The sequence below is a fragment of the Podarcis pityusensis genome (genome assembly GCF_964106645.2).
Source record: "Podarcis pityusensis genome assembly, chromosome: 1".
Classification (NCBI taxonomy): Eukaryota; Metazoa; Chordata; class Lepidosauria; order Squamata; family Lacertidae; genus Podarcis; species Podarcis pityusensis.
This window is the reverse complement of record NC_138028.1, coordinates 76,288,353-76,568,138: the sequence shown is the minus strand read 5'-3', so window position 1 is coordinate 76,568,138 and position 279,786 is coordinate 76,288,353. Positions and strand designations below refer to the sequence as shown.

Sequence of the window (279,786 nt, the reverse complement as noted above, 5' to 3'; positions counted from 1 at the left end):
ACTGGGACCTTCAAGCATGGGGTATGTTGTGAGGAATTTCTCGGCTTAAATCAGATGTAATTTTACTGTTTAGTGTTGCATGACAGACCTCCCAGGATGTTTGCTGCATTCTTGGATCCGTTGTATAACTTTGCATTTGTGTTTCATCTCCTGATAAATGACCCAAAATAAATTTCAAATACACCTGCACACAACACTTCAGTTCTCATTAGCAGTACAAGTTCTGAGCATCCTCATGGAACCAGATAGTAATGCAGCAAACTCAGTGAAACCCCCCGGCTTCTGCCAGCCCTCCTGGCTGCTGTTTTCTCCTCTCCTCTCCTCTTCTTGCAACTTCTTTGAGAAAGTGTGCAGTGTAGAGAGAAGGGATTTCGGCAGCTGTGAGTGCTGGTGGCAAACGATTGTGAGCGAAATATAGGGAGGGGCTGGGAACAGGAACATCATGTTGAGGGTCATGGGTTTCCAAACTCCAGATGATTGCTTCAGAATCCCCACTCCCCATTTCTGAAATTCACTGCCATAACTACTTGCAAGGAGTGCGGCAGACAACAAACGCTGGAATTGCAGTATAACACATCCAGTTTGAGCAGGATTTTTATGCCAAGGGTTACTCTTAAAATGGGGTCTGGGTCACTTGTAAAGTGGAACCCAAATGTATTATGACCCAAATGTATTATGACAAACACTTAACTGCTTCATCATCCCTTGACGTCCATATTACTGTAATTTCTGGTTTCATTTATGGATATACAAATGGTAAAGTGCAAAAATCCAGGAAGAGGTTTTACTGCTGTAGTTTCTGAACCAAAGTAGATCTTAGTCTGATTTCCTCCTTCCTTGTGAGAAAGGGCAAAAATAAGTGTGGTTTTCTAAATAGGAGCTGAGATCAGCAGTCTAAGCTGATTATTTTTCATGATTATTTTTTGTCAGGATAAAAGTTTGTATATTTCTCTATTCTTCAGCATTCCTTGAAAAATATTAATATTTCTTTTGCTTAGACATTTTATTCATGTTACCTGCTGTTATCATAGCATATCATAGCAGATAAATTTGATTGTCTATATAGTACTGACATTCAGTATGTGATCCCTGAATGGCTGGGATCGTTCATGTCACTGGTTCAGATCTAGGGGTTAAAAGTGCTGCTGAAGCAATAGCAGCCAGGTGGAACAATCATATCAAACAACAGAGGGGGGAATCGTTAGTATTTGCACAAAATGTTTTTCAGGAAATATTGTTATCACACCAAACCTGATATTTTGACTTAATAATCAAAACTGAATAATGTAAATAATAAATTATTATTATTATTATTAAGTACACCCAAAGAGCTCATCCCCAATACACCTCCTCTCTCAGCCATGGAAGCTGGATATTTTCTTTTCTTTTCTTTTCTTTTCTTTTCTTTTCTTTTCTTTTCTTTTCTTTTCTTTTCTTTTCTTCTTTTCTTTTCTTTTCTTTTCTTTTCTTTTTTTATAGCTCCACCTTAACTTCGAGGTTTCTGATAGAATGGATGAGATGGGAGAAGACAAGAGGTTTTGAGGTGGGATTTGTACCTTTTATCTGACCTAGTAGGGATGCATTTATATGGCAATTCATTCCATTTCCCCGACATTTTCCTAACTGTTCGTTTTCACAATATATGTGCGCTTCCACATGGCATAAAAGCCACTTCTGGAAATCTAGCAAAATATAGTGGAAGTTTAGTTACCATTTCCAAATCAATCGGTTCCAGAAATAACCTGTTTGCAACCCCCAAAATCTCAGGAGCAAAGTGACACTTTTTAGGAGAGTATATCGCCATACGGTTCTTTCTGACATTTTCATGGGTGAGCCATGAGGGAAGAGAAGCACACATGTGCAGAAAGGGTGAAGGAGCAGTGATGTTGTCCAATGACGTTCATTTTTGTGTTACGCTACGCTCACAGGTGGGAATGAAATTTACATGTCAGTATATTGGTCAAAAAGTCACAGATACATAACACAACACATACTGCAGTATGAAAGGAACAGCAGAAAATGGGAAAGAAGTGCCAACATTAAAACCAGGAAATCTAATGCAATGTTCCTCGTGTCTGAAAGCACCCTAGGTGTTTGGTGCTGTCAAAGAATATTGTTCATGAAGTACCTTTTACTTTCATACAGCTATTATGGTAAGTATAGGCCCAAACACATTGAAACTGTTTTAACTGTCAGCGCTAAAGGAATTTCCAAAACGTTTTGTTAAGTTACTGGAACAAAAGATTTTTTACCAACTCTGCGAGTCTTAAATGGTACAGCCTGTCTGTATTTAACCTTACAATACTTAGCATTCTTGTTTTGGGTACGGTGCTGGAAGGATTCATAGTAACAATTTATCAGTGGGAATGAAAGTTAAAAGGGGGAGTGGGTAAATGCAACTTCACTATTTTGTGCCCAAACAGAACATTGCTTTCTCAGACATGACACATTCCACCAGCCATGCCCAAGGACCCAACAAGAGTGATCCACAGAGATCTCTACTCAAGGTTTCTACTCATAGTTCTCTCATATTAAGAATACAGAAAACTGCCTGGCAGAGGAGGAATAGTACTCTTGCAGGCAGGGTGAGTCCACATAGCGGATTCAATGCTGCGTACAGTGGTACCTTGGGTTACATATGCTTCAGGTTACATACGCTTCGGGTTACAGACTCCGCTAATCCAGAAATATTACCTCAGGTTAAGAACTTTGCTTCAGGATAAGAACAAAAATTGTGCTCCAGCGGCGCAGCAGCAGCAGGAGGCCCCATTAGCTAAAGTGGTGCTTCAGGTTAAGAACAGTTTCAGGTTAAGAACGGACCTACGGAACGAATTAAGTACTTAACATGAGGTACCACTGTATTGCAAAATAATGTACTCAGTATGAAAAACACTGTCTAATCAAGTGTTCATTAGAAAAGCAATACAATACAATACAAACATTAGTCCGCCTTTGTATTTTAAAAGATGAAGAAGGTAGGGTTGCCATTTTTAGGAAACCACCGAAACTGTTTTTTAAAGAAAACCCCCCAAAAGTTTTTGAGCTTTTTTTTGGCAGCTCTACAGAAGGTGACTGAGCTTGCAGTGCTCAATGTACCACTAAGCTCCTTTCCATTTACCTCTTTTGACATTTCATTTAATCTCCCACAGACCACATTGCTTTAAATAGTAAAGACTCTCCTCCCTGAAAGAGAGGGGAGTGGTTGTGGGCGGGAGCCCGAACACCGCTCCTAGCAGGGGGCGTTGCCCCCTGCCTCCAGCTCACCTGGCTGGCACTCACGCCCCCCCCCGGTGGCCGCCCAACCAGGTGCCATGGGGGGGGGCGTGTCCAGCAGCCTTTATGCTGCAGTGCCTGCCTCTCCCCGGCCTCATTTCTCTTTGTCGTCCGATGGGCGCCGCAACCACGGCCGCGCACCTGGGGCTACCGGCGGACAGGATCAAAGAAATGGGCCGGTGGAACTCCAATGCTTATAAGTCTAATATGTGACCTGCAGCTTTACCCTACTTATCTGCCTTTTCTTTTCTGTATTTTACCCCCAGCTATGCTCAGGAGAAGCGTGTGGATTTGCGGCCACAGTATAGTTCATTGGGCCCGCGTACGAGCGGTGAGCTGCGGCCTTGCATACAATCTTGGCCTTCCACATGGTGTTCGAGTTTCCTGGCTTTCGAGAAGAGGCATGCGTTGGGAGGAGCTTATGCCATTGCTGTGGGAGAAAGTAGCCAAGTTCGGCCCTCCCGACATCCTTGTAATTCATTTGGGGGAGAATGACCTCGCTAACAGAAGGAGTGTGGACTTGTTGTGGAGCATAAAAAGAGACTTGAATGCATTTGCAGCCTTGTGTCCCAGAACAACAGTGTTCTGGTCCTCCTTCTTGAAACGAACTGTTTGGCGCGGTGCGCAAAGCTGTATGGCCATTGAAAGAACCAGGAAACTCGTAATTCGGGCGGTAGCCCGTTGGGTGCGCTCTATGTATGGCCGAGTCATTTATCATGACCGTATCCGGATCGGCGACCAAGCTTTATACCGGAATGACGGCGTCCACTTATCGGATCTGGGGAACGACATTTGGTTAGCTAGTGTCAGCAAAAGCATCTGGGATTGGTTGCAGCTTTGAAGGTATTGGCGGCGAGCCTTTAGCTCGGGTGGCGGTTAGGCATTGGAATAATGTGTTGTGGTGTGTCGAAGTGCTAGGTGTGGCCATCGCCTATGCCTTCAATTTATAGGGGTATTCCGTTAAAGGAATCTGGCGGTCGTGTATTCCGTCCGAAGCCTGCTTGGCGGGAGGCCATGGCACGACCCTCGGTGACATCAGGGGTGAGCCTATAGTTGGATTAGCATCAACAGGTGTTGACCCCCTGGTGAATAAACCCACTTGTTTTGTGATCCAATGCCTAAGCCAATACCTTTTCATTGCTGTAATCAATAAAGTTGTGGCCTTTTCTAGCCCATTAACCTTATATCACGTGTCCCTGTGTCTTCATTTTACTTCGCGGGGGTCGGGTCCTCGCACCACAAAGACTCTCCTCCCTGAAAGAGAGGGGAGTGGTTGTGGGCGGGAGCCCGAACACCGCTCCTAGCAGGGGGCGTTGCCCCCTGCCTCCAGCTCACCTGGCTGGCACTCACGCCCCCCCCCGGTGGCCGCCCAACCAGGTGCCATGGGGGGGGCGTGTCCAGCAGCCTTTATGCTGCAGTGCCTGCCTCTCCCCGGCCTCATTTCTCTTTGTCGTCCTGAGCGAGTCACCCACCCTCCACTCCCTTTGAGTTAGGGCTTAGGTCATTGGCCTTGCTATGGACCTTAGGTTGGTCGCCCCGGTTGCCCGGGGGGCCTGGTAGGAGTTTTTCCATTTGGCATTAGGCTTTTTGGTTTTTTCGCCTACCTCATAGCAATCGTCACAACTTTCTGGTGGTATTGGTGGGTAGGTTAGGCATTGGAATAATGTGTTGTGGTGTGTCGAAGTGCTAGGTGTGGCCATCGCCTATGCCTTCAATTTATAGGGGTATTCCGTTAAAGGAATCTGGCGGTCGTGTATTCCGTCCGAAGCCTGCTTGGCGGGAGGCCATGGCACGACCCTCGGTGACATCAGGGGTGAGCCTATAGTTGGATTAGCATCAACAGGTGTTGACCCCCTGGTGAATAAACCCACTTGTTTTGTGATCCAATGCCTAAGCCAATACCTTTTCATTGCTGTAATCAATAAAGTTGTGGCCTTTTCTAGCCCATTAACCTTATATCACGTGTCCCTGTGTCTTCATTTTACTTCGCGGGGGTCGGGTCCTCGCACCACAAATGCCCACACCTAGGAATAGCTCATCTCCAAATGGAAACCCACGCAGCTTGTTTGCAAAGTACGTAGCCAGGATGGTGTAGATTAGCTTATTCAAACAGTTTTAGTTGCTTTATTGATTGATTAAATTCCAGGCAAAGAGTGTCCCTGCTCCCTAGGCTTTTTTGGAATCCATCACATTACAGTCATGCTTTCTTGCAGAGGATAACTTCAGCAAACAAATAGCAGAATAACATTGTCTCCTTCACTGATGCTGTTGAAAGCAGGTGGGGCATTTTATATTCTGTACTCTTCTAGCATATAGTGGGCTCAGCATTTAAAGAGCCATCTTGATAGGAACAGAACTACATGCAGAGGGAAAGGAAAACCCTTCCCTGTATGAACTGAAACGTTTACTCTGCAGATAATGAACTTCATGTTATGAGGAGATGGAGCAGAACAGGTTGACTAGAGAAACAACACTAGTCTCATAAGCATTTGACTCTTCTTAGTCAGGGATGGAAGACTAAAATTAATGCAGGCTAGAGGCTACAGTACACAAAATCAGAAAATCTGCTGAGCATCTAAATCACCCGAGCCAGGGACAAACAAATCGTTCAGCACAGAGAAACACAATGGAAATGTCTCACGATATGAAATTTTGTATCCATGTTTTTATCACATAATTAAAATACACCACATGAATGTGATTAATGCCGAGGCAAAGTTGAATCTCACATACTCCATGGCATTTGCATATTTGCTGATGCAGGTCTAATTGTCCTTCCACATAAGGGGTCCAAGGGAATAGAATGCACTAGTTCAGCATGTATATCCCCCAATCAGCCCATCAATGCTCTGTATGATATTGGACCAATGGTGGCAAGTTCCTGAGCCACCACTTCATGGCCAGCATGGGCTAGGCCATCCACTTCAGTCCTTGTCCATTATTTATTTATTTCCCTGGTTTCTGGTCCACCTTTAAATCCCAAAGGTAGGATTCATAAATAATAAAATCTAATTACATTAGGGCTGCCTATTTCAGGCTTCTGCAACCCAGATCCTGTTAGATCATTTTCGGGCGTGGGAATACAGGATCTAAACAGATGAGTCTTCAAACCCTGCCTTGCTTAACCTCACACACTGTATGCCACACAGGAGAAGCATTTGGAATATCTGAGAAATCCAAACAAATTTTTGAAATCCTGCTGAGCGAGCTTTCAGCTGAAATTGCTCTTCTGTTTTCCAGTACCTTTCTGCAAAGCTTGAATGCGGAGCACTTGTTATATACTAGCCCACAGTAAGTCTCAGAAGCTTCCACCCCTCTCCCAATATTGGATTTGGATTTGGATTTGATATCCCGCCTTTCACTCCCTTTAAGGAGTCTCAAAGCGGCTAACATTCTCCTTTCCCTTCCACCCCCACAACAAACACTCTGTGAGGTGAGTGGGGCTGAGAGACTTCAAAGAAGTGTGACTGGCCCAAGGTCACCCAGCAGCTGCATGTGGAGGAGTGGAGACGCGAACCCGGTTCCCCAGATTGCGAGACTACCGCTCTTAACCACTACACCACACTGGCTCTCTATTGCACCAGGAGTACAGGCATACATACGACGTTTTATTTGCATGCCGTCTTTCCATAGTTAAAACCATGTTCAAGGCGGCTTACAACATGAAAAAATTACATAATTAACAAACATAACAAAAGTAGTCATAAACAATCAATAAAATATCAAAAGTACACAACCAATTGAACAATTACCACATTAATCATAATAAGACTTACAATAAAGATACAAATAATTACTATTAATAACAGCAACAACCCCCACCAACAACCACCTCCAAACAACACCCCAACCCTAGAGTCTGTTTGACAGCTTCAGCTTTTGTTGTTGGAGTCAGTCAGAGCCCCACTCTCCCAGGCATGGAGCAGGTCTCCCAGGAGTCACAACCATGAGTAGACACTGGAGCACCACTTAGATCCCCATTTCATATTTGGGCATGACGGAATCACTTCACTCTTGGCTGCATGGCATTTTTGCACCCAATGAAAGGTGTTTGTGCTGAGTCTTTGTGGATTGAGAATATACACCTTCATCCAGGAATGTCAAACAGTACTAGGAATGTAGGTGTCAGGCTTTGGGGAATAGGCTCCCCCCCCCCCCCGTGGCAGTAGATAAGAAGATCAAAGAAATGAACGTCTTACTAGTTAGAAACTAGAGTGAGAGAACAAAGAACACATCTTCTAGAAATGGCGGTGCTCCCAATTAAGGATCACGCCTCTTTCCGTCCCTATTAATCTACATCACTCCTACGTCTTGTAATCTGAGTTTGTAACCTCTGTGCTTTCTATTCTGAGACTTTCTGAGCTCTTTGGGACTTTGGGGAGATCAGAGGAATGCTGTCCAACAACTGTGAATCTGTTAACCCTCTCTCTTCCAGTGTTTCTTCTCATAGCTGTTCCCCATCCAGTATTTCCCAGCTTCTGCCTTCTGAACTATGCCTCTCTGCAAACCACTGTTCCAAATCTATACTGTTCTCCTGCTCCTGGGAAGATTCAGGAGCAGGGGCAGGAGCAGGGGGAAGTGGGTGGCTCCCACCATTCCTCCTCAGTGCAGCCCTCCCCAGCACGGTCCCTGGCAGTAGGATGCTGCCTTACACCAAGTCAGACCATTGGCCCATCTAGACCAGAAGTATCTGCACTGACTGGGAGTAGCTGTCAGAAAGACATCAGTCCTTCCTGGAGGTGCTGCAGATTGAAGCTGGGAACTTCTGCATCGAAAGCAGGTGGTCTATCACTGAGCTGCAGCCCTTCCCCAATTAAACACTTGCTGATGAGTCTGCCAGCTCCCTGTTCTGCCAAGGAACACTGCAGAGTCAGGAAGATTGCCCTCTCTATTGATCCTCCTAGGCAGCCTCCGCAGCCGCTCCTGGTGTTCGAGCTTGCCTGCCCACCTCCCCTCTGGTGATGCTTGCCTCTCTTCTTCCACCCCAGCCTTTCCCATGGCTTAAGGCAGTCTCCGACACTAGGGCTATGTCAAGATGTGAAAACCCCATTGCTGTGATCCCTGCACATCACTTGATGGCCTGCCCATGTTATCAATTGGTTGGGCCAACAGCATCACCATACTGATAAAAGGCAAAAGATTTATGCGATCTGAAGAGAAACCAGAGTATGCATCACCATACTGGTGAAAGGGCAAAGGTTGCCCAATTCCTAATCAGTTTATTTATAAAAAAATGAAATGAAATGAAACCTATGTTTCACAGCATTTTAACCAACATGTGGCAAGGCATTTTGTACTTCCTGTGAGATATTACTAACCTTTGCCTCGGGTTACGAACATAAAACGTGAATGTGTCAAAACATATTTTCTCTGCAGCTGAGTATTTATATAGTCTTTGGAGTCTACATAACCTTTCCATAAATACATACCAGCAGCTTTCTAGGTACATAAATTCCAGATTGTCAAATGAGGACAGTTATTCAGCCTCTTGGCTATCTTCCTTCTACAAATAGGTTTCTCACAAACATGTTACAAAACTGGTATGTCTATGAGCTTTAAATTTAATGGGTGCATGTCTTTATCATACTGTCTACAGATCAATTCAGACTGGAATTAAGTGAAGCCAGAGAAACATAGAATTCTCCTACGGATAGAAAAAACATACAGACAGAAGAAACAGGAACAAATCAAGTGAACAAAAGTTCTCTGGAAATAATGGCTCTGACTTTTGCCATTGAAGTGGATATCCTTCCACATTGTAAATAGAATTGCTGTTTTTATTTCTTACTCAGTTTGGGTGGCTTCCTTATGCATGTGAGATCTCTGTTGCTTCTACACATGCAAGAGTTTCTTCATTCACTTAAAGAAGGTGCAGCTCAGCATATATATTCCTTCTATAAACACAATTATCCCCTATTTAAGTGAACAGAGGAAGTCTGATTTGGTGGGGTCTTCACATAATGTAAGGAGCCAGCAGTTTGGAGTCAAAGAATCAGAGAGCAAAGCACAGGCACTACTAGGACAGCTCACAGGGGCAGGGACTGACTAGTCACAACATTGTCCCCCTGACATTGGCAGGAAGAGAAATCACAGCTAGTCAGTCCAAGAAGAATCACAATACCTAGGAAGCCAGCAGGGATTCTACCAGTCTTCTATAAGATCTCTTCTACTCTTTGATCTAGTGTTGGGGAAATGTCCATGAGAGAATGCAGCCCTGGCATTTGTCTGCTATTCCATCATTCACCATGGCCTGCCTCTGATCCACATCTGCCTGGTGTGGTATCTGGCTTACCAGCCCCTCACAATGTGTTCTGTACCTGGTTGTTTCAGAACCTGACCACCTTCAAACTCCTGATGTTCCACTTTGCCTCTGTCTGATTCCATTCTGGTGCCACTTGCCTCTCTTAGCTTCAGGCAGGCTCCAACTCTAAGGCTACAACAAAATGTCAAAACCTTATGGCTATGAGCACCACATATTTTTAGATCTCCATGTGTTGAGCAGAAAGGTCTGCACAGGGTTTCTAAGCATGTTCTGCTGAATATGCTTAGAAACTTCCCTTCAACCAGACACCCCAACTAATTAGGGCTTCTGATTGCAAGGAGGTTTCCAAGCAGGTTCCGTTGAACTTAGTAACTCTGTATAGGAATTTATGCTAAATATGAGACTGCATGCCTGGGGCCCCTGTCCCATCCCGTTTTCAGCCCACACACATTTCAACCCCCAACACCTAATTGAGGCTCTAGCTTCCTGCTTACCAGTATAATTTCAAAAGATATCAAGAAGATCTTAAACAGCCACATTTTCTTGGAATGTCCCAAACCCAGAACAAAGTTATACTGAGAAAGAGATAAGGCACTAACAAGGCTAGTGTAGACGGCTAATCTTGATGTGTGAATGAGTCAACAGCAGTCACAAGTCTTTGCGTTTCAAATAGCTGTTCACCATGCTTTAACTACTTTTTGTCTAGCCAGCCAAGAGAAAAGCTCATTCTCCATAGGTCCATTATATTCAGTTTAAGCAGTTGTATTTCTGTTCCTGAACCTTTTGCAGAGTATGCATCATAAAAAGTCCTCTATGCCACCTACACATACACTTAAGGTGACTTGCAACAAATTAAAAACAACAAAACCAGAGCCCTGTGCTTTCAGATCAACTGTTCAACATCCTGTTTCCCACACTGATGATCCAGATGACTCTGGGAAATCCACAAGCAAAATGTGAGGCTCTATCCTTCTCCTATTGTACGGTAGTTCTCCAGCTATTGAAATTAAGAGGCATGCTGCCTCCAATCTGGATAGCCCCATAGCTATCATGACTAGTAGCCATTGATAGCTTTTCTTCTGTGCATTTGCCTAATTCCATTTTAACACTGACTAAACTGGCACCCATCACCATGACTTATGCTAGCAAAATCCATAACCACTTCCTTTGGTTTGTCCTGAATCTTCAACCATTTTATTTTAAAGTGTATGTCTTGGGGGGCAGAAGGAGACCATGGTTCCACTAGCACATGGGTAGGCAAACTAAGGCCCGTGGGCCGGATGCAGCCCAATCACCTCCTAAATCTGGCTCGTGGACTGTCTGGGAATCAGCGTGTTTTTACATGAGTAGAATGTGTGCTTTTATTTAAAATGCATCTCTGGGTTATTTGTGGGGCATAGGAATTTGTTCATTTTTTTTTTTCAAAATATAGTCCGGCCCCCCACAAGGTCTGAGGGACAGTGGACTGGCCTCCTGCTGAAAAAGTTTGCTGACCCCTGCAGAGGTTCCGGGTGTTGCAATGCCACTTCCTCAGATTGGAGAAGTCCTGGCAGAATGAGATTCTCCTACACTGAAGCTTCTGACGCAGTGGGGATTTCCCAGGCCACCTCTCAGGGCAAGTCCCTCTTTTCATCTCCAGTTCCAGTTAACAATTGATAAGCTCCTTTGTTCTTTGGCTCCTGACCTGCTTTCTTAAGTGTTTGACCAATATGTGAGTTTCAAGGGGTTTGCGCTAGAATCTCTAAGGAAGGGTGCTGAAATGTGGTAAATATATTGTAATTGAATACGGAAATAAAAAGACTGGTAAGACTGTTGGTTGTAAGAATAAAATTAAGGTTTATTACTCAAAGTAAACAAAGGCATTCTGAGTGCAGGGTTTACTGTGGATTGTATGGGGCCAAGATGTTTACACTAACACATGCTAACTCATACTGACTAGCTGTAGCTAATTAAACTTTGAGAAGCTGCGGGAGTGAAGAAAAAGTCTGAAGGACATAATTACTTTACCAGCAAGTAGTACCTAAAAGAGAAGGAATCAGTGAGGAGGCAGAACTTTCTGTCTATCCCCCACCTTCACACCCCCACCTTCACCCCCCCCCCCACACACTGGTTCAGGTAATGTTATGTACTGAGTTGAATAGGATCCAAACTGTAGCAGTCTGATTGGTCCTAGAACAATAGGATCCAAAAGGCAGCAGTCTGATTGGTCCTAGAACAATAGGATTCAGAATGCAGCAGTCTGATTGGTCCTAGAACAATGCAGCAGTATGATTGGTTGGCAGGAACCACCCAATCCTGCTCCAGATAGAAGTGAATCCACAACCTGATTGGCTTACAGTAGAATTCCAGAATTAGCCAATCATGTGCAGCCCATTGTGTAAATAATGTATATAAAGCAGATACTGTGAGGGGACATTCATTCATTCCTCCTCACCACTATGAGCTGAATAAAGAGCATGAAATCACTTTGCGACTCTGAGTATATTTCACTGGCGACGAAGATGGGATCCCGCTGAGCTGACTGCCACACACAGCACCGCAGCACCGCCAACTGCCGCACCGCTGCCTCGCACCGTGTATCCAGGCTTCAGCTCCGGGGCACAAGGAACTCAGAATGGCAGCCAACAGCAGCTTCTCGCCATTCAACCCAGCATCTGGAGACTGGGAAGCGTACGCCTCCCGTTTCACCTTCCTCCTAGAAGCCAAAGGGGTCACCGACGAAGAAGACGCCAAGAAGAGGGCGATATTCTTCAGCGTCTGCGGAGAGGAGACGTTTGAAATCGCCCGGGCTCTCCTTGCGCCTGAAGACGTCGCTACTGTTCCATACAAAACAATAATGGAACAGCTGAAGGGGCACTTTTCGCCACAGCCCTCAGTGGTGGCTCGTCGAAATGCCTTCTACGCAAAGCGGCAAGCCCCTGGGGAAACCATAACTGGGTTTGTGACCTCTCTCCGCCAAGCCGCCCGGTTCTGCAACTTCTCAGAGCTGGAGAACATGCTTCGTGACCGCCTCGTCGGTGGCCTGAAGGATGAGAAGCTGCAACGACGCCTCTACGCTAAGAAGGACCTAACGTTCCAGGTCGCTCTGGAGGAGGCCCTGGCAACAGAAGCTGCCGAGAGGTCGACCCAAGAGGCACGGCCGAGCCTGCCATCCCAACCGAGGGTCCACCATGAAGACCTCACCGACGACTCAGGATCCGACAGGGAGGAGGTGCACCGAGTACAGCAGCGCACTCAAGCAGCGCACAGACCACAGCTGCCTCGACGAGAAGGAGGGAACTGCGCAAGCTGCGGGGAGAGTCACGAGAGGAGGACCTGCCGTTTCCGCAACGCAGAGTGCAGGCAGTGCAGAAAATCGGGACACATCGCCCGGGTGTGTCGGGCTCGGCCCACCCGACACCAGGCATCAGATGACCAATCCAAGAGCCCCAGGTCCCGGGGCCCAACGCACCAAGGCAACTCGACGGAGCTCACGGACTTCCAGGTATACCAGTTGCCCCACCCCAACGTAGAGAAAATTTATGTAGAGGTACAGATAGAGGGGGCCCCATGCCGCATGGAGCTTGACACGGGTTCAACTCTATCCATAATCTCGGCAAGGACCTTAAGGAAACTGTGTCCCACTGGGGGTCCCAAACTCAGGCCGGCCCCATTCACCCTCCGGGACTTCCAGAAACGTAAGGTCCCCACAATGGGGGTGGGGACCTTCAGGGTGCAATACCGAGGGCGGACGCGGCAACTGGACTTGCTTGTGGTCAAGGGCCCCTACATTAGCTTACTGGGATTGGCATGGTTTGGACCACTGGGGCTAGCTGTCACCGGGGTGAACCACACTAGCTTACAAGTGGACGTGGACGCCATATGCAAGGAATTTCCAGGGGTTTTCGATGGGAAATTGGGACAGTATACGGGCCCCCCCATTGCGCTACAGCTTGACCCCGCAGTACGACCGGTCAGGCTCAAGGCCCGCCGGGTCCCGTTCGCCTTGAAACCCCGTATAGACGAGGAATTGGACCGACTCGTAGAGCAAGGAGTGCTGGAGCCGGTGCCTAATGCTCCCTGGGAAACCCCAATCGTCACACCCGTCAAGCCTAATGGTTCGGTCCGCATCTGCGCAGACTACAAATGTACCATAAACAAGGCCCTCACGGCCCACGCATACCCAGTGCCAGTGGTCAGCCATGTCCTTGCCACCCTGGCTGGGTCGAAAATTTTTGGCAAGCTGGACTTGGCCCAAGCATATCAACAGCTGCCAGTAGATGAGGCCACAGCAGAGGCACAGACGATTGTGACGCACAGAGGAGCGTTCAGGGTAAAGCGGCTGCAATTCGGTGTCAGCGTGGCACCAGGCATATTCCAGAATATAATGGACTCTCTCCTTAAAGGGATTCCTGGCGTCACCCCCTTCTTCGATGATGTGTTGATTGCCGGCCCCACACCAGAGGAGTTTGAGGACCGCCTCCGCACCGTTCTGCACCGTTTCCAGACGGCGGGTCTCAAGGTGAAGCGGGAAAAATGTCTACTAGGAGTGCCTCAGGTGGACTTTCTGGGATTTATGGTGGACGCAGAAGGGGTCCACCCGACTGGGGACAAGGTACGGGCCATTTGTGATGCCCCAGCGCCCAAGAGCAAGACTGAACTTCAGGCCTTCTTGGGACTATTGAACTTTTACCATTCCTTCCTTCCGCACAAGGCGGCGGTAGCGGAGCCCCTACACAGACTCCTGGACAAGCGGGCCCCTTGGGTGTGGGGCCAGCGCCAGGAGGCCGCATTCCAGGCAGTCAAGGACTTGCTTGTCTCAAACTCGGTCTTGGCACACTTCGACGAGAGGCTGCCGGTGGTGCTAGCATGCGACGCCTCACCCTATGGCATTGGAGCTGTCCTGGGGCACCAACTCCCGGATGGAAGAGAGGTACCGGTGGCGTACTTTTCCCAGACACTCAACACAACCGAGCGGAACTACTCGCAAATCGACAAGGAGGGTCTGGCAATCGTAAAGGGAGTAAAAAAATTCCATGATTTCTTGTACGGGCGGCCCTTCACCGTGGTGACTGACCACAAGCCATTGCTTGGCTTGTTTGCCCCCGAAAAGCAGACCCCCCAAGTGCTGTCTCCTCGCGTCCTCAGGTGGTCAATTTTCCTTGCCAGCTACCAGTATGCACTGATTCACCGACCTGGGAAGGCGATGGGCCATGCGGACGCCCTCAGCAGGCTACCACTACCGGAAACAGGCCCTGACCCAGCACCTGCACAAGAGGTTATGAGCCTGGAGCTGCTTCCCGACCGCCCCATTCAGGCACAAGAAGTTGCACACCATTCCAAGAAAGATAGGGTCATCTCCCGGGTCCTGGACTGGGTGTGGAGGGGATGGCCCAGCAGCAGCCCCGGGCCAGAATTTGCCGGCTACACAACCCGCAAACATGAACTGTCGGCCCACAAGGGGTGCCTGTTATGGGGAAGCAGAGTCGTTGTTCCCCAGCCCCTCTGCAAAAGGGTCCTCACAGCCCTACACGAGACACATCCAGGGGTAGTAAGAATGAAGGCCCTTGCCAGGAGTTATGTGTGGTGGCCGGGGATCGATGGAGAGATAGAGGCCTGGGTCAAACACTGCCAGGCCTGCCAAGAATCCCGCCCAGATCCCCCAAGGGCCCCAGTCCAGTCCTGGGAGTCCGCCCGAGCACCATGGTCACGCCTGCATGTGGATTTCGCTGGCCCCTTTCAGGGGAAAACATTCTTCATAGTGGTGGACTCCTACACCAAATGGCTGGAAGTCGCACTGGTACCGTCCACTTCCACGTCCGCAGCCATCCGGGTACTACGCAGGCTGTTTGCAACCCACGGGCTCCCTGACACTCTCGTCTCAGACAACGGGACTGCATTTACGTCAGGAGAATTCCAAACCTTCACAGCGCAGAACGCCATCCGCCACATCCGTTCGGCGCCGTTCCACCCTGCCACCAATGGCCAAGCAGAACGCATGGTGCGGACCACCAAGGACACCCTTCGCCGCATGACGCAAGGGGACTGGGAGTACCGCCTTGCCACATTCCTTCTAGCACAGCACAGCACCCCCAGCTCAACGACTGGCCGGAGCCCCGCTGAACTACTAATGGGTCGGCGCCTTGCAATCAGATTGGACCGCCTTCACCCCGATAGAGCTCAGGATGAGGTAGTGGTGGGGGAAGGCAGGAACCCCCGGACCTTCGAGGCCCAGGACCCAGTGTACGCAAAGAATTTTGGGGCAGGCCCAGCATGGGTACCCGCCACAATCACCAGGGTCACTGGCCCCGTGTCGTACGAGGTGCTAACGGACGGGGGGCAATGCTGGCGCCGCCACTGCGACCAGATACGGCGACGATTCCCGGGAGAAAACCAGGAGGAGGACAGGTCAGAGGAGTCCCAAGGGAACAGCGGGGCAGTGAGGCCCATAGAGCAGGAGGGGCCAGCAGGAGAGGCAGAATCAGTAAATACAGAGAGGACCCGTGAGGCCGAAAGGACACCGGAACCAGAACCACGACTGAGCGAGCCGGTTGCACCAGACCAAACAGCCGCATCACAGCCAGCATCCTTGGAACACGAGCCAGAACCCGGAGCCCGGACCAGGGAACACCCCAGGCCACAACGCACACGTAGGCCGCCGGCATACCTTGAGGACTATGAATGCGACCTCCCGGGCAGGACTGGAACTTAGAGGGGAGGGGTGTTATGTACTGAGTTGAATAGGATCCAAACTGTAGCAGTCTGATTGGTCCTAGAACAATAGGATCCAAAAGGCAGCAGTCTGATTGGTCCTAGAACAATAGGATTCAGAATGCAGCAGTCTGATTGGTCCTAGAACAATGCAGCAGTATGATTGGTTGGCAGGAACCACCCAATCCTGCTCCAGATAGAAGTGAATCCACAACCTGATTGGCTTACAGTAGAATTCCAGAATTAGCCAATCATGTGCAGCCCATTGTGTAAATAATGTATATAAAGCAGATACTGTGAGGGGACATTCATTCATTCCTCCTCACCACTATGAGCTGAATAAAGAGCATGAAATCACTTTGCGACTCTGAGTATATTTCAGGTAATTAATTGCAAATGTTATTGCTTCACTCCCCAAGAAGGGGAATCAGGCCATGAGGTCATGACAGCACCCTAAGGTGCTGGCCCACCCGTGAGGCAAGATGAGGTGACCACCTCAGGTAGCAGGATCCACAGGGACAGAAGATCCCAATGTAGATCTTTATTTCCCCCATGTTCCTGATGTAGGTCTTCACTCACCCCTTCTTCCCTGGCAGAAAGTGGGGAACCATTTTGTGGTTCGCCTCAGTCACCAAAATGTCTTGGGCCAGCCCTGCATTTGGATTGCCTTCTCCATGAATAATAAGTCAGGCAGAATCCTAGAAATGAAGGCCTGGGAGAGGCTTGCCTTTCAGTGTACCTCTCTACCAAGAGGCAGGACTACTGACTCTCCCTGCTAGTACATCTCAAAGAGCAGAGGAGAGGACACGGGGGAGGGGGGAGTCCTTATAGAGTGAATGGCTTAAGATTGTTCATGAAGGTAAGGCTGTGGTTGCAGATATCAGAAACTGCTGCTAATTCTTTTGCCTTGGAAATGTAGCACTGTATTTTTCCACAAGTAGTATTTTTCCTGTAGTTTACATACTGTTAATTTCTACTTGAGTCCCACTGCTTTTAAACAAGAAAACAAGATTCATGGGCCTAGGTCATGGCTCTGAAGTCAATCATAGGTAAGATATAATAACAACCAGACATAGCTGGAGGCATTAAAAGTAGCTCAGCAGGTTTTCTGAAAGATATACCACTGCTTGAATGTACATGATGATTTATGTCAACGTGAACTGTGACTGCCTTTGCAGTTTTGTCCAGTTTAATCCAGGATGACAGTTCAGATATTTCTTCAGAAACGTCCGGAAGAACAACTATTACTGACTGATCTTATTTCTTAGAGAACTTATTTGTGTTCCTTAGGTGATTCTATTTTTTTTTTTACTACATTTCTGGTTGATGGGATGGACTTACATGCTCTTTTACTTTTTTGGTTGTGGGGTGAAAGTAAGAGATTAGTAGATTCTTGTAGATTTGTGATTTTAACTGATTAGTCAGCAAACCAAAAGAAAACATTTTGATTACTTAAGTATTTTTTTAAAAAATATGACAAATGTTTAAAATGATGGCCTTCTCCCACACATATAGGAACACAGGAAGCTGCCTTAGAGTGAGTTGGGCCTTTGGTTCAGCTAACTCAGTTTTCTACTCTACACTGACTGGCAGCCACACTCCATGCTTTCAGGCAGGAGTCTTTCCCTGCCCCATCTGGAGATACAACACAGGGATGAAGGCTACTTCTAAAATGAAATGATCTACAAAATACATGTGCATTGCGTCATCTAAAAAGAAAGTCTAAAGACTTGCCTGGGAGTGAGCCCCAGTGGTTGATGTAAACATGTGTAGGATTCCACCATGTGGCTGCAAGCACCCTTGCAAGATCACACAGCCCATTGAGTTTAATGAGTTCTACTACTGAGTAACTTCTGAGTAAAGGTGCCTTCTAGTTTGCAGCAAGGGACACGGGTGGCGCTGTGGTCTAAACCACTGAGCCTCTTGGGCTTGCTGATCAGAAGGTCGGCGGTTTGAATCCCCGTGACGGGGTGAGCTCCCATTGCTCAGTCCCAGCTCCTGCCAACCTAGCAGTTTGAAAGCATGCCAAAAAGTGCAAGTAGATAAATAGGTACTGCTGTGGTGGGAAGGTAAACAGTGTTTCCGTGCGCAGTATTGGCCCTAGGGTTGAGGGCCCCTGAGCCCCTTAAAGGTCTGAAAGCAACTTGGACATAAATTTACCCTTTATTCTTTACATGAATAGAACAGCATTTAATGTGATTGGCTATAGACCACAGCAGAATGATTATATACCCAAAGTTGCAATGAAAGCATAGATAAATGTATCGTAGTACATTCCTTGTGGTCAATTTTTATTACAACTGGAATGGAGACTAATGTATTAATAGTCAACACACTGCAAATACACGAATGCAAGTCATAAACAAAACTGAAACAAGCCATTACCTCTCCTATGTAAACAGAAATAGCAAAACAACAATACAAAACCCTAAAAAATTGCTATCATGTACAGGAAAAAAGGCATAAGGACAGCTCCCGACCAAGGAAGTTGGTGTGGATGGACCTGTCTTAAATGGGGAAAGGACTTCTATCTGTTTTTGTAGGGAAGGGCTTGTTTGCTTGCAATCCTACTGAGTTAAAGATAAGGCAATCTGAGAATGACTGACTTTAAAAGCAGCAAGCAGACTTTAGTACAAGACTCCGTCCTCTAAATTGTGGGGTGCCAGGTCATTGCTCAATTTGCCCCATCCTTAAAGTTGCCATAAGGGGTTTTAATAAGGGGTGGTTCTTTATTGATTGGTTGGCACTGCCTGCTTGGTTAGTGGTGAATGATTTTGGCAACTTGACTATGTTTAGCTAGATATTCTATAGTGGATTAGATAGGGCCATTATTATACACTCTATTGTTTCTGGTTTGCCGTTGGATTTTTTGGCACTCTGGATAATGTCTGACAATATATTCAATATTGAATAAGATAGGGCAGCTATTCTACTGTTTCTGGTTTATCTTTGCATTTTTGCCAGCTGATTATGTCTAACAAAATATTCTTTGCTGGATAAGATAGGGCAACTGCAATACAATCTATTCTTTCTAGTTCTTTGTATTTCCTGCAAGTGTTGGTGTCCACCTTTGACTTCTGACTTGCTCAAAAACAAATCAAGCTGCTACATGTGTTCCCGCAGTGTTTGATGGAACACTTGTTGCATGTCAAAGCTGCCTGCAATGCCAGACATTACCGTGGGCTAGGATGAAGAGATGGATGTAAAGTTGGGCAAGCTTAAAGGGGATATTGCCAGTGGGTTTGTGTTTTTATATGGGAATGGAGCTGTAAGTTGGACTAGTCATAAACAAAATTCAGTAGCTAACTCTTCAACAGAAGCAGAGTATGTCTCTGCTGCAGAAGCAGGGAAAGAAGCACAATGGCTTAACCAGATTTGAGAGGATCTGGGAATGCCGGATTCTAAACCCCTTAAGCTTATGGAAGACAATCAGAGTTGTCTGAAATTGGTGCAATCAGAGAAGATAAATACACATTCTAAGCAAGCAGACAAAATGTTACACAATAAGCGATTTGAGCCAGAAGGGATTTATTGAAATGCAGTATTGTCCAACAATGGAAATGACAGCTGATATTTTAACAAAGCCTTTGTCAAAAGAAAGTTTTGAGAAGTTACATGCTAAATTAAATTTGATTAATTCAAATTAGGACATGGGTGGCGCTGTGGTTAAAACCACTGTGCCACTTGGACTTGCTGATCAGAAGGTTGGTGGTTCGAGGCCCCACGACAGGGTGAGCTCCCGTTGTTCGGTCCCAGCTTCTGGCAACCTAGAATTCGGAAGTATGCAGCGCAAGTAGATAAATAGGTACCGCTCCGGTGGGAAGGTAAATGGTGTTTCCGTGCACTGCTCTGGCTTCGCCAGAAGTGGCTTAGTCCTGCTGGCCACATGAACCAGAAAAACTGTCTGCAGAAGCGGACAAACACCAGCTCCCTCGGTCTTTAGAGCGAAATGAGTGCCACAACCCCAGAGTCGTTCATGACTGGACTTAACTGTCGGGGTACCTTTACCTTTACTTTTTTAAGCAAGCAGACAAAATGTTACACAATAAGAGATTTGAGCCAGAAGGGATTTATTGAAATGCAGCATTGTCCAACAATGGAAATGACAGCTGATATTTTAACAAAGCCTTTGTCAAAAGAAAGTTTTGAGAAGTTACGTGCTAAATTAAATTTGATTAATTCAAATTAGGCACAGTGAGAAGGGAATTGTAAGAAAAACACTAATTTGATCAGTAAAATGTCTGGCGTCTGGTAGCTGGGGCTTTTGTGTTGTGCTCTGGAATTGGCCTCTCCCTTTGGGTGTTCAGTTCAGTTACAGAGACCAGCAGTCATTCTTGCCACATTCTTGCCTCTTGATGTTGTTTTCGTTTTCCTCAGATAGTATGTTATTGTGTTACAATCAGGGGTGCCAATTTGGGTCCCAGGTTATGGGTGCCCAATGGCACCTACGACATAACATGATGTCATGACGTTGTGACATCATTACGTCAAGTTACATCAACATCATGCAGCAGCACTTCTGAGGCCTGGCAGGACCTCCGACACAGCTTTTGGTAGAAACTGGAAGTTGCATTGGAGCCTGCATTGTGGGTGCTGAGCATCCACAAAAAAATAATAATTGTGGGTGTCCAGGCCCCCAGGGCCCCCTATAATTGACACCTATGGTTACAATTTTCTTTATTATTAAAGTTTTGTTTGACATGTATGTGAGCTGCTTACTTTGCTAAAAGAAAAGGTGGAATATCCTTAACTGGGTGAGTGAGGGGATATTCCCAGTCTGACAGGAGGATTGATTTTTTAATCACCCCCCTCATCCACAACAGTTCTTGCATTTGAAGTTGCAACTGCGCTGGTTACGAAGTTTCAGCCTTCCTGGGGTAAATTCCCCTGGCCATTTCCTCCTGCTTGAAGTCAATATGAGTTGAATACTTAATTGAGTTTGTTCATTGTTGAACAAAACTTGCAAGTGGTTCAACAATTACTCAGATTGTGAGTCAAACTATGTGGTTGCAACCTTTTCAGTAAAAGTTTGATCCTAGATCTCCCCAGCTTTAATATGACATGTGATATCAGGAAAAGGGATTCAATAAAACATATCATTTGTAAAGTATACACACACACTAAAATTCTACCCACTTGTCTACAACTATATAATTAAGAAGATCTTGTTTCATACAAGGGGTACAAACAACACAAATATGCCTAATGAATAAGAGAAAGATTGTCCCATAGTGGTATGGAGTTATGGAACACAGAAACCTGGTAGCCATAGTTACATTCTGCTGTTTGTCCAGCAGAGAGATTGGATGGACACACACACAACCCTAATCTCTGAGTGGTGTGATATTGCAGGGATTGTGGGTGCTTACCCAGGGTTTGTGTTTCCTTTGGAATAAGGCACAGCAGAGAATGTGTGTTGTATACATGGTTTATTTACACACATATATAACCTCAGCCTACAATGGAGGGGTTCACAGCGTCAACGCCCCAAGATGGTCTTGTTTCTCCCATGGCCACATCATTGGATTTAATGGCCTGTCACCCAGGTGATCACCTCATCAGGAAGCCAACCAGGCTTATATTTTAACACTGGCTGGATCCAGGGGTTAGAAGGGTCTTGGTGTACAGCCTACTGCCTCCCACAAAAACCCCCATAACACACACACACACACACACACACACACACACAATCTGTACTTCTTCCAAGGAAGTCTGGGTGACATAGATGGCTCACACCTCCTTTTTTATCCTCAAAACAATTGTGTGATGTAGGATAGGCTGAGAAACTCAAATATGTAGGTTAAGCTGAGATGTTGATCCCATATCATCCAGTGAGCTTCATGACTGAACTGGGATTTGTATTTTGGCCACTCTCTACCCTGGTGCAACCTTTGGCAACTTAGTGCTCTACATATGGTTTGGACTACAATTCCCATCACCCCTAGCCAGTATGGGCATGCTGATAGGAGCTGTAGTTCAAGATATCTGGAAGGCGCCAGGTAGGGGAAAGCTGCTCTAGCAACTAGACCACACTAACTCTCAAATGACAGTAGACTGAAAGTGAAATCTGTTGCTTATCATCAATCATTAAACACTAAACCTTTGAAACAGTAACATCATTACATCCTATTAGCATCTTTGGTTTTTCTGCACTGGAGACAAAGACCAAGGCTGCACTTATCAACCCAGAACTTCCTTTCTCTGTAGAAACATGGGAAAAGTCAACACACTATGATTGCAGGGTAAACACTTACTGGTAATACATAGGTTTCCTGATAATTCATCTGAAAGCATTTAAATTAACTTAAAGGTAAAGTAAATGTACCCCTGCCCGTACGGGCCAGTCTTGACAGACTCTAGGGTTGTGCGCCCATCTGACTTAAGAGGCCGGGGGCCAGCGCTGTCTGGAGACACTTCTGGGTCACGTGGCCAGCGTGACAAAGCTGCATCTGGCGAGCCAGCGCACCACACAGAAACGCCGTTTACCTTCCCGCTAGTAAGCGGTCCCTATTTATCTACTTGCACCCGGAAGTGCTTTCAAACTGCTAGGTTGGCAGGCGCTGGGACCGAGCAATGGGAGCGCACCCCGCCGCGGGGATTCGAACCGCCGACCTGACGATCGGCAAGCCCTAGGTGCTGAGGCTTTTACCCACAGCGCCACCCGCATCCCTTTAAATTAACTTACTATTTGCCAAATGCTTAGAATCTATACTGTTAGCTCACCAAGATGTATCAACCAGTTGCTGTAGGCAGAAATGGCCAATTTTGTACCTCATCCCCGCCCCCAAAAGCCCCACTGCAGAGTGAAAGGGAGTAGCTACCACTACTACCCACACAAATTGGTTCTCTGCTGCATTCTGGCAAATGGTTATCAGGAAAATAGCAATATCTATTGGCGTTATCTCATGTGTGTTCACAAGCTACTAATGGCTCAGCACAACTCTTCTTTGTAAGGAACAGTGACTGTTCAGCTTATCAATATATACAACATGACCACCTGGGCTTCTGGTTTTGAGACTTATCAAAGATTACCCTAAATATATATTTGTACTAACATACAGCTCTCAAAGCCATATTACACACACAGAGGATAAAAGGGCTCACAAGCCCTAAGCCAACAAATTGAGAGAAGTACATTCATGCTGTCATTAAGATATATGCACACAGATTTGATCCAATATTAGAGTGAGGCATCCTGGGCAAAGTAGCTGGGAAAGCACCTGCACCACCACCAATTTTTGTTGCTGGGATTTCCTTTCCTCCCCCACTCTAAGCTTAAACAGCTCTTCAAGCTGTTGTGGCAAATCACAATGGTACTCTCCTTGATGACTCAAAGTGCTGGGTTTGACCTATAAAGCCTTAAATGGCTGAGAACCACAAGATTTCAAGGACTTCCTCTCCATATGAACTGACCTGCAATCATCATCTGAGGCCCTTTTCATCTGCCTCCCCCATGAGAGGTCCAGAAGGTGGCAACACAAGAATGGACCTTTTCTGTGATGTCCCTCTGATTGTGGAATGTTCTCTCCAAGGAGGTAATGCTTAAGGAACTGCAGTCTTTCACCTAAAAAAAAAGGAAAAAAAGAGAAAAGAACACCTCCCAAAAAACAACAACAACCCAGGTCTCCCTAGGGACTATGCTGCTGGGAGGTTTGAACTGTTATAGAACTGTTTTGATAACTGGGCACTGTGGATTGAAGTGGGGTATCATTGGAGGCACGAGTGAACTGGAGCACTGTGTGTTAACTGTACATGTGTTCCTCTTGCAATTTGTGAAATGACAACTGCCATTTTTCAAGGAGTCTTATGAGTGATGGCCATTCCATCCCCCTCCTCTGGTGAAACCAACAATGAGCATTTCCACAGAATTCCCACAGTCAGTCTACCAGTAGCCTCAAATGCTTCAGTGGGCAGTCACTTGGGGGGGTTGCCAAATATTTTCACTTGTCTGAATCTCTGACATTCTTTCCACCACCACCATTTGTTTAGTCTGCACCTAGAAGGAAGTCTCATCACAGTTCTGATTCTCACTTTATCTGGCAAGAATCGTACGACAGAGGACCTCAGCTAGAGAAGAATGAAGATAAATGAACATTGGTGCCAAAATTCCAGGACATGCCCATGTGTATTGTAGGCTGCATCATATCCTTGTTTAATATTGTTGTTAGTACTCATGGCTTCACACGGGCACAACTTAGTAAAAACACCATTCTGATGTCAGACATCAAGGGGAATTTCCTTCTATTACGTTCAGCAAAAAAGGAAAGGAGGTGGTCTTTCATAACTGATATTAATAACTAACTGATGTTACAACACAAGGAAACAATCCACATTTGCATGAGTCATAAATGATCAGAAAGAGAGAGAAATACGTCTGTCTGTCACATCTATTTGAAATATAATCTGATCTGCAAACAAAAGTGCTAAGAATACCAAGATGAGTCAATTTAAGGCCAGAGCTTCTTTCATTTTGAACTTTGTGTATTTGGGAAAATGCACAGAGAGAGCCTAGAAGTGCGTTGCTGAGTATTCATATGAAGTTTGTAGTCAAAAGTCATGGTCATGAGTCTAGGTTCCACAAATCCCCGTTCTGGGTGTATGCACACTGCAATACTCAAATCTATTGTTTGGAATGGAAAGCCTGTTCAATGCACACTTCTTATACAGTGGTGCCTCGCAAGACAAAATTAATCCGTTCCGCGAGTCTCTTCGTCTTACGGTTTTTTCGTCTTGCGAAGCACGGCTATTAGCGGCTTAGCAGCTATTAACGGCTTAGCGGCTTTAAGAAAAAGGAAACAAACTCGCAAGAACTCGCAAGACGTTTCGTCTTGCGAAGCAAGCCCATAGGGAATTTCGTCTTGCGGAACGACTCAAAAAACGGAAAACTCTTTCGTCTAGCGAGTTTTTCGTCTTGCAAGGCATTCGTCTTGCGGGGCACCACTGTATCTCCCATGAATCTTTCTTGGTAGCTGAAGACAAGTTATATGAACACAGAATTTTATGATATCAGTTGAAACATGCTAGGGCTCTTGACCTGGATGGGACCTTCTCTCTGCTACTTGGCTGCACTTTCCATTACATAAACCACCCACAGAGAGGAGCAGAGAGGGTCCTGTCCAGGAAGCCATGGGCTCAAGCTGCAGAGAACCCCCAAAGTCACTTGTGCATGCCTGACATATCCAGGGCATCTGGGCATTTTGAGCACTGCAGCTTTCATTATGTTTGGATGATCCAGACATGCACAGGAGTCTCCAATGCCTCTCTAGAGCACATGCCCCTCCTCGTCTGGTAAGTAATGCAGAGTAGAGATTGGTAGAGAAAGTCCTATCCAAATTGGGAAGGGCAGTTTACAGGGAAGCGTCTAGCCTTTGACATATTCCCACTGACATAATTAGGCCTTCTTGGCACAGAATTGATTTCTTTTAAAAAGTGATTAATTTTGACCATCCTACATTTTAATGGATCTATTATCATTGGTCACAGGGAAACCATCTATTGCCAATTAATCCATTATTTCAGCTCATTAATCCAGAATTGCAATTTATTCCATACTTGGGCCACTAATCACTTTGCCTATAAGCAGGCATTTAAAGGCTAACCCCCCCTCCCTGTTTTACCATTGCACTTGTAAATGCAACAACTTACTTTTTAAAACTGCTAAGGGGAAAATAATTTATGGCACCTGAAACTTTGTGTGTATTTTGCAAAGCATGAAGGAACCAAGCCATTAAAGGTCTTATAGATTTTCTCTTGTTTTTCAAAACCAAACCTTGAGTTATGACTTGGGGGAAATGGGGAACCATTACCTAATGAATCTAGACTTTGAAAAATATTATTCCCTTGTAGTTTTATTTTGCTTGAATAGGTCTCATATAGTGATGTACATTGAGCAGGTTTGTAACGGACTGCAGGGGGAATAGAAATGTAAGTTTTGTAGTTAAAAAAGCATGCACACATCAGAAGTGCATTATATCTAGTCAATTTTGTCGAATCTTTCTCATTGTGGCATGCTGTTTAAAAAATAATCTAGGGCTCTCAGAAATAATACCAAAAGGAGAAATCAAATTTTGAAATACAAGTCAGGGTTCAAAGAGCTGTGAACCAAGGGTGGCTTTGGCTAAGTGGAAAATCAAAACTGAGAGTTGCTGGTTTCCCCCCAAAACTAGCTTGCAATGTGGTATGTGAGCTGACTGTGTACATGAAGAAGTCAAAAAAATTCTGGCATAATTCTGGCAAAATTCTCAAGCTCTTTGCTTGAGCCTCTTTGGTTCCTGTCCTCTGAGACCAATGAAGGCAAATTTGGTGAAGTTAATGAGGGAGAACTTCATTGAAGCAGTTCATTGTCAATGTTTGTTCAAAAATTGGCACTGCTTGTATGCTGTGAGAGCAAAGGAGTAAAGTGGCATTGTAAACATTTGATCAGTGATGATAGTTGTGTTTATATTTCTTAAATTAAAAACACAAGACTGCACGCACACAATAAAAATCACCCTTAATCTTCATGAAATTTGTGGAGTTCAAAGCTTCCCACTGACACACTTTTCATTGCAAAATTCACACATAATTTTGTGTACAGGGTAGTCCTTCTTGGGTGTTGTTACAAATTGTCCCTCACAATGTTCCCAAATTTCAATCAGCTGCCACTTGCTATTTTTCTTATGGAAACAAAAAAATCACTTGTAGCCTTAAATGTCCTAGAAATGCATTGAATTTTGCTATTGGGTTGTGTCTACTACCCTAGTCAATAGTAGGAAATAAGGGTAGTAAAATGCAGCATCATTTTTAAATAGACGAATGGTCTGGGAATGGTCAAGAAAGTTTTTTAGCTGTCAGTAGGTTGCCACAAACCACCAAGGACAGCTTTCTTGCAGGTTTCTTAATGAGGTAAGAAAAACATCTCACAAAACGTTAATTTTAGTGAATGTTAGGTATCATTAGTTCTCAGCTGTAACAAAGTGTTTTCTACACAGTTTACAACAGGCATAGGCAAACCCGGCCCTCCAGATGTTTTGGGGATACAACTCCCATCATCCATGACCACTGGTCCTGTTAGCTAGGGATAATGGGAGTTGCAGTCCCAAAACATCTGGAGGGCCGAGGTTGCCTGTGCCTGGTTTACAATATTTTCAGGACATTCTTTATTTTAAAAGTTTTTGTTGTTTGTAACTGAAAATAAGCCACCATATAGTGGAAATCTCATTGGGGTTGAGAGTCCACCATCTCCTGTGAGATAGGTTAGGCTGAGAGGCTGTGACTGGCCCAAGGTCACCCAGTGAGTTTTCTGGCTGGAATTCAAACGTTGGTCTCCCAGGTCCTAGACCAACACTCTAACAACTAATTGCACCTTACTAGCTTCCTTTGTGCATCCCATTGTTTTCTGTTTATTTCCATGACACTTTCCAAACTTCAGGAAGTCTGATTCTTTTCCAAAGTCGATTTGTGCTGCTAGGTGAGGGCAACAGAACCTTTAATGCAGTTTAACTGGGCAAATGGAAAGTTCCAGTATGTGCAAGAATACCTCCTGTGAAATACTGACCATCTGGAGTCACCCTCCCTGAATTCATTAAGAGGCAGTCAGTGAGGATTTTCCATCAAACACAGTAACATAACACAAATTAAAAAGGGGCAGAAGTTGAGCGCCATGGGGGGAAAGTTTCAGAAGACAGAAAAGCCTGGGGCACTGTCTAAGACCAACCTAGAGGTATATAAAGGATGATGGATGGGAAAGTTTGCATCAAAAACAAAACAAAAAATTAAGCAGGCAGCGTGTACCTGTGTGTCCTTAGTTGTTTTATTGTACTGTAGTGTCAGTAACCCATTATGACAGAGGAGTACATGTGGTCCCATTGATTGTTAACTGTCCTTGGGTATGGAAGGTCACAGCTCAGCCCCACCACTGTTGACTCAATGTGTGACCCTGGCCAAATCACCCATTCAATCTTGGTTTCCACTTCTGTAAAATGAGCAGGTCAGAGGCTGAATGAGGGGAACGTAGCCTCATCCTACCCCTTTTCTGGCAATTCAGTTTCAGTTTATTTGTTGGAAGAAAGGAGAGTCCTCCAGAGAGACGTTGGAACTGTCTTTGCGGATCACCACCTTGTAGCTTCATTTTCCATGGCCACCCTCACACTGTGAATATTGGTGACATACTATGCGGGGCTATTGTGATGGACAATACACTTCACACATCGAAAGTATTATAAAAGATATGCAGCAGTATTTGAGACTGTTGTTAGCTGAGAAATAGAAGCAAAAGTAAGTACCATTGACTTCCATAGCTTTCAACAGGAGAAACTGAAACACGTGTTTAACATTCCCATTGAGTAATGGGGTTCAGAGTCACTTAACAGCAACTGAATCATGTCCATAGTCTTCCGGTTATGTAATGAAGAGCTGTGTCTTTAACATCATTAAAATAAATAAGCAAATAAATTGAATGTCACATCCTTCCCACAATAATTCTACAGCAGGAGGTTTTCCCCAGGGGATGCAAATTTTTGCTGCAATTGTCTTTTACAAGGGACGGGGTGTACAGCCTGGGGGTGAGGATCATAGCTGGTGGCAGGAACTATTAGCCGCTGGCTGCATCTGCCTATCCTAGTCTTAATGCCGTACTTTATTGGTACATAACCACTGATAACCATCAGCACCCACAAGGCGTGTATAACTTCGTGAATCTACTTTTGCTATATTAATCAGAAAACAACATAAGAAGTAACTTTCTAGGAAACTGAGAAATTATATGTCATGAAGTATGAATGGGACGTGGGTGGCGCTGTGGGTAAAACCTCAGCGCCTAGGACTTGCCGATTGCATGGTCGGCGGTTCGAATCCCCGCGGCGGGGTGCGCTCCGGTCGTTCGGTCCCAGCGCCTGCCAACCTAGCAGTTCGAAAGCACCCCTAAGTGCAAGGAGATAAATAGGTACCGCTTACCAGTGGGAAGGTAAACGGCGTTCCATGTGTGCTGTGCTGGCTCGCCAGATGCAGCTTGTCACGCTGGCCACGTGATCGGAAGTGTCTGCGGACAGCGCTGGCTCCCGGCCTATAGAGTGAGATGAGCGCACAACCATAGAGTCTGTCAAGACTGGCCCGTACGGGCAGGGGTACCTTTACCTTTACCTATAGAAGATCTACTAACATGAGATGTTATACTGGAATGTGAGGACCAAACTAGCAATTGTGTGAATTGGTTTTTAAAGTAAGGGGGGGTGTATTGATCTGCATTGGGACCACCATGGGGGTAAAGGGTTAAAATCCCCCCACCCCCACCACTTGCACACCTGCTAGGGTCCAAATCCACATCAAATAACTGGCCATGTGATCATTTCAATAAGGAATCATGGAGCCAGCATGCTATGTAACAACCTCATAAAACCAAATCAAAGTAAGGGCATCCTGTTCTTCAGCTAAGTAGGAGAGCATCTCTGACTTGTTTTACAATACATACCCCCTCCAATTATTGTTGAAAAAGGAGGCATATTTTGCAGAGAACATTGCAAATGTGGGGCCCAATATTTTGGCTCAGTCCTGGAGTTAAGCTTGTGTTTAAATCTCTTCCATTGAAGTTGGTGGGGTGTAAAAGCACTGAAATTTGACAAGGAAAAGACCCTGTAGGCTTTGCCTCAGACACTTTGAACCCAAGCATCTAGCTGTGCAAACTGGCTGACATTAGATAGGGTCCTACTGGTTTCAACAAAGACAAGGATTTGGATCTCCTAATTTTCTAAACTATATCCTGTCGGTGAACATTGCTAATGTATAAAGGAGCGAGTGACTCATCAGTGTAATGAACTATGAACACACACATTGCTATTTTTTGGTAACTGAGTATGTTAGGCTATGAGAATAGAGCAACTCTATAAAGGGCATCAGATGGAAAAGCAAAATATCCTGATATGAGGCTTTAGAAAACTGAATCCGACAAACAGAGGGGCCTCACCCAGTAGCAAGGTGAGCAAATACAGGGCAATTTATCTTCAAGTGCATTAAGAATCTTTTGCAGCAAACGTTTGCTGAAGGCCAGATCACTGCACAAAGCAGTACAGCGAGAAGCCAGGAGTGATTAGAAAGTGGGAAGCTCACAGCCTCACCCAGAATACTCACCTCTTAATCACATTATCAGCAAAGGAGGGCTTTTCCTCATTGTTAGAGACCATGGAATCACAGGGTTTTAGCTTCTCTGTAAGGTCAAAGAATGAGTCACTCCGCTAACACAATGCAGAGAATAAATTTCATTGCTGCACACAATGGGGGACAACAATGTAGACTGGGGATAGCCAGCTTCTATAGTCTCAGAGTGATGCCATTTTCTAGCCAATGTTCTGGGAAATGGATGGTGTGCTTTGCTTTGCTGTGCAGTCCAACTGCCTCTGGTTGAACAATAAAGGGATTGCCACATATATCTATTTAATTTATTTATTTATTTAGAAAGATTGATGAAGCAATCCCAAACCTCTCACAAGGGTGTACATAATTGTAGGTGAAACACAGCTAAAACCACAAAACTATTAAAAAACAAATACAGTAGTACCTCAGGTTAAGAACTTAATTCGTTCTGGAGGTCCGTTCTTAACCTGAAACTGTTCTTAACCTGAACCACCACTTAGCTAATGGTGCCTCCTGCTGCCTCCTGCTGCCACTGCTGCGCGATTTCTGTTCTCATCCTGAAGCAAAGTTCTTAACCCGAAGTACTATTTCTGGGTTAGCGGAGTCTGTAACCTGAAGCGTCTGTAACCTGAAGTGTCTGCAATCTGAGGTACCACTGTATACATTAAATAATTCTCAATAAAACACAGATAAAAATCAGTATTGCAATTATTTCTAAACACACACTAATGTAAGTAACTGCATTATTTGATTAGTTAGGCTTGCTGAATTTTTTTATTTTTATTTTTTTAATCAGCAATATTTAAAAAAATATTGAGGGTGCCTGCCTAATGTCAACAGCAGTAAGTGTTTCACAATTGTGGGGCACAATTATATAATTAAGGCAACATCATTTATGTGTATAGAGCCTGATGAATGTGTGTACTTCCTATGAGAGTTCCCTCTAGTGGCAGATTAGCAGTGACCCATTGCCTTTCTGTGCAACCTGTATGGAAAGCAAATTATATCCCATTGTTTCTTCCAGAAACGATTGTCCAGAGCTTTTTTACCCACTCCTAAGAGTGATGTGGGTGGCGCTGTGGTCTAAACCACTGAGCCTCTTGGGTTTGCTGATCAGAAGGTCGGCGGTTCGAATCCCCACAACGGGGTGAGCTCCCGTTGTTCAGTCCCTGCTCCTGCCAACCTAGCAGTTCGAAAGCAAGTCAGAGTGCAAGGAGATAAATAGGTACCACTCCGACGGGAAGGTAAACAGCATTTCTGTGCACTGCTCTGGTTTGCCAGCAGCGGCTTAGTCATTCTGGCCACATGACCCGGAAAAACTGTCTGCAGAAGCGGACAAATGCCGGCTCCCTTGGTCTGTAGAGCGAGATGAGCGTTGCAACCCCAGAGTCGTCCACGACTGGACTTATAAAAGGTAAAGGACCGCTGACAGTTAAGAGTGAAATTAAAGTGTGGAGCATCTCCCAGTTTTGGGATGCAAAATTATTTTCCTTGCTACTGAAACTCTGAGCAATCTTCTTTAAAAAAAAAAAACTAAAGTTGATTAAAACTTGGTGTGACACAGTTGTTTGGTGGGGGGTAGGCGTGGATCTGGCCCATTGCGTGTCAGCTTGCCATTTCTGATCTGGACAATGTTATTTAATATGTTCACCAGGCTCCACATGACCACATGGAGATTATGAGGAGGCATTGGTTCTAGCAGCATCTCCGTATGAAAGCTACTGGCACACCAGTTGCAATTCAAGTGATCATGGCAACCTTTCTGCAGCTGCCAGGATCCTTGCAACACCTTTGTGTCCACTCTTCATATGGAGACATTGGTTCATATATGCAGTGCCTGCTCCAAGCAGTCTCAGGCAGGTTGCAAATCCATTAGCAGCAGTGCAATCTTAAATTTCACCCTCTGTTTCCCCTAAGAATAGAGTTTCATCTTCAGATGGTGCATAATCCTCTTCCTTCAGCTTAGGATCTCATGTCACACAAGAGAATGGGTAGGCAAACTAAGGCCCGGGGGTCGGATCCGGCCCAATCACCTTCTAAATCCGGCCCGCAGACTGTCAGGGAATCAGCATGTTTTTACATGAGTAGAATGTGTGCTTTTATTTAAAATGCATCTCTGGGTTATTTGTGGGGCATAGGAATTCGTTCATTCCCCCCACCCCAAAAATAGCCTGAGCCCCCTACAAGGTCTAAGGGACAGTGGACCAGCCCCCTGCTGAAAAAGTTTGCTGACCCCTGCACAAGAGGGACATACAGAAAAATGTCTGCCCTTAGCCAGTGAATGAAGGACACAGATAATTGTTAGAAAGCTTCAAGTCGGGCAAAACCTCTCTTTTATGATCAAAGTACTTCTTCTGAACTTTTTAAAAAAGAGGGCAGATTATGCCTACTTTTTAAAAAGATGAAAGATAACTTGGGCTGGAGAACCTTTGGCCCTCCAGATTTTTTTTTGGACTACAATTCCCACCAGGTCCAGCCATCATGGCCAATAGGCACTATGGGAATTGCAGTGTAGCGACATCTGGAAGGCCTAAGGTTCCCCAGCCCTGGTCTAACAATCATTAAAGTAGCTCTACCTTTAAAGTGAAGCAGATTTAATCTTAGTTACCTTCCTGGGATTCTGCCTTGGAATTTTCTTGTGTTGTTCACACCAGAACTCCTTGTGGGGAGTCTATAATGAACAACCAGTGTATAATAAGCAAATAAAGTAAATATTTTAGTTAGGAGTAGTACTAAACTGGTTGACCCCTTTTCTATGTATAACCATGAACATGATATACTTTATAGCACTCCCCAAAAGGTTGGATTGTGAAAATGGGTAAGTATCTGCATTTAGAAGGGAACAGGGTTATTAGTAGTTCATGAGTTTCCCCTTCCTGCCTCACAGCTGGAAATTAGAACTACTTAAACCTCTTTGGTTAAGAATATGCTCTGCAATGATCCATATTTAAAGTGAAGAGAATTCAGATAACTTTTTAAGAATCTTGAAGGTCCTGTTTTATCATTGCATCAAATGTTTGCTCACCATTTCCTAGACTGAAAACAGGAATTTCTAGAACTAGGCCGTTGAGGTAATCAAAAGAGTTCAAAAGATAAATTTCAGCGTGAGAGAATTACCTGGATAGGTTCCAGCCATGGGGCTGATTGATTATTATTATTAATAATAATAATAATAATAATAATAATAGCAAAACACATTAGCAAATATTTAAACATTTGGATCTCTGCCCAGCACCAGAAAAATTTCCGATCGGAAACCAACTGTCTGTTAGTCAGATAAAAGGCCAGAGTGAAGAGTTAAGTCATGTGAGCTAGAAGGTGGAAGTAAAGCTGCAGCCTGGAAAGGCAGAGAGAGAGAGCCATGCCTAATTTCTGCTGGAATCCAAGGCTGTGGCTATGGGGGACGTCTTGGGCTGTGAACCTGTCCATCACAGGCCACAGCTGTCAACTTTCAGATTTGAAAATAAGGGATCAGCAGCCTCACCTGTCCTGGTGACAGTCTACGGGATATCTAACAATCTGGGATAGCAGCGGGAAGCAGCGGGAAACGGAGCTGGGATAAGGGAATTTCCCGCAAAAAAGGGGAATGTTGACAGCTATGTCACAGGCTCAGGTTGTATATATGTGTAAATAAGCCATCGCTAAAAACACCACAGTCTCTGCTGTGCCTCATCCCAAAGGAAACACAAACCCAGGAACACCTGGAACCTTGCACCGCTCAGAGACTGGGGTGATGCACAACAATACATTATCACCAAGTTTCCTTACAATGAGTTGCAATCCATTGCCAGGTCCCAGTCTTTTAAAACTTCAGTGTTCAGTACATAACGTGCTGCCTAACTACATATAAAATTACAACCTACAAACATGACAATAGCAATTGTGAAACATGATATCTTAGAACAGAAAGTAGGTGTAAAAACTAGATGTATTTAAAAACAAAGCTACCCGGTGCAGCTCTCCGTTGCAAGGGGAAAGTCTTTTTGTACTCCACTAAGAAAGAACAATGTACAAAAAATTCCTCATTTGAAATGCATTTGGGCCTCTTATGTTCTGTCATCAGCCAGATAGGACAAGGTCTGCAGGAGGACTGATACTTCTAGTACTATTTACTCAGGTTTGCAAGAAAATAATTTCAGTGTCAGTTGGCACTTTGATAACATTTAACTGGCCGTTATCAAATGAGAAGGAGCATTTCCAAAAATGGCAGCAGTATAGAATTTGTACTAATGTAGCAGCTTTGAGTTCCAGGGCAGTGGACGCTTCTCAAAAACCCATTTTGTTGGTAGCTGTTCATTATTTTTATTTAACAATCTAATATTTGTTCATTTATATAAATTCCTCTCTTATACTTCATTCATACATTTTTCCATTTTCATGTTTCACTCATTGCTTGCATACTTTCATCATTTCTGGCCTTTGATTTAAATAAATCTTTCCAATTTGTTTTATTTTTCGTCTGTCTCTGATTCATTTCTGATTACCGCTACTAGTTCACTGGAGCAAGCTTACTGGAGAAAAATGGGAGAATCTATTTTCAAATGATTTCTATAAGCACATTTATTTATTTATTTTGCACACTCCAGCTAGTGAATGGGCATGATGTGCATCTGAACGAGCATTCTGTTGAAAGAAAAGGATGGCATCTGGAAAAGTGCCTCTGAGATGTGCATCAAATAGAATTTAATGGTGAGTTTCCATATTTTTATGTGCATTCAAATGCACATTCCGATGTTCATCTGATTTACTACTGCAGTTCCTAGAATAAATGTTAACCAAGACACACTGTGGTATTTCCAGAAAAAATGATTGAAATAACCATTGGTTGGTTGCAGCCCACCTTTCACCAAATGGTCCAAGGGTGGCATACCAAAACACCATAAGTAAGTGCAATGTACAATTACAATCATAAAATTAAACCACAAAACCTACCACTTTCAGAATAATGAAACAGGAGCACAGATCTCCAGGGCACAGCAAAGCAGAATAATCACAGATATCTACTCAGCTGAGGGCCTGGGGCAAAGAGGTACCCCTTTCCAAGGATCCAAGCTTTCACTCAACTCAGTGTGCCATTTATTTGCACCCAACATTTTGTGCTCCATTATTCAGCGATGACGTACTGCTAGTTTTACTGATGTGATGGAAATCCATGCTAAAATGCATGACAATGCAATCTATGAAAGACAACTGGGGGGGGGGGGATGAAAGGGAGGCGCTGAAGTCTGCTGTAAATCTGGTCATAAGAACCCAAGCCGTTAGAGAGGCACCAGAAAAATGAAATCAAAGACAAACTTCCATAGGTAGCTGTGTACTTTATTTGGGAACTTCTCCATTAACCCTTCAGTGTATAGTGCAAACATTTTCTCTCCACTGAACAATCAGATGACCACTTTGCTATACATGAAACTGCAACACCTGCCCACTCAGTTTTCAATCTACTGTATGTATGAAATTCAGTCCTGAAGCTGGAGCCTATCTCTTTTCCTAATGTATTATTATTATTATTATTATTATTATTATTATTATTTTCTTTTTCTACTAGCCTGGCTTTATTTCCTTTGTTTAAATCTACCAGTCATCTTTAGAATCCTTGCAAGCCACATATGTCAATCACAACATTTCTCTGAACATGCGGGTATCAGTTTATGTATTTTTGTTGAACAATGATATGTTGTTTTATCTTTTATAATCTTTACGCTGTCGTTTCTCCCTTTTCTAATAATAAAAAAATGAAGTCCCATGTTCAGGTCATAGAAAAGTAAGTAATATGGGCAACAGTATTGCACTTCAGTCAGTGACCCCATGTTGGGTCCATCAATCTCAGTTTAGGCTGGGCATTTTTACCTCATGCCAGCCTATTTCTAAAGCCGTCTGTATTTAATTTACCGCTCCTCCCTCAGTTAAAGGGTTATTGTGTTGGCCTCAGTCACTGAAATATCAGTGGACTGGACTTTTCATGAAGAAAAATGGTTGTTCATGACAGGTTGTTTATGAGGTTTGCTTGATTCATTGATCTAGATCATGTCCACATCTATGTTCACAGAGGAATTTTCCCTAGAAACTATGGAGAGATGTTACCAGCGGATGACTGAATAAAAATATCACATATAATTCTTCCTGAATAAGCACCTCAGAATGCAAATTTAGCAGAGTAAGTAAATATTTTGTGGGGCACATACACAAAGCAGGACTGGCTTTAACATTAGGCTGAGGGAGATAACTGGCTCAGGAAGCAGATGCTGGAGAATGGGTAGCACTGACAGGATGTTAGAGGACAGAGTTCCATGTGCCATGTGACCCAGTCCAAACCCAACCCCCAAGCTAGCCTACTGTCTCCACATGCAGTAGAGGCAGGGTGGGGCAGTAGTACTTACCTGACTTCCTATCACCAGCATTGCTATGACATACTGGGAGAAGGAGATGGGTATTGGCAAGGTCAGCATGGTGCAAATGCACTGGCAGATAACCAGGTTATTAAGAGACTTGTCCCACGGTGATGGATTGCAGTCTTAAATGTTTAGGTTTAGGTTTTAGCAGTAATTTAAAAAGCCAAATAAACTTTCTCAGCATCATTTCCAGGAAAAGGTGAGCATGGTGGATTAAATGGAAAGTCTGAACTCAGAATAGCATTGTGAAAAGCATAGGAGTTTTTTATTGGATTCTTTTCTCTGCGTCATTGGTCATTCATTTAACAATAAATCAAGAGGAGATCCAGTGATCTGATATGTTCTGGGTGGCAGTTGTAAACACAGTTATTAAATCAGGCCAACCAGTATCAAAAAATTGAGAGGAAAATGATGGGACAGGGGACAACTGTGGAATGACTATGGGTGTTGATATAGAGCAGGTAGAACAGCCTCTTCATGAGCTGTGAGAGATAGAAGAAAACTTGGGAGTTTTCAATGATAATCTGATTGGCATCCCTCTGTCTTGGTAGACAATGGAGGAGTGCACCTTTGCAGATGAAGTCAGATGATTGGAGAGTTACAGAGCCCGCTGTGGGTGTAGAGACATGTTTTGTTGTGGCTGGGACAGATGAAAGTGTCCAGTTGTGCTGCTGCAGATACTCCATAGGTTTACTCCTTCGCCTCTTCTCCTGAAGATGTCCCACAAGACAGTGCGTATGGATTGTTCCTCAGGGTTTACTCCCAAAGCCTTTCTCACAAATGAGTATAGCCGCAAGGCAGCAGAGGTTTAGGATCAGAGTTTTCCTTCTCCTTGATGGGCTACCTTCCCAGGTTGACGAGCCCCACCTGCCCTTCATTTCCCTTTACAGCATGTGCAGAAACTGCCTTCTTGTAGATGCACACACAAATGTGTGCCTCTTCAAAGGAAAACACACATAAAAACAACTGTACAATAAATACAACACCTAAAACCAGTATAAGAAGATGGCAGCAATACTACAGTAAAATCAAAATCAAGTTTCAAAGAGAGAGATTGTACTATACAGTGGTACCTCGGGTGAAGTACTTAATTCGTTCCGGAGGTCCGTTCTGAACCTGAAACTGTTCTTAACCTGAAGCACCACTTTAGCTAATGGGGCCTCCTGCTGCCGCCGCGCTGTCAGAGCACAATTTCTGTTCTCATCCTGAAGCAAAGTTCTTAACCTGAAGCACTATTTCTGGGTTAGCGGAGTCTGTAACCTGAAGCGTATGTAACCTGAGGTACCAGTGTATAGGCTTTTCTTATTTGCTGGAATAGCATCATGGGTGCTTTGAACTGTTTGCTAGTACCCTTCTTGTGGTGCCTTTGCACTTGTGGTGGGTTGTTGAATTGTTGTGTTGCCCTCTAAATCTTGTGTTTGCATTACCAGTGTGTGTTGCAAATGATTAAAGCCAACAATTTGCATGCCTCTCTTGTCTTCTCTTGAACTTCCTGCTTGAACTTCTGGGCAATTCATGATTAACTTGTTGATGGGGGGCGGGGGCGGGAGAGGTCTCTGCTGCTGCAATGGTGCAATCGATGAATTCCTCGCTAATTGTGCTACTTTTCTTAATGTTTGGTCACATCTGACTTTTTTTTTAAAAAAAAAAAGATTTGCACTCCACCCATCTTAAAAGCTCTCTGCAGGTAATAATAAATTAAAACAATTATCCAAATGCTGTTAAATGCCAACCAAAACACACAACACTGTCAGGATGCTGTCAGCAGCTCCCAGTTGGTTGCCCAGGAAAGTATAAAGACAAGGAAAAGTTTATTACAGTCCTTTTTTATTTCAAACTTTACAGTGAGAGGCTATAGAACCCAGCCTCTTGGATAATGGTGGTGTCCTGAGTGAACCTCCACCCTCTTTTTCTCCCACTTTCTCATTTGTCATTATCATCATCTTCTCTTCTATGGGTGCTGCTAAGTGCCATCTGTCTTTGAGCTCTTTGTTCTCCTACTTTTAAGGTTCACCGGTTTCTGGGAGATGGTGGGTCTGGAATGCTTTCTATGTGTCAGCCAGCTGCTGCTCCGGCTCTGCCTGCTCCTCCTTTCCCATGATTCCCCAACTTTCCCCCTCATCTGCCTCTGAGCTGTGACCTCCTGCAAACCACTGTTGTAAATCTATACTGTCTTCCTCTTCCTCCTCCCTGGAAGGGTTAGGATGGGGAGGTGGTCTCCACCATTCCTCCTCCTCTGCCCAGACCCTGACACACACAAATTGCAGAGTGTACACTAACATGATCTCCATTTTATATGTCAGAAGAAGAAAAGGAAAACATAAAATGTTTGCCTTTTTCCTTTGATGTAAAATATTGAACTTAATATTTAAAAAATCTGGAGATGTTTAGATTAGAAGTCTTTCCTGCAAACAAATTTAAAGGTTCTCACCAACATTTGGGATGCAAAATGTGATGTTCATTTGTTAACTTAGGTGCCTGAATGAAATTAGATTTTTAGTTTAGAGGAGGGTTTTTTTTAATTATTATTATTAAAAAATGTTTTTTAATGGCCACTTACTGTCCCTATGTGAATCTCTCCTGGATGTTGTTTCTCATTGTGAGTTCTTTGCTGCCTTTGTGTTCCACTTATTTAGTACAGAAGAAATCCTCCTTTCAAAGGGATTAGCACAACTGTGGAAGCATCAAATCTCCAACCAACAAGAAATAAGTGGTGAGACATTGCGCATCCCATGTCCAGTAGCACATGCTGGCCTCCCATCAGTTTGTGCTCATGGAAATAATTTGCATCACAGTAGCTTTGTTTCTATGTTGCAGAACATGGGATCATCTAGCTAGCTTCCTGTTCTGCCACAACACATAGAAATCCAGTTTACCAATGCGCCACAGAGTGCAGATGCACTGGGCAGAGGAGACATGAACACCTGGAGAACAAATACCTGTGGGTGACTTATGCAAGCAAGGTTTCACGTGCTACAATAAAAGACAGAGATGGGAGAAGTCCAATTGTATCTCACAGCTAGGAGCACAGGTCCGCCTCCTCCTGCTGCCATAAAGGTAAAGGTAAAGGGCCCCCTGACCATTAGGTCCAGTCGTGGCCGACTCTGGGGTTGTGGCGCTCATCTCGCTTTATTGGCTGAGGGAGCAGGCGTACAGCTTCCGGGTCATGTGGCCAGCATGACTAAGCTGCTTCTGGCGAACCAGAGCAGCGCATGGAAACGCCGTTTACCTTCCCGTCGGAGCGGTACCTATTTATCAACTTGTACTTTGATGTGCTTTCGAACTGCTAGGTGGGCAGGAGCTGGGACCAAGCAACGGGAGCTCACCCCATCGCAGGGATTTGAACCGCCGACCTTCTGATCAGCAAGTCCTAGGCTCTGTGGTTTAACCCACTGTGCCACCCGCATCCCTCCTGCTGCCATAAGCCCTGCCCTGCTGCCATAAGCCCTGCCTATATATGCTATGTGTGGCCCCTGAGCCACAGGTTGGCAGTCCATGCATCAAAACATTGCAAGCACGTGACATCTTGGCTGTAAAGCATCCAGTGAATTAAATTAAGCCCTCAAAGTAACTGAGTGAAACATGAACTACTCTCTCCTGACTTGCCCAACTTATTCACTTTGAGGAAAGTTTCTTCTACATTCCTATGCAAGGCTTGTTGTCAAATAGCACTTCGATGAAGTGTAGGCTTTTATACTTTATGGTTGTTTTGGAATGAAAATGCAGGACACAGCATAAGGAGATCCTTATCTTGACCTATTTCAGCACACTTAGCAGAAGTTTCTTTTCACAGGCTGAACAGTCACAAAGTACTCTTTGATGCCAACTAGCACAAGCATTGTCTCAAATACACAATATTTCATTAAGGACTGTTTTCACACCATGAAACCCAGCTAGCAGCTTTCGTGCCTTGTTCTGAAGATACAACAAGAACGGAAAATAACTTGCCCTCCAGTAGCTCAAGTGGGCTGTGTGACAATAGCCGTCTCTGTTCAGGCTCTCGCCCTCTGTTGAAGTTCAACCCACGCCATTATTATTACATGATATACTGCTCAGATCACTTGGGTCCTGTTCCAGATATTGCCAAGAGCAGATTGTGTATTTAAGATTTTATTAGGGTTTGCCCTTCCTAATCTCCTGTGTTCATACTTTGCAGTGTGAATCAGTGGTTGCTGGTTATACAACAGCAGTGAATGCACTTAGCTCCGTTTATTTATTGATGCCTTTGCAGTGTGGGCTTTGACCAGGTTTCTCAAGAACCATGTTCTCATTAGCTATGTTTGCTTAGGTGGGAGCCAACATAAATCACAACTTCTTTAAATACTGTGTTTCTGAAGCTCTAAGCAAAGATGCCGGCAACAGTTATCTAATTCTGAAGCACGGGGGGGGGGGGGATGGTGGTCTTGGTCACACTTTCATTACACTGCAGAAGCTGCCGGTGAGAGTATTTCTCTACCAGCTTCTTTGCTGGAAAGGAAGTAATTGATAACTTCCTCCAAGATTAATTCAAGTTAAAGGAGCTGCGGGCAGCATGAAAAAGGTGTAACTGATATTCTTACTGAGAGGCCAGCCTGTCAATTCCTGCCCTACTTCTCATTCCTAAATGTGTTTATGTCTTTGACATGAAGTCATGTTCATCTGAAAAGAGCTTCCACCTAAGTGCATCTTGGTCTTGGACAAACACTAGAGATTGTGCACATATTATTCATCGGCCACACTTTAATACTTGTTATAAGTATTGAATCCCACCAATCTGGTTTGTAAATTCTTTTCTTTCTTTCTTTTTTTAAAAAAGCACAGTATCTTCCACATTCCATACACCCCTGCATTCCTTCTCTTAATCTTTCAGTATTTGCAAGTTTATTTTCCACAGCACAATGGTCAGCGCACCTTGAATCATGTAACTGACAAGCCATCTACCTAAGTGTGGCATCTTAGGACCACTTCCCATCAGGGAGGCCCACCTGGTGCCTTCCTTGTATATCTTTAGGAGCCAGGCAAAAACATTCCTCTTCTCCCAGGCATTTGGCTAACTTAACAAATGATGGCCCTTTAAACCAGTGGGGGTGGGGTATTGTCATGTTTGTTATTATGTTGTGTATTTTTGTGTTTTAATATTGTAAGCTTCCCAGCACATGGATTTCCTTGCAAAGCTCAGGTTTCTCCACACGCATATACACACAGATTCTTCAGGAAATTTATATAGCATCTGTTTTGCATGTAGAAGGTATCGTGCTCAATTCCTGGTATCTCCAGATATGGTTGGAAGCAGTGGTGGAGCAAGCTGATTGGGTGCCTGGGGTGGCATGCCCGTGGGGGCAGGGCCAACCGCCTGTGGGGCAGGGCAAGCCAGGGCAGGATGCTCCGTGGGGCCTCCGAGGAGTCTGTCTGCCGCCTCCCACTCAGCTGCCCTACAGCTGAGGAGGAGGTGGTGGGCGGACCGTTTGGGGCAGTGCAGAGCCTGCGGGTGCCCAAGCCACCACGTCACTTCCAAGAGAGACATATGGCTCGGGTGCACTGAGTGCCGCCTGGCATTTTGTCACCCCCCTCAGTGGTGACACCTAGGGCAGACACCCCCACCGCCCCCCTTCCTCCGCTCCTGGTTGGAAGAGACTCCCTGTCTGGAGATCTGGAAAGATGCTGCCAGTTAGTGTAGACAGTCTTGAGCCAGGTGGGACCATGGTCTGATTCTGTATAAGGCAGCTTTCTATGTTGTATGTCCCTTCCTCCTGCACATGTCTCTAAGACGATGTTTCAAAACCAAAGAGAACTAAAACTGCTTATGGGGCTTCGTGAATCATGAGCTTGCAGGTTTTTTCAAATAAAGGAAGTATTTGAAAATAAGAGGCAATCTTTGGGTTATTAACTGAACCTGAAAGCTATGCTATATGCCAGTTTAAAAAGCAGAATTGGGAGTGGGGAGGTCTTCATGGAATGAAATTTGCGATCTTGAAATACTACTTCAGATTCAGTTTCCTCTTGGGTCACTGACAGAAGTTTATCTAAAGATTTGCAAGGTTCTTGCCTGCAATCCTATCCATACTCACTACCGCATGGAATGCACTTCTAAGAAAGTCTGTGTTGAATTGTGCCGTAAGTCTTTTTAAATCAGTATGGGAAGCAGAATCCATACTGCCAGCACTTCAAGGCCTTCAGATGCAAGAATCACCTGTACACAAGAGAAAGCTGATAGGAAGTTTGTGATTCTATGATTCTATGTACTATACTGAATAACTGTCAAAGTGGTGTCCATAAACCAGGAGTGGACCTCTTTGATGGATGGTAAGGGCCTTTCAATCTCCTGACAAACACATATGACACCAGGTGTAGGGCAAATGGGTGTGATTTGGAGCAGCCATCCTCATGGGCCAAACTGGGACGCATGCCAGACCTAATTATCCCTATGGGCTGGAGGTTGCCCACCACTGCTATAAGCTTGTCAAACCAGCTTATCAGAAACACATGTCAAGACATCTCAGAAACCATCACTTAGGGACCCTACCCCCCTCCCCGGCCAAACATAGGAATACTGTATTTTCCAGCAAATGTTGCATCGTGCCCCCTTAAAGACAACTAGCATCAGAGAAATAACTCCAGATTTGTACTACTCTATGAGAATCAGCTTCTCAGAGGCATTGAATTGAAACCAAATATTGTCAGCACTGAAAGGCTTTCCCACCCATTTGCTTTAGTGAATCAGAGTGAATGAATGAGCATACAAAGGTGTTCCATACCATCTAGACCCACACCATAAAAGCAAATTTACCTTTTCCCATTCTCTCCCAGGTGTAGAGGAAGAGAAGGAAAGGAAAGAGAGGGCTTTAGCAGGCTGGCCACAGTGGTTTCAAAACCTCCCATGATCCAAGCTCCTATGGCATACTGATACGAAATCTTCATATTCTATTTCTTTTCAGAGCACAAAAAAATATTCTGCCTATGCACATCTCTACAAAGATGTTGGAAACAATGGAATACTTACAGCCGCCATTGGGGCTTTATCAAGAAAGGTGTGTTGATAAGGCGAACAACTCAAACCAGCCCTTTCTGTCAATATTAACATGAGATAAACCTCTCATGAAAGGCTATTGGCACACAATATTCTACATTGCATTGGTAGTGGCCAGGAAGGCACCTTTTAACATGAACCTATCCTAAAAGTTTCTAACCTTCCAAAGAATCAACCATAGAAGCGTAACATTCCACCCCACAAGAAAGAAAAGTGCTCTTTATACTGTTACAAATTGGGGGTGGCCAGACTCCTCTTCTTCCTCCTCCTCCTTCTCATTATTGTTATTAGAATCTATATACCACCCAATACCCGGAGGTCTCAGGGCGGTTCACAGAATAAAATCAAAATATAAAACCACAAAATACATAATCAAAATAAAAACAACCACCACCCAATAATCCCCCCCCCAAGAAAACCCCCACCAGATTTTAAAAGGGCATAGGATGTCAATCAACCAAAAGCCTGGTTAAAAAGGAACGTCTTTGCCTTGCGCCAAAAGGTGTATAATGAAGGTGCCAGGCGAACTTCCCTGGGGAGAGCATTCCACAGATGGGGAGCCAACTGAAGAGAAGGCCCGTTCTCGTGTTGCCACCCTCTGGGCCTCTCAAGGAGGAGACACACAAAGAAGGGGCTCAGAAGATGATCTCAGAGTCTGGGTAGGTTCATATAGAAAGAGGTGGTCCTTGAGGTATTACAGTCCTGAGCCATTTAAGGCTTTATAGGTCAAAACCAGCACTTTGAATTGGGCCTGGAAATAATTGGTAGCCAGTGCAGTCTGACCGGGATTGGTGTAATATACTCAGACCGTCTTGCTCTGGTGAGCAACCTGACCGCTGAATTCCACACTAGCTAAAGTTTCTGAATCTGAGACAGGTAGAGGCAGCCCTACATATAACACATTGCAGAAATCTAACCTTGAGGTTACCAGAGCATAGACAACAGTAATTAGGCTATCCCTGTCCAGATTGCTGGGCCACCAGCCGAAGCTGATGGAAGGCACTCCGGGCCACTGAGGCCATCTCAGCCTCGAGTGACAGCAAAGGATCCAGGAGTACCCCCAAGCTACAAACCTGCTCCTTCAGAGGAAGTGTAACCCCATCAAGAGCAGGTGATCTCTCTCCCATCCGGTCTAGGGAACCACCCACCAACAGTGCTTCAGTCTTATCTAGGTTGAATATCAGTTTGCTGGCTCTCATCCAGTCCATTACCGAGGCAAGACACTGGTCCAGCACTTCCACTGTCTCAACTGCAGAGCTGAGTGTCATCAGCATACTGCTGGCAATGTACTCCAAACCACCCAGCATTTTCATGTAGATGTTAAACAACATAAGAGATAGGATTGAGCCCTCTGGAACCCCACATTGAAGGTTCCACGGGGCTGAAAAGCATTCCCCAAGCAACACCTTCTGGGAACGATCATCCAAGTAGGACTGGAACCACCACAAAGCAGTGCCATTCACCCCTAGTTCGGACAGTCGGTCCAGAAGGATACAATGGTCGATGGTACTGAAAGCCTCTGAGAAGTTGAGTAGAATTAACAGGGACATGTTTCCCCGTCTCTCTCTCAACAGAGGTCATTATGCAGGGTGACAAAAGCAGTTTCTGTGTCAAAACCGGGCCTAAACTCCAGTTGAAATGGATCCAGAAAATCAGTTTCTTCCAAAAGCCCTGGATCTGGTCTGCAACCACTCACTCCAGAACTTTGCTTAGGAAAGGGATATTGGCAACTGACCAGTAGTTAGTTAGGTTTTCTGAACTGGGAAGGTTTCTTAAGGATAGGTTTTACCACTGCCTCCTTCAAATAGGCAGGGACCACCCCCTCTCTTAAAGAGGCATTGATCACTTCCCTGGCTCAGCCAGCTGTTCCCTCCCTGCTGGTTTTTATTAGCCAAGAGGGGCAAGGGGCTAGAGTGCAAGTGGTCTCCCTGACCAATCTGGGCACCTTGTCCACATCCTGAAGCCTTACCAACTGAAATTCATCCAAGATAACAGGACTAGACTGTGCTCTGGACACCCCATGAGATTCATCTGCTATAACAGCAAAGTCAAGTTCTTAGTGGATGCAAACAATTTTATCCTCAAAATGCTGCAAACTAGTCACATTGAGCTACCTTTGGGTCTACTACCTCTTTTGGAGCAGCCTGTAAAAGACCCCATTACAACCCAGAAAAGCTCTGCCAGACGACATAATGAGGATGCAATGGAGGCAGCAAAGTATGTCTTCTTTGCTGCCTTCACTGCTGCTAAGTAGACTCAATAATTGAACTCTTACCAGTGCGGTTTCATTCATTATGATTTTTGCTCCACTTGTGTTCAAGCCATCTCCCACCTTCTTTCCTTGCCCTAAAGCTCTGGAGTATACCAGGGGGCCAAATGGACTCCACAAAGTGGGAGAAGGCACTCAGGGGTGTATCAATAGCCCAAGTCATTCGGGGGTTCCAGAGGTCAGCCAGGGCTTTGACAGGGACACCAGTAATTTCAGCCAGAAAACCCCCCAGAGCCGTTTGGAATCCCACTGGATCCATCAGCATCTGAGGGTGGACCTATCTAATAGGCCCCCTATCTCTGCGGACAGCCTAAATCTCAACAGGAAATGATTTGACCATGCCAAAGGACTGATGTCAATGTCCCCCACCTTCAAATCACCCTCTTCCTGCCCAGTCAAGAAGACAAGATCCAGAGTGTGGCCTGCCATGTGTGTTGGGCTGGTGACATGTTGGGACAGCCCCATGGTTGTAATGGTAGCCATGAAGTCCTAAGTCACCCCAGAGCCAGCTGCCTCGGCATGGATGTTGAAGTCTCCCAGAACCAGCAGTCTGGGAGTCTTCAACACCACCTCTGAGACCAGCTCTGTCAGCTCAGGCAGGGAGACTGCTGGGTAGCGAGGTGGGCAGTAAACCAGCAGACTCCCAAATCTGTCATGATTGCCCAACTCAAGGAACACAAACTCAAAGAGTCCTTGCTGGCCCAGGTAGAGAGAGGCAGGAGCAGGGCCCTCAGGCTCTCAGCAGGATGGTCCTTGCTGGGCAGCAGCAGCAGTCCTCCTGCTTCAGTTACTAGCTGCCATCAGTGAGAACATCAGAGGCAGGACAGCAGTATTTAAGCACCCTTCCATTATGCCTGGACACATCTAAAATGGTCTTTTTTTGTATTGTATTTTAATTGTTTGTCACTTGGGAGTCAGTCTTTAGCTGAAAAGTTGGCTGAACTTACAATTAGTAAATAGAAGATGAAACCCATCTCTCTTATAGTCAGCAACATTTGAATGGTGTATTGCATATATTGTCGAGTATTATCTCCCATTCAGAAAACATGCCAGAGGATTGCTGAGCAGTCCAGTGCCTTAATTATTACAATAAATGCTATTGAAGGAAATTGATAAGGGTTAAGAGTTCCAAGGGGGTCTCTGTTAACATTTACAGACACACCTACAATGTAAATACATGTCAAACACATGTTTCAATTACAATACTGCTTTTGTCCCATAACACTTTTCAGCACTTTATCTGCAGTTTTCTGATTAAGTTTACATTTCTTATTGGCTTTATACAGTAGTGGGAGTTCTTTGGGTGTAAAAGATAGGAAATAGCTTTAAGCAAGTGGGGGCATACCTCTAAAAGTACTGTGGGAATGGAAACAAACATACTCCTTTTACAAATACTGGGCATCATCCATCCAGTCGAGTACTCTTTGAGAGCTGAACATGTTTAATTCCCTGAAATCAATGGGAATTCAGATTGGTTTGTTTTGGGGTGAATTATATAACAGGTCTCTTGCCTTTTGTAAAACCTAGGTGCATACATCATACATTTTCATGTCACCCTCACCCACTGAGAAAGAGAGAGAGAAAGAAAGAGAAAGAAAATCAGAATATTCTCTTTTAAATATTTTTAAAAATGTGCAATGCCTACTTTTAGCTTTAGGGAAATCTTACACTTCCTCTTCATGATCCTCAATCCAAACCAAAGTCTCAGACTTGCAACTCTTAAACCATTTCTATTCATGAATTTTGCATAGAAGCCTAATGCATTGAGCATCTCTGGAAAAGTAGAAAAAGTTATACAATCCATATCCCAGAGCAGATTTTTGTGGGGAGGGTGGGTGTGATTCTCCAGAACTTGTCCTTTCTTTGCTTCTCAAGATAATGAGAGGAATTAACTAAACCTAAGAGCAGTCTACTTCAGTCCTTGAGTCTGATCCAGTCTCATTGCTTTCCCTTCAGAAGCACAGAAGTGGCAGTTCTCTGATCATTATTACTGTAAAATCTAAATCCCTTTATAAAGAGTAAATCTTGAAGCACATTGCAAATATGTCCCCCCCCCTTCAAGCTCTCTTTACTTAAATTCTTCAGCTCTGCTTTTAAAAACTTGAACTTTCTTTACCCCTCCACTTCAGAAAAAGATCTAGCAAGAGTCAAAGGAGAAGGCTTTATCTACTGGAAAGCAAATGTAAACCATGAGGGAACAACCTGCAATAGTAACTTCACAGGATCTGAGGGGATGAACCACAGACAAAGTTAAAGGATAGGGATAAGTCCAAGAAGGAAAGGAACTGGGGGACTTAGGTCAGAAACCTCAGGCGGTAACTATGGTTTCCCTTAATGACAACCTCACCTCTAGACACCTTCCTTCAACTTTTCTTTTGGTCTGGAAGAAATCTTGCAGCAAAACTGTGTAAGAGCCTTGTCACAGAACTCTATAAAATCTTGTTAATGAAACCAATTAAGCTCTAAGAACCTTGTTGATAAAACCAATTAAGCTCTATAACCCCCAGTTAATTAAAACAATTAGCACCTGGAAAGAGCCTGAATTATATAGTTAAGCTTTGACAGACCATTTAGTGCAAGGGGGAGGGGAGGGGAGGAAGTAGTGCCTATACACATCTTGTTGAACTCCCAACAACATCTTGACTCCTATCAACCTCAGCCAGTCAGCCTGGGCAAGGGTCAGACATGATGGGAGTTGCAGTCCAGCAGCAACTGAAGGGCTGTAAGTTCCTTATCACTGATATAGTGGCTTAGATCTACCACAGTTTCCCCACAAATTGAAGGAGCCCTTCAGTTCATAGAGGTGACTGCAATCCATCAGAGCCTACCACTAAGGAAATTGGATAGATTTTTTGTTGTTGTTGCCAATTCTTCTCGCTTCATCTGCCATGATGTTCCAAAAAGTCTCCCACACCTTCCGGAACAGATTTTTGGAGGGAGACTCAAGAGACTGTTGGGAGTGAAGAACAGGAATTGATGGAGGTGCTTTCCTCATGGATTTTAGGATTCAACCAAGTGGATCCTTACCCAGGAGGTCATGAAACATGTCAGTAGCATTTGCCTTTGTAGGAGAAGCTTATGGCACAATTGTGCTGAATCACACAGTGGATAATGTTAAGCAATATGGCCAGGAAAGGGGTATGAAAGTTTAAAAAAATGATACCCATCCTATGGCAAATATAGACCAACCCTGGGAAAGGTCTCTAGGAAGAAAGCATGTCATTCTGTGGTCTCTACTACACTGTTGATGTTATATGCACAAATAGTGATTGCAGAGTATTAAGTAATTATCCAATGCAAAGCATGGTCAGTTATTTCAGTATTTTTACTGTCCAATATTAAAATATTATTTCTCTGCCAGTTTATTTAGGTACTAAGAACTATACGCTTTCATTGCACAATTAAGACATTGCAAAGTGGTTGAACAATCACTTTTCTTCCTCTTTCTTTCATTCCTCAGAATCCCTCTCCCATGACAATGACAATCTACACTTATAAACAGTCACTCATTCTGCAGATTTCTGATAATCAGATTTCCTGTGATATGGACACATGTGAAATATTAAAGAAAGTCATAGGTTGATGATGTTACATTGAATCCCAGCAGCAAATCCATATGATCAAAACTCGGGCCCCTGCCTGAAACCCGGGAAAGCCATTGCCAGTCAATGTAAACAACCCACCTAGATGGGCTGATTCAGACAAGAGCGAGGTGGGCAGATCATTGTCTCTGCACTTGTTGGACTCATTATAAGGCAGTTTCCTATGTAAATGCAGTGTTGGCCTAGCACTGAGTAAGGATGCAGTCCTAATCCTACTTATATGGGGGTAAGCCCCATTGATTTCAATCTCACCCTACTTTGCATTTTACTTTGTAGATGCTGTTTGGTTCTCAGTCAAATGAGTTGGTTGCTGGATTCGCAAGTTGCTTTGAAAGTAATAAAGGCTACATTAATTACAGCTTCTCCTTAATTATTTCTTTGAACAATATAATTCTATTTCATTGAATACACAACTCATATAAATTATCCCAGGTACAAGGTGCATCTTGCTTTGCAAAGGCAAGAAGAAAAATCTTAAGGTTGAATTTCAGTTTGTATATGATCCAAGTCATGAAGAATTTGAGGAGATATAATGATGTATCAGCATTTCTAAACTTTACTGTTGTTCCAAGAGGATGTACATAATGATTACAATCCAGAATGGTTGCGCACAAAAACACAAGAAGCTGCCTTATACCAAGTCAGACCATATTCTATCTAGCTCAGTGTTACCAACACTGACCAGCAACTCAGGGTTTCATATGGGGGTCTCTCCCAGTCTTAATTGGAGGTGTTGGGGACTGAACCTAAGAGGGAACTTCTGCATGCACAGCAGATGCTCTACCACTGAACTACTGAGCTGCTGGGGCACTCATGTAGAAATGATAAATTATATTAGCTGATGCTCTGCTAATATTTCCGTTCAATGTGTGAAACCACTGGCTGGTATCCATTGGCCTCAGGTCTATGCAGACTCCTAAGGACTGGACTTGTCGTTCTTTAGTGGTTTAGACCACTAAACTTGAGCAAATATGGTATCAGTATAAAACAATACAAACAGAACAAATAATGCAAATTAAACAGAGTTCCCCCAAAGAAATCTGTGAGTCAACCCATTCTTCTAGGGAACAGAGACAGGAGTTTTTAGCATCTGATGAAATGTGTATAATGTTGAGGCCTGTCTAACTTCAATAGACAGTGTATATGTGGATGATACTTTCTGGTTGTTTTTGGATTCTTGTTCATGTTGTGCTTGGTTTATTCATATTATTTCTTTTTAGCAAACAACAACAATGGCCACAAAACGAACAATGGCCGCTTGGTTTGTCTTGCTCAGAGCCACAGTGCTTTCCGCTGACCAAAATGCTCAGCACTATTGAGTGCTTTGTTTCTTGTAGCATCTTCCCCGTTGCCAGCCTTGACATTTATTCCTCCCTCACAAACATTAATGGGAGATGCCTTGAGCAGCCTGTTATATTTAAAATCCTTCAATCAACTGGTTTCCTGAATGCATTTCAGCAACTGAGGAGGTCAGAGATGTGTTGAGTTGAAGTAAAAAGTATGGGGAAGCAGGAAGTGAGAATGAAGTCATTATCGGAATCATTTGCAAGCACTATGGAAACATCTTCCACCTGAGTTATTTTTGTGCATCTGTTTTAAGAGTGGCTTACATTTAGCCAGTCTAAAGTTGCCGTTGATTTAATTACAAATTAACTTGTCAATGCAAGTTTCCTCCATGGGCTGCGGGCTGAATCCACCAAAGATTATGGAATACTGCCAGCAGAACCTGACTCTTCATGCTCAATGGTTCATAGAATCATAGAATCATAGAGTTGGAAGAGACCACAAGGGCCATCGAGTCCAACCCCCTGCCAAGCAGGAAACACCATCAGAGCACTCCTGACATATGGTTGTCAAGCCTCTGCTTAAAGACCTCCAAAGGAGGAGACTCCACCACACTCCTTGGCAGCAAATTCCACTGTTGAACAGCTCTTACTGTCAGGAAGTTCTTCGTAATGTTTAGGTGAAATCTTCTTTCTTGTAGTTTGGATCCATTGCTCCGTGTCCGCTTCTCTGGAGCAGCAGAAAACAACCTTTCTCCCTCCTCTATGTGACATCCTTTTATATATTTGAACATGGCTATCATATCACCCCTTAACCTCCTCTTCTCCAGGCTAAACATGCCCAGCTCCCTTAGCCGTTCCTCATAAGGCATCGTTTCCAGGCCTTTGACCATTTTGGTTGCCCTCCTCTGGACACGTTCCAGTTTGTCAGTGTCCTTCTTGAACTGTGGTGCCCAGAACTGGACACAGTACTCCAGGTGAGGTTCTTATGCCACTGTGCAGAGAATGCCCGATCCCATCCCTATGTGTGGCATTCTTTGGGTTGTTATGGGCCACGGAAACCATAGAAGCAGATTCTATAACATAATGGATGGAGGGACAGGCATTTACCAGAAACAAAGCCACACTTTAGTTGCCCTTGGTTCAGATTTCTGCTTCCGATGTTGCCATATGAACCAAATCCCAGAATCAGACTGCCCATGGAAACAGGTCTTTTTAATGGCACCTTTCACATGGGTGTACTGTGCCTGAAGGATGTTACTCAACCTTGACTGAAATCAGTACAAATATTTAAGAAATCTACTGATGGCATAATTTGCCTTCACAGCAAATTAAATTATGCAACTAAAAAATGAAGATGTATTTAATTAGTGTTATTTATTCTAATATGGTTGGTTTTTGCACACATCTCTGCTCATAGACTGCCAGTATATATTAGCAGAATAGGTAGCATGTAAAGGATTCTGCCCAATTTTCATTTTGACTATCAGAGAGTTGTCAGTTGTTATGTGCTAATCTGTTAGTTCTGCCTGCACAGCCTGAAGTGGTTCAGTCCAAGCTTTACCACTGGATTCTGAGGTAAATGAGCTCACATCCATAAATTCTGTAACTAAGAGTATAGAATGCATATCAGCCTGTCTGGCTGGAATGTCTCTAGCTGACAGACACAAATGCTTAAGTTAAAGTGAAAGACAGCTCAGAAATGAGTAGCACTGTTCATATGGAAGTATTTGGTTGGGTTGTTCTGCTATTATAATCCACTTCCTTCTAGTAATTTGGAGTCTTGTTGACAATCCAATTTATTGAGTAATTTGTGACACGGTCCACATCCGTTTGGGCTTCATTCCTTCTGTCTAATATCTCTTGTAACCCTAATCCAGCCAATAGGTTTTCTCCAGGGTTTTGATTCATGAAGCAAAAGGTGATTGATGGTCTCTGCTGAGCTATTCTTATGTACAGTGCAACTTTATTATACTGCCGATTGGTGTACAAGGGAAACATTACATTCTCTGTCACCTTGTAAAGGTCTCACCACCCTCTCCCAGCTCAAACAAATTTGCCAAGCCTAAACAAATCCCCTTCAGCAAGAACATGACTTACAGGGCTAGATCTGTTGAATTAAGCGCTCGTTTTTGTGCAACAAGAGATGCCATGTATCGAAGAGCCTAGCAGGTAGAGGTAATAGTTCTTTAAATAAAACCACTGGCCTGCTTACAAAAATGCTTACTGTCTAGCATTTACATTGTTCTGAATACAATGGTACCTTCTTAAAATAAATTCCTGTAAAGCTACAGAGCTGGTAAAATATTTCTGCTGTGCAACGTGGGAAACAGGCTCATAAAATTTTATGTAGAAAAAATGGTGAGGTGAGACCCTTTTCATTTCTATGTATACCATATGGATAGATATACAGTATATCTAAATATTTATGGGAAGTTATACTACCTGTTCGGCAATAGCAAAGATCTGATCTGCCAGGGGTTACTGGGCAGAGTAACACACAAACTGAGGAAATGTGAATGTTTAAACATGAAGGATTGAGGAGTTGTCACGTCTTCCATTTGCAAAGGCCTTCCTAAATGTGTACCCACCCATATACTTGAGATACGCAATTGAGGTGCATATAATGAGGGTTCTAAATCTAAACCATGAGTCCAGGGGGCTCCCTACTGCAGACAGTTACCCTTCAAGTAAGAGGTGGATTCAGCATTTTCAGTTTGGGCTGGAGTGGCAAAATGTCCTGGGCCAGCCGTGGCTTTGATTTTTATTCTGTTTTTAATTTGATCTATTTCAATGAATGTTAGTTTTAGCACTCACTCCTGACTAGATGGAAAGGGTAGTCCAAAAATTGTGCAAATAAATAAATAAGTTTCGGGCTGCTAATCTTCATGTAATTTTGAGTTATCATGCCATTCCCAGCAAACACAGCAATCAACACAAAAGCTCTTCTGAAATTATGTGAGCCGCAATCATGAGATATGTCCTAGAACAATTTTCTCTCTCTCTCTCTCTCTCTCTCTCTCTCTCTCTCTCTCTCCCTCTCCCTCTCTCTCTCTCTCACACACACACACACACGTACACACTGTAAGTCAACCACTTTCCAACCACTTTGGAATCCTTAGATTCCAAAATTACATTTGTTTTACAGGTCTTCCAAAAATGTTTTAATGAAAATTAGCCTCAAGGGAAGGATGTTCTCCACTGCTTGTTCCTCCTGAGTTCCTTCACAGGAAAAAAAAAGTCTCTTAAAATTAATACTCCTCCCCAGATGCAAATACACTTGGCCAGCCCCTGACAGAGTAAAAAAATAATAATCATCTATTTACCTATGCACCTGCTAAAAATCTCTGAAGCCCCACCTCTTAGGAAACTTGTGAAACAATCTGGGAACTGAGCCAAAGTCCACACTCCTGCTATATAAGAGTCATCAAAAGACAGGTGCCTCCTCAGAAGCCTGTCGTTCGGTACCTGTTGCCGAATCCCGGCCAAGATGGGGACAGGCAGGGGGGCAAGGATACCACTATGGATACCAATGCTAGTGATCGCCTTAACATGCCAAAAAGGTAGGAAATTTTAACAGAGCTTCATTCCCTGGGCAACAGCTAGTGCCTACTTTCTCCATGGTCCGAAGGACTTTACAGTGATTTTGTTTGCTTTGCCTCATTAAATCTAATCAGGACTTTAAACATATTTGCCTTGTATTTTCCTATCACCATTCTAAAGACAATATGCTCAGGTTTCAGGGATATAAAATTCACTGCCCCAGTGCCCCGAGGCAGTCGTTTGGTAGATCAATAGGCCATGATCAGTAAGTAGATCAGCCTCAGTATAAAAGCCATTAAAAATTGGTTTCATCTTTTATGCTCAGACACTGATTGATTGATTTTTACTAGTACGAATGAGGTTTGTAAAATGTGATTGTCGAAAGGAGCAAACCTGGCAGGTTAATAAGGCAAAGAGAGAATTGTATATATTATTTGTAAAACCATATCACTGCATCATTAAGCCTTTTGAAGTCAGTAGCAAAACTCTTGCTGACTTTGATGAACTCAGTTCCAGTTTAAATCAAGTTATGTTTGAGATCAGCCATACAGAAAGGGGTACCAGAATAGGACTTTGTGCCAGTGGAGCATTTTTCAGTAGCCTTCCATGGAATCAAAGTATTCTGAAATAAGGGACATACCATTGTGATCCATGGAACTAAAATGCTCTGCGAAAATGAGACAATATTTTTAAGGGAAACACAGGTTTGAAAGCTTCTTTCCTTCTATCAGCATCTTCGATAGAGAACAATTTCAAGAGTCAACCAGTTCCATTCACATTTTCTTTCTGAGCCTAGAGCAAAAATGGATGCAAACTCTAGGTTCTGAAAATAGCACAATACATAGCTATTTGAAAACTAAACCAGCCAAGCCCAGAGCCAGTTATTTCCTCAGCAGTGCATCCACAGAGAGTGTTCTTGAGTTAATGACTTCTCTCTCTTCCCCTTCAATTGCAAATGTGTATTGAAACAGGATGGTTTCCACTTACAGCTACAATCTTCTATGTGGGCATCAGTAAATACAGTGAATACTTCACCACAGGACAGCTGGTGTAGGCTACATGGAATGAACTGCATCACTATCATTACAAATCTGCCTTATTTAAGATCTCCTACTCATTTATACTGAAGAAATAGCATAGAATTCAGGACAGCTGTTTCAGGGAGAATAGCACATGATTTGTATGCAAGTAAGGGAAAGTTTGTTGGGGGGTTTTTGGGGGGGTAAAAGGTGGGTGGTCTAGAAGAGGAAGCTGCCCAAGGCTAATTCAACTGGTTCATGTTTTGGTATGGTTTTGCATACCAACAACAAGAAGCTACACTGTGGCAAAAATTGTGCAAATAGGTTTTGGTGTTCAGTCAATTGTCAGTTTCCACACAGGATTTTCAAAGGTCTAATGACCAATCCAACTCCCATCAAAGTCATCACCTGGCTTAGGGTGGCGATAGATGCAAAGCTCAGTTAAAATGTCAACTTGGGATGCTGCAGCAGTTGAAGGGCAAAATTCCCCTTAGGGTTTTGTTATGAAAGGGATTGGAAATAGAATAGGCAATGTGTCATAATGGGTTAGATCCAGACTAAGTTAATCATACTTTATTCTTTCAAATCAATGGGGTAAAGTTCCTCTGGACCAATATAAGCCCCATTCAGTGGGTCTGCTCCACTAAGTCTCTTGATCCACACCAGTGTCTTTATATAAGTCTGTGGTGTACTTGCACTTGAAAGGACCTATCCACACTTATCTTGTCCTACCACTTTCCTCTGGGGAAACTAGCTCCTTACAACTGAATCACAGCAAATGTCAACTGGATTTTCCATGAATTGATGATTGCTCTGTTTCAGTGGGAAAGAGCAGGTTTTCCTAGGGAAAGCAGTCTGGCAAGTGGAAAACTCCTGAGACTCATGCTTTCTAGGCATGGGACAAGGGGAAGTGTGGGTGAATGTGAATTCTGCACAGTTCTGGCCACCTTATCTCAATAACTGGGCAAGGTCAGTTCAAGGGATTAATGGGTTGGAGCAGTTTCCCACTCAGGAAACGTGAGCTCAGAAAAGAAGGGGGCTTTTTTCTTCAGAAAAGAAAGGTAACTAAAGGGTGAATTCTAGAGATTGACAAAAGCATGGATTGTGTTGAGAAAGTGGACACAGAGAGGTATTTTCTCCCTCTCTCATGCCAGAACAGGGAGTTACCCAACGAAACTGATTAGCACTTGATTCAGGATAGATAAGAGAAAGTCCTTCATCACTTTACACACATTTATGGAATTTGATGCTGCAAGATGAAGGCATCTCTTAGGTGACTTTGAAAGAAGAGCAGAAAACCAGTCAGGGAGAGCAGGTTGTTAACCATAATAATTAAGTGGAACCTCCATGTTCATGCAGTACAAATCTGAATAGAGTATCAGTTGTGTGGCGTGAGGGGGAGAGTGGGAACGGTCTGCTGCCTTGATACTCTGCTTCTGCTGGGAAGGGTCAGAGCTCAGTGGTAAAGCACATGCTTTGTCCAGTGGAGTGAACTCTCTAACAACTGAAAGCATCTGATGCTTTACAAATGGGAAAGCCACAGATAATCGTAGAATCATAGACCTGTAGACTTGAAAGGAACCCTGAGGGTCATCTAGTCCAACCCCTTGCAATGCAGAAATCTCAACTAAAGCATCCCTGCCAGATGGCCATCCAACCTCTGCCTAAAAACCTCCCATGAAGAAGAATCCACAACTTTATGAGGGAGTCTGTTCCTCTGTTGAATAGCTCTTACTATCAGAAGGTTCTTACTGATGTTTAGCCAGAATCTCCTTTCTTGTAACTTGAAGCCATTGGTTCAGGTCCTACTTTCCAGAGCAGGGGAAAACAAGCTTGGTCCATCTTCCATGTGACAGCCCTTTAGATACTTGAAGAAGGCTATTATCCTTCCTCTCAGCCTCCTCATTCCCAAGCTAAACATACCCAATTCCCTCAACCATTTCTCATCAGGCTTTGTTTCCAGGCCCTTGCTAATCTTGGTTGCCCTCCTCTGCATAGCTTTCAGCTTTCCAATATCCTCCTTAAATTGAGATGCCCAGAACTGGACACAAGACTCCAGGTGTGGTCTGACCAAGGTGGAACAGAGCAGTACTATTACTTCTCTTGTTCAGGACACTATACTTGTGTTGATGCAACCTAGAATAGCATTGGTCTTTTTCTTTTCTTTTTTTTACTGCTGCATCACACTGTTGACTCATGCTAAGCTTGTGGTCTACTAAGACCCCTAGATCCTTTTCACATGTACTATTAGTAAGCCTGGTGTCCCCCATCTTAAATTTGTGCAGCTGGTTCTTCCTGCCTAAGTGTAGAACCTGACATTTGTCTCTATTGAAATTCATTTTTCTAGCATGAGATCAAATCTGTGGGTCTGCCTACTTGTAAGTGAGCCTGCCTGTGTGCTGAGACACCCATGCACAATATGCCTCCATGGTTTGAAGCAAAGGACAGGTCTTTTAAAATACTGATGCTTAGACTTCAGAGTGCCCTTTCCTGAGAATTTCACATAGCCCCTTCCATTCTTGGTTTCAGACAGCATGCTAAAAGCAACTTTGTTTAGCTGGGCTTTTGAAAGAGGAAGGGAATGGCTTTAGGAGACTGGTTGATGATTTGAAAATTGTATTTTGAGTTGATGCCAGTTCCCCCACCTATGATGTTTTGTATGTAGTTTTGCTTGTTAGCTGTTAAGTTGATGGGCCAGGAAAAAATATTTTTAATGTAGAAATGAATTAAAGTTTGGTCAAATCCTGTGCCATTGCCTTTTGCTAGTTAGCAGAATTGTTGCAGTCCCTTTCTCACTGTTTTAACTGTTGCCACAGTCAACACCCAGGTTGAGCAATCCCAGTATGAAGACCAGCAATCCCAGTATGAAGACCAGCAGTATGATCAACAGCAGCAGCAGTCAAATTACGACTATCCATCTGTGCAGCCGACACATGATGACCGTAGGTGTTTCTAACTTCATTTGGACTCCAGCGCTAGCCAGATATGCTTGCAATTGCCAAGCCATAATTATTTCCATCTTTCCCATATTCTTGGTCTCTGCTTTAAATTCCTACATAGTTTTGCATCCCAGCCTCTTAGTAGGCAGAGATGAGGCAATACTGAAGCTAAAGGTTTTCTGCTTTAGCTCACAAAGTGATTGCTTGCACACCCCTCTGAGTTGCGCCTGTTCCTTTTTGCTCTGAAAATGAAAACTGAGCTCCTCAAGCTATTAATTTGTTATCTTTGGGAACATGTAGGGTGTTAAGGCTTGATTCTTAGATAGTGTACAGTGGATAAAGTTTTGTTTATCTTGAGATTATGCTAATTTCCATCAGTCAAAGAGCAAGCAAACACCCTCATGCGAGGCAGGTATCTAATCTAGAACTATGTTTGTATTGCATAGGTGTTTGCGCAGCACACAAATATATTACGTGTGAGCATGGGTGTACACCCATGTGGTACACCCATGATAGTGGGATATTTAAATACATCCCTTTGTGCTTAGAAGTTCTAAACTGCATCACTCCCAACTGGGACAGGTCCAGCATATCTGCATAGTAATTTTATCATTTTGGAAATGCCTAAGAATGTTAGATTGTGTTTTTGAATAATTAGAGAAAGCTGTTTGCATGGCTCACCGGCTAGATCACCTTCGCTTTTACAATAAATTGCACATTGTCCATTTTATATAATATGCTTAAAAACTGGCTCCCTTTTAGCTAAAGTAAGAATGACAGCTTGAACAGAACTGACAGGGAGAAGCCAAAGTTAAAGAGATTCAGAAAGGAACACAGCCCATGACCCAGCCAAAGTCAAACACTGCAATATAATAACAATAATAATTTATTATTTATACCCCGCCCATGTGGCTGAGTCTCCCCAGCCACTCTGGGTGGCTTTCAGTTGAGTGTTAAAAACAATACAAAGCCCCTTTAAATTCAATGGAAGAGTTAAATGTGCTGTTGAACACTGGCTTTATCACTTTGTGCAATTTACAAATTTATCTGTTCTGAGAAATAGGTGATTATCTCTTGCTTTGCCTTAATCTAACATTAATTGGGTTTCACACTCTGCAATCTACAAACTATGGGGAATAGCCAACGAAGTCAGAGTAGACCCTCTGAAATTTATGGACTTAATTACTTACATCAATTTATTTTGATGAGTCATCTCTGAGTATGACTAACTTTGGATATTGCCCAGTTAAACAGAATTAAAGAATTCTTAGGTAAATTTTTTTGACACAAGTTATGCAAATGATAACCAAAGTGGTTCTTAAAATAAACTATGGTATTCATTTCATATACTGTATTCTATTTATGGTAGGAGCTATAAAAGATCAGGACTATTCACATTTTGAATCATCCAAGATACGCGGAGTTAGTTTTGTATTGCTTTTAAAGGCAGGCTAAGTCTTGCACTAAGTAATTTTTTTATATAACTTTTCTGCATCTCATTATCTTTTATATTTTTGCAAAAAAACCAAAAACAAACAACAACACAGAAAAGAGGGACTTTCTGGGGGAACTGTAGAAAGCTTTATGTTTCAAACTGTAGAAATTCTTACATAAAAAACTGCATATGACTGGTACCTCAGTCCCACATAAACTACAAGTGTTGGTAAATTCTAGTGGGAAGGGAGGAAACCCGCTATTTCCTCCTCTCTTCTTGTATGTTGCAATAGCCCTTGTGTTGAACAGAATCTATGTTTTTACTGCAAAGGGGCAAGCACTGATGTAGGAATATCTGGAAGTAATTCCTGAATCATGGCTAGCCCATAATGAGATTTCAGAAATGATAAAAGAGGCTAAGACAAGGAGAACCTACTGGATCAGGTCAATGGCCCATCTAGTCCAGCATCCTCTTCTCACAGTGGCCACCCAGATGCCTGAGGGAAACCCTCAAATGCTGATATCCTTTCCTCTCACACCAGGTTTAATGAACTGCTACTTCAGTGTAGCAACACAGAACGGCTATAATTACACACACAGTTAAACCATGGTTTCTTTAAACCATGGCTAGGTTAACAAACCACAACATATCATCTTATAGACAAGTAAGCAAGCCACAGTTTATTTTCCCAAAGTATGTTTTGTTTCTAGCCTTCTGCCTCTGTAACTTGGCAATTGTCTCAGGCAGGATGGCCAAATGAACCAAGGTAAAGCAGCAAGGCTGCTGGGTTTGGACAAAATGTCAAACCTTTGTTAAAATAAGCCATGGCTGAAAAGCCAACAACAAACCATGGTGTGCCATAGTTTGTGACCAGAAAACAAACCATGCTTAATCTGTTTGACTACAGCTTTGAATATTCAAACAAACAACTCTGATTCAACATATGATGGCTTCATGTTACATGTAATCCAGACCAAGACCATGCTATTATAGATGCTGCTGTTTGTTATGCCTAGATACAACCAGCGCAAATCTCTTTGTATGCAAGTTCAGAAACAAGATATTCCATAAAACATAATCACATTTTGTTTGAGCCAAACACAGTGAAAGGATTTAATCCCTCTCACGTTGCTCACAGTGTATGTGATGCCCTTTCACAAAGCAAAGGGAAAGCAATTAATTTACAATGTGACTAGTTTTACCTGGAAGAGGCTGGTATCATATTCAAGTTACCGTATGCTCCACATGAGAAAAGCCTCATTACATAAGTAAAGTTGGCACCATTTTGGTTATTTTGACAAGTTGTATTTGGTGCCAATTCTGACAGAACACTTTTGACATTTTATTTCTGCAGAAAGTGGTAGGTAGTGTCACACCAATACTTTCCTCATGTGCATATCTGAACACTTAGTTAAGAAAAAAAATTTTAAGCAGAAATTTTGTGCCTACTTACTTGAGAAGAAATCTCAGTAAACTCACTGGGGAATCACTTTCAGGTAAACTATGCACAGAATTGGGCTATCAGTATGACAAATCTCAGGATTTCATCACCAGCCACATGGCCTCTACCTTAGAATCCTTTAATAGCTCACTAGAATTTGCATTTAAAAGCCACACTATCCAGAATAGAAAGGGGGGGGGGATTGAGAATCACAGTTGAACTCTCATTGCCCCAGCCATCAAGGCCAACAGTAAGAGATTGTGGAAGTTGTAGTTCAGAAGGTCTGGAGAGTGCCAGGCAGGGGGAAGCTGCATTAGAGCTTTATTCATCAAATGGATTTGGAGATATCTCTCTATTATTTCATTATGGAAATGCTGGTACAAGCTGTAATCATATTTATTTCCATCAGCTTTTGTCAAACCATCTCGTAGTCCTCCTGTCACCATCATCCCTCCCATGAGAACAACTCTGGCTGTGAAAGGTAAGTGAACCACAAACCACATTCTTGTGTTTTAGACAATAATCTTCCACTCACTGGGTGAACTTCAACAAATGAGTCCTATCAGTGGCAGCCCTATGCAAGGACTTCCACTTGTGCAATGGGGCTCTTCCCCCGCTCCTCTTCCCCATCTCCCCTGTGTCCTCCCCCACCGCCATTGGCTCTGGCGAGTTGGGAGAGTGCCCAAATTGGGGTTGGGGAGGTGGGGTGGAAGAGAGGGGGGTTATTCCATATGGCAAGCTGAAATGCTTTCCTTGACGGAACTATTCCATTAGCAAGAAGTTGGATTCCTCCCACTGATTCAAGTTCCATTCCATTTACTTCAAAGGTTCTTTAGCAGCTGTATTCCAGAAAGGAAGATTGCAAAACTGAACCTTAGTATCATATCGGTTAGAAATGGACTAGGGAGAAACAAAGGAAAGGGAAACAACCCATGGGCTTCCCTTCAAGATCAAACAACAGATCAAGAGCAAATAAAAGAATATCATGTGTCATTATTTTATAGAAATGTAGATTTTGAAGATAAACTGAGGATGATTCTTGGATGAATGGATAGGTGGGTAGGTGGGTGGGTGAGCGAAGGATTTGGGTAGAACCTTACAGATTATTTTGAATCCACAGCCGGAAACTCTGCTCACAATGGGAGAGTGTGTAGCACATGGGGCAACTTCCATTTCAAGACCTTTGATGGGGACATCTACCATTTCCCTGGCACCTGCAACTACGTCTTTTCCTCCCACTGCAAATCTGATTATGAAGACTTCAACATCCAAATAAGGCGCTCTGTGGTTGAGAATGCTGCCATTATCAGCCATATCATCATAAAAATTGATGGAGCAGCCATTGAACTGACGCCACACTCCATTACTGTCAATGCAGAACAGTAAGTTCAGTTACTTTACTAACGACCTTATTAATGCCATTGGGGCCAACAACATAGAGTGGCTGTGTGGTACAGGAGCAAACAGCTATGCATAGTCCAAGGTGGGTTATAAATGCCACAGCTTTTATTGGTTGTAGCTGTAGTTCACAGGCTCCAGTGTTTTCAGAGAGCAACGATCCTATCATCAGGCACCTAAAGTGCTGGAATAAGGCTGATTTATAAGTGAAAGTGTTAAGTGAAAAGTGTCTTTGCATGAGAATAGTCATGGTTAGACTTGGGCCACATCAGTCTTCAAGTCATATAAGAATGGGGTAGTTTCATATGCTTGAACCATGTGTCTGTTTATATTGAAGGGATGCCATGAATGTTCTTAAAAAGATGAATTAGGTTTTTGTCAACGAGAGGTTTTCTATTTGCCACCTTCAGTTGCAATTTGCTTTATCTCCAGCGTCCAGCTGCCCTACAGCCACTTGGGAATCTTGATGGAGACAGTCTCAGGTTACCTGAAAATTGTTTCCAAGCTAGGCTTGGTGATCATGTGGAACCAAGAGGATGGCCTTCTGGTAAGAATATGAATGCTCAATATGCTGTTTTGTAACGAACAACCATGACACTATTTATCATGTGTTTGTTAGCAAGTAAGTGGTGATTAAAAGTATTTGCAGTTTAGATGTGATGCCCTCCATTTCGTTTTGAAATTAGGAAAAAACAAATTTGCCTGTATTCGGCATCGAAGATTACCTAATGCAAGATTACCTTCTTCTTAGTAAAGAGGGGGAAACAAGATGAAAACTGTTGCTAAAAATTAATCGCTTTTCTCATGTAATCAGCATTCCTGAGTGCATATCTTTTAGAGAAAGGTCTTGAGCTGCACAGTTTAGAAGATAAAAGCACAAGCACAATCCCGCACTTGAATTCATACTATTTTAAAAGTGAAATGTAAAGGTAGCTATAACTCTTGATATTTTTTAAAAAAGGGGGTTGTTTGTTTTTGTTTCAGTTTACTCATGAGTGACTTCATAAGTCATGCCTGATATTGTGAACCAGAATGATTATTCAGTATATCCCTTTGGTCTCTTGAGCTCTTGGATCATTTCTTTGGTGGTCTGGTCATTATGTTTCATCATGTTAATATCTTAATTCAGTGGGTTGGATCAAAACTTGAAGGGGCAGAATTGCACTAACCAGACACTCCTACAGGCAGAAGTGATGAGTGTGCTTCCTTTTTTTTCCCCCCCCCCTTCATTTCCCTCTTCTCTCTTCAGCCCCACATGCCCCCACTCAAATCTGTTCCAGGGGGTTGGGGAGCCTGTCAGACCAACATAGAAGATGATGTGGGGAAGGGTTCAAGGAAGAAGGGGAAACTGTTCTAAGAATAGAGAGTAATCAAAATGAGCCATTCAAAATTAGCTCAGTCAGGTAGTAAATATTTACAAGCTCAATCAGCTTGTAAATATTGGGTTCATCTATACATCAGTTGTTCACCACTCTCATGCAAAACCAGCCATCAGCTCTCATTTTTATTCATCATATTCAACACTCTGTGATTTCACTATACTTATCTCTTGCTTCCCCCATTTGTTTTAGCTTGAACTGAATGAGAAATATGCTAATCAGACTTGTGGACTTTGTGGAGACTTCAATGGAATCTCAACTTTCAATGAATTTGTTTCTAACAGTAAGTATACAACCCCCCCCCCCCCCAACAACACACACAGGCAGTTCTGTTGTTATTGCTTCTGGAAGTTCATTTGTAAGACGGCAATGTTTATATTGGCAAACACTTGTGAAAGGCTGTGTGGCATTTTAAAAGGACCAAGGGTCGTCTGTTGAAGTGATCTCTTGCAAAAATTGCAGTCTTTGTTTTCCCTGTCTTTTTGTAGCTAATTCTGTAAATGGTCTATTACATCTTTAAAACATGAGTATTTTTTTTTTTTATGTGGGAACGGGGCTCCCAACTTCGAATATACGAACATAGGAAGCTGCCTTATACCATTGGTCCATCTAGCTTAGCTCTGTCTATGCTGGCTGGTGTCAGCTCTCTAAGGTTTCAGACATGGGTCTCCTCTAGTCCTACCAGGAGACACCAGGAATTGAACATGGGGCCTTCTCTATGTAGAACACTTGCTCTACCATTGAGCTATGGCCCTTTCCTGAGTTTGTGTCAAGCAAGGAGAGTAATGATGTAGCAGAGAACATCCTCCTCCAAGTTTCTGACCTGGCTATATCTTGTCTCTCTGACCTATGCCACTACATAGTGCTAGTCTGGGATGCAGGATCTTTCAAGGCAGACGTGGGTAGGATTCCTTCATGGAAGTTTGAAAGAGGGCAGACCTACATTCTGTTTTTGGTCTTATGCACCAACCCATCTGTCCTAAAGGATAACAGCCCATCCAGCAAGGAATTCACCATGGATCTTGAGCAACTTCTGGTTTGATGTGGCCAGGAAGGCATCTTGGTTGGGATTGCCAACAAGATGATGCAGACAGATGTGGGTGTTTTTACTTTAACCTCATTGACCTTAGTAGGAACTATAGCTGTTAGATTAATCACAACTTGGAATTTGTTAATGCATAGGTATGGGACAAGAATCTGAGCTTTCTTGAGGCAAATGGGTAGGGGTGGGGACTTTTAAAATATATCTTTCTAGTAGTTGACCTGGCTGTCACCTCATGGGCTCAAGCTCTTCCTTCTACATCCATCTGCCAAACTTATCTGGCATAAAGAAAATAAAGATGTGGCCTGTGCCACCCTGGACCAGTAGGGTTGGCTGTACCCTATCTACTCCTGCTCTAACTACAGTTTTAGGATGACCATTTTGAAAATAATGCTATTCATACTTATTGCAGACATCAAACTGAATCCTGTGCAGTTTGGAAACATGCAGAAGATGGATGGACCCACCGAAGAATGCCAAGATCCTGTCCCTTCAGCTGCAAGCAATTGCAGTCAGGAGTTTGTAAGGATTCTTTTTGTTGTACCTTCTTTTTAAGGGAGATCTGATATTTTCTTTCCCTTTGCTTTGCCTTCAGGGAATGCAAAAGACACTGAGACAATGAACTTTTGGAAATAAATGCTAACTTACAAATATCATTGGTTAAAATCAGTAGTAGTTCAATAGCTAACTGGCGCTTTATGAAGCCCATTGATTACACACACTGTCTATTTCCTACTTCCAGAGTACTGTCTGCCAAACAGTATTGACTGGTGAAGCATTCATGGGCTGCAATGCACTGGTTGAAGTACAAGATTACATTGATGCTTGCGTACAAGACTTGTGCAGCTGTGATAAGTCTGCCACTGATTACTGCATTTGCAACACCTTTGCTGAATATTCCCGGCAATGTGCCCATGCTGGTGGACTGCCAATGGAATGGAGGACAGAAGATCTGTGTGGTAAGTATCTCTGAAAGGCACTTCCGCCACTCTGGGTCAGACTCAATCATAATGTGGGGGGCACTGTTGTAGGCCGTCTAGCCTAATCCTTTGCTTAATACAGAAATCCAGTAAGCCCAGCAGATGGTTGCCCAGCCTCTGCTTAAAGACCTCTAGTGAGAGAGGGAACTCTCCAACCCCATGCAATGGATTCCATTCTTGAATAGAACTTTCCATCAAAAAAGATTCTCCTCCTGTTCCACTGAAGTCTACCCCCTGTAGCTTAAGCCCATTTGATTTAGTCCTGTCCTCTGGGGCAGCAGAAGACACAATTTTTCCCTGTTTGGTGCAACAGTTCTTCATGTATTAGAAGTGTGCTTTCTTGTCTCTGCCTAGTATACATATACCCAGTTTCTTAATTTTCCCCTCACTGGGCTTGTTTTCCATATTCCTGCTTAAAAGAAAAACCTCACCAGAACATAAAACACCATTTGTTTAAAGCAATTTCGCCTCAAGAAAACAACCAACACAAAAATTACATAGTGGGTCATCTAATGTTTCTTAATTCATGTCTCCTTTCAGCCAAGACATGCCCTTTCAATATGGTGCACCAGGAATGTGGCTCCCCCTGTTCTAATACTTGTACCAATCCCGAAAGGTCCCAGCTCTGTGAAGATCATTGTACAGATGGCTGCTTTTGTCCACCAGGTAAGTCAACAAACAACATTAGGCTGACAGCAGGGGCTCTGGATATTAATAGCTTTCCATAGAAAACAGCTTCCTCAGTTACAGTTTTAAATGAGATAGTCATGATTGCTATCCTCTGCTATGAAAATTAAGGGTGGTTCTTAAACCCCCCCCCCCCCCACTTTTGGATTTATTTTGGATCTTGTTTTTTCTATATATCTTTATAGAGTGCTTTTGTGGATAGGCAAATTAAAAATTTAATATATGCACACTTCTTTGCATATTTTAATTTTATTTTTAAAATGTTTTCAATTATTTTATAATACGTCTTGCTGGAAAGGTCATACACTCTTGCAGAAAGGCAAACTAGAAATACATACAATCAAAAAGATTGTTATTTTTCATTTTTTTAAAAAATGCATGTATTTATTTATTTCATGCTGAAGTGCTGGTGCTATTCTGAGTAACTTTCAGCTTCAGTGGGTGATGCTTAGTTCTAGTATTAGCAGAAAGACGGAAAAAGAAATTCCTGTGAACTTTGCTGAGAGTGAATGACTGGCAAGTTTTATGAGGGCAGGTTGTTCAGTTGGATGGCTCAATGAACTGATCCAGCTTGGTAGCTTGTATGCTCTTAAAACAAAGCAAACCTGGTCAAGAACACACACAGACACACACAGACACACACAGACACAGACACACACACACACACACACACACACACACTACTACTACTACTACTACAGGTGTTTAATGTGTGTGAATGTTGAGGGTGGCAGGAAAGGATATATTGATTATTAATATCCTTCCCAACTTGCACTAGCAAGTTTCTTCACTCTGCTAGAGTGCATTCCCCTTCTTACAGAGCAGAAAACTCGTTGCAAACTCATGTGAGTTTCTTAAGACAATAAACAATTCAATCTGGGTTGCCCAGATTGAGATATGTTCTAATATTCCTGATAAGACCCCTTTTGAATCCCTCCTAAAAGAATAAAGACACCACAGTCTTATTCATAAGTAACAAAAAGTAGTTTTACTCGTGATCAGCCAGAGCACAGTGTGATCCCTGAAGGCAGGCTTTAGGCTTAAAGTTACACACATGTACAAAGAGGTTTACCTCATATGGGAGATAACATGGGGAACTGCTGTGGCAGCCAGCAGTCCAGTCCAGACAGGACAAACGGGAAGGTCGAAAAGGGGAAGGTAGCAGCGTGACTTGCCTTTTACCAGGTCTGGAGAGGTCATGCCCACCTACTAGTCACATGCAAGGAAGGATGCTCCAGGCCAGGAAGACAGGAAGTTTTGACTGGCTGAACCAAACATTCCCTTGCATGTGCACTCTAGCAAAACAAGGAATGTTGTACTTGACTGCTCCCAGTGGATTACATCCCACATAATGCAGCTCCCACAATGCCAATTTCTCGAGCTACTGGAAAATGGTAACATGGTAGGTTGCCATCAGGAGTCTGGCATGACAATACCAAAGTCAGTGGAATGGTGTAATGTGCCTCACAGATCTTAAAAACAATGAAACTGATACCTAACCTACCTCCTTATTCTTTTAGGCACTGTGTTCGATGACATAAGCAGCTCTGGTTGCATCGCTGTGAAGGACTGTCACTGTACTTACAATGGAGACACTTATTCTCCTGGAGCTTCTTTTGCATCCCAGTGCACTGCATGGTAAGACACCCACATCTGCTCATTCCTGTTGCCTAAAAAATAAATGTGATGGGAATAATGACTCAAGCGTAGAATGTTGTGGTATTAAAAAAAGAATCTCAGTATTGATGTTTACTACTTTAGTGTCAATTGCGTCAAATGCTAAAACACTGCAGCATGGAGCCACATGGATGCTCCCTTGGGTTCCGTGACAGAAGAAAGGTAGACTATAAATGATATGAAACAAAATAAGCTACAAAATACTGAAAAAACACCAACTGACAGGCATCAGATTAATATGAGTGAATTAATATGGCTGAATGTCAAGTACAGGTATCCATATTCAAAGGATATCCTGCTGTTTCTAGGATATCCCTCCAGGTATATTTGACATCAAAATTCACAAAGAAGAGGAGATATTTGAGGATTTTTTTAAGGAGCAGGTTAATGTCATTGTGAAGGAGGAGGTGGAGGAGAAACCCCATTTTTTAAATAAAAAAACAACAACCCATTGAATGCATTCATATTGTATATGAAGGAGATGAAGGTTTAAAGAGCCTTTTGTTCAAATATGCGACATCAATCCATTTCTATTCCAAAATTAAATAAAGGGCCCCATTTTGGCAGTGTGTTTTGAAATATGAAGCCTTCAGGAATACACGGGTTATGATTTATTGTTTATTGTTTCAACGTCTTTCAAAAACAGTTATTAACATTGCTATAGCTCATCAAGGAACATTGGATTACCTACAGAAAAGCTGTTCATTAATAAAAGACCACAACCTACAGCAGCACTTAAAGAAAGGGAAATAAGTGTATTAAAATAGCCTAGCTTTAATTATTGTACTTTTCTTTTTTGCTTGTTTTGTTTTCCTTGTGTACACTGTCACCTGATGCACACCACTCTCTTCTCTTCAGTACATGTACTGGAGGCCAGTGGGCCTGTGTCAGCCTTGACTGCCCTGGAATGTGCTCTGTTGAAGGAGGCTCCCACATCTCCACATTTGATGAGAAACGTTATTCGGTCTTTGGGGACTGTAGCTATGTCTTAACTAAGGTAACCAAAAGGCAATATTTAACTTTTGGGGAGGTTTGCAATGGAGAAATCCCCACATGCAGGGATCAAAATGGCTTGGTTAGAATGTCACAGGAAAAAGGTTTGATTTAATTAAGCTATTGACATCAACAGTAATTTTCTGTACACAGGAAACCCCAGCAAAGAGTCCAACATAAAATAAGTACGTTGATGTCAGCAGGCTTTTGCAAAAGTCCCATAGGAAAGAACTGCAGTTGCCATGCTTTGGGGATTTCATATGCAACTGTTCAATTCAGCCTTCCTCAACCTGGATATTTTGGTCAACAACCCCCTTCAGCACCAGCCAGCATGGCCCTGGTCTGGGATGATGAGAGTTGGAATCCAAAAACATCTGGAGGGTACTAGGTTGTGGAAGGCTAGTTTAATTCACTGCTGTTTAAGTATTGCAGTGTATTTCTCAGACTGGGAAACCAAGCACATAGAGTGTTTTTTAGTGGCTGGGGAGATGGAATGGGGCCTGGAAAATCTTGGGTCTGAGTCCCTATAGATTTTATGTGTATGCTACATCTGAAGGACACAGCCTCATTGACAAGGCTCATCTTACAAAACGCCGATTGAGACTAAGCTAGTTGGACTTAAAGGTAAAGGGACCCCTGACCATTAGATCCAGTCGTGACCGACTCTGGGGATGCGACGCTCATCTCGCTTTATTGGCCGAGGGAGCCGGAGTACAGCTTCCAGGTCATGTGGCTAGCATGACTAAGCTGCTTCTGGCGAACCAGAGCAGCGCACGGAAACGCCGTTTACCTTCCCGCCGGAGCGGTCCCTATTTATCTACTTGCACTTTGACGTGCTTTCGAACTGCTAGGTTGGCTAGTTGGACTTAAAAAAGGTAAAGGTAAAGGTACCTCTGCCCGTACGGGCCAGTCGTGTCCAACTCTGGGGTTGCGTGCTCATCTCGCTTAAGAGGCCGGGAGCCAGCGCTGTCCGAAGACACTTCCGAGTCACGTGGCCAGCGTGACGAAGCTGCTCTGGCGAGCCAGCACCAGCGCAGCGCATGGAAACGCCGTTACCTTCCCGCTATAAAGCGGTACCTATTTACCATATCTACTTGCACTTGGGGGTGCTTTCGAACTGCTAGGTGGGCAGGAGCTGGGACCGAACAACAGGAGCTCACCCCGCCGCGGGGATTCGAAGCGCCGACCATGCGATCGGCAAGTCCTAGGCACTGAGGTTTTACCCACAGCGCCACCCGCGTCCCATCTAGTTGGACTTAGTTCCCATTAAATTAATGGGACGAGCTTAGCCAATACTTAATTTCAATGGGGCTAAAGTATGACTAATTTAGTTTACATCCAGTCCAGAAGCTTTCACTTCAAATCAGCACCTCTCCTCAGATTACTTCCTGTATAAAGCCCTAAGCCAGGGATGGGGACCCTGTGGCCTCCGGACAGTCAGAGCTGATGGGAGTTGTAGTTCAGCAGCATCTGGAGGTGTTGGTCCAGCAAAACACTGGGAGCTCTTTTACCTCATGAGCCCTCTTGCCCATTAAGATAATGGAGAGGATGCCCTATTCATTTGCTAGCTCCTTGCAATGAAATATCAATGGGAGCAAGGGATAGACCTTTTACAGCACTGGCTCCTATTCTGTGAAACACCCTTCTAAGAGAAATGTCAATTCTATGATCTTCCTTGCCTTTCAAATACAAGGTAAAGTATGCTTGTTTAGGCAATCTCTTAATCTTCCATAGGAACTTGGCATGATATTTGACTTGCTAAATTATCACGTTTTAGTCTTATTTATATCATACTTTGTTTTTTAAAACATGTTAGCAACGTGTTGTAAAAACGACATTATATTGTTTTAATTGTGGGAAGTTGCCCCATATTGACAACGAAAAGCAGGCTGTCATTATTTTAAATAAACAACCCAGCTAGCTCAAAAGCCATGCGGTAATGGTTATATAAAAAGCCAAGCATTGCATGCTGCCTACACTCTGTGTTCTTCACTTCCAGCTCTGTGACAGTAAGGCCTTCACTGTTCTGGGAGACATTCGAAAATGTGGCCTGACAGACACCGAGACCTGCCTGAAAGGCATCGCCATCAACATAGATGGAGGAGAGACAGTAAGTATGGAAAACAAGGCCAACTATATGCTCAAAAGGGAGATTACACACTGATTTATAGAAGCACTCCTTCCGCCCACAGTGAAACAGCAAATATGTTCAGTCTTATGCAGAATATGTAGAACTGCTCAGTTTTATCTCCTAGTCTCAATTACTACTCCTAACAATAAACCAACTGACCTGTCCCAATCAGAATGTGAACTTCAGTCCCCTTGTGTGGCCCTCATTTCCCCTCTAGGTTACAGTAAGTCCTTTCACAGTCTAGATTTCATAATATTGCAGGCCCACTGCCCCACAGCCTCAAGCCCTCCACCTTTCCTTCCTTGCACATTTTCCTTCTCTTCCCACTTCTTTGTTTCCAATGCTCCTTTCTTCAAGTCTCCTTCCCCATATCTATCCTTTCCTCTGGTTACTGTTTCTTGGCTTAGTGCTCTCTTCCTTCAACTAACTTGCTTCCGGTTTCTCCCTCCCTCCCTTTGCTTCCTTATCTCCTTGTGATTCTTCCCATTCTCCAGACTGCCCCACAAACCTACTCTGATCCATAGAGAGCTGGGTGAGGATTTAATTCCAGTCAATTGACAGTTGTCCCTTCCCTCATAAAAGTTATTCCAGACATTCTAGCAGCTTTGTTTCCTGAGCAGTTGGTGCATTCATGAACAGTTCATTTCCAGCACAATCAACTGGTGTCAGAGGCTTCACTGCTACAGATGCAATACAATGTGGATTTTGTTGGAAGTTTATGTGCATGAGCAGTGTCATCCAAAGTCACAAAGAAACAGGAAAACAAGCGCATATGATATTTTTAACCATACTTGTTCATCATTATCTTTACCTTTCTCCTCTGCCAGGTAGTTGTGATCAAGTCTACTGGGGTCGTGTATGTGAATATGATCCTTTCCCAGCTGCCTATCTCAGCATGTAAGTTCTCCTTTCAGAGATAACACATGACATTCATCATTCTTCACTCTCCTACTCTATTATTGTTCTCAACATGAGGGATACCTTCAGCAAGGCTCTTCTGATGTTCTTAGGATTTTGGACTTTTCTCTTATGCTAGAAGGCCATTTACTAGGGAAAATGGTTAAAATGCTAAGCATAAGCAGTTGTTACCTCATTGTTAAGTATGCAAAATGCACATACCCTCGTGCCCCCCCTTGTAGCAAATGCCATAGCCATATGAATCATCAGTTGACACCTGATGAAATGTTTGATCCCATTAGTAAACTCATTATATTCCACTTCAACAGCCAATGTCACCATCCTCAGGCCCTCATCCTTCTTTATCGTTGTGGATACAAAATTCGGCCTCCAGTTACAGATCCAGCTCGTGCCCATCATGCAATTATTTGTACGCTTGGACCCAACCCACAAAGAGCAGACATGTGGTAAGTGAGTCAATTAGTCATTAGTCTCAAGACATAGAGGTGATGTTCACTGAAATCACTGTGATGCTGTATGAAGGATTGCAAGGATTTAAAGTTGAATCCTGACAGGAAAGGTGTACTGTGGAGTGTGGGGGACTCCCTGGTCATGAATGGGGCAACTGTGCCCCTGAAGGAGCATGTGCACAGCCTGGGAGTCATTTTGGACTCACAGCTGTCCATGGAGGTGCAGGTCAATTCTGTGTCCACGGCAGCAGTCTACCAGCTCCATCTGGAAAGCAGGCTGAGACCCTACCTGCCACGGACTGTTTCACCAGAGTGGTGCATGCTCTAGTTATCTCCCGCTTGGACTACTGCAACACACTCTACGTGGGGCTACCTTTGAAGGTGACCCGGAAACTACAACTAATCCAGAATGTGGCAGCTAGACTGGTGACTGGGAAGCGGCCGCCGAGACCAAATAACACCGGTTTTGAAAGACCTACATTGTCTCCCAGTACATTTCCGAGCACAATTCAAAGTGTTGGTGCTGACCTTTAACGCCCTAAATAGCCTCGGCCCAGTATACCTGAAGGAGCGTCTCTACCCCCCATCGTCCAGCCCGGACACTAAAGTCCAGCTCTGAGGGCCTTCTGGCGGTTCCCTCACTGTGAGAAGTGAGGTTGCCGGGAACCAGGCAATGGGTCTTCTTGGTAGTGGCACCCGCCCTCTGGAACGCCCTCCCATCAGATGTCAAGGCAATAAACAACTATCTGGCTTTTAAAAGACATCTGAAGGCAACCCTGTATCGGGAAATTTTAAATGTCTAATGTTTTACCATTTTTTATGTGCTGTAAGCCGCCCAGAGTGGTTGGGAAAACCCAGCCAGATGGGCGGGGTATAAATAATAAAATTATTATTGTTGTTGTTGTTATTGTTGTTATTTAAAGTCCACATGGTTTTGTTCCAGGTCTCTGTGGAAACTTCAACAATGTCCAAGCAGATGACTTCAAAGCTGCCAGTGGAGTAGTAGAAGGAACTTCAGCTGCTTTTGCCAACACGTGGAAAGCACAGGCCAATTGTCCTGACATCAAAAATATTTTCGAGAACCCATGTACTCTCAGCATAGAAAATGGTATGTGCACTGATATTTTGCAGCTTTTCTCATAGGACACTCTTTAACCAACAGCCTAATTAGAAAGACCCTTTAGAATTATTTTTTAAGCAGAAACTCACATTAACTCTATTAACTATTGTACAATAGAAATTGCCCTTGTATAGGGCTGGTAAGGACATAAAGGTCATGTTGACTTTTTTAGCTTTTATATTCCACCCTTCCTTCATGCAGCATCCTAATTCTTCTCCCTCCCATTTTATCCTCACAACAACCCTGTGATGTAAGCTTGTCTGAGACAATGTAACTGGTTTTTGGACACCTAGGGATCTTAAAAGCTGGGTGGGTGAGTCCAACACACACTCTCTAAGTCATAGTTTGTTGCTCTATGCCACACTGGCTCTCAGATGACAATGGCTCCCCGTAAGAGAAAAAGGCTTTGTACAGCTGGAACAATCATTGCAGACTATTCCACATTATCCAGATCATGGTGAATTAAGACAGCAGAGAAAAATGGCATGACAGACAAAAGATGACGGGTTAAAGCAGATTATAGGTGACTTGAGCAAGCAAGCACAACTTTATGATGCAGAAGGAAGGCAGAAAGATACAGTTAACAATGAGAGCAAGTTCTAATACAGTATTTTCTCTCATTGACTGGCTGGAATAGGTTCTCGAACTCTGAGAGTGATTCTTACATGCTTGGGTGGTGGATATAGAGGGATGCATGAGTCTGAAGGAACTAGACTATTGTACAAAGGTGAAGTTTGTAGCTCTGCCTTGCCCGCCACTGGCGTAAGGTCCCTGAGAGGCTGCACAGAAGGGAATGTGTTCCTTGGGCTGAAACACATTGCCCATCTCTGCAGTAATATGTATAAAACCACATTGCCCTTTGTCTTGTACAGAAAAATATGCTTCGCACTGGTGCGGCCTGCTGACGGACAGCAATGGACCCTTTCAGAAGTGCCACTCTGCAGTAGATCCTACTGTTTTCCACACGGTACTTTGTACATTCAGTTTCTTTGAAGTGCCAATGAGAATCTGAACATAACTCCTGGGGGTGGGAATTAAACCTGTTAGAGTGGATAAACAATGTCAGGGCTTCAGTATACTCTCTGCCAAACTTTCTGTCATTAATGTATATTATCAATCCCCATATCATGTTATCCTACATATTCATTTCTCGCTTCACTACTAAATATAAACATCTCCTCATTCCACTCTGTGTGGTTGGCCATGTAGTTTGCCAACTTCTGAGACAGAGGTTAACATTTAAGCAGCTGGTTCTCAGGAAACTCCCAGATCCTCTGTAGTTTAAAGCAAGCAGTGTGAAATATAAAGACATATTTTTAGATTAAATTCATAGATGAGTTCTTCATGTGAAGGTTTAGGAGCAAATGTCCCTGAAGGGGGGGGGAGTTAATATTAATGGCTATTCTCTGTCTCCCTAGACCTGTATGTTTGATACCTGCAATTGTGAAAGGAGTGAGGACTGTATGTGTGCTGCCCTTTCCTCCTATGTCAGAGCCTGTGCTGCAAAGGGAGTGCTGCTGAGCGGATGGAGAACCAGCATCTGTAGTAAGTTATGAGGATTTTGTAAACCAAAAAGCAAGTGACCAGAGGAGATTGTCAAAGTGTTTCAAATAGAACTCCAAACCATGATTCACCCCAACATTTTTGGATTTTTTTCAGTGTCGCTGAATTATTTTGCAAGTTTTCTTAGTAGTAAGTCTCAATGAAATTAATGGCGCTTACTTTTAAGTATCCAACATGGTGCTAAGTGAATCTCTGTCAGCGCAAGATGGAAAGTTCTTCTCTTTTCTCTCCCCGCCCTGCCTGGACACCCCCTAAATGTGTTCTTGGAGTTCCCCCAACCCTCAAGAACAGGTTTGGGGAGGGTGCAGGGTGCATAATACATAATGTAACAATGCATATTATAACTGATTCTTTTTTAAAAAGAAGAAAGAAACCCAAATGTTTTAAAAAAGTAGTCTTGGCATTTTGGGTTTAAAAATATACTGCAGTTGTTTAGAACACCACTTCATTTTTGTGACTTTATTTTTGATGCATCTGCTTCAGCCACTGCATCTCTCAAATAAAATGAGCTGCTAGAGAGAAACATCTGCTCATCTGTAGATGTGTGTTTTTTTCTATAGAAATTCAACTGCTGCCTGCTAGTAAGTGGCAAAGAAGGGAGTTTTTTTTTTGTTGGCGGCCATTTTGAATTTCCCCAACTGCACATCAGAACAAGGCCACCTGGTTCAATTTGCTCCCTCTCAAGATAATTTTGATCCCCTCCACAGCCTGAAATACTGATGAATCAAAACAACTCATTTCAAGGAGGTGGTTTTTATGTGGACCCGATCTTTGCCAGTTAGTAGCAGCTGTAGTTTCAAAATTATCCTGGACAAGATTTTGAAGGAATTTGAAGCATCTATGCTTTGTTTGTGTGAAAACCCCAAAGTGGTGCCAGTAGTTTCCTGAAAGTCTTAATCTGGTGAGCAGATACAGATGAGGCTTACGGGAGCTGCAGAAAGTTCAGAAGGAAATAAAGTTATTGTTTGCCATGGGGAGGCAAATCACAACCAAAAAACCTTACAGTCTTATGTGAATAATGGAGCATGTGCTAGTTTCTCTCTCTAGTTACACCAAAGAATTCTTGACAGCACTGGATTAGAAATTAGGAGTAAAAGACATATTTTTTGGAAAAGATAGAAAAACACACAAACTATCAAATGAGTAGTTTTCAAAGCTGTGATTTAAAGATGAATCTGGAATCACATAGCTTGATTCAAAGGCCAATAAATTACATGGATTAGTCACGTTTTGAACAGGCTCCTTTTCATAAACCCATACAAGATAGTAACTTCCCTTCTGCAAGTTAAATTTAATTCAAGGCACCCAAGCAATCGTTCATACAGTCTTTATGCACAAAGCAGCATACATCACTGTACCCAGAACATCCCATCACACCTGGACGGTGAGGCAGACATCCTAAGCTTCTCCAGCCTCTGGGACCAGAGCCCAGCATCTAGATATACAGATATGCATCTAAACACACACAGCCAATGTTTTTGAGTATACATTGTACCCTGCGACGTCTAGTAATTTATAGCCACAGTAGCCCTTAGATAACCTCTGGAACAACTTCTTTTCTTTTCCCTCTCTCAAGCCAAATACCAAATGTGTCCCAAAACCCTGGTTTACCGTTACAACATTACTTCCTGCCAACCCACCTGCCGATCTCTGAGTGAGCCTGATGTCACTTGCAACATTAAGTTTACCTCCGTGGATGGATGCACCTGCGAAGAAGGGATGTATATGGATGAGAGCGGCAAATGTGTACCTGCTACCAGCTGCCCCTGCTACTACAAAGGGACTCCTCTACTGTCTGGAGAAGTTATCCATGAAAATGGTGTCATATGGTAAGTGATGATTTGAAATAAGCATTGTTATGAGGTGATGGGAATAGCCAAAATTTCCTTCCATAGAACCATGCTTCTAAGCTGCCCTTAATTATGATTTTTTTAAATTTTGTTTTTTGGAAGATTCAGTCAATTTAATTTTGTAATGCCTGGTGCTTAGATATTAGGTGCCTTTGTGACACATTTCTAAATGCCCCAAAGTTTCTTACTTATGTGAGAAAAATATAGGAGCCCAGCTGGATCAGACCAAAGGCCTGCCTAGTCCAACATCTTATTCTCATAATGGCCAACCAGAAGCCTGTGCAAAGCTCACAAGCAACTTATGAATGCGATAGCAACCCAGCTCGTGCTCATTAGCAACATTATTCAGAGGCAATACTGGAGGCAATATAAAGACATCATGACTAGTAGCTGTGGGTGGCCTTGTCCTCCATGAATTTGTCTAATCCTCTTGTAATGCCTTCCAAGTTGTGAACCATCACTATGTTATCTGGTAATTAATTCCATAGTTTAACTATGCTTTGTGCTTCCCTTTGTCTAGCCTATATCTCCCACCATTAAACTATCGCATCTGTTAAAAACGGGCTTTCTAGTAATGGCTGGTGGAGGGTGAGGGTGAGGAGAGAACTTGAGACTGGCAACAGCACCATAGGTGCCCTGTGGATCTCTGAGGTCTGTCCACTCCTGATAAAAATGCCTCAGCCCAGTCCAGATCCACCAAGGAGAAATTCTTAAAGCATTTTAACAGGCTATTTTAAGGGAAACATTTTCCTTTTGGTCACAAGGTGACAATTCAGCATTCCACACCGTGAAGGATTTGTTGTTGCTGTCCTTTAGCCAGGCAAGAACAACTGCTCTTCATAAAACTGGTTCAATTTTTAAGTAAGAAACATTCTTCATCTCTTGCAGCACTTGCACACAGGGAAAGCTTCAGTGCATTGGAGAAGTGAAACCACAACCAGGTAAGTCAAATCACAGAAAAAGATAATAGTAGTTCCAGAGACCTTGTAAAACTGAAATATTCAATTGGACTTTGAGTCCTCCATAGATTGGCTGAAAATATCCCATAGCTTCCCTCCAATGTACAGATGTGAGGAGTTGTTTTCCAACCTTGAGTGATGCAAGTTCCTATTATCTGCTAAGAACCATAGCCAAGATAGCCACCATCCTCTGTCTTAAAATTGGGAGTGAAAATATAATGTTGTCGTCGTACAAAGACTTTTATGTGTGTTTTTAAGTAAGGTGTTGATAATGGTGTGCCCTGAACTAGTTTTCATGACATACACTCACTGTTATGGTGGCTAATGTCTAATTTGAAGCTGAGATTTCATCTAGCTCTCCTTTCTATCAGAATGTTTTGCTCCCATGGTCTACTTTGACTGCACTAATGCCACAGTAGGAGCCACTGGAGCCGAGTGTCAGAAGAGCTGTCAGACCCTTGACATGGAATGCGTAAGTGTGACTACATTGTAACCATTTCTTATCTAAATTACCTGTTCAACTTATGTATTACATTGTTCCCATGATGATTGCAGTTATCACTTCTTTCCTGAATTTATGAAACTGTCAGCACCGCTCAGCATTCATCATGGTCTCCTGTTACAAAATAGGAGTCATGCTGATGGGTGATCAGAGGCAATGACGAAAGCTAGTGTACAGAACCCATCAGAAGGTACTTCAGTGGTAGAGACAGAGAGGCACAGGGCATGGTAAACCAGTTTAACCACCATGTTATGACTTGTGAATCACTCTTACACCCAACATTTTTTTTTAAATCAAGGGTATCAAAATACCAAGTCACAATCTAGTGATTTATAATAACATTCTCTCAAAGAGTTCAAGAAAAGTTCTCCACACCTAAACTCCTCTGAAAACGTAAACTTGAAGCAGTTTTGCATAGCTTGCTAATTAATTGACTCTTCATTGGTAACGCACCACTGGAGACAGATACTGATTTCACTCTGTCTAGTATCTTAGACACTTTTGTTTCTCACCTATTGATTTGTCAAGTAACATCTTTTGCTGCCTTATCTTCTGTTACAGTACAGCACACAGTGCGTCTCTGGCTGCATGTGTCCCAAGGAGTTGGTGTCCGATGGCCAAGGTGGGTGTGTAGCTGCTGAAGAGTGTCCATGCATTCACAATGAAGCCACATACAAGCCAGGGGACAGCATCAAGGTGAAATGTAATACTTGGTACGTATCGCCTGTTATAAGCTGAACTAAAAGTATTGAACTCTTCCATCTAAATGGGGGGGGGGGGATCAAACAAACCCCGCCACTATGAAATTTAACCATATTTCTGTCTGTGCAGTACATGTAAGAACAGAAAGTGGGAGTGCTCCACTGAACCCTGCCTGGCAACATGCTCTGTTTATGGAGATGGTCATTACATCACTTTTGATGGCAAACGCTATAGCTTCAGTGGAGACTGTGAATACACACTGGTCCAGGTATAATACTTTTCTCCCCAAGCACTTGCTTTTTTGAAATGCAGAGTCTTTAGTCTTGATATGGCAAGCTGTGTTCATGAACGCCATATAACCCTCTTCTCCACAGGATCATTGCGGTAAAAACAATTCAAATGCAGGGACTTTCAGAGTGATCACGGAGAACATCCCCTGTGGCACCACCGGGACAACCTGCTCAAAAGCCATTAAAGTCTTCATGGGGGTAAGTAGGTTCACGCAAGATGAACGCAAAATATGACTTGTGCACCTGGACAGAACTGGGTTATATTAAATCTACAAATGGGGAAATCATGGAGTGCAAAGTAACTAAGCTGTAAAGGTAGGTAGCCGTGTTGGTCTGATGTAGTCGAAATAAAAAAAATAAAAAATTGTCCAGTAGCACCTTAGAGTCCAACTAAGTTTGTTCTGGGTATATGCTTTTGTGTGCATGCACACTTCTTCAGATACACTGAAACAGAAGACCCTTATATATAGTGGGAAGGTGGGGTGGGATTTTTTAGAAGGGTAGTAGGAGATGCGTGATTGACTCAATGGGTATAGTAAACCTGTTGACACTGTTAATGACTGGAATTAGTCCTACAGGAAAAAGCAAAGGATAGTATACAGATGACCAAAAATAGCTTTAGCATGTGTAATGCTAGCATGGACAAGAATCCAATATCTCTATTCAGACCAGGTCTCTCCATAGTTTTCAGTTTAGTAATAAGTTGTAATTACTTGAAAGAGAAGTTGCTGAATTACAACTTATTGTTGCTTTTCATCTTTCAGAACTATGAGCTGATACTCGCTGATGAAAAATTTACAGTAGTACAGAGGCTTTCTGGTGGAGGTGAAGTGCCATTCAAGGTCCGCTACATGGGAATCTACATGGTGATCGACACCACAGCTGGACTGGTCCTGTTGTGGGACAAGAAAACCAGTATCTTCATCAAACTCAATGACGAATTTAAGGTATGCTGAGGATGCCAGATCAGATTATATAGGGGTGTGTGTGTAATGAAAGAGAAGTGCTACAACATTCTTCTAGGAAATTCTGTAAAGAACAAACATTAAGAGCTAATGTTAGCATTTAAATATTCCAGTCAGTTGATTTATCAGATGAATCCCCTTACTTGACCTCTTCATAGTCAGTTTAACATAGGTTCTTTGTCTGTATGAAGAACTATTGATAGTAATGAGAAACTGGTCACATTAAAAACAAAGTACAAGACAATGTACTAACTTCATATTATGATGAAGTATGACTCCAGAAATTGATTATTCTTTATGTGATCTCATGGTGGGCTTCCCATGGGCAGCTGGATGGCCCTTGTGAGAAAAGAATGCTAGACTATATCAGCCAGATCAAGAATGGCTCTCTTTACATTCTAGCTATCATTTCTATCGCAGAACTATTTTTTCTTGCATGATCAATGTGCACAGGACTGGTTACAGGACAGTGATAGACAACATGGTGCCTGACATCATCCCTGACCATTGCCCATGCTGCCTGGGGTTGATGGGAGTTGTAGTTCAACAACATCTTAAGGGCACCGTGTTGGTTACCACTGTGATAGTATAGTATAGTAAAGGTTCGTTTGTTTTTTCATAATAATGCAGCAAAATATATGCTGTGATTGTCAATATCCAAAATATGGTTAGCGTTGACATTCACATTCATATGTAAATGCTGGCCATCCCAAATTGGACAAGCACAACATCCGGATAGTGATGGAAACTGCCCTTCCTCTGGCCATCAAATTGATCATTTGATACACAGGAAAGTGAGTGGTAATAATTCCCTTGTGTGCCTGTGTATGAGAGAGAGAATGTGCAGTGGCTGCATCTACTTTTGGTCCCATCCATCACTGCAATGCAGCCTTAGGAGGGTTGACCAAGGGTGAATGAATCAAACCCAAGGAGATTACCACCTCTGCTCTCAAGGACTCCCTAATGATGCAGAAACAAATCACTCAAGTTTCTGTTTTTTTATTTGTAATTATGGTAAGCAGTATCTGATTCCCTTCACTTTTCACAAAATAACTATATATCATTATTTTTTAAAGAATCTTTTTGAATGAATTTTTTTTTTTAAATGTGATTGAGAGTGGGTGGGGAATCAGCCTATGCCATTTTTTCTGCTAAAAAAAAGCAACTGTTGGAGCAATTGTTCTTGTAGAAGCCTAAAATATAACTTTTAATATACTTTATATGTTATGAGGCTATGCTTAAATAGGTGTGCTAATTCGGTGTACTGCATGTGTTTGATGTGTACATAGGGTCTCTGAGCACATGAAATTATCAGTTCATGTAATGGGGACAGTCAATCTATCCATGCATGTACATGCTGTCAGCTTCCTCTGCAGAAATTAACTAAAAAGTATGACAGTCACTATAAATAACCAAAGTATTATTCCATTTTGAAAATGCAGGGTCTCTAATCCCAGGAAAATAAATTTTCCACTCCTCATTAACTTGTGCTTGTCTCTCTGCAGGGTCAAGTTTGTGGCCTCTGTGGAAACTATGATGGCAATGACATAAACGACTTCACCACCAGGAGCCAGTCTGTTGTAGGAGATGTACTGGAGTTTGGTAACAGCTGGAAGGTGTCTCCCACTTGCCCAGATGCCCCGGGCAGCAGAGATCCTTGTTCTACAAACCCATATAGGAGTTCTTGGGCCCAGAAGCAATGTAGCATCATTAACAGCAAAGTGTTTGCTTCCTGCCACTCTCAGGTATGGGCAAATGCATTTTTAAAAGAATGTATAGGACACTTGAACAGCTCCAAGCTTAAGACTTGATGTGCCTGCTCTTGGGACAGGCTATACCAACCACTGCATAAGAGCAACATAAAAATGTGTTGTCATTCTGTCAGCTAATAATTCAGATAAGAAAAAGTTAAATGTGAGCCCCAGATTGGTTAGGCTCCCCAGCACAGTAAATGCCTGATATTAACACATTTAATAGATAATTAATATTTAGGGGGTTGCCAACCAATTTTACTTTTTCCTCAGTGGATGCATAAAAATACCCTTTGCTTCAATGACAAATTACTTCCTTGACAATTACTAATGTAGATGATACATAACCTTTTCACGTCCGCTTGACGTTTCGGAAGCATTCATGTTTATTATTAACAACAAATTGCCTCTGCATGCAATTCTGTTGCTATAACAAAATGTGCAACTTGAAAATAAAAACAATGACTGATGTCACAAATTTTCCATGCTGACTTTGTTGGAGAAACGAGAACTGTAATTGAAAAAAAAACCAGAAAATGCACCCTCCCTCTCCGACCATGGCCTGCTAAGACTGAACCACAAATCAAACCATGTGTATTCCTTCTCTAACAGGTTGAACCAACTAAATATTATGAAGCCTGCATCTCTGATGCCTGTGCTTGTGACACTGGGGGAGACTGTGAATGCTTCTGTACTGCTGTAGCCGCCTATGCTCAGGCATGCAATGAAGCTGGCAGTTGCATTTCTTGGAGAACTCCAAACATCTGCCGTGAGTACTGCCCATTCCTTTTAAAGTAATAACAAAAAGATAGATTAGTGAGAACAAGGAGTAGGCTAATGTTTCTGTATTTGTAGCACCATATATGGTATGTGGTAGGATGGTATGCAGTAGGTTGGAGCATTGCTGAACGTTTGCATATTTTTGTAATCCAATTTCTGCATTCATTTTGAATGCAGTGACGCGATGACAACATGATTCCTGCTTGTCAAATTCATATCAAGAACATTTGAATTTATCCTAACTTTGCAAGAGCTAAATGTCTTCAGAATATGCTAAATCTCAGCATATCCCCTCCTTACTGTCCAATTCCCCTCCTTACTGTCTCCCGTGCTGTCAATCCATACCTGCCTGTGACCATGAGGTCAAGGAAAATAGGAAGACTTTCCCTGGAACAAGTACTGCTGCTGCTACTAGCTGCCTGCTTTGTTATTCATTAAATTTATATACCACCCTTCATCCTAAGATCACAGGGTGGTTTACAGTACAAAAATGCAGAATACATAACATAATAACAAAAAAAACCCCACCAGTAACACGTTTAGAAGACCATAGATCTTTCATATTTTGGCGGAGGAAGTGTAGCCATTCACCAGGCCCAGCATTCACCACCCAGTCCTACCTGTGATCCACCCAATATCTCTGATCCTACCTCCTACCAGCTGGGGAGAAGATGTAGCAGGAGGGTAACTGGGTCTGTTCCTGACATCCCTGCTCGCAAAATTCATTTGATGGTGTTCCTGACTGGTGAAGTGAATAATGACACTAGAAAAACAAGCAACTAATATTGCTTACCAGATCACTGAACATAGAAATGAGAAATGACTGGCATACAGTGCAAGGATAGGTATTGAGTGCTATGAAATTAATGCATTTTACTTGAAAGTAACATTTAAAAAACCCTTTCCTCCTTTTGCAGCTCTGTTCTGTGATTACTATAATCCAAAAGAGGAGTGTGAGTGGCACTACCAGCCTTGTGGCTCTCCTTGTATGAAGACTTGCAGAAACCCAAGTGGAAAATGCCTCCATGAGTTACAAGGCTTAGAAGGTACAAGGATTGTGGACCTTACCCTTGACCTACAAATGATGATTACAGGAAACTTAAAAGCTTCATTTTATATTAATTGTTATAAAAACTGTGGTTGCCCAAAACAAAATGCTTGATGCTTTGTGAATATGGGAAGTTTGGTTTGGGGAAAGGGAAGTTGCTGTTTTGTCCCAGTCAAGGGGACAGGATCTAGCCCAGTGGAAGCATGTCCTACACAGAAAATTCAAGGTCACATACTGCTGGTCCCTGTCTGGGATCCAGAAGCAAAGCCAGATCAAGCAGAGATTGGGTTTCAGCCGGGCAAGGTCAGATTCTGATGATCGGGGTCAGGCAAAGTAAAACACAGATCAGGTTCCACTGAGGTCATTCCAGCAAAGTAGAGAGTAGGTCCAAATAAACAGAGTCAAGTAAAGCAGAGGTTGGGGGCCAAAAAGGCAGATGAGCAAATAAACATAGTAGTAAAACCCTAGTTAGCTCCAAGTGAAATCTAGGCTGGACTGTTGTTCTAGCACCCAACTATCCTGGACTGAGCCTTAAGTAGGATTGCTGCTTTGATTGGTTTGATTGGTTTGACAGTTAAAGAGGTTCAGCCACTAGGTGCCATTCACTTTGGAAGCTTGGGGGAGACCAAGGTTAAGTTCTTGCCTCTAAGCTGGAGACCAGAGTTCGAGGAAGACAAGGCAACTTCTTCAAGGTGGAGAGGTGCAGGCATCATGTGCTCCTTTGATGCTAGAACACCCAAGGAGGCAGGAATGTCTAAAGCGGGTTCTGAGGTCAATCTTCCTTTTGGTCAAGAGATTCCCTCTGCCTCCATGGCCTCTTCTCCTGAGCCCCAGTCTTGCTAAATGACAGTTGCTTGACTTTTCTTTACCATAAACTTCACTGACAATCTGTGGAAGGGTTATGGTATAAATGCAGAACAACCTACTTCAGGACTCACAAAGTTTCCACTCACAGAATCCTCTGCTGGACCAAAGAGCTTCTGCTAGTGGGGATACACAGTTGGATTCAAGCCAGTGTGACTATTAGTCTGAGTTTATGGATTAACATATGGCTTATAATTGTGAGATCAAGATATGGCAGGGATGGGCGGCCTGTGGCCCTCCAGATGTTGTTGAACTACAGTTCCCAGCATTGGCCATGCTGGCTATGACTGATGGGAGCTTGAGTCCAACAATGCATGGAGGCCAAAGGTTCCTCATCCCTGGTTTATGGTGTGACAGCACCATACACAAAATCAGCTTAAAGGCTAACATTTGTGCAGGGTATGGTAAAAACTCTCTTTCTTACCACAGGCTGCTATCCAAAGTGTCCAGCTGATAAGCCCTATTTTGATGAAGATGAGATGCAGTGTGTTGATCTTCCAGCGTGCGGCTGCTTTGATGGCAAAGGAAACCACTATAAACCAGGAGAAAAAATGCCTTCACAAAAGAGCTGTGAATCATGGTAATGCTTGTCTTTCAAATGATGAGAATGAGAATGTGAATGTAAAAATGTTTAAAGTTGTGGCAGAGGCATAGCATGCTCTATTTCATACTGCAGAAACAGGTTTGAGAAGGCAAAGTTTGGAAATGTTCTCCTTAGGATTAATCTGCTCCAGCATGTCTGCCCACCTCTTTTTGAACTTCTACTGCGGTAGAAAGAAAGTTTGCCTGAAGGCTCTAGTGAAATTACTACTGCTCTTTTCTTCACTTTCACTCAGCTAATTTGTTTCTCCTCTTCTGTAGGTTCTGGTGAGGATTCTCTACTATCCTACATGCTGTGCTTCTTCCTTTTATATAGGGACAGATTCTGATATTTAGGGCTGTGTACACACCATACATTGAAAGCACATTCCCAACCCCAAAGATTCCTGGGATCTGCAGTTTGTTAAGTGTGCTGGGAATTTTAGTTCTGAGGGTAAACTACAGTTCCCAAGATTCTTTCAGGGGGAGAATTGCTTTAAATGTTTGTTATGTACACAGCCATTGTCCATGCTGATTAGTAGAATGAATAACCAACCAAATCAGCTTTAGGAATGACCGCTCCCCACATTAAGTAAGCCCTTTGTGTGGTCGCGCACAGCCCCCTGGACCCTATGTGGCACCATCAGCACAGGCTTGGCTTCGCCTTCTCCAGGTGGGATACCTGGAGGTCTCCGCCTACCTCAGCCAGTTGCCCAATCCCGCCTGGGGAGGCGTTGCCAAAGTGATCAGGCCAAGTAGGGGGAGGGACCACCTGCCCACACAATAGGGGGAGGACCTTACCTGGGAATCATCAGTTAGTCCCACCTTCTAAACAACAGCCAATATACCAATTGTTGGGGGAAAGGGGGTATCTGCTTTTACAAAAAGAAAATTAGAGTTAATCATTGGATGTTCCAAAAAGATAAATGATTCAATTTTAATTCCATTTACTTTGAAGTGCAGTCCATATATTTCAATGGAACTTCCTTCCAACAGCAAGTAAGATGCAGTCTTTCACACACTCACCTGGAAAATGGAAGCTCTACTGCCGGGGTGGCCAACTCCCGAGAGACTGTGATCTACTCTCAGAGTTAGAAACCGGCAGTGATCTACCACCTTTTGGGGGGTTCTAGTCTAAGTTGTTGAGCTTTCTTAGGGAGGAGGAACGCTTTCTTTAGGGGAGCTTCTTTGAGGGGAGCCCGTGATCTGACAGTGATCTACCACAGACGTTCAATGATCTGCCAGTAGATCACAATCTGCTACTGGATGTCATGGAATTTAGTTCTGAGTAAATGAGTAAAACCAATTAGAGTCAAAGCCTAAAATTGCTTTCTCAATCCAAGTGTAGTAGTTTATTCAGAATTTCACCTCCATAGACATTCTTTTATACTGGTTGTATATGCCCCTGAGGGCACACTCCATTGTCTCTTGAGGCAGACGGATGCCAACAACTAATATAAGGAGGGCTGTTAGTGTCTTCTTTGCTCACTAAAGAAAATTAACTACCTTCAAATGTGTTTTCTTTCCTTTTAGCTATTGTTCCATGGCTGGCAAACCAGAGTGTCGATACGATGAACTTGGTATGTTCTCAGTGCTAAGTTTTAATATGAATTGTGAGTGATTTGGAACAGCCTTTTACATTTTAAGAAGTTTAATGCTGACAATTTCTTTTGAATGACAGAATGCCACTGCATCTATGAAGGGAAGATTAGCAAGCCTGGGGATGTCATCTACAACACAACAGATGGCATTGGAGGGTGCATCACTGCGATTTGCAGTAAGAATGGAACAATAGAGAGGAATATCTTCCCATGCACAACAACACCCACCACAACCACCACCACCACTGCACCAACCACTACCGTCTTTAACTTTTCCAGTACCTCTTCACCAGCAACCACTACTGCAGGTAAAAACCCTGATGATAGTGCAATCATATGGTTCACTCCCTCCCTACCCTGTTCAGTGAAACCCATCTCCAGCACATTGGAATTAGTAGATTGTAGTAGAGTATAAATTTCAAGAGCATTACCCTGCAACGTTGTCTGTGGATTTCTGTAGTTTCTTTACCACCTTTTGCATAGCTGTATGGTACATTGCTATGGCGGAGACATAGTACTGCCTCCTGGAATGGTACTGCATGGGCGTTTTTACCCTTAGCATTTTCTGAGCTGGTGGAAATGAATACCAGCCATTCCAATCAATCTAGGAAGGGATGGGTGTTTTCTGGGAAGCCCGGATGAGAGGGCTACCTCTCCAGCTCCAGCAATGCAAAATATGACCTGTGCCTCTGTAGTTTAAATCTTTCAATGAAATGTTTAGAAAACAATAAGCATTTTTTGCTGGTGTGAAGAACTACTTGTAAGTAAATGTATATAGGATACTTTTAAGTAAGCCAATAAGCTGTGGTCCCTCCTGTGATGTGTTTCCAATCTCCCAAAGAGCTGAGGAGAAAAATGGAGGTGCTTCACTCCAGATTCTCCTTGACTAATTTCTGGGCAACTTGCAGTACCCTGTTTATTCATAGTGCTCCCACCCATCTCATATGTGCTTCATTCAGTTTTCCTCCCATCTCAATCAGCTGCTACCCAGTTTCTTGATCCAGGTCTCTGAGGAGCTCCAGTCCCAGCAGCCCATATCACTTTTCCTTCTCATTTCCTCACTCGAACATTTTGATTTTACATTTTGTTCTTACAAAAGGAAATAGAGATATTTAAAAGCCTGTGTTACTCAGTAACTAGTTCCAGAGGGGTCCAATGGATTGGTTCAGTCCAGATGGCTCGGATGAACTGATTTAGTTAAACCCTCAAAGGTTGCTTCCAAACCACCTGTTTCTTGAGCATCCATTCTGATTTGTTTGCCAGGGAGGTCAGATAACACGGTTTCAAGCCAATGATATCCCACCCTTTTCAAGGGCATTTCCCAGTCTCATTTGCAAGTAACTCAGTTTTAGTAGGGAGTGAGTTTGTTGCTCAAGAGCACCAAATCAATTGCACCAAATGAATTTGCTGGTATGTGACTGAATCCCGCCTGGAAATGGTGGCAGTCTAGAAGAGCCTCAAGGAAACTTCCTTCTTACACACAGCTTCTACTGTACATGCTTAAAATTTAAAAGTTTAAATAAGCATGAAAATACTAATGTGCCATTTTATCTTTTTACCCTCACAGTGCCTGTAACAACATCCGTTTGTGTTCAGGAAGTATGCCAGTGGTCACAGTGGTATGATGTGAGCCAGCCTGGCTCTGGAGATGATGATGGAGATTTTGATACTTTTGAAAAACTACGAGCAGAAGGATATAAAGTCTGCAGAGCTCCAAGGGCCGTTGCCTGCAGAGCTGAGAAATTTCCCAATACTCCATTAAGTGAACTGGGCCAGAAAGTAGAATGCAGTAAAACAGTGGGGCTAATCTGTTACAACAAGGATCAGCATCCAATGAGCTGCCACAATTATCAAATCAAAATCCAGTGTTGTAGCTTTGAACCATGTGGCATTACTGCATCGACACCTGGGACTACGCACACAACAACACCAACTACTCTTCCTGTAACAACTCCTACTCCTGTAACAACACCAAAGCTACCACCTACCACAACTGTAGTAACCGAAACAACTAGCATCTCAACTACAACCCCAGCAACCACAACAGAAATACCACGGTCAACACCTTGTAAACTCACATGTAAATGGACTGAATGGTACGATGTGCACTTTCCCACTTTGGACAACAAAGGGGATTTTGAAACATACGACATCATTAAGGCTGCAGGAAAAGATATATGCCAAAAACCTGAACGTATAGAATGCAGGGCAGAGAAATATCCAGAGAAATCTATTGATGAAATTGGACAAACTGTTCAGTGCAATGTGACATTTGGCTTTGTCTGCAAAAATGAAGAACAGTCAGGAATCTTGCAGATGTGTTATAACTATCAGATCAAAGTATACTGCTGTTATAGTGACTGCTTAACCACCACTCCAGAAACTACAACAGCAAGCACAAGTACTGTTTCAGTAACTACCACAGTTACTAGTACAACTCCAGAAACAACATCTACATCAATAGTGACAACTAAGCCAAAAACAACAACAGTCACAACCACACCTTCTACTACTAAATCTACAACCACAACTACTACAGCCACAACATCCACTACAATTCCAGAAACTACAACTGAAACAACACCTTCTACAACTAAAATTATAACCACACCCACAACAAAAGAAACAACACATCCAACTGTGTCAACAACTACATCAACAACCTCACAAATTACAACAAAAGGTACAACCATAGTGTCAACTACTTCTGAAGCAACAACACTAACCACAACACCTCCAACTACAACACAGTCACCAACAACAGTAACAACTGTTCCAGAGACAACAAAAAGTTTAGAAACGACAACAATTTCAACAACAGCCCCTTCGACACCTGAACAATGCACTAAGGAAGTTTGTGAATGGTCACAGTGGTATGATATAAGCTACCCAGGATCCGCACCAGATGATGGAGATTTTGATACATTTAAGAATATAAGAGCCAAAGGATACAAAGTCTGTAAGGCACCAAAAAATGTTGAATGCAGAGCAGAAAGATATCCTGATACACCACTAAATGAATTAGAGCAAAAAGTTACTTGTAGTAAAACAGAAGGACTCATATGTTACAACAAAGAACAACTTCCACCAATTTGCTATAATTATGAGATAAGAATTGAATGCTGTGAAAAAATAATTGTACCATGTCCAACAACCAGACCACTAACAACTACAAAGCCTTTAACCTCACAAACAACGACCACCAGCAAAACAACTACAACAGCATCAACACCAATAACTACTACCAAAGAAAAGACTATTATTACACGAACTCAGACAACTACACAGCCATCAAAAGCACCGCTACTAAATGGAACAACATCAATCACAACTAAACCTCTACAAACGACAAAAGTCACAACAAGGACAACACCATTAATTACTACAAAGCCTGAAACACCGAAAACTAAGCCGACAACTGAAGTTACAACAACGAAGCCAGCAACAACTACAAAATTGCAAACCACCACAACACAAACAACGGAAACAACCACCAGTGTCATCACAACAACAAAAGCAACCACCACACCTGTGGTAGTAAGCACGACTTTGCCTAGAATGACACCAGAAAGGACTACAATGGTGACAACCACCAGTGCCACCACCACTCCCAAACCAACCACTACAGCTCCAGAAACAACCACCACCACACCAGTAACAACTACAGAACCCAAAACCACTACAAAACAGCCAACAACGACACCAACCACCACACCTCGGCCAGTAAGCACAACCACATTGCCCACGACCACTGTACCAGTCACCACAACAACTACCGAGACGACTACCACCTCTCCAGAAACAACAACTTGTGGACCTATATGTCAGTGGACCGACTGGTTTGATGTTGACTATCCCACATCTGGACCTAACGGGGGTGACATTGAGACGTATAACAAGATCCGGGCTGCAGGAGGGAAGATCTGTGCCAAGCCATCAAACATCCAGTGCAGGGCTGAAAATCACCCTGGCCTCAGCCTTGACCAGGTTGGTCAGAAAGTTGAGTGTAATGTTGATTCTGGACTGGTTTGCAAGAATGAAGAGCAAATTGGGAAAATCAGGCAGTGCTTGAATTATGAGATACGGGTGTTGTGCTGTGAAGTAAACCCACGTTGCCCACCTACAACCATCCCAACCACCACCACTCCCAAACCAACCACTACAGCTCCAGAAACAACCACCACCACACCAGTAACAACTACAGCACCCAAAACCACCACAACGCAACCAACAACAACCACCACCACCACCACCACTCCCAAACCAACCACTACTGCTCCAGAAACAACCACCACCACACCAGTAACAACTACAGCACCAAAAACCACCACAACACAACCAACAACGACAACCACCACCACCACCACACCTCGGCCAGTAAGTACAACCACCTTGCCCACAACCACTGTGCCAGTCACCACAACAACTACCGAGACGACTACCACCTCTCCAGAAACAACAACTTGTGGACCTATATGTCAGTGGACCGACTGGTTTGATGTTGACTATCCCACATCTGGACCTAACGGGGGTGACATTGAGACGTATAACAACATCCGGGCTGCAGGAGGGAAGATCTGTGCCAAGCCATCAAACATCCAGTGCAGGGCTGAAAATCACCCTGGCCTCAGCCTTGACCAGCTTGGTCAGAAAGTTGAGTGTAATGTTGATTCTGGACTGGTTTGCAAGAATGATGAGCAAATTGGGAAATTCAGGCAGTGCTTGAATTTTGAGATACGGGTGTTGTGCTGTGAAGTAAACCCACGTTGCCCAACTACAACCATCCCAACCACCACCACTCCCAAACCCACCACGACAGCTCCAGAAACAACCACCACCACACCAGTAACAACTACAGCACCCAAAACCACCACAACGCAACCAACAACAACCACCACCACCACTCCCAAACCAACCACTACTGCTCCAGAAACAACCACCACCACACCAGTAACAACTACAGCACCAAAAACCACCACAACACAACCAACAACGACAACCACCACCACCACCACACCTCGGCCAGTAAGTACAACCACCTTGCCCACAACCACTGTGCCAGTCACCACAACAACTACCGAGACGACTACCACCTCTCCAGAAACAACAACTTGTGGACCTATATGTCAGTGGACCGACTGGTTTGATGTTGACTATCCCACATCTGGACCTAACGGGGGTGACATTGAGACGTATAACAACATCCGGGCTGCAGGAGGGAAGATCTGTGCCAAGCCATCAAACATCCAGTGCAGGGCTGAAAATCACCCTGGCCTCAGCCTTGACCAGCTTGGTCAGAAAGTTGAGTGTAATGTTGATTCTGGACTGGTTTGCAAGAATGATGAGCAAATTGGGAAATTCAGGCAGTGCTTGAATTTTGAGATACGGGTATTGTGCTGTGAAGTAAACCCACGTTGCCCAACTACAACCATCCCAACCACCACCACTCCCAAACCCACCACGACAGCTCCAGAAACAACCACCACCACACCAGTAACAACTACAGCACCCAAAACCACCACAACGCAACCAACAACAACCACCACCACTCCCAAACCAACCACTACTGCTCCAGAAACAACCACCACCACACCAGTAACAACTACAGCACCAAAAACCACCACAACACAACCAACAACGACAACCACCACCACCACCACACCTCGGCCAGTAAGTACAACCACCTTGCCCACAACCACTGTGCCAGTCACCACAACAACCACCGAGACGACTACCACCTCTCCAGAAACAACAACTTGTGGACCTATATGTCAGTGGACCGACTGGTTTGATGTTGACTATCCCACATCTGGACCTAACGGGGGTGACATTGAGACGTATAACAACATCCGGGCTGCAGGAGGGAAGATCTGTGCCAAGCCATCAAACATCCAGTGCAGGGCTGAAAATCACCCTGGCCTCAGCCTTGACCAGCTTGGTCAGAAAGTTGAGTGTAATGTTGATTCTGGACTGGTTTGCAAGAATGAAGAGCAAATTGGGAAAATCAGGCAGTGCTTGAATTTTGAGATACGGGTATTGTGCTGTGAAGTAAACCCACGTTGCCCACCTACAACCATCCCAACCACCACCACTCCCAAACCCACCACGACAGCTCCAGAAACAACCACCACCACACCAGTAACAACTACAGCACCCAAAACCACCACAACGCAACCAACAACAACCACCACCACCACTCCCAAACAAACCACTACTGCTCCAGAAACAACCACCACCACACCAGTAACAACTACAGCACCAAAAACCACCACAACACAACCAACAACGACAACCACCACCACCACCACACCTCGGCCAGTAAGTACAACCACCTTGCCCACAACCACTCTGCCAGTCACCACAACAACTACCGAGACGACTACCACCTCTCCAGAAACAACAACTTGTGGACCTATATGTCAGTGGACCGACTGGTTTGATGTTGACTATCCCACTTCCGGACCAAACGGGGGTGACATTGAGACATATAACAAGATCCGTGATGCAGGAGAGAAGATCTGTGCCAAACCATCAAACATCCAGTGCAGGGCTGAAAATCACCCTGACCTCCGCCTTGAACAGGTTGGTCAAGTTGTCGAGTGTAATGTTGACTCTGGACTGGTGTGCAAGAATGATGAGCAAATTGGGAAATTTAAGCAGTGCTTGAATTATGAGATACGGGTGTTGTGCTGTGAAGTAAACCCACGTTGCCCGCCTACAACCATCCCAACCACCACCACTCCCAAACCAACCACGACAGCTCCAGAAACAACCACCACCACACCAGTAACAACTACAGCACCAAAAACCACCACAACACAACCAACAACGACAACCACCACCACCACCACACCTCGGCCAGTAAGTACAACCACCTTGCCCACAACCACTCTGCCAGTCACCACCACAACAACCGAGACGACTACCACCTCTCCAGAAACAACAACTTGTGGACCTATATGTCAGTGGACCGACTGGTTTGATGTTGACTATCCCACTTCCGGACCAAACGGGGGTGACATTGAGACATATAACAAGATCCGTGATGCAGGAGAGAAGATCTGTGCCAAACCATCAAACATCCAGTGCAGGGCTGAAAATGACCCTGACCTCCGCCTTGACCAGGTTGGTCAAGTTGTCGAGTGTAATGTTGACTCTGGACTGGTGTGCAAGAATGATGAGCAAATTGGGAAATTTAAGCAGTGCTTGAATTATGAGATACGGGTGTTGTGCTGTGAAGTAAACCCACGTTGCCCGCCTACAACCATCCCAACCACCCCCCCTCCCAAACCAACCACGACAGCTCCAGAAACAACCACCACCACACCAGTAACAACTACAGCACCAAAAACCACCACAACACAACCAACAACGACAACCACCACCACCACCACACCTCGGCCAGTAAGTACAACCACCTTGCCCACAACCACTCTGCCAGTCACCACCACAACAACCGAGACGACTACCACCTCTCCAGAAACAACAACTTGTGGACCTATATGTCAGTGGACCGACTGGTTTGATGTTGACTATCCCACTTCCGGACCAAACGGGGGTGACATTGAGACATATAACAAGATCCGTGATGCAGGAGAGAAGATCTGTGCCAAACCATCAAACATCCAGTGCAGGGCTGAAAATGACCCTGACCTCCGCCTTGACCAGGTTGGTCAAGTTGTCGAGTGTAATGTTGACTCTGGACTGGTGTGCAAGAATGATGAGCAAATTGGGAAATTTAAGCAGTGCTTGAATTATGAGATACGGGTGTTGTGCTGTGAAGTAAACCCACGTTGCCCGCCTACAACCATCCCAACCACCACCACTCCCAAACCAACCACGACAGCTCCAGAAACAACCACCACCACACCAGTAACAACTACAGCACCAAAAACCACCACAACACAACCAACAACGACAACCACCACCACCACCACACCTCGGCCAGTAAGTACAACCACCTTGCCCACAACCACTGTGCCTGTCACCACCACAACAACCGAGACGACTACCACCTCTCCAGAAACAACAACTTGTGGACCTATATGTCAGTGGACCGACTGGTTTGATGTTGACTATCCCACTTCCGGACCAAACGGGGGTGACATTGAGACATATAACAAGATCCGTGATGCAGGAGAGAAGATCTGTGCCAAACCATCAAACATCCAGTGCAGGGCTGAAAATCACCCTGACCTCCGCCTTGAACAGGTTGGTCAAGTTGTCGAGTGTAATGTTGACTCTGGACTGGTTTGCAAGAATGATGAGCAAATTGGGAAATTTAAGCAGTGCTTGAATTATGAGATACGGGTGTTGTGCTGTGAAGTAAACCCACGTTGCCCGCCTACAACCATCCCAACCACCACCACTCCCAAACCAACCACGACAGCTCCAGAAACAACCACCACCACACCAGTAACAACTACAGCACCAAAAACCACCACAACACAACCAACAACGACAACCACCACCACTCCCAAACCAACCACTACTGCTCCAGAAACAACAACCACAACACCATTAACAACTACAGTACCCAAAACCACAACAACACAACCAACAACGACAACCACCACACCTCGGCCAGTAAGCACAACCACCTTGCCCACAACCACTGTGCCAGTCAGCACCACCACTACCGAGACAACTACCACCTCTCCAGAAACAACAACTTGTGGACCTATATGTCAGTGGACCGACTGGTTTGATGTTGACTATCCCACATCTGGACCTAACGGGGGTGACATTGAGACGTATAACAACATCCGGGCTGTAGGAGGGAAAATCTGTGCCAAGCCATCAAACATCCAGTGCAGGGCTGAAAATTACCCTGACCTCCGCCTTGACCAGCTTGGTCAGAAAGTTGAGTGTAATGTTGATTCTGGACTGGTTTGCAAGAATGATGAGCAAATTGGGAAATTCCGGCAGTGCTTGAATTTTGAGATACGGGTATTGTGCTGTGAAGTAAACCCACGTTGCCCACCTACAACCATCCCAACCACCACCACTCCCAAACCAACCACGACAGTACCAGTAACACCAACTGCCTGTTTCTGCAAGATTAATGAAACCATTTACAGACGTGGTAAGTAACCAATGTAGATTTCTATGGACTTTGCACATCATTTTTTACTTAAAATTATAAAAATAATATTGCTTATGGATTCATTTGCATATTTTTTCCACATTTTTGCTAAACCCTCCTTTCTTTAATACAGCCCATTGTTCATTATTCTTTCATTATTTTGTGCTACTACTTTGTATGTTAGAAATATTTACAGTCTAACTCTTTGATTCCCTTTTGTAGGTGATACGATTTACAATAAAACAGACAGTGATGGTTGCCTTTTCACTGCTGTTTGTAGTAAAACATGTTCTGTTGAGAGATCCAAAGGTCCATGCAAACTAACAACACCAAAACCCACTCCGACAGTTGTTGTCACAACCCCCACCCCCACCACTACCATTGCCACTACCACTACCACCACTGAGCAACCTGGATGCCCAGATGCTAAACCACCCTTAAAGGTACCGATCTCTTTTCATCTTTATTTGAAATAATGTTTTCCATTTGGAAGTTGATGCACAGAAAGCTACAGGTTGGGTACCTGGAAATACTCAATAGGGCAACAGGGATTAGCCTTACTTCTTCGCAGTGCTTATCTCTTGGCTGGTTCGTGGTTAGGTTTGCATTCACCTGAATGCTGTGTAGGGGTGTAACTCCAGTTATCCATGAAGTTTTACCAGCTCCGAACCTGAGTGCTCCAGTCCTGGGGGTGGGGACATTTTCAAACTTTGTATCAAGTGAGCCCTCTTATTTGTGCAGTACAGGTGTGGGAATAGTGGTGGATTTTCTCTCTTTATTGTGTAGGAAGAAATTGCCTCTAGATCAGTTCTGCATGATTCCCCCACATGTCATGACTTTGGGGGCTTTTAATATAATATTTGCTAAGGTGTTCCCACCCCCCATGATGAGGGTTTAGCATGTGCATTCAAAAAGTCCAAGCCAGAGGTGCTCTTGGGAAATCCAGTAAATGGGTTGCCTAGGTTGCCCAGTGACTATCCAGGTATTTTAATATCTGTCATGTGACAAGCGGTTGTCGGGCTGAGGAGATACATAGGCTGAGGCTTCATAACCAGGTGCCTGGAAGTGCTTGGACCTCACAAGAATACTTTAGCAGGGGAATGCCCAGACTCTGTGGCTTTGAGTGGCTCTGCTTGATCCAGTGTAAATCAGAAATCAATGCAAATCAGAAGAATTTGTTACGATGCATATAATGTGGTGAAAATTATGATAATCTGGACCATTAACTGCCTAATCAACTGCTTCAAACAATCCCTCTCACAATTCTCCTCTGCAAATCTTAATGTCACTTAGACTATAATCCAGTCCACACATAGCTGGAAATGTGTTTCAGTGGGACTTACCTCCAAAGAGGCATTTACAGGACTACGTTGTTGTTATTATTATTAACAGGGTATTCTTGGAAATTTGCTGAATATTCACCAAACAATATTTGTTATTTAACTGTGCTGTGGTAGCTGATATGCAATAGTATTTAATATTTAACAGTATTTGCTAGGGGCCAATGGGGCAGAAAAGGTATGTGCAGTAGCCTGTGTTAAAATCACTTGATACAGCCTTGGAGGAGATGTTAAACGAAACAAAAACAAACTAAGACAGGTGGAATAAACCAAGGAACCAGAAATTATTTATGACTTTGTACATAGAACGTAAGTAATTCAACAAAAAATATAGCAGGATTAAGGAGTTTTGCATAGTAGACCCAGACTACACATGCCAAAATTCATAGATATGACTAATATAGGTCCATTAATTTCAATGGGACTACTCTAAAGTTTAATTGGATACAACCCAATGTGTTTTATTAATAATATTCAATAACTGTCATTCCAGTGGTGTAAAGGGCAGTATTCAGCACACTCATTCTGCCAGTGCAATGACTTTTGGCTGCACAACAGTACTTTCCCTCCCTCTTCTCTTGCCATACCCCTACCTGCTGACCTGGAGGGATTTGGGGAAGGTGACCATGGGATGAGGAGAGGGTGTGTGCAAGTAGAAATCCTTTCACTCATGGAACACGTGCATTGGATACCACCGCAAATATTTGATAATGATAGTTCAATAATAGGCAATAGTGTTTAGTACTGGACAATATTTGACAGCTGGCAGCATCAAAATGACCAAGTGCTGGAGACCTTTAGCCCTCCAGATTCTATTGGGTTACAACTGCAACCATCCCTGACCATTGACCATGCTAGCTGATGGGAGATGGAGTCCAGCAACATCTTGAGAGCCACAGGTTCCCCATCCTTGATGTAGGTGCAAAGCTTCTATGGTTAACCTCTGATTGGTTGGTGCTGTAGAAAACTAGATACCAGGAGATTTCTGAAGTAGGATGCATTCACTTGTACATGTATAAATGGTATACATAAGCAGGAACCAAAGAAGAAGTGCCTATCAGTTATATATAAAACTGTACATAAAGCTTAGCTGGGTCTAACTGTAAGTGTCAGTGGCAACAATGTCTTTCTCTTCACAGACTGGTGACAAATGGGTATCAAATTGCACCGTATCAACTTGTGAGGGAAACAATAAAATTTCTGTAAAGCAAGTACAGTGTCCACCAGTGAGGAAAATTGTTTGTGAAAATGGGTACCCACCAAACAAAGTCTTCAGTGAAGATGGCTGCTGTTATCACTATGAATGCGAATGTGAGTGAAAATAAATCTCTAAAGAAGCACTCATGACTCCGTTTTCATGGTGCAAACATTACCTCAAACATACTCTTGTTTGAGTCATTGTTTATGCTTTTCTTAAAGTCTAACTTAAGTCCTAATGGTTAACATTCCCCCCCTCTAATTTTTCAGGTGTTTGTAGCGGCTGGGGTGATCCTCACTATATCACATTTGATGGAACGTACTACACTTTCCTGGACAACTGCACATATGTGTTGGTGCAGCAGATTACACCTAAATACGACAACTTCAGGATTCTAATTGATAATTATTTCTGTGATGCTGAAGATGGACTTTCATGCCCTCAGTCTATCATTGTTTACTACAAAACATCAGTGGTAGTGCTAACCCGCAAACTCTTTGATGGTGTGGAAGCTAACAAGGTAAAAAAAAATATGTACACTACTTGAATTGCTTCTTTCAATGTATTATTTTATAGAAAATGGAACAGGACTGAATTACTTTAGTGAGTAAAGGGAAACCCAAGACAAAGCCCACACTCAAGAGAACATGATTAGCTATGTCCAAGAATTTTCAGTAGGTGTACTGTATAGCAGCCTTTACTCATCTGGTTCTGCCTGAGGTTTATAGGGGTTATAGTCCCTGGGTTACATGATGACTGAGTCTTCAGATGATGAACATGCATGGGTAAGCCTGTCCTATATTTCTACCCCCATTTGAGAAATCAGAAATTTACTGCAAGATCAGAAATGTAGATTTCTGAAGTTAAAACATTGCTGTCTCATTCTTATTAGAAAATGTTATTGATCTTCAACAGAGTGAAATCTTTCCTAGATTAGTTATGGTCAACTGTAAAAAGGCTATGTGCAAGTCAACTCACTCACATTTGATTAGCTTAGGGACACAAGGAGACAGATAAAATGTGAACAACACATTTTGTGAACAAATCTGAACTGTGTGTCAGCTGTGAAAAGCAGCATTGCACATATTAAATAGCACAGCAAGACTGGGATTCAAAGTGATTTTCAGTCTCACAATTCCTAATACAATCACACTCCTCCTTTCTTTCTTAGACATTCAGGGGACCCTGTGCAGTGGTATTCCTTGAGACACAGTAGGCTATCACAAGAAGGGGAAATTGTCAAACATCTTATGTGGATGCAGGAGTGCTGTTTGTGTAGATTCAATTCATGTACTTTAAGTTTATTTTTGTAGAGCAAGTGGAATATAAATTCCATAATAAATAATTTAACAACATATCTACAAAAGTAAATAAATTACTTTTTTAAAAAGCATAGCAAAGCAAAGAGAATTCCTCATTGTTGCAACATTAATCTCATTTACAGATCTACTTTGATGGTAAGATTGTCAACCCAGGCTTCCAGAAAGATGGCATTTTTGTCTCCATGGTTGGTGTCAACATGGTAGTTGAGATTCCTGAGCTTGGGGCTGTCATCACCTTCAGCGGTTTGATCTTCTCAATAAAACTTCCATACAGCAAATTTGGCAACAACACCGAAGGACAGTGTGGTAAGGGAAAATAATGCTTTACTCCCATGAAAATCCATGTTGTTCCATCAACCATTGGTTCACTCTTTCGAACCAATTACCAATTTAAAGTTAAGTCAGAACCATGTTTTTCATTTCAGTTTCACTTTTGTTGTTTTCAAAAAGCACCTTGGTTTCTCTATTTGACTGCCCCTCCTCCTCAAAATCTCATTTATTTCCCCCCAAATCCTGGATGCCAGGTATCCTGGATACTGCTGAAAATTTTGAGAAGGAGAAAACCCAGAATGGACTAGCACAACATTTGCTTCAAAAGAAAGGAGAATGTTTCTTCAGTCAATAGCATGATTTAAATTTTATGTATTTCAGTGATTCTAGCATTGCACTGAATGCAAAACACTGCGTAGTTTGTTGCAAATATATAAAACTCTCTACCTTCCATTCTGTTCTGATTCTGTTTTGTTTTCCCCCAGGTACCTGTACAAATGACAGAAAAGATGAATGTCGCTTACCAAGTGGCGAGATAACCAGTTGTCCCTACATGGCTCCCCATTGGAAAGTCGATGATGAGAAGAAGAACTACTGCAAAAACAAAACAGTACTTCCTGTCACACCAACACCCGCAGTACCTTGCAAACCTTCCCCTGTTTGCGATATAATTTTGAGCGAGTAAGTTGGAAAATTGTTCTAATGTATGCTTTCCTGCTTAGATAATATAATAAACGTATCCTATGGAAGGAGAAGGGGAAATAAAGTCTGATGCACAACTTTCTCAGGGTCAACTCTACTGAATAGAGTGGGCTGTAGTTCTGAGCCAACATGCATAGGATTTCTCTGTACAAGAGCACAGCTATATAAAAGGCCCTTTAGCTCAAGTTCTAGACAGCCCTACCTCTTACTATAAAGGTCTGCGGGGCGGAGGGTGTCTTAACACATCTAGCTTCACATTTCTTCAAGCCTGCATATCAAACCCACAAATTCACTGAAAAAAATCAATTTACAGTTATAATAGGCTAGCCATATTTCAAAAAGTGAAATACAATACAAACGTTGTTGACCAAATCCGAGCTATATCCGGGAAATTCCGGATGTATGGCAACCCTAGGTTATAATATTCTTGTTGCTGTTATTGGAAATTTGGCTTGTGAAACTTTGTTTGAAAGTTAGTTTGCGACAACCCTTTTTTAAAAAGGCTTCTGGGAGACCTTTGATGCAATCAACTCATTTGCTGTGCATTTAAAGCAGACTTGTTTTGCACCATACCACATCTTTCTTCCAGAAAGCTACAATTCTGTTGTGAATATAACTGAAATTAGTGAAAGCTGAATTTCATGTGCGTGAAATTCTATACCATGATGAACATTCAGTCCTGAGAAACCTTTTTAAAAAATCCTGTTTTCCAGCTCTTCAAATCCCAGAAGTGAAAATAGTCATTTTCAAAAATGTATGTTCATGTCAAGTGTTTATGATATCTTTTACGGAGTCTTCCCTGATTATCATGTCTTTGTGATTTTTTTTTTTACAGAGTCTTCTCTGATTGCCATCAAATCATACCTCCAAAGCCCTTCCACCAAGGTTGCTCCTTTGACTCTTGCCACATAGTCAATACCACCATGCAGTGTTCAGGCTTAGAGATATATGCTTCACTCTGTGCCTCTAAAGGTGTTTGCATTGACTGGAGAGCGAAGACTAATGGTTCATGCCGTAAGTACTGGAGTGTTAATCAATGCCACAGTTTCTCCACAAATTATACAGCCATGGAAGCCTTGTTCATTAAATACTTTGCATGTGTCAGTTTTATTTTTGTAAATAGATCCATCTTAGGGAATTGTAGTTTAATGACTACAATACAGAAAGATGAGAGGACATTCTCAGCCTTTGAGAACCTCTTCAGCTATACATTTACTGCGGCTTTAAGAGGGCAGATGTCCAAATGAGATCTAGAGTCTGGGCCCTTCTGGTTCATTTAAGTATAGTGTTCTGTCTTTAGGATCACAGGAATGTGCCATCATGTTCACAGGAAGCATATCTAATAAAAACAATTATATGAATAGAAGCAGAATATATGGCAACTAAACATGTTTAAATGTGGCTAGAATTTTAGGGTGTTGGTTTCTGTTTGCTTCTTTTTAACAAAGAGACCCTTCCATGCCATTAACTACCAGTAAAAGGAGAGAAAGAGTGTGGGGAAAGTCATACTGTAGCTGCAGTAGCTGTAAATGTAAAGTGTATCAAAGTATGTCTTTATGTTCACCTTGGTTTATTTTTCTTACCATGTTTAGCATACAGCTGTCCTGAAGGCAAAGTATATGACCCATGTGGCCCTATCAACCCTCCCACATGTGATAATAGGTAAGGAAAGAACGGAATCTCTGTTTAGGTCTGTTTCACTCCAGTTGTTGGAGCCAGTGTTATGTAATCAATAGCATGCTGGATTTGAACTCAGTTCAGAGTCATCACGCTCTTAACAGTGCTGATGATTCAAGGCACAGGCTGAATTTTCACAATGCAAAAGGGTGCTGTATGACCGCAACCCATGCTTTCTTTCTGCAGCAGGGCTAGTCAGCATAATGGCACTGGCATAGTTGAAGGTTGCTTCTGTGCTCCTGGAACCAAGCTCTTCAACTCCTACAATGATATCTGTGTAGAACAATGTGGTAAGTGTTTTTATTTCAAGGACAGCAGAGGGTACCATACTGCAGCAACACTATATGGAGTGGAGGGTTCCTCAGCTGCAATTCAGGTCAGCCTAATCTAGGTAGCCTCAGCAGGGAGACAGAAGCACCCTTAGAAACCGAAGAGAAAGTGATTTCCAGAAACATCAGGAGTAACTCAATAAGCAGTAATAATCACTCAAGAGAATGCTATGTGATCAGTGGTCACCTTGCACGAGTTTCAGAAGGAAATAGAGTCTTGATACAATGAGGAATTTTCATGTATCCTTCAAACATGACATCCCTGGCTACTGTAGATACAACTTTCATGCCCACAACTTCCAGAGGGATAGTCATGTTAGTCTGTTGCAACAAAAATAGCCGAAGAGTCTTGCAGCAGCTTAAATAATCATAAATAACAGGCAGGATTCAACGAATGAGACATGCTAGCAGAATCCTGCGCAAGGTCTTCCACCAATGCAGCAGGGCACTCCCTGTTTCTCCTCCCTCCGTGCAACCCTGCATCTGGCTCTGAAGGAGTCAAGAAATGCTTGTGCTGACTTAACTAGCACTATGTTGAACTCCTCCCACAGAGTTGTTTAGTCTTTAAGGCACCACAAGAACTTTTGTTGTTCTTTCTGGTACAGTTCAGTCTCGGCAGCACCTCACAGTCCCAGCACCTTTTCACTGCCCTTTGACCCAGATAACAATGTCAGATGGCGCTGTGGCCTGTTTGCTCAGATAGCTACATTTGCTCCAGGACTCTTTAGGAACAGCAGTGCAAAAAATATCTGTTATTACATTTCTTTCAGGTTGTACTGGACCAGACGGGATGCCCAAAGAGGTAACTAAAAATATGTACTTCATGAAATGTGGATGGGTCACCTCAGAAGGTGTTGGGAGCAGAGGCCAATTCAGGGCAGCACAACTGGTTCCCCTGTGCTGGGTGCCAAGCCTAGGGGGCGCTACAACTATGATGTAGTGAATTGAGTAGAACAGAAGGTGAGGGGTCTCACCCAGTACAGAGTGCCTCTTTTAAGATGCATCTATGGTCCCCCCCCCCCCCGATTGTACAGTAATTATTATGGCTTTAATCAGCCGATTAATTGGAGGCACCCTTTTTGTAAAAAAATAATTGAGTAAGTAATTAAACTGATTATTCAGCTAAGTATTTACAGCCTTGATATATGTTGATGGCACGCTTTCTGACATGATCTCTGACAAGGCAAATTTAGGGATGATGTATCTTATTTTCTTTTAAATACAATTTTTAAAATTATTTTTTTGCAGCCTGGAGCAAGCTGGATCAGCAACTGCCAGGAGTGTACTTGTGAAAAATATACTCTCAAAGTGCAGTGCACACCAAAGATATGTGCAACACCTGTCCCAGAACGCTGTGAATTTGAAGGCTTTGTGCCTGTCAGTGTCACAACACCTGAAGATAAATGCTGTCCTCAGATGAAATGTGGTAAGTACAATCTCTTGCCTGTTTGAAACAAAATACCGTATTTTTTGCACCATAACACTCACTTTTTTCCTCCTAGAAAGTAAGGGGAAATGTCTGTGCGTGTTATGGAGCGAATGCCTGCGGGTGGCGGGGGGAATCTGCTGCAGTCATGAGCAGAGGATCCATGGTTCCCCTTCCTTCCCTCCTCCGTGGTTACAAAGCATGGATCCACATGGATCCTCAGGATTTTTGCATTGGGCTACTCCAAACTCACTGTCAGATCACATGTCTGTGGCCACAGCATGAACCACAAAAATCATATATCCACTATTTCGTTTAGAATATTTTTTTTTCTTGTTTTCCTCCTCTAAAAACTACGTGCGTGTTATGGTCTGGTGCGTGTTATAGAGCGAAAAATACGGTATATCATGCTTCAAACCGGTGCTGCATGAGCGGAAGACAGCTCACACGACCGATCTTCCCCTTCCCTTCCCTTCCCTTCCCTTCCTTTCTACCTCCTGCATCCTCCTAAAAAGCCTTTTTCCGGGGCTGATGGTGGGGGGACTGCTAAATACTACGGGCAATGTTATCTGAGTGAGAGGGTGGAAATGCCCAGAATCAGTTGGAGAAATCTTGTACCAATGTTAGTTTTCTCTGCCCATTTTTGGGTGATTCTTTCCTCCTACTGAAACTGCAAATGACATAATCTTCTTTATACATACATACATACATACATACATACATACATACCCTGTCCTTTCCCCTGGTGAGTTTCAAGGTGACTACCCCACATATCCCATGCTGTCTAGTAGAAGAGGCTATCACTTCTCAGCCTGTTGGCTTAAGAGGCTTGTGTGGGTACGGGGGATTGAAGAGGGAGGAGGCAAAAGGGAAAGGTCCATTATGCTTAATTTCTTTCTGCTTCTGCAATATCGGATGCAATCCATTGTGAATAGCTCAAAGCAACCACTTCCAAATGGGTACCTTTTCCACTTAGGTAAATTCCCATTAGTTACACCACAGGAGGTCTTACAATTGGACTGAAGCCCTGTGCCACAAATCATGTGGCATAGTGGTTAATCTATCCATACTACATGAGTGCTGGTGGGCAGAGTTGGGCAACCTGTGGCCCTCCAGCTGTTATTAGACTGCATCTCCATTGGCCACAGGGGCTAGGAGTTGGAGCCTGAAAACATCCTGTAGAGATTCACACCTCTTCTTCAGACATTCTTGTTCTTGTTATAATGTTCTTGTTATAATGGAAGCAGATGTTTCTCTGGACATAACTGGAGTGTTGAAAAATGCCCTGTATGTTCTTGTTATAATGAAAATATGCTGACTTTCTTTTATGGCTTTTTCTTTTTTGTGTGTGTGTCTTATATAGTATGCAACACTAGTTACTGTCCTGAATCCGTTGAGACCTGTCCAGTAGGATATGAATTAAAACAACAAAAGCTGCCAGGAGATTGCTGCATTAAAGCCACTTGTGGTAAGAACTGAAACATGACATTTCTCAGGAGTATTTGAAACTTCTCTCCCCTCCCCCTTCCCTCTCTCTTCCTCTCTCTCTACAACTCCCCACCCTCCAGATGAGTCATATTCCATCCCCACCTCCCATGCTATGAGCTGGCATTCCAGTGGCCATTTTGCCTCTTCAACTGTTTTTATTTCCTGTTGCAAGAATCCTGAAATTGTTCTGAAGAAGCAAATACTTAATTTGTTATATATCTCATATCTGCTGAGAAGCTGGTCAATTAAGCTGCTGCTGGCAAGTCCCAGTTTTGCTGGGGCTTCTTTTGCAATAGGGGTATTTTGTAAGATTTTCTTTTGGGAGAGGATATTTTGTAACACATGCACACACATTTCTGCAAACCTGCATAAGGTAGGGTTTGCAGAACCTCAAGCTGAATCCTTACTGCTTGTGTACTTGATCCTGGCATGGTTACTAGGAGTAGACATTAGGGTGGATCCATCCACTTCCTGCCCACATCACTTTCACATGTGTGTACCCATAAACCCATACCATCCCATTTCCATGCTGACCTGCATTTTCAGATGAAATCACCATGAATGTTCAAATTTAAATACCTGTTTACATTTACTAAACAAATTTTCTCCCAAACCATATATTATTTAGGATATATATTTTTCTCAAAATATGTATTTAAATATATCTTTTGAAATATTCAAATTACTGAGAACTGCATTGTGGCTTTCAGTGAAGTTTGAAATCTGGTGGATAGTTAAATTCTGATCTGTGCATTAGTATGAGTGGTGCACATCAGGTTAGTTTGTATTGGACTTCCTAAAAGACTGAATTCCTCAAACAACTCTACTGGAAGAACCCATTGCACACTCATCAAGAAACCATTTGAATCACAGCTACATTGGTACTTCCTTGTTTGCCTTCAAAGGTTCTGGACACACTATATATCCTGGTAACATTAGTTTACCTCTCACAGAGCTACAATTCCCAGAATCCTTGGCAAATTACCATTTCCAGAATTATTTGAGCCTGTGGCTGAGAATGTGTTTTACATGCATTTAAAATGCATACTCTGTAGCATACACAGCTACACTCTTATCACTGAAAAGAAAATTTTAAGATTCATTCCATTGCACCTTTCTGTTTTACAGTGAAAATACCCGGCTGTATTGACAAAGACATATTCTACAAAGTAAGTACATTTTATAATAATGAATGCTAGAAGCAATAATTTGTTTGTTTGTTTGGTAAATGTATAAATCACTTGCTCACAAAAACAGTCCACGTCTGAATAAAGCAAAACTAGATTACACAAACCAATAAAAAAAGAAATATACATAAAGCATTATTTTAAAAATAAAATAAAATTATTTATTAAGAAAATGATCTGCACAAAAATGATTGATGCCATAGGCACTGTGGGCCCCCTCGGTGTCTTTTTGTTGTTGAGGGGGCCGGGCCCCCATATTGGTGGAGTTGGGCATGAAACAATGTCGGCATATTGTGTGATGTTGTGCTCGCAATATCAGGACATTGCATCTTTGCCCTCAACGTGCTTCAGAAGATGGTGCCTCTGATTGCTGCGGATTAATAGTGAGTGTGTTTAGCCCTCCATGAAAAGCTTTTAGAAGTTATGATGTTACTGGAAAAACCCTGCATATCTTCCTTTGATTCAAACTATGAATTATAAGCTTTCGCAGTAGAAATACTTCAGCATCCAAGAGAATTCTCAGTGTATCCTGCATTAAGGTGCAGAATCCCCCCCCCCTTTAAATAAGTTGCCTATCAGTTCAGATCAAAAGGAAGGGACTAGAAACCCTACATTTCTTTTTCATCCCAGATTAACAATTCCAAATCCATTCCACAACCCATAGATAAATATACCCCTTTCATGGAAACATTTATGCATCCCGGTAAAAAGAAAAAAACCACCTTGGTTCATAAGTTGAAAAGGGGCCAGCTGGTTGCTGGGGTTCTTTCAAAGAATCCTGAGCTAGATGAAGCAAGACAATCCACACATTTTCAAGCATTCTTAGAATTAAATGATCTTGTAAATGAGTATATACTCAAGATTAAATGAAGAAGCTGCATCCAATTGGTGATCCTTCACTGACAGAAAGCTCTATGATCCAGTGGGTGCTTCTGTCAGCAGAACAGAAAGAAAAGCAAATTACAGTTTTTACCCATCCTAGTGTGTCACTTGCCCCCCTCCCAAGCCCCAAATATGCTTCAGAGGGTTGGGGAACCCCAGAGAACAACATGGCAGGTGGTGCAGGAAGCTATAGCAGGAGAGAGAATCACTGAATCACTTCCGTGCTCATGACACTTATGGAAGCCTATGCTGGGTCAATGGGCTTTCTGTTGGTGGAGGAAGACCAGTTGCATACATTTGTGATATTTCTGATTTATGAAAACAGTTTAGAATTATTTAGGACCATTTCTCCTCTGCCCTTCTTTAGCCTGGAGCAGTTGTTCCAAGAGGCCACTGTGAAACGTGCAGATGTTCTGTTGAGCAAGATCCAGAAAGCCAAATAAACACGGTGGAATGTGTGTCACAAGCATGTGACAAAAACTGCCCAGTGGTAAGTTAGTGTTACAAACTGTTTTTGTAAATTGCCAGCTTTTCAGGAATTTATCTGCAAACCTAGCTATTTCACCTCCTTGAACTTATGAATCTTTTTCCATATTTTCTCAAATACAGGCCCAAGAATACAAGGAAATCCCTGGACAATGCTGTGGTAAATGCTCAGCGGTAGCATGTGTTATAAAAGAGGGATCCAGTGTTCAGGTTATCAAGGTAGCTGATGTTTTATGAATACCCATACATGCAATCTCATGTTCTGTCATACTTGTGTTTCTCATGCTTGGAGTGGAAGCTTACTAGAGGCCATGAATGATATTAACTGAAGCAATAATTAATAGATCTGCATTTAAATTCCCATAGTTATCTTTTCCTACCATTGCCTTTTTCTGCTCCATTGGATGTTTTGAGTGCAAATCTTTAGTATAAATCTTTTTGGCTTGTGAAACTTTGTGCTATATAAAAATAGTAAAAAGGGAGAAAAAAGAAGCTGCCCTATCAGATGGTTGGCCCATATAGCCAATGTTGCGTTGACTCCCCACATTCTGTGAAGGAGATACCAATGCCTTATTTTAATTTGAAGTGTAGTTTTTATTGTAGCTTTATTAATGAATATAGCCTAGTGTTGCCTAGTCTGATTAGAAAGGACTCTCCTAAGTCTTAGACTTGCAACCTGAAATCCCTGAGAGGTGCCAGCAATTGAACCTGGAGCCTTCTACTGCCTTCTACCGAGTCTGACCATTGGTCTGTCTAGCTCAGAACTGTCTAAACTCACTGGCTCTCCAGAATTTCTTTTCCTTTTTCGGTACCACTCAGCCTATGTTCTCTCCCAACCTTCTTAAGGGGAAAACCCCCAAATTTTCAAGCAGGGCTCTCCCTCAGCCCTACTTGGAGATGCATGGGATTGAGTCTGTGGCTGAAGCTCTGCCACTGACCTACCACCCTCCCCATAAAGTGTGGGAAGCATGTGGTCATCCACCACTTGAACCCATCCCACTCCAGAGAGAATGCTTGAAAGTAAGATGCCACATGTGACCAAGCTATGCCTTCAGATATTTGATCACACAATCTGTTTCTCTTGACAGAACGCAGTCATGAGTATCTGGGGGCAGAATTCCGACTCCACCTGCCTGAGCTAAAGGGTTTATATATGGTCAAATCCTTGTGTTAGGGAGGCCAATGAAGTCACATTTAGCAAAGTGATGCCAAACTGTTTCACAGTGCAGTTTGTCATGAAGATAGGCATGGAGAGAGAGAGAATGTGTATTTGTGCATTTGAGAGAACCAGAGACCATGAAGCAATGAAAGAAGGCACTCAATTGTATCAACAAATCCACATGGGGTTTCTTCCTTCCTTCATCTGTGTAATATGCACAATGATGAAAACAGATGGCAAAAGCAGAGGACATGTTGTGTTAGAGTTTGATAAAGGTAGCTCAGTAGAGCTGAGTGGAGGCAAGCAAACCTAGCTGTGAATATGAAAGCTATATTCTTTCCCACATAGTTTTCATAATGACCTTTCCTTATTATAGTAAATTTATCATAAATTTCCTTTGCTTTTTTACCCTATCTGTATTATCTTAGTGATACAATCAAAGCCCTTTGAAGGACATAAAAATCACGTGTCGGCTTCTAATAACATAACTATAACTCTGACTTTTTTCAGCCTGGGGAGATTTGGCATCATCCAGGAAACAACTGCACAACTTATGAATGTGAATTGGTTGAGGACCAGTATATTCCTGTCCCTACCAAAAGACCCTGCGCTCCACTTAACTGCCCACCTGTAAGTTTACCAATATAATCAAAAGTCTTTGTGTCTGTTAGATTATCTACTCAGTGAGATCAGGGTTTATCTAAGAAAGCTGGATGAGGGTATGTTTTTTTAAAAAAATGCATAAATCATATGGGTTTGTTTAGGTAGTTTGGAATTATTATGATAGGCAAGGGTCCTAAACCAAGCCTAAATTAACAGAGTCAGACTTGGGCCCTTATCAAGTTCCTGTTCATATATCTCTTCAGTTCCCTACTTTATTTAATGCAATCTGAGAAGTGTGATTCACTAGATGCTGTAAATGCTAAATGAAAGGCTCGTGTAGTTATATAATTGTTGTTTAGGGCTGTATAAATAGTCTAATTTTGGTCCATGTCAGTTTCATATGTATTCTTTAATAAGTGTTTCATCCTGATTCTGTATCAAGTGGATTATTATTGTGGGGAGGGAATTTTTTAAAAAGTGGATTATTATTCTTGTTGTTATCATTATCATCATTATTAAACACATGTAAATATGCATTTTCCCCACAAAATATTGTATACATTTCCCCTTAAAATACATACTTTTGTATGCATTTCTAAAAAAATATTAATTTTCAATGATACCATAATACAATAATAAATCAAAACTAAAGGAACCTAGACAGACTAAGGATAGTAAATAAGATGAAGCAAAATACCAAGCAGGAGAGAGTAGGAGCATTACTACACAGAATTGTATAATAGTTGGCAATGCTGTGTACAGTAAGAAATTTAAGGTATAACGTCTAATAAACAGGTGATGAATTATTCATTGAGAGATTAGTTTACCCCAAATGTGCACATAAACATTTTTGTACATATTCTAACCTGAAATATACATTTTACATGGTTTTTAAGTGCAGAAATGCATCACAATTCAGAAAACTGCAAAAAAAGAATGCTATCTGTGTTCTAATCTTTGCATTAGTGCTTAAAAATGCAGCCCAGTAAAAATCTTCAAGCATCCCAATTACAGTGCTTAAAATTAATAGAAGGTATTAACTGTATTGTGGGAGACAATGTGCTTTGGAGTCTATGGGCCCAAATATTGTTTACCTGCCTTTGTGCACACTTTTCCAGGGAGTCCTGGCAATGGTGAAGGTCTCTCATGGCCACAAAGAAACTGCATTTGTTCAGAGAATAATAATCGTTTAGGTTATCTGTAAATTCATCTAACCCATTTTGGTTTTTCAGGAGAATGTGAGACTGAGTGAAGATGGCTGCTGCAAGGTGTGCGGACCTCCACGTAAGTTATGACAAAATTGTTAAAATAAGCCTGCACACCAAAAAAAACCCCCACAATGTATGAGAGCAGGGGGTGGGCAATCTGTGGCACTAGCTGTGCACATCCTTATTTCATGTGGTCCATAACTTAATTTCACATGGGTGGCAAGGAGGAGAAAAATAGGGGAAATGGTTTAAGGCAGAGAGAGAGAATGAAAAGTGTGTTAGAAAGAGAGGGAAAGCTGTGCCCCTCCCTTACCTTTGTCTCAAGCCCTACCCACTTTTGACTCTGGCCCACTACCACCAATATGTAGTTCCAACAGATTATGCTTGAGGGGAAAAGGCCCTCTACAAAAAGTCCCACACCCCTGCAGTAGACTGTGTTTTTGCCTATATTTGCTATGGTCAGGCAGGAAGTGAGCCAATAAATTATCTGTGCAGAGAGAAAGTGCTAAGATTTTCCTCTGCACCTTTGCAGCATAGGTGTGAACATCGAGACTAGTACTGTGGAGCGAGAAGTCTTTGTGGTCAAATGTATAGCACAGGCTTCTTTGTCAAAACATGCTAGTGGCATTAGGCTAGATCAGTACAGGAGTTTATCATGTTCTTTCCTCCCATCCTGACATTCCAGTGCATCAAGAAGTGGGTTCTTATTATGATGGACCTACCCAGTGCTATTTTTCTAGAAAAAGAGGTGCCAGAACTCAGCCTGAATGCCTCCCTTGTTCTCTTATAATGGCAATGGTGCCCACCTGAGAGGTGCAAGAACTGAGTTCCAGTGAGTTCCGGCTAGAAAAAAAGCCCTGGACCTACAATTCATTTTTCCTTGCCAGTTTCGACAGTTTGCACATGTGCACTCACACACCACCTTACCCTACTCAGTCTTCTGTTAGGCAGTATTTGTGAGCACACAGTTATGATGGTTTTTGTTTTTGGTTGTTCTCCCCTCTCACAGCGGGAGATTGTATTCCAAAGAACATCACAAGTCTCATCAGACATAATGGATGTGAAGCTACTGAACCTGTCGAATTACGGTACTGCGAAGGCCACTGTGGCAGTTCTTCAATGTAAGTAGAAAAGTGGGCATTGCTGCCTCCCCCGGGGAACTCTAAAACTCTAAAACCCAATAAATAGTCCAGGGGTCATTCAGTTGAAGTCCAGGTTAGCAAGACATGGAAAATTGTGCTGGGAAGCAGAGCACTTCATTTTTGAGCTCAATTATGTACTCATTTGACAGGTGACATCAGGCAATTCACTTTCTTGTCAAAACAACAACAACAACAAAACTACTGTAAATACTATCTGGATAGACCTAGAGAACTATATAGAATCTTTGGAATCACTATATCCTACTGCAGTGTTTATCATTGCAGGGGATTTTAATGCACATATGGGAGTAAACGATGTAAATTTGTACACCCATTACAATCAGATTCTGGAACCAGATATTTTCTTAGCCAGAGGTACCTCCTGTCTGTCTAAAGATCATAGATGTAATTATTCAGAGCTTTGATTAGCCCATGTTGTAAGGCAGAGGGACTTGTTAATATTAAATGATATGATAGAGGGAGATTGGCCCAGGAAATATACCCACTTTTCAAAGCATGGAGGCAGTGTGATAGATTATATTGTGATCTTACCATTTGTATATAAGTTTGTTGTGGAGTTTGAGGTGGGCCATAATATTGAGAGTGATTGTTTACTCAAACAATGGTACTTGTAGGCCCAGTATTTAAAAATTCTTCCCCAAAAACTCAATTTATCTCTAATGCAAACTTAGGTGTGACAGCAGGCAATAGAATTAAGTGGACACCAGTACTCAATCTATTCTAAATGAACCATGTCAGACTGATTGTTTCCAATACAAACAAAAGCAGAATGATGGCACTGCGGGTTGGTGTGAGTAGTGGACTTGATTCTGCAGCAGCTAAAGCCTTCTTTGTTTTCTCTTAGATACTCTTCTGAGGCTAACACATTGGATCACACATGTGCATGCTGTAAGGAAAGCAAAACCAGCAAGAGGCAAGTGACACTGATGTGCCCTGATCGCTCCACCATTGAATATTCATACATCCATGTTGACTCATGTGAGTGTATGAGCAATCAATGTGATGTGAAGCCCAGCCCAACACCAGGAGAGCAAGAACAGCAGCAGCAGCAGGAAGAACAGCAGCAACAGCAGCAACAGCAGCAGCAGCAGCAGGAAGAGCAGCAGCAGCAGCAGCAGCAGCAGCAAGAAGAACAGCAGCTTGGCCAGAAATAAAAACAGGAGCCAGGACTGACCTAGACATTTTTTAAATGACCAACACCAATAATTAACAGAAGATAAATTAAAATGAATCTTGCTGTTTTGAAATAAAAAGTATCCAAGGCAGCAACTTGAACATACAGATGAATTTCTCTTCTTCTAAATCTACTCTTGGCAGAAAAGTATTTTCTTTTCTTTGGGGTGCCAAACAATTAGAAATTCTAGGTGACACTTTTCTTGGGGCAAGGCCTTTGTGAGACTACACTGTGCAGTTACAAATAACTTGGAGAGGAAAGTATTTGGCATGATAAAAGGTTAGGGTGGGAGACAAAAAAAGGATTTTAGCTTGAACTCTTGTGAAGTTATGATGCCAATATTAACAAAGCATTGGTACAGACACTGGCATTTCTAATACACCCAGAAGAATTTCCTCCACCAAGTAGCACAAGCCAGCCATAATTTTGGAGCAGAAAGAGCTACTCATAGTGTCCAGTTCCATTACAGTTCCATTGGTCAACATGGTCTGTTCTCTATCACCTTTGCAAAAGTTAGGTCTCACTTTCATAACTTGGTCAGCCTTTTCTGTGTTTTTTCCCCAAGTTCCTTTTTCTACAAACTTCAACCTCTCAAAGGCTGTGGGGCTATAATACTCAGATATTATTTGTAGATCTATTTTTGTACAAAAAAACTCCCCATGAAGTATGGCTGCTGCTGAAGAAGACTGTTTACATGATATCATCAGCATATTAATTGTATGAAGATCTGGATTTTTTAAAATATAAATGTTTACAAAATGGACATAAGATATATAGATATATTTGCCGAATTGTCATATGAAGAACTTTTTAAACCAAAGTAGTAAATATAAATAATATAAATTCTGTTCTAGGACAATGAATTATTTTTTAACGTTGTACCATTACTATTTATTTGTTTCTGGAACATAGACTATTTTCTTCTGTATTAGCACCATCTGTCAAATAATGCCTGGTTGAGGGATATCTTTACCTTTTGCTGTTTTTATTTGTTTCTTAAAGAGAACAGTTTCAATGATTAATAAAATTTTAGCATTTTGCACCTGTTGTGTCATTCAGTTTATTTTTTTACTACTCTGATCTGCCTTTGTGATGTACACCAATTCAATGTGTCATTCAGTTTGACCAGCAGCCACTGTTTTCCCTCAGAAGTATAATGACCACAATCCTGGCATAGCAGTACACGTGATCACAATTCTGCCATAGCTGTTATGCCAGACCCCCATAGCTCAGATGTCAACTGGACCAGTTTGCATATTGGTCACTGCTCACCCAAATATAGCAATTTAAAAGCCACTGCATTAAAAAAAAGACTACACCAAAACAACTAAAGATCTTTGTGAACTGATGAAGCTTGCATCTTATACTGAAAGTTAAGAAGTTTATTTGGAGTACATACTGTCTGCTGCTGAGTTCTTGCTGATTTCCAAACATTCTGTTTATTGAGCATCCATCCTGATTTGCTTGCACAAAGTTCTCATGGAGTTTATGCAGCATTAGCATTCATTCTCATTTGTTTCTGTGGAGGTTATGAAGCATCCCAGCAAGCCATTATTATCGCACAGTTTCCAAAGCATTTTCCTTTCACTTTCCTTACTGCAAAAAGACCAACATTTTTGGGAAGCGGAATTGATGTGAAATAGTGCCAAATCCAGTATGTGATTTAATTCTACCTGTGAAACAGTGACAGCCTTGATGTGTCCTTAGTCACAAGCAAGGTGTCTCGGGTTTAGGCAGCACAGACCAGATGTCAATCCAGATACAGTTGTAGGAAGAAATGCATTAAATGTTTTAAATGTACTTTCAGAGTTGGTTGCATTATCAGCAACTATATGAAACACATAAAGAAGACAGCAAGAAAGGATTTAGTTATACTAGATCTAGGTTTCAAATGGAAGTGATTGAAGGGAAAGTGAAACTACTGAAGGCCGCATACAGCATACTATTAGAATGGGAGACGAAAGATGAAGAGGTAAAATCAGTTATGATTAAATGGGCACAAGATGTAGGTCACAACATTATGATGGAAGATTGGGTTAAATTATGGAAAACTGACTTAAAATTTACAGATTGTTCCCTATTGAAGGAGAATTACATAAAGATGATGTACAGGTGGTACATAACACCAGTGCAGTTAGGGGAAATGTACAAAACTAGTTCAAATATATGTTGGAAGTGTAAGGAAAAGGAGGGGACATTTTATCATATGTGGTGGGATTGTAAGGTAATTAAAAAATTTTGGGAAATGATATACAACGAATTGAAGAAAATGTTCCATTTAACATTTGTTAAAAAACCCAAAGCATTTTTGTTGGGGTTTGTAGGGAAAGACCTGCCAAAAAAGTTGAAAAACATCTTCATGTATGCGACAACGGCCGTGAGAGTTCTGGTAGCACATAGATGGAAGACTGAAGAAACCCCAACTAAAGAATCATGGCAAGAAAAATTGATGGACTATGCAGAACTGGCAAAACTGACATATAAGCTATGGGACAAGGATAACTGTGACTTTAAGGATGAATGGGAACCCTTTACAAAGTATCTGAAGATGCAACAAAGCGAACTGGACTCCTTGTCAGGTTTTTTTTTTTTTTAAATAATTTTTATTAAAGTTTTAAACAACAAAAGGAAAAAAAAACAACGCACACAAAAAACAATACAAAACTCAACAATAAAAAACAAAAAGCATAACAATTAAAGACAAACTCTTTTCCATTTCCAATTTTAAATTACTTATTTTCTGGACTTCCTCATACCTCCCTCTTTTGTATTCCAATCCACATTATTTGTCCAGCAGTTTCTTTTCCACTTTTTTAATCCCAATCTTTAATTTAATAAAATGTTAAAATATATAACTTCAACTTTTTTAAACCTAATCCTTGATCTTAATATCATATAACGTTAAAATTTTCCCTTTTAATATCAAATTTCCATTTCTTTAAACATCTTTAATCTTGATCTTTAATCTTAATCTATCATTAACTTTAACCTGTGCAGCTGGAAACCACTTACTTTCAGTCCAACATCCCTTTAACATTCCTTAATTTTGCAGTGTTTCTGAAGATAGTCTTTGAATTTCTTCCAGTCTTCCTCCATCGACTCTTCTCCCTGGTCACGGATTCTACCAGTCATTTCCGCCAATTCCATATAGTCCATAAGTTTCATCTGCCATTCCTCCAATGTGGGAAGTTCTTGTGTCTTCCAATACTTTGCGATGAGTATTCTTGCTGCTGTTGTTGCATACATAAAGAATGTTCTATCCTTTTTTAACACCATTTGGCCAGCTATGCCCAGGAGAAAGGCCTCTGGTTTCTTAGGGAAGGTATACTTAAATACCTTTTTTAATTCATTATATATCATTTCCCAGAAAGCCTTAATATTTGGGCACGTCCACCAAAGGTGAAAGAATGTACCTCCTTGTCAGGTTTTGAGTAAACATTCACAAACTTTTTATTGATAATAATCAGCTAAATAGTTTGAGTATCTATACAACTTTGTAACATGCAGAAAACAGCATTCTTAGAGAAACCAAAGACTGGAACTGAGGGGAGTCGGGGGGTGGGGTGGGGGTGGGTGGGTTTTGGGGGGGAGGGAGGAAAAATGGGGGGGAAACAAGGATGATATGTTTTTGGATAATATGTCTTGTTATAATTTTGAATATTTTTTTTAAAAAAAGTTTTAAATGTACAATTTGTTTTTAACAAACAGCTCTTGAGCTGTTCTGGTGAAAGGAGTTAGCAATACCGTTAGTGCATTGTACATATCAAGCAAAAAATTTCCAAAAGATGTTTCCATCACATGCCGGTGGAAGGGCACTAGAGGGCAGTGCATACACAATTTACCACAGTGTCACATTTCAAAAAGAATTGTCTGAAAGTGGACCGCTTTATGATTCAATTATATATTAAACTTAATAAACCAAAGTCTGATAGAAAAGGTCTATTCCAGACAGCACATATATCTTCTCAGTGTAATCCTTGGTACTGAACAGCCATTTGAGGGAGATCAGCAAAAAAACAGGGCCAAGATTTCAAAACCAATGGTTTACTAGGAAAATAATTATATTCTAAATAGACATAATCTCATTACACTAGCAGATACCCAGAACAACTCAATTATCGCCAAAGAAATTGATTTAACAGTAGTTCTAAATTGTGTTCCACATTGTAGCTGGTGTTGTGCAATGGTTGCAGTTTGGATTAGGAGCTGGGAGACCTGGGTTCAAATTCCCACTCAGACATGAAGCTGGGTGACCTTGGACCAGCCACTATCTCTCAACCCAACCCAACCCAACCCAACCCAACCCAACTCACAAGGTTATGATGATAAAATTGGGGCAGGGAAAGCTGTAGAGGCTACCTTGACTTTTTTGGCAAAAAGGATGTATGTGAATGTAGTGGGATAAACGCTTTGTTTTTAAGCCACATTGGTCTTGTGACTGAGCACAACTGAATCACATGCTCAAGGCTTTTGCATAAAGATTCTGCAGCTACCCATGATGTCTCATAAGCTGTGTATTCATTTTTACAGATAGGTATCTGAAACAGGCAGCAGCTCTCTGAATATTATCTGATTCCTCTTTGTGGGGGGAGAACCAACTTAATCATGGAAGTTTTAGTTCAAGTAGCACAATGGTATATGCAACAACTATGATTTACCTGTCAGCTTACTATTAACCAATTGTACTTATGCAGAGCAAACACTAGAAGGCAAAACATTACATATTATTATGGGCATGTAGATACCTATTTCCTGACACACTATGTGGATTGGAGCGAATTCATTTTTTTAAAAAAGAAAAGTTTGTGCTCTGGTTACACTGGTACATTGGGGAGATGCAGGGGAACAGGCAGACAGTGAACCAATGGATTCAAGATATAAGAAAGGAGGTTCCAACTTAACATCAGGAAGAACTTTCTGTTCAACACAGGAACAGACTCACTCAGGAGGCTGTGAACTCTCCTTCCTTGGAGGTTTTTAAGCAGAGGTTGGATGGCCACCTGTCATGGATGCCGTAGTTGAAATTCCTGCACTGCAGGGGGTTAGACTAGATGACCCTTGGTGCCCCTTCCAACTCTACAATTCATTGATTCTATGTGTGAGGCAACTAGTGGTAGTTTATTGCTTGCCTGTGCAGAACCCACTCCCCTTACACACAAACACACACACACCAGCAGCACTCCTCTCCACCAGCATAGGACAACAGAGAGGTAATTGTACATCATCTTACCCCACTCATCCAGCCATCGAGGGATAAGGTTGTCCTGTAACATTCGTTATATGTAGCCTTACTCTGTTTTTGACCTAGATTTTCTATAAAATGGAGAAGCCATCTACAAAGAAAAAAACACACTCTCTGCAAAATAAGGAACGTGTGGGTTGATAGTACTCTATTCTCAGGAAATTAAGACAGTTAAAACCATGTGTCATGTTGCTTTTCTTTGGAAAAGAAACAAACAGTGTGGAGCATAATCCTATGCACATTTACTCAGAAGTAAGCCCCACTGGGAGCTTACTCTCAAGGAAATGTTTGCAGCCCCAATTTATTTTATTATTATCATTTCAATAACAAGTAACACAACTCATAAGGTATTATTAAGGCTAGGGAAAGGAAGCAAAAATAATAACAAAAAATAACAATGGGAAAAAGCTCATTTTCTTTGGTTTCTGGAATGAGAAATATAATAATATGGTTGATCTATAGTCCTTGCTGCTTTAAAATCCCATTGGGAGAACAGGATGCTGGACTAGAAGGGCCACTGGCTTTCTTATATGAGTGAACTATCCTTCCAAAAGTGCAGATCAGCACTGACAAAACTAGACAGTTGTTGATCACTGCTGGCAACATTAAGATGAACACTGCCATCAAATGCACAGTCACCTGACAAGTTAACATCAGGACACGGACACAGAGCATTTCTAAGACTTGGAATGTATGAGTATGCAATATATATATATATATTTGTTGGCCTTTCAAAAGGGAATATCTCCCCGAGGTGGCAATAGTACCATGAGCACTGGCACTGTCGTGCTTTAACTTACCATTCCAGTATTGCACAATAAAACCACCTGTTTCCTTTTTATGGTGTTGCAATTTGTTTGCTTTAGCAATCAGTTTAAAAGCTACTGCTTACCCAAACGATTATTTCTCAGATTTCTTTTCCATGACATTGGAAGACTGTGTGTGACCAGCTCCTGTATCAGTATTTACATCAGTATGAAGTTTCTTGTGACATTTAATATATCTCTCAGAAAACTCATAAAAGATCTTTGTTCTAGCAGCCCAAGAAACTGAAACTATTAGGACAGAAATACCCAATGTAGTGCCCTCCAGAAGTTTGGACTACAACTCCCATCAGCCCCAGCCAGCATGGACAATGGTCATGGATGATGGGAGTTGTAGTCCACAACATCTGGAGGGTGCAATTCCCAGCACCCTTAACAAAGTACAGGTCTCAGGATTCTTTGGGGGGAAAGCCATGGCTGTTAAAGTTGTTTAAGGGTGCTTTAAATGGATGGTGGAGAAGTGATCCTGGATTAGGAGAAATGAAGGTGTCTACTTCAGGTAACAACCACCTAAAAGATCATTCCCCTTTCAGACACCCAAGTGATAGCTGCCCCCTGCAGAAGAGAGCTTCCTGCAGATACCACCTTATTGAGAAGTCTGTTTCGTGTGATAGAGAAAATGGTCTTTTTGTGTGGTAGCAGCTGCCCTTTAGAATTCCCTCCTGTCAGATATTCGGCAACAACTTAGAACCACCTGTAAGTAAGAGATATAACTAATATGAGAGCGAAATATCTGTAAATATAATGAGATTTGACACCACTTGTATTATTGCAGAAAATTATGCTGTGATTTTTTTTAAAAAAGGTTGATTAATAATCTGCCTTTTAATAAACTGATCAGTTCATTAATAGATTAAATTTGCACATTACCAAGACTTTAAGAGACATGCCTTTTTGAGGTATTGTTGGTAGTTACTACTAATTAAATGAAAATTGTTGCTAATCTTTGTCAGAAGAAAGGGCCCATTGTGACAATGTTTTATTTTTATTAGGTATCACAGTTAATGGTCAGAACTACTATAGCTGGAACAACAGATGTGTGCTCTGAATGTTCACCCCCACCCATTAAAATTTGACTTTGCCAGTTAATTGCCTCCCGTTTTTAATTAAACTTTATTATTTAATTAAACTTTATTATTTCGTGCTATTGGTACGTCAAAAAAAATCAACAACATCAATATTTAAAGAATCGACCAATTAGACCAATTAAAAATTGAAACCCTAGTTAAAATAACCCTGAATTACCTTCCCCAAGGATATCACATTGCTTACAATTATAGGACAGCAGTGCCATGTAGCCATCCAAAACCTATTCCCTGGCATCCAGTCCACAATCTATTGCTAGGTACTATGTATTACTTAACAAAAGGGACCATTCATGTAATACAAAGTGCTCAGTTCCAACTTTGTTGTTTCTACCTGTTGCTCTTTTTACTGGGAGAGCTGACAAAAGCAGCTTCATTAGCTGCAAAGTGTTACCGCGATCCTTCTGGAGACTGCCACCCCTCAAATTTTAGGGAGTTTTGCTACTACTGTATATTGGCATTGACTCAGTACAGCTCTCCTTTTTCCAGCCGTCTGTCACTAAGAGCTGGTTTACATTGAATATGCTTCCTGTGATACCAGCAGAGGCCGCCATTGTGGCACTGCCCACCTGGCTTCTTAATATTGTGCATTGTGGCCAGTTACAGGGAGTTTGACACAGTGCCGGCGCAGCAGCAGGAGCAGTGGGTTGTCTCTAAGCCCCAGCACCACACTGAGCTGCCTGCTACTTCACCCCTCTTCCTCTTCGTAACTGGCAGTGACTCATAGTGAGAAAGGATGGCTCACCCACACTGCCCCATCAGCCAGTACTATGCATACCCCACAAGTGTCCTGGAAAAAACCGAGGCACCCTGTCCCCCCCCCCCGCCCTAGAGAACAACGGTCATTTTGGGCAACGTGATCTCCGTACCCTCCAACATTTCTCCGATGAAAATAGGGACGTATTAAGGAAAAGTGGGACATTCAAGAATCAAATAAAAAACTGGGACGGCTTCTGTAAATCCAGGACTGTCCCTGGAAAATAGGGAGACTTGGAGGGTCTGGATCTCTCGTGATTTTGTGCCAAGATTTTGCCCAGGAAAAAAAAAAAACACACTTTTTTCAGGGCCACAATCTCACATGGTGCACCAGAATGCAAGTTTTGGGACATTGTGAGAGCACAGTGCTGAAAAAAGTGCATCTTCTGGGCTCTGTCACCTAACACGGGGCATACAACTCACACAGGAGCCTGGACAGGAAGATGTGTATCCCTGTTTGGGGACTCAGCATGTTGAAGGGTGTGATATGATTCTACTCCCCAGAGAACCACTGTTGAAAGTGAATTTGTATGATCATTTTTCCCCCATGGTATTCTGGCAAAGTTCCAGCCAGATTGAGGTCCTATGAATAGTGTTAGTATCTTCGGCTCACAGTCAGAGGTACCTGGCCTCCCCCGAGCTCAACATGCCACACAGTTCACTTGTGGCCAAACTGAGAAATTATGTCTGCTCACCATGAAAAAAACAGCAGCATAAATCTACCCTCAGTCTGATGAACATAGGAAACTGCCTTATACTTAGTCAGATGCCAGGAATTGAACCTGAGATCTTTTGCATGCAAAACAGATGCTCAGTCACTGAGTTATGGCCCTTGTTTTGAAAAAACAAAACAAATTCTGAGCGGGTGTAGTCTTGAAGGAAAAGGGAAGCATACAAATTCTATGGGAGTTGAGTATCTTGTTGCTATGAAATCCTTTGCAAATCTCAGCAACATGTCAGAATGTGGGTGAAAACCTAGTCAGTAATGGAGCAATGGACCAGTGGACCCAGCGGCGTAGCGTGAGTTGTCAGCACCCGGGGCAAGGCAAGTAATTTGCGCCCCCTAACCCAGGGCAAGGCAAGTAATTTGCGCCCCCCCAACCCCTAACCTGCCGATCTGAGTCGAGTTGCTGCTGGCGCTGCCGCCGAAACCACGCCGCTTGCCCGGAGGAGGAGGGGGGCAGAGAGGCGAGGAAAATGCAACATGGCCCAGCAGCTGCAGCAGCAGCAGCGGAGGCGGGGCTGTGAGGAGGGGCTGCCTGGCACGTCCTCCGCGGCCCTGACGCGCGGGGCTGAGAGCCGCTGCCTGCCGGACGCCTTCAGCCCGGGCGCGCGCACAGCTCGTCGGTTCCACGAGACATGGGGCTCTGCTACAGCCTGCGCCCGAGGCTCTTCGGCGACTCCGGAGGCAGCGAGCGCGCCCCCCCAGATGTTGCGCCTGGTGCGGCCGGCCCCCCTGGCACCCCCCACGCTACGCCACTGAGTGGACCACAATTACCAGTAACAGAGACTGGTCAATTAGAGCAAATAGGGCACTGCTCCACCAACCTCAGTCTGCTCTAACTAGTCCCTCTTGCCTGCCTTCTTACTTACAACCAGGCTGATAGCTTCCTCCTCCCTAGTCTCAGTTTTGCCCATGTAGAGCTCAGCAGGGAGGAGGATGCAGACAAAACCAGAATTTGCTGGATCCGCCTGTAGTTAGCCCTGGCTCCACCCACTGTTGATCTCCCTGCCTTTCACCCTACCAGTCCCGGTGGGTACCAGGCACCCCTGGATGACAACTTTATCCTTCCTTTCATTATCTAGAAGCCAAGAGAAACATCAGCTTCTCTTTACGTTGAAATTCTTTAATCAACTTCAGCTTGACTAGGTAGCAGTAAACTGGGCAAACAGAAATCACACAAAAGAAGCAGACAGACCTCCTGCCTCATGCCTACCAGCCTATTTGAGGTGTGGCGCTGGCTGCATCACAGTGTGACGTGCTTGTACACTGTGCCATGTTACCAAGGCTGAGTGCGTCAGCCAGGATCCACATGAAATCCTTCTCAAAATACGACTGTCAGGTGAAAAGATGATGAGATGCGCTATGGAAACGAGCTATATGTGGCAACCATGGGCGGAAGAGGAGGGGGAGCAATAAATCAGGCACCGAACTTTATTCCTCACACTTCGGTAGCAGTCAGAATCCCAGGATGCAAGCAATGTCCCACTGAATGGCAAGATTCATATTAGTTCTTATGGTCCTGTATTTTACCCACTTTTTATTTTTATTTTTAAATTGAGACCATGCCCATGAAATGAAACTTGAAATGCTCACTAACAGAGATTGTGTGATAATGAATTCATTCTTCATGTCATCTTATCCCCCTGCCTTTGCAATAACAGTGTTCCTTTATACAGCATTAATAATTAGTAAAGATTCCTTCTCAGTTGCTGCCTCGTAAGGTCAGATAAGAAAATACTTGCACTTTACAGCTTCTCTGAAGTAGGACCCTCTTTGGTTCTAACCTCTCACTGTGACATAGATGCAGTCACAGTGCTTCACTAGAGACTAGGCTCAGTGGCAGAAGCTGCCTCTATTATAAGTAAGGTGTGTGTCATCATGGTCAGGTCTGACATTGCCAGGAACAGGAGTACAGTGCTTGGTGCACCGGCAGCAAGCCTCAACTGTTCAAAAGTGCTCCTGGCCACTGCTGAAACCTACGCATCTGGGTTCAGGGCTGAATCCAAGAGGTACCCCCAAGTTGCAAATCCGAGTCCTCAAATGGAGTGACTCCCTCTGAAACAGGTTGAACCCCTATTTCCCAATCTGATGTTATTTGTAACCACAAGTCTTTTGGTTTTACTCCTGACTTTTTTGCTTGCTCCAACATTACTGTTTGGTTTATATCAACTATTTCTATATTTATTGCATGCTGCACACAAAAGTCTTCAAGTGACTCACACTTTATCTACAGCACAGATAAAAATAATACATTACAATAAAAACGTAAAACGGTTCCTTAAAAAAAAAAGCAGAAAAAGCTTGAGTATGGGTAGTTTTTTTCTGCTTTGATTCCCCCACCCCATTTTGGCTTGAATGTATTTTTAATTTTTGCTTGTTTGTTTGTTTGTTATGGTTCACTTAGGAGCTGTCTAGAGTGCCTCTTATTGAGGCAGAAAGGCAAGATAGATTTTTAAAAACAAAAACAAAAAACAAATAAGCACTGTGGAAGGTGAAGGCATGAGGACAGCCTGGGAAAATTCCTATGGAAAAGGCCAGCCCTGCTGCACATTCAAGACTTCTTTTCCCCTCCCATCACATTTCCCCCATATTGATTTTTGAACTTTGAGTTTTATTGTTATTCATGCTTTTATACTGTATGTTATGCTGCTTCTATATTGTATTACAATTAAGTGTTTTAAATTTGTTGTTTTTCATCCTGAGCCCGGTTTTCTGAACCAGGAAGGGTGGGTATAAATAAAAATTTATTATTATTATGATTATTATTATTAACACATGTACAAAAAAGTTGTGCAGGGGGTGGCCTTGAGTGGGCATTTCCCATCAAACTTCTGTATTGTTGCAAATCCAAGTCCTCAAATGGAGTGACTCCCTCTGACTCCCCAAGCAACTTGCCTTTGATCCCTTCCCTGTCATGATTTCTAGGAAAGATACCTTTCTTCAGGCTTGGCGGGGATCAAGAGAGAAGAATTCCAATTGTAAATGAAATCATTATTTTAGCCACCAGCAATGATCAAGAAATGTCACTTCAAAAGTGTCTCTGAGATACAAGGATGTCAGCACACCGCCTCCAAGATAAATAAAATCTGCCTGCGTGACATTTTATTTTTCACAGCCTTCCCAGCACAGTGATACAGAACAAATTCTTCAAAGAAGGGGAGGATATAAGCAGACTTAGTTTCACACAACTCCACATGAAACAAGGTGCTCTGCACAAATGATTACACTGGGCATTCTTTATGGCAATTATCTTATTATCCACATGCTATATTTTACAGCAAAGTGGAGTTTATGGAAATGCTTTGTTATAGCTTGCCAGGAGTAAAATTACATACTGCCCAATACTAGCAGTTTGCCCTTTGATGATGTCAACATGTAGGCTTCTTCACTGCAGACAACATGTTCACAGAATTATAGAATGGTAGAGCTGAAATAGATCCTTGGGGTCTTCCAGTCCAACTCCCTGAAATGTATGTTCACCTGTGGAGATCTACAGATTAGGATCAGTCATTGTGCCCAATGATAGGGGTGGAGCAAGGAGTGAGGCCTCATCCCCTGGCAACCAGATGATGCCCCCTTCTTGCAAGTAACATGTGCAGGAGGATTGGGCATGGTAGCCCAGGCATTGGAAATCTCCAAATTGGATTACTGCAATGAGCTGTATGTGAGCTTTCCCTTTAAGATTGGTCTGGAAGATGCAGCGAATACAGAATGCCACAGCAAGGCTGTTAAAGGGGTTTTCCTATTGACCATGCGTAACACCTGCATTGAAAGAAGTTCATTGGCTGCTGATATGTTACTGGGCCAAGGTAAAGATCATACTATTGTCATGTGATGTCCTGAAAAACCTGGGACCAGATTACTACCAAGAACACATTACCTTGTATTCCTCTGTCAGGTCTCTTCAACCCTTGAGAGAGTAGAACCATTAAATTCAATGGACTTAAGTAACTTACTTCTTGCCAACAAAGGCAGCCTAATATTTCACTACAAAACTTTTTTGTAGCATACCCTTCCAAATTCTAATCAACAGCAGGCATAATTTTATTTATTCTTTAATACAAAGCAAACTATCTATTAATCGATCATTTAATATCAGTGAAGTTAATTCAACTACAGTTACCAAAAATGTTGAATAGTTTTGTAACTATTGCTCTATATCCGGGTAGCTAATCCTTTCTTGTGCAAGGAGGAAGTTGGCACATCAATATCTGCTCCCTGTCCTCAGGATGCCAGTCTTCCAAGATCCTCTGACAAAAAGCATTTTTAAAAATATCCGCAATACCAAGCTAACATGCAAAACTGGCACACCTTGGCTGTCATCTGGAATTAGTAAGAGTCCACCTGTATGTAGGGGGCTTGAGACTGATCTCTCCAGGTAACAATTCACAGGTAAACCCTCTGAGTGAATGAGTTGCATCTTCTTATCTTGGCATGGATTCCAGGTTATTTCAAATGCTTGTCCAAGAGAAGGTGTACATACTACTCTGGATTATAGCTGGCAGAAAAACATTCTGCACATGCTATGAACTAAAGCCACAAAATGGATCCTGCTGCAGTGAAGTTGATGTAATCCTTGATTTGTTGCATTTAGGCTGAGGTGCACTCATGTAGGGCAGAGATGAGCAATCTGTGACTCTCCAGGTGCTGCTGGACTATAATTCTCATCTTTCATAACCATGCTGTCTCAGGCTGATGGAAGTTGAAGTCCAACAACTTCTGGAGGGCCACAGGTTCCCCACCCCTGAGCTGGAGAATCTAGGCATTATTAGCAATGTTACCCTGGAACATTTATCTACACTATTGAATAGCTACCTAATCCTACAAGGCAGAGCAAACAAAGCAACATACATACATGCACACCCATTCCATTCTTTCCCCCTTAATGTGCAAATATTAGCTAATGTGCAAATATGATGCTAACTGAATGGTTACACCCCAAAGAATGTTTCACCAGGCGACAAGGTTCTTCTAAATGCTATATTCTTCCCCCAACACCCAAAAATTATAAATTGCATGTGCATTCCATTAAGACATAATTTTAAGAGGCCATAATTCCAATCTGGAATGATGTTCAGGATACTGTAAACCCAGCTGCAGTATAATGGACATGGGTGGACAAAAGAATTAGAGTTGGATAAAACATATATTAGTAGTTTCCTCTCCTGCTGTCTCCCCTTCTTTCTGCCTCATGTTGTATTTCAGTAGACATTGGGGATTGGGGAAGGCAAAGTTAGGGAGGACTTTGTTAACCCTTGCAGCATCAAGATGGAGATACTGGTTTTATATAGAATTATCTTGCCTGTCATCAGCATATTGAACTGTTGATTGCTTTAATGGAATTTCACTAGCAGATCTGAGAACTGAATTTGTGTCACTGTTTATACTGCAAAGTCTTTCATAGCATAGCAAATTATAAAAGAGTCAGTTTGCTAGCATCTTGTTAACAACCCAGTGATTAGTAGAAGCCAACATGGATTTGCCAAGAACAAATTCTGCCAGACTATTCTTATTTCTTTCTTTATTACTAGCTTAGTGGGCTGTTGGAATGCTTTGGATGTAATTTCACTTGATTTCAGCAAACCATTTGAGAACGTTCTCTGTGGTATTTTGGTTAAGGAAACTGGTTAATTGTAGGTTAGAGGATAATTCCATCAGGCAGAGCCACAGCTGATTGGAAAACTGCACTCAGCATGATCAGCAGTAAGGAAAAAAGACCTATGAGGAAATGTTGATAGAAATGGCTTAATCTGGAAAAAAAGACTATTAAAGGAGGATATGATGGCGCTCTCTAAATACCTGAAGAACTGTCATGTAGAAGAAGGCAAAGATTCACTTTCAGCTGCCCCAGGGAGCATGACTAGTTCCAAGTGACAGGAGGATAGATTTTGTTTCAAGAATAGAAGTTCTAAAGAGTTCCAATTCAAGAATAGAAGTTCTAAAGAGTTCCAATTGCCTGGTGATGCAGTGGACATCTCTTTTCTGGGGGGTCTACTAGCCCTGGATTTCTGGCACTCAGCAGGGTGGGCAGGCAGGATAGATGGTTTACAAACACCCCTCCTGCTCTATGATTCTATGTCATGGGTAGGCAAACTAAGGCCCAGGGGCAGGATCTGGCCCAAATGCCTTCTAAATCTGGCCCGTGGACGGTCTGGGAATCAGTATGTTTTTACATGAGTAGAATGTGTCCTTTTATTTAAAATGCATCTCTGGGTTATTTGTGGGCCATAGGAATTTGTTCTCCCCCCCCCCCCAAAAAAAAATATATAGTCCAGGTCTGAGGGACAGTGGACCGGCCCCCTGCTGAAAAAGTTTGCTGACCCCTGTTCTATGTGAACAAACATGAAAATCAAAGTGAAAAAGCAACCCCCCAACAGCTAGGATTATTTGTTCCTGTGGTTTGTAATACAATCACTTCTGGTTATACTAATACAGCAGCATTTATATGCATACACATAAAGAAAGGTTATGGTGAGCAAATATTAGATAGATTAAAGGGTAGTTTATAGTTCCACCCAAAAGCAAAACTTGGTCGCGTGAGATCCTGTTGACATTCTAACAGACTTTGAAAGAAAACAGAAGCATGTTAATACACTGAAAGCCATGGTTGCTCTGTACCTTCTTTCCACTGGAATAATAATGGCATCTCCATTCAAAAGTCCACTCCATAGTTAGCAATGGTTTTATAAGTGTATGCATGTATAACACAGGTCTTTGGGGGCTGTAGTGCTCCAACAATAATATGAGTTCTCTAAAGCTCTATCATTGTGCTACCCATATGTAGTAAGGTAAAGGGGTAAAGAAGGATTGGGGCCACACCATTAGCACCACGCTGACGCTATGTGGCCATCTTAGCTCCAATTCTAATTTTTGGATGTTGAGCATGCACATTTGTAAAGGAACCCCTTCAGACGAGCAGCTGTTCACAAATCGGGGATTCCCTGAGATTAGGACCCAGAAGTTCCTCTTCAAATATCCAGATACAACATACTGTCTTGGCTCCCACCCAAAACATGACAGCAGGTGCATTACATATAAGTAAGGGATACTTATTACAGCAGATTCAGTGGCATGGAAAGAGCCAAATACAGTACAGGGCCTCCTACAAGATATAGGGTTGTAAGTCTTGGGGGTCACATATCCTCTTTTCTCTTCTCCCTGAGAGAACGCCGGGCGTGTCTCCACCTCCAAATCCTCCCACTGTGGCACATCAGACCACACCCTGGAGTCATCCCTGCCCCCTGGTGGGGAAGCATCTGCCACAGTCTCTGGCAGTCGCCTCTCCATAGGCATGGAAGAGGAAGCATCTGGGATTCCTTCTTCAACAGTCGAGCTTGGCACATCCAGAGGTTGGTGGGAGGGAGGTTCTATCAACTGGACTCTACTCTGTTGTCTCATGCCCTCTTGCCTCCCATTCTTCAAGTGCATGCTGCTCCTGGTCTGAATCAGAGTACTCCATGGGAATTATGTCATATACAGATGCTGAGGGCATAAGAACATAAGAAGAGCCCGCTGGATCAGGCCAAAATGGCCCATCTAGTCCAGCATCCTGTTCTCATAGTGGCAAGCAGATTCCTATGAGAAACCAGGAAGCAGGATTCAGGTAGAAGAGCACTCTCCCCTCCTGCGGTTTCTAGCAAGTGGTATTCAGAAACATTGCTGCTGCCAACTGAAGTGGCAGATTCAGTCCATCAGGGGTAGGGACAGCAAACTGGTCCTGCTGCTTCTGTGTGTGAATGCCCTGCATAGAAGTAACTGATGAGCAGGGCCATAGAATTATCCTGTTTTAAAGTCAGCTGTCTAAAGCACCAGCCTTAATAGAATAGAACCTCCATGCTCAGAAGCAGTATACTTCTACATACCAGATGCTGGGGACAAAGAATGAATGTGACCCTTCCTTTCAGGTGCTGACTGTGTGTTTTCTATAGACACTTTGTTGCCCACACTGTTATAAATAGGGTACTGGTTTAGAGATGGACAGGGTTCATCCTGTAACCCTTTTTGACGCCCTCGAGTCTGAAAACAGTGTGTTCATACTATTTATACACATTAATATTTATAATTAACATAGCATTTTAACTTACTGGGTAGCATTTATTTGTCCCCAAAGCAACCCTGTTAGGGCACTACCATTCCATCTATTGATAAAATACTGAAAATGAGAGAAAGTGACAGGTCCAAGCTTAGTTAGTTTGTATCAAGCGTGGGACTCAGATATGTCCCAGGTACAAGTCCATCTGTCTGTCTATCTCCACTCAAAATGAACTATGAATATTTCCGGGTATCAGACTCATTGCCACAGGACTTCCAAACCCTAAACCCCAAATCTATGTTTCAGCATGGGTTGTTCCCTGATTGTCCATGTGGCAGACAGATGCAGTATAGGACCAGTGCTGACCTTAAAACATTTTGTGCCTGGAAATATCAGATCCCACCTGTTCTTGCTGAATTGCTGAAACTGTGCCTAGAGGTGGGCATTAGGGTCAAGAAAAGGGCCGACACTGATGCTCAGATTGACTATTATATACCAGTGCAAAGATATGGATGACTCCCAGTGAACTCAGGGGGAAAGGCCTCATCCATGGATGCATCCTGTGCACCCACTCACTTTGGCAGCCCCAAACTGTCGAATTTCCTCCTTACAGAGGCACGTCTGGCACCTTCATTGTATAGCTTTCATCATATGCTGAAGACAAACCTCTTCACTCTGGCCTTTGAAACCCAAGATATATACTTTTAAGGGCCATCCTATTATTTTAACTGATCCTGTTTTAACTGATTTTAATTATGTATTTCTATGTTGCTGTAAGCTTCTGTAGGGCCTGGGTAATAATAACAATAATAATGAATGTAGAGCATTGCACTGAGTGATGTATTTGCCGCTGTGTTTATGCTATGTTTAAGTGGCCCAGCTGAACCCTAATGTCATATTTTAATATTTGTTTTATAATTTTGTTACCTATTCTCAGACTGGGATGGGTTGTAAAAAACAAATTAAATAAATGTGCCGACACAGCAGCCAGACAAACTGTGCAAGTCTGCAAACTGCTGCAATGAATATGTCAGCGATATTTTAACAGGCTCCTACCCAGTGCTATTTTTCTAGAAAAAGAGGTGCCGGAACTCAACATGAACATCTCCCTCATTCTCTCAGAATGGCTATGGCGCCCACCAGCTGAAAAAAAAGCCCTGCTCCTACCACATATGAATGCCAAATGTTATCACTGAAGTAAGTAATAGTGGCCTGACTATGTCCTGAATGCTTCAGGTGCTGTGTAACAGCTTTGTGCAATGTTGTTATGGTGCTAGCTTAGCCAACAACAATTCAAAGACTGGCTGAGGCACCATGACCACGGGCTATAGGAGGCATAGGCAACCTCGGCCCTCCAGATGTTTTGGGACTACAACTCCCATCATCCCTGACCACTGGTCCTGTTAGCTAGGGTTCGTGGGAGTTGTAGTCCCAAAACATCTGGAGGGCCGAGGTTGCCTATGCCTGGGCTATAGGATTCCTGAAAGGGGCTATCCAATGGGAGTGCTCCTGAGAGACTGGTGTCTATCCTTTGATTATCTAATATGCAGGCCAGTCTTGAAGGTTTTCCTAATCCATAGATCCCACTGCAGGTGTATGGGTTGGGAGAAGGCAAGATTGGGAATGTATGGGAATGTAAGCAACAGCAGTCAAGAACAACAGTGGGAAGCTAGGCAACAAGGGTGTGCCGGATGCTCCCTTAATACTGAATTAACATTAAGAAAATCTCCAGTTTGTCACATGCATTCCACTGACAGGAGATGATAATAAAACATTTACTTTCTGTCCCTCAACTGGGCATACCAGCCAACAGCTAAACTTGTAAGCAGAGTTGCAGAGAAAGACAAAGGCATCATCTGGAGAAAGGCGCTTCTCTATATTGTTCTTGGTCACTCTTACATAATTACCAACAATTCTCTATGTCAGTCACCCAACATTTTGTCACACTTCAGGGTGACCAAGCAACACAACCCACAATTTGACTATATGGGTGGGGACAAGTTTGATTTTGAACTGCTGGGATCTCCAATTCCAATGAATGGTTGCCTTTTCTTCCTGTGGGGGAATGCTGCACTTCAGAATGTTACAGTGGGAGCAAAACATGCCCCACCCACTGACAGTGGGTGGCTTAGTATCTTTGGGGCTATGATGATGGGAGAGCAATATCCTTCCTTTCTATTCTAAAGGCAAGCTCTTAGTTGTGAGGAAGGAAGCGCCATGTTTCAGGCCCTGTCCCCTAAATAACTAAAATTCATACATTAATAGAAACCATTTTGGACCCAATGGATAAACTTCCCCATTCCTAAAATATTGTTTAAGTGCAAATTTTGTAGTTTTGGAAAATGTTCTTCTTTGGTGAATTATTAAGGCCACTCTTCCTTTTAAAGAAATGATATTGTGAGGATAATTAACTTCTACTGAAATGAGGATCAAGATTTATTGACCTCAAGGTAAATATATTCCCAGGGAGTGTTAAGGTCAAGCTGTTCCTTGAGGTACCATAAATCTTGGTTGGAATAGGTCATACATAATATAATACACACACAGTAAGAAGTCTGAACAATTCACCGATCAACAGATCTGTACTTTATTAGAGCAGCCTGGGCAGAAGAAAACTGATGAGGTCTACATACTATCCTTTCTTCTGTTCATTCTACCTCTGTTCCTCTCACACCCTCTCTCATTCTGTTGTTTGTGGGGGAAAGTCTGACATTCTGTTTTGTACCTGGCATCTAGCTATGAGATTTGCAAGAGCTGGGTCCAACTTTTAAGTCTGGCTCATCTCTGCCTGAACTGGAAGGGCAAGAACCTGACAATCTCCAGCTCAAAGGCTGTTGCTGGCGCATGTTACAGGAAGAACTGCTGGTGGTATTGATAGAGATTAATGCACGTGTGCTTTGGGCTGCCTTCTTGCAATGCTGCTACTTTGATTCAAATTTAATTGGTACGAAAACGACAACATTTCTATATCCATGTGCTTTCTGTGATTGATATCTTAGCAATCTGGATTCAATTGAAAAAGGTTTGTTGGCTAAAAGTGGATATTTTTTATTATGGAAGAAATGTTTTTCATCCATGGATATCTTCCATCTGTTTACAGAAATGTTAATTGTAATGTTTGTTAGCTTGTTAACATGGATTTTGATATTATAAAATGAATAAACATATATGTATGTGTGAATTTTGTTGTTGTACCCATATATTGAAATGTGCTCAATTGCTGGAATAGGGCAGGTGAACAGGAGACAATGAGAAGCACAGGCAGGGTCAGAGGTCTTTAGGGTTGACAGTAGGCTCCTTGCTGGAGTGTGGGCCTCAGCAGGTGCCCAACAAATATAAGCCTCTGGTGCTGGTTCTGCTTCTGTGTTCATAAGGCACTAATGCTCAATATCTTATATTTTCCAGTTCTCATCTGTTTTCCTGTGAGTGATATGCCCTGAAATGTGTCTCATATGATGCTTCTCTATTGTCCTGGGAACTGATCTAGAGATGTACAGTACACAGAGCTGCCAGCTACCAATTGCTTTATTCCTCAAAAAAAAGCTTGGTGATGCAGCTCCCTAGCCAACCAATGTTTACAAAAATGTATATCTTTGGGGAGAGAGTGTGTGTACAAATGCATATATTAGTGAAAATAGCACATAAAAATGCATTTAATTAGAGGAAACAACTTGCCAATTTTGTACATTAGTCAAAACTGCATAAATGCAAAACTGTCTTTATTGGGAGAAATTCATACTTAAATGCTGGCAAATCTTTGTGAGGGTTTTTTTATAAAAAAAATCATAAACTGCTGCAGAAACATGGATAACTGAATTTAAGATGGGGAAAATGAGAAGTTGAGAGATGAAAAAGTTGCAGGTCTTTCCTGTAACATGAGAGCCAAGCATAGAAGTAGCTATAGAATATTGTCCACATTCCAAAAGGTAGGAATGTGCCTCCTGGAATTGGCTCTCAGGAGCACTGAGCACTAGGCAGTACAATCCAATGCATGCTTGACTTTGTTTCAAGTTATCTCAGTTGAAAACATTAAATCTAAGATGACAACCAGCTTAAACAGGACAATCTGGTTTCATCCCATCTCTGAGAAGGGATGAGCTTGAACTTTGCTAATATTTACATAGCAATATTTGGGAACTCCTTCCAGTGTGCAAATAGCCCAATATGTTGAGGGACAGTCAGATTGCCCTGGCAAGTGAATATCCTGGGAGCCCCTGCATGCAGAGGAAGATGCTCTATCACTACCCTTCTGTACTTGGCTATAGTATGACTTCAGTTGTTACTGGCTATCTATTTTGTCATCCTGTCATTTACTTAAATACTTAGCTAAACAAGCATATCAAATATATTGTTAAGAGTTTGTGGGTATCAGATTCCCCAAAAATTCCTGGGTTCAGAAATGTTAAAATAAAAGCCAGCCCTGTTTCCTTATCAGGAAATCACCTGGGGTGATGGGCAATTAAGAGAACAAAAGGAAGGTGGTGAGCCCTTAAGAAAGCGATTATAAAGGCAAAAGCTCTGTACCAGATTGGAAGTGGGATGGGCTCCTCACCCAGCTCTGATTTAGAAGATAATGCCAGAGTTTTGAGGCAGAGTTTTAGAATTGGTTGGGATGTGACCTAGAAGAAAAAGGTTGCAGTCTGGTAAAGGCGGCAAGCTGGAAAGAGGACCTGAGCCATGGCTGATGTTTGTTTGAATCCACAGTTGCAGCTATGGGAGAAGCAATACTATCTTGGAGTGCTGTGAACCCCTCCATTGTAGGGTCGGGTTGTATATAAGTGTAAATAAACCATATATCATAAAGACACAACAGTCTCCACTGTGCCTAATTTCCAAAAGGAAACATGAACCTTGGGTAAAGTGTCTGGAACCCCTGGAATCTTTCACCTTTCAAAGATTGGAGTGATGTGCAATGATATTTATTTAAAACATTTTTGCTCATTTCAGGAGTTTGGATACTGAGGTGTCACGTGTGCTTTTCATGTACAGAGGTATTTGCATTCCATTTAAGTTGCTGGTACACATGCACACAGTTTCTCGGCAGGAAGCCCTGCTCTTTTTCTGTTCTCCATTCTATTTTCCAGGTTTTATGAACCGTGAAGATGCAAACTTGGGGTGTGCAAACAGCTAACCACTGATTCAGATAAAGTAGCTTCATCAAACATCCTGGACTGCTTGAAAAGGATCACATAACATTGTGTAATAAGAAGGCAAATGTATTGACCTACTGATTAAGCACCTCAGATTTAGCTATACATTTAGACCAGCAAGAACGTTGCTTCCAAACTCAGTGTAGCTTAAGAGCAACCAGTCAGAGAATAAGGAACAGATTTATTCAAAGGTCAACAACACTCACTGCATTTCAGGTCAAAGATAAGAAATGTATTAACCTTCAGACATGTAATATAATTTACAAATTTTCTTAACATCATAACTGAAAAACATTTGCATCTCATTAAAGCATCAGCAATAAAATGAAAAGGACCCCACCCCCTTGGCCTATGTATGAATATGGCTGATACAGTGAATCAGGGAATTTGAATACTTAATTACATTCCCTTGGTATAATAAGGTTCATGCTTTGTAGTCCTGTCTTATTTAACCATTATGTCTATGCTGTAAATAGTTCCATGCATTAACATACCTGTGCTTTATTTATTTCGGTTTTATTTTATGCCTGTTTGACAGTGATCTATAATTTTATATGGACCATGGGTGTTGCTGCGGGGGGAGGGGGCAGCTTCTCCCCAATCAAGTAAATCTATAAAAATACTTAACTAACTGAGGTTCTGCCCTCCCCAACAAAAAGCCTGCCCTCCTGACACAAATCCTGGCTATGCCCATGATATGGACTAATGTATATTGTCATCAGATCTTGTTTGATAGCACTATGTTTTGCAGAATTTTGCATAAGCTTTTTTTTGAAATTAATAAACATTATTAAAAATAAAACATAAACATAAACAAATATTTACATTTTTAATGAGCCTGCAAAGCAAGATAAAGCATGAAACATTACAGATACTCGTGCAGACAAGTGATAATACCCTTGATATCCTTAAGTAATTCCTTAATTGTAACTTATGCTTTTAGAGAAGGAGCGTTACAGAAGCAAGAATGGAGTGATCTGATATAAAACAAATCTTACTATCTGTATTCTGTAAGTAATAGTGAACTAATTCTTTGAATTTGGAAACAATCAAAACAGTCCATCTGTGCATAAGTGGGAGACTAGGAGCAAAGTACCAAGGGTCACAAAAAAATACAAAAACAAAAATTAGGGAGGGAAATATAAGGAATGGGGATAACAGGCCAGTGAGGGCTAAGCATGCTTAGTGGGCACTTAGGGTGATAAAAGATCCAACCAAATCAATAGACTAAGTATTAATTTTAATGGGTCTATTCTGACTATGACCTTATATGCTCACTGTTGGTATAAAGGGGTGGGAAATGGAAATGACTAACCTGAAAAAAGGCATGTTTGGTTGTGGGGAACCCTGAACAGGACTAATCTATACGAGAGCTGGGCCAAAATTTGCCTTCCATTTTGCAATACCATGCAACGCCTTGTTAATTGGAGAGTGAGTGTCTGCAGTTTTCTACTATACAGTGAGAATTGCAGGGAGGGAGAGAAAAATTGGGGTGGGGGACTGCATTTGCCTTATTTTACTGATCAAGGTGGCTCAGGGATTTTTTATTATTCTTTAAACACTGTGTAAGTAAAAGTCTTGTGTGTGTGCTCACAGCAGTACAAAGCTGTCTCCATGCTGGCTTCCAGCCCAGCAGCACTTCCTGGAATACCTATGTCACTACTACGCAACAGCATTTAGTCACACAGGCATCCCAGGAGGTGCTGCTGGGCTGGTAGTCAGCAAAGATAGAGATGTGGGCTGCTGTGAATGTGTGTGAACAAGATTTTACTTGCTTTTTATGTACACAATATGGAAATAAAAATATCCCCTCTACCCCAGCTACCACATACAGCAAAATAGGGTAAGCACAGCCCTCTGCCCCTGAGAAACAACAAAAAACATTCTCCCAATTTCATTTGCACTCCACCATTTTCAAGGGAATGCTCAGTTTGGGTCCTATTTCTTGTGTTATCATGGGGGCATTGGGAGAGAAGCATTAAACCATGGAGGATCTTGGGATCTCAAATTTCAGTGGCGCCCTGTGCAACGCTAAAATTTAGCGCCCCTCTGCCTCTTGCGCTTCTTTCTAAATCAAAGATGTGACGTCCCCATTAGCACTCCTGGGGTTCTGCGCCCAGTGCAACCAAACTGGTTGTGCTCCCCTAAATCCGCCTCTGCATTAAACTCCCTCTGCTCATTCACCACAATCCTGATCCTGATTTGGCATCTGAGCAGCTGCTACTAATAGTTTACATATACACATAACATGAAACCATGTATTTAGCATCTGTTGTGGTTTGGCCCTAAATGTGCAAAAAGACTGTATTGAAAATAAATCCCTCAAGAAAATGGGCAGTAATCTATTGTTTTTCAGTGTGCATTTGGAGACTGAAAATCAAATAGAACAGATAACATGACTAGCAAGATAGATATCATAAATGGGGAGGAAAGTGAAAAAGCTAGGAGGATGGCACACGGCATGTGTTAAGAAAACCTACACTTGAAACATGCAGAAGAGTAAAAAGCAACAACCCACCAACATGTTATGCCTCACATCGAATCTGAAAGGTTCAGATTCAGCTGAGGATTCAGCTGCCAGTCAGAATTTGACTTTAAAAAAAGGGCATCTGAAGCAAAATGGAAAATGTTATTTGGATCCTATTGAATTGAAAGTAGTAACAAAATTCAGTACCAAATTCGGCACCATCAATTACAAGGTTACAAGTAATGTTGCAAGCGGGGGGAAAGGTAATAATGGTCTTTAATGGAGTGTAAAATGGAGACAAGATGCAGTATTATAGCTTATGTCAGAAGGGGTGTTATACAACAGAAAACATTATGATCTGAGGGAGAGTGTCTCAATTTATCATCGCAGGCTGGGGTTTTCAGAGGAATCTAATTGAAATCTGATGATGTAATCGGATCATTGCTTCAAGGCCCATTCATTTCACTGAGACTCTAAGACAGTTTATACTTTTAGCAGAAAGTAATGGAAAAGTTTTTCCTGGACTGTACCATTCTGTGCTGAGGGGGCATGCTTCGTGTTTGAATGGCTCCCTGCTCCCTTCAAAAGCAGCAGCAACAACCACCTTAGTGCACACAGAAAAAGAGTATGGGGAGAAAGATACCGGTAGATTGAACTCTTGTCTCTGGCATGCTCAAGGACTACTCTAATTGTTGCACACCTGCTCATTCAAGGGAATACAATGAATCTCTATAGAGGCATGGTATGAAATGTTGTGGTCCTAGGTGGTTTCTGAGAAGCTGACCACTGAAGTGAAATTATTTAGGGGGGGGGAATAAAAAAAAGACCAAATTTTACACTATTTGTCTGATTTGCTCAATAATACAGCAAAATTGGAAGATCTGAACAGAATACCAGCATGGTATACACTTATACAGAATCAATAATTGCATCTTCTCTTCAGAGTCTGGATACATTCAATGGTCACAATGAGTTATGATTTATTATATGTTTCTGTGAAGGACTAGACATATAATCTCTCTTTTACTAATATTTGTATTTATGATTAATGAATGTAATATAATAAACGGTCCTGGGAATTTGTTTCTTCTAGTGTTTGGAATTATATATCTTTTGTTTCATTCCATAAAGTTTCTTTTGCAAATTGTTTTTTTTTTAAAAAAACGTATCCAGAACACCAACCTGTGAACCAGCAAACCAAGTGCCTCCATCTTGTTAGGATTCAGCTTCAGTTCATGTGCCTTTCTTTAACCTTCCAACCAATCAACCAACCAACCAACCAACCACGTCAGAGCTGTGTTGCTTTCCACACAGGCCTATAGCCACATACACAGTCATCACTGGAAACTTCCAGGAAACAGCAGTACATGCTGGTAGTAATTGGAGTGACAAATATGCATACAGTGTCAATATTCTTTTCAGCAAGTGATAAGTATCTATGTTGCCACACCAAGAACTTTACAAGAACAGTTCCCTACTGGCGTACAGGTTCAGAAGATATAAATACTATAGATGATAAGTATTACATTCATATTGTGCCTCTGGAAAGTAAATAGTACAGCATGGGTGTAATCATTGGCTTCATGCATGTTGAGATTACTTGTGGTCTAGAACTCAATGGGCTACAGGATTTACTAGGATTTTTGTTGCATCTGTCCAAAAGCATAGAAGGAGTGTTGTGCCTTCTTGAATTTCCTTTCCTTTCCCCCAGTTTTGCTTCATCTCACAAAATAAATATGATCTTTTAAAAATTGTGAATATAGCCCAAATGCTGCTATATTGACTAAATATAGAGAGGCGGGAGAAGCAAAAAGCTGAGATATCTGAGGAGATCAAGGATTCTTAAAAATCAAAGTTTGGGACTTACCAATTTATTAATAAATAAGTTAATAAGAAAATAACTTTTGATATATTTCTATTTCACCGTAAAATATTTCTTTTTGTTTAATGAAACATATAGCATGGCATAAAGCAGAGCTTTCAAAACTTTTCATGTTGGTGACACATTTTTTAGACATGCATCATTTTGCGATACAATTATTTAGTTTTACTAGCAAACTGGAGGTTACAATGACTCCTTTCCAGCCCTGGGAGAAGCGCGGGAGCATTTGTGTGACATAGCTACACACTGCAGCTGACACAGTAACGTGTCGCGACACACAGTTTGGAAAGCTCTGACATAAAGTCTGTGACTGGGTCCTAAAGGGCTACACATGCTGTTCTGCATTTGCACTGGGGGCATTTCCACCTCCTCTTCCTCTTTCTATTTGTATGTTACTTTTTGACAAAATGGTGCCCAAATGGTGCCAAATTGGCTCACAGCACATCAGATGAACAGTAAGTTTTTAAAAAATTAAAATTTCCACTCCCTTCCCACATAGCCTCTTTAGGATTTAGTCCCCCTGCCCCGCTGCACAACTGCCCAGTCCAAATCAAGTCCCTGTGACTGCTTGGGGGGCAGGGGAGATGATACGAGACAATGCAGTCATAGATCTCCCTGGTGACTTCCATGTAGTTTGAACCTTAGTACCAGATGTCAGGAGCAAACTTTTCTTCACCTGTTTGTTAGCAAATAAGCACCTCTTTGTCCTCTTTTTTTGGCAATGCATAAGTGGTCTTCCTATTCTTTAGAAATGTTCAAAGCCTTTACGGCAGGCATGGGGAACGTATGACCCTTCAGATGGTGAACTTTAATTCCCTGCATCCCTGACTATTGGCCATGCTTGTTGTAGTTAGGGCATATATGGTAAACCCTCGTAGCTGCAATTTAGATAGGTAGTTAGGTAGGCAGGTGGATAGTTCATTGCCCATTGTTCAGGACAAGGGGAGCAACGATCTGAAGTAGTCATGGTTAAATAGCTGTTAGAAGGGGGGGCTGCTGGTGCTTTAAGGATGACAAGAAACCATTTTTATTTACTTAAGGAGGCTTCTTTGTAAGGCACAGCAATCCTTTTGATCTCATTAATCCATAAAGCAATATTGCTTGTGAGTTCTGAAAAGATATTCAAAGAAAAAAAGGGGGAAGTGTCTAAAAGGTGTGTGGGAGAGAAAGAACTCTCTCAAAAGACAGCAATTGATTCTCAGACAACAATGAATTTCACAGCTGAGCTGAAAATAACCAATTTCTAGAACAGTCAATAGATAATACCAGGCTCCCAAAAGTATTTGAGCAAATAGGTCTGTTAGCTCAAATGCCTTTATTCTCAAACACCTCCATTTTCAGATAGTATTATTTGGTTTTTCTACTTGACTATGAATTTTGGAGAGCATTTGAGAAATAGCTGCTGTGCAGATGTGTAGAAGCCCTCATCCTCATCATCTCTTATGATAGTGCGTTCTGATATTTGCTTTCACATTGAGTAAAGAAAATAATTTCTTAGAACTGTCAGTCCTGCTAGGACACAAAGCAGACAAGTATCTGATAATAATAATAATAATAATAATAATAATAATAATAATAATAATAATATATTATTATTATTATTATTTATACCCCACCCATCTGGCTGAGTTTCCCCAGCCACTCTGGGCAGCTTCCAATTGAGTGTTAAAAACAATACAGCATACATTGCAGGACATAGGAAACTGCCTTAGACCACTGGCCTATTCTAGCTCAATATTGTCTACAGTGATTGGCAGCTGTCATCCAGAGTTTCAGCCAGGATTCTTCCCCCTTCCCCCAACTGGAGATGCCAGGGATGAACTTGGGACCTTCTGCATGCAAAACGTGGGCTCTATAACCAAACTGTGACCCTTCTCCATTTTAGTGCAGCAAACAAGTCCTGCTTCTGAAAGGTCTACATGTAGGCAACTTTGCTTACCTCCAGTCAGAAAACAACATTAGGCAATGACTATTTAACTGTGCCTTGATCAGACATTCTCAGGAACATTCTCCTACTTCACATCATCAAACAGAAAAACATTGACACTGAAAAATGATCAAGCCATCCTCTTAGGGTATGGATTGTAAGCTATCCCGTTCCACTTGCATCGGTGGCATCACAGAATAATACATTGGGAGGTGTCAGCAGTGATTGGCAGGGAGCACAGGCAGCACAGTATCACACACCTGATTTCCTGACACCATTTTTTTTGAAGAAGAGGATGGGTGAGACATGGGGAGCATGCACAATGACAGAGCCAATTCAATGCTGCAGCCACAATGGCCACACTGCACTGATCTTGGTCATTCTCCTCTTCACACGTTCCAGCTTGTCAGTATCCTTCTTAAACTGTGGTGCCCAGAACTGGCCACAGGACTGCAGGTGGGGTCTGACTAAGGAAGAATAGAGCAGTACTATTGTTTTCCTTGATCTGGACACTATACCTTTGTTGATGCAGCATAAAATAGCATCAACTTTTTTGCTGCTGCATTGCACTGCTGACTCATGCTACGCTTATGGTCTACTAAGACCATCCTTTTCACATGTATTATTGCCAAGTTGGGCGTCACCGATCCTATATTTGTGCATCTGGTTATTCCTGCCTAAGTGCAGAACCTTACATTTGTCCCTACATTTTGTTAGTTTTGCTCCAGTTCTCCAATCTGTTAAGATCATATTGAATCCTGATTCTATGTCTTGAGGTATTAGCTACCTAAATTTGATAGGAAGGTCCACCTCAGTTCCTTCATCCAAGTCATTTGCAAGGATATTGAACCACACCAGGCCCAGAACAGAACCATGGGTCTTTTCCAGGGAGTCTTCTCTTCTCATGAGGTGGCCAAAGTACTGGAGCCTCAGCTTCACGATCTGTCCTTCAGAATGTTCAGAATAGAAGGTCTCAAATTATCATAGTTTTTCATACCTCAAAAAGCTTTCACTCCTTCTCAGCACTAACAAGGAAAAGAGGCGTTTGCCACACTAGATGGGCATCACTTAACACAGTAACCAGAATATTAAACAGTGACCTGCCTGTCACTCAGAAAACCACAGATTGACTCAAAAGCTCCTTGATTTTTTTTCCAGGATCTTCAATGGCATTTGCTGGGGAAGAAATATTACCTTTTTGCTATTCATTTCTAATTTCCTTTATTAGATGGAACCTTGACAAAAAAAAATATACCTCCCAAAAGGCAAACATGCTCAGCCAGTCATCAAGGAACTGAAAGCGCATCCTCTATTTACCCCTGTATCTGCTAAGATCCTCACAGCCCCACCTTGTTAGACCATGTCAAACAAGCTGGGAAAATAGACAGAACCTCCTGCTATATAAGCCTCTGAGAGTGCAAGTGAACTAGTCCTTCTGGCCAGAAGCGGGCTGAGTACCTTAACACCGAACTCCATCCAGTATGGGGTTTGGTAGAGGGATGAGGGTGCCATTATGGGCCCTAGCATTCATGATCTGCAGCATCCAACAGAAAGGTAAAAACTCATTTCCTTTGCTTCTGTTACAAGAAAAAAAGTGCCAATGTAATTGAATATCTCAATTCACTCAAATTATACCTCATTCTATTTTGTGAGTCATGCAAATGTTTGAATTTCAAAGAGTTTTTCACCCTTTTAATACTGTTTCAGTTAAATGTTTAACAATTCCGAATAAACTGGGGTATTTTAATATTGTACTTCCTGAAGCGAAAACATTTAGTGACATCTTAATGTGGATTGAATGGGGATCAAATAGAAAAGTACGATTTGGGCCTCTCCTTGAAAAGTTATAAAGTATGAAATGCATGTTTCCTGGTTAGAAGTCTGTCAGAATACTAACATACTAACATTTTAAAGTTGCATATTACTGTATTCACTTGAATCTATTGCTCACCTTTTTGGGCCAAATTATGTTGTGAAAATGAAGGTGTGCATTAGATTTGATGGCACATTTACATTCGACAGCAAATACTTTTTTGGGTTTCAAGGTTCTGAAAATTGAGTTTGCATTAGATTTGATGGTGCATTAGACTCTAGTAAATACGGAAGTATGTACAGCAGCTAAACTCCAAACAAGATAGACAAGGGGGGGGGGGGCATCACTTTGCATTATCCCTCCATAGCCTTGTTCATATGAATGTATCTGATGTGTAAATTCTAGTGTGTGTATGTGTTATTTTTCAACAAAGTAGCTCCCAAATGCAAAATCCAAATGTTACCACCCCAGAAAAAAAGCACTGAGGTGATCCCTAATTTACAAACAAGTCTGGGAGTTGCTTACTGAAGACCCACAAGTCTTCAGGCCTGAGCTTATCTTTTAATCAGGTCCCTCATTCTGTTTCCTGAACTACATTGGCTAAGAGGCAGGACAGAAAAGGAACAAAAATTCCCTCTATACAGGGCAGCCGGGGAGAAGAATTAAAACTCTTGCTTAGTAGTAGTAATAATAATAATAATAATAATAATAATAATAATAATAATAATAAATTTTTTTATTTATATCCCGCCCTCCCCAGCCGAAGCCGGGCTCAGGGCAGCTAACAACAATCAAATAATCAAACAATCAAATAATCAAACATTCTAAAAACATTTCATTATAAAAATTAATTAAAATCAAATTGATGGCAACCGTTAAGCAAAATTCTGTGCAGGTTGCCAGAGGAGGGAGTCAGGCTGCGCCCTGACCAAAGGCCTGGTGGAACAACTCTGTCTTGCAGGCCCTGCGGAAAGATGTCAGGTGCAAATAGTACCAAATGTTATCGGTCTCATTGTATGTTAAAGGGTACTAGAGTCTCATTTGAATCAGGAAGCATTACTGATGCCATGTGAATTGCATCCTGGGATGCGGTTGATTGGTACAGTTCCTTACTAGGATTTAAGCCGAAACCTGTATTCAGTGCCAAAGTTCAGCACTGGAAAATGTGAAATAGAAACAAAGAAGAAATGACAAATGGTGTTGAATCTCAACCAACCCGGCTGACATAAATGAGGGGTAAGGCTTTTTCAGGGCAGGTGTGAGATTTCTAGGCAGGGATTAACATTTTAGGTCATCATCACTACCATCATCATCATCATCATCATCCAAGAGCATTATTTTGGAAGCAGATTCCATTAAAATCAATAGCGCTTACTATCAATAGGACTTGAGTGCTGGGTAGTTAGAGGTCTTGTGCCAGGTTCACTCCTTTTTATTATAGCCAAAGCCTCTTATCACAGTACAATTTTCCATTTACCTTCAGTGAGGGACTCTTTCTTTGGGTTTTTATCTATGTTTGTCTAATTTTATACCATCAATTAAACCCCCACAGATATCTGTGAGATGTATAGCAAACTATCTTTAGTTAGATTGTGCCCCAAACCTTCCATCTGAAGACACTGAAGGCAGGCCCAGCAACAGCAATCGGCTAGATCAGGCATTCCTCATTGGCCAAACCCAAACCATTAATTGTGTCCTCTCCTGGACTCTTGGAAGTTTTAGAGCAGTGGATGGCAATGTATCTAATAATACCTGTTGCAGTAACATCCTCCAGAGCCAAGATGTGTCAGAGCCCATCAATATTTTGGATGATAAAGATTTGAAAGATTGATTAACTTTGGCTGGATTGTGCCCATTCACGATATCTGTTAGTTTGATATACAAACTTAAAAGAAAATACATATTTATAATTTCACTGAAATTGAGAACCACTGTCAGCAGGTGGTATAGTTAGAGTATCCACCAATCTCAGTCATGCATATTCTACACTTTGTGGTGAATGTGCTCTTATAAGAGTTTCACACACTGCTTTTCAATTGCCAACTTTTGGATTGCTATCTTCCACCATGGGCTTTCTGCACACTGGTGCAAAAGCACAATCATAGCATTTACCAGGCCCTGAAAGCTGAGATTATGGCTTTAACTGTTTAAAGAATGCACACAAATGAACATACATACAAATTATGGTTTTTCTGTTCCCTTTGTTTGTAGCTTCTAGTGCAGAAGGTGAATCGGGAAAGGTTACCATCATCCCACCATTGACAACAACACCAGTTATAACATGTAAGTCTACCCATAAACTGTCTCAGTTATTTCCTTGTATCTATCAGATATACTCATAAGAAAGGCAAAATGGATAAGGTCAAGAAACAGATGAATAGATGGGTAGATGATTCAACAGGTAAGTAACAGAACAAACATCTTGGCAAATTTGGAAAAAAAAAGCAATGCATTCTCTTTCTATGCAGGGCCCTCCCTGGGACTGTACTCCTGGCACCCCTCTTATGGGTTTTTGGTGCCAAGTAAAAATGGTTTTATTTACTCAGGTATTTTATTGTGGCATATTGCAGGAGGCGAGGGCGTTTGCTGCTGCTTTTAAATTTCAGATTTTATCTGCGCTGTTTTATTTGTTGCAGTGCTATTTTTACTCTTCTTGTTGCTTTTATCTTGGCTTTATTACTTGCTAATTTTGTTTAGTTTTATCTTTATTTTTATCTCTCTTATCAAAGTACTAAACAAAGAGAAAGAAGCAGAGAGGTTATAAAAGCAAGTTAAGCTGGTGGACATATAACACATGGACGCTGCAGTTCTTTACTCATGTACTGGGGAGCAGGGACTGTAGAACTCAATGGGACTTACTTCTATCTGTATAGGACTGCACTGTAAATAACCTTAAATAAAGCCCAGCCAAGGATGTTCCACTTTGTGCAAGTGCAGGCACCTAGGGAGGCTGCACAATGCAGACCACCATAGAGATGATAGGAAGAATGAAAGGATGTTCCCAAACACTCCTTGGCCACCTCAGAAGTAAAGAAAGTGCATGCAATTTATTTTCTCATTAATTTGTACAGAATGGTTAATATATATATTTTTTAAGTAGGTCTATTATTTCCAGATCTAGTATATATCTGCAGATATTTGCTCACCCCTAAAGAAAGGTAGAAATAAAGGGATATGCCTCACACTTCCTTGTGACCTTTGAAGGATTTCCATCTAGAGCAAAGAGATAACTGAAATCTAAACTATTTACTTTCCTTCTATGCTGTCACGGTGTAAGCACTTACTTATTTCTCATTGTAATGAGATTACAAAATTCCTGCCCAGGTTTTGGCAGGGGGTGTCAGGGGATGAAGGTGACAGTCTTTGTGCCAGTTATGAAAGGTCAAGGCAATGACTATATAGAGAGAGGTTGAGTATACACTATTTTCTTCCCAGCTCTGGAGATCTTTTACACCTTTGTAGATTTTACACAGTAAAATCCCTTCTCCCCTTCACAGGTTTTAGTTCCCTTTGAGTGCTAAATAATGTATTGCACAGTGTTTGATCTTCTGTTCTCTAATTTAAACTTATTTTGTACTCAGTGTATATCCTGCAGTGAAATCTGATTCCAGTTGTGGGTAACAAAAGGGCACAGGGCTTTTCCTGCTTCTGTTGAGCATGCTCTGTTGCACTTTAGTAATAAATCCTGCCATAACTCTAGTTTATGTTGAACAACAGAATAACTTGAAGGATTATGTGTCTTCCTCTGATCCCCTACTCAGCCTGGTTGTGGAACCTGTGACGCACCACATGTTGCTGAACTCCCAAGTCCCATCATCTCCGACCACTGGATGTGCAGGCTAGAAGTGATGAGAGTTTGAGTCCAACAACATCTGGAGGGCCACAGCTTCTCCACTTCAGCCTAAGGGAAAGCTGGCATCAGCATCAACTTACTTCTGAGCTGAGCACATAAAGTGGCAAAAGAAGTAACAGTGTCTACCCAGGGCAAATGCAGGCAAGGAACAAAAGCCTGTTTGTAATGGGTGATAAGCTAGTAATGTCACTATGTAAGCTGGCATAGAAAATGAAGAAATGAAGATGTTGTCAGCAAAAAGTGTGCAGTATACCTTTACAACCTTTTGTAAATTTGCAGCCTTCAACTCAGCTCATAATGGGCAAGTCTGCAGCACGTGGGGCCAATTCCACTACAAGACGTTTGATGGGGACATCTATTATTTCCCTGGGACCTGCAACTATGTATTTGCCTCCCATTGCAATGCTGCCTATGAGGACTTCAACATCCAGATCAGGCGCACAATGGTGAAAGACATTCCCACTATCAGTTCTGTCACCATGCGGTTGGATGGGACGGATTTTGAAATGCAAAAAGATGCCATTGTGGTGAATGGTGAAAGGTAATAACACAGACTTGTGTCCTGAGCAGACCTACTTCCTCAAATAGATTCCTTAATAGGCAGATAGAGTTCAGTCCTACCATGATCTAAGAACCAATAACCATGAAAGGTCCATGGTAGCCACTTCTAATCTGGGTGTCAGTGTCCAGCCAGTGGTGTACAGTGACTACCATGTTCAGTATCAATCTGTGGTCCAACACCCAGAAATCCCCATGCTGAAGCACACTGAGAAATACATTAATGAAGCCATTAATGGCTATTGAAAGCCCAAAATTCCCAACCACAGAGGAGGCTGCTTGTGGCCTCCAGTAGGCTTTGCTGCTGTGGTCACCATAGCCACATGCCCTTCTAATTTGTCTTGGGTGGGCATGAGTAATTCTGCAGTAAGTTCTGTAACGGGATAGTTCAATCACTCATGATGGCAATTTGGCAGTTATACACCCTCAAAAAAAGCCACATGTCACTTTGCTTTGAATTACATCTCTGATGCTTTCTCATCAGGGTTCAGCTGCCTTACACTGGATCAGGATTCGTTATTGAGAAATTTACCATCTATGTGAGAGTGATTGTCAAGCTGGGCCTAACCTTACTGTGGAATGAAAAGGACAGTCTAATGGTAAGTGCTACATAATATAGAGAATTGACAAGTGTGACCCCAGCAGAATGTGGCAGTATAGAATGTTCCTGTTCAGTATCCCAGCCTGCCAGCCAGCCATGCCTTCCTTCGCAATACCCAATTCCACTCTCCCTTCCTGCTGCTTTTCTATTTCCCCACCCGCACCAGAAACTAAAATTCTGTCACCACTGAGCATGCTCAGTCTTCACAGGGTTGTTTGGGGGCAGGGATCACCCCTTTAGATCCCCCATAATATTTTTCTACTTCTGCAAGACTTGGATTTCCCATGAAGCATGCTGATACCTCCCTCGTATTTTTCACTAGCCTTGTTCTGGCTTCATCATAATCATCATAACCCAGCAGCTGAGTTTACTTTTTGTATGTATGATGTCACCTGAACAACATTACAGATAAAATCATGATACCACAAGGCAGTTTGTTGTATAGGGTCTTTGCAATATGCTCTTATGTCGACTCATGCAAGTTAACATCACAGATTTTCAGTAACTGGTGAAAAGAAACCACCCAAATAATTGCTTCTAAGTACAGATTGGGCTTTGATATGCACAAGGCTCTTTGGGGTATTCAGCCTGCCTGCCTGCCTCCCTCCCCACCCTCTCTCACACACATACATACCTAACATCCTGTTCTGTTCATAATAAGCTCTTAGTAAAAGGTAAAGGACCCCTGACAGTTAAGTCCAGTCGTGAATGACTCTGGGGTTGCGGCACTCATCTTGCTTTACTGGCTGAGAGACCCGACGTTTGTCCACAGACAGTTTTTCTGGGTCATGTGGCCAGCATGACTAAGCCGCTTCTGGTGAAACCAGAGCAGCGCACGGAAACGCCATTTACCTTCCCGCTGGAGCGATACCTATTTATCTACTTGCACTTTGATGTGCTTTCGAACTGCTAGGTTGGCAGGAGCTGGGACCGAACAATGGGAGCTCACCCCATCACGGGGATTCGAACCACTAACCTTCCGATCAGCAAGCCCTAGGCTCAGAGGTTTAGACCACAGTGCCACCCGCATCCCCTTACTTACTTACTTCCCTTACAAATCTTATTTGCAGTCAGTATCTAACTGCAGAAATCAACCAAGATATGTTTCCACTTGACATTTTATCTCTATTTTCAAAGAGATGAAAACACGTTTGGATTACACATTTAGCATATTCACATTTTTGCAGGAGGTGCCACCTGTTGCTTCAATTTTTCATTTTCTAGTAAAATTTCTCTTTTATAGGCCCTAACCTTATCTATAGATTGCAGAGCAGGGAATCCCATTCAAAGAACAGAAAGCATAAGTGGAGAAGAGTCAGCTGCTTTTATATATATATACTGTAAATATTACAATGAAAACTAGGTTGTTATGAATAGCACAGACTGGCTGAGACTCAAAAATGATACCCCAATTTTCTATTCACTAAATTTGAATTGCAACATTGATGGAAGTTATCTTGGTGTCTCCAGTGCAGCTGCTGTCTTGAATTTTCAATCTATATCATGGAGAGTAATATTAACTTTCATCAACTTTCTCCTATATAATTTCAGCTGGAACTTGATAAAAAATATGCAAATCAGACCTGTGGACTTTGTGGGGATTTTAATGGCATTCCACAATACAATGAGTTCTTTTCAAATGGTAAGTATCAAAAACACTGCTTATTGAAATTGGGTATCAACTATTTATATGTCATGATTCATTGAGTGCTGTGGAACTACAATCTCTTCAGAGGTTTGGCTTTTCATCCATTTCAAAACATTTTAAGTGGTATAAGCAGTGTTTTGGGGGGCGGGGAGGAAAGACATGCTGGTATTCATATACATATTGATAAAAATGACAGCACAAAATGGCTGTCATTGGCAGGGGGAGGGGGAATGAGGTGCCAGTAGTCTGTTCTAGTGAGCACCCATCATAAGAAAAAGCCCCGAGGATAAAAACCTGGTGGATTTGTCTGATATCTGTCATTCTTCACTTTTAAAATCAACAACACACATTGAATATTTAGATATTAGGTGAATTTCCTGGCAGAAATGACTGGCAGAATCCGAGACCAGGGAGAAGAGTCGGTGGAAGAAGATTGGAAAAAGTTCAAAGATTATCTACAGAAATATTGTAAAATTAATGAATGTTAGAACGATGTTGGATAGAAATTAAGTGGTTTCCAGCTGTAATGCTTTAAGGGAATATGAAAAATGGGTTGTTAAGAGGTAAAAATCTAACGTTACTATTTTAAGACCAAAGATTAGAACAAATAAAGAGGGTAAGGATTTGCTGAACCAACAAACTGAACTGGAATACAAAAAAGGGAGGTATGAGGAGGTCCGGGAAACAAGCTAAGGAAAAATAAGCAATGGAAAAATTGAGTGGTTTTTAATCATTTTTATTTTGTTTTTTTTTTCTTTTTCATTTGTTTTTGTAATATTTAAAAAAATCTTAATAAATATCTTATAAAAAAAAGATATTAGGTGAATTTCACTTTTCATGCTCATCAAAATAGATTTTCAGCATATGGATGATATTGATAGCATTAAGTAAATGAATTAGTGATTGGAAAAACATTTCTATTTCTGAGGTTCTAAACCAAGGCCACCATAGTGCCCTTAGACACAAGCTGCGGTGCATAAGACCCTTTGCTCTTCCCGATGTTTTATCCTTTTAATTAAAAAAACATGATGACATTTTGTTGTTGAGCGGAACAGTTGCTTGGTTTTTCTGTCTGTGATAATTTGTTTGAGTGGGGTGTAGATAGTTTGCTTGTTTTGATAGATGGTTCAGCATTGCTGCTTTAACTTCTGAAAAATGAGTACTCTTGTTTCTCCTCGGCTTGTTTTTGCTGCAATCATACTTACCTACTGAGATTGCTGTTAGGGGGAATGTTGGCCAATGGTGTTTTTACGTCAGTAGAGAAGGCGTACTGGAGCTTGCACATAGTCAAAAGGCCCTTTGAAAGTTACTGTTGCTACAGGGGAGCTGCTTTTCTCCCAAACAGCCTCAGTAAACAGCCATTGGGGTTTGGAAGGCTGACCCACACATGGCATTTCTGTGGAATTGACAGTCCTCCTGGAAGGGTAGCAAATCTGAAGCTGGGACCCTCACTCACATAGTTGGTTGTTTAAACATTGCCTTGATCATGCCCATGGAGAAGCGACTTCCATGCAACTAGGGTTCAGAATCATGTGCTGTTCCCATACAGTCAATAGCTCTTTCCCCATTGAGACAGGTGTGTGCTTCAGCCCATGCTGGCCCTTTTCTGTCCCATTGGCTGACAGAGAGCCATGTGATTTGTACAGTTCTCCCAGCTGGTGCTCTGAAGGGTTGTCCCAGCGGGGGGAAGCATCTGGTTTTCCACAAGGTATTTACTGCACATCCCATTGTGCTATAGTGCTTTACTAAGAGTAGGGGAAAGAACCATGTGGCTATCCCTCTCAGCATCACATTTGTCAAACTGGAACAAGAACCTCTATGCAAGATACTTTCTCATATGAATCTTTTTGAAGTCATGGGTTGCTGTTTTTCATTACAGGGGCCGAAATAACTACTTTGCAGTTTGGGAATATGCAGAAAATGAATGGGCCGACAGAAGAATGTGAGGATCCTACGCCTGTCTCTCTGAGCAACTGCACTGATGAATTTGTAAGAATTTTTTTGCTTATTCTTACACTTTACATTTGTTTTATTTCCAAAAGGATGCTTAAATCTTAAGGAAGAATTGTAATGGCAGAGAAAATATATTGTTGTTTCCTCAGCTCCTGAAATTAACATTATAAGTTCCTTGTTGCAAGAACCTGATTTCTTTTCCTTGTATTTATGGCACTTTACAAAGTGCCCTGTGTACTAAATATGTCATTGTCATCTAAGACAGGAATGGGTAAACTTGTCATTCTTCACATGTAGCTGGACTCTCCAACCAGAATGGCCACTGATGAGAAACATTGAGAGCTGGAGCCTGACGACATCCGGAAGGCCACAGATTCCTCATCCCTGATCTAGGATCAGTTAATCACCATTAAAACAGTCCTTCTTGATAAAAACGTTTTGCTTTTGCTTTTCCATCTAGGAGCTTTGCCAGCATGTACTGACTGGCTCTTCATTCTTTCAATGCAATGCTGTGGTGGGAGTTAATGACTACATTGAGTCTTGTGTACAAGACCTGTGCCTCTGTAAACAAGAAGATATCACCTCCTGTCTCTGCGACACTTTTGCTGAATATTCCCGGCAATGTGCTCATGCTGGTGGGGAACCTCAGAACTGGAGAAGCCCAGACCTGTGCCGTAAGTGTAAATCACAGCTAGTCAATTATTTCAGCTGGACATTTGATACAGCTTGACATGATATTCAGCAATTACTCTGGTGAACTGGAAATTAGAAGGTACAACCAAAAGTAGAGTACACACAAAGTTGCATGCTTATAAAGGTATTAATTAATTAATTGAATTTGTATACTGCCCTATACCTGCAGGTCTCAGGATGAGCACCTGACTAGTGGATGAGCACCAGGCTGTAAGAAGCTGAAGTGTTTCATAGATCCCTATATTGAGTTTGTCCTGCTTATGAATGACTTGCATAAGTGGTGGGAGATAGAGAGATACCTCTAACTTGCAGGTGATACATAGCTGAGAGAAACTGGAAAAGAAGCAATCTAGAGGACATGGTGACAGCTAGGAGTTATTTGAATGTATCAGAACACTGTGTTTTCAGCAATCAAATGATAAATGCAACTAATTTAGAAGTTTAGATGTTCATCTGCTCATCAACTCTGCTGTTTTGGGCAATGGCGAGTCTGGGAGGTATGATCTGCAGCTCATAGAGGAATGAAGTCATCAGAGATGCCCCAGCTTATATTGCTCCTGCTTTTGAGAGGACCTTTTCCCCACAGTCTTACCACTTGAGTAATAAACTATGAAAGGAGAAAAAGTCCATCAGGCAGATTTGTTCAGAAGGAGATATTAATAAAATGTAACTAATGTCTATTAACCAAATGGTAAATACCATCTAGGCCACCAGGGCCCACAAAAAAGTGGAGGCACATATACCACTGAGCAAATGGCAAGCCACAATACATGCCTGGTTGGTCACATGATGTGCAGGGCCACTCCATTTTGGCTGGAGGGTCAGATCCAACAGTGGCTAACCCTCTGAGAGGGCCACTTGGACAGGTCGATGGGGCCTGAATTTCCAGCTGTGGCCTGAATTCCAAAAGTGCAGAATGGCTTCAATTAAAGAATCAGGACCACACTCTTAAGTCTACTTCTGATTCTTCCTTCTGGCACCTTTTGCATTTGATACTTTTTTCTGTCACCTTGCAGGGCAGCAGAAAAGGGCACCAAATTCAAAAAGCGTCAGATTCAAGCCACAGCTTGAAGCTTCCCACACCTAAGACCATATGAAACCAGGCACAGGGGAGCTGGCCAGATTCAGAAGTCAGGTGGGCTGGTGGTTCTCCACCACTGCTCTAGCATAATGAAAAAAATCATAGGAATTATAATAGACCCCAGTCAAAGCATTCATCAGTTGTGGTATGTGGCTACAAAAGAAAGCAGGTGCCATTTGGAGTTGCAGCAGAAAAGCATTAAATGTAACACACAGAAGGCAGGTCTCTGTTCAAAGCAGAATCACTATAAGGAATTGTTTATTAGCTGAGTGTGCTGCGTGTATCAAAGGGTAACTGAGTTATAATTAATATCCTTCTTTTCAGCAATGGAATGCTCTTCCAACATGCAATATCAAGAATGTGAATCACCATGTACAGACACTTGCTCCAACTCTGAAAGATCTCAGCTGTGTGAGGACCACTGTGTGGATGGTTGCTTCTGTCCACCAGGTAAGCTTCCACCTTTGTATCCAACTGTTGTAGCCCTTTACACACTTGCTCAGTAGTAAGCGCCACAGATCTTAATGGGGCACTCGCCTCATGGTATTCAAGGTGCAAGCAAGGAAATCTACAAAAAAGGCATGTTGTTTTTAGGAAAAGAGATTATAATTTGTGTCAGGGAAGCTGTGCATGTAACCAACTATCATTTAACATTCTTTAACCATTATAATGTTTAAGTTATTTCTTCCTTTAGGAACTGTATATGATGACATTGACAATGCTGGCTGCATCCCCCACGAGCAGTGTTCCTGTGTTTACAATGGAAAATCCTATGCTCCAGGGACAACTTATTCAGACAACTGCCGTTCTTGGTAATTGACAACCTTTAATATGATGAACAAGTACTTTGTGTAGGAATCTAGGCTTGATCCATGATTTCAACATTTTAAAAGCTCTGCCTAAGTATTTGAATGAGTTATTTCTGAACATGATTCCCAATGAAAGTTCAACAGTATTTGTGATAGATTCCTTACCTTGGCTTCTGCCTAGTGCAGGGGTCGGCAACGTGTGGCCCACGAAGACCATTCTACAGGCCCCTGAGCCGCCCCACCCGCTTAGCGAGACCTTCGCCCGTTGCACTAAACCAGCACAGCGTGGCGTGGGGACTCACTGAGCGGCGCCGGAAATCGCATCTGTGCACGTGCAGATACCAGAAATCGCGTCTGCGCATGTCCAGATGCCAAAAAACGCTTCTGTGCAGGCACGATTTCTGGCATCTGGCAACCTTGCCAACCCCTGGCTAGTGGCCACACTCCAGCTTATGCTTCCATGCATGTCACATTAGCCCTGCTCATTAGGCCTCTGCTAGCCATTCTGCTACATAAAAAAGGTAAAGGACCCCTGACAGTTAAGTCCAGTTGTGAACGACTCTGGGGTTATGGTGCTCATCTCGCTTTACTGGCCGAGGGAGCCGACGTTTGTCCACAGACAGTTTTTCTGGGTCATATGGCCAGCATGACTAAGCCACTTCTGGTGAAATCAGAGCAGTGCACGGAAACGCCGTTTACCTTCCCGCCAGAGCAGTACCTATTTATCTACTTGCACTTTGACGTGCTTTTGAACTGCTAGGTTGGCAGGAGAAGGGACTGAGCATCAGGAGCTCACCCTGTCATGGGGAGTCGAACCGCCGACCTTTCAATCGGCAAGCAAAAGGCTCAGTGGTTTACACCACAGCACCACCCACATCCCATTCTGCTACATACCGAGCTGCTATTTAGGCATGACCAAATGAAGCCAGTCTTTTGTACAACTCAATGGGTCAGGATTACCACTGAGATGGTTTAGTAGTGACTTTTCACATCATTAAGCTAAAATTCTGCAGTAACAATAGGATCCTAGGAAACTGCCTTCTGCCAGATTACACTATTTGTTCATCTTGACTATTGTTATCTACTCTGACTGGTAGGCAGGGATCTTTCCCACTGCATGCTACATCACCCTTTTTACTAGAAATTCCAGGAATTGAATCTGAAACCTTTTGCATGTAAAGTTTGTGCTTCCCACTGAGCTGTGGAGCTCTTCATAGGGAAGAATTCCCCACTGCGCTAAGGCACCTTTGGTGGACTACAACTCCCATCATTCCTAGCTACCAGGACCAGAGGTGATGGGAGTTGTGGTCCAACATCTGGGGACTCAAGTTTGAGAAAGGCAATCATTCCATCAGGGCAAGCATTTTGGTCCTTTCCCTACTTCCCCAGCATGCTGTTTCAGGGGTTCTCATGACCCCCCCAACCAAGTTCAGAGGGCACCAGGGGGCATGGCAGGAGGAGAGGAAGGAAAGTCCTATTGGACAAGCAGTCCGTGTGTGGAGCTTCCTCTGCATTAGATGAGTCCGCATTAGATGAGTCCCACCCATAGCTTTTAAGCTCCCACATGCTGACTCTTTAAACACAAAGCTGTGCTGGTTCCTACACTTTACAAATGTTTCCACATACACTTCAAAGAATGGAACTAATAATGGAAAATAATATAAGCTAATGTCAGTGCAATATCTTTCCTTAAAATGTATGTTTCTTCTCTTTCTTCCTTTACTTCAAGTTCCTGTATTGGGGGCCAATGGAACTGCATAGAACTCCCATGTCCTGGCATTTGCTCAGTAGAAGGTGGATCACACATCTCCACTTTTGATAAAAAACGTTATAATGTCCATGGAGATTGCGTTTACGTTCTCTCAAAGGCAAGTCACTTAAGATATACTGTCACTATAATTAGCAAAAATGTCCCCATTACCACAGTGCTATACAGGCACACAAACTCACACTAATCCTATTTCTGGGATTATAAAACCAGTGTAATTGTTCCAGTAGTAAATCCCTTGCTTTGGATATCATGGCACACAGCTTATTCAGTTTTCCTTTACAAGTTTTAAATCCCTCTCACTTCCTTATTGCTTCTACATTATCACACCATTATTTTCCATAAAGCAGTAATGTTTTTTTAGATGTGTAGAAGACACAGACTCAGAAGAGACACCTTTGGGGAAAATTAATAAAGCGGGGGGTGGGGGGCAGAATCTCATTTCAGGAGAATTACATATGATACGACAATGAAACTGAAATAAAGTTGCTCAGGGAGATGCTACACATTCAAATAAAAGGCCCATGAGACAACTAGGAAAGTTTGCTTACATATTTTTAAGAAGCCCAACACATTCAATATCTATAAAGGGAGGAAGTAGCAGATTTTCCTGTTCAACAGTTTTGATTCAAAATGTCTACTCTCTCATTTAAAAGATCCTGAATCAGTTTCCCTAGCTAAAGCAACCATTATAAGAAGTTAAGTCAAATCCTAAAACCAAAATACTTTTGAGTTCAAGGAAGCTAGAACTGTGCATCTGCGATACTTTTTCAGTGCAATCTTAATTTCTAGGCGCTATTGCGTTAGTTTGCGATGCAGATGGTAATTCTTGGGTGTTGGCTTGCTTTTTTAGTTTTGTGGAGATGATACATTTAGTGTTCTCGGAGAACTCCGCAAATGTGGCCTGACAGAGACTGAGACATGCTTGAAGATGGTTGCCCTCAACATCAATGGAGACCAGACTGTAAGTTTCTAAACCAAAGGATAGAGAACACCTTATAAGCCACAATGCCTTAAGAGACAGGAGTAACTAGGGGGGCGGGTATTCAATTCCATTCACATTTAAAGGCACACCTGGCTAATTCACACTTTCCAAAACTATATGGGGATTTAAACACAGGCACTCTTCAAAATTTGTACTTCTATGAAATTTTCAGTACAGTTCTGTAGCCAAATAATTTGTGCAAAAATGCATAAACTGAAGCTTAAAATACACTTTAAGTACAATTTAAGTGTGCTTAAAAATTGAATTAGTGAAAATAACATGCAAAAATGCATTATAGTAAGAGAAACAGCTTTGCAAAAATGTGTATGTGAGCCAATTTGCATACAAACAAAATTGCATAAAACGTTTGCATTAAAATGCTGATAAATTTTCATGAAGAGTTTTTGTAAAAATGCAAACTGATCTGGAAATGTGGAGAACTAAGCTTGAGACTGGAAAATCTGAGAGAGACCAAAAATGACAGATCCACCCATTCCTAGAATAGAATCTCTATGTAAAGGCAACTTGCTTTTTCTAGCTGATGCCCAAAGTATTAGAGTCAGAATAATAAAGTATCAAATAAATTGCCCTTATGTATTCCTGAAGACAATGGGTCAAATCCAGACAACCAGTGAGTGGAACTGTACTCATGGAAGTGGGAGGTTTTTGTTGATAACCGCAACACCCAAGGAGCTACTCCAGAGAGTTGGAGGACCTCTCAGAAGAACATGGGAAGCAGTACAGTAAGCTGCTAGGGAAAGTAGTAGAAATCATCTCTCCTGACTCTTTTTTGTGAGTAGGACTCTCTGCTGGGATGCCAGCTCCACCATGAAAAGGAGCTCTTCCATGACAATAATCAGCTCTGAAAAGGCATTTAGTCCATGAAAAGCAAAATGACTTAGTACTCACAAAAGTTCAATTAGAGAATGACTGCAAAATGTGTTTTAAATTGGTTTCGAAGAATGTCGTTGAAAGAACTATTTGAAAAGGAGGAAGAATGGGGCATGGGGGTGGGATAATCAGTTGAGGTTTCAAATCATAAAAGCCAACACTGTCAACCAGAACCTTTCATCTTTGTATTTTACCAGTTTACGAAATTATGGTGTAATTTGTGCCCCTTACTGTTCACAGTAATGAATGCACAGAGAGATGGAAAGAATCGGGATTGGATTGATGGAGCATCCTTTGAACTTATTTAGGAACAATATGCTTCTTATGGTTGGCAACCTGCCAAAAGCTTGCCTTTTTTAACATGCATATTAGATAGATGATAGATGATAGATAGATAGGTAGATAGATAGATAGATAGATAGAGATAGATAGATGATAGATATAGATAGATAGATAGATAGATAGATAGATAGATGATAGATAGATAGATAGATAGATAGATAGATAGATAGATAGATAGATGATAGAAGATAGATAGATGATAGATAGATAGATGTAAAAAGTGTCCGGCCTCAAAATCAACCATTCAAGATTGGTTATATTAATGTTGAACACTCCCTAATTTCACTTATCTGATAGCAGGACCTGCATGTAATAGTTTTTATCCCCCCCCATAAAGCTTATTAGAAGAAACAGAAGATGTAATTTATCACCAAACTCATTATTACTCCTTTTCTCTTTGTCACCAGACCATTGTGATCAGTCCTAATGGTGGTGTATTAGTCAACTCGCTCTACACTCAGTTGCCTCTCTCAGCAGGTATGTTGCATGTCAGAAACTTCTGTTTGCCATGGCAGCCTTAAAAGTTTTGAAATCTTAGGGGCAAGCTCAGCAGAAGGGCTTGTTACTCCACAAGCTAGCAAGGTTTGATTGGGTTACTATTTTCCCTTTTCCAGTTCTGCTGGGAAAAGAAAGTTGGGTTTGTGTAGAGCAGATGTGAGGAACCTGTGGCCCTCTGAATGTTGCTAGACCACTACTCCCATCAGCCCCAAGAAGCATGGCCAATAGCAGAGTTGTAGTTGTAGTTCAGCAACACTTGGAAGACCAAATGTTCTCCACAACTAATGTAGAGGTTTCCCCTGGAAATGAAGGATTCTCTTACCATCAGCCATGTTTTAATAACATCCAGCCACAGCTACTGTAATATAATGCATTGTATGTAAGGCAACCTTTGAAAGGAACTTCCAGATTAGATAGCAAGTTTGTTAACCAGGACTCTCCATAATGAGAATATAAACTGCTGCTGTTTACTACAAGGTCCTAAGCTACCTCTGTAGCTGAGACCAGAGTATGTGAAGGACAGCCACCTCCTATAGGAAACTACTTATTAGCTGAGATATATTTTGTGAAAGGTCTTTCACCTGGTGTCCAGAGATTAAGGAGTTGGCTGCCAGAAATAAGCCCTTTTTTGCACCCCATTTATGGGACTGTCTTCTAAAAGATGTCTGGTGCCATCGTTGTTATCATTCTGGTGCCAGACTATTCTATCATATTCCCCCAATCCTTTGATGGTTACGATTTGTTAGATCCATGCCATATATGCCACATTATTGTTTCAGTTCATACCACTTAATCATCAACAAAACTGGGGCAAACGATGATATGGTGGCCAATGTAGATTGGGCTGATGGTTGGGCACAATCTGAAAGTAAGCATATAACTGTTTCAACTTGTATCAAACCCTTCACACATCCATCCAGCCCACAGTCACAACATGCCAATGTGCTTGGCTTGCATGAATTGGCCTTCACAAATCTGGTTCTTCTTTTCCTGAGTAATGGATGGCAGTTGCAGCTCTGAATCTCATAAGAATGGTGTCTTCTTTGTCCGTAGCTAATGTAACCATATTCAGACCTTCGTCCTTCTTCATCACTGTGCATACAAACATTGGCCTTCAGCTAGTAATCCAGCTCGTACCCACAATGCAATTGTATATTCATGTGGATCCATCTTTCAAAGGAAGGACTTGTGGTAAGAAGTATTTTAAAGCAAAAAGAAATTTGTGGCATGCCTGGGGGGGCAAAGTATTATAAAACTGGACTATAAAACTCTTTGGGGTTTCTTTCAAAGGTCTCTGTGGAAACTTTGACAAGCGCCAGATGGATGACTTCACAGCCATAAGTGGAGTGGTGGAAGGAACAGCATCTGCATTTGCTAACACCTGGAAAACTCAGGCTGCATGTCCCAACATCAAACAAAGTTTTGAGGACCCTTGCACGCTTAGCATTGAAAATGGTAGGCATATTTGAGAATTATAAGCAAGACTCACAAACACTTCAAAATTATAATTCTACCTAGCTTGTGGGGAAAATTAATAGAAATAAACAAATTAGAAGAACTGACTGAAAACAAATATTAATAAATGGGGAAATCAGGGGAAATAAATAACAATAAAACCTTGCAAATCAAGATCCTGTAGCCACAATCTAAACAGAAGAAGTTAGGTATGCCACCCCCCATTGAAATACGGTAAGTGGATGTACACATGGCTACCTCTTTTTTAGACTGTGGCTTGTAAGTTTTGCAAGTAGTCTATAAACTAACAGCCCTATGCATAATTGGGTATATTGGGTATCTGTAGCATGCACATATTCAAGATTTAGATCATTTCCTTCCTCAGTCCATGGCTTCAGGAGGTTCAGCAATGAGTGAACAGCAGTGAGTAGAGCAAGCATTGTAGCAGCACCAGGATATCCTGTCTAGAGTCAGTGATGTGAGTTGAGGTAAAAGCTGCCATTTGCACCTATAGAAATTCCCAAAACGATATGGATTAATTTCTTTTCTTTGTAGAAAAATACGCCCGACATTGGTGTGGATTGCTGACTGACTCGGAAGGACCTTTTGCTAAATGTCATGCCTCAGTTAATCCAGCTTCTTATCATACGGTATGAAGCTATCTGTTACCTCTCATTGAAAACAGTTTATTGGAGGAAGTTGAAAAGTATCTTTGGTTGGGGTAGGCAACCTGGTGTCCTACAGATATTTTGGACTGCAACTCCCACTGTCCATGACAATTGGCCATGCTAGCTGGGACTGGTGGGAATTGTAGTAATAAACATCTGGAGGGCACCATGTTGGTTACCACTAATCTATAAGGAAACATAATGGTGGGACAAGACAAAATGGGTGGAACTAAATGGAAGGTGTCATCAGTATAGGATCCAAGCCATACCATCACATGTTTCAGGGATGAGGCAAGATATGTCATTTCACAGAGAAAAGCAGAAATCAACAACTGGAGAGGGTGAAACTGACAAGGGAGTAGGGGAGCTGAGTGCTGGGCAGTTAACATAGGCCATGCTGAGACAGTGAAATGCTGAACATAAACAGAATGTCCAGGAGTGAAGATGATGTGAAAGAATTTCAATAGAGCTTCTGGATGTTCTGAAGGCTGGGAGAAAAGCCAGTCAGGATTTGACTAGAAGGCATAGGAGAGTTTAAAGGACTAGTTCACAAATGCATGCCCATCACTTGATGACTACAGTATCAAATGCTGATTCCATGAGTAAATTGGCCCAGTGGCGGAGGAAGGGGGTGTGGGGGTGCAGGTCTCCCCAGGTGTCATCACTGAGGGAGGTGGCATAATGACAAAAATATGAGTTTTTAAAAATAAATTGGGCTCATGAAACTTTTTAGTTCAGTCAACAAACGTAACGAAACGCGGCTGGCACTGGGCGCTACACCACGGGGGCCGGCACTTACCACGGGGCCTGCAGCGTGCCTGAGCCACATGTCTCTCCTGGGAGTGACGTGGTGGCTTGGGCGCCTGCAGGCTCTGTGCTGCCTGAAACGGCAGCGTAGGACTTGCATCTGCCCTCTGCCTCTCCCTCAGCCATCCTACAGCTGAGGGGGAGATGGCAGAGAGGCTCCATAAAGCCCACTCCGCCCCCATGGGTGGCTTGTCCCACCCCCCAGCTGCAGGACGTGCGTGCCGCACCCAGCACCCAAGCAGCTAGCTATGCCGCTGAATGGGCCATCACAAATCAAATACAGTGGTTCCTCGGGTTACATACACTTCAGGTTACAGACTCCGCTAATCCAGAAATATTACCTCGGGTTAAGAACTTTGCTTCAGGATGAGAACAGAAATTGTGCTCCGGTGGCACAGCGGCAGCAGCAGGAGGCTCCATTAGCCAAAGTGGTGCTTCAGGTTAAGAACAGTTTCAGGTTAAGAATAGACCTCCAGAACGAATTAAGTTCTTAACTCGAGGTATCACTGTACCACAGACAATGTTTTCATGCCATTCCATATCACCACACATAAACTTTTCAAAAGAGTCAGTTCACATATTCTCCTCTGTATCATCAACTGATGAGAAATCTAGTGTTGCACATGTATGAGCTCACTGGCTTTAAGACTTCTGTTTCAGATGAATGTCTGAACTCAATGAGTAGTATTCTGTGATAGGTAAAGGTAAAGGGACCCCTGACCATTAGGTCCAGTCATGACCGACTCTGGGGTTGTGGCGCTCATCTCGCTTTATTGGCCGAGGGAGCCGGCGTACAGCTTCCGGGTCATGTGGCCAGCATGACTAAGCTGCTTCTGGCGAACCAGGGCAGTGCACGGAAACGCCGCTTACCTTCCCCCTGGAGCGGTACCTATTTATCTACTTGCACTTTGACATGCTTTCGAACTGCTAGGTGGGCAGGAGCAGGGACCAAGTAACGGGAGCTCACCCCATCATGGGGATTCAAACCACCGACCTTCTGATCAGCAAGTCCTAGGCTCTGTGGTTTAACCGACAGCACCACCTGCGTCCCAAGTATTCTGTGATAGTCCTACTCAAAGTAGACCCACAGAAGTTAATGGCCATAAGTAACTTGGGTTCATTAATTTCAGTGGGTCTAGTCTGAGTAGGAATACTTCCGTCATCTCCTGGATCTAAATATAGATAAATATTTCCCCCTTTTATTCACATACACGCCACATGATACTTCATTTTGCTTTGAAGCATAATGCTTATAATCCTGAGTTGCTTGCAAGTAATGTTGATTTCCCTTTCCAGTTATGAACCAAAATGTAAGACTGACAATAGTGAAACTCAGAACTGAAAATCCAATTTGGGTCAGCAATTGTTGTATCGCTAAAATGGCCTGAAGGCACATGATACAATTCTACTGCTGAAGCCAAGTACATCGAGCCCCTGCCTGCTAAAGGATGAGAGATGACACTGAATGGGATATTAGTTAGTCTGAAAAAAAGTTACAAGTGAAATCTAATCTAGTCAAATTGAGAAACGGTAGGAAAAGGATTATTGACTTGGAATGGATTGTTTTTAATAAGAGCATTTTCCTGTTCTCTAGAATTGCATGTTTGACACCTGCAACTGTGAAAGAAGTGAGGATTGCATGTGTGCTGCCCTCTCTTCCTATGTTAGAGCCTGTGCAGCTGAAAAAGTAGAGCTTCCAGGATGGAGGACCAATGTCTGTTGTAAGTCTTCTAAACAGCCATCTCGGGTCTTAAAATGAAATAACTTTTTGTGCCAATGAATCTTAGCATTTTCCTTGTCTTGCTGGGTTCTCTTAGTGATGGTCTGGAGTAATAGACTTCAGGACACATTCCCCCCCCCCCAAAATAATCCCATTTTTTAAAATAAAAATAAAAAAGATGGATCTAGTCATGGACATTCATGCCTTGATTTTATCCAGGCTAGGTTTCAGCAATGCACTCTATGTGGAGATGCCTTCCAAAAGCATCTGGGAGCTGCAGATTTCACAATGCAGCAGCCACACTACTATCTGAGATGAATGTATAGAACACATCACTAATACTACTCTAATTTCACTGGCTATCTGCTTCTGGTCTCAATTCCAAGTACTGGTCTTAACCATTAAATTCATAGTCTGGGACCTGGATACCTAAAGGATTGCCCTCACCCATAAGAACCTGCCCTTGCAGATTCTGCTCTGTGTCTCCTTGATGCTCTGTGGCAGATAGGTACTAGGGACAGAGCATTTTTAGTTGTGGCACCCTCACTATGAAAGGCCCTCCTGAAGGTCTGCCTGGCTTCTGTTTCAGCGGGCATTTAGCTATCTATATAACCACATGTATTCTTCCTTTAGTAATTTAACTTATTATTTTTTAATTCTTTTTTTGTAAACTACTGTGTGTATGTCTGTGTCTTAGGACAAAAAGGCAGGTCACAGAAAAGCTTTCAATCAATCAGTCAATCAATCAATCAATCTGTTTGTTTTTCTCTTTCCAGCCAGATACACCACTTCATGCCCCAAATCCCTGAATTACAGCTATTCCATCAGTTCTTGTCAACCTACCTGCCGATCTCTGAGTGAACCTGATGTTACCTGCAATGTCAAATTTGTCCCAGTTGATGGATGCACCTGTGAAAGTGGAACCTACATGGATGATTATGGAAAATGTGTACCTGCTAACAAATGCCCATGCTATTACAAAGGAACGTCAATACTCTCCGGTGAAGTGCTCCATGACGTTGGTGTTTTGTGGTAAGAGGATTCAAGCTGCTGCCTTTAACTTTTTAGTACAGCCTTCACCAACCTGGTGCCCTCCAAATGTTAGGGACTACAACTCATGGCAAAGCTCTTCTAGCATTATCAGAATACATGACTAAGTAGTGCCGGTATCTGGAATGCTTGCATTTTGTCCCAGATTCTTTTATCGCTACCTAACTAATTTCCCCTCCATATCTTATAAGTAAATAGACCAAAATGCCTAAATACATAAAGAGCAACAGAATTTGGAAAAACATCCAAATTAGTGACCTGTATGGTCCCATTTTCAGATTCTAAAAAAGGTAAAGGTAAAGGTACCCCTGCCCGTACGGGCCAGTCTTGACAGACTCTAGGGTTGTGCGCTCATCTCACTCTATAGGCCGGGAGCCAGGGCTGTCTGCAGACACTTCCGGGTCACGTGGCCAGCGTGACAAGCTGCATCTGGCGAGCCAGTGCAGCACACGGAAACGCCGTTTACCTTCCTGCTGGTAAGCGGTCCCTATTTATCTACTTGCACCTGGGGGTGCTTTCGAACTGCTAGGTTGGCAGGCGCTGGGACCGAACAACGGGAGCGCACCCCGCCGCGGGGATTCAATTTCAGATTCTAAATATCCCTAAATCACCGGTATTTCTGGAGTAAACCCAACTGCTCTACTCTGTATAGGGCACAACTACAGACTCACAACTTGAAGGCTCCAAGTTTTAAGCACAACCAGAAAGTGAATGCAAAAGCAAACCTAATTCCTCTTTCTTTTACATAGCACATGCAGCCAAGGAAAATTGAACTGCATTGGTGATGGGGACACAAAACAGGGTAAGGAGAATATACCTATATATGTAAAATATGTTATATATACTTACTTTCCATCTTGGAAAGTTGCAGACAATTGGGCTGCGTTCCTTATTTTGTTAAAAGCCTTTTATATTGTAGATGGCTACAAATTGACAGCTGGGCACAATTATTAAATATTCACTGGAAAACCATATTCATTAAAAGTTTCAAGTTAATACGGGCTTCATAGTTAATTATATAATAGTTCCACAAACCATAGTAGACTTCTGTTCAAAAGGTTTGTTTGAGGTCTTCCTGTTCTGTGGTACCCATGCCTGTCCTTTCATCTCTTACACATTTTCTCTCCTTTTGCCCTGCTAGTCTGCATTGCCCCCATGGTCTACTTTAACTGCAGAAATGCCACTGCAGGCCAAACTGGAGCTGAATGCCAGAAAAGCTGTCAGACTCTTGATATGCACTGTGTAAGTATGCAGGACCGGATGATATTTTAAGAGACTGTGCTATCAATCAGAATGTCCTTTGCTTTTGTCACAAACTTATTATCTGACCTTAGACAAGGCACTCTCCTGTCCTCACCCTCTTCCCCATCTAGTGTAGGGGGTGAGGGATCTCAGGATGTTAGCTGAACAGAGCCCTCCCAGCCTCCGTATCCTCAGGCCTCTTTTCAGCCCATTCCCCTCCCTGGTCCTGCTTCGTGTCCTCAAGTGCTTTTGCCTGTTTGGAATGTGTTTTGAACTGTGACAAATGCCTATTGCTTGTCTGGATGAAGGATGGAAGATGGAGAAGTGTGTGAACCTCTGCCTTTTGCATGATCAGAATGTAGACTACTGTACATAAGGTTAGGGTTACATCTGTTGCTCCACTCACATTTACCTCTGACCCAACCTACCACTGGCATGAAAATCCTGGAAGGTTGTCAACAAGAAAGGTGGACCTCAGACTGAAAACATTCCCCATCCCTGAGCTGCAGGATTATAATGCATATATTGGAACTTTGCATAATTTCTTACTTATTTCATTAAATATACATACCACTAAATTAAACACACCCACACCCACCTACAAGTGGTTTACAAAAAAAGCAGGGGATAAGCATGGGATCTTCCATTCTCTTTAGTGTCAGGGAAGGAACAGTCTTCACATGCTCCAGCATCAAAGTTAAGTGGACCAGCCACTGCTCATTCAAACCTAGATGTTTACACTGGAGACCACCTTGCAAATTGGGGCTCCTGGGTATGCACAAGAGCTGCTGAATTAGGTGTCAGTTCACAATTTAACAAGCATAGGCTTTCACCCACTTGAATTCCCACAGCCTACAGTCTTTTTTTTTTATATATATATATAATATTTATTGGGGTTTACAATAAAAATACATGTAACAGACAATATAGCAAATATCTTAACATAGTTTCACATTATTTTTTTTTTTGGACTTCCTCACATCTCCCGCTCCCACTTTCATTGTTATAACTTTTTAGCAGCAATTTATTATCTTATTTGCATTCTTATATCCCTTCTATATTTCATAGTCTTCTAGTTCTCAAAAAAAAAAGAGTTATATTTTCTCAATCTCTCTTATTTTCTTAAATCATCTAAGTTAGTGGTGCTCAATTATTTATGATCTAGCATCCTGCTTAGCATTCACTCAAGTTGCAATGTTTTTGTAAATAGTTCTTAAATTTCTTCCAATCCTCCTCCATCCTCTCTTCTCCCAGGTCACGGATTCTGCCAGTCATCTCAGCTAGTTCCATATAGTCTATCAGTTGCATCTGCCATTCTTCCAGCGTGGGTAGATCTTGAGTTTTCCAGTACTTTGCGAGAAGTATCCTTGCTGCTGTTGTTGCATACATAAAAAATGTCCAATCCTTCTTTACCACCCCTTGGCCGACAATACCCAAAAGAAAGGCCTCTGGTTTCTTAGTGAAGGTATACTTAAATACCTTTTTCAGTTCATTATAAATCATTTCCCAGAACGCCTTCACTTTAGGGCAAGTCCACCAGAGATGGAAGAATGTTCCTTCGCTCTCTTTACATTTCCAACACTTATTATCAGACAGGTGGTAAATTTTTGCAAGTTTGACTGGGGTCATGTACCATCTATATATCATTTTCATTACATTTTCTTTCAAAGCATTACATGCAGTAAATTTCAATCCAGTACTCCACAACCTTTCCCAGTCCTCAAACATAATATTATACCCAATGTCCTGTGCCCACCTTATCATAGCCGATTTGACCATTTCATCTTGTGTATTCCATTTTAACAGCAAGTTATACATCCTTGAAAGTACCTTAGTCTTTGGTTCTAACAATTCTGTTTCTAGTTTCGATTTCTCCACCTGGAACCCTAGTTTCTTGTCGTTTTTAAAAACTTCTTTAATCTGAGCGTAATGTAACCAGTCTCGCACTTTATCCTCTACAGTCTTTTGATCCAGTCCTGTTTTAGTGGACTAATTCAATTGTTATCAGCATTATTCTCTCTTCTGAAGTAATGCTTTCTTGGCTTTTACAGTATAGCACACAGTGTGTCTCTGGCTGCATGTGCCCTGCTGGGCTGGTGTCAGATGGTAAAGGGGGCTGCATCGCTATGGAAGAGTGTCCATGCATTCACAATGATGCCACATATCAGCCAGGAGAGAAGATTAAAGTCAACTGTAACACCTGGTAAGGACTTCTTAAAGAAAATGCCTCTTGTTACCATCATCTTATATGTTCCTAAAATAACCAACACAAAAAATATAAATAATTATCAGGTTGAATAACAGGTTGGCAGATATACATAGGGTCATTTCACGTATTACACTATTATGCATGTACACCAGAGTTTACTCTCTAATGTACACCTATGTATACTATAAATAACTAAAGAAAGAAATACCTAAAAATATTATGTGGCTATGACTTTTTTTATTAATAAATGTGTATTCTATTTGTCAAATTAAATTTTCCAGGGTGACTTATGTAAAATCCACATACAACAAACAACATCATGAAAGGCAGCAGATAAAAGCATAATTAAAAACAGTCAATTCAGACTTTAAAGTTCGTTAAAAGGCTATAGACAACAAAGTGGCCCTCATCTGTTGCCAAAGAAACATAGTAGCATGGGCACCAGCTAAACCACTCTGGCTGTTCCTTAGATGGGCTGTGACCACTGAACAAGCTTCCTTCCTGGTCACCCCCTGCCATACCCCAAGTCTGCGGGCACACCTAGAAGAAAGCTTCTGATGGTAACTTTTGTGCATTGACAGGCTGATGTGGAGGTGAATGAGCCAAGTAACCAAATACAGCTGGATAGGAGGAACTTCGTATCCTCATTAGCACAATGATACATTATACATACAGTCACACACATACATCTTGCTTATTTCTGAACAAATCAGGAAAGTGTTATAAGGGAGGTCTGGGCTTTTATAAGGCACCTGCTTGGCCATTGTGAGAACAGATGCTGGACAGGATGGGCCATTGGCCTGATCCAGCAGACTCTTCTTATGTTCCCCTTAGGCTAGTCCACAATATAGTACAGTGAACTTGTAACGTTCTTGAGTGGCCTATGAAAGAACTTACATAGCTCATTTCTTTTAATTCCCATCTTTCTGATGTTTTACAGGTTGTAAGAAATAATGCAGCTTCCCTTGCTCTCCCCTCCCCTCTCCACACATTGCCTATGATTAATTTAAGAGATAAGTAATTTAAGCCTGTGTTAAAGGAATACATGCCAGCTTATATCTGCGCAAACCAAGGAATCACTTTAAAATGCTCTATTTTCTCCCTTCTTCTCCCTCAGCGTATGTAAGAACAGGATGTGGGAATGCACCAAGGACAGATGCCTAGGTACCTGTGCTGTTTATGGAGATGGGCATTATATCACCTTTGATGACAAGCGTTACATTTTCAATGGGAAATGTGAATATACACTAGTTCAGGTACTGAGCAATTTGTCTTGGCCTTATGAATGGAGAATTAAGCTGAATACACCACAGAATGAAGTCATCTCTTCCCTTATTTCACCCTCCCCTTCTTAGGATCACTGTGGACAGAACAACTCTGCCCCCGGAACATTCCGAGTCATCACCGAAAATGTTCCCTGTGGTACTACTGGAACCACTTGCTCAAAATCTATTAAAGTCTTCTTTGGGGTGAGCAGCGTTACCAGTACTATTAGGGAACTGTATCAGGGTTTAGCATGAGATGATTTAATCTGCATACTAGGTTCCAAACAAGCAACTAAGTGAGGCAAGGAGGTGAACTGGAAAGAGAAAGTGAGGGCAGGAGAAGAGACTTCTATCCTCTCACCACCTACAGCCCCCCCCCCCTCCCTCCTGCTAGTCTTGCACCTACTGAGCCTCTCACCTTCAGGCAAGCCAGCACTAGCAGTTGAGAGCAGCAGAGATAAGGCCACTGCTACAATTGTTTTAACTGTTTTTAATTTGTGTGGTTTGTTATTGTTGTTTGTTTGTTTTTACTGAGTGAGGGGAGATGCGTTTGAAAATAGAGGAGATTGAGGAGTGCCCCAATCAGAGTGGTTCAGGATAGGGGCGAGGTATAATGTGGGAGGCGGGGCAGACCGGGTAAGGGGCACATGTCACAGGCAGTTAGTGACTGTGCCATGTGCCAGCCCCTTCTCCAACCTGGGTAATTGTGGTTGTCATATCAGCCAGCCCTCGATTCTGCAGGCACTATTGCTGAATGCCAGGTCAGCTCTGAACAAGACCTTCCTCATCCCTGGTCTGATTATGAATGAGGAGGCCAATCCGTTCTGCATCACTGAGACCTAGGTGGGTGAGCAGGGTGGAGTTGGACTCACACACACCAGTACTTGGTGCAGCATCAGGGCAGACTTGAGGGTCGCTGAGGGGAAGTTGCTCTGGTCTGTAGAAATTCTCTCTCTCTCGGCTTTCTGAGCAGTTGGGTGGGTGGCATCTAGAGTGTGTGATCCTGGCACTGGGCAACCAGGACAGATTAGGAGTTCTGGCTTACCACCCACCTCGCTGCCCAACAGTCTCCCTGCCTGAATTTTCTGCAACACATTATACGTAGGGTTGATGGATGATGAACACCAGTTTTTGTTTTTGAACTTTGTAATGACTTTCCTCCATTCTTTATTTTGCTCCCCCAGAACTATGATCTGATCCTCAGTGAGGAGCGCCATGAATTAATACAAAGGGGTGATGGAGGCCAAGTACCTTACAAGATTCGCTACATGGGCATGTATTTGGTTATTGAAGCAAACAATGGGCTGATCCTTTTATGGGATAGGAAAACCAGCGTATTTATCAAATTACGTGATGACTTCAAGGTGATGCACTTTTTACAAGACTAGTGCCTCTTACATTTTAAGTTTAAATGTGCATAATTTAGATGCAAATCCCACTCATTTCCATGGCAATTATTTCAATTGTAAGTGTGCTTAGACTCACACCTTAAGAGCTGATTTTCAAGACAGAAACCATGGGGAGGTCATCTGAAATAGCCTCTGCAAAAAGGATGGTTCATAAGGGAAACTACTTCATATGCCTTGTCTCTTTGATATATATTGGTTCCCGGCATGACTGGCTTTCATGCAACTGCTTACACCGGGATTATTTGAAGATGACATGGGGCATATCAAACAAACAGGGCTATTCCACAGGGAGCTGCTGCTGCATGGAAGAAATTGCAAACAGCCTCTGCTTGACATCCATATTGTATAAAGTACCATTAGTAAACAGGTATATGATTCTGATTTAGATGAGTATCTGTTTGCAATCTCACCTTGCAAGCATCTACTTTTTAACTGACCCAGAAAACACCATGTTTTGATAAGGAGACCAAATATAATAGTTCTGTTATCATTTCAAAATATGAGCAATGTTTGAACATTTCAATGAATTTTATACCAATGCAGTATATTTTCAATTTATGTCTGCTGCCCTTTTGATCAGCATATGACAATAAGATGGAGAAGTTATGAATAGACAATAACTTGTAGATTAACAATAACTGAGAAATTGAACACAATATTATTATTTTTTTGTATTTTTGAACAAATGCAAAATAATCTTCATAGGAAGGAAAGAAAAAACAAATCTCTTACCTCTAGGCACACATGGCTTGTGTTTTCTAAATGCAACAAATAATGATAGTTTCCTGTAATAAGAGATGGCAGCGTGTTAATTAACCAAATGGGAGAAAATCAAAAATTAAGTTGGGCTAAGAGGTTCATTCAATTTATCTGTAACTCAAGTGTTTTCATTGCTTCTTTGTGCAGGGTCAGGTCTGTGGTTTATGTGGGAACTATGATGGCAATGGAATGAATGACTTCACTACCCGGAGTCAGTCTGTAGTAAGTGATGTGCTGGAGTTTGGTAATAGTTGGAAGGTGTCTCCCACATGTCCTGAAGCCAAATGCACAAAGGATCCTTGCTTCAAGAACCCTTACAGAAAGTCCTGGGCACAGAAGCAATGCAGCATCATCAACAGCAAGGCCTTTGCTGCCTGCCACTCTCAGGTATACCTTGCGGCAGAACTATCTTGAAGTCTAGAATTTTTCAGGTGTTCACCACAATTCCTGAGCAATTACAAATCTATAATTATACATGTGGTGGTTCCATGGATTTCAACAGTCCATTACAGAAGGCACGTAACACCCTACAGGATGTCACCAACTCTGAAGACTGTCTAGCAGCACCTTTAAGTAGTGTCTTTAACAACCCTCTACTATGTGTCCCACTGCTGTCATATTCTAGATTTTGGAGTGTGTTCAGTGTAAATGTTTAGCACTAGATCCTGTTTCTAATGCTTTGGATTGTGAAGAAGCCATTTAGAAAAATACTAATAAGAATTCAGGCTAAGTCAAGACAGACCATTCAGAAAATTAGCTTATGCTGATATCTTTTCTTCCTGTTTTAAAGGGAAGTCCCTAACTGACTGTTACGACCCAATTTATTGCCTTCTTTTGCTAATCAATTCTTGATGTGAATATTCAACTATGGAACTTTTACCACCCCAATACAGCAGGCAAGATACGTGTGCATAAATGGAATTTTGCTTACAGGCCTGTATTTGTGCCAATGCAAAAAGATAATGGGAGGGCAGTTTCAGGTCTGTGCAGTCTTTTGGAGGGAAAGAGTGGGTATGGGAGTCAGTCTGGATACCCCTTCCCCTCCCCTCCTCTCTCCAAGAGGTGATCCACGCTGCCTGAATGAGCAGTGCTCATATTCTTCAGCAAGTTGCATGAGCACACCAGTCGGTGTACAGTCTTCTGTGTGAACACTCTGGATCAGGGCCTCTATCTTCACCACTTAGAGCAAAGTGTGAAAGGATGTTAAATGTGCCTTCCCATTGCACCTGAAGGTTTTGGGGGTATTTTTTTAAAATGCAGCTAACACTCCCTGAAAAGACACTTTTCATGGATAGACATTTTAGATGTGAACTTCTCGCTGACTTTGAATTTCTTACGTTCCTTATGTTTGGTTTTTGTTACACTGTATGCAAATATTTAATGTACAGTGGTACCTCGGGTTACATACGCTTCAGGTTACACACTCCACTAACCCAGAAATAGTGCTTCAAGTTAAGAACTTTGCTTCAAGATAAGACCAGAAATCGGGCTCCAGCGGCGTGGCGGCAGCAGGAGGCCCCATTAGCTAAAGTGGTGCTTCAGATCTTTTGCACACTAGCCAACAGTCTATGAAAGCAATTGCAAACCCAGGGGGTGGCGATATTACCAACAACTTCTCAAACACACTATCGCCCGTGGAACAAACTTAGGAAATGTCAGCAGGACCCATAGCTGATGCTTCAATGTTTTAACAGGTTGAGCCAACGAGATATTACGAAGCTTGTGTAACTGATTCCTGCGCTTGTGACACGGGGGGAGATTGTGAATGCTTCTGTACAGCTGTAGCTGCGTATGCTCAAGCATGTAGTGAATTTGGAGTGTGCATATCATGGAGAACACCATCATTCTGTCGTGAGTATTGGACCACACTTGAATGTATACTGGAAGTGGGAGGAGGGTGAAGGGGAAATGAGATATTAGCTTCAAGATAATTTTTCCATTAGATATATATGACAATAAACAGCACACTGAAGAAAATGTATGGATTTGTGTGTGTGTGTGTGTGTGTGTGTGTGTGGTACAGTACTGTGAATACCTTCAATGAATCAGCAACTGCCTAATGTAGGATTGTTGATATAACTATGTTGCAGTAAATAGAAATAACTACATTCATTTTCAGTGCTTTCTTCATGCCTTTGCTTCCCACCTTCTTATCAGTTTAGGTATTGGCCTCATGAGCATACTTTGTCATGGTGCCCACCATTATTTTAATGGCATTGACAGCAATACAGATCCATGGTGGAATGTCTGGTCCTCAACATTTTTCTTTCGGTTCCCCTTAGCAATGTTCTGTGATTATTACAATGATGAACGTGAATGTGAATGGCACTACAAGCCTTGTGGAGCCCCATGCATGAAGACATGCAGAAACCCAAGCGGGAGATGCCATTATCAGTTGCCTGGCTTGGAAGGTAAGAAGACTTCTAGTGACTTATAGGGTCATTAAGCCAGCTATGCACAACATTTAATAGGTTTCAAGTTTGGGGGAGTGTTGTTGGTTGTCTAAACCAATAAAAAATAGGTCACCTTGTGTTCTCATCTTTTTGAGTTTCAAATGGCTTGCAGTCAGGCTTAAATTCTATGAGCCAGCCTAGATGTGATCAAGGGCTCATTCGACACACCTGCAAATGACCACAACCTTTTTCCTTTCATGGAAACTTGGAAGCATGTGGAAAAGCTATTGGTGGAAAGATCCCAGCACTGGACCAGATGACAAATATTAATTAAAATACCCCCCCCCCAAAAAAAGTAAATTAAATGGAATTGCTTTTTGACAGATTTTATATATTGCTCTTATCTCCCTCACACCTTCCTTTGTCTCAGGCTGCTACCCACACTGTCCAGCAGACAGGCCTTATTTCAATGAGGATGAGATGACGTGTGTTGATGTGTGTGGCTGTTATGATGATCAGGGTAACTATCATCCACTAGGAAAAACATTTGACTCAAGAAAGACATGTCAGGCATGGTAAGTATGTATAGCTTGACAACACTAAGAGAAATGATCAATTACAGTAGCACCTCCAGTTACGTTACTCTCGGTAACGTAAACTTCAGGTTGTGAAAGCGACAAACCTTTTCATCGGGTTGCGAAAACCTTGGGATCCGGCTGGACCTCCAGAATGGATCCTGTTTGCAACCGGAGGTACTACTGTACTCTCTGTATACTCCTTGAGATGTTATTCTTGTTGATTCTAGAATGAATCTTGTTGCTCTGATTGCATCCTTTATCATATACTCATAATATACCATTAGAATGAAGTATGCTGAGAATCTAATTGATTGAAGTAATATTTTAAATTGGATTTTACATACACAATAAATCCCAAAAACCAGAACAAGAAAATTATTAGAATGTTCCTATTTGCAATTCAGTGTGAAAGTGGTAGATGAAATCACAGACAAGAAGTAGTACAGTAAATGAATGCTTAAGGGGGCAGGGGAAAAACTATGAAATTAACTTCCAGACCAAACTAAGTAGAAAATAAACAGCAGAATGCAGTTTTATGATTCCTGGGTCTCACATTTTCCTATCATTTTTTTACAGTACATGCACCAGTAAAGGCATAGAGTGTAACTACGATGCCAAAGGTAAGCTGTATGTAGTGAGTTATGAATGGCACCTTATATCATATTTCATATGATGTTATCTGACCATTCTTACTCTGTCAATTTTCAGCATGCTACTGCTATTATGAAGGAAAGACATATATCTACAAGGATGTCATCTACAACACCACAGATGGCTTGGGCTGGTGCATGATTGCAACGTGTGATGTCAATGGAACAATCCACAGAGAACTATTCAGATGTGGTGGGACTACCACAATACCACCTACAGTTTCAACTACAACACCAAGTGAAGCAGGTATTTCAGTCCAAATCTTTTGCTTCAACTCTTTCCAAACTTCGCTGAGTGAAGTTCCATTGAACACAGTGAATAATACTTCTGAGTAGACATGCACTGCACCACACCAAAGAGCAGAGAAGCAGCTCCTACCACTGCAGTAGTAGCACAAATAGCACCACATCTTGGGTCAGCTGTTAAAATCAGAGGTGCCATACAACAACACACAGAGGGACAAATTCAACTAAATACTTCTGTTAATAGAGCCAGCACAAATGAGTCCCACTAGTGCAACAGGGCTTGTACTAATGGAGCAATCTCCTTAGCGCTACTTAGGTATTTGAGCCAGCTCCATAACATAATTTTTTACCAATTATCTCAACCAAACTAGATGTAAATGCGATATGATCAAAAGCAAGCATTTATAAACAAAGTATGTAAGAAAATGAAGAGATAATGAAAAACTTTACAAATCTTCTATAACATAGGAAAACATCCCCAAATACACCATATTCATATTTTTTGTTACATGTTGCATATATTATTTTAAAATAAAAATATACAAGATGGAAATCAACATAAAGTTAAGTTGAAGGTTCAATTGGCTCAAGCATGGCAGCTCCCCAGATGGAATAATCCACTTCCACCAATGTGCTCTTCTGGTTCCCCCCGCCCCCCAATCCCTGCCTCATCTACAGAAAAAACTTGGGAGAGAGGTTACATGGGAGAAGGAGAGAGGAGGCAGATAACAGATAGGGAGATTTATTATCTAAATAAACCGGATTAAAATAACCAGTGATGTTGTTTCTTACAGAATCCACTACAGCGCAAACAACAGTATGTGTCCATAGAACATGTGAATGGACAGAATGGTATGATGTCAGCTACCCTAAATTTGGACGAGACAATGGGGATTATGAAACACCAGAGAAAATAAGAGACAGAGGAAACAAAGTATGTAAAATGCCAGATGAAGTGGAATGCAGAGCTCAGCGCTTTCCTAATGAAAGCATAGAAACCCTCGGACAAAAGGTACAATGTTCCAAGTCTAACGGTTTGATATGCAACAATAAGGATCAGACACCACCAATCTGCCTGAATTTTGAAATCAGGTTCCTATGCTGCCTATACACACCATGTGGTGCATCAACAACTCCAGCAACACCAGAAATAACAACAGCAGGATCCAGAACTACATCTAAAGTGACAGGTGGAATAGCAACCACCCTGACACCCCTTGTTACCACTACGGCAGGAAGCATCACTACCGGTTGCCAACCCAAATGCCAGTGGACCTCTTGGTTCAGTTTTCACACTCCAAGCTCCGACCCTAGGGATGGCGATCACGAGGACATTAAGAGCATCCAGGCATCGGGCGGTACCATCTGCGAGCACCCTCAAAAGGTGGAGTGCAGAGGAGTGGACTACCCAGAGCTCAGCGCATCTGAACTTGGACAGAACATGATCTGCGATATCAACACTGGACTCCTTTGTGAGAATGCCAAACAGACAGGGAAGTACAAGATGTGTTACGACTATGAGATGAGAGCACTGTGTTGCGACTACAAGCACTGTGAAACCACGCCAGCGCCACTGGTCACAACAAGTGCCACCACCACAGAAGCCCCAGGTAGCACGGTGGGCAAGAGCACGGCTCCAGCATCCTCCACGGGCTCTACGCCACCTCCTGTTGTCCATACCACCACCGAAAGCACCACCCTTGTTTCCACAACACCAGGAGTAACCACAGGAAAGCCAACAACCACAGAAACACCAGGCAGCACGGCAGGCAAGAGCACGGCTCCAGCATCCTCCACGGGCTCTACGCCACCTCCCGTTGTATTCACCACCACCGAAAGCACCACCCTTGTTCCGACAACTCCAGGAGTTACAACAAGAAAGCCAACCACCACCACCCACTCAACGCCGCTTTCCACCCTCCCTCTCACAACACCAGGCTCAGTCAGCACTGCTGCCGTCTCCACTGGAGTGGTTCCCACTGTGACAGCCACAACACTCCAGTCCACTCCTGTTTCCAAGCCTTCCTCAACAATACCCACCACCGGGACCACTGCACAAACCCCTCCAGGCCTGCTGACCACAACAACCACCCTGGCTCCCCCTGTTACCACTACGCCAGGAAGCACCACTACCGGTTGCCAACCCAAATGCCAGTGGACCTCTTGGTTCAGTTTTCACACTCCAAGCTCCGACCCTGGGGATGGCGATCGCGAGGACATTAAGAGCATCCAGGCATCGGGCGGTACCATCTGCGATCACCCTCAAAAGGTGGAGTGCAGAGGAGTGGACTACCCAGAGCTCAGCGCATCTGAACTTGGACAGAACATGATCTGCGATATCAACACTGGACTCCTTTGTGAGAATGCCAAACAGACAGGGAAGTACAAGATGTGTTACGACTATGAGATGAGAGCACTGTGTTGCGACTACAAGCACTGTGAAACCACGCCAGCGCCACTGGTCACAACAAGTGCCACCACCACAGAAGCCCCAGGTAGCACGGTGGGCAAGAGCACGGCTCCAGCATCCTCCACGGGCTCTACGCCACCTCCTGTTGTCCATACCACCACCGAAAGCACCACCCTTGTTTCCACAACACCAGGAGTAACCACAGGAAAGCCAACAACCACAGAAACACCAGGCAGCACGGCAGGCAAGAGCACGGCTCCAGCATCCTCCACGGGCTCTACGCCACCTCCCGTTGTATTCACCACCACCGAAAGCACCACCCTTGTTCCGACAACTCCAGGAGTTACAACAAGAAAGCCAACCACCACCACCCACTCAACGCCGCTTTCCACCCTCCCTCTCACAACACCAGGCTCAGTCAGCACTGCTGCCGTCTCCACTGGAGTGGTTCCCACTGTGACAGCCACAACACTCCAGTCCACTCCTGTTTCCAAGCCTTCCTCAACAATACCCACCACCGGGACCACTGCACAAACCCCTCCAGGCCTGCTGACCACAACAACCACCCTGGCTCCCCCTGTTACCACTACGCCAGGAAGCACCACTACCGGTTGCCAACCCAAATGCCAGTGGACCTCTTGGTTCAGTTTTCACACTCCAAGCTCCGACCCTGGGGATGGCGATCGCGAGGACATTAAGAGCATCCAGGCATCGGGCGGTACCATCTGCGATCACCCTCAAAAGGTGGAGTGCAGAGGAGTGGACTACCCAGAGCTCAGCGCATCTGAACTTGGACAGAACATGATCTGCGATATCAACACTGGACTCCTTTGTGAGAATGCCAAACAGACAGGGAAGTACAAGATGTGTTACGACTATGAGATGAGAGCACTGTGTTGCGACTACAAGCACTGTGAAACCACGCCAGCGCCACTGGTCACAACAAGTGCCACCACCACAGAAGCCCCAGGTAGCACGGTGGGCAAGAGCACGGCTCCAGCATCCTCCACGGGCTCTACGCCACCTCCTGTTGTCCATACCACCACCGAAAGCACCACCCTTGTTTCCACAACACCAGGAGTAACCACAGGAAAGCCAACAACCACAGAAACACCAGGCAGCACGGCAGGCAAGAGCACGGCTCCAGCATCCTCCACGGGCTCTACGCCACCTCCCGTTGTATTCACCACCACCGAAGGCACCACCCTTGTTCCGACAACTCCAGGAGTTACAACAAGAAAGCCAACCACCACCACCCACTCAACGCCGCTTTCCACCCTCCCTCTCACAACACCAGGCTCAGTCAGCACTGCTGCCGTCTCCACTGGAGTGGTCCCCACTGTGACAGCCACAACACTCCAATCCACTCCTGTTTCCAAGCCTTCCTCAACAATACCCACCACCGGGACCACTGCACAAACCCCTCCAGGCCTGCTGACCACAACAACCACCCTGGCTCCCCTTGTTACCACTACGCCAGGAAGCACCACTACTGGTTGCCAACCCAAATGCCAGTGGACCTCTTGGTTCAGTTTTCACACTCCAAGCTCCGACCCTGGGGATGGCGATCGCGAGGACATTAAGAGCATCCAGGCATCGGGCGGTACCATCTGCGATCACCCTCAAAAGGTGGAGTGCAGAGGAGTGGACTACCCAGAGCTCAGCGCATCTGAACTTGGACAGAACATGATCTGCGATATCAACACTGGACTCCTTTGTGAGAATGCCAAACAGACAGGGAAGTACAAGATGTGTTACGACTATGAGATGAGAGCACTGTGTTGCGACTACAAGCACTGTGAAACCACGCCAGCGCCACTGGTCACAACAAGTGCCACCACCACAGAAGCCCCAGGTAGCACGGTGGGCAAGAGCACGGCTCCAGCATCCTCCACGGGCTCTACGCCACCTCCTGTTGTCCATACCACCACCGAAAGCACCACCCTTGTTTCCACAACACCAGGAGTAACCACAGGAAAGCCAACAACCACAGAAACACCAGGCAGCACGGCAGGCAAGAGCACGGCTCCAGCATCCTCCACGGGCTCTACGCCACCTCCCGTTGTATTCACCACCACCGAAAGCACCACCCTTGTTCCGACAACTCCAGGAGTTACAACAAGAAAGCCAACCACCACCACCCACTCAACGCCGCTTTCCACCCTCCCTCTCACAACACCAGGCTCAGTCAGCACTGCTGCTGTCTCCACTGGAGTGGTCCCCACTGTGACAGCCACAACACTCCAGTCCACTCCTGTTTCCAAGCCTTCCTCAACAATACCCACCACCGGGACCACTGCACAAACCCCTCCAGGCCTGCCGACCACAACAACCACCCTGGCTCCCCTTGTTACCACTATGCCAGGAAGCACCACTACTGGTTGCCAACCCAAATGCCAGTGGACCTCTTGGTTCAGTTTTCACACTCCAAGCTCCGACCCTGGGGATGGCGATCGCGAGGACATTAAGAGCATCCAGGCATCGGGCGGTACCATCTGCGATCACCCTCAAAAGGTGGAGTGCAGAGGAGTGGACTACCCAGAGCTCAGCGCATCTGAACTTGGACAGAACATGATCTGCGATATCAACACTGGACTCCTTTGTGAGAATGCCAAACAGACAGGGAAGTACAAGATCTGTTACGACTATGAGATGAGAGCACTGTGTTGCGACTACAAGCACTGTGAAACCACGCCAGCGCCACTGGTCACAACAAGTGCCACCACCACAGAAGCCCCAGGTAGCACGGTGGGCAAGAGCACGGCTCCAGCATCCTCCACGGGCTCTACGCCACCTCCTGTTGTCCATACCACCACCGAAAGCACCACCCTTGTTTCCACAACACCAGGAGTAACCACAGGAAAGCCAACAACCACAGAAACACCAGGCAGCACGGCAGGCAAGAGCACGGCTCCAGCATCCTCCACGGGCTCTACGCCACCTCCCGTTGTATTCACCACCACCGAAAGCACCACCCTTGTTCCGACAACTCCAGGAGTTACAACAAGAAAGCCAACCACCACCACCCACTCAACGCCGCTTTCCACCCTCCCTCTCACAACACCAGGCTCAGTCAGCACTGCTGCCGTCTCCACTGGAGTGGTTCCCACTGTGACAGCCACAACACTCCAGTCCACTCCTGTTTCCAAGCCTTCCTCAACAATACCCACCACCGGGACCACTGCACAAACCCCTCCAGGCCTGCTGACCACAACAACCACCCTGGCTCCCCCTGTTACCACTACGCCAGGAAGCACCACTACCGGTTGCCAACCCAAATGCCAGTGGACCTCTTGGTTCAGTTTTCACACTCCAAGCTCCGACCCTGGGGATGGCGATCGCGAGGACATTAAGAGCATCCAGGCATCGGGCGGTACCATCTGCGATCACCCTCAAAAGGTGGAGTGCAGAGGAGTGGACTACCCAGAGCTCAGCGCATCTGAACTTGGACAGAACATGATCTGCGATATCAACACTGGACTCCTTTGTGAGAATGCCAAACAGACAGGGAAGTACAAGATGTGTTACGACTATGAGATGAGAGCACTGTGTTGCGACTACAAGCACTGTGAAACCACGCCAGCGCCACTGGTCACAACAAGTGCCACCACCACAGAAGCCCCAGGTAGCACGGTGGGCAAGAGCACGGCTCCAGCATCCTCCACGGGCTCTACGCCACCTCCTGTTGTCCATACCACCACCGAAAGCACCACCCTTGTTTCCACAACACCAGGAGTAACCACAGGAAAGCCAACAACCACAGAAACACCAGGCAGCACGGCAGGCAAGAGCACGGCTCCAGCATCCTCCACGGGCTCTACGCCACCTCCCGTTGTATTCACCACCACCGAAAGCACCACCCTTGTTCCGACAACTCCAGGAGTTACAACAAGAAAGCCAACCACCACCACCCACTCAACGCCGCTTTCCACCCTCCCTCTCACAACACCAGGCTCAGTCAGCACTGCTGCCGTCTCCACTGGAGTGGTTCCCACTGTGACAGCCACAACACTCCAGTCCACTCCTGTTTCCAAGCCTTCCTCAACAATACCCACCACCGGGACCACTGCACAAACCCCTCCAGGCCTGCTGACCACAACAACCACCCTGGCTCCCCCTGTTACCACTACGCCAGGAAGCACCACTACCGGTTGCCAACCCAAATGCCAGTGGACCTCTTGGTTCAGTTTTCACACTCCAAGCTCCGACCCTGGGGATAGCGATCGCGAGGACATTAAGAGCATCCAGGCATCGGGCGGTACCATCTGCGATCACCCTCAAAAGGTGGAGTGCAGAGGAGTGGACTACCCAGAGCTCAGCGCATCTGAACTTGGACAGAACATGATCTGCGATATCAACACTGGACTCCTTTGTGAGAATGCCAAACAGACAGGGAAGTACAAGATGTGTTACGACTATGAGATGAGAGCACTGTGTTGCGACTACAAGCACTGTGAAACCACGCCAGCGCCACTGGTCACAACAAGGGCCACCACCACAGAAGCCCCAGGTAGCACGGTGGGCAAGAGCACGGCTCCAGCATCCTCCACGGGCTCTACGCCACCTCCTGTTGTCCATACCACCACCGAAAGCACCACCCTTGTTTCCACAACACCAGGAGTAACCACAGGAAAGCCAACAACCACAGAAACACCAGGCAGCACGGCAGGCAAGAGCACGGCTCCAGCATCCTCCACGGGCTCTACGCCACCTCCCGTTGTATTCACCACCACCGAAAGCACCACCCTTGTTCCGACAACTCCAGGAGTTACAACAAGAAAGCCAACCACCACCACCCACTCAACGCCGCTTTCCACCCTCCCTCTCACAACACCAGGCTCAGTCAGCACTGCTGCCGTCTCCACTGGAGTGGTCCCCACTGTGACAGCCACAACACTCCAGTCCACTCCTGTTTCCAAGCCTTCCTCAACAATACCCACCACCGGGACCACTGCACAAACCCCTCCAGGCCTGCTGACCACAACAACCACCCTGGCTCCCCTTGTTACCACTACGCCAGGAAGCACCACTACCGGTTGCCAACCCAAATGCCAGTGGACCTCTTGGTTCAGTTTTCACACTCCAAGCTCCGACCCTGGGGATGGCGATCACGAGGACATTAAGAGCATCCAGGCATCGGGCGGTACCATCTGCGATCACCCTCAAAAGGTGGAGTGCAGAGGAGTGGACTACCCAGAGCTCAGCGCATCTGAACTTGGACAGAACATGATCTGTGATATCAACACTGGACTCCTTTGTGAGAATGCCAAACAGACAGGGAAGTACAAGATCTGTTACGACTATGAGATGAGAGCACTGTGTTGCGACTACAAGCACTGTGAAACCACGCCAGCGCCACTGGTCACAAGTGCCACCACAACAGAAGCCCCAGGTAGCACGGTGGGCAAGAGCACGGCTCCAGCATCCTCCACGGGCTCTACGCCACCTCCTGTTGTCCATACCACCACCGAAAGCACCACCCTTGTTTCCACAACACCAGGAGTAACCACAGGAAAGCCAACAACCACAGAAACACCAGGCAGCACGGAAGGCAAGAGCACGGCTCCAGCATCCTCCACGGGCTCTACGCCACCTCCCGTTGTATTCACCACCACCGAAAGCACCACCCTTGTTTCGACAACTCCAGGAGTTACAACAAGAAAGCCAACCACCACTACCCACTCAACGCCGCTTTCCACCCTCCCTCTCACAACACCAGGCTCAGTCAGCACTGCTGCCGTCTCCACTGGAGTGGTCCCCACTGTGACAGCCACAACACTCCAGTCCACTCCTGTTTCCAAGCCTTCCTCAACAATACCCACCACCGGGACCACTGCACAAACCCCTCCAGGCCTGCTGACCACAACAACCACCCTGGCTCCCCCTGTTACCACTGCGCCAGGAAGCACCACTACCGGTTGCCAACCCATATGCCAGTGGACCTCTTGGTTCAGTTTTCACACTCCAAGCTCCGACCCTGGGGATGGCGATCGCGAGGACATTAAGAGCATCCAGGCATCGGGCGGTACCATCTGCGAGCACCCTCAAAAGGTGGAGTGCAGAGGAGTGGACTACCCAGAGCTCAGCGCATCTGAACTTGGACAGAACATGATCTGCGATATCAACACTGGACTCCTTTGTGAGAATGCCAAACAGACAGGGAAGTACAAGATCTGTTACGACTATGAGATGAGAGCACTGTGTTGCGACTACAAGCACTGTGAAACCACGCCAGCGCCACTGGTCACAACAAGTGCCACCACCACAGAAGCCCCAGGTAGCACGGTGGGCAAGAGCACGGCTCCAGCATCCTCCACGGGCTCTACGCCACCTCCTGTTGTTCACACCACCACCGAAAGCACCACCCTTGTTTCCACAACACCAGGAGTAACCACAGGAAAGCCAACAACCACAGAAACACCAGGCAGCACGGCAGGCAAGAGCACGGCTCCAGCATCCTCCACGGGCTCTACGCCACCTCCCGTTGTATTCACCACCACCGAAAGCACCACCCTTGTTCCGACAACTCCAGGAGTTACAACAAGAAAGCCAACCACCACCACCCACTCAACGCCGCTTTCCACCCTCTCTCTCACAACACCAGGCTCAGTCAGCACTGCTGCCGTCTCCACTGGAGTGGTCCCCACTGTGACAGCCACAACACTCCAGTCCACTCCTGTTTCCAAGCCTTCCTCAACAATACCCACCACCGGGACCACTGCACAAACCCCTCCAGGCCTGCTGACCACAACAACCACCCTGGCTCCCCTTGTTACCACTACGCTAGAAAGTACCTCTACTGTGTGCCTCCCAAAGTGTAACTGGACAGCCTGGTATGATTTGCACCGTCCTACCAGCAGTCCAGATGATGGCGATATAGAGAATTTGGAGACCATCCGAAAAGCTGGAGGAAATATTTGCAAACATCCACACGACATTGAATGCAGAGCTGAGAATCACCCTGATGTCAGCCTGTATCTGCTTGGTCAGGAAGTGCAATGTAACCTCCATGTTGGACTTTTGTGCAAAAATTCAAAGCAAACAGACAAGATGTGTTATAACTTCCAGGTTAGATACCAGTGCTGTGAATACAAGCCCTGCCATCCTAGCACAACACCACTGAGCACACCTGCTGCTTCTACCACAGAAACACCAGGCAGCACTGCTGGCAAGAGTACAGCTCCAGCATCCTCCACAGGTTCTACGCCACCTCCCATTGTATTCACCACCACCGAAAGCACCACCCTTGTTTCTACAACACCAGGAGTAACCACAGGAAAGCCAACAACCACAGAAACACCAGGCAGCACTGCTGGCAAGAGCACAACTCCAGCATCCTCCACAGCTTCTACACCACCTCCCATTGTAGTCACTACCACCCAAAGCACCACCCTTGTTTCCACCACTGCTGGAATTACAACAGGAAAGCCCATGACCACCATCCCTTTCTCAACCCCTGGCTCCGTCAGCACACCTTCCATCACTTCTGGAGTGGCTTCCACCATTTCAACCACATCTCTTCCATCTACCCATGTTTCCAAACCTGTGTCGACGATATCCACTACTGGGATTACTGTAGAAACAGCAACTGTCCCTACCAGAGTGCCATTTTCCACTAAGCCTTTGGTCGTTGTTACAACAGGTAATTACAGAATGAATCTGCATATCCTGGTATGAAAATCTTGTTACCTTTGGTAAATATTTCAACAGTTAAATTTATTACATGTTACTCAGTTACAGGTGTCATGCCAAATGTTAGCAAATTGTTTCATATTAATGGGGGCTTGGTGATCTTATTTCATATACCACCCTTTTCAAAAATTGGTATCCCAATTATGAAACCTAGTGTCTATCAGCTAGCAACTTATCAAAAATGTTTGCCTAGATCTCAGTGTGCATTTTTCAAAGAAGTTTTCAATGCTATTACAAGTAGTAGATAGCTCTCTGGCTAGATATTTGGAATTTTATTAACAGCACCTTTGGACTGGAGGGGTGTGTTTCTTGATACTGGGAGGAATATAGCTGGATTCCCCTGTTTCTTGATAGTATGGTAGGTGTATAATAAGAACAGCAAGTAAGCAAAGTATTGATCTGATCAATTAAACTGGTTTTTGTAGTACAATTATCAAGTTAAATTCTCTAGCCCTAAAGATACATGTAAGTCCGGTTGAGCTCAGTTGGAATTCTGAATTGTTATGCTTCAGTTGGTGCTTTGGAAATGTACACTGAAGTCTTAAGTATCTACAGTGTTTAGCATCCATTTCCAGCAGTATGTCTTCAGGCAGTACGTAACAACTATTATACATTTATTTCTTTTCTATTGTGTCTTCAGCAGCAACAAGTACTTCCATACCTTCTACAACAGGAACTACAACAGTCACTTTGAGCAGAACAACTCCATGTTTCTGCCGTGTACCCGGATTTAGTAAGGGCTTGTTTTCTCCTGGTGAGTTTCTCTTAATGAATTTGAAAAGCAGCTGAAACAATGTTTTCATTCACATATTGCTTTGATTGTACATATGCTCAACATACGTCCTTCTTTATATCTACATCATGATTGTGCACCACTCTCCACAGGGGAGTCTACTTTGGTGCTCTGCTGTATAGTTTGAGGAGGAGTAGAAACCTTTTTACTTACTTTTTACATTTACATTTAAATCATTTTATTAATCCTGCTTTATCTGGGTTTTTTGTTTGTTTTTTGCAAGTTTGGGGCTGATATTTTCAATGCTTTATTGAATTTATGTATCTGTGTTTTACTCTACACTGCTTTACATGTTTTAACAACCTAGGGAACAAAAGTATTAGCTGAGATGAATTATGTAATTCTCTCATGCCATACATTCTTTGAACAGTATTGAACCACAGAGATGTCAATAGATCCATCTCTCACCTATCCCCTATCCCCTTTTACAACTGACTCATATTCATGTACATCTACTACTATCTGCCAGCCATTACTTTTAACAGGTGGCCAACATGTCCTTTTACTCCCTAGGATTGTGAGTCACAAGTTATACTTGTATATGATTTACTGGCTAAGGACCAACTGGGGAAAAGGCCTCAGCTGAACCTCTTGCTGATCTCCCATGGTGGTGTGGGGTTGGAGCTTGCCCACTACAAATTACACAATCCAATGCATGCTTTCTCAGACTTGCTGCTGAGAGTTGCACTGCATGTCAGTAGACAAATTCATCTGAACTTTATTTGCATTTTAGAACGTTATGACATGTTTTGTTTTATAATTTTCGTACATAGTGCTTTATGATAAATTCCCTCCTTTTTTAAAATAGGGGACGTAATATACAATAGAACTGATAGTTCCGGATGCAGTTTTTATGCAGTTTGCAACAGAAGCTGTGAAATTGAGGTGTTCCAGGGACCATGTCCTTCAACAACTCCTTCCCACCCATCAACACCATCAGTTACAACTGCAGGAACCCAGCCTTCTCCGTCACCCACTACTGTTGTTCCATCAACCAGAGTATACACTACTGCAGCTGTATCAACCCCCACAACTCCTGTAACAGGTTGCCCTGATATTGATCCACCAAGAAAGGTAATTAGCATTGTTTTCATACATACATTGGGGATAGCTTTTGCTAGCTGATGAGAGGCTGTAGCCCTAAACATCAAAAGGGCTTCATGTTGGGGAAAGCTGTTGACTACCAAATGCCTCTCTCACTCCATTTTCACCCCCTTAAAAACCATCAAATGAATCCTCTCTTGGTGAACGAGGTGTCTATGTTGAAAAGAAAATCCTGACTACCCCAGGGACTTTTGCCCACAATTCATGCTGTATGAGCACCACTGTTTTGGGAGGTATGAGGAGCTGTCATGTGAACATGCACTTGGTCACAATCAACTCTCTTGTTATAGATCTTAATTGTGCTATTGATCTCACTGAAAATGGATGGGGATCTTGATGTTACTGGATTCAAAGTCTCATTATCCCTGACCACTGGTGGTTGGAACTGGTGGGAACTGGAATCCAACAACTTTGGGTAGGCTACAGGTTGCCTACCCCTGCCACAGAGTCATATATGGAGAAATCTCAAGTCCATTCCAAATGTTCTTGTTTGCCTCACTTTTCTAAAACATAGCAAGCTGGCTTATACCAAGGCAGACTATGGGTCTCTCTATCTCACTCTTGTCCTTGTTGACTGCTAATGACTCCTCAGGGTTTCATATAGGAGTCTTCACTGGGGCTATCTGGAGTTGCTAAGGATTAAACATGGGACCTTTTGCATGCACACCGTGTGCTCTACCATTGAGAAACAGCCTCTCCCCCTAACACCCCATTTTGCCTCCAGATGGGTTTTCCTCTTCCAGTAGGACAAGAACCCTTGGTAGTGGAGATGGTGTCTTTCTAAGAGTATGACACTTGTAGAATATTTTTTCTCTGGTTTCCCTCTAGACCAATGAAACTTGGATGTTTAACAACTGCACTGTGGCAACTTGTGAAGGAAACAACAAAATAGTTCTGAAGCCGCAACCACCTGTAGAGAAGACAGTATGTGTGAGTGGACTCCCACCGATAAAAATAGTAGATAAGGATGGCTGTGTTGAACGCTATGAATGTGAATGTAAGTATAACTGAGCATTCAGAAAAAGTACATATATCTTTATGATATGGAATGAGAGATTAAGATATTTAACTTACAGGACTGTATCATACAAAGCTCAGGGGGTGTAATGTCATGCAGTTACAATTCCATTTATTGAGGGAGGTGAGACTTTTGAGGGTCTTTCAGGGAAGGCTATGGATTTGCAGAAGCCTAAACCTCTTGTTTCTCTAGCATACTCCTAAAAAAGTCAGTGGGTGGCTTTTCATATTTCAGTGGAAAGGAGTAAGGGAGAAAATGCTGTGGTTCAACCAATACCTGCCCTGGCTGTCACTAGTCATCAGGACTCTGGCTATGGCAGTTGTTTCACCACAAAATCTGCACCATCAACATTGCTCTCCTAGAATTCTCTTATTATTCCCACTTTCTAATTGGTGTACCAAAGTAGGACCTAGCCCATCAAAGTTAATACAAGCAACAGCATAATAACCAATGATTTCACAGTGTATATTTACTTTGGTTACTCTGGTTTGCTCAAGACTACACTCCAGGTGAACCTTATTTGATCTTTTGATTTCTGTTACAGGTATTTGCACTGGTTGGGATGCTAACTATCTGACATTTGATGGCACTTATTACACTTTCTATGACAACTGCACTTACATCTTGGTGAAAGAGATTGTGAATATACATGGAAACCTCAGTGTTTTGCTTGACAATTATTTCTGTGATGTCACTAACAATCAGCCCTGTTCCAGAGCCATCATTGTAAATTACAACTCAATGGAAGTTGTGCTAAGCAGCGAAGTGCATGAAGGAGTGAGAATTAACAAGGTACTGTGTGCCACAGATTTCTCAAACTGTGTCAGATTCCTACAATAATTATTTTTTACCAAAACAAAAATGTCAAAATGACATTTATAAACCAGCTAATGGGTTGTAAAATTTACATAACAATCATGGCAAAGTGCCTGTTTGAGGAATGCTACTTAATCCCATGATGTAGATTATGTTTAGGATTGAGATGCTATTCCTCAAACTGTGCATCTCTATAATGACTACTCAGAAGAAAGCCCCCACTGAGTTTAATGCACTTTACTTCCAGTTAATGGTTATAGAATCAATGACATACGCGCACAGACACATATATATATATACATGTGTGTGTGTGTATGTTTTCAGTTAAAAACTATGGCTTACTGTTTTAAATTAAATACAATAACACAGTAAAATAATCATTGCAGTATTAAAAGTAGTATAAAAACAGGCAGCTAGGAAATATCAGCATGGCCAGGACTGATTGCCCTCAAGTGCTCTGGAAGACTCTGAATCCTCCAGATTTATATTCTTTTGCCTCTTTTGTGCTGCTGTTTCAGATTTTTTTCAACCATGAGCCGGTCAATGGAGATTTCACCAAATATGGTATTTCTGTCACCAGTACTGGAACTGTCATGAGTGTCGAAATCCCTGCACTCCAAGCTTTTATATCTTTCAACGGGCTCACTTTCTCAGTAAAACTCCCCTTTGACCTATTTCAGCATAACACAGAGGGGCAATGTGGTAAGTAAAGGGATCAAAACATCCCCAACCATTCAAATCCTTGTTCACAATGTTATTCCTTCAAAACAAATTTCTTTACATAGGAAGATGTGGAGCATTAGAAAAGCAATAAAGAAAAATTAACCATTGGGGGGAGGGGCCACAGCTCCATGGCCGAACACATGTGTGTGGTGTTAGACCATCCCAGGTCCAGTTCCTGGTATCTACATCTGAAAGTTCTTGGGATGAAGAAAGAACTGCTGCCCATCAGAGTAGACCTAATTGGGCTTGGTGGACCTATGGTTTGACCAGGCTTCCTCAACCTCGGCCCTCCAGATGCTTTTGGCCTACAACTCCCATGATCCCTAGCTAGCAGGACCAGTGGTCAGGGGTGATGGGAATTGTAGTCTCAAAACATCTGGAGAGCTGAGGTTGAGGAAGCCTGGGTTTGACTAATATATCCATACTGAAGAGTAGGAAACAGAATATGCATATAAGGTACACTTTATGATAGCAACAATGGCTTTTTCAATTAGGAAGTCCACTTCGTTATTTCAATGTCATTCAGAGTGACACTAATGTATACTGCATATTCAGCACACTTACGATGCGACCCTTTCTCCCTCGTAGGGGTATGTTCAAATGACAAGACAGATGACTGCCGCCTCCCCAACGGCCATGAAGCTTCCTCTTGCTCAGAAATGGCCAGCTACTGGAAGACCTACGATAAAAACAAGCCCCATTGCTATGGAGTGCCAACAACATCACCTCCGACAACAACACCGCATGAGCCAAGAACGACAACACCAGCACCAACACCCTGCACCACTCCATCTCCTCTGTGTGAGCTGATTGTGAGCGAGTAAGTTCAACACAGCCTTTACAAATGCTTCAGCTGTTAGATCCTGCAGAGCAAGCTATCGCTTTGACAACTTTATTTTTTTTTAAAACCCACTTCTGATGAACACATAGGAACATAAAATCATCACCAAGACATTGTGCACATGACCTCATCTGTCCAGCTTGTGGGCAGGACATAAGCCACTGGTTGACCACAGGACTAGAAAGATAAAACTTTGGTCTGCTCCAGCAGAGCTTTTCACCTTATATTCTTATGTTTTTATCTACTGCTAGGACATCAGGAATGTTTTCTAGGGATAGATAACACCCTTTTCCTTTATTGTTCTTATATTTCACAGATAATAATAATAATAATAATAATAATAATAATAATAAATTTTATTTGTACCCCGCCCTCCCCAGCCGGAGCCAGGCTCAGGGTGGCTAACATCATAAAACTAACACAGTATACAAAGAACATAAGATCCATCCAACAATAAGCATGGCATTGTTTTAGTATCTTCAAGGCATCTCGGCTACCTTATATACCATAAAGAGCTGTAACATTGCAACACTGTAGGATTTTTACTTCCATAGTAATACAAAGCTGATCTTTCTAGAATTGATATCATTGTGAAATGTACTGTACATATTTGCTAAGAATATTATCCTTTCAGTCGCAGTTTCATACTGAAAATGGGGTGGCAAGGGGACATTGCAATATTTATGAGCCATAGTTCAACCATGTATTCTTTTGTATTTGAAGTGTCTTTGAAGAATGCCATAAGGTTCTGCCTCCCAGAATATACTATGAAGACTGCCTCCTTGAAGCCTGTCAGTCTTCCAATGATTCTGTGCCTTGCTACAATTTGGAGATATATGCTTCCCTCTGCATAGCTAAAGGGGTTTGTACTGACTGGAGGAACATGACGCTAGGAAAATGCCGTAAGTGGAAGACAACGTATTTTCGCTTATCCTAAAGTGAGCAGCAATTTATCGTAGAGCAATAATAGCTGAGTGAACCAATCAATCAACCATTCAAAACGGTGTCAGCAGATGAATAGTAATCAATGCAAACTGAACAATAGCATGTTCTAACTTCAGTTGCATGTTTGTTTCCCTCAGTCTTTGTCTTTTTTTCACAAGAATTAAGATTTCAGCTTCTGCACTTCATAGTGGATTGAATCCAGAAGGGAAGGGAAGTTGACTTTTGCTAATTGCTCCATCTCCCTGAAGCCCATTGCAACCTCTGAAACTGCTCCAGAGGGTTGGAGGATCCTCCAGATCAACATGGGAGGTGGCACTGCAAGAGGATGGGGGAAATTGGCAAACGTTGCCTCCCTCTCTTTCCACCAACAGGTTTTCTCCACTGGATTAGAATCCATCTGTGGATGTCTGTATTGAATCCATGTTCTCAGCTATGGATATTTCCATTTGTCGGTCAGGATTGAGCATGCACTGGGGCTTACAACAGTCCTCTGGGTGTAGGTGTGCCTTGCCTTGGCAAACGCCACTCCTTCATTCAATCTGATGCCAACCATAGATGCTTTATGTGATTTTTTAAAAAGCTAATGGGAAAAACATAATATGACAACATGTAATACATAGTTCTGCCTCATGTTGGAGTCATTCTGCTTTTTAATGACACATTTTATTCTCTTATATACAGCATACCACTGCCCCAAAGACAAGGTGTACAATGCATGTGGCCCCATTCACCCTGTCACCTGTGATGATGGGTATGTATTAACTAAATAATTAGCTCTCTGAATGCTAATGGCTGCACTTTTGTATCTTTGAATAAGAGACAAATATGAAATATGTATATGACTTGCTAGAAAATGGTGAATGTATAAAGGTCATATCAAGATCTTTATATGAAGATCTTTAATTAGTTAGTATCGTCCCAAGTATGGCAGCAGTGGATAGTTGATGTGTTAATTATTAGGGGAATGTTGCATTAATTAATAGGATTTGTTTTAAAAAATGCATTCTTATCTATTTATATGGTCATTAATTCCATGTCAATTCCTCCCCAAATAATTATGATTGCCAGCTTCAGGTTTTTAACCCTGGTTAAACTGCATTCTTTGCTGGTAGATACTTTAAACCTGCCAGAGCCTGAGCAGTTCCCACCACAGAAGTCCCTGCCTTGGTCTTTCAACTCTACTCATTTTACAAGGATGTTTTCAAGATCCAGTCAGTCCTCCAGGGCACCATAAACCTTTTCAGGTTCTCCAGGCCATATCCCTATGGCTAATCCAGGGCATGATAATTCTAATGTTTGGTGCTAAACACGTCTACCCTGGAATCACATACTTGCTTGTACTCTGCACAAATTAATGAGGCAAGAGTACAAATACTGTATAGGCCACATAAATGGATTAGCATGCTTACCTGATACCATAAATCATGGTAATGTTGAATAGTTATTCTAGCTTTAACTCTCTCTATTCAGCTTGGTTACCTTAAGTCAAGGGTGTTAAAAGGTGGGGTCCGTCCCAAATTAAGTAAAGCAGAGCAGGTGAAAAGAGTTTAAAGTTTAAAGCCAGGATAACTATTCCGCATTACCTTGTTCTTAGCTCAAAAAAGGGATTCTGTTTCAACCCTGATCTCATGCATAGTGCAATTGGATAGCATTGTACAGTGGTACCTTGGGTTAAGTACTTAATTCGTTCCGGAGGTCCGTTCTTAACCTGAAACCGTTCTTAACCTGAAGCACCACTTTAGCTAATGGGGCCTCCTGCTGCTGCCGCGCCGCCGGAGCACGATTTCTGTTCTTATCCTTAACCCGAGTTACTATTTCTGGGTTAGCGGAGTCTGTAACCTGAAGCGTATGTAACCCGAAGTACCACTGTAAATAGATTAAGAAAGATCCTTTCAAAGATTTCTTCCTTCTAGTGTAGTGTTTGCAGCTTGAGCACAGTGGCCTGGCAGACTAGCTTTCACTGGTTTAAATTGGGGGTGGAGAAGTGACAGCCCATAGGCCAGATTCAGCCTACAGCACTTTTGACCTGAGTGGTTCAGTGTGCGCTGTTAATCTTCAACCATATGCACACTTACTTGAGAGTAAGTGCCATTGACCTGAAAAACTTATTTCTGAGTAGACATGCAAATTATTGTGCTGACCGGATTCCCAACACACAATTCTTACTCTTAACATAAACTGTTGCAATTAACCTGTTGTCTCTTATTATGCCATCTATAGTGAATGGCTCCAGTATTTATTTACTTCTTAGGAAAGCGCCAATTTTCTTTTGCATTTAAATACTGTAATCCCTTAGAAAAATAGTGTTTTTACGAAGGTGAGCATTGAAGCTATTAAACTGTTTGATTACAGAACTGGAAAAAATATTATCTGCTCTTCTTTTCCTTGCAGACCAACCAAAGATACAAGTGAGCATGTTGCTGAAGGATGCTTCTGCCCAGAGGACAAAATCCTCTTCAATACATACACGGATATCTGTGTCAAAACATGTGGTAAGTTTCTCTATTCCTGATTGGCTAATTATGTCAATTTAAACCAAAAGCAGATGCATAATTAAAGGTATTGGAGTTCATCAGCAAATGATTGGCCCTTTACGGGCCAAATTACCAGGAAGGTCAACTCAATTCTATGTTAAACATTTGCTGGGAGATAAAATCCCACAAGTTTTAAAGACAGCAGTCAAATTTCTGTTGGTGGCTGTGACAATAAGAAGTCAGTTAACCACCCAAAGCTGGAAGGATTATTTCCAGGGGCTTACCTGAAGCTATTTGCTATTTTGTCTATTTGCTAGTTTCTATTTTCTAAGCTGCTGTTACTATGCTATGCTTGTCCTGTATGTTTTATTTCTGGTCTGTTGCCCCTAATAAACAGCTTATGAAGCTCATTAGAGGTGGTATGTGGAAGGGCAATCCTCTACTTATCTGCTCAGAGGTGTGTGCATGTGTATAATTAGGGCCTAAATAACACAAGGGTAACTTTAGCTTTTTCTAACATTTGCATGTCTTTCTGTAATTTCAAATTATGTCTGTAAACTCAAAATGAGCAGCTGACCTGCAGGGGGCATGCCACAAGTGGTGAAGAATAGCAGGATGCTATGGCATCCTCAGCATCCATTTCCTTCTGTGGTTACACATAAATGCTCCGTTCCATGTGATGAAATTAAGTTTTACTACTATGTGGTTAATACAGTATTGTTATGCCTGTATTTTTATTATACTGCATGGAGGTATGTTTTTAAAGAACAACCCAGGAAGAATCCTGTAAAAATTCAGCATGTGGTGAAATTCTCTGTATAAACTGGTTACTTAGCTGGAAAAAGCTGCATAATAATAGCTACAGGAAACTTGTGTTAAAGTTAAGGCAGTTTACATGTTTATGGAATATAAGGGATCTGTATGAATTCTTATGTCTTTATTTATTTCCAGGCTGCGTGGGACCAGACGGATTGCCCAAACCAGTGAGTATTTCACTTGGAAAGATTATGCCTAGACCGTTGCCTATACCCAGGCAACATAGAGAATCATCCAGAACTGACAAGGGACTAATAATTGGACCCACTATGACTGCAATACCCTGCACCCCTGCACATACATTCACAAGGCGGCAAACTGTTATTATTAGTGCTAAACTTCTGCTTTACCAGACAAGGGCATCATTTTATATTGTAGTAGGAGTCGGAGATCATTTCAGATTTTAGGAGGGAGGGTAAAGTCATGTGGGGAGGGAGAGAATTCACAATATTTTATTTAATTTAGTTTCTTGTTATTGTTATACACCGTGTGTGTGTGTGTGTGTGTGTGTGTGTGTGTGTTTTGGAGAATAACCAAAAGAAAGCAATAGAAGTCATTGAAAATTTTCCTTGTAGCAAAAAGATTTGTAGTTTTGGTATGCATAACTGGCATGTACCAGTAGATCCAGATAATTATTATCAACATGCAGAAATAGTGAGCTGGTCAGAAACATAGAAGTGCTTCTGAAGGAGAAGCAGACATAGTCTGAAATACCAGCCTCTCCTGGGCTCTATAGCTGTCAGATGGATTCTCCAGCACACTTTCCAGCCCCCTTTGGATTGAGAGGTACACCAGTTGTCCCCTGAAGCCTTTGAAACATCAGATTAGACACACTAATATTAATGGGCCAAACTTAGTCATGTCCATCAATTTCAATGGGTCTATTCTGAGTAGGATTAACATCTAATGCAACACTTTGTGATCTCAAAGAAAGACTTTGCATGGAAGTGATAGAAATTAAAATAGCAGCTGGTAGAGGTTGTGGTCTGCATCGTAAGTACTTTGCTTGGGTTTCAGAAGAAGACCAACAAGTCTTTCAGAGGACTCAGAAGGCCATGCCTAAGGCACATATAGAACCAATGCTATATATGTGCATCTCCCTGAAACAGCCTAGAAGGAAATTTAACCTGGTTCAGCATAACTTTCTGTATCTTACAATTTAAGGAAGTCTTTTTATAGCCATTTGTGGGGTGGTGGAAACAATCCTTAAGAAGCACCTTCAAGTTGTATTGTATGGCTCTGGTCCAAAGCTTATTGCACAGTTACCGTAAGTTTGATATTACAGGAAACTTAAGATCAACTAGGTGCCCCTTCTAAAGAAAGCTTAAGGTCTAATAATTGACAAGTAAGCAGATGATGATAGGTTTCATTGCTGCCATACAGTGTTAACTGATTTGCTTTCTTTTTCATATAGCCTGGCTCCTCATGGAAGAGCAACTGTCAAGAGTGTATTTGTGACCCATTGACTGAGAGCGTCCAGTGCAAGCCACAGACCTGTGTGTCATCGGAACCACCCAAATGTGAGAAAGAAGGGTTTGTGCCTGTCCCTGTGCTGACACCAAAAGACCCGTGCTGTCCAGAACTTCAATGCAGTACGTATTTGCATGTATTATTTATTGATAGCCAATGCCAATCAATCCAATTCTGCCCTCTGTTGATGAAACAATTTGTGCTATTATTGTTACTGTTGCTTTGGTTGAGGAGGAAACACAGACATCCAGACAGCATTACATGTTGGCAGGTAATATCAGTTGCACAATTCTATCCCAACTTAATTATCTCTATAGTAAATAACCACACAGAGCAATCTGTAAAAAATACAAAAAAAACAAACAATTTTCTCTTGTCATATGGGGACTGACAGGCAGATAAAGAGTTAAATCTCTGGGTTTGGATGCTTTGCTTTGCTCACCATATAGTCAAAAGAGCTTTACTACAATTAACCTGCAATCCTACATACATTAACTTGGCAGTATGTCCTTCAACCTTAGTAGGAATTTTTGACAGAAATCTGCTTAGGACTGGAGGACTTGCCAGAAACAGGAGATTTGCTAGTCTCCTTTCCCTCCTTTACAATATGATCTGAAGGCAAGCTAAGTCAATTCTGAAATGTATTTATTTATTTAATGCATTTTTAGTCCACCTGTTAGCAAGAAAAAGGCTTGCAGCAAAACGTACAATGATCAGTAATAAGACAGTCCCTGCCCTAGGTCTTGACATATAACAGACCTGGCATGAGAGGGAAAGGAAGCGGTGGGCGGGGGGGGGGGGAGAGAGGCATACTCATACCTTGGATCTTACTGTTCTTTTTAGCCTGGAGGGGTGAAACAAGCTTATTGTGCATGGTGGATGGGTGGGGATTGGCTAGGTCTCCCACTTGCCACGATGGCCAGCTTGGGAGGCAAGGGGAGTAAACTGCTAGCAGCTTTTAATGCCCTGGAGTATGCTGTCCTTCAGCTCTACAATACTAGCGTGTGACGTGTTGGGCGGTGAGTGGGTATGTATGTGTCAAACCTCCTTCAGCTGTTTTTTCTTTGGCTGATGGAGGGAGCCATGCTGGTCTTCCTCGTGCATACCTACCCCACCCCAGTACACTCTCACCCACCAGTCATGATACTGAATAGGATTATTGTCCTTGCACCACAGGAATATTTGCTGGTCTAAACATTTAAGGCTGGGGTGCTAGACGTGCTTCTTCAGCTCTGTTATGTTTTCTGATTATTCCACAGAATGCAATACTACTACCTGCTCCAACGACAAGAAACCTTGTGAACTTGGATACGAGGCAACCCCAGTCCTGCTTGAAGGAGACTGCTGTGTCAGCTTTCCCTGTAGTAAGTGCTAGCATTCTGACATGTAGAGAGAGAAAGTAGATGAGAGAGATTAAAACATCAAGTTAGGCTGAACCCAGACATAATTTACATACAGTGGAAGCATTCCACACTCCCCTCCTTAAAACAAACAAACAAAAATGTTGCCATTAAAATATTTTAGAAACTGAAGACACATTCTGGAGTGCAGCGTCAAACAGTATGAACTACACTTCAAAGCCACCTTGGACTAGTGTCAGACTAAAAGCTGGAGAAACTCATCTTCAAAATTCCACTAGGCCGCAAAGGTCATTGAGTAACTTCGGGCCAGTCACTGTGTACACAAAATACCTTTAAAGCACATTATTTCCTCCAAAAGAATTCTGGCCACTGTAGTTTACCCCTCGCAGTTAAAATTCCTGGCAACCTTTAACAAACCACAGTGCCTAACATTCCCTGAGGGAAAGAACATGTTTCAAATGTGCTTTACAGTTTTATCTCTCACCTGAATCCATTTCACAGGATTGTTGTGATGGTAAAAGTGTGTGTATATGTGTGTGTGTGTGTGTGTGTGTGTGTGTGTGTGTGTGGTGGGAGGGACTATATACATTGCCTTAAGCAATAAATAAATACACACGCAAAGTGTTCATGTATCTCCTTTCACTTTTGCACAGAAAGGATTATATCCAACAGTCAAGTGAGCAATGACGTATCACCTTACTCTCTTCTCCCCGCCCCCCAATCTTTTTCAAAGAGTTTCCCTGTCAGATAAGTTACCATATTTAACGCTGGAGTCAGCAAAAGGTGGATGTAGATCTCTAGTTGATCTGCACTAGATCAGCAAGGATATCTGCCTCCCAGCTGTGAAACAATAGCAACATCAAATTGATCCCCCACCCACTTAATTTAGGCAGGTGAAATGAAGAAAGCCTAGGGGGATGAGGATCCAGGAATGGACCTTATAAAGATAATTTCTCCACCATATTTTAAAGTAATTGTCTGTTTCTGTTTTCAGTACCAATCCCAGATGTCTGTCTTGTCAATGGAACACTTTACAGGGTAAGAATGCGAGTTTTATGTCTACATATACTATGTACACAGATTAAAATCCTTCTTTTCTATTGTTCCCTTTTCAGTCGTAGGCAGAGACTGTAGCAACAGCAGTAGCAGCAGCCGGACTTTGAAATTAATTTCAAGGGGTACCTGTTAAGTCAAAGCAATGCTGTTTGAGCATGCTTTTTTTATATATACTGATTTTCAGACATATTTATTATACCTTTCAACTGTGCAGGTTCTCAAGAGTAGCTAAAAACAACCAAAAAGGAACGTGAAATGGCAGAACCGCCAAACAATAAGAACAGATGTTAAAACCACATAATATAAAACACCATAAGGTTCTGGGGAGATAAAAGAAGGTTATTTTGGCTTTGTACCAAAAAGACATTGAAGTCAGTGCTAGGTGAGCTTTCCTGAGGAGGGTGTTCCAGAGGAGGGAAATGGCAATGGCACCCACCTGAGAGGTGCTAGAACAGAGTTCCGGCAAGTTCCGGCTGAAAAAAATCCTTGCCTGTCACCCTCGCTGGCCATTGGGCATGCTGACTGGGGCTGGTGGTAGTTGGAGCCCAATACCTAGAGGGCCACGGCTTGCACCTCCCTGCCTAAACCATGCAATGATTTGCATGTGCAAATCTTCACTGACTGCTGTGCTGTTGAGTTGGCTGCATCATCCCAAAAGCAGGCATTTTTCCAGTCACACTGCTGCTTACAAAGTACGCAGTGCTCAGGGAGACTGATTTATCCAGTAGGCCTCCATCACCAGCATAATGTATATATGCCAGTGAGATGAACAATAACCGGTTTTATTTGGGGGTTTTGCCGTTTTTGGCCTGTGGCATCTTGGAACCGTTCTCCAGAGAGCAGGCCAAAAAACGGGCTCAGTTCCAATTTTCCCCTCAAGAAATCCTTTCAACTTTTGGCCACCAGGGGGCCAAACAAATCAATTTACTGTACTGTTTTATTGGCTTCTGACCGTTTAAAATGTTCCTTTGTACGCCGCTTTGAGCACTTTAGTAGGTTGGGGAAGGTGCAAAATAAAATGTAAACTTCAAAGTTAAGAATTTGAACTTGAGGCCATATTAGAATACTACAGAGGGTGGGGGAGGGGGGACTTCCCAAGCAAGCATTTTTTGAGTAAAAGTGCAAATCATACTAAATTATTTAAACCACCTACACTTAAGGGTCCAGACAGGGAAGTTTTTAAATGGCCATTTCAAATGGACACCCGCTTCATTAACTATGGAAAATGTTTGACAATGGGCAGATACTTCTGCCAGATGAAAAGCAATTCATTGAGGCAACTCAAGCCACTGTTTTCTGCCTTCTAATAATGGGTAGTTTGGGGATGCATTTAGACAGGAGCTTAGTATTAGAAACAGGTTGTTGAGATATCGCAAATGGGTCATTGACAACATTTTTTTAACCTAGCAGAGTTTCTGTGGAAAAAGTAAATCTGAATTAAAGATGGGGGGAATATGGGTTGATATGTTGATGACAATGTCATGTGGATCCTGGGTACGGCTGCACAATATATAAAAATATCATCTAAAACTGGCTTGAAATCCATATTGTGATATTGTTTCATAATTTTTGACCTCACAATATATCATGAATCATGATATGAGTGTGCTGCTTCACAATCATATTTTTCTTGGGTTGCATTGGGACTATATCAACATTTCCCACAGTAAACATCTCACGTGTGAAAGTCAGAACCACATTACAAAATACTCAAGGATGCATGCCAAGGAATGGCCACTTTAGGTTGGCAGGTTTAGGTTAGGTTTGCCAAATATCTAGAAAAACACCTGACCTGCTCTGGTGCAGCAGCTTGACTTTCAAAAATTAACAGCAGCTTGACTTTAGAAAATTAACAGCAGCTTGACTTTAGAAAATTAACAGCAGCTTGACTTTAGAAAATTAACAGCTGAAACTTTTCACAGCATGGAAATGAACATTATACCTTCCTATCTCTCTAGATCACATGGCTGTTAAACACAGCAGCTGAGGTTGGTTAAGAAGCTGGCAACCCTATTAGACATATATTTCTTCTTACACTTTACATGTTTACCTAGGAAAATGCAAATATAATATTGGTGTAACCATGGCAAATACAGTTGCAATATAAAACAGGAATTAATACTCAGTTTAAAAATCAAGGATGTTTCCACAGAAGTATCTTGGATTCTTAGAAACGTGGCTTCAAATATTTGCTCGTTTCTGAACCCACTTGGTGGCCTTGGATAAGTTGCTTTCATTCATCGTTTTTCTATTCCCTGATTGCTTATTTAGAATATTAATGGAGTTCTTATAAAGTGAAATAAAAGAGTTGAAAACATTTTGTATGTTAGAAATCTTTAAAAAGAATTTGATATTTGGTTCACAAAGTTGCTTTATACACTCTGTTTATAAATACAACTGCTATTCTTTGACTTTTCCCAGGCTGAAATGCCTGTTCCTAGCAAGCCTTGTGAAACATGTGTCTGCAGCTCTGAAAAGGACCCAGACTCCAATACAAATCTTGTAAAATGTCAACCAGTTACATGTGATAAGGATTGCCAAGAGGTAAGCACAAATCTTTAGTTCCCCTATTACTGCTTCTTTCCCAACAGAACAATTCTAACTTACGTCTGTACACAAGTAAGTGCTATTGAATTCAGTGGGTCTTTTCCCAAACTAAGTGGGGTTGGGATTGCAGCCTTAATCATTGCAGGTGGCTGCCTCTTCCACACGTATCATGCATGGTTAACTTTTCCTGTCTGCCAAACAGGGTTACGAGTACCAGGTAGAAGCTGGGGAGTGTTGTGGGAAGTGTGTCCAGAACGCATGCATAATCAACATGAATGAAACCACCGAGATACTACAGGTAATTATGTATTCTCACTCTTCTACTTTCTTTACCCAACTGACAATGATGATTGTAGGCGTTCTCAAGCATATTTTTTGCTCATTCTTGGCCTTCTTTCAAATTGGGACACATGAATTTAGAGAACCAAAGTCTACACTGCATACACAAATAAACACTGAGGGGTCCAAGTAAATGACTGAAATGTGAACAGGCTAAGCTGAACAGGCAGTTCTGTGGGGATTTGAATGGTCATTCAGTATCTGTAAGCATGGCTCTCATGGCAGCAACTGTCTACCTGATATTTGAGAACTCATCTACGACTTAGCTAGAAGGTCAAAAGGAAAGCATGTGAAAGTTCTGTGGATTAAGGATCTAGTGAGCTGTGAGACATCAAACAAGGAAACACAGAAACTAGCACCCAAAATAATGGGAGTCACTTGCAGGAGGTGAAGAATCTGATCCTGCAAATAATCTGTTGCTCCCTAAATAGGTGGTGCCCAATCACAAAATAAAAAGCTAGCTAGTTAAACCTGATTATGCAATTGCCTTGTGTTTATCAAGCACTGAGGTCAAGCTGGGTCCAGTGAGATCCAAGTTGCCAGACTACCTGAGTTAGTGCTTAAATCAGGCGTGGGGAACTTGTGGCCCTTCAAATGTTGTTGGATTCTAACTCTCTTCAACCTCAGTGGTCAGCGATGATCAGAATTGTAGTTCAGCAACATCTGAATGACTGCGGGTTCCCTACCCCAGTTAATATTAGAATCAGTAGGACAAGGTAAAATTGTTCATTACCATTAATGTCACGTTTTGAATTGATTTAGTAGCATTTAAAAGCAGCTTTGACTGCTCTAAGTTCTGATTATTTCTCATCATTCAAAAATATTTAGGATGTATTGGATTTGCATGTCAGGTGATGCAAGTTCAAATGTCGTCTTGGTAATGTGGCAATATATCTCACATGCAATATATCTCACATGCAAAGCCAAAGCCCACTTACCTGCGTCTAAGAAAAAAATACCAATTTCCAACAAGCGTGTTTAGGATTATAACTACAGAGCTGCTATGGAAAATGAGGGTTAGAATAAATTGTGACATGTCCTGAACCAATGAGATGTGATTGTGGGCAGTGGCAATCTAGCTAATTTTAGAGTATATTTGGTATGCTAAAACTTGAAAACAAAACGAATAATGCTGTGTTTTATTCATGACAACAGCCTGGTGATATTTGGCCACCAGGAGGAAATAACTGCAGCTACTACGAATGTGAGCAAATGAATGATACATTCATTCTGGTCCAATCTAAAAGGAAATGTCCCATCATTCATCCAGAGGAGTGTGAATCTGTAAGTTTTCTTTTCCCCATTCTTAATTTATAATCATTTCTGCTCTAATTATGTTAAAGCTCAGACAATAAGTTCTCAAGCCGTTTTTGAGTAAGATATCATGTGCAATCACTGTCACCAGTTTTAAAATAATAAACAATACTTGTTTGTCAGACTTATCCTGGACAACGGATATAGGGACACTTGGGGGGTCTGTAAGGGCACGGTGCAAATCCAGTACAGTGGTACCTCGGGTTACATACGCTTCAGGTTACAGACTCCGCTAACCCAGAAATATTACCTCGGGTTAAGAACTTTGCTTCAGGATGAGAACAGAAATCGTGCAGCAGTGGCACGGCAGCAGCGGGAGGCCCCATTAGCTAAAGTGGTGCTTCAGGTTAAGAACAGTTTCAGGTTAAGAACAGACCTCCGGAACGAATTAAGTACTTAACCCGAGGTACCACTGTACTAGAAAGTTCCCACTTTTGCATGCAGCAGTAGTGTTTTGTTTTTTAAAACAACAACAACAACAACAACAACCTTCTTTTCCTGTTCTATAGCATGAACTTGAACTGACTCCTGATGGCTGCTGTGAAACATGTAAACCTAAAAGTAAGTGAAGTTTTTGCTTACCTTGTTGATTACTAGGGCATTTTACAACAAATGACTGAACAATACTGTGCCTAGGTCCAGCTTAACTCTATTTAGATTAAGAACCATCTCCTATTATCTAACCTTCTTATATTGTTTGAGATGGAGAGAAGTCTCTTCTGAAACCTGCAGCTGTAGTTTGTCCTACTTATTTTTGCTGAAAGTCTTGTTTTGCACTGAGTCTTCATAAGAACATAAGATGAGTCTGTTGGATCAAGCTTATGGCCTATCTAGTCCCGCAGCCTTTTCTCACAGTAGCCAATCAGATGCCTGAGGGAAGCAGTACAGCAGGCAAGTAGCAAAGTATGGTTGCTTTGAAAAACAGACCTACCTACAAGAAACTGTCTATAAATAGCATTTAGCAGAATGCTATCTATTACTAAAGACCTAAATTAAGCCTACCCTTTGATGCCATATGTCTATATGACTCTTTTGTTCTGTAGCTCATCTGTAGCCAGAGGTAGAAATCAGTGAACATTATGACATGCTATTTATTGATTTCCCCCATACACACCTCTTTTTCTTTCAGCGAATGACTGCAAGGTTCACAAGAACCAAACTCTTATACGTCACAGTGAATGCATATCTTCTGAAGTTGTGGAACTGACCTACTGTGAAGGGGCTTGTCCAAGCTCTTCAAAGTAAGTGACAAAAAGTCCTATCCATTTATCCACGTCATTTTGGGATATTCAAGTAATACCAAGCAGAAAATTACAAAGGTCCTCACAGTGAATTTCATATGCATTTTGAAGCAGGAGCACTCTCAGCTCTTGTATGTGAATACACCAGTACGCTGATTACCGTATTTTTTGCTCTATAAGACTCACTTTTTCCCTCCTAAAAAGTAAGGGAAAATGTGTGTGCGTCTTATGGAGTGAATGCAGGCTGCGCAGCTATCCCAGAAGCCAGAACAGCAAGAGGGATTGCTGATTTCACTGCGCAGCGATCCCTCTTGCTGTTCTGGCTTCTGAGATTCAGAATATTTTTCTTCTTCTTTTCCTCCTCCAAAAACTAGGTGCGTCTTGTGGTCTGGTGCATCTTATAGAGCGAAAAATACGGTACATTCTGTCATTATGACAATGTACACAGAACCCTAGTTTGTTAAGGGTGCTGGAAATAGCTCTGGGAGGAGAATATAAACCAACCCCAGGATTGTTTTTTGGGATGAAAATTTGCTTTAAATGTATGGTGTGTATGTAGCATCTATCAGTACCATTATTTCCCTTCAGCTTGCTGCTTGGGCTCTCAAAATTGCATTGTGTCCCTAATATAAAAAACCAGGGGAGAAATCCAGTGTCACAGCAGTGGATGCAACAGGACTTCCCCTTCCTCTCCTCCTCCCTGTGCCCCCTCAAATTTGTTCTTTAGGGCCCCCAAGCCCTCTGGAACAGACTTTAGGAGTGCACAGGAGACTGGAGTGGGGAGCAGAGGAATGGGAAGCCCCGTTTGCACAAGTGAAAGTCCATTGCACAACAGGATGCTGAATTTGGTTTAGTCCCAGATTCAGAAGTAATTTTCACCAGAGCTGGAACATGAAGTGTTGTACATGTGATCATTTTCTGCCATTTTCTGCTAATATTGAATAAAAGACTGTCATCCTGATTCTACACTTTACACAACTATATACAGGAGAAATGTATTCTTTATTATTATTATTTTTACATTTGGGACAAACCGTACTAATTTTAGTGTGCTTTATTCAAAATATTAGAAGCAAAATGAATATACAACAGTATTTTAATCATTCTTATTAAACAACAGACAAATTGTAAGTGGGTTGGTTCACTATTCCAGTTTAGACACTGCAGCATTCAGGTGCATTAATTTCAAACACCCAGACTCACAAAGTATCTTGTTTCCATGTACGTGGTACCCTGACTTTCCATCTATCCATGTGGCAGAACTAGAGAATCCTGATCTGTGCACAGATTCTTCAATCTATGTGTAGAAACGTTGGTGTGTTCCTACAGGAATATTGGAGGGGCAATCCCAATCCATAACACACTTTTATTTCCCCAGATCTGTTTCCCTTCCCATATTCTGGTTTGGAAGTAGAACTTGAATCATGTGAAAGGAAAGTGTTTTATGTAGACGTAGCCTTTTGCATCCCCACTCCTCCACTCCTCATGTTTCTTTGGTTCCTCCCTTGATTTGGTAGCATGTTGAGTACCAAATTGCTCATGAAACAAAAACTATAAATAGAAGCTTTGAAAGCAAATACACCTAAGCCTGTTTTGATAGGCAAAAACCTCCTGCTCTTAAAGCCAATCATTGGGATTTGGTAAATCTAAGCTGGAATAGTGAGATCTAGCAGTCAGCCTAGACTGCTAAATGTGGTAGAGTCACATTTTCAGGAAAACCTCTAATCTAATATATTTCACTTGGACAGGTATTCCAGTGAGGCAAATACAATGCAACGTGAGTGTACCTGCTGCCAGGAGCTCAAGAGCCATAGGAGAAAGGTGACCTTGACATGCCAGGATGGCAAAATCATTGACTATGACTACATCTACGTGGACGAATGTCAGTGCATGACTGCGTGCATTCCACAATCCAAAATTTAGTTAAGGGAAGAGGGAAAGTAGTGACTTTGCATTCGTCACAGGAAAAAGAACCCAACATGTTCCAAAGCAGCTAAAACCAGTCGCCATCTAAATGCTACTTCATGTCTCTCAATATGTCCCTGAAAAGGTCGATAGTAGCCTTTTTCTTGGTCAGCTGCCTAACCAAATTAATGTTCTATTTCCTGCATGATCATTTTTGGCCATTTTGGCTAGCTAGTTACAAAAACAAGTGCATTTAGAAAAGCTTCCAAGGATCCCTATAAATATAATAAAATGATGATAGAAATGTATAACATTGTACTGTAAACTAAACTTCTGCTTCAAATTTTCTCTGCAATGCTGTTTATTTTTGGCAACTATCTTTTAAATTACTGAGCAACCTTTGCTACAGAAGGAGTGTTTTGTATAGTGTCAGCAGGCATGTGATTTTGACAAAGATAAAGCTGCTTTCCTTTTTACTCTTGTTTCTTAAGATTAATAAAAAATTTAAGCATGTTTCAACTTTGACATCTGCCGATTTCATTCACTGGGCATTGACATCCCTTAAGTCACATCACACAGCTATGATTCTGTTGTTTGGGACACCAGAAAGGATGGGGCCCAGCTGTAGTCTCTCAGGATGCTTTTGGGCTTTGTATGGATGTTTCTTCTACCCAATTGCAAAGTGCAAAGCAATAGCTAAATCTTCTTTATTATTACATTACAATGTTGTTTTACAATTGTTTTTATGCCATTTTTTTCTCGAGCCATCCTAGGCTCCCTTTGCGGAAGAAGGGCAGGTTATAAAACTGAAATAATAAATGATTAATGATTGGGATTTTTATACCATCAGTTCAATCCTATTTCATTCAAAGTAAGAAATTTATCATTTCAGTAAATTCAGTATATACACCAAATTCGGTACAGACCATCCTCAAACCTTCCTCTCCTATGCTACCGAGCTTCAAACCAATCTCTTGAGCTGTTTTCTAAACATAAGCCATAGAACCTCCAATCTCCCTACCCTGCATTTCTCATTTTAATGGTGGAATGTGATTCGGCTGATTCATTCTACTTAATGCTCTTCAGGTCAAATGTAAAAGCCTTTGGTGAAACCTACCGTAAATTTCGCTCTATAACACGCAGATTTTTTCTCCTAAAAAGTAAGGTGAAATGTCTGTGCGTGTTATTGAGCGAATGTGTGGTCCCTGGAGCTCACTTGCCGGAGCGCAGGGGCAAAATAGGCAAAAATCAAGCAAAAATAAGATCGGGCGGGCGGAGGGAAGGGGGAAGGCGGAAGCTTTCCTGCATTCTGCCTCAGGGTCTTACTGCCCACCGGCTTCTGTTGCTGCGTTTGCTCAAACTCAACAAAGAGCAGGGAATCCCCTGCCCTCCTGGCAAGCAGAGGGTTAAGGAAAGGATCGAGTCCTCCCTTCTAATTCTTTCCTAGTCACACTGCGTGCAGGCTCCAGCCCACCACTTCCTCCTCTCCGTGCTCTAGGGACTCGCAGGCAGCCGAAAAGCAAAAGCATGCAGGTGGGAGAGAGAGACAGAGAGAGGGCTGGCTTGGGTGGGTGGGGGGGGAACTTTTGCTTTACAATGGTAGGTTTCTCATTTCTTTTCCAAAAGCAGAGAGCCCTGCCCCCAGGCCCCCTCCAAATTACAGCTTCTCCAAGCAATGTACTGCTGGAGGGAGACAGTATGCTTGTTTGGAAGAGAAACCCTGCTTCCCTGCTCGTAAGTAACAGCAGGCTGGATTGCAGAGTGAGACATGGAAATCTCTGGATTTATATGCTGTATATCAAATATCTTAATCTATACTTTCTACACGCGGCTGGTAAATCAGAATCTCCTGAGCCAGAAGGATTACAGCATCTCTCCTCTCCCCTTCATTAAAAGCCTAATACTCTTCTTTGAAGAAGTATAACGTGAGAATGTTTTTTATATATATTTTTTAAAGTTCTTTTCCTCATTGTGCGCTATACACTGATAATTGCTGCCACAATAACAATTGATTGAAAATGGAATTTAGTCTCCCCCCCCCCCCATAGAGAGCTGTTCTTCAGACGTTTAGCCTTAATACAGTGGCTGATGTAATACCCTTCTGCTTCACTAGGCATTTTATATAGGGACATTAAAATTGATTTTCTACATCTTGGCAGATGAAAAAAAGTGTGTTACATGCCCTATTGCCCAAAAGTGTGCAAGCACAGAGCAAAGGTTGCAGTGACAGAGGTGGCCAAAAAAGAAATACCGTAAATAAAAAAGAAATCATACTTCGTATATCCTGTCTGGCTTGGGTGGGTGGGTGGGGTGGGGGCTTTTGCTTTCCTTCCCTCCCCATTTAAAACGTGGTGACAAAGCACGGATCCACATGGATCCTCAGGATTTTTGCATTGGGTCACCCCAAATTCACCATCAGATCACATTACATGTCCATGGCTACAGTCTGTACCAAAAAAATCACGCACCCACTGTTGCCTGGGGCTGCAATGGTGCAAAAACGTGGTTACAAAGCATGGATCCACATGGATCCTCAGGATTTTTGCATTGGGCTACTCCAAACTCACTGTCAGATCACATGTCTGCGGCCACAGCATGAACCACAAAAATCATACACCCACTGTTTCATTTAGAATATTTTTTTTCTTGTTTTCCTCCTCTAAAAACTACGTGCGTGTTATGGTCTGGTGCGTGTTATAGAGCGAAAAATACGGTATTTTTACACAACTCTAAAGCATTGCTGAGCCCTGCAACATAGGGAAAGACACTCTGTAGAGCAGGGGTCAGCAAGGTTTACCTCGCCTAGGCCGGTTTACTCCAGCGGAGATCCCTCCGTGGGCCGGATCGTGAGTGCGTGCACCTGCATTTTGCAGCGTCTGCACAGACGCGATTTTCGAAGCCGCAGAAGCGAGTGCCCACACTGTGCTGTGCTAGTTTAGCGCAGCACACGGGGACTTGCCAAGCAGGCGGCTTGGTTCGGGGAGGCCGCTTGTAGCCCGTGGGCCTTAGGTTGCCGACCCCTGCTGTAGAGCAAGGAAACACTGTCCTCTCTCTACCAGCATGTTAATCTTCACACTGGATTGCAGCCTTTAACAGATTCAGCTTGCTGTTCCCCTGCTGTTAAAAGCAGTAGAATGCAGAGCAGGGGCAGTCCATCCTGTTTTGCTGCCTGAGGCACCCCTCCCCCCTTTCGCTGAAGCTCATTGAGAGTGGTGATATTCCGCAAGGCCTCGCCATTCATCTTCCCTGCACTTCTTGCACTGCCTGTGAAGAGTGCAGCCACTGTTGCCTGCTGCTCTCCTATCTCCTATGTTTAACCTCACCTTCTGCACATCAGGGTTTCCCTGGTCCGCCTCCAGTTGCCTCAGGCGGCAGTGGTGTGAAGGAGGGAGTGCAACTCGCCTCCCTTGTGGCTGCTGAAAAACTAAAAAGGGAAATGCCTTTTCACAGCCACTGCAGCCATCAAGTGACAAGGAGGAGGAAGCTAGCACTGGCAGAAGGAAGGCCTGGAAGAGGCAGAACCATGCACAGCAACAGCAAAAAAAAGTGCTGGGGAAGCAGCAGCAGCATTTTCTGTTTTGCCTCAGGTGGCAAAATGTCTTTGTTCAGTCCTGCCTTCTGGATTCAATAATGTTTCAGGGTTTTTCTGATCCATGGGAGAGTGTCAAATACATTCAAAACTGAAGGTATGGAACTCACAAGGAAATGTTTTTTATACACTGTTCCATACTGCAGCAACCATCCACCTAGCACTGACTACATGTTCACAGAGAATTTAAAAGCAATATCCACTTCATTAGTCAACAGAAAAAATCTCGGTGGTGTGCAAACTTCTAGAGTGAGTGAAATGCCTTAGGTTAGAAGAAGACAAGATGGAAACCCCATTCTATAGTTTTTTAACAGTCTTAAGAGGATGGAGAATTGTGGACTTAAAATACAATTCTAAGAATTTTTACTCGAGAATAATTCCAACTAAACTGAATTTAATTTGCTTCCTAGTGACAGGTGTACATAGGGCTACAGCCTCAATGGGGTTAGATTGTGCTTGATGCATTGGCCATATGCTTTGTTCAGTTTCCTGGATAGGGAATGGCCAGAATTATATGATAGGAGTAAAGACTGATGGAGACTCGAGAGTTGCATATTAATGTGCAGTGCCTCATGCACTTTTTAAAGAACAATGGAAAGCCTTCCAAAAGCAGAGAAAGCCCAAATCGGGTATTATTTCATATTCACAGTAAAGATATTCTGATCCACTTTCTCTTTTAACCAATGATACAAAATCAGCATTCTTCCTGAAAGCCTCAAAGCAACAAAAGTTGCTATGTTCTAGCATCCTGTATCTCTGAATCGAAGGGTGTTTTTATGGAGATCCAGACACACTGGAGCCCTTGTTGTGGCCATGTTGTTCGCTTACAGCCAACTGTGTTGCAACGCTATATTAATTAAGTTCTTCCGATTTTCTCAGCTGGTGTAACGATTATATTCAGTGAGTGGTGGTGACAGCAGCAAGCCTTCAATCTGAAAACACAATTCTGGTGCCTTTGACTGAGCTAATTGGTTATGATGTTCATTTAATATAAGGAAAGCACGAGGATTCATGTTTCCTTGCCTAGCTTATAATGAAACATGCAGGCCTCGAAATGACATCTAGATTACATTACAGGAGGCGATGCCCTGAGGTCAACAACAAGGAACACGGCTCTTTTGCCTCCATGCTGAGCAACACTGCTGAAACTCTTCAATCTCCTACTTCTTTTGAAGTAAAACACACCCATGAGAGATAATGGGAACCTTTTTGAGTTCATTTTCTGCATTTTGAAATTATTTTCATCAAAGAATTAGAAAAACATTAACACAGAACTTAATACTTAATCCAACTGGCTTATTTTTTATTTTTTAAAAAGAAGCTGCAAGAGTCATTAAGATGTCAAAGACCAGGGCCATAGCTAGGGCGTGGCGGGGTGGGCCCCTGCCAGGGGTGAAGGTGTCTTGGGGGGGCAAAAATATGTCCATAAATATAAATATTGATTATTGCCTCTTAGGAAATGGTTTTAAATAGAGGGTGACTTGAATGGGTGGAGGGGTATGTGGAGGAGAGGTGGAAGAGCTAACTTGTCCATGGCCAAGGGGCGCAATCTGGAGGGTTCTGCCAGGGCACAAGATCACGTAGCTATGGCTCTGCAAAAGACTTCCAAGTTAGTAATTATGCTTCAAGGCATAATCAGATTTATCACTTCAGTTACCAAAAACATTCACTCACCTCATCAAGAATATTCACTGAGAACTTTTTCCTTTTATTTACAACCTATGGCACCCTAGGCTATTATTATTTTTCCTGTGTAGAAATTGTTTCAATTCAATTTACAGCAGAGGAATATTGGGTAACATGAAGGAAAACATTACCATTTTGGAATGTAGTGGATGACTTGGGGGGGGGGGGGAGAGCTTAGGAAGAGTCCTGCTGGATTACACCAAAGGCCTTTCCAGTCCAGAATCCTGTTTTCCACAGAGCCCATACAAATGCCCTTGAGAAGTTAGTCACCACACTGCTCACCCGTACTAACTCTATATTGTTTATAAGCCTATTACCAAAGCAAAGATCCCAATACTAATCCTGGGGAGCTCTACTTTCCACATCCCTACAGTTAGAGATCAATTTATTTCCAAAACTTTGAATACTGCTACTTAAAACAATTCCTGATCCATAACAGAACCTCTTCTGTTATTTCCAGATTCTGTCCTGAATTCTGTCCATTCAATTTTTCCCCTTCTCATTTTTGGAACTTGTTATTGAAGGAAAAACAAGTCACTATTGATTACCTAAAAGTAAATAAAAAATAAAAAATGGAAATATAATTTATGGACTCCCTTCAGAAAGTAGCTCCTTTCCTCTTCCTCCTCACCATTTTGCCCATATTATTTTGCTTCAAAAGATGGCAAACTCTTCTGGCCCAGGGAATACCCAGAAAGCCATTTAAGCATCATTTGTATTGCGCCGCTATTAATCTTGACATGATATTGTGTCATTTACTGGAACCACTTCAGGCTTGATTAGAGCAAAACAATATGCTTTGGGAGGCTAGCACATGAGGGAGGGGAGATATAATTTTCTTCCCATGTAGCGAGCTTGTAATCACTACCAAGGAAGCTCTATAGGGCTCTTAGGATTATAATGTGGCATAGGTAGTTTCAAATATTTTACCATCATGAAGCTCTGCTAAGAGCCATCTACACAACTCAATTAAACTGAATTACTAATGTAATTACCACCAAAGGCTTGCCTGAAGCACTAAGTGCACAAGGACAACTTGAGGTGTTGTTTGCTTCTCAAAGCTCAGGAGCAAAACAAAGTGCATGTCAGATGACTGAGGATGTCTCCATGTAACTGCTCACACTAGTTTCACCATGTGGTTTAGTACCTGAGTATACAATCTTGCAATGAAGACATGCCTGATTCTGTGAACTGTTCAAAAATTGAGATGTGACAGATGTTACTCATGCAATTTGCTCTTTGATTTTATTTCATATATATACACACACACACACACACACACACACACATATATATATATATATATATATATATATATATATATATAAAACCATTGTTAAAATTGCTTTTCCGGGAAACAGGTATTTAAATTAATGTACTACTGAAAATACCTGGAGGTGTTAATTTAAAACAACTCTTTTTTCATCGGATATCCTACCAACATATAGACTATAACTGAAAAAATAAAACCAATGTTTCAGCAATATCTGGATAGGCAACCTTTTATGGAGTAAATTCATCGTGTAGTCCAGTACTAATCATCCCTTTTCAGATATGTACAATTAATTTCAATGCATTATCTTCTCAATTATGCATGCTTAGCATTGCAGTCATAAAACTGTCTATTTCATCCACTTTTCCACATTTGCACACAATTGCACTTAGGACACACTATTCCCCAAACGAGATCGTTTGAGTGGAGTATCACAAACAATGATATACAAACAGTGCTGTAAGACACTCCAGCTCATCAGCAGCAGAGAGAGGTAATGTATAAAGTGTTAAGTGTTGTAACACAGGCACATGCAGCCTACAAATTATATTAAATTGCATAATCACTACTAGACAGTAGTAATAAAAGTTTAATTTTATAAAATACCCCTTTCCTGAGTACTGCAATTTAACTTCATTTTATTTGCCCCACAAAACCACCCTGTGTGGCAAATCCCTCTTATTCCTGTTGTATTAACCAAGAAACTGAGGGAGAAAATATGACTTCACAAGAACAGCAGTGTGACTGAAAGAAAGAATGGACTCAAACCTCTATCTCCTGGGTTCATCTGCAACACCCACCAGCCACTTCACCACACAGATTCTTAAATGATTCACTCTCCTTCAAACAAACTATCCTTGCAGTATGGATATTCCACTAAGTATAAACAAATACCAGGAAAGCCTCTGTGGCCTACAATATTTTGGGTTGTGTTTTATTCAATGTAGCAACAGACTTAGGTTAGTCCTATTAGCTTCAGTGAGTAATAGCTGGATTTAAAAATTGTCTACGTTTCACTTAATATAATTCCTAGCCTCTGGAACATAATGTCGCCTATTAAAAACAAACACTTTCCCATGGTTTGGTACACATTTATTAAATTAGATAGAATGGGATAAAATATTTTACAATGCAAGAGACAAACATCTGAACCTCAATACAGTAAAAAACAATGTCTTCAGAATTATTACAGCAAAACATCCTCTATACAGTATTACAGGTCAGTCAACACAAGCAATAATATCTGCAAAGGGAAACACTTGGAACCATCAGCACACACTCACACAGCAGTAGAGAAGAAGGTGGCAAGCATCTAGCTAGACAAGAATATTCCTGTATTTAACCCACTCACAGGTCCTTGGCAGGTTTGAAGCTAGTGCGAATACCAGTTCAGTCTTCAGCAGAGTTCTTCCGGCTGTGGAGGAATGCTGTGCCAGATGCACAAAGCTGAACATGCTGTTCATTTAAACGGAGCATATGAGAAATTGCATTGAGAATTGTGCGTTGCACAGCATTTCTTTTACTTGACAGGTGACTAGTGCATTTCAGTTCACACATCAGCAACTTGCACCCCAATCTTATTCCCATTGATCTGGAGGCAAATTTCATTAAAATCCATGGGGATCACTTCCAAACACATGTTTGAAGGATCGGGGGAAATCCCGGTAGTTATCAAGAAAAGATATGCATATAACTGTAGCCATGCTTGAAATTACCCCTTTCAACTTTAATGATACATAGTAGTCATTGAATGCAGGACATTAATACAGGACTGTGTGTTGTCATTGTTTTCTTCATGATAGAGGAACATGTTAATAGCAATCTATCATATTTACTACCCATGTTCTTCGATGGTTCTCTCTGCTCTATTGTTTAAAAATGCAGCTTAACAACCACTACTAAAGCTTCCCAGACTTTCAACAGGTCTCATATCCTTGTACCTTCCAGAAACTGAATTTAGTCAAAACACTCCCATTCCTATTTATGTCTTTATGGTGAAAGTGCATTCTCAACTGTTTGCACTGCGTTTACAATTCAGGATCTTCCCTAAGCTAAAAGAAACCCTTTAAAACCATCTCCAGAATAATCTTAATAATAATTCTATTTAAGTACTTTACTTGGATGTAGTTTTCTAGAACTACACAGTCCATTTTATTCTATGGGTATAATGCTACAGCAGATTTCCCCAAACATCAAATTGTTATTCCAGACTTTCCGCTGAGTACGTCTGAGTTCTCAAAATATATTAGTTCACAAATACCACAAGACTTACCTGTACTATGATGCTACTGACAAGGTATGCCATTAGATAAAAGTTTGATCTGAAATTATTGTAAAATAGGAAGAAAGTATCCAAGCTAATTTTCTGATGATCACACAAGCTTCTTCGGTCTAGAGCAGCCCTTGCCAGCCTGGTGCCCTTTAGATGTTTTGGACTACAACTGCCCAAAGCCATGCTGGCTGGGAGTTATACAAAGCAGCTGGAGGGCATCAAGTTGTTAAAGACTGATCTAGAGGATGTTGTAAAATACACACATTGCAGCAGATTGTATTCATGTATTTAAAAAGCAACAGAAGGATAGGAAGGCGGAGGAGGGAATAAATGCTCACAGATGCAAGTCTGCTAGCTAGATGGAAGGATACATACGCTTTAAGCAACAAACAGAAAGAAAACACACAAATTTTTGGTACTGTATTTAAAAATCATTTCCTCCCCTATATTTTACTCATTAAAAAAATAAATATTTGAACTATAAGCTGGCTGTGCCAGGAGTACTTATGATGATATGATGAAGTATTCTAGTGGACAATTTTTTGAATGCTTGCAGGAGCGGAGCAGGAATGGGGGGGGGGGGGGGAAACATGCACACTTTTTTTCCAAAGTGATAAAAGTCACAACCAATCTGAGAGACTGAACTGTGTTCAAACACTTGAGAAAGTACAAAGTATGGCTGGCAATTACAGAAAGTAATTAAAATGTTTTAAATCCATCAATAAGCCAAACAGCACATTTAGAAAAAATGTGCATATTAAAGTGCATTACTTTGCTTTTTTGCCAAACAAGAAAGGAACTGATTAAACAGGAAAAAAATTGTCCTCTTCTACAGTTCTGTAGGTCTAACAATACACAATGAATATGTACAATTCCCCTCTTCCAACATACTGGGATTGTATTTTAAATTTGGTTTGCCTCATTTGTGACAATGGATTCTTTCACATGCCTCAGTTTTGATGGAATTAAGGCCAACTGGTACTCAATGAGTAATGACTGTGTATATCATACTGGTATTATGCCTTGAATTATTTTTTTTCAAAATGGAAAAATTGAAGATTTCATCCATAACAAATGATTATGGATGAAAAATGAAAATTTCTTTTAAAGCATTATTATTATTTTATGGTAACTGATCATAAGGACATTTATTAAAATGTGATGCCAAATTTTCCCAAGTATAAAATCTTCTCACCTTTATCTTTTTGAATGTTTCACAAATGTAGAAGCAAGGACAGTGCAAGTAAACACAAATTAGGAAATAACCCTGTTCCTCCAGTCTTTGCTACTATGGCCCGAGAAACAATTAACTTCAGATTTCAGATGCACAGCAGCACATCCGATAAGAGTAGCTATCTCTAAACAAACAAAACTCAACAAATATATTGCATTGGTGCCCGATTAATAGGTTGAGCAATGGGATCTCTCATTAGAAAGATCACAAAAGTTACAGGAAAGCCAGTTTGTCTATACTAAGAATTGTTATAAATTGCTGAACCTGCTGAAGGGCACTGTGTAATCACTTTTCAGACAAGTATTTTTTTGATAGGAGGGAACTTTTAAGAAAACCCCCTGTTGAACAGCAGTCTGCTGTGATCACTCAACCTATACTCTATCTCTTATGACAACAGAATGCATAGTGTCAAAACTAGCTGAATAAGCTTGTGTGTGTTTGTTTTCCAAAATGGGGAAAGAAAAAAAAAAGCAGCATAGATGCTCCAACTCCACCTCTCAAACCAATGCAGCCATACATGACAGAACTGATATATTAATAAAAATGGCTGAGATTTCTATAGAACATATGTAAAAACAAAATGTGCAAATGTCCAACAACCACCACCAACAAAATGGGAACACAATCTCTCAGACAGGATGCTTTCTCAGGAAATTCTTCCTCTACCTAAATCCCTGGGCTTGGCAAATCAATAGTAAAAGTAACAATGAAGATGGAAAATGAGCAGATGGTCTAAGATTCCTCTGCAATTTGAAGCAAGGAATTGATAGCAGCATCCTTGTTCCCTCTCTGGGCTTCTAGCACTGAACGGATTACTTCTCTGTCCATGTTGGGGAACATGTCCTGGATAGATTTTAAATCCTCTTCATTACATACATGCTGAGGGTTGACAGCGGGAGGTGGAACTGCCACAGGTACCATGCCTGGGTTACAAACGGTAGGCATTCCTGGAAAATAGAGAGAGACAGTTGAGGAAGACTGGCAAGTATTTTTTTAAAATGATGAAATAGCTTTCAAACAGCATCAAACTCATGGAGTTACAGCACAGTTAAGACAGAGATAGGGAACCCGTGGCATTTCAGATGCTGTTCAAGTCCCAGTCAGCAGCATCAATGACCAGAGATGATAGAAATTACAGTTCAACTGCATCAGGAGGACCAAACATTCCCCATCCCTAGGTTAATACAACCCTTAGGCCTAACTTTCCACAAGTTCAAAGTGTTTAGTGGGTAAAACCTTCCTGTTTAGTAATGGTATTATGTTCTAGATGTAAAAGCACAGACAAACAAACACAAGTATGAACTATTTTAATTAAAGATCCCATTTGCTATTTTGGAAAATTAGCTATTTACAAGACTAGAAGTTGCCAAGCACCTAAAAATTGGCTCCTAATGCCAAAAATCTGAAAAGCCTGGTTAGTCCCATGCAGTCCTTGTGCTTAATCAGAAAATACTGGCTCCTAAATATTTCACGCTGGATCCTTTTAATACAATTCCTGCCCCTAACCTTAAGTTTAGATAGTGAACAGGATTTTGCTATTAAAAGGTAACCTTGAACCACAGATAAATGCATCAGTATCAGTCACAATTTGCACTATTGGAGAGGTAATAATGATATTGAAGACACAAGATGTTAATGATTCCACTAGCTGATAGTTAGCAAAAGGTGTTCCTACCATCTTGACGTTACAGCCAGTAAAAGCAAAAATCAGAACAAATGTTTTTGATTGGAAATCAAATGTATAAATTAATTGATTTGTTTTTAGTCACTATATAGACTAGGTGATAACTCCATCGTTGACAAAATGCAATATAACTACCAGGACTGTGAGAAGAGGTCATTGCGAAAACTATTTGGGAGAAGCTGTTGAAGTTGCAGAAAATGTATAATATAATATTCAAATTAGCTGCAATCCAGACTGCCAAAAGTCCATGATGAATTCTTCAGATTATTCTGTGACCTCATCCAAAGTTTCACAAGCCTGTAGATCAACAGTGAGGAATCCGTGGCTGGCAGGCCTAGGCCACATATATGACATCAAGTGTGGGTCAGGTAGACACAGTTAGGCAAAAATGGTTTTTTGCAAGTGCTAACCATTAGGGGATCGCCAGAGCTTCTGTATACATCATTATGCAAGGCACAATGACCCATTGATCCTCCCCGCTTCTGTGCACAGTTATGCAAGTACCAACAATCAGCAGTTCCTCAAAGGGGTGTGTCAACAGCATTATGCAAAAATGTATCACCTGACATTAAGTGGTTGACAAATGGGTAAGCTTGCCTCTCATACTTTGCCCATGATGGGTAGGGGAAATAAGGAGCTTTGGCTGCCAGCTGGCTCCAGTTTCCCAACCCAGCTCTAGATAGTTGTATACTCTTGTCTGGCACAACTCAGTTCTTAAGAGTACACTTGTGTGAGTCTAAAAGCTTTCTTCTATTATTTAAGACATTTGATTAGGCTAATAATAGTAGTATACCTGAATTTGTTGTGATTTTCATTCTGCGCAAGAAACAAAGCTCCTAATAATTTGACAATCAATGTTGCCAATTAAAGTAAAAGTAACATTAAAATTATTTTCTTATCACAAGACAGACACTTCAATTATTTATGAAATAACCTAACTGATCAACACTAGTACTGAATAATACGTACTTCAATGTACACAGAGTTGTTCATGGGATGTTATTTCCTACTTACAAAGGATGTATTTCAAATTTTATGAAACAGGTTTGGTCTCAATGCACCAGCATGGCTGCAGCAAGAAGCATTCAGGCATAAGCACTGGCATTTAATAAAACATAAATGCAAAAATGGCAATGTGTTTGATAATGCACACTGGCTATTTACAAACAAGCAATGAAAACTGTCTTGAAAATAAATGTATTCAAGTTGTGCAGAAAATACTGCAGAATTGAAAACAAAATTCTAGTACAGTCAAGTGCCTTCATATCCCAGTACCCTAACCCCCTCAAAATTTCCTAAGGAAAAGTCAAAGCTATCAATGTTTATCAGTGGAACACATTCAAATGTCACAAACAGGAGGGGTGGAATCTAACTTTCATGAGCATCTCTGTATCTTACTTAAAATGCTGCTCCATACTTTATCTTTTAGAGACTTTCTTCTGTCAATACCTATGATGGAGGTCAGAGATAATTCCGGGACAGATAAAAATGCTAACAGTTGTATTATATCCCCCAACTCCACCCTGTGCCTGCTCCCAAATTCTGGACATTGAACATTTTACTAAATGAGAAAAGAGACACTTGACTGGACATTTTTATACTGCAGTTAACAGTGAGGATGTCACAATACTCCTTCTGATTTCAAGTCATACTGTGTTGCACTATAGGCCACAACCAACATTTTACAAAGGAGAAAGGGGGAATGCAGCCTAAGTAGCTTTCACTCCTTTTCCCCCATTTTTACGGTAACATGACAAAGAGGACTTGCAAATCACCCCTGCAGCAATAAGCCAGATAGTTACTGGAGCTTAGGATCTCCTCAGAGGCAATTGACAAGTCCCATATTACAGTCAGTGTTGGGTAGCCCTGATGAAATTGACTTTAAAGTAGTTATTTTTAAAGAAGCAAATTAGCAGGTTCCGTCCCTGCCCCCAAGTTGATAGTTGACAGAGTGCGTACGTTCCAGATCACAGTCAAATGGGCATTAAGTAACCAGTAGCAGTTTTATGAACGCAATCTGTCTTTAGGCGGCTTGGAAAAGCCAGGTTGATAACACTTCAAAACTGAGCTTATCTGTGGAGATATTGATCAAAAGCAAAGATGAAAGCAGATGATTTAAAATCTGATAGGCAAGCAAATTAATGGCAAGATGGTTTGCTGGAGAACCCAATGGGATATGATTTTTGCCCTTCCACAGCTTTACAACTTTTAATTTTAAGATTGTTTGGTGTTGTAGCGCAACCACCATCCTCCTCAGCACAGAAATCCAGAACCAAGGTAAAATGGTTGCAAATGGAAACAGTTAAGCTTGGGCATTAAATTGGCCATGCTCTCACTTGAACTAGGCCCAGATTTAGCATAGGAGCAATGTAAGAAATTCATGTTTACTTTGACAACTCTGTGCCAATGCCATGCCTGCTCAGGAAAAGCCTTTCCTGCAACCGAAACAGAAGTCATCTTTGAAAACAGCATAGGGCAGGTCCTGAACATAGAACATGTACTGAAACATATAAAAATGGTACAGACTAGTGGAAGACCAGGTACTGTTTGACACGCCTTTCTTTTGTTATCATGTTCAAAAGGGACTAGACATGCTAGAGGTACCACCTCTTAGTTCACAAAGTCCTTTCTCCAGCCCAGAGTAGGAAAATGAACTTTCAGGCACTAGCCCTCCTTTCAAAGAGTGACTACAAGCATGGAAAAGCTACTTTAATTTATTTCATGGATTATTTGTACTGTGTGTCCTCTGACAGCAGCTATCTCTTCCCTAAGGTAGAAACAATTCTGCTAGGTTCATCCCTTTCCTACTCAAAAGTGCACAAGTTCAGACTCCTTCAAATTCACAAGACAAGTGATAAATAACTTTTAAACTTTGGAGCCTTATTGCAAATGCAAGCAATTTCTTTTATTAAAAATAAGTGAAGTCATACAAATTTCCAGGGGTAGGTCTGTCAGGGGATGGAGTGATAAATGAGTATGGAAAAAGTGACGACACAAAACTTAATGCTAATATATATATTAATGTCATCAAGAACACTAATGGAAAGTTTGGAGAGAAACTTCTGCCAACTTTAAGATAAATAAACCTAATATTTGTAATAACAAAATTTGTTATTATATGAAGAACTACCTTCCATTTTTCTAGCACATTTTTGTTTCCCACTGAAATCACATAGGATAAAATAAATAATTCTGAAATTGGTGTATTGTGACATCCACCTGCAATTTCTTGTATTGCAACATATTGCATACAAATAAAAAGCAGTTTGCATGATCTCATGCATAATTCTTGTTCCTGTTGAATGGGATGCAAAAAGAATTAAGAAGACTTACCCAGAGCCAAGTATTCAAGCCCTGAGGACAGGTGAAAGTGTGGGAAAGGAATAAAACATGGAAAACAGGCATTATTCTACTTAATGCTAGGAAATTTCCTCCAAGGAGATTGAATTCGGACACACTACAGATTTTAGATGCCAGGATTTTGCCTGCTGTTTCAAATAGCAACATGCAATCCTATGAATATTTTCACTAACACATCTAGTGATCTACACTTACCCAATGTCATTACATCCTATGACATGATTAAGTAATGTCCACTATTTCCATTTTATGGACACCATACTGTCCCAAATTGTCTATTTCTCTTCTTGCCCATATCATCAGAGTTCCTGTCGTCCTAGTTCCTGCCACACATAAGCCCACTTCTTTACATCTACAGTGGTGCCTCGCAAGACGAAAAGAATCCGTTCCGCGAGTCTCTTCGTCTTGCGGGTTTTTTCGTCTTGCGAAGCAAGCCCATTAGAGGTTTAGCGGCTTAGCGCTACAGTATTAGCGGCTTAGCCAGCTTAAAGATCAGCTGATAAGCGGCTTAACGATCAGCTGATAAGCAGCTTAGCATCAGCTGTTAAGCGGCTTAAAGATCAGCTGATAAGCGGCTTAGCCATCAGCTGATAAGCGGTTTAGCGGCTTGGGAAAAAGGGGGGGGAAAGGAAAAAAACCCTGTAGGAACTCGCAAGACATTTTCGTCTTGCGAAGCAAGCACATAGGAAATTCGTTTTGCGAAGCACCTCCAAAACGGAAAACCCTTTCGTCTAGCGGGTTTTCCGTCTTGCGAGGCATTCGTCTTGCGGGGCACCACTGTAGCCACCCTTATATTTCACGTGGTAAAAGGAATGGGGGAAGTAAGATTCCAACAATGCCAAACATGAAGAATAAGTTTCATAATTCAAGTTGATTACTTTGATGGGTGGGTAGAGATCCAAAAAATAATTCCAGTTTATAAAAATTGTTAGAAAAAAACCATTTCTACTATCCAAGAATAAAGACTTCTTAGACTTCCTCCTGCGAATGTGGAAAACCTAACTTCTACAAATAACATAACTAAATACATATTACAATTTAGGTATTGCTGTCTACAGCTGGAAGATCATGATGACACCTGGTGTCCAACCTTTTTACTGCATATGTACTACAGAATTTTAGAAGATGCATTTTATCTACCGTATTTTTCGCACCATAGGACGCACCGGACAATAGGACGCACTTTGTTTTAGAGGGGGGAGAACAAGAAAAAAAAAATTTCCCCTCTCTGCCCAGCGCCCCTTCAGTGAAGCAGCAGGAGGCGCTGCACAGAGAGGGGGAGAACTTTCCCCCTCTTGTTTTCCCGCTCTAAAACAAGGTGCCGTTTAAGGTGCGTTCAGGCGGCTACCTTGGAAGCCTGGAGAGCAAGAGGGGTCGGTGTGCACTGACCCCTCTCACTCTCCAGGCTTCAGGTTCCTTTCAACCTGCTCTTTGGGGCTGGCGGGGGGAAGCCCACCACCAGCCCCAAAGAGCAGGTCAGGGAGCAGCGGAAAGGTGCAGCGGAGAGGCTCCTGCCATAGCCGCGCGTCACCTCTCCAGCCGGGAGAGGGTCGCAGGGCTATGGCTTCTTTCGCCCCCCGCGCGCTCTCCTGGCTGGGGAGGTGACGCGCGGCTATAGAGGCTCCTGCCATAGCCGCGCGTCACCTCTCCAGCCGGGAGAGAGTCGCGGGGCTATGGCTTCTTTAGCCCCGCGCGCGCTCTCCCGGCTGGAGAGGTGACGCGCGGCTATGGCAGGAGCCTCAATAGCCGCACGTCACCTCTCCAGCCGGGAGAGGGTCGCGGGGGGCTGCTTTAGCCCCGCGCGCGCTCTCCCGGCTGGAGAGGTGACGCGCGGCTATGGCAGGAGCCTCAATAGCCACACGTCACCTCTCCAGCCAGGAGAGGGTCGCGGGGCTATGGCATCTTCGCTCCATAGGACGCACACACATTTCCCCTTCATTTTTGAAGGGGAAAAAGTGCGTCCTATAGAGTGAAAAATGCGGTAATTAATTGCTGAAACCTTTGAAAATGATGAGTCAATGGGACTGAATAGATGACATTCTGTACTTCATCCATCACACACACTGTTTTTATTTTTATTTTTTGTGTGTGTGTGTATATATATATATATATATATATATATACACACACACACACAACAGAGAGGGTGGACAACAGGGTATCTCTTCACTTCTTTACAAATATTTAATGGCATCACAGGCTGTTTTGCACAGCCCCTTTTCAGTCCATCTCTGTTTACTTTTCCTGCCAAGGTACAACTAATCCTAACCCCTTTGTGCCTATATCCCCCCTGCTAAGTATCTGTTTCCTCAGCATGATAGAATCTTATCCTGTTCCTAGATCACAAACACCCTGTTAATTGATGGCAACTGTAAAGCCACACATTTGCAGTTCACAGCTATGAGTGAAATGTCCCTCATCAGCAAAAGCCTTTGGCTCTCTGCAGAATCTGATCTTTGGGTCCAGTCTCTAAGTCTGCAGTCACACAGATCAGTCAGCATCAAGACTCTTTCAAATCAATTTAAGACTTCTCACTCAGCAAGTGGTATCTCTTTCTTCCTTATTTTAGAACCTAAGCCAAACCTTAACCACTCTGCATGCTTTATCTATCAGGTCTTCCCAGCAATCAAGCAGAGTACCATCCAATCTTGCAATATGGTTTAAGTGACAACTTGTCATAATGGCTGGGGCTGATAAGTGTTGCTGTCTATGGTGTTATATATGGAAGGCATCACACTGGCTACCCATGGCCTAGGCTAAAAGGCTAAATTCTGTGAAAGTGCCAGAAATTTTTACACTTCTCAGTCTTTACAACAGACCACGCAAAGGTTGAATGAAGTTGTACATCATACTAAGAACTAGACAACAATGAACCATTCTTCTCAAATATGGACTGCATGATTCTGATACAGACTAAATTATTCGCTGTAACAAGACACCCAGAGGAGGAATATCACCAATGCATAAGCTGAATAAAGATTGCAGAGCTATTAACAGGACATCTGGATCTCATTCATAACTGAGGTTTGAAGAAGCACACTACTGAAGCTTTGTAAGCATGATAAAATACATGCTACTGGCAATGTAATATTTATTCATTCACTGCAGAAACACTCCATGCACATATGCAAGACAATGTACATACCCTGCTCTTCAGTTCATCAAAATATAGGGTAACTGAGTTTTGTAATACTACAAAGTTATGCCTTTGTTTTTACAATACTGCAAGTTGCTAAGTAGAAGTAAGAGGGAGACATTCTCTATCCCATCTGGCAGATTGAATAATTTGGGTTTACAGCAGTCAAATTCAAATGACCAGTTTGTTTTTGAAAGTAAGATTTATTATTGAAGGGGTTCTAAAGACTGGGGAGAATATGCCTTAGATATTTAAAGGCTTGAAGCCAATTGTTCAGTATTTAAAAACTTTTTAAACAAAATATATATTAGTTGCTAGAGCTAAGGCCTTCATTTAAGAACAAGTACAATGAAAAGGGCATTTCCTTCTAGAGATCAATAAAAAATATTTTCCTAATTAATTGCTCCACAATGGACTAATCATTTTAATGACCAGAGACGATATCCAATGTTAGTCATACTCAAGAGTAACTCCACTGAAATACATGGACAAGTCATTTAAGGCTAATGATTTCAATGGGTCAAGTTTGTGTATGACCAGCATTGGGTGCCACCCCATATTTTTAAGTGAAAAGTGAAACTATGAATGAAAGATATCCACCAGTTAAAAGCAATATGATGTATTTGATTAGTAATGAAGCCAGAGAGGACTTGACTTCTTCAGCTAGGGTTGTTCAGTCTTCCCGGCCCTGCCCCCAAATTGCTTAGTGGGATAAAGGAGCAAGGGCCCAACACAGCCCATGGGCCATTTCCTTCCCTTGTTTAAGTGAATTTAAAATACACAGGTAGATTACAGCATAGCATAGCATCAAACTGACAGTCTTAGAGACTGTCTAGCACCTTAGAGCAGGCATCCAAACTTGGCTCTCCAGCTGTTTTGGGACTACAACTCCCATCATCCCTAGCTAACAGGACCAGTGGTCAGGGATGATGGGAGGGCAGCTGGAGGGCTGAGTTTGGGGATGCCTGCCTTAGAGACTAACATATGTACTGTCACATAAGCTTCAATTGTGACAATAGCCCTGATAAACTAAAAGTGATCAGCAAATTTGGAATTCTTTCATAGTACAGGTGCTATGCTAGCATAGCTAGAAAGATAGCATGACTGATTTAAATTGATCACTATTATTACCGTGTACAGTAAGCTTGCAACTCACATGCATTTATCTTGTGTGCATTCACTTGATACTTAAAAAAAGTAGAAAGGGGGCAGAAAGAAGGTAGACAGAGAGGCTATAAAGTCTCAACTATCAGAAGTTTGGGAAATGCTTGAATATACAAATCATGCCCAACAAAAACGTTTTAGTAAAAAATTATGAAATACGCACTTCAGTTTGATCCTTAATCACAAATTTTTGTCGAACATCATCATATTGGTGATACATATCATAAAGCTTCAGCCTTTGAAGAAGCTGACATCTTGCCATCCCAACTCCATAATGGATACTGAGTTGAAAATTTGTTTTTATAGAAGGCTAAATATTCTTATGTACAGTAGCACCAGAAAACAGGGAATGCAAGATAAGGAGAGATTTGCAGGGAGAAATAATTTTTGAAGATCAATAGGAAAAAACTCCTCACTATGGAGGTACAAGTTTAAATGGCATGGCAAGAACTCTGGTACATGAGGGATGGGAGAGCTTGCGTTCACACAGTTTTCTGTACCCTAAACACAGCCCACTACTTCCACATAATTTTAAATACTAGGAAAATCAATAGACCAGAAGGCAAGCTGCCGGTTTAATCCATTTTACTCCTGGAGTTGTTTTCACTGTTGATCACCAACCATGTACATGTGCAGATATGGAGCAATGCAAATAAACATCCATTATTTCACATAAAGAGGAAATAAATGTTTTAAACATTTCTAAACTTGTTCCAGTCAAAGGAGAGGGGGAGGATGTGAAACTTTTCATGAATACAAGCCAACAGGAGGCCTGTGACATTCACATTAAAAATTACACATGCTTCTATCACAGCAATACTTATGGCACTGAAAACAGATTATTTTGGCTTTTACTTGATACTGTTTGAAGCACTACATAAACCTGTATAAGTAGTCTGGCCAAAAATAGTGTGTACCACATACTGGGCCAATTCAGATACTATGGTAGACCAGAGGTGGGGGGAACCTCTGGCTGCTGGGCCTACACAGGGCAGGATGGGTCCAACTTGGACAGCAATGCCACCCCCCACAAACCACACTAGGTGTGGGCAGGTACAGCCATGGCAGCAAAGGACCAATCAAGAACTCCCAATTCTTCCTCTGCAAGCAGGGCTCCTTGTCAGTGCTGATCACCTAATCTGAGTCAACAGGGAGCCCTGCTGGGATTGGTTGCACTAGGGAGTGAGGGGGCTCTTTTTCTCTGCTTAGAGGAAGCAGACTGAATTCAAAGTATTTCCTCCAGATAGAACATTTTTATCTCTGCAGATTATTCATCTGGAGGATGCAGTATGCATCCAAACAACTTCCCTTAAACAGACTTCAGAGGCGTTACCTGTAACCGCTGATCAACTAGCTGATGGTGGCTACAGCAAGAACCGTATATACCTGAGTATAAGCCGACTTTTTCAGCACATTTTAAATGCTGAAAAAGCCCCCCTTGGCTTATACTCAAGTGAGGGTCCTTTCGGGCTGCTCCTTTCTCCTCCTCTGCCTTTGCTGCTGTTGGCAGCGGTGGAGGATGAACGAGCAGCCCGAAATCAGCCCTTTCGGGCTGCTTGTTCTTCCTCCGCTGCTGCTGACACCACCAGGTTTGTGGTGTGGTGAACCGGCTTATACTCGAGTCAATAAGTTTTCCCAGTTTGTTGTGGTAAAAATAGGTGCCTCGGCTTATATTTGGGTTGGCTTATACTCAAGTATATATGGTACTTTAGATTAAATGTAGATTCCTGTGTTCTCTGATGCCAAACAACTGTTGCTAATTTTAGCTACGGTTAGTGGAAACAAGTCAATTTCAAACCCCAGTTAATGAAGCTGGCTTGTTACCACTAACCATAACTAAGATTAACCACAGATTGGGTCTGGACAACACACTAAACTGTGGTTCATTTAAAAAGAGAATTTGAAGTGTGTGTTTTTTTCAATCTCTTCTCAGTCATTGCCTGGGGTGGGTGGGTTGTAAACCCAAGGCTCGCTAAGGCTTGTTCAAAATGTAGCCACACTGACAGCTGTATAAATACTTCAGTTCTGTGAAAATCTGTAAACAGCTTGAGCATGCAAGTGCCTTATTAGTCTCCAAATTATAGTTTCATACTGAATATTTGATTTTAAATGCTGGGTACTTCAAAGAACAGAGCTTGTCTCTGCCTCTGGTCTTAAATTAGCAATTTCCAAGAGACTTGTTTTTCAAAGCTCAAATTAAAAAGAAAAAGGAGTAACATACCTGCTATAGGCACATATCCAACTCCTTGCTGATACACTGTGGGCATCAGGACCACTGGCTGAGGCTGCATCATCATGGCAGCTGGTAAGGACTGGATATCAAAAGATAACAAAACAAATGAGTATTTGAAAATTATTCTAGGAACAAAACAAAACAGCAAGAAAATGCACAAAAACCATTTAAGTCCTTCCATACAAAGGTTAGGAAGCAACTTTTTGGCACAAGTCAGTAAGTGCCAACACATCCCAGGAAAATTAAACGAGTTCCATTGAATTAAAAGACATTTCAAAGGAACTATAATAACCTATAAATAGAGAGTTCCATCCGCTCAAATCAAGTTATGCTTTTATGATAAATTGCAGGCAGTTTAGGCACGGTTTCACTCAGAGTACAATACTGAGCTTCAGAGGTAGAATACTGAGCTTCAGAATAATTTCTGTGGCCCAGATCCAGAAATGTGAAAGAAGAAATTCTACTAGTGCTGCTGCTTTGTGAATTGGTGTGCAAGAGATAACAGAAGACATTGTGCTACATTATGCAAGTACGTGAACAATTAATTGTACAGACAAACCACTTCTGGATAAAACCCTGCTTTTTGTATACTGTTACTTCTCACAATGTGAGAGACTGGAATAAGCTTAATTTACAAATTTTCATGTAGAAAAATTTCATTCCCCAGTTTAGAAACAAAACATGAAGGCCATCAGCAAAATTCTCTTCAGTGCCCTTCATCATTAATAATTGTTCTCTCTCATTAAAAAAATTACCTTATATATTCATATTCCCAAAGGTTTATCCATAACACACACAGTATTTTCAGTTGGACACAATGGGTCATTCTATATTAAGTGATCCAACTTTTTTACCTCATATCATCCAATTTTCTTAATATTTTGTACACTTGCTGAATGATCAAAACTAAGTTTAAATCTCAATTTTTTTTATCTCATCCCATTTTCACGTTATGAGGGTTCGAAATTTCAAAAAAATTGCAATTATTTTGGTTTTGCTGGACTACACAAAAACCTTAAAGGCTCAGCCCAGGTTTGAGATACATCAAAACTAAAAACACCAATCTCTTCAGAACTACATGGGCTTTAATACAATATGTTACATGATGCACTTGCTCTACATTTCAAATGTAAGTTACAAAATTTCCAAAAATGATTTCAAAAAATTAGTATGATTAAAAAATTCCAGGTAATTTGGAGATTTTGTGGAAGGAGTTGCTGAAAAGGTATCTCTAGGAAAAGTCAGGACACCCTATGGACCATGTTTTATGAATTCAATTCTATTAATCTTGGCTTTCAATACGCAGTTCTGTTAATTCTGATACACCTTTACATGTTATCTACTCACTTCTCTATTCTCTTCATGTATCAAACAGACTGAGTAGTTCAATATAGAAACTTCCAGAAGTTCAGTGCCTCGGGTTCCAACAAAGCCTCTTTCTGCCCCATTTCATCAGCAAACTCATTGCCTCCTGCACTAAAGCAACTATTGTCAATTAACTTACCGTATAAGACATGACCAGATTAATCATTCCTTCTTTGTCATCTCCTTGCCTTCCACTCAGGCTATACCATTCATCTTCTACCTTTCCTTGTTTCAGTGATTCAGGAATAGTAACGTGCGTCCAAGCAATGCGATCATCCATTGAAAATGCTCGCTGAAAAATACATATTTAGGTAATTATGAGGGGAGGAATTTAAAGGGACAGAAACGTAACGTAAATTTCACGTTAAAGTTAAAATAATTGTCCTTTCAATGGAATCAAGTTCTCATCTGTTCTTCAAAAGTAGGCTAATTGTCCTTCCTAATCCACTCATAAGGAGAAACACCATGGTTCATGGATAACTTGGAGCACTAAGATTGACAGAAAAATAAACACAAGAACTGGAAAGTAACATTTCTTCAAACCTGGTGGATTTAATATAAAATTAAAGGGATCAATTCAAGTTATTGCTGAGCAGATAGGCCTAGGTCCATCAGCACAAGCATTTCTGCTTGTTTGATGAAACGATCTGCCCTCTCTCCACCAGTGTGGTGTTCTAGAGAGTCTCCCAAGTCAATTTGGGGCAGGGAAGCAGGGAGAAAGCCCTGTTGCACCAGCAGAAATCCTTGTGTGGTTTTCCGCTGACAGGATTAGTTAGCTGAATTTGGCCCAAAGACTCTTACCAGTGCCAAACTTTTTCTACTGTCATTATAAGTTAAATAGACAAACAGGAACTGAATAAGGAGATTTTAAAATGATGTGGAATTCCAAGGGTTGTATCCAATGATTACAAAGCAAAAAGCAACTACTTCCCTTCCCCCTCCTACTATAGCTTTGTGCAACACCGTTCACAAATGTTTAGTAGTTCTGTCAACTTTCAAGAGTGGCTTTTGGGGAGGTACAGGGAGAAGAAGGATAAGGGAAAATATCGGATGTGTGAATTGCCATCGGCTTTTTCAACCACTGGCTGAAACCTCAAGATTTTGTTTTACAAACATTACAATCATGCACACAGTTAGGCTACTTAAAGCCTCTAAAGCAAGAGTGGGGAACCACTCTCAGCAAGGTCAGATCAAATTATGGCCAAGCCCCTGTAGACCACATTTGACAGATGGGCAGAGCTACAGAGGAATACAGTCATCCCTCATGCTACATTTGCTTCAGGTTGCGTGTTTTCAGGTTGTGTCCTGCGGCGGCCCGGAAGTACCGAAAAGGGTTACTTCCAGGTTTCGTCGCTCATGCATGCACAGGCACGCAAAATGACGTCACACGCATCTGCAGAAGCAGTGAATCGCAACCTGTGTGTGTGCAGACATGGGTTGCGTTCCTTTCAGGTTGCGAATGGGGCTCCGGAACAGATCCCGTTCGCAACCAGAGGTACCACTGTAATCAGGAAAACACTCTATGGCTCCTGGTTGTTTCTTTGCAGCTCCAGTTTTCTGTCCCACTCAAAGTCAACGATGTCAGGTGAGTGACATGTGGGTGTGGTGTGGCCAAGGGAGAACAGCCTTGTGGGGCTACACTGGAAGGCGAGACAAGCCTAACTTGGCAAGAGGCTTCTCACCCATGCTCTAAAGTAAATAAACCTAATTCATGCAAGTGAAACTTTGCCTTGGAGATTTACCAGCATGAGAACTAGGAGCTACCTAGTTTGGGAGAAAAAAGTAACTGCCAGATGGAAGCATGAACTGATTTTTATGTTTAAGAAAACATTATATTTTTGCACTGATAATATGAAGTGTTTGCATTTATAGCAAAAGGGAAATAATTTCTGTTAAGAGTTGCTATCTGGAGCTAATTTTGGGAGGCACAGAGTAGGCTGCATGGGGGAATTGGAATTGGAATTGGAAGCAATTGCCTGCCCTCCTTTCCCCAGGATTGGCAGAGGCACTGAAGAGATCAAAAGCCCTTCCATAAGCACAACGATACAGATTTCATAGTGTTTTGCCAATTTTGCTTAAGGAAGCAGACAAAGGTTCCGTATTTTTTTTAGGCTCAGCTCTCAATACAGACTACCTAGGATAAAGGGCAAAAAACAAAAATGACTGTAGAGGCCCAGAGAGAATGTTCTCAATTAGTATGAACTGAAACTTCATATTAATTGTGCCCCCCAAACATCCCTCCTCCCCTAAGCCAACCTCTTTACAAATCAGGGTTTTTTTAAACGCTCTTACCTCGTCAAATATTTCCAGATAGAAAGAATCCACTCCAGGTGGAACAGTGCACTGAATAACTTTGTTCCATCGGGGATTCTTGGCTCCATTGTGAGCTGTGGGAGTTTCATAGACAGCATAGCCAAGTCGTATTCTGCAGTATGGATCCATGCGTGTCATGCCATAGTTTTTTGCCAATTTTGCCTAAGGAAGTAGACAAAGGAAATTAATAATGTTGTTATTAGCTTTCCATGCACCTTCCTAGACTGAAGTGTCTACATTTTTTACTTGCAATCAGCATATTAATGGTGATATCAACCATTGAGAAGTAAAATTTTGTAAACAGAGTAGATTTGAATAAAGATTCAAATTAAGGCATTCTGCTCAATGAGTTACAATGCCTCAATTCAAATGAAATCTGCAATGATTCCATTTAAATACACTCTGCCCACAACACTACAGATCTACTTTGTCCAAGTAGAAATGCTAGCCATAATAAAAAGATGTCCATATTGATTTATTTGTACAAGTTTAGTTTAGGGCTTTTTTGTAATCTGTTAGCAACTGATTTACGTGTTCATAGGGTTTATTTGCTGTGAGAACAAAGTCTGCATTCATTTTCAAGGTATACATAGACAAAAATAGCATAACCTTAGATAATGAATCTCCAAAATCTTTGAAGTTTTTTCATTTAAATATTTTCCAGTTACATTTAACCAGTTATTCCAAAATCACCACAGAGCTACTAAAACTTTTCATGTTCTAAATAAGCACTTCAAAACCACCACAAAAATGTTAAATGTCCGAAGTTAGATGATGAAAACCCTACTGATGGAGAGCACATGTTCTCTCAGTTCCTATATAGTGCCTTCACAGTAGATGATGAGTGGTTTCATAGGAAGATTACACTAATATGCACTGAAATCATGCAATTCTGAACATAAATAGCAAGTGAAAACTGTATGCAGTTAGTTGTACCCTGCAAGATCAATGCAAACTGCTTATTAGCCAGGAACCAGTGATACTCTTTTTAAAGCTACTGTCAGCATCTGTGCATAATAACTATGACAACACTGTATTTAGCACTACATCCCAGGAATTTACAAAATGTAAACATGTGCCACATCTAACATGTACATTTCAAAATACCTGCACTACAGTGATGCTCAGTCTCCCAACAGTACCCATTGCTCCTCCGTACTGTAATTGTTGAGCTGCTTGAGCATCCAATTGGATCTGTTGCTGTTGCTGAGTTGGGGTGATGCGAAGGAAATCTTGAGGAAGTTCACCAATATACACCTGTACAAGAAACACATAAACCAAAAATATAATCCTCTTTGTTCCACCCTGCAATCTCCTATTTGGTCCTTTTAAATATATTTCACTCACAACTCGCTAGTATCCCCCTATCTACTTTGTAACCCCACTTCAACATAAGTTGCCAAGAAGAACTGGGTGCATTATGAGACACATACAACTAATGCAAAACTGACTCTTTTAGACATCTGAAAAAATCCTTAATAATAAATATTGTGAAAATTGACACCACTATGATTAGGACTCCCAAGCCCCAGGTAAAAAGGACATCAATGAAACAGGGAAATACCTGATTTGAGAATTTGAAGAGCTAAAGCAGGGTTGAGCTTTTTGGGCAAGATCACAAAAATATTTGATATTTTCGAACAATTTTTAAAGGAAATCGGCAAAAATGACTCTGCTGGCATGGGTTGCCATACATCTGGATTTTCCTGGACATGTTGCTGATTTCCACCCGGACACTGCTTCCAACTGTAGTATTCCGGGTAGGTCCATGAAAGTCTGGACGTATAGCAACCTTAACTGCTAAAGATAAAGTTTAGTTGATTTTACTATTTATCTAACCGTGGCTAGTAACTGTTAGCTATCCCCAGTACTTTTTTTCTAAAAAAATGTTTAAGGGTACTCTCATTTTCCTACTCATATTGAAATATTGCCCCTCAATGAGGCCAAACGTAGATTCACAAAATGTTTAGGGGTATGCGTACCCCTGCGTACTCCCAGAGAAAAAGCACTGGCTATGCCTCTTTAGGATTGGAAGAAAGAAAAATGAGATGAATTTTTATAAGTCATCCAATAAAAAACCCAGATACAAAATTTTATGGAGTATTTTCTAACAAAGTGTGCCTACAATGTAGCTTGGGTCTCAAAAAAAGGTATTTGTGTTTTGCCACAGGAGCAGAGTACTATAATCTGCTTGTTTCAATAAGTTTGCTCTTTTTACCCCAACATGGTAAACAGAAACTAAGAAAGTAATGTAAGAAAACTTTAGGGGGTATTTTTCTACCCCAAGCCAAATTCAAATGCTTCTTGAGGTAGTAAAATGTCCCCAAAATAAAGCTACATGTGGTATATTTCAAAAGAAAAGTAGCTACCTACTTCTCTGGGTCAGTTCTCCCATTTGTAATATTCAGTTGCTTTACTTGGTACTGTAGGGTTTTTTTGCCCCAACCATTTTCATTTATTTATAGAAAGGAATCTGTAAATGGTAAGTGGCTGCAATTTGGGGACAGTGTTTACTATGGGGGGGGGGGGAATACAGTGAAGGATTACAGTATATGTTTACTTATGTGAAAATTATGCAAACAAATGTGCACCAGAATTTCAACCCCTTTTTTCATATGAAACTTTAGTCTGCAATACTTCTGCTCATTGACATGCCCACATACCAACATTTATGAAATTCAAGATTCTGATTACAGAGTAAATTTAGAAACAAGGGTTGAAGTAGCCACATGAGCAAGATTCTTACATAAAGGAAAGGTAGAAAACTGTGCTTATTTAATATTCCACAATGCAAAGAGTTCTAAAACTGTAGATCATAGGTAAAGCCTACTTTAACACTGTACCAGTCTTTTGCTATACTAAATGAGGTAACATGTTAGGGATTCTAACAAAAGACAACTGTAACAGGCAAGCTCAACAACCTTCGGTGCCCTGGTTTTTACTTTCTGAAATATGGCAACTCTACCCTAGAATTCTCAACTCAAATACATGTCTTCATAAATAGCATCGTTTCCAGGGATATATAGACCTTGGGCTACAGTTTTTTAATATGGCAGAGAGCTACTCATGTTCTCCAAGATAACATCTTTGAAGTGTAGGAGTTAACATAAAATTTAATTAGCAGAAGCAGCAGCTCCTGCTTCTGCCTCCGGACCGCAGCAAGATTAAATGCAGCTGGTAGGAGCTGAAATGCACTGAAGAAGTTTCAAGAGGAGGAATACTACTGTCCTACAAAGAGTATCCTTCAAGAGTCTCAAGAATATCACAGCTGAGCATGAAAAACCCCCAAGTAACATACAAAGACAACTCAATATGTTGTGGATTCTGTAATGGAAAAAGCATTCTTGCCTTTAAAAGGAAACATTTTTGCAAGTGATTTTCCTCAACTTCCCCCTGGCAGCTAACATTGACACTATGACCAACTATACCACTAGCAGCATAGTATTGAATTCCTCATCCATTACTAGTATGCCTTTCATTGTCCCAAGAAAAGTGTCTGAAAAACTAAAGTTTATCTGAACATATGTATTTTTTAATCCAGAGAATTCCCAGAGCAACTCATTTACAAAACCAGTTAAAATTTGCAAGCAATAAAATCAGTTTAGAACACTATAATAAAATAACACATAATGCAAGAACTGCAAACATCATAACCAGGAAAGGAGTTTTTCCTGTGCTAAATAAACCTTCACCAAGGACAAAATCAAAAGTCAGGACAGCACTACTGAAATGGCCATATCTCCAGTCACCATCTCTTACCTATAGTATCCAGAGAAGAGCCTCCAAGAAAGATCTTAATGCATGGGGAGGCTTGGGGGGGGGGGGGGATTGGTACTTAAGCTATCCAGGCCTCAAGCTCCTTGGGCTTTAAAAGTTAAAATCTGATGGACTGAAAACAAGTGGTTTCCAGCTGCACAGGTTAAAGTTAAGGATAGATTAAGATTAAAGATTAAGATTAAAGAAGTTTAAAGAAATGGAAATTTGATTTTAAAAGGGGAAACTTTAAAGTTATATGATATTAAGATTAAAGGATTAGGTTTAAAAAAAAAGTTGAAGTTATATATTATAACATTTTATTAAATTAAAGATTGGGATTAAAAAAGTGGAAAAGAAACTGCTGGACAAATAATGTGGATTGGAATACAAAAGAGGGAGGTATGAGGAAGTCCAGAAAATAAGTAACTTAAAATTGGAAATGGAAAAGAGAGTTTGTTTTTAATTGTTTTGTGTTTATATTGTTAAGTCTTGTATTGTTTTTTGTGTGTGTTGTTTTTCTTTTTTTGTTATTTAAAACTTTAATAAAAAAATATTTAATAAAATTAAAAAAAAATATTTAATAAAAATTTAAAAAAAAATAAAAGTTAAAATCACCACTTTGAATCATTCTTGGAAACAGACCACTGACAAATTGTCCTGCATTAACTCCGTATCACCCTTTACTGCCTGCCAAACAGCTGGATCTAGAACATCTTGTTTTCTGATGATTCAGCTAATGAAGAATACTGTCCTACAATATGCAAATGCTTCAGACTAGAAACTAATGTTAAGAATAAAGATGAAGAAAAATGCCTATCAAATTAAAATAAAATGAACATTTATTTTTAAAAATATATTGTAAAGTTGTGCAAGGAAAGACCTATTCTGGTTACAAACTTGTAAAATAAGACAGTCTTATCTTAGTTACACAGTATACCAAAATTATCACCTTAAGTTATATAAATAACAAGTCCAAATTGCTTTATATGATCATTTGCTCTGCAGAAAAGTCTACTTTAAAAAAACTTTCATCCTTTGTTCATGTTACTCACCTCTCAGTTCAGTTTCAGAGAGAGGACAGAAGTAACTTGTAAAACCTCTGTACGATACTGCACAGACATTTAATCAGTATGCAGCAAGGAAACTTGTATTTATGCTTGAGAACCAGAATGAAACGCACACTCAATTGGTTTTACACACAAGGCAGAAAAACAAATTATAGGGCACAACTATCACAGAATCTTAAAGTTGGAAGGGACACCAAGGGTCATCTAGTCCAGCCCCCCTGCAATGCAGGAATCTCAGCTAAAGCATCCATGACGGATGGCCATCCAACCTCTGTTTTAAAACCTCCAAGGAAGGAGAGTCCACCACCTTTTGTGGGAGTCTGTTCCACTCATGAACAGCTCTTAGTGTCAGAAAGTTTTTCAGAATGTTTAGTCAGAATCTCCTTTCATGCAACTTGAAGCCATTGGTTCGAGTCCTACCTTCCTGAGCAGGAGAAAACAAGCATGATCCCCCTTCATATGACAGCCCTTAAGCTATTTGAACATGGCTATCATATCTCATCTTAGTCTTCTATTTTTCAGGCTAAACATACCCAGCTCCTTCAAGTGTTCCTCATAAGGTTTAGTTTCCAGACCCTTGATCATCTTGGTTGCCCTCGTCTGCACATGTTCCAGCTTGTCAACATCCTTCTTAAATTGTGGTGCCCAGAACTGGACACAGTATTCCAAGTATGGTCTGACTAAGCCAGAACACAGTGGTACTATTACTTCCCTTGATCTGGACACTATACTTCTGTTGATGCAGCCCAGAACAGCATTAGCCTTTTTTGCTGCTGCATCACACTGTTGACCCATGTTAAGCTTGTGGTCCACCAAGACCCTTAGATCCTTTTCACATGTACTGCTAGTAAGCCAGGTGTCCCCCATCCTATATTAGTGCATCTGGTTCTTCCGTCCTAAGTTACATCTGTCCCTACTGAAATTCATTTTGTTAGCTTGCGCTCAGTTCTCCAATCTGTTAAGGTCATTTTGAATTCTGATTCTGTCTTCTGCTGCTTTAGCTACCCTTCCCAGTTTAGTGTCATCAGCAAATTTGATGAGCATCCCTTCAATTCCTTCATCCAAGTCATCCAAGTTGAACAACAGACCCAGGACAGAACACTGCAGCACCCCACTTTTCACTTTTTTCCAGGATGACAAGGAACCATTAATGAGTTCTTTTTGGGTTTGGTCAGTCAACCAGCTATAAATCCACCTAACAGTTACCTTGTTCAACCCACATTTTACCAGCTTCCTCACAAGAATATCATGGGGGACTTTTTCAAAAGCCTTACTGAAATCAAGATACACTATGTCCACAGCATTTCTCTGATCCACCAAGTTTGTAATTCCATCAAAAAATGGTAATACCAATGGTGTTACCCCCACCCAGCAATCCAAATAGTCTTTAACACACACACACACACACACACACACACACACTGATTTTCCTAATAAGCAAAAACAAGCTAGCCAACTTAAGAAATTGGCTTCTACATAAGATTCATAGACTAGATGCTGTTTGTCAAAAACTGCGGTTTGGAAGTTGTACCACAAAAGTCTATCAAAGTTAAGATTCTTCAATATTGACAATGTATAACATAATTAATTTACAATTATAAAAAATACAATGGAAAAAGTAAAAATCCATATTAAAAGGTGGGTGGAAGGGAACCCTATCAAAAATGAGAACCAGGAATTCAACAAAAGGCCCCAAAAGTACACAGTGCTATAGAGTTGGTACAGTACACTGGGTAAGAGACAAAGGGTGGAAACCAATATTGTGCCAGCAAAATGTTGGTTGGGGGGTTGCTGACGGCTGCAGGGTGAAGAAGTTTGTGTGAGCTGAAGTCCATTCTGGAAGCAGGACACCACAACTGCATAGCTCCCTGAGCTAGGAGTTAACCTTTGGATCAAATTTTACCTCTACAATTACCTTTAGGCAAGTCACTATCTCTCCATCTCTCTCCCTTACCTGGAAGCTTGGGGTGATACTAACTTATATTATAGGATAAATAAAGTAAGTGGAGTGTTGTCAACATTATGTAACTGGTTTAAGGTTTGATCCTTTCTTTTACTGCTCCCTTAATGTTGTTCTGTGATTTATAGTGTTTTTTAAACTGTAAATAGCTTTGAAGTCACTTGTGACATGAAGTGTATATAAGCGTATTTTTAATGATAATAATAGGCTACTGTTAAAGTGCACAAAATCTGAACACCACAATATCTTTGATTATAACCAAAACTGAATCTTCTGAATTTGACAACTGATATAGGATACAACTTAGGAGAATCCTTTATTTATTTATTTATAAAACTTTCACTTGTTTTTGCATAACACTAAACAAACATAATATTTGAACACAGTAAGATCATTCAAGACAACAACAACAGCTTGGATCCTAAACAGCCTAACATTAAGTTAATTGAAGGAGGCTGCTGAAGGAGGGGGAAATTGTCCAAAATCAGGCAGACTTCTATCTGATTTGGACCATCCCTCCTGAATAGCACCTCTTCAGCCCCAGCCACCATTATTACCCAGATAGCTGCCCAGGTTGGGGATGGGGGTAGGAAAGAACAGGTAGGAAAATATGTTTCTGTAAAGTTGCTTTAGTTAACTTATATTATGATCCAAACTATTTTCATACTGATTATGTTTGTGCACACATTCAAAACCGGATCTATGATGCACAAAAGAAGTCCTCTTCTGTACACTACAACTCTTTCCTTATTATCTCAAAACCATCCTATTCTGTATTTTGAGAGGGTTCTGTTTATTGGATTGAGTGCCCCAACTGCATTGCTAGTATTATGTGAAATATAAATTCTATTAATACTTATTGAATGTGCCTGTAACACAGACTACTAATACATCCCCCGAGCCACATACCTCTACTATTTTCTAAAATTACAATTTACTTATTATCCTAAAAAGCTGAGTGCCTTCTCACTCCACTAGCTGAACACAAGAGCACAGCAGCATATTTTTTTGAAGTTCTAAATACGAGCAATGAACTTTGTTTTTAAAGAGCTTTCAAGCCAAGTTTTTTCTAAGCTCCAACTGAAGCATGCATACATGCTTAAAAAAACAAAACACCAAACAGTAACTTCAACCAAAAAGCAGCAGGAATTATACAGAGTGCACCTGTCTAGCAACGCACAGAGATAAAAACTAGAAAAGCAGACTTTACAAGTCTTTTCAGATTAAGCCTCCATAAATCTACTCGCCAGGCAAAACTGTCCCTGTCCCTCTGGCACAGCAGGGCGGACAGCAGCAGAGAGATTCCCCAGAGTTCTCTGAAAATTGCAGAGAACTGAAAGCAGCACCTTATATCAAGGTGGGCAGAAGATAGACAAGGCTCTATTACCTTACCTGTGGGTGACTAGCAGCATAAGTATAAAAGCTTAATCTCCCATCACTTTAAACAACTGCAACAAAAAAGGAACCCCCTTAAATTTGTTTGCTGAAGTGAAGAAATCTTGGGAGAGGAGGAGGAGAAACTAAGAATGGATTTTTATGTGTAATGGCTCAGTTCTGCTACTAAAAACAACTTCCTTGATTGAGAATGTGCTTCGATACACTCTGTAGCTCAGTTCTAAGTGTATGTCCCCCACCCTGCCACAAATCTGCATCCGGCTCCAGTTGGTGAATGTAGGGTTCTGAGTAGACATTTATAGATTAGTACTAAGGCTCCAAACCTGCAGTCTACGTTGGATGTCTCCAATCTCATACTTTAAATGCATGAGGGAACTATGTTTTTTTTTCAAAGCTATGTTACTTGAGTTGTAAAAATAGCATTTGTGCTGTCATTTACATGAAAGACATTTCCCTCACCTATTAGTTAGAACTAGAAACATCTTGTATGTATTTCCATCTCTTACGTTTGTTGAACTGGGTTATCTGTAATACATGTAATTTTACAGACCCTCATGCCACCCTAGATTGTTAATGAAGCCACAAACTACAACACGTATTTATTTTAAGAACAGTTTAGAAAGGCACGTAAAGGAGTATACCCATCTCAAAATCTGCTTGGTATGCTAATTAGAGCCAGTTCACGAGAACCACAAAGCTCAACTATTTATTCACTCACAGCTGCAGAGAAGAGCAAACATACTCGAGTTATTTAAACATACTGTACAATATTTTTAAAAATCTTTTGACCATATTATTTCTTCTAAAATAAGCCTTTTTATGGGTAGTTTTGCACTGTCAACCCCCACATACTTTTTGAAATAAGCTAAAATCCACATGAAATAGTATAGTGCCATTACAGATAAGCAAACTGATCTCAAAGAATTCTGAACTCCCACACAATGCATTTACAAAGCAGACTGTCCTTGCCTAGCAATGGGAAAAAGTATCATTACAGTAGAGGAAAAATGGCTGTCGGATTAACTGCCTTTGAAGGCAATATACCTTCAAAGGCCATATTGGCTGTGGGTCTTGGGGGACCTGCTCCCTGCCTTGCAGGCCTCTTCTGCCAAGCCTAGGAGGGTATGGCCCAGACTAACTGCAGTACAAAAGCTGAGACATCTGAATGGGCTCTTGGGTTGGGTATTGCTTAGTGGGTCTTGTTGTTATTATTATTACTCAAGTTGTTTTAAATGGTTTTCAATTACTTTTTAACTTGGTTTAAATTTGGGGTTTTGTTGCTTTTAAATGAAAGACATGGGATGTGCCTGGGAAGAGATTAGTTGGGAAGAATGGGGTGGGGGGCAATCACAGTCATTCAGGGTAGGGGTTGTGGGAGACAGGACAGGCTAAGTAATAGACACGTGGCAGTTAGTGACTGTGCCATGTGCCAGTCCCCTCTTCTAACCAGGGGAGTTGTCCTCTCAGTCAGTCCTCGGGTCTGCAGCTGCTGTTGCTGAATGCCAGGTCAACTGAGTAAGATCTCATTTATACATGATTTGACTGTGGATGAGGAGGCTGATCTGGTCTGTATGACTGTGACCTGTGTGGGTGAGCAGAGTTGAGTTGGTCTCATGCAGCTGTGCCCACCTGGATCTTCAGTGCAGCATCAGGGCAGACTTGAGGGTCGAGGAGGGGGAGCTGCTGTGGTCTATTCCACTTGTCTGGAACGCCTACATTCCATGGCTTTTTATATGTGTTTGTGGGAAGGGGAGTTCTTGGTTTGGTTTTTGTTTTAATATGTTTCTGGTATTCTCATTTTTTGATTTTCTGTTGTGAACTGCCCTGGGATCTTCAGATGAAGGGCAGTATACAAATTGAATAAATAATAACCACAACAATAAAACAAAATGAGAAAAACTAAGAGTTAACATGAAGTGAAATGCTACACTTGCACAGGAATATCTTTTGAATGAATGAATACCTTGTATTGACATTGTTATTTCCTTGAAGGTGGCAGTTGCTAAAGCACCATCACTGGTGGCTGCATGTACAGCTATGAGAAGGTACCAGCTAAGGCAAACAGCACTCTCTCTGCAAGCCCACCATAGCCTGAAGGAACTCCTACACACTCCAAAACTGACTGTCCTGTGTGAACTGGTCCTAAGGTTCAAACTGTGTGTATGTGAAATGTATGAATATTCTCTAGATTTACTTCAAATGCATTAGTTACATAAAGAATAAGGCTTAGGGCAGTGAGGTTTCCAGTACAGCAATTTGCTTTATCTTTTTGATATCTTAAGATATGCTTTTTGTCCATTAAGACATTATCTATGCTACAGAAGAGATGCAACAGATTTTGCAAAGGCCCCCAGGCTACAAAAGTGTCTGACATTTATTGGGGGTTTCAAAGTTCGATTTAATTTATGGCATTTGGGGACAAATTTCACTACTTTCTCTGAGTATAGGATACATTTTAAATCACTTTCAAAATGAAAGCTGAAGTTATAGTTACAGTGGTTGAGTTAGAACAAATAATGTAACAGTCTGCAAGTAAACAAAGTAATTCTCTTGCTCACTGCTAGAAACTAAATCACTACAAGGCTAAAGGATGTAAGTGAAGATACTTCACAATCCACAAGGGTATCAACAAGAAATTCATAACCCATCCCTGTTACCAAAACAGAACAGCTTATACTGTACTATAAACAAGCCTAGATAGGTACACTTGATTTTAAGTGTGAAAACTGTAAAATAATAGAATCATAAAATTGTAGATTTGGAAGGGACTCCCCACAGGCAATCTGCCAAAGTGTAGGGCCTTACATTTGTCCCTACTGAAATTCATTTTGTTAGTTTTGGCCCAGTTCTCCAATTTGTTATGGCAATCGTGAATCCCTATTCTGTGGCAATAGCTATCCCTCCCAATTTGGTGTGGTCTGAAAGAGACAGGAGTGCTGCTCTATTGGCATTTCACCTAAATAAGAACAAAGATACAAGACAAACAAATTACAATACCCCCAGGAGCATGCCAACAGATACTTCGTTATAGTGGGCAATGATCAACAGTAGGAAATACAAATAGAAAAAATTGAAGGAGTTCTTGAAGTGAATTACCGTATTTTTCGTCCCATAGGACGCTCCGTCCCATAGGACGCACCTAGGTTTTTTGGGGGGGTGGGGGAATAAAGGAAAAATTTTCCCCCTTTATTTCCCCCCCCCAAACCAGGTCGGGGAAACTGAACCAGGTCGAGGAACAGCGGGGTGGCGGCGCTGCGCCTCCCTGCTGTCCCCCGAGCTTGTGGGGCTGGCCGATGTCTGTCCGGCGCGCGGGGCGCTCTGCTTCAGGGCGCCCCTCACGCCGGGCGGCAGGCTGCTATCCGCAACGTGGGGAGCCCTGCAGGGAACTCCCGCAGGGCTCCCCACGCTGCGGATGTCTGCCTGGCGGGCGGGGCGCTCTGCTTCAGGGTGCCCCTCGCGCCAGGCTGCTATCCGCAGCGTGGGGAGCCCTGCGGGGAACTCCCACAGGGCTCCAACACGCTGCGGATGTCTGCCCGGCGTGAGGAGCGCTCTGCCCGGCGCGAGGGCTGCCTAGCCTGCGGATGTGTTTCTGAAGCCTGGAGAGGGAGAGGGGTCGGTGCGCACCGACCCCTCTCGCTCTCCAAGCTTCAGTGAAAGCCTGCATTCGCCCCATAGGATGCATCCAGATTTCCCCTTCATTTTTGGAGGGGAAAAAGTGTGTCCTATAGGGCGAAAAATACGGTATGTCCTTTTTGCAAAATGCAAGTGCAGGTTGAGCTGATGCATTTTATGTTGAGGACCAGAACTAACAGTTTATGCAACAACACCATGAGAAAATATACAAAAGGGCACATAACTGTGAACTCCATCCCTACAGACCACTCAGTAAAGCCTTACCTCTGCTATGAACTGTCTAGACTAGTACCTAGAGCAGGCATAGGCAAACTTGACCCTCCAGATGTTTTGGAACAACAACTCCCATCATCCCTGACCACTGGTCCTGTTAGCTAGGGATGATGGGAGTTGTAGGCCAAAAACATCTGGAGGGCCAAGTCTGCCTATGCCTGACCTAGAGTGTAGATGGGCTAAGGAATGCATATGATCCCAGGAGAAGTCCCTCTCCCACCCTACACTATGGTAGGGATGGTTACAGTGACTTACCCATTGTAAGGATTATAACTAGATAACGCATATGAAGTGCTTATGAACACAAGGAGCACTATGCAAATGTTATGTATTATTTACGCAGGGAGGCCTTGGCCATGAATCTCATGCTTTTGTCAAATGGTCAAGAGAAAAAATGGAGGTGGGAGAAGCTTTTCTGCGATGTCATTAGGCCATTTGATGGGCAACCAAGAAGTAAACAGAAGATACCCAAATGAAGCAGGTAATCTAATCTTGAAGAAGAATGCATAGCAGTTATATTGCTATGAATATTCTAAACAATTCTGGAGATCTCCCCACCCCTTGCCTACTGAAATCCTGTGAAGTTCAGGTGGGGTGGAGTAGATGGTCCAAAAATAAATTAATGCTATATATCCATATTGGAAGGTGGCACAAGATTAAGGTCAAATGCAAGTGAAAGTTAGCCAATTGACTAGATCAGAGGTTTTCAACCTTTTTGAGTTCACAGCTTCCTTTACCAAGTACATTCTTTCTGCGGCACCCTTGTGGGGCTCGGGAGCCCAGTTATGTCACCCCTTGCCTGCAGAGCTGTCATCCTTTCATCATTTTTCAAACACCCTCCCTTGTGGCGTGTTCCCTCAGCTTCCTCTCCTCCCCCCTCTCCTTAGGAGTCCTCTGGGCAGCTGCAGCCATTGGTCTCTGAGTTGCCCCCAACCCAACCAGAGACTAGCCAAAGTTGAACGGGAGGCAACACCTTACCTTGGGAGGCAGCAACGGGTGCTGCCAGACCTGCGTGGCAGAAAGGCTCCCCTTCAGCACCAGGCACTCAGCTCCAAGGCAGGCCTTTCACACAGCAAACAAATGAAAGGCCAGCACAGTGCCTGCCTGCCTCCCACTTGTCTGTTCATTCCCAACAGCAAGGGCTGGTGGGCTAGCTGGCTGGGCTCCCTTGCCTGCTTACTCCAAGGCCACCTCAGCTCCTGGCAACCAGCACCTCCTGGCCAGCCCCCGAGGCACCATTAATCAATGGAGCTTGTAGCCAGGGCTGCTGCAACAAACAGATGTGAAAGCCTTTGGGAGGCAGAGATGCAAGAGGGCATCAGAGAGAAGTAAAGAAGGACAGAGGCCAGTGTTGCTCGCAGCACTCCTGACCATCATTCAAGGCACCCCAGAGTGCCATGGCACACTGGTTGAAAAACACCGGACTAGAGATTTAGTCTGCAATCCTTTACAACTTTTGGGACTAAGTCCCATTTAATTCACTAAGACTTATTTCTGTGTAGACATGCATAGGATTGTGCTCTTAAGGTAATTCTGAGTTGATTTAGTATATTAGGAATTGCAAATACCTTCCTCCAGTTAAGAAAGAATAGACTTACATGTTCAATAAGGTTTTATTAAATTCCCCCAGTGATGCTTTGAAAGGATATAAAATGGAATCTTCCAGTTAGTGTTAAGTCAGTGCAAATCTCAAGACTTATTCATACTGAGGCATGCCTCATTCGTTTATGCATTATTCAGTTGTCCATCACTTTCCGGTGGTAATTTTGCAAGCAATAAAGCTGAAACCTCACACTTATTTGAATGCCACCCCCACTAAACTCTGGCTTATTTCTCCCAGATAATTGAGTGTAAACCTTTGCTGTCACTGTAGCTGCACTACTGGTTTTAAAAGGAACTGCTATGATCAGATGTATCATACTTTACACCTTCTGAAATGGCACCAATTCAAATTCTGTAAAATAGCATTTTTATTACATTTGCAGGTCATCCCACAGCATACTCAGGATGGCGCACAATAAAGAAGGTAAAAACTGAAACACAAAGTTATGATGTAAAGAAAGGGAGGTACAAAAATACAACAAAACAGAACTCAAAACACTGCCGCCTTAGCCAAGAACAAGATTTTTAAAAGATGGCCAGCCTATTTTCATTATTTATTAAAACAATAATTAAAAAATAACCTGTGTAAAAAGTAGGGCTGGGCGATATCTGCTTTTCAGTATCATGATATATCACCAGATAAACACTGTAATTTTGAGATATCACAATGTCTTAAGTAAGGATGGAACTACAGTATATAGAGGTGAGAAGTGAGACAGACACAAGGGAGATGCAGACACAGAAGGGGAGAAGGGAGGAAAGAGGCTTAAACAACAGGGCAAAGTTTATTTTTATGTCATGGCCGATGGTATCAAAGGCCACTGAGATCCAGCAGAACTAGGAAACAGCTTTCACCTCTGTCCCTAGCCTGGGGACCCATCAGAGATCATTAACCAGCACGACCAAGGCAGTTTCAGTCCCATAATGAGACCTGAATCCAGACTGGAAGGGATCCAAATTGTCCACATCCTCCAGGCATGCTTGGAGTTGTTCAGCAACCACCCGCTCAATCATCTTAATGTGTGCTTCTCACACTAATGACATTTTAAAGAGACAAGATAACATCCATGCAGTAATACTGAGATATTGTAAACCAAAACTATTATGAACTTAGCCACAGCTTGTAATTTGAGTCATTGTTTTTCCCCCTGCAATGTACGCTTTGGCTTGTGCATTTGACAGTATATACTCAATATATTAATCTCACTGAATTCAATAGGATTTGGGCCATGGTAAAGAATTTTTAACTGAGGGTGGGTCATCAAGAACAGGTGTAGACAGTAATACTAGTGGTGGAAGCAACTGTATTTGTGCCCTGGAATGCTATATTGAGTTTTAGTGGAAATGTGTTAAGAGATTGTTTTCTCTTAAGTGGAAGCATGCACAAAGGAAGAAACTGTCATGAATACAATATATTGCTTTCCACAAAGTTTACATTGCAGCACTATCATGCACATTCTGGAAAAGCAATGGGTCACTGCTAACTTGCGTTTTGATGTAATCTTGGAGGAAGCAGTCATTCATCAGCCTTCCAAAAATTAACAGATCTAATACTCTACAAGGATGTATCTACAAAGGCCTTTCTGCCAATTCTATCTGTAATGGGTCACATAGTTCTGGCCTTCAGACTAATGTGTAGAGAACAAAGCAACCCCTAAAAATGCAGATTGGCTATCCTTCATCTGGGGCTATTTGCTGCCAAAATTATCTACAGTTATCTGTTTGTAAGGAGAAGCCTACATGAGCTGATCAGGGGCAGGCGGACTTATAGACAGAGTCTATGACCTTCTTGCCTCTTCAAGTTCAACTATTGTGAACAACAACCGTTTAAACCCATCATATTTACAGCTCAGTTCTTGACAATGTATTTGAATGGCTACTACTGTCGACACCAAGAAATAATTCATCAAGGGAGATGACCTGCAGACAAATCTTACCCTCTACAGTTGTCTGTACACAGTACAGTGGTAAGATTTCAGTTTTGGCATTTAAAAAAAATAATAAATTTTTTATTAAAACAATAAGAAAAATGTAAAACTGTGGCCAGAGTAGCACAAATAATGTGTTGGAATTTCATATATGTGAACTGTCAGAAATACATCATCTTTTAAATACAGATTTCCCCTAGGGCAGAAGACACCATCACAGCTTTGTAATGAGAAGAAAAACTTAGCTCTTTAGCATCCTTCAGTGGCTATGTGGTTACACTACACTTCTAGAAACTGCCTTCTAAAATATACGAGGAACTGGCAGTACTTGTTTTGGCACTGCGGCCACCTGGCAGAACAGAATGCTTATGCATCACTGTCTCAAGTCTCCCTCTGCACCAAAAATCTGTCAAGACATGAAAATATGATCCAGACAAGAGTCTTAGAATTTTTTGTATCAAATACAGAATCATGTAATCCAAGGAGACTAAATACAATGGTTTGAATACTGGAGAGGAAATGCAAGGCAAGCAGGTCTTCTACAAGGAAAAACTGCAAAGTGGGAGGGATTATTAAAAGATTATTTTGGCTCCAGACATTAACAATACTGATATCAATGGAAAAAATAAAAATACTAAAATGCTGTATTCTCACAAACACCCCTAAAGAATATATGTATGTATTGCTGTATAACCACTACTATGTGATTTTATTTGCACTTCATTTGTATATAATTTCCTGTAATTTCAAAAATGTCAAATCAGCCAACATGCAAATACAAGCCCCTTTAGTGCTAACTCCCGGGCGCAGATAAGAATTAGAAAGAAAATCAAGGAGCAAATCAGAGATCTACAAGAAAACAGGACTGATAGAAAACAGAAGATGGCTGACTAGCCTCTATCATCTTAAGTATTTTGTCAAGCCACAACTTCCCAAATGCCTGTGGAAGCAAAGATAGAAGTACTTCATTGTGTACATGGGCAAAGGCCAATTCACATACTATGTATTCACTATGTAACGAAATGTCCTATAGGTTACAGGCCAAAACTTATTCAAAAATGTTTTTTTAACTTAATTTATTATGTATTTATTTAAAACGTTTGAATGTTAAACCATTCTTCCTGGTTACTTTTTTTTTTAAGGAGGAAGACTATAATTTGCAATTGGTAGTACTTAATATGTTTGTGTTAAATCTTCTGCAAAGGGGAAAGCCAGTACCGGTATGCAGACCTTGTAACACAAGCTTTCAGGATGCTCATCCACTTCTGACGTGTATGTCAGAATAAATAAAGCTCCCTTACAGCAAAATCCACGTGTCCTTTTGCACAAATACAGACCTACATTCACAAACATAACAGATTCCTTTGGAGCCTTCCACGAAGCCACTCTGTTTAAAAAGCTCAGCTCTTTTAGGCCAAGAGGGGGGAAAGCATGGATTTCAAATACGTACCAAAGTTTGTGCAAGTCTCGTTTTTGCAAATACGCGCCCCCCAGCCGAGAGAAGCTCCTATTTGCAGCTTACACATTACACTGCCAAGGACAGAATTACTGTACATACCGATGTGAGGAATGACGGAAAACCGTCCTCTTCCTTTAAAACGGGCTTTCCTTAGTTCGGCCTGGCTGTTTCTCGCATTCCCTTCCCTCGCTCGCCCACATACCCGGCGTGGTTAAGACAGAGGCGGAGGAAGAGGAGGGAAAGAGTGAGGCATGACGACGGGGCAAGACCATTTTCGCGCGTGTCACAAGGAGCGGCCGGGCAGAGGGAAATGAAGCGGACACATGGTCCGCCCCATCCCTCCGCCCTGGAGGGAGCTGAGGGGGCCCTCTCGGCCCACGCAGGTAAACGGAACCGTCGGCCTAACCCTCCGTGGGGCAAAAAGGGGCGCTTCCTCGGCCCCCCGCCACACCCTCGAGAAGAAGGTCCCGGAGGAAGAAGCGGGGAGCGGGTCGGGGCCCCAGGGGACGCGTCGTCAGTCACAGCAGCGGCCAGTACTCACCGGGCCCCTCTGAGTGCTAACAGTGGTCGCCATGGCACCTCCCTCAAACCGGGGTGGTCGTCCCTCCTTCCGCCGATGAAACGTCCCTCAATCCGACGCGGCAGAGTCAGCTGATTCCCCCTTCCTTACCGTCTGGCCACGCCCCCAGTCCACCGCTATCCGGCACTGCGCGTGCGCCTGGAGGATCCCACCCCGCCCCTCACCCTCAGTAGACGCCGCCGTAAGAACCGTTACGTGATCACGCGCAGGCGCAGCCCAGAGGAGGTTCCGTTCTCAAACTGTCGCTGTCGCGCGCCTCTCATCCTTTAGCCTCTCATCCCCTTTTCGCCGCACACGATGGGAATCCCAGAGTCTGCTGCCGTCTAAGGCGCGTGCGCGCCCAGACGGATTTGTTTAGTATCTGGGGCCCGTTGCCGAGGATGTGCCGAATGACAGAAACGGCTCCGCAGGGGCGGCTGAATATTTTAGAAACGTTTTGCTTTAACGGGCGGTTATTAACGTCACTAGCCCCGCCCCGTCCATTAAAAAGGCACCGCCATTTCCCACCCTAGTAGACTTTAAGCTAAGGGCTTCTCGCTTCACTGAACCCGTTGACGCAACCGTGCCCATTCACCTCCTGATTGGCTGACTGAGTGCGGATGGGCGGGGCCGCGTTAGTCCTAGCGGAAGGGTCGCGTGACCTTTCATCCGTCGCCGCTTGTCTTCCTGCGCGCGCAGAAAAGTGAGATGGTAGAATTCTGACCCCTGTCGCTTCAGACTAAGTGAGGGGTATCTGTGTGTGTGAATATAAGCCACCCCCGAAACTTCCTACAACTAAAAACATCTGGCACGGTTCCACCCCAAACTTCTCTCCGTCTTTTCGCAGGAGGCGCACACACACACGCTCGCTCGCTCTCTTTCTCCCTGCATCTGCAGTATACAGGAATATGATAGCTTCGTTCAGCTCTCACGCTAATCTCACAAGTGAATGGGCCAGAACACTAATTATACTGCATGGCTGGTTCATCTGCTCCTGTGCAGGAGAGGGGGAAAACACACTATCTAAAGAGTTTACCATAAAACTAGTCGGACTGGGGAATAAATGGCCAGAAGTAGCAATATCAGCACATGATAAAAGAAGAAGTGGTAATACGAGTGATAGAAAGCCAATGTTGTTTTGGCCATGGTTAACAGTGCAATTCTATGCATATTTAGAGTTAGAAAGGAGTCTACAGGTTATGTAGTCCAATCGTTTATGATGTTTATGATTGTCCAAATTGGAGAGGGTTAGAACTATGCAATGGCAGTCGAGTGGGAGAATTCAAAAAGGCTAAAGGTCCCTCAAGTAAAACACACGGTGAGAGACACTGTTTATATACTAATGCTGGAGCCTGCTGGACCAAATGGCTGAGCTGGAGTGCTTGGTTTTAAAGGAGAGCATAGATATAGTGAACATAATGGCAACCTGGTGGAGAGAACCAGTGGGTCATGGTTATCTTTCTGTACAAACACTACAAAGGGGTAACTTCCACCCTATGGGCTTAGTTAGGCCCAGACATGGGTCTCATCTGGGCCCATGGGACTGTTTTCCTTAAACCTGGCTCATCTGCCCCACAACTGACGCGACATCAAGGGTAGGGCTGGTCTTTTGCACGTGGGGCTACGGGAATCAACAGCAAGGAGAAGTTCCCAATCAAAAACTGCATAGGACAGCTGAGGGGGCTCACTGTCAGTGCTGATTTGTTTGCTGGTATGGTTTGAATCCAAACTGCACCTGAAAATTGACTTTAAAGGCTGGGTGGCCTTCGGCTGCCCACCTGTCAGTTGGCCTCCAGGATTTAAATGGTATTACGCATCTGGCCTGTTGGTGAGTCCAATTCCCCATCTCTTCTCTAATGGAAGGCATTTTGGAAGTCATGTTGCTCTGTATAACAAAGAGGGCACAGACGTCCAACAAATTAGAAATTTTCAGAGGTGTAGACTCCTTCATAGAATCACTCAGTGGTAGTATCAGTATCAAAATTAATTAAGTGCAGGGGGTACTTGAGATGGAGAATGAAATCAATGAGGTATCCCAAGTAGGAAGTGTTATGTTAATGGGTGATTTCAAATACCTTCCTAAAGGCTGGGTAAATGTGATCAGTGTTGCCTTCATTCAATGAAGGCTCCCTTGCTGCAGAAGAACACATGTAATGCCAAGGAATACTTAGCAAGGCCTCACTCCTTGTTCTACAGAGGAACAAAGAATGCCCAAATAGGGCTTATAACATCAGTCAATGAGTCACAAGTATGAAAGCCAGTACAGGCACCAGTTTCATATATGTTATAATATTTTAATCAAAGCGGTTCATACATTCATCTGAGTCAGTGGGACAGGAGCCACATTGTGTGGTGTGTTTTATTTATCTAAAGCATTTCCTTTGACCTTTAGGTGACACAGCTCCAAGAGTGGCTTACATATTTATTTAAAAATCAATCATTTTAAAAAAATAGAAGTGTGTGGTTTTTAACTGTCCTATTTAACTATATAGTGATGGTGACATTTTGTCTCATTAGCTGCTTCTTCCTTACAGGGTAGTTGGTGTCTGTGGTAGCTGAAAGGAGAAGGATCCTGTCCTACCACAGATGCACCAGCAGATGGGGAGGGGGGTGATAATATTTTACTTTGCTACCGGCTTCTTCTGTCTCTGAAGGCTATGCTTGCAGTGTGGTGTGCTATAATCTATTGATCACAAAGGAGGTGGAGAGTTTGAGCAAACTTAGCAGCTTCATGTGCATATACCTCTCATGGTGTGTGGTCTGCATCTACATGTGCAGAAGAATTAAGTGATAAGAGTTCCTAAGTGGTAGAATAGCCATTACCACTTTACATAAGAAGAGCCCAACTGGATCAGAACAAAGGCCCAACTAATCCAGCATGCTGTTCTCACGGTGGCCAGGTAGATGTCTATGGGAAGCCTACAAGCAGGACTTGTACTAGAGGAGAATCGTATTTTTGAATGCCCTTCTATATGGCAGTACAGTGCTACCTCAAGTTACAAACGTCTTAGGTTACAAATGCTTCAGGTTACAAACTCCACTAACCTGGAAGAGTTACCTCGAATTGAGAACTTTGCCCCAGGATGAGAACGGAAATCGTGTGCTGGCAGCGCAGCGGCAGCAAGAGGCCCCATTAGTGAAAGCACACCTCTAGTTAAGAACAGTTTCATGTTAAGAACGGACCTCCGGAACAAATTAAGTTTGTAACTAGAGGTACCACTGTAGTAGCAGCAGCGTAGCTAGCCGCTTGGGTGTCCTGGGCGGCACACGCACCCTACACGCAGGGGAGGGGCACGTTGGGGCAGGGCATGCTGTGCAGAGACTTGCCACCACCTCCCCCTCAGCTATAGGGCGGCTGAGGAAGGGGCAGTGGGCAGATGCAAGCCCCATGCTGCTGCTTTAGGCAGCACTGAACCTGCAGGCGCCTGAGCCACTGCGTCACTCCCAGAAGACAGTGTGGCAGCCAGTGCCCCCCCTCCCCCTAGCTACGCCTCTTGAGTAGTAGTAATAAATATTTGCATGTAGGAAGCTGACATGGGCTAGATCTTTGCTCCCTGACAAAGGGCAGTGTGGTTTTTGAAGGGAGCATTCCAATATAGCATTCTTTAGTTTAAAGAGGTACTGTCCATTCTAGAATTTTACCACATTCTGCTCAATTTGTAGACCAAGGCATATTTTGCACAAGCTGGAAACCATTGCCAATGGTTTGTTCCTGCAGGCTTACATGCTGGGTCAAACTGAGCTGAAGTAACATACATGTGCATGAGAATTGGCCTTTGAAGTCTTGGAACATATTCTGCTTTTCTGAAGGAAGCGGCAGTTGGTCCTTGTATAAAGGAAGAGCAATTTGTGCCATCACTAAAGAGGAGTCTGCATCAAATGGTAGTTGCTGCAAGTTCAGCCTGCTTTTTAAATATTTAGCATCTGACCTCCTCTAGCCTCTTGTGTAATTCTGGTCTCTTCAACAGAACAAAGACAACTTTCATATTAATCTGAGTGCTGTTCTGGGACATAAAAATCTGATCATTTCAAAGTCTATTTGAATAATGTAGCTGCTTCCTGCTGCTAATATCTGCAGCATTAATTTAGTCATTAATTAAAATTCGTGCTGCAGATCCCAACAGCTGGAAATAGAATAGTGCAATTAGGAGCTTTCTAAATTTATAACAGATATTTTTATGCACTATTGTAATGCATGTATGAAGGTATGGCAGCTCAGAGTTATCATGCTGGCTCCAATAAATACATTGATTATAAATGGATGCAATTCACAGAGTGTGAAAGATAGCATCTACTAGATTCTAGCAGGACAATTTGAAAACAAAGGCCACCAAATGTCAGCAACAAAATAGAATTCAATTCAGGCAAGTGAACATAGGGTTTGTTTAGCCAAATGATTATATATCCTGCTGTTTGTTGCCTTGATCTTTGAGTGCTAACGCAAATCAGTACTGTAGTATGCCAGTGTGGTTTTGTTTCTGAGCAGGGCCAGAAGGGGGCAGTAGGCTGCAAGCATGTCCTCATTTGATGTTAAGAGTTATCCAAGAATCTCCAGGCTGTTTCTGCAAGGCTGTGCTTGATTTAGAGCAAATTTGCTGGTTGCTTGCGCTGAAGGCCTGGAGTAGATTTCTCCTAGGAATTTATTCTCATAGAAGGGAAATCTCAAGAAGTGGTGGTGGTTAGTCCAAGATTGTATTTGGCAGTATGGATACTTGTGTACTTACATGCTGTTAAGATAAAACTGAAATGCTGAAAGACAAACCTAGAAAACAAATTTGTGACATGAAAATCAAGTTTGGGCTCTGTGGCAAAAGAAAAGAAAAGAAAACCTGTTAGTTGTGGCTCTGGGTAATTCTGATCACAACCTTTGTTTCTGGCATTTAATTTGCTGAAGCAGAATTGACAATGCAGATCATCACTATAAAATTAACTGTAACAGAACTACCATAGTTCTTGAATCCTCCTGCATAGCTTTCTGGACATTAAGTTATTGTCTGCTTGCCAGGTCTTGCAACTAAATTTCCTAACAGCTTGGTTAAGGAAAGTGTATCTTGAATATCAGCAAAGGTTTTTTGGTATCTGCTTGTAGCACAGTCCTATGGCTTGGCTTCATCTTTACTGAATCGCCAACCACACTGTGTTCAATTTGTTTTACTCATGGGAAGATGTGCATAGAATTGCAGCCTTATCTTATTACCTTTGACATTCATATACCACCATCCCTCACAGGAGCTCAGTGTTAAATAAAGAGTTATTCCCTACTATCCATTTTATCCTCACATCAATTCTGTGAGGAGGGTTCATCTGAAAGGATAATTACGGACTTAAGATCACACAATGAGGTCCATGGCTCAATGGAGATTTGAAGCTGGCAGCGGAATACCAGTAGTTGGAAGCAGTGTTTTTTCCTGGGGTTACTCAATGGTACACAGTACCGGCACCTTTTTAAAAGAAGCAGCAGCAGCAGCAGCAGCAAAGCACTGATTAAAAGTATGGCACTTATTGTAACAACTTCATGGTGAGTACTGGCACTTTTTTTTCCTAGAAGAAAAGCACTGGTTAGAAGACTGATTGGGGTATTGAAAGCCCAGAGCTGGTAACCCTGTAAGGCAATAGGAACCCAGTGGGGTGGATAGAGCCTTTACCAAGCAAAAGGTGCTGCAATACGTCACGGACTGCCTCTCCCCATATGAACCAACTGGACCCTGCGGTCATCACCGGAGGCCCTTTTTCATGAGCTCCCTCCACAAGAGGTCTGCAGGGTGACAGCACGAGAATGGGTCTTTTCTACGGCGGGTTCCCGTTTGCAGAATGTTTTTTGAAGTCACTGTTATCTTTTTCATGTAATCAGAAGTACCCCCCCCCCCCCGAGGGACTTATGATTAAACATGCTTAGGATTTCACCTAAGTGCAATACTGATGCACTGCAGCCTGTCCACAGATAATAGGTCTGTGGGACGAAGTTAGAAAGCTACATGGATTGTTGAATGTATCCTGCTGCGGTAATGCATTCCTGATCTAGACCTTATTTTTTAAAAACCCTGCTTTAATTTTCATCTGTTATTGCTGTTTCTTAGCTAGAAGGATGTACACTTAGGCTACAATTCTAGACCTGCTTCACTAGCAGTAAGCTCCAAGTAACTCAATAGTGCTTGCTTCTGCCTTGGATTGTGACAAAATGTGGGTCAGTAAAAGGATCTCCTAGAATATTGTTACAGATGATAGGATTTTGGCTATTTGTGGAATGAACAATACTTTGCACATTTCATTCTCTCATGTGAGCAAAACAATTAATTTCAAAGTTGTAATAACAAAATCAAGCAGGATTCAATTTTTATTTCTATGGATATGGACTAGATCCTCAGTATAGGCCTATCTGTGTACCGTAAATCTGATGGGCTGTTTCCAGCAAAGTCATTGTGGAAATGGAATGAATTGCTCTTGTACAACACCTACCCGCCCTCTCCTCCCCCAGCATGACTGCCATACCTTGCCCCAAATCTGCTCTGCATCTCCCCTCAAACCTCAGAAGGGCACTTAGAGGCAGTGGGGGAAGTTCTGTTGTGTGAGTGAAAGATGTTCACTTAGCTGCACAAGAATTTGGATTCAATCCAATTATTCCAGTGCAAACTAATGAACTTGTTGGTGTCAGCCCAATTAAAATTGAAAGGTCTTCCAGTGTTGCATTTAGTTTTAGACTTCTTTGCAAGTGCTGCCAGCATTCAGAATCCTTTATTTCTGAGATTATTGCATCAAGCAGCAGCAATCTAATCATATGCTACTAGATTGAAGTAAAATTCAAATAATTTATTTTCTCTTAATATAAGTATTAGCAACAAACAGCACAAACCAACAAGTATTGGTTGTTGGTTGCAGGGTACAAAACTGTGTACAAAACTGAATCCAATCAAATACAGTTATAAAGAAGTCAGCATATGAATAATCAGAAATCTCAATACAGAAAATCAAGCAGATCTAAAGCAGCAGCAGCATATCCAGTGCAGGTCAGATTTACAGAATGCCTCAGACTGAAAAGGCTCTCCTGGGTTCCTCCAAAATCTGTATTTGTGTGTGTGTGTGTTTGTGTGTGTGTGTGTGTGTGCATGCATGCTTCTATGTAATTTATATGTGCAGATATTAGGCCTCTTACACAAAGTAAAAATGAAAACCAATTTTTAAAATTATTCAAATGTAGCCTGATTAGTTGTTTACTCTCTGGAGGTATCCTACTCTTAAAGTTTAGCAAAGTTTCCAGCTCTTCAATTGTAGATTATTTACTGATGATGATGATGCTTTCTTCCATGCTGAGGAGACAAAGCATTGAAGTAATGTGCTTGTTTTTGCCACATTTCAAGCAAAGCATGCATATATTCAGGTCATTAAACTTAACAATGCTAAGTACAAGAACATCACCTATCAGTTGATATGAACTCATTTTTTAAAGAAAAAATATGTAAAGTTTGAGAGATATCATCATGATTGTAGCCTGGAGAGGGAGTTACTTATTTTAGCTTAGAAGAGGTGATTTGGGAGTGGAGAGAAACACTTTGTGATCACTTTTATATCAGTGTAATGAGCATGCAAACCACATAAACTCACAGTTCAGAGTCAATCCCGCACAAAAACAACAATACCAAAAATCCACGTAGCACAGGCTACTTGTAGGCTCTGTGTTATCTTGGTACCCCCAAGTCACTGGAGGTGGCTAAAACATTAATAGAGATGAGTGAACCTGCCTCGTTCTAGTAGTGCTTAAGGAACATGGACTGTGATGTCATAACCGGTGTTGTTTTTTAAGAGAAAAAGGTATTAGTATTCACCATGAAGTTACAGTAAGTGCCACACTTTTAACATTGGGGGGGGGTGCCAGTACTATGTACCCCCAGAAAAGAAGCACTGGACTCATCACATTTTATGTTTCCCCAGCTTTGCCATTAGCAGCCATTGATATGAGGTGGGAGGAGTGGGGCAGGAAGGTTGCCATTGCTACTGGCTCAGCGGTTCATGAAACAGCAAGTAGTTATTAATGGAAGTGACAGGTGTTACTATTTTCCCAGGTGGACTATTTCTAAAAGTAGAAGTCACTGGTGAACAAAGGCATCTGATGAATTCATACTAAATCTGGTAATTAAAGTGAAAATTGAAGCCATGGGAAAGGTGAGAGAACAGAAGTCTTAAAAATCCACTATGGTAACATATGGATGTAATTTTCAAAAGCGGCTTGGAGAAGCAGTTAAGGTGTCTAAAATGGCTACAAATCAAATTTGTTTTGTAATAAAAATTTAGACACTAAGATTTCCCCTCCCCATTCCATAATTTGAGTTCCTGCGTTTGTTCTTCCTTCAGCCTTTGCTTTCATTCCCCTCCCTAATTTAATGCATAATTTTTGCATGATAATTTGTTAGCATGATAATTTCTACTCCCAGTCTGACTACCATGAGTGATTGCAAGTGCCAGTAACAAAAACGAGTTGTTGCATTAATCCAACGCTTTTTCTTGTTGCAAATAGTGTCAGGAATCAAGCCTTTATTGGGAGAAACTGGCAACTCTCCCAGGCACCCGGCTTGGTCTCCTGTTGACCTCCCTGGCTGCATTCCCCAGCAAGATCCAGGCTAGGTCTCGATAGGCGATTCTTCCCAAACGTGGGAAGAACACCCCCCCTCCCTCCTGCTCCCCCGGCAGGGAAAGGAGATAGACAGAAATGTATTTACATGCCTTTATTTCTGTCTTTGCAGCATTACAGAAAACATGTCTGCTCACTTCAAACTCCAGCAATCAAGTGACAAAGACTTCCTGTACTTCCTGTACATACACAAGAGGAAGAGCTCATATTACACTCTGAGCTAATTCCGGTGCATTGCCCTGTGAACTGACTGTCTCTCTGTTTCCCACAGACAGTCCCAACATTCCCATCATGTTTTGTTTTCAAGCTACCAGTTTGCAGCTGCATTGCTTCTATATCGTAACATACTCCCCCATATGAATCAATGTGAGCTGCAAACAAAGCTTGATCCAGAGAAGAAAACAAACAGTTGTTATACATATAACAATCCCCTGTTGTTACAGTTCCTCCCTTGGAACTACCCGCCACTGGCTTCCCCAGTGTACCTCTCTGGTTGTTTGTTTTCCAAGGAATGAGTGCTTCTGCATTACCTTGGCTAGGGAATATAGTGTTATGCTTAGCAACTCCCTGTTGTGTCTCTGTCTCTGACTTAGACACATCTGTAACCTGTCTTGAGTTGTCAACAATAGTATCCTTGATTCTAATAGGCCAGTAGCTTATTAGAGCACAGGTTCTTCTTTCAGTTACCCGTGGAGACCTTAGCAGCACAATCTGGAAGCGGTCATGGCTGCACCAAGATCTTTATGTACCTATCCTGCTGACAAAACTAATACTGTGCCAAAAATTATTCCACATTTTATCTGAACGTTTTCTACCGATTAATTTTTAAAAATGCATTGGAAAAATATCAAAAGGGAGGGAACATTTCAGTAATGTTCTCATGGGTAAGGTGCAAGGTTTTTGTTGGGCTCACCTTACTTTGGAGGGGGACAAATATTTTGTGAGTGTTCTTTCCTTATTTAAATAATCTCTCCAGTTGTTTGCACTCTGTAGGTTTAATGGGGTCCTGAACTTCCTGAAAACCCTATTAAGTCCTTGGCTGGGCTTTTCTACAAGTACAGGGAGTCACAGAAGCTTTTTGTTAACATTTTTCTAGAGTATTTTTACTTTTAAATAAATCATTAGGTGACTAATAAGGGTGTAGAAATACTCTTTAAAGGGAAGAGCTTCTGTTGAAAAACGAAACCGGCAAGGGTGCAGATCTCAGAAGCTTATTACCGGTAGTTATCTTTTCCAGCTTCTTGCATTTCAGATAAAGCCTAGGGGAAGATGTTGCGATGTACCTCCTTCCATGGACCTTTTAGATTTCTCTACTTTTTGGTACCTGTTGAAGACTTTCCTCTTTCAACAAGCCTTTCATCCCATAAATGAAATGCACCGTTTACTTCTGCTGAGAAGCAGCCTCAGGGAGTCTTGGGCTTTTGCACCCTCTTAAATCCATTCCTGTACCATGGAGCTTGTGAAGAAAGCGGAGACAGAAAAATGCCCTTTCGGAGCTCCTCAAAGTTGACCTACTGTTTCAGTGCAAAGGCTAAGTGAAACACAGCTGTGAAATGTGTGTTCAGACAGGTAGCTCACTGAGCAGCAGAGAAATAAGAGGAATGAAATACACACCAGGCCAGCAGAATGTCTACTGTTCATGCAGGACAAAGTAAAGCAAGTTGAAGAAGTGCAATATATCTCCCTAGAATGTTGTGTGCTTTGTCTCCTACAGAACCATAGAACACTTCACAGGATGCTGTACCTTGCCCTTGGACTTACTGCCAACAAAAGAAAGAACCATCTAGATACCACATAGCAGTATCAGCAGAAGGTTCAGGTGCATCTCCATAAGTGAATTTTTGAGGGCTGGAATTAACAGATCTTTTCTTGTGGAGAATTTCAAGCAAAATCCGTGAGAAACTATAGAAGAGAAATGAGAAATTGCTCTTGGGTTGCTATTAAGCCACTCTTCCTCTCCTTTCACAGGATGTAGGACCCGCATGCAGAAACCTACACAGAAATTCCAGCAATTGCGTTTCCCATTCTTGCAACGTTCTCAAGTAAAGTGACAGAGAATAAAAAAATAAAATGTAAATTCCAGGTGAAACAGAATATCTGCTCTTCAGTTGCACCTTTCTTGAAAAGATCCTCCAGCACTTTAGAAATACTTATATTGACAACTTGGAGCCAAAGAGTACTCAATAATAGTTCCTTGACATCCTGGAAAAAGTTACAAGGGGGGTGCCGCAGGGTTCTGCCCTGAGCTTGTTGTTGTTCAATGTCTTTATAAATGACTTGTGTGAAGGATTTGAGGGGATGCTCATGAAAATTGCAGATGATATCAAACTGGGAGGGATAGCTATTGCCACAGAAGACAGAATCGGGATTCAAGATGACCTTCACAGATTGAAAAACTGGACCCAAACTATTTTTTTTAAAAAAAATGAATTTCAATAGGGACAAATGTAAGGTTCTACCCTTAGGCAGGAAGAGCCAATTTCACAAATAAAAGATGGGGGACACCTGGCTTGCCAGTAGTACATGCGAAAAGGATCTAGGGATCTTACAAGGCCACAAGTTTAACATGAGTCAGTAGTATGATACAGCAGTAAAAATAGGTAATGCTATTCCAGGCTACATCAACAGAAGTATTGTATTCTGATCAAGGGAACTGAGAGGAGAGATGATAACCAATGACCATCTTCAAATACGGTGTAATATTGATGTATCTCCCCCCCCCCTGTAAGATTTTTATTACATTAAGCAGTGTTTTTTAAAAATAAAACTAAATGTTTGCTTTACTCCCCAAAGACAGTGGTTCTGTTCACGCTGGTGGGCTATGCCTTTATGTCTGTCACAGATACATGGTTTGGAACAAAAGGGAAGATGGAAGAAGAAGAATGGCTGCTATCCATTTCTAAAGTCAGGTTCATGGAGGCAAGGCATAGTAAGTATAAAGCAATAATAAAGATTACTCTGCTTGTTTTGCCAAACAGATAAATAGATTCCAGGCTTCAATTTATAAAACAGACATTAGACCAAACAGCACGCATCCCTCCCTGTCTCCATAATTGTGTACCACACTGTCATAGTTAGTGATTGGACTAGATTAATATTGGCAGAACTGGTGTTCTGACAATTGCTGGAGACTGCAGCAGAAGAGTGGAAAGCACTGCTGAGCAGTTAATAAGTGGCCATTCTTCAGTCATGCAGCACTTGGAATAGCTTTTCAAAGGGAGAAAAGAAAATTCTATTGGGTTTCAACACCTGGTTGAGCAGCTCAATAGAGACAAAATTGAACGTTATAGCACAATCATTATTTATTTCAGGACTACATCTTCATTGCATGGGCAGTCTTAAAATGAAAGTTATTTCAATGTGAATCAAGTTCACGCCAGCATCTCAGGCGGCCTCTATGGGAAAGGAGCTCTTTACACATATTTTCAGGTGGCAATCATATCCAGCTGAACACATTGGGGGGTCTTTGTTTTCGTTTCAATGTGTTTAAAACATGCTGGATTAATAGGAACAATACCAAGGTGACTTAAAAAACAACAACACCCTACTTGTGAGATGCATTGTTTTCCAATTTTAGCAACAGCAAAAATGACCTCTGATTAAAATAATGGTGCTGTTAGTGTGTTAGATTCAGGACAGATAAAAGGAAGCATTTTTTTCACACAGTGCATAGTTAAACTATGTACCTGCAGGAGACAATGATGGCAACCAACTTCATTGGCTTTGAAAGAGGATTAGACAGAATCATGGGGGAATATGTTTGTCAATGGCTAGTATCCATGATGGCTATGCTCTGCCTTCAGGGTCAGAGGCAGTAATACTTCTGATTATCAGTTGCTTGAAACCTCAGGAGGGGAGAGTTCTCTTGTGCTGGGGTCCTGCTTGCAGGTTTCCCATAAGCACCTGGCTGGGCACTGTGAGAACAGGATGCTGGACTAGATGGGGCATTGGCCTGCTCCAGCAGGTGGTTCTGATGTTCATATGCCAACTAGACATCTGAAGTATTTTTCTTGACCTCTCAAAAAGCGCAATAGTGTTTCAGCTCTGGGCCCTTGAGACAGAGCAGGGTAGTCACCAAATAAATAGCAAAACCCTTTGGAAATTGTCCTTTTGGTGAATTGATGAAATTTAAATGGAGGGTAATTCCAACGTCTTGTTCTCATTAACTCTGTGAAAAAATACATTTCTCTCTCTCAAGCAAAGTCAACATCATTATTCTTTTGACTCTGGTTCATTACAAGTAGTCTTTGCTTTTATGCAGTGAAACTGTGTTTATCCCCTATAATTTAGCTAATCCTTTCCTCTCCCTGCAGTAACAGGATAGACATGCAAATCAGCTCCTATCAATTTCATGTGTGAAGTGGAAAGTCAGGCAGTAGGAATGGAAGTGGGGGCTGGGGCTGGGGAGGAGGTTCTGCCACTTGAATGTCATACATTCCCCCATTGGGTACTCCAATTTTATAGCTATTAGTTTTTATAATTAACAGTGAATATTAAAGAGATTTTAAGATAATAGAAGCTCCCAATAGTGACATTCAGCAGGTTCCACCCCCCCACCCCCTACCATATCCTGTTTCTCTCTCTCCCCCGTCACCTCACTGTTTTTGGTGCTTGAGTGCCTTCAAGCAAATCATTATTTTCTGTTAGATGTTTAATCACAAACCTTGCAAGGAAATTTTCTGTTTTTCATGCTGCACTCGGTGCAGAACTAACTTCATTACCACATTGACACGCTAGCACATTTGTCAGCCTTAAAACCCTGTCGTCTTAAAGACCCCAGTCCAAAAATTCCCCTTGGAAAAATATTTAGTTTTAAACGATACAGTACAGCATAATTGGTCTGAAGTACCAGTTTTTTTTTCTATTTCCAGCTTACCACTGGGCTATTCCTCCTGGGTCTGACAGGTTGTCAGGGGTATGGGGGCGGGGGAGGGGAGACTTTTGAAGAACAGTGACTAGTTTTAAAGGAAGCTCAAAGCTCGAGGGGGTGTCTCTATGGTAACGTGTTTATGTAAATTTTCAGGTAAGGAGTGTTTTCTGGGGCACTTTTTCCCCCTACTGGCGTGACTGAAAGCAGTAACACTGATTTCAACAGAGCATTGTTACCTTAATGTTACTTGAAGTTCCAAGCTGTTCTTTGTATACCTATTGGCTGTTTTCCAGTAAGAGGGCATTTTGCCATATTGTAGCTATAGAGCAATTAACATGAGAAAAGCTAGCTGTAAACATACCAAGTGTTTAGAGGAGAGCACCCCATTTTTAGATGATTGTCCTTTTCAGGGTGAAATGTCTTGTTTAGGAACCTGAGCAAACAAAGTGCTTGATGGCTGTGTGTGTACACACACACACACACACACACACACACCCCTATACACACAGAGAAAAGGAGGGAAATAATTTTTTTAAATGGACTGCTGCTTGATAACCCAATTGTGTGTGTGTATGTGTCTACAGTTCATAGTAGGCTTGGGTCTTCAGTGCATGTTGGCCTCATTCAAGACAGGACAGGCACATTTTCATTGCATCTGGAGGAAAGGTCAAGAGACTGATTCTGCAGGGTGTGGGCAATCAGGCAGACACAGGCATTTTGAAGGGATTCAGCTTCTGATAATCATCTTGGCCCCATCTCACTGTTGGCTTCAGTATTTCATACTTCTGCTGTGGAAATGAAAACACATCTTGGATTGTACACTGTGATGTGGTCCTTTATGAAGCTGAGTGACATTACAGCTGTTTTGTCATGTACTGGGCATGAACAGGAACTGAGGCATTCACAGCAATGTAAGGATCAGACTACATGTTAATTGTGCAAATAGGACTAATAGGAATGTTTGCTTTAAAAACTGTAAATAGCAGCTATAGTGGAGTCAAAGCTGCAATGGGACTGCAAGAGAAGGGAGAGATCAACCCTTTCCCCTCTTGTCATTGTTCTAATGAAAATTACTCCCTGAAGGTTCTATAACTTGCATGGGGAGATCAATGGAGGCTTTTGGCTCCTGATGCAAACAGCAGCTTGAGACTATGTGGGGTAAAAGGACAAACTCTCCCTCTCCTCCCCCTGTGGTCCTGCTGCTGATCAGAATCCCCTGAAACTCCACCAACCTTCCTTAGTATGCACAGGTGCACGAAAAAAATAAAGAGGAAAGTATACGAGCTTTTCCACAAGCAGCACCTTGACTGATTTTTGCATATCCTACATCTACATTTTTTATGCTGACTACAGAATATACAAAATAAAACCCAAAGGCAAACCTTCGCCATTCCCATTTCTGTTCTATATTAACAGCATTCAGACATGCATACTAATAACCTGTGATTGTGGGTAAAAACATTCTGCATATTTTAAATGCTATTCACTATTTATTGGAGACATTCAGAAAAGGATGCAGATCCCGCTTAGCGGGATGCTTTTTGCTCATATGATGCTTTTTGGAGAAATTCCGGAAACGACTCCATGTTGTCTGAAATGATCTGTCTGCTTACTTTCTCGAATCCTTATGAATTGTTCCCAAACTGAAAAACATGCGTTAGAACTAAATAAGCATCAGTCTGTGGTCAATGGTCCATCTAGCTTGGTATTCTGTCTCTCAACAGTGACTAACCAAAAGTTACAAGGAAGTTTTTACATGCAGGTCATGACAATTCAGCTGTAGCCTATTGCCATTCCCCAGTCTCAGCAGTATATTGCCTTTCAATGTCTGTTTGCTGCAGCCTAAAGCTTCAAAAAGAACCATTTCCCATGTGTACCTAATCCTCTTTTCCATCCTAGTCACCAACAGAAACATCCTATGGCAATGAATTTCATAGTTTCATTGGTCATTGTAATCTGGGCATTTTCCCCCTGATGATTCTTCTCTCTGTTTACTTCATGGAGGACCATCTTCTCATGACCATATGCCTGAAAGGAACCACAGTAAGTTGCAGGATTTTAATTTTTTATTATTATTGCTTACTGTTACTAAACTCCAAGGCTACATTGCCCCATATAAGCAAACCAATGGCGTATCAGTCTTGTCCCCTCCCTACGGTAAAGTTTTCATTTTCTGTATCTTGTTTATTCAGTTTTCTGTTTATCTACAGGCCTCTGCCTGGCAGGCTTCGTGTATCTGCTTTACACGTAAATGTCAAATACCATTCTGAAGCTTCAACTTGGCTGCCACTTGGCTGGGTGCCATGTTGATCTTTAGGATTTTTATTTGCCTGTCGCAAAATGCTATCTGTTTATTTCAGTTGATTTTAAATCTGCCAATGTGCTCTGAAAGCACTTACGAAACACATTTGCCTAGCTTGCCTAGTGCAAATATGGAACATCTGGGCCAAATGTCCGCAATGAAAACATTTATTCACAAATCCAAGCAAACTCTGTGACTTTTCTTCCTTCTTCCTCTAGCTTCCAACACAAATGAGAGAGAAGAAAATCTAAGGCTTTCGCAAGTTGATCTGCCTCCTACAAACCAAGAGAATAGGTTAATTCCAGACTTTGGACTCACAGCTTCCTGACTCCTAAATTGATTTTTAGAACAAACATACAATTGCTGTATCATGAGGTGAAATTGCTACATAAGTCATGATAGCGGAAGCATGGCATAACAGCTAATTCTGAGTAGCTGTGACATAGGAAACTATTGGTTCAGAGCTCACCTCTGGTGTCAGCTCATGGGTGTGTGGCCTTAGGCAAGGCACTATGCTTCAGTCTTCCAGTTGCAGTGGGCAGATAATAATGCTGACCAACTTTACAGGATTATTGTAAAGATTTTGAATAATGTATGCATAGAGGTTTGAAAAGACATTAGTAATGTATTTGTAGCCTCTTCCAAAAGCAAATGAGGTCTCCCACTGAAACCCCTTTGAACATGGCTGTGATGGCTTCATTTGGTAAATTTTGTCAAGTGTATTTAGAATATATATATATATATATATATATATATATATATATGACATTTTATTTCTCATACTTTTCTGGGTAGGCCCTAAGTAAAGACCGAAGCAGCTAATGTAAGCAAAAGATGGGTGAAACCCAATGTAGCATGAGCAGGCATTGCTCTTGCAAGAGGGCTTCTCCTTCCTCCCTACTTGACCAGTCTACCTCCCTGGGTAAATAAACTCTGGAAGAATTAAAGAACTACCCTCCTTCTATTTCTTAGCATTCTTAATCATCAGCAACATACAATTTTAAGATGTCTTGGAATGTTCTCAAAATCACATTGTAAGGTTGTAACGCTAAACACACTTACTAGTCAGGGATAAGCCCAACTGATGCAACAGAATTTACTTCTGAGTAAACACACAAGTACTGTACTGCACTGTAACATCATAATCCTATCCATGTTTACTTGGAAGTAAGTTACCCTGTGTTCAATGGGGCCTGATCTCTAGCAAATGGTGGGTTTAGGATTGTAGCATTAAACACCTAAATTGGCATGGTACATAATATGAATATAGGAACATATAGCAAGGTGCCTTAGGCTGAGTCTGGTGATTGCTCCATCTGGCATAGTATGACTGACACTTACTGCCAGCAGCTGTATAGGATTTTAGACAGGAGTTTTTCCCAACCTACCTTGATAAGCTGGGGACTGAACCTGGGTCCTTTTGTATACAAAGCACTTGAGCTACTTCTGAGATACAGCCTTTCTTTAATGATGTCTTCTGTACAGGAGAACAAACCTTGCTGACATTCTTAATTCATGTTAGCAAAATAGTTAAAGAATCAGATGACATACTTTTAGAGAGTGGGGTTTTTTTTAATACAAGGAAATTATAAATTTAAAGTACATATTGCTTTTTAAAGTGGCAATAAAGTGATCTTAGGTGTTCCTAGAAGGTTGAGAAGAGTGATTCTTAAAATGGCATTAGGCCATTATTTTTCCAAGTAAGGCATGGCGAAAAAAATTGTATCAGTTCTGCAAGGTCTTGGTCATTCAGCAGCAGGAGAAGGCTATTAACTATGAAGTTATTGTTGAAGAAGTAGGTATATAATAGTATGAAAACTGTGCAAAGTCCAACGCAAAGTAAAACTGCATGCAAAAGCTTTAAAGGATCGGAGAGGTAATCTGACAATTTGGCTTGTTTAGGCCTTATGAGTAAGTCTTCAGCACTCATTCTCTCATTTCCCTCTGGTAACTTTGGAGTAATTTGATACTGTACAGGTACCCCCCTAATATTTTCAGACTGTTCCACAGGGTCTCTTATCGTTGTTTCTGTATCGGAATTGGTCCTTGCCAAATGAGAATCAGGCTTCTTCGTAGATAAATGAGGCTCTTTTCTTCTGGCTTGAATTACATTGGCCTGCTCATTGCTTTCTCTACTTTGTAAGGCAGGTCCTGGTTTATCATCCTGATGCTGAAAAACCTTGATGGCATTATTCCTGTTTGTGCCTAGTTTTCGATTGATGTGTGCCAAGCTCCTGTTACGACTTTCTAATTTCTTAATCTTTTCCTCTTTCTCATTTATCAGGCTCATAACCACCTCCACATCTCTATCCAGTTCTTCCACCCATTTCTTGAGGGACTGCGATTTGTCTTTTATACTCCTGTTCAGGTCCTGAACAATGTTTCTTTCTTTTGACCGCATCTTATTTGGAGAATGCCGTTTTGCAGCTGTTTGACAGGCTTCATATCCCTGACTTAGATAATTCCCCATTCATCAACTTATGCGTGCCTTTTTAGGGAATATTGTGAAGGCAGCGGGAAGAGTAAGATATTTGTTCAGAATTCTTCCCTACTTATACCTTCACATCACTCTGATGTCATAATGATTAACCAACAGTACCATTCACTTGAAACTCTCAAAGCAGATAGCAAAGGGAACTGTATGGAAATATGGGGTTAGCCATAAGTGGCAATATGTACCATCAGTCTGCAACTGGTAAGCATGTTGTTGAAGCCCGAGTATTTACTGATAGTTTCATATTTACAAACACACATGCACCTCTGATGGGCTTCTTTTTCACACATGCATCACCTTCACTTTCATGGCTTATCTGGACACCTGATAAGGCATTGCCTCCATGTTATGATCAGTGGCGTAAGTCTCACTCTAAGGCCAATGAAGCACTGGTTAGAACACATAATCACATCTACCATGTGGCAATAAAGGCAGCAAAGAAGTCTTACTTCATGGCCTCTGCTACATCCTCAAATAATAGTCCAGCAAGTGACACTGACACAAAACCCCACACATACGCTAAGTAGAAGAATAGAAGCATTACCACCCCACCCCACTCACCATCCCCCCTCTTTTCTTCCCAATCTATTACTGCATGCTACACTAGTGTCTCACAAAAAAAATTGAAACTGATTTGTAGAAAACACAACTTGAAAAAAGAGACAATGCACATATTTTTTGTAAACTAAGAAATCTTTAATAAAAATATATTGTAATAATAACAATAATAATAATAATGGTGTTGGTGGGAACGGGCCTCTGGAGCAGGGTAGACCTGCTCTGGTTGTTTGGCCAATCATTTTGAGGATAAAGTCCCTCCCTCTGAAGGTATGCAGTCCTTTCCCCAGTGCCGAGGGCCTTCTGGCGGTTCCCTCGCTGCGAGAAGCCAAGTTACAGGGAACCAGGCAGAGGGCCTTCTCGGTAGTGGCACCCACCCTGTGGAACGCCCTCCCACCAGATGTCAAAGAGAAAAACAACTACCAGACTTTTAGAAGACATCTGAAGGCAGCCCTGTTTAGGGAAGCTTTTAATGTTTAATAGACTATTGTATTTTAATATTCTGTTGGAAGCTGCCCAGAGTGGCTGGGGAAACCCAGCCAGATGGGCGGGGTATAAATAATAAATTATTATTATTATCTCTGTCCCCAGTAGGCACAGTGTTTGTACCACATTGTGGTCCTCCAACAAAGCTGGCAGATTCAGGACAGTTGATACCAAGTGCCTTTATACACAGAGCATTGTTAAACTACAGGATTTGCTGCCACAAGATTACACCTGCCAACTTGAATAGCTCTGAAAGAGGATTAGACAAATTCGTGGAGGATAAACCAATCTGGGGAGACTAGACATGATATATTATCTCCTGTATCACAGGCAACATGCCTCTGAAAACTAGTTGCTGAGGAACATGAGGAGGAGAGTGGTGTTGAGCTCATGTGCTGCTTGTGGGGTTCCCATGGGCATCTGGTTGGCCTCACAGCATTCTCACTGGATGATAGGTGTTGGATAAGCCTTTGGTCTGAACCAGCAGGTCTGTTCTTTTAGGTGAGGTGTTAAATTAAGTGTAGACCTGAACATGTAAAATGCAAATGTGGCAGGCTGGTGTTTCGAAATGTGCATTACACAGGTGCAGCTTGTTGGGTTGCAGGTCTCCAATCAAAAACCCAATTTGCCTTCAGTAGCAGCAAAGACTTCTTGGTCGTGTATAGACCACAAGAGCAACCACTTACCAGAGTTGTAATGTGCTTAAAGAGAAAGCCAGAAACGCCATGGGTGTGTATGTGTGCAGGGGTGTCTAATCATAATAAATTTGTACAAGATGTGATACATTTCTTCAGTTGAAATATATTTATTGTCCAAATAAATTTAGGGAACTGAAGCCAATTAATTCTGGGTTATTTTCTTCTTTTTATCAGCTTCTTGATTAAAACCAATTAGAGGGGTATACAGAATTACAGAACTAGCAAGAAGATTATTCCAAAGGATCTTTAATGTCACTACAGATTCTTCTTTGCTTTTGTTACATAATCTCCTCCTTCTGGATGAGTTGTTCTTCCTCCATTTTATGCTGTTCTAGCATGAAATTACAAAGCCCTGTGCTGCAAATTAATTCCCTGTAGGCACATCGGGTGCATCAAATAAAGCCAATTCTGACCGGCTTCAAAAACCTGCCCTGAATAAATGCCTCCTGAAGAGCCCCTATCATCCCAATGGCACTCTGAGGGAAAAGCAGAAAGAAAGCAATGCTGAGGTCATGAGTCTCTATTCGTTTTTGTCACGCAGCGGTTCTCAACCTGTGGGTCCCCAGATGTTGTTGGATTACAACTCCCATCATCCCTGAGCTCTGGCCTTGCTAGCTAGGGGTGATGGGAGTTGTAGTTCAACAACATCTGGAGACCCACAGGTTGAGAAAGGCTGGTAGAGGCTCCTGGGATTTCTGATTTCACTTCTGAAGGAAGCTGGAGAATCTTCCAGAAGCAATGTAAAAGTGTTTTCACACATGAAGGTTAAAGCAGGTTTTGCCTTGAGCCATTTGTAATTCAAATAGAAACCAAAAAGCACATATTAATTATAAATGCCTATATTTCACCTCATTACCAACAATTTGATTTAATATTGGATTTGGGTTAATATTTGTATTATGCTTTTCCAACAACACGTGTTGAACTCAATGAGGGCTTGTCCACACTGGAATTGACTGTGTGTTTATAGCTGTTTGTGTTCCCATATAATTTGCATAGTCCACATGATTTTACCTTCAAACAACACCAGCCTTGTTATTTCTCTCCTGTAAATTCGGGTTTACCCACTACAGGAATAATCTGATAAACTGGGAAAAACCGGGTTCTGCTGCACCTGGGGTCACTACCTCAATGTTTCCAATTCTTTTCCATTTGTTGCTCATAACTATTTCCCATGTGCTGTGGAAGTTGAAGTTTTTTCTTTCTTTCGATCCCTCAGATTTGCACAGAAAGCTGCACAACAAAAAATACAATTGCCTGTTTGCTTTTGCACAGTTCTTGAGTGGTTTGTTTTTGTTTTTTAAAAGCACAGCTATCTGCACACGGGCCCTGTCAGTACTTCATTGGCAGTACAGACATGACAAATTAGGAGGCAGGGACAAATGAAAAGGGAGCACTGACTGACATGAACAGGAAAGACCAAAGTTGCTTCTTATATACAAATTCAAATTTATCTGGGTAGGGTCTACTCTGGTCTAATTCACATGGGAGGAAAATTAACTAACAGCTAAATAATGTTCAAATGTGGATAAACCCTGACTTGTTCACATAAATATTGAGAAACAGACTCAATATTTAAGACCCAAAACCCAATATTTAATATACAATACCATTTTATCTATGCTAACATTTGAGGTGGCTGAGGTGACAGCAAAAAGAGATTATTTCTGACAATAAGGGTAGAAATCTGACTTATGCAAGGACCCTATTACTACCATTAGTAGTTAGCATAGGGGTTTTATTTTATCCAAATGAATATTTAATGTTAATGAACTGCTTCAGTGAGAGAGTTTCCTAGACCCAAAGAGATGTTTTTTCATTATGCCCCAGTGTGTAGGCTCATACCATTCAACATTTCTCCAATGAAAATAGGGACCTCCTAAGGAAAAGTGGGACATTCCAGGATCAAATCAGAAACTGGGACAGCTTCTCTAAATCAGGTACGTCCCTGGAAAATAGGGATACTTGAAGGGTATATAGGCTCAGTGCAAAACAAGCAGAACCGTAGCCCTCATTTTGGGGGAACCTTGGACTGCCCAATGGAAAAACAGAATTGGAAGGGTCTTACAGACCAGCCTCAGCTCAGTGTCAGATCCAGCCTCCCTGGCAGATGGCCATTCCATCTTTGCGGAAGGGCCTCCTGAAAATGAGAGCCTGCCTCCTACTGAGACAACTTCCATTTCCAGCAGTTGGTTAGTTTGGAGTATTTATACTCTGCCTGCTAAGCAAAGTTCACGAGGCAACTTACAGTATATTTAAAATACACTAAGATAGAAAAGATTTACATAATCATAAAAAGTGCAAATAATTCTTTTCCCTGGCCCAGAAATGCCTGCCAGAGTACCTGAGTACTCTAAGTAATGTGGGGTATGAATGCCCCATACCCAGGAACCCCATAGGTCCAGTTCAGAAAGGAGTAGGGGGCAGATTGTACAATGGCCTTATGCAGCTCTCATTTTCTTCTGTGCATGATGGAGGTGGCATGTGAGAACACACACTCTCCTCCACCATTCAGTTAGGCGAGTGTGTGCACTGGCCCTTAGGCACAGTGTACAGTGGTACCTCGGGTTAAGTACTTAATTCGTTCCAGAGGTCCGTTCTTAACCTGAAACTGTTCTTAACCTGAAGCACCACTTTAGCTAATGGGGCCTCCCGCTGCCGCCGCGCCGCCAGAGCACGATTTCTGCTCTGCCATTAGCTTCTCTTCCCCTAAACAATCTGAGCACATTTAACCAAATTAATCCCTTGAGTTGGTAGAGTTAGACACAGAGGTGACTGTGGAGCCTGCTTTCTTTGTGGGACTTAGTCATTGTAAAATGAACTGTGGAAATGCATAGCAAATGACTCTCTGAGGGCTTCTTTTTCTATTTTTTTTTTTTTTAAGTACAGTGGTACCTTGGTTCTCAAAAGCCTTGGTACTCAGCTTGGAACCCAAACACTGGAAACCCAGAGGTAAGTGTTCCGGTTTGCGAACCTTTTTTGGAAGCTAAACATGCTCTGTTTTGAGTGTCATGCTTCTGATTTGAGTGCCACACTTCCATTTTGAGTGTTATGCTGAGGTCTGTCTGTTTCTGCTATTTATTTTGCATTTTTGTGGCTCTTTTTTGTTGTTTTTGTGTGACTGTGTGGAACCCAGTTCAGCTACTAATTGTGTGACTGCAGTACATTGTTTATTGTTTTCATTTTATGGATCAATGGTCTCATTAGATAGTACAATTCATGTTAATTGCTGTTTTAGGGGTTGTTTTTAATAGTCTGGAACGGATTAATCAATTTTGCATTACTTTCTGTGGGAAAGTGCGTCTTGGTTTTGGAACACTTTGGTTTTGGAATAGACTTCCTGGAACGGATTAAGTTTGAGAACCAAGGTACCACTGTATCATCCCTCTGGCTGTTTGACACAAATGGAACTTCCAACTGATAAACTAGACCTGGATCTGTCCTTCAGTTAATTTCATGCTCCTTTTGCATTAGACTGATAATCAAAATAATAATCATGATAATAATAATAATAATCTTTCTGTGTTAATCAGTCCAAGAATCTTAGATGTAATTTGGGATTGGGTGATTGCTGCTGATTGTGTGTTTGTTGTATGTTCTAAAGGAATGCTTATGCTTTACAACTGAGAAGCATTTTTCAGAAGTAATGTTTGAATCTTTAAAAAAGGAAAAAGCAGGTAACCCTAAGAAATCTCTCCCTCTCTTAAAAAAATTAGATTCAAAGCTTCTCCACATCCATTCAAAGAGCAGCAGGAGGGAGTATCAAACAGAAGATCTTGTACTTCTCTGTTAGCTTTTTAAAAAATCACATTCAGCATTTGACCCAGGCTATCAGAAAGCAATTAAAAGGTTCTGTTTCAGCTCCCCTCATCTTGATTTACACTCAGTTTTATCTCCCCCCCCCACTTTTTTTTGCTCAGTAGCATAATCTGCTTTTTCACAAACCTGCTACGAATATGTAATAGATACATTTTCTCTTGGTGGATTGGTATTCAGCACAGCATTCTGAGTTCTAGCTACATTTGGTCATCCTTGCAATAAACGTGTCCTTTAAAAAATCAGTGATAGAATGGTTTTAGAATGTTGCTAATTACATTTAATTTACCAACATCTTCCTCAAGCATCTCATCAATTTGACTGTTCAAACTGCTAATGCTAATAATAGCTTCTATATGTCTCCACTCAACCTATCGTAGACCCTTAATTCTCTGCGCTGCCTCCTTCGCACAGGAAGTGAGTGGGAGATTCAGAGGGAGAAAAACATCATGCCAGAGCTACCGCTTCATATTGCAGTCATTCCACACAGGTGGGTTATGTGCATGAATACCACGGCCGCTTGATGGGGCAGGTCACTGGGGAGCGGGGTTCATTCAAACACTGCCTTCCCTCCCAGCATCTGATTGTTGCCTGAACCAAACTGGATTAGGGCAACCATCTACCCCCCAAAAAGTTCCACAAATTAACAGCTTTGATTGCATCTCACTGTGCTGTTCCAAGCCATTTAGACAACGGCCAGACATTCATATTTCAGCTTAATGAGCTAAGATATGAACAATCCTTGTGTCTGTGCATGCTTCCTCTTCCTTTTTTACTATGTAGTGGTAAGCCAGGAAGAGTTCAACTAACCATTGTGTCCCATTGCATGTAGATTAGGAAACTACGGTTACCAGCTGCAGAACATCTGAGCCAGGCCAAAGACTCTCTGAGGCAGTTAGTAGGGCAGAGAGACAGGAAGACAAGGCAGGAGTATTGTACCAACAGGGGAGCTCTTCAGCCAGGTAGTAAGAGTTAAAGCAAGGGGATTGGTGAGAGAGGTGTTGCTCCAACAATAGGGTGGCTGCTGTGGAGGACTTATAATACCTGGGCTCTGTTGCTTCCTGGAGCCCTGGTAGGTCTACTTCTGGTAACAGTTATGTGTGCAAGGAACCTTATAAGCACTCAAATCTATGATGTGGAAGGACCTGTGCTTTAAAGTGAGGTTTTTTAAAAAAACTTCTGGCAGCAGGTTCTAGTCCAGCTCTGTTCCTAGAATTTTTGCAGTATGTATGCATTGTCCTATTTTAAGTGGGTGTGCAGCAATGGAGGACAATGGTTGCAAAACTCCAGTTTCAGCCTATTTAATGGAATGAGTTTCATGACTCTGTCACTGAGTTCCCATTCATGACTGAGGTTCTGGAGTCACTACTTGGATGCAGTGGAGCAAGAAACCCATTCTCCTGCCCAGTGAAGCTGGAGAGTAATGAGCCAGGGTGGTTCTGCCTGTGAAGGCAATTGCCTGGTTGTTGAATGGGCCTTTGCACTTGCGAAGTACCCTCGGGCAGATTCCATTCTTGTGGAATCTGTATTGAACATTGGCCCAAAACAAAACCAGCATTTTGGGGGGGGGGGTTTCGGGTGGGGGGAATGACCATCAATAACCCTGCCCTAATTCTCTACTAACATGCAGTTTGGCTACATCACGTAGGACAGGTCTAAAGTACTAATGTAGCACTGTAAATGATTATTTGTTGCTGGAAATCTGTTCTCTCCAAACAGTAGTTCACAAGATTAAATCCAAGCACTTCAGCTTAAGTCGACGATGAGTAGAGCTCACCTCAGATGCATTAGGAGCCAGTCATTTCAAAAGCCTTTCTTTTCTTGGTTTTGACTTAGCCGGTGCTTCAAGAGAGCCTCATCTCATAATCATTGGCTGATCAGCTTGACCTCCTTTATTCTAGCTTTAGTTGAACTGTTAAGAATGGAATTAATTCCTCATGTTAAACAACTAATTCCTGGGCCTCTCTACAACAAAGACTGTACGAACTATCAGTATCCATATAACCCAGGGCAACCTGTAATTTGGCAGGTAGATTTTCTGTGCCCCGGATATTAGCATCCTATGTTAAAACTGTGACGCAAACAATTGTGCAAATGCTAGTGAAATAACGGGCAGATCCTTTAGCAGTTATCATGCTTCTAACTGTACAAACACTTCCACAGGTGGAACAGCAGGATTCCCCCCCCCCCATTTTTCTTCATGCAAAGCTGTACCACAAGGTGAGAAGTAGCTCTTCTGTGAGCAAGAGATTCCTCCCACATCCAGAACAGCACCTTTGAATCCAACCCACTACTTCCTTTTCCTACCTGTACAATGAATGTTTCCAAGCTTTGACATTTTGATGGCAGCGGAAAATGTCACTATTTTGAGTTGTGAATCCTGTACAAATGAAAGCAAAGCATCCAGGAGGCAGGGGGATCCAGTACAATTATTTTGACAACATGGTCTTGCAGACATAAATATATAAACTCTGAATTCATTTGTTCAGCTATATGTCAGTTAAATACCTGCTACTTTTCTTATAGCACAAGACTCAAATAAAATGCTAACGCCCCTAGCATTTTTCTAGATTTTCATCTTCATTGTGTTCTGCTGGCTTGTGGACTGCAGCAAAAAAGGAACCAATAAACCAAAGTTTCCTCAAATGCACTGGACTTTAATCATAAGCCATCTGAAGACAGCTGTTACTCCATTTATGGAGCATCACTAAATGGGATTATTAGTACAATTATCAGTGTTGATAATGTGTCAAAACACATAATTTTTCTGGGCCTGGTTCAGACCTGTACCATAGCTACTTCTTCAGCTGCCTCTGTTTTGAAAACTGCAGTTCCTATTGTTGCTTCTCTCCAGTTCCAAATAACTTGCCTGATTCCAGAACTCCTGAATCTTGACTCCTCCAGTCTGTTGCCTGCTACCAAGCCTTTGTCTGAATAAAGGTATCTTTCTTAATTACATGGAAGAGCCTCTCTCTGCATTACTTTTCAGTGTATCATGTGATCTAATCATGGAATTCACACCAATTGTGTGCTGTGTTAGCTTTACTAGTGTATCCTTGTCTATTCCAGAGCATAACTTTAGCACCTTTTGTTTTTAGTCCTAAAAAGCTCAGACAGACAGACTAATTGCTATGTAGATTTTCCTAAGGTTTTTTTTTTGCCACATAATTATTAAGGCATTGCACTCAGCACCAGCAACTTAATTGTCTTTAGTATTGCTGCTGTCACAAGCTTGAAGGCAAATGATTAATAAAACACAATTATTTACATTGTAATGTCAGTATTTTAATTAAACTGAAAATGCAGTTCATTTGCTTTTTGCCATGGGGCTGATTTCGTTTTAAACAAAAAATTAAGGTCAGCTCTTAAAATCAATCACTCTCCCCTGCCCGACTTAATTGCAAGTTAGAGAGATGGATCTCTTGTCATCTCTACAAATCTTTGGCCCCACTGATGACAAATGACTTCAGCAGGCTGGCCTTCGCACTCCTGAGTTTTCTCAACCCAATGAAACACTTCACATCTGACTTACTGAAATGTTGTTTTTTTTTTTTTTTTTGTTATTCTGATATCCAATGTTAGTCCAGCAGTAGACCTCCCTTGCGCTTAAATGATTTGACTTAAATGGATCTACTGTGAGTATGATGAACATTGGTTGCCACCCTATTCATTTGTGTTTAGTATGCTATATTGTAATTATTGTTAGCAAGCCTGCCCCAAAGTATTAACACTGCCATATTGACCTCCAAATGAGAGAAGGTTCTCAGTACCAAGCATAATACAATCAGAGGCGTACCTGGGATCCTTTGTGTTCTCGGCACACACCCCAACCCCGGAAAATAATTACTTTGCTGTAGTAGCCACATTAGAAATTACTATATTTTATACAACCCATATACATGAAGTGTATGGAGTGTGAGCGAGGCCAGGAGGAAGGGCGAACAAAATCACATGCCTTTGTGCCACAGTGCAAGAAGGACAGGAACCTTCTTGGGTATTTGATCTCGCCACAACAACAGTGTTATGTCGCCACACACACATATATGTCATATACTCCATGGTCTCCAGCGCTTTACCTTCATACCGCCTTGCCATTTCTCCTATTGCTCAGCTCCCAGCTCTTGTCTAAGCTTGCAACCTTACACAAGTAACTGGAGACAGATTTCTGGGGAGATTTTTGTGCACATGCCCATCCCTCCCAGGCCTGCACCCCCAATGGGGGCTGGTTTTGCCAACCCCTAGGTACACCTACTGTATCAATACAGTGATCCTGATGCAGCGAAACACTTGTGAAACCAGGTCCCCTTGTCTGCTATGGAGAGCTGTGAAATTCAAATACAAGCTGTACAGTGCCATGGCTGGCATTGGCATAACCCTGCCTGTGCTCAACATAGCTGGCTATTGGATCACAGATGATACCTGTCTTTATGTAGACAGAGGGTGCCTCAGGGCTCTTAGTATTTTGCAGGAGGGCAGTGCATTGGAAGGTGTGAGCTGAAGGAATGAATAATGAGAAGAGGTATAAAGCATCCTGCAAGCAAATCAGGATGACTTGGGGATGAATGCTCACTGTCATGTAACTGCCCTGTAAGCAAGTTGGAACAAATGTTCAATAAAGATTGGACATAGTCTAACCACTCTGTAAGCTGTGTGCAAGCAAATCAGGATGGATGCTGAAGAAACATGTTGTCTAGAAAAGCCCAGACACACTGCACAGCCAAAGCCACAGTGCACATACCAAAGAAGAGCAAGGTAGGGGAGGGGAGATGGGGGGAAATGGAAAGGTAGATTTGTTCAAGTTAATATTTCTAATTTATTCTACTTCATAGCTCCATGCTATCTCACATATGTGCTACAGGGAGCATATACACTGGCATTTGCCTAAGCTTAGTTTGTTGGAGAATGTCCTTGACCTTCAACAGATAAACTTTGGAATCACATCATTCCCTGTGCTGCCCTGTAAAGTAGCTCAGAGACACCATGCTTATGAGGAGCCTTAAAAAGTAGCTTTTGCATGCTTCTTTCTAATGTCCTGGACTTGGACAAAAAATAAGTGTAACAGCAAGGGGCAGTTTAAAAATGCAGTGGAAAAATAGAGGTATTGTTGACAATAGAGCAAACCAAAACAGAACTTACAAATTCAGCTCTAGTGCTTATATCTAAATTGAGATTCACTTTTTCATCCTTTTTCTTGTACAGATATCTTTTAATGTAATATCTGGTGTTGGATATACTTCTAATTTGAAACATATAATGAAAAATTAATTGAAATCATAAATAAGTGATTCCATTACATGGTATGAGTACATTTTTTTCCCACTCCACTGAGTTTTCCCTGAGAAAGGAGAAAGAAGAAAGGTCTTAAGCTCCTTATTTCATTAAACAAGTAAATACAGTGATGGTTGTACTAAAATGCATGGAATATTAAGCTGCATTTCACATGAGTATAAACATTATTAGGTTTTGATACAAACCATTATCAATCAGTTGAGTATACAGAACGTTGCTTATTTTATGCCCAATTGCTTTTGCCACAGTTCCATCATATATCAATTCTTTTCAGTGTATTCATGGGTAAAATCAACCACAGTACAGTTAGATTCATTTTTCCATCAAGATACTTTGTACATATTGCCTGTTCATAATATGTGAAAATTAAAGTGGTATTTTGTAGCCTGAATGAATTTGCTGTTTGTATCTCTTTGACTCTGGACAATTATATCAGAGTATTAGTTTTTCCTCCGCAGTTGGCTAAATACAGCAGTGATATATAACTTTCAGTATTCCAGGCAAAGGTAGACACACACACACACAACTTCCTAATTCTCTTGGCTTGCCCAAAGTCTCTCGTGGCACAGATAATGTTCTGAACCTATTGCAACCTAGCTCACAATTCAACCCAGCCAATGTTATAGA

General features: G+C 42.2%; 4 protein-coding genes and 5 long non-coding RNA genes across 26 annotated transcripts; 4 read left to right on the top strand and 5 right to left on the bottom strand.

Moving 5' to 3' along the window:
• The first annotated feature begins 8,875 nt into the window (after window positions 1-8,875).
• Window positions 8,876-39,483, top strand: LOC308479940. The gene is made up of 4 exons (XR_013987908.1): window positions 8,876-8,964; window positions 10,325-10,491; window positions 34,918-35,020; window positions 39,357-39,483. It is a non-coding gene; the product is annotated as an uncharacterized lncRNA (long non-coding RNA).
• Window positions 21,640-23,202, bottom strand: LOC308474286. The gene is made up of 2 exons (XR_013984642.1): window positions 22,887-23,202; window positions 21,640-22,509 (listed from the first exon to the last, which is right to left on the bottom strand). It is a non-coding gene; the product is annotated as an uncharacterized lncRNA (long non-coding RNA).
• Window positions 39,484-54,339: 14,856 nt separating the features above from the next.
• On the top strand, window positions 54,340-115,226 carry MUC5AC (mucin 5AC, oligomeric mucus/gel-forming). Its single transcript, XM_081010846.1, has 49 exons — window positions 54,340-54,443; window positions 58,259-58,384; window positions 61,667-61,738; window positions 62,378-62,639; window positions 63,088-63,202; window positions 64,227-64,317; window positions 65,489-65,598; window positions 65,819-66,035; window positions 66,597-66,722; window positions 68,264-68,381; window positions 69,279-69,417; window positions 71,413-71,523; window positions 72,372-72,441; window positions 72,771-72,908; window positions 73,855-74,019; window positions 74,904-74,998; window positions 75,450-75,576; window positions 77,171-77,423; window positions 78,333-78,385; window positions 78,775-78,875; window positions 79,467-79,618; window positions 79,737-79,875; window positions 79,982-80,095; window positions 80,662-80,844; window positions 82,368-82,607; window positions 83,226-83,382; window positions 84,311-84,439; window positions 85,735-85,885; window positions 87,418-87,464; window positions 87,566-87,793; window positions 89,053-96,570; window positions 96,793-97,013; window positions 99,050-99,221; window positions 99,378-99,628; window positions 100,553-100,736; window positions 101,186-101,381; window positions 102,238-102,416; window positions 102,995-103,064; window positions 103,266-103,369; window positions 104,179-104,210; window positions 104,657-104,834; window positions 106,198-106,302; window positions 107,451-107,491; window positions 108,759-108,881; window positions 109,001-109,096; window positions 110,547-110,666; window positions 111,872-111,923; window positions 112,857-112,968; window positions 113,855-115,226. The coding sequence occupies exons 1-49, from the start codon at window positions 54,371-54,373 to the stop codon at window positions 114,162-114,164; spliced, it is 14,166 nt and encodes a 4,721-aa protein (XP_080866972.1). The 5' UTR covers window positions 54,340-54,370; the 3' UTR covers window positions 114,165-115,226.
• On the bottom strand, window positions 114,822-191,436 carry LOC308479928. Its single transcript, XR_013987897.1, has 4 exons — window positions 191,338-191,436; window positions 172,324-172,376; window positions 119,415-119,517; window positions 114,822-115,780 (listed from the first exon to the last, which is right to left on the bottom strand). It is a non-coding gene; the product is annotated as an uncharacterized lncRNA (long non-coding RNA).
• On the top strand, window positions 143,706-207,601 carry LOC308479858 (mucin-5AC-like). The gene is made up of 49 exons (XM_081010836.1): window positions 143,706-143,827; window positions 146,298-146,369; window positions 148,219-148,480; window positions 148,982-149,096; window positions 150,650-150,740; window positions 152,626-152,735; window positions 153,160-153,373; window positions 154,798-154,923; window positions 155,168-155,285; window positions 157,012-157,150; window positions 157,904-158,014; window positions 159,676-159,745; window positions 160,820-160,957; window positions 161,057-161,221; window positions 161,777-161,871; window positions 164,291-164,417; window positions 165,193-165,448; window positions 166,216-166,268; window positions 166,608-166,708; window positions 168,760-168,911; window positions 170,035-170,173; window positions 170,273-170,386; window positions 171,367-171,546; window positions 172,498-172,737; window positions 174,045-174,201; window positions 174,633-174,761; window positions 175,174-175,318; window positions 175,898-175,941; window positions 176,030-176,218; window positions 177,012-186,269; window positions 186,960-187,073; window positions 187,921-188,186; window positions 189,045-189,213; window positions 189,779-190,026; window positions 190,569-190,752; window positions 191,362-191,593; window positions 192,338-192,516; window positions 193,241-193,310; window positions 194,951-195,051; window positions 195,985-196,016; window positions 197,264-197,441; window positions 198,579-198,683; window positions 199,675-199,718; window positions 202,158-202,280; window positions 202,486-202,581; window positions 203,778-203,906; window positions 204,446-204,497; window positions 205,066-205,177; window positions 206,926-207,601. The coding sequence occupies exons 1-49, from the start codon at window positions 143,755-143,757 to the stop codon at window positions 207,098-207,100; spliced, it is 15,792 nt and encodes a 5,263-aa protein (XP_080866962.1). The 5' UTR covers window positions 143,706-143,754; the 3' UTR covers window positions 207,101-207,601.
• Window positions 192,523-200,425, bottom strand: LOC308479911. Of its 2 annotated transcripts, none has more exons than XR_013987889.1 (3): window positions 200,093-200,425; window positions 198,595-198,698; window positions 192,523-193,139 (listed from the first exon to the last, which is right to left on the bottom strand). It is a non-coding gene; the product is annotated as an uncharacterized lncRNA (long non-coding RNA). The 2 variants fall into 2 exon arrangements; XR_013987890.1 differs by lacking the exon at window positions 192,523-193,139 and adding an exon at window positions 197,452-197,657.
• A 7,106-nt stretch (window positions 207,602-214,707) lies between the features above and the next one.
• On the bottom strand, window positions 214,708-250,506 carry TOLLIP (toll interacting protein). Of its 4 annotated transcripts, none has more exons than XM_080999746.1 (7): window positions 250,209-250,506; window positions 233,499-233,648; window positions 232,371-232,553; window positions 230,218-230,370; window positions 228,702-228,792; window positions 222,154-222,174; window positions 214,708-218,083 (listed from the first exon to the last, which is right to left on the bottom strand). In XM_080999746.1, exons 2-7 carry the CDS (start codon window positions 233,535-233,537, stop codon window positions 217,869-217,871), a joined length of 702 nt encoding a protein of 233 aa, XP_080855872.1. In that variant the 5' UTR covers window positions 233,538-233,648; window positions 250,209-250,506; the 3' UTR covers window positions 214,708-217,868. The 4 variants fall into 4 exon arrangements, with proteins under 4 accessions (XP_080855872.1, XP_080855869.1, XP_080855871.1 ...); XM_080999743.1 differs by lacking the exon at window positions 250,209-250,506 and adding an exon at window positions 250,006-250,181; XM_080999745.1 differs by lacking the exon at window positions 250,209-250,506 and adding an exon at window positions 249,564-249,947.
• On the top strand, window positions 249,760-276,828 carry LOC308474007 (uncharacterized protein; the record flags this gene model as incomplete). 14 transcript variants are annotated; one of them, XR_013984449.1, is made up of 7 exons in its annotated part: window positions 249,760-249,847; window positions 258,081-258,180; window positions 261,489-261,575; window positions 265,521-265,559; window positions 266,037-268,513; window positions 274,251-274,360; window positions 276,034-276,828. XR_013984449.1 is itself a non-coding variant. In XM_080999958.1 (7 exons), 5 exons carry the CDS (start codon window positions 258,172-258,174, stop codon window positions 269,601-269,603), a joined length of 402 nt encoding a protein of 133 aa, XP_080856084.1. In that variant the 3' UTR covers window positions 269,604-270,203. The 14 variants fall into 14 exon arrangements, 7 of the variants coding, with proteins under 7 accessions (XP_080856082.1, XP_080856081.1, XP_080856079.1 ...); XR_013984450.1 differs by lacking the exon at window positions 258,081-258,180 and adding an exon at window positions 260,361-260,718 and having other exon boundaries at window positions 249,761-249,847; window positions 261,440-261,575; XR_013984454.1 differs by lacking the exon at window positions 258,081-258,180 and adding an exon at window positions 271,927-271,994 and having other exon boundaries at window positions 249,788-249,847; window positions 265,416-265,559; window positions 274,285-274,360.
• Window positions 265,970-267,336, bottom strand: LOC308474111. Its single transcript, XR_013984509.1, has 2 exons — window positions 267,207-267,336; window positions 265,970-266,093 (listed from the first exon to the last, which is right to left on the bottom strand). It is a non-coding gene; the product is annotated as an uncharacterized lncRNA (long non-coding RNA).
• Window positions 276,829-279,786: the final 2,958 nt, after the last annotated feature.

Excerpts from the sequence above, each read along its gene's own strand:
- MUC5AC (XM_081010846.1), top strand. The coding sequence starts at position 54,371 with ATGGGGACAGGCAGGGGGGCAAGGATACCACTATGGATACCAATGCTA. Across the intron at positions 75,577-77,170 it reads ATGGAGAACCAGCATCTGTA|CCAAATACCAAATGTGTCCC; the intron begins GTAAGTTATGAG and ends CCCTCTCTCAAG. Across the intron at positions 80,096-80,661 it reads CCATTAAAGTCTTCATGGGG|AACTATGAGCTGATACTCGC; the intron begins GTAAGTAGGTTC and ends TTCATCTTTCAG.
- LOC308479858 (XM_081010836.1), top strand. The coding sequence starts at position 143,755 with ATGGGGTTTGGTAGAGGGATGAGGGTGCCATTATGGGCCCTAGCATTC. Across the intron at positions 172,738-174,044 it reads TTGCTGCCTGCCACTCTCAG|GTTGAGCCAACGAGATATTA; the intron begins GTATACCTTGCG and ends ATGTTTTAACAG. Across the intron at positions 190,753-191,361 it reads TAACACAGAGGGGCAATGTG|GGGTATGTTCAAATGACAAG; the intron begins GTAAGTAAAGGG and ends TCTCCCTCGTAG.
- TOLLIP (XM_080999743.1), bottom strand. The coding sequence starts at position 250,038 with ATGGCGACCACTGTTAGCACTCAGAGGGGCCCG. Across the intron at positions 228,793-230,217 it reads ATCTGGTCATGTCTTATACG|TCCTTACCAGCTGCCATGAT; the intron begins GTAAGTTAATTG and ends TTTGATATCCAG. Across the intron at positions 222,175-228,701 it reads TGGATATGTGCCTATAGCAG|GGCTTGAATACTTGGCTCTG; the intron begins GTATGTTACTCC and ends ACCTGTCCTCAG.